The following is a 283,130-nucleotide window of genomic DNA, read 5'->3' as shown; positions in this document are numbered from 1 at the left end:
GTATTCTCACGAAAGATTTGAATCTTTATGCTTACAAAGTTCAATTGACTCAAGAACTGAAGCCTACTGACCGCACACAGCGAAGAGAGTTTGCTGAATGGATTATGGAACAACAAGTGGATGCTCATTTTTCGAACAAAATCATCTTCAGCGATATGCGCATCTTGATGGATTCGTTAATCGACAAAATTGTCGCATTTGGGGGTTCAGAAAATCCACGAGGGATTGTTGAGAAACAAATACATCCACAACGTGTCACTGTTTGGTGCCGATTTTGGGCTGGAGGCATCATCGGTCCATTCTTTTTCGAAAATGCAGCTGGTAAGGCAATAACAGTTAATGGTGTTCGCTATCGCGACATGATAATCCAGTTTTTTGTGCCTAAATTGCAAGATATGGATGTGGACGACGTGGTTTCAACAAGACGGTGCCACATGCCATACAGCCCGAGAAACAATTCAATTACTGCATGAGTCATTTCCTGGTCGTATAATTTCCCGATTTGGTGATCAGAATTGGCCGCCCAGATCATGTGACTTAATGCCGTTGGACTTTTTGCTTTGGGGTTTTTTGAAGTCTAAGGTTTATGCCAACAACCCCACGACCACCCACGTCTTGAAGGAGGAAATTGAGCGCTGTATTAACGAAATTCAGCCACATTTATGCAAAATGGTCATGGAAAATTTCGACAAAAGAGTGCATATGTGCCAGCAAAGACATGGAGGCCATTTACCCGATATGCTATTCCATGCATAACCCTATATTGTATACTTTATGAATCAATAAGAAATTACAATTTTTAATTAAAAACGTGTGTTTTCTATCAAAATTACATCTTGCGTGAATTTTGGGACACCCTGTAGTTATAAGCATCTCCATAGCGCAATTGAAAGTACATTGAAAGAACGGGACATTGCGCCCTTTGATTAGAAAAGACCACAATACAATTCCAGTATTGACAAGAGGAATCTTCATATTGAGCTTTTCAATTGAAGGTGAGGTAGCAGGTTTTATCTCCCGGAAACTCAGTTTTTTCATCCCGCATAGAGGCGATTTGCCTATATAAGCAGGATGAAAAACAAGACACACGCAATTTAGAGATAATAAATACTATTAGTGGTGGTAGTGGATGGTAGGATTAAGGATTAAGTAGAGGAGATGGAGTTGTTTTGTGTAGTCCTCCATGACGAGTCCAAGGACTCTTTGCAGATGTCACATAATAATAATAATAATAAGTTTATTGCCATGTTATTATTATTATTATTATTATTATTATTATTATTATTCCTGACACCTCCAAGGAGTCCGAAGACTCATCACGGGAGGACACCTACAACTGTCTCAACCACTACACCGAACCACTACTACGAATCATCTCCATCAACGCCATCTACCGCCCACCTCCACCACTACCACAACTAGTATGTTTTGTCTGTAAATTGCGTGTGTTCTGAAGGGCCGATTTGTCTGTATGCGGGATGAAAAACTCGAGTTTCCGGGAGAAAAAACCCTGATACCTCCGTATGAGATAGGCTAACTCACCTTCGATTGAAATCGACCAGATAAAGATTCCTCCCTTCGCGACGAGAATCGAACTTAAGCCTATTCCAATCGAAGGGCACAATGTACCGTAATTCTTCCAATTGCGCTACAGAGGCCATACAGCCGGAGAAACAATTCAATTACTGCATGAGTCATTTTCTGGTCGTATAATTTCCCGTTTTGGTGATCAGAATTGGCCGCCCAGATCATGTGACTTAACGCCGTTGGACTTTTTGCTTTGGGGTTTTTTGAAGTCTAAGGTTTATGCCAACACCATTGAAGGTGACTTCAATGTTGTTGGCATAAACAATTTCTAGGTTACGAGGAATGGTGTGGAATGAACTAGTGAACATGATGAGAGACAACACAGTTATATATATAAAATTGTATACATTTAAATCAATTTGGAGTTTGACGTTTTGAGCAAATGTTGGTAAAATAAATAGCGAATAAACAGAAGCAGGAAAATCAGGTGTTAGGTATAGGTATAACGCCACAGAATGGCGCATAGTGTGAAGTGTGTCGTGAACGCTACTGAAAGATAAGTCATTTTTTTAAATTAGTTAATAGTAGATTAATTGATAGGAATACCTTGCCTTATTACGATCCCTCATACAACACTATTCAGTTTGATCAAAGTCCATTTATACGACGCTGCATTCGCTCATACGACAGTTTTAGACATGATGCTACCAGAGCCGTACTTACATTTTTCGAGGCGCTAGAGCGCTTATGGGGCCTTTAAATTGGCAGTAATTTTGGAGGACCCACCCAGCTAGAGCCTCGGCATCCACCTACCATGAATCACCCAAAGTGCAGTATTAGTGAATTCGGTTTATTTAGGGTTTAGTTGCTCACTATATCTCTTTGTTTTGGTGATTCGCTGTGAATTATAAACTGTTTATTTTATTTTATTGTTGTTAATAACGGCAGATAAATTCAAAGCAAGAGTGCTGTAATTTCCAGTTAAAAGAAGACACTTAAACCTATTACATTTCACTGATGATAGTGTATCGAACACTGGGATAGACAGCAGGTTAAACTTACTTCGCACTAGCATTGTACAGTTGTTGAAAATAAAGAAAAAGTGAAAAGTATTATAGCAATTAATACTACAGTTATCCATAAGCATGACAATCTGTTCGTGCGGTTAGCCTAGTGGCTATGCACTTCGCAACCATATGCCTGGGAAAGGAGTGTCCTGGGTTCGATTACCGTCGCCGACGTGAGAAGCTTAAGGATCTTTTTCAGACATAGCCAAGTTAGCCGGTCTTGGGCGTGGACTGCATTGTTTTTCTCTAAAGTTTATCTGAGGTTTTTCCTCCCGCAAAGCAGGCAAATCGGCCCCTTGAACACACACATCTACAGACATAGGACACACTGGGAGGTACAGGGCTAGCCACCGTATTCTCAGGACGAGTACGGCTTAGAAGGGCTAAGGATAGCTCCGTAACAGGCCACTAGGCCTAATACGTGAAGGGAAGAAGAGGACAATCTGTTGCCAAAAGAGAAAAGTTTTAATGACGTAATTGATGACCAAACTGATTGGTGTGTTCCTTAAGCCGAACTATTCTGAATAACTTTTCCATTTGGGAAAATTACTCAAAATTTTCGTTTGCATATCTTACGTAATTCAATGCTTTATTTACGTCAATTACGCACGGATATGACCGCTTAAACTATTAATAAACCATTACCTGCAATACAGGGGGAAGGGGGAAAAAACACACATAGTGATTCACAATTAGATGTGGTCTAGATAACCGTGATAACCGCCTGTATTATTTATTTATTTTTCTCAGGTATGTCATTGACTGAGTTATTCCGTCTTAAGTAAAGCTAAAAGTACATTTCTTGCTTTGGCACCAATCTTCTTCTTCTTCTGCAGCTTTTCCCACTTAAGTAGGGTCGCTGTTTATGGTGAGTCCCCTCCACAACTTCCTGTCTTGGGCTGTAGTAGCCACATCCAAATTCTTCATCCTCAAGTTCTCCTCCACTACCTCTTCTTTGGCCGTCCCGCTTCCTCCTTCCCTGCACATCCATCTGCATGCCCTTTCTTCCCATGTACTCTTCCTCCCTCCTCATCATATTCATTTTTCTCAGGTATGTCATTGACTGAGTTATTCAGTCTTAAGTAAAGCTAAAAGGACATATTGTTCCTTTGGCACCAATCTTCTTCTTCTTCTTCTGCAGCTTTTCCCCATTTAAATTGGGTCGCTGTTTGTGGTGAGTCTCCTCCACAACTTCCTGTCTTGGACTGTAGCCACATCCAAGTTCTTCATCCTCAAATCCTCCTCCACCATCTCCCTGCTTTTCTTCTTTGGCCATCCCTCTTCCTCCTCCCCTGCACATCCATCTGCATGACCTTTCTTCCCATATACTCTTCCTCCCTCTTCATCATGTGACCAAGCCATCTCAACCTTGCCTCCTGTATCTTTGCTCCTAAGTTCGTAACTTAGGAGCATATACAGAACAGTAGATATGTACTTCGGATATACAGTACAATAGAAATGAGGCAAAGGACAAGAGTGGTAGAGAGAATTTCTCTTTTTAGTAAAAAGAGTCACAATAATAAGGGTGAGGATATTTTGCATTTTTAATCTCAACTTGGCCAAAAATTATAGACATCACCGAGATCTAGTTAACTGAATATGGTATAGTTAAAGGGCATAAAATGTAAAGGGTATTGTATTTTCACGGAGGACAGAAGGAACAGGACAGGATGTGGGATATTACTGCAGAATTACAACCAACAAAATTAAAAGTTCAAGCGGGTATTAGGTCTGAGGGAGATGGTTCATTTGAGGCTACCTACTGTAAGACAGAGTCAAAGGGACAAACCACGTTGTTGGGTACTGCTATAGACTGGGGGGGGGGTCCACAGGAAGATATACATGTCATGTATTGGCAATCAGCACAATGAGTGTAGGCTGAATTAGTATTATTATTATAGGAGACTTTAACTATGGGGACATCGACTGGAGCGGGGGAAGGGGCATAGCAGGTTGGGAACGGATTTATACAGTTGCTAACGCGCAAGCAAAGGTTGGTCAATTGGTAGAGTTTCTGCTACTAATGGCTCACGAAAAAAGTTAAGCAAGTCTGAGCGCGGTTAGTAGTTGGAAGGTAATCAATCATTCGATTCTGCTAGCACTCTGCTGAGGACTGGCCATTCTCACGGGGTTAACTTTGGCCTGTAAAATTTACGGTCCAAAAACGCCCTCTGTCCAAAAAGAAACCAAACTTTTCGAAAATAGAAGAAACTAGTGACGCCACCTGTTGTATCTTTTTGTTGTAGAAAGCGGCAACAACCTTTATTAGTGTTGTATCAACTGTTTATGACATTTATTTCAATAGAAGCCAAGTTATGGTGCCAAGAGTGATAATGTGTTTTGAGAACGTTCGGAAAATGAGATTTCAAACAGAGAGCTATGATTGACTCTTGTGTTAAACTTGGTAAAAAAAGTTTTACCGAAACGCATCAAATGCTTCAAAAAGCAAACGGTGATGAAAGCTTATCCCGTACTCAAATTTACGAGTGGTTTAAGCCAGCGATTTTCAACGGGTGTGCCGCGAGAGGTCTTCAGGTGTGCCACAAGATTTATGAAAACAAATTAATTGAAAAAAATAATGTCGTAATTTGCGCATTTATTTATTAGTGTCTTGTCTTGTCTTCCATCTTCTTGTGTGTGTAAATCAATCAAACTTATGCCTATTTTTTGCCAGATCATCAAAAAATTAAAAGAACATATTTTCAGTGTGCTGCACAAGTTTAATAATTTCTCTAGGTATGTCGTGTTATGAAAACGGTTGAAAATCGCTGGTTTAAGCGATTTCAAAGTGGCCGTGAGACGCTAGATGAAAAGCCGTCCAAAAACCTATTAAAACCCAAAAAGGGCGGAGCTTGATTTCATCAAAGAAAACCCGAAATCGTCCGTGAGATTGATTGAAGATGAACTGGGGTTTCCTAAATCAATTGTGCACAACATTTGGACCGAGAGTTGAATTCGCCATTTATTCCCCACAAGTCGACCAACGACCAAAAAATGTATCGAATTGAACACTGCAAGGATCTCATTAAAACCGCTCGTAAGGACTCAAACTTCCTTGAAACGTGGTGTTTTAAGTATGAGCACGAAACAAAGCGCCAGAGTGCTGAGCGGAGACCACAGAAGAGGGGCATCCGAAAAACAGTCGTTTGGAGAAGTCAAAACTAAAAGACAATGCTGATTTATTTCTTCGATTCCAAGGGCATTATTATTATTATTATTATTATTATTATTATTATTATTATTATTATTATTCCGGGCAACTCCAAGGAATTTACAGACTCATCGCGGGAGGCCCTAACATCATGTCAAGAACAACTATTCTACAATCACACAATAACTATCATACCTCGCCTTGAACTCATTCACGGTCATAACAACCACAACAGACTGTGGCAGCTTATTCCATTCATTCACCACTCTCCAAGTAAAAAACCTAGCTCTAACACCCCTGCTAACCACATTATTGCCCAGCTTCCATGTATGGCCCCTAGTCCTCCCACCACCAGTCCTATACTCAAAAATATCTTCTGGATTAATCTTATAGAAACCCTTCAGTAATTTGAAAGTCTCAATCATATCACCCCTTTTCCGAATATTGACCAATTTTTGCAACCCACAAATCTTCAACCTGTTCTCATAAGGTTTATTCCACAGACCTGCTATCATCTTGGTCACTCGTCTCTGGATCCTCTCCACCTCCTCCCCATCAAGAAGAACCCTGGCGCCCATATCTGGGCACAATAGTCTAGATGGGATCTTATCAAGGCTTGATACAGAGGAACAATAACTTGCTTGTCAATGTATTTTTTAGCAGCCAAGTGATTTGATGAGCTGATTTAGCCACTTTTGCAATGTGCCCCTTAAACTTCAACTCCTTATCCACCAACACTCCCAAATCCCTGGCCTCATCAATCTCCTGGAGTACAGTTCCACCAATGTGATATACTGCTGCTATTGTTTTCACCCCAAAATGCATAACCTTACACTTTGCCACATTAAATTGACATCCATTTTTCCTAGCCCAGTCCTCCAAATCACCCTGTAAAATTTTGACATCCTGTGCACTCACAATTGCTCTACCCAACTTTGCATCATCAGAAAACAAGTGAACACTCCCTCACAGATTCTTTCCTATATCATTGGTGAACAAATTGAAAAGTAGTGGTCCAAGAACAGAACCCTGTGACACGCCACTAGTCACAAGCCATCTTTTGGACTCAACTCCTGAATAAACCACTCTCTGGTATCTCTCCATCAACCACCTTCCTATCCATCTCACCAACCCTATATCCATCCCTATCTGCTCCAGTTTACTGAATAGAGTTCCATGTGGTATCCTGTGAAAGGCCTTTGCAAGGTCCAGTAGAATCACTGTAAACCCATTATCCTTATCCAGCTCAGCCATCACTGTGTTATAAAACGTGAGCAAGTTACTGAGCATGATCTACCCTTAACAAATCCATGTTGTCCCCCATACAATATCCCATTTTCATCTATCCAATCCTGTATTCTTTTCTTGACTAATTTCTGCAAGAACTTTAGAACGATTCCTGATATGCTAATCGGTCGGTAATTTACAACAGCAGTATTGAAACCTTCTTTATGCAGTGGAACTATTTTCCCCACTTTCCACCTCCTCGGGACTAACCCAGACCCGAGAACTCAAATTAAACAAAATGGTCAAGGGTACTGACAATTCTTTAGCCGCTTCACGTACGACACGAGCTGGTATACCATCCAATCCCACAGATGTATTGATATTGAGATTATGCAATAGACTACTCACCTCCACTTCATTCACCGCAATCCCCGTATAATCTATTGGTTCATTCATTTCTGCAATGTAACCACCTGGATGATATATTCTTGCAAAGTGCTCACTCAGTAACTCAACTATATCAACTTATTCAGTTACCTCCCTACCATCGGCATTCTTTAAAATCATTCTGCCATGTACATTTTTTCTTTTGCTTGCAACATATCGAAAAAACTGTTTAGGATTCTCTTTAGCCTGCATGGCCAATGTTCTTTCGTAATCCTTTTTTGCTTTTCTTACCACACTCGTTACCTTTCTGGCCTGTGCTTTATACCGTTCATGTGCCTGCCGGTCACATGAACGCTAGGCACATGAACTCCTTAAATTCCCTCCATAGTTGTTTCTTTTTTTGCAGCTCAAGCTTAATGGTGTTATTCATCCATTTAACCCCTACTTGATTTATTATTCGGACTCTAGGTATACAGTCAGCCATTGCTTCATGCAAACACTTCTTAACTGCCTCCCATGCACTATCAACTTCTAGCCCTTTGCAGTTGTATATGCCATGGCACTGAACTAATCGAAGTCCTAAGTTGTTATATTTACAAGCCCGATAATTCCACATGTACCCTGTCTTAATTGTAAATACCACACCTTTAGTGTAAATTCCACACTTCTATCAACAAAGAATTCGTTCCGCCTGGACAAACGGTCCATGGTGAGTTTCATATGAATATGAATATGATAATATAAATCAATAATTATACAGTCATCTATGGAGCAGAAGCATGGACAATTAAGAAAAGAGAGGAGAAAAAACTGCAGGTATTTGAAATGAAATGCTTACATCTTACATTTTACATGTGAGGCAGATCGTAGACGCTGAAGGAAAAATATTATGGAGGGATGGGATGTGGACATAACAAACAGATGGAGAATATACTTTGAGGGACTTTTGAATGAGGAAAATGCAAGGACTCACAGAGAAGATGGGCAGCCTTCTGAGGGTATTGTGCAGAATATCAGTAGAGTGGAAGTGACGGAGGCCATGAAGAGGATGAGGAATGGAAAATCGGTGGGACCCGACAGGATTCCAGTGGAGGCATGGAAATCACTGGGGGGAAGAGGGAATTGACCTGCTGTGGGACCTGTTCATGAAAGTTTGCCGACAGGAAAATATACCCGAGGAATGGAGGGAGAGTATTCTTGTCCCCATCTACAATGGTAAAGGGGATGCACAAGACTAAAAATTACACAGGAATAAAGTTAATGTCCAACACAATGAAAATCCTAGCAAGGATTCTTGATGGAAGATTGAGGAAGGAGGTGGAGATTGCAAAGGAACAATTTGGCTTCCTGGTAGATCAACAACAGATGCTATCTTTGGGTTACGGCAGATGATGGAAAAGTTTCGAGAGAAACAACGGGAGCTACATCTGGCATTTATGGATCCGGAGAAAGCATACGATTGAGTGCCAAGGCAAGAAGTCTGGAGGTGTCTGAGGGAGAAGAAGGTTCCGGAGAAATATGTCAGGTTGGAGCAGGAGATGTACAGAAATGTGAAGAGAAGTGTTCGGACCTGTCTGGGACAGACAGAAAGTTTTCAAGTAACACTGGATTGCATCAAGGGTCAGCATTAAGTCTGTTTCTGTTTAACATTGTGATGTAAGTGGTTACAGAGGAGGTGAGATAGGATGCGCCTTGGACAATGTTTTATGCAGAAGACATCTTGCTGTGTGCAGATTCAAGAGAAGAAGTGAGAACCAAACTGGAAAGATGGAGAAAAGTACTGGAAGAGAGAGGCATAAGACAGCAAAAGTAAGAAAGAGTATATGTTTTGCAGAGACCGCGGCGGCCAGCAGACAGATCTGGAGCTGGAAGGAAATGTCATCAGGAAGGGGAGGGACTTTAGATACTTAGGTTCAACAGTGGAAGAAGATGGAGGAGCTGAGAAGGAAGTGGGATGCAGGATACAACGGGTTGGAAGAACTGGAGGGAGATGGCTGGAGTGTTATGCTCTAAGAGGGTGCCGATCAATCTGAAAGGCAAAATCCATAGGACAGTAGTGAGGCCAGCTATGACATATGCTATAGAAACTGTGGCCCTGAGGAAAAATAACGTCAGCAGGATGGAAGTAGCAGAGATGAGAATGCTTAGGTGGATGTGCGGTGTGACCAGAAAGGATCGTCTGAGAAATGAATATGTGAGGGGAACAGTGAAAGTTACGAACTTAGGAGGGAAGATACAGGAGGCAAGGTTGAGAAGGTTTGGTCATGTGATGAGGAGGGAGGATGAATATGTGGGAAGAAGGGTCATGCAGATGGATGTGCAAGGAAGGAGGATGCGTGGGTGGACAAAGAAGAGATGGAGGGTGCTGGTAAAAGAGGACTTGAGGATGAAGAACTTGAATGTGGTGACAACCCAAGACAGGAGGATGTGGAGGAGACTCATCATCAACAGTGACTCCACTTAAGTGGGAGAAGCTGCAGAAGAAGAAGAATTTGAAATGAAATGCTTAAGAAAAATAAATAAAACAAGTTGAATAGAAAAGAAAACAAGCAGCTGTCAGACAAGAATTATTGTATAAAAAGACAATAGAAAAAAATTTAAAACAACAACTGAGATGGTTTAGCCACACTGTATGTATGGACGCAGACAGACTTCCTAACGTCCTAGCCAATACTTTTCCATATGAAAAAAGAAGACCGGAAGTCCAAGAATTAGCTGACTGAAATTAATAAAGAACATCTCGGGATGTTCTTTATTAATTCTTTATTCGCAGAACATATAAGGGACTTTTTTGAACAGCAAGGAATAAAGAAGACTGGAAGATCCTGCTCAAGAGAAGACTCAACCCGTCTTAGACGGTAAAGAAGAAGAGCAAGTATGGGGAAAAATGACTGTGAGTAGGATAATTTTAACAATGCTCATGATAGGAAGGTGACCGAACGAAAAAAAAAATAGTTGAGATGCTGAGCCTCCGTAGATCAGTAAGTATAGACGAAGCCCTTTGGTCGTAAAGATCTGGGTGTTTTTCATCCCCCCCCCCCAGAACAGGCAAACTGGTCCCATGAACACGCATCAATTACAGTCATGAATAGATCCCAGCTATACTCCAGTCCGAGCCCAGATAAAATGGGGGGCGGGGGCTAGTAGTGGTGAACTATCCTAAAAAAATCTCACAAAGAATACTTTATGGGCAATGCCTACAAATTCACCTTGGAACGGAAACGGCTACAGAGTAAATCCACGCCCATCATAATCCAGGTGGTGACGTGATTTTACAGTTGCTGATGCATATCAACATGAACAGGTGGTGTTCAGCATATTAAGAAATATGAATGTGAACACATCAGTAGGGCTGGAGGGCATATCAACCAGTGTACTACGTGAATGAACAAGAGAATTGACATTGCTTCTGAGTAAGTTGTTCAATCTGAGTCTCAGCTCTGGTTGGGTTCCAAGGGAGTGAAAACAGAGTAATATAGTAATTCCATAAAGGTGGCTCCAAGACAGAAGTAGCAAACTACAGATCAATTGATATATCAGGAGTGGTTGTTAAAGTATTGGAAAACTTGGTGAAAGGTAAAATACAACGGCGGGTGAATAGGGATGTGATACTCTATAATTGGCAGCATGGCTTTGTGAACGGTAGGTTCAGTATTATAAATTATTCACATTTTATAATAAAGTGATAAGAGAATTGGACAAAGATAATAGCTACATCATGATAGCCGATTTTTCCAATGCATTTGAGAGAATACTACATACAAAACTATTACAAAAACTGAAGGATGGAGATGGATACGAGACTAGTACCATGGATAGGGGAGGGCTGATGGACAGACACCAGAGATTAGTATATGTGGAGTTGAGCGTAGGAGAATGATGGTGACTATGGGAATACCTCACGGTTCGTTACTAGGACCACTACTTAGGAACGAACGATTTAACTGGAGATTAGTTCAGTATGAGAGAGGATATGAAAGGATTGTTGGAAGAGGCGAGAGTGAAAAGTGACAAAGTGAAAGTCTTTAGTATTTTACCTCGCTATGATAAAAACGAATTAAGAAGAAGGGATATGATGGCAAATGATTCGATACGCAGGTTATATAGAAGGAATGGAAGTGTGAGTTTTGGATGTGTGGAGGGACTTTGAGGGAAGATTGGATTTGTATAAGAGGGACGGCCTACACCTCAATGCAATTGGTATCAGGAGTCTGGAAAAACTAATGACTGGTATGAGACCTAACAGAGAGTCAGGGAAACTAAATTATAAAGGGAGGAATGGTGTGAATGTGAGTGTAAGAGCGACAATGTTATATAACTGTATTAATGACAGGAATGGGCTCTGTCATGGAAAGTTGACGACGAGAGAACGATTTCAGGTTTGTGTTCGTCCGGTGCGGATCCATGATATGTGTGCAAAGATGTCTACATGTGTAAGGCATTAGAAAATAAGAGAGATCTGCAAGTTGTCCAACTGTGTCAAGCAGACTCCAGACAGAACAATAAAAAATAACAAACAGGTAGATCATTATATCTGTACACGAATGCTAGGAGTAACAGAAACAATGGGACTGAGTTTGTTGCCTTAGTCAATATGTTGCGACCTCAGATTGTAGGGATTAGTGAGACCTGCCTATCATAATCAGACCTACTAACTGGTGTCGAGTGTCAAGGGTACAGCATTTTTTAGGAAGAATAGAGAGGATTGGAGAGGGGGGGGGTGCTACTAATAATATCGGATGACTTGAACCCAGTTAGAGTTGAGGTGGAATCTAATTACATAATGGGGTGTTGTTATAGTGGATCTGGTGGATCGCTTGCTAGTAATGAAGAATGCATCACCAACGAGAAAAGTATAATCATAATGGGCGACTTTAATTATCCAAATATTGATTGGGTAGCAGTAGAATCTCATGAGAAGAATGAAAATGCATTTATTGAGCTGTTTCAGGACAACTTCCTCAAGCAGCATGTGGCAGAAGGAACTCGAGAGTAAAGAGTGTTAGGTTTGATTATAGTATCAGAAGGTGTTTCAGTTAAAGACGTAACTATTCTGTCTCCGGTTGGTGACAGTGATCATGCAGTACTCACTTGGGAAGTGAGTACGTTTAGGAATGTTCCATTCAGAAAAGGTTACATGCTGAACTACAAAGCAGGAAATTATGACCAACTGAGGAGCATTCTGAATTCAGTGGAATGGGATCGGTTGCTAGATGGAAAGAATATCGAGAGTGCATGGGAAGCATTTAAATAACACTTGAATGATGCGATATCAGGATGTGTCCCGAGAGTTTGAAGAATACGACGTGCAAAAGATTCGTAAGAAAAGGACGATGTGGAAGGAATACTGTGTGCATAAGGATTACGTCCGTTATGAACGTTATAAGCAGTAGGCTAGAATAGTCACCACTGTTATACCGAAAGAAAAGTCTGAGTATGAAAAGAAACTGGCTCTGCGTGCTAAAGACAACCCACAAGAATTCTATCGATATCCTGCAAGTAAAAGAAAGAATGAATATGAAAGAATAACTGTTCTAAATGCAGATGGCCTGAAGGTTACAGATGTAGAAGAGGTTGTTCAGTTAAAACTTGCCCATATTTAAAAGCTATCAACCTGTTGTACTCAACATAGAGCTCACTGCTAGATGAAGAAACGCAAGTGTATGAGGACGTGGTATTAGAGCTGTTGCACAAATTGTATACAAATTCAGCAATAGGAACTGATTGGATATCAGCACGTGTGCTAAAAGAGTGTTCAGCTGAACTGTCCATTCCTTTGACCAGGATGTTTAATATGAGTCTCAGAACAGGGAAGGTTCTGCAAGAATATATGGTAATTTCATTGCATAAGGGTGGTGCAAAGACCGATGTATCCATTTATCGAACAGATTAGTATCTCAGTAGTGGTGGTGAAGATTTTGGAAAAATTGGTTAAGGCTCGCGTTCAGACATCGGTTGACAGCGAATATCTATTTTGCAATGAACAACATGGGCTTACTAAGGGAAGATCCTGTTTTAGCAACTTGTTCACATTCTATAACAATGTTAACATTGAACTAGACAAGGGGAATGTATATATCATGAAACGAGCTATGATTCTACCACATCTTGACTACTGCTCATAGATTTGGCCACTTTGGTTTCTTGGAACCAGGAGGTGGTCCAAAAGATTTAGAGTAAAGTTACCAAGATGGTCAATCGTCTCTGAATGTAGAATATGGAATACTCCCCAAGAGCATAGATTGAAAGTTTGTGGGTAGCAAAGTTTAGTTGATAGACGTAAAAGAGGGAACTGATAGAAATTTTAGGATATTAAAGGGATTTTATAAAATTGATGTAACTGAAAATTTAAAATACATGACAAATAGTCAGAAAACTAGCTGCCATCCATGGAAGTTGTGTAAGAGTGTGGTTAGTAGGGTTGTGCAATCCAGATTTTTTATGTGGAGAGTGATGATTGAGCAGACTGGATTGTCAGGTGAGTTCCCTGATGGTGAATGGATTCCAGGAAGGTATGATAGTATTTGTGTGTATAATGGTTGATTTGGATATCACGCGATGAGTCTCGAGACTCCATGGAGATACTGTAAATAATAATAATAATAATAATAATAATAATAATCAGCTAACACCTATTTGTTTCCATATGGGGAGTAGGCGTGTCCGTTTACTCTATCTAACGTTTGGAGACTGAGTGGGCAGTGCAATCTCCACTGGTAGCCAATCATAGAGATAGCTGGTCCAAGGTTATCACTGATTCATTGGTACCCAGTGAAGAAGGCGGCAAGCTAGTGCCGCCATCTCGTGGTCCCTAACCCTAACACAATATTTTTAATGTCCGAAAGTAGTGTGGGTTTGACGGTCGATTTTCTTGAGTTTATGGGACGAAAAACCCGAGTTTCCTGGAGAAAAAACCCGCTAGCCCGTGCCAGAGATCGACTAACTCGGGAACCGGTCGAAAAAAGGCTTAAAAAAATTTCCTCTAGTCGGCGACTAGATTTGAACCACCAAATCCTTTCTCCGTGCAGTCAAGCGCCATAGAGTGCAAACGTCACTTCTACTGAGCTACACAGGCGATGATGATGATGATGATGATGATGATGCAATTCAGTATCACTCGACTATCTTTCAATTGAAGTGCATCGTCTTCGGCAATCTAGAACAGGGTTCAAGTTGTATTTCACTCTTGAATGAATTTGGCTACAGTTTTGTTTCTTTGTGATAATCAGTTATTGCACCACAGCTTAGTAGGAGTTGGCAAGCTGTGGTGCAATAACTTGTATTCCTCCACTGTGTGCTGGAATCTGGTTTGGCCTATGTTGATTAAAATGGATCTCACAGAAAACTTGGTAGCATGTGCAAATAGATATGGGATATAAATGAATATGCGAAGGACGAAGATGGAGGCACTGACATGAGGAAATAGTATGTTTTCTTGTAGTTGGAAGGATGAATTGGATGTGAAGCTTCAAGATGATACAAGATGAAATGTGGACTCCCCGAGAGTTTCTAGAAGGAATTCGGATTCAGTGATGTGTAACGATCTCTGAAAAGGCTTGCATCTGTTGATGTTGTTTTTCGGTTTTTGGGTATTTGAATGATAGGCATGTGAATGTTTTCCACTTTAAGATCTGGACCAGAAGATTCCCTATGATTCTTATTCCCAGGGGATCTCCTGGCGCCAGTTCCATGTAGGAAAAAGAAAGTTCTGTTCGATTGTGAGACTTGTTATGTTTCTGTTCGAAAATAGTGGTTTTGTACATACAGCAGACTATGTTGGTCCTGTCAGTATGTGATAAAGTTCTGTATTATTCCACCTTGTAGAGCATCTCTGTAAAAGTGAGGTAGTTTAGGAGGTGATGGCGCATATCTGGAATTCGGAGGATAGTGGACAGTGTCTCTGGGGGGGGGGGATGATTTCATAATGTAATCGAAGGGGATTACATTAGTATGATTGGACTGAAATGTATTTAGGAGAGAGATGATCCAGAAGGATGTAATCTTGTTTACAAGGAAAAGCAAGACTTGACTGACAAGCTTGCAGAGTAAGTTGTCCAGTTAGTATTGTTCCAGAGGAGACGTGTTGAATGTGATGTGTTTTGAATGTGATGAAGAAAGTCTTCATGGAGTGTCAGTACTTTGACAGTATGTCATAGCACACTCACAGCCATCTGGTTGATTATCGGGATTCTTCCTCTAAGTCAGGGGTCGGCGAAGTGGTCGATATCTATCCCTGGAGTTCGATGTTGGTATCCTAGAGATCGATCAGTCTAGAGATCAAAAGGAATTTACATCTTTAGAAATTTCTTTAAGAATTTTCTTTAAATTTCTTATAGAAGCAGTAATGAAGTAAAACGGTGAAGAAGTTATTTTTAAATTGAGAAATTTATTATTGATAACATTTATTCATTTATTTAACATGATGGGGTCGATGAGTGATCCAGGATTCCATGAAGGGATTAATGGTCTAAAAAGCTTGCCCACCATATATGCTGTTCCATTTCCCTAGTACCTGTTTAAAGCGTTGTTCAGTTGTGTCCAGGTCAGCGTATTTTATATTTTGGTGTTGCCAAGGTGATATTTGACCTTGGCAACACCGAATTCTTTCATTTCATTACATTCAATCGGAGAATCATTTCTAGCCTTTTATCTGCCTGACCACAAGCCTCTGGTTTTTGTAGAGTTTAATTCGGCCCCTGAGACTTCTGCATATAATCTGTGTGCTTCATTGGTTACTGTCATGCCTTAGTCATTATGTATTATTATGATAAAATCATCAGCATATGCTGATAAGCTTATTTTTCGATGTGGTTCTGTTTTGTTGGTTCGTTTGGAGATCATGGTATTGTGTACTATTTTTTAAGAAAGGTTTTATGGTTAGTGCATATGGTTGTCCAGAGAGAGAGAGAGAGAGAGAGAGAGAGAGAGAGAGAGAGAGAGAGAGAGAGAGAGAGAGAGAGAGAGAGAGAGGACGTTCTAGCTTAATGTCGAGATAGCAAAGTTCAGGTGAGCATATTGATTTTTAAACAGATGAGTGCATCTCTGTATAGCAATTAGACTGTTTCAATAACGAGAGGACCATAGCCAAATGCCTTTAGGAGTTCGTAAAGGTACTCGTGCTCTGCTCTGTACAAAACATTCTCCTGATCAAGGCTGGCAAGTGCTGGGGTTTCATTTTGTATGTTTGTAATGTGGATGAAATCTCTTATTTGATGGGATTTATCATGTATCAATCTTCCTGTATCAGAATAAGTTTGATATCGGCCAATAACTTCAGGCAGTGTTGACTTTAATCACTTTGCAATAACTTTGGAAATGATTTTGCAATCTTAATAGAGATTGCATTTTCAGACTGTAAATCCTTATACCTTCACAAACTCTGTTTTATAACCCTTTAGCTTAAGAAAATTGGCCATATAATTCCCACTATTATAGACAATAAAGAAGACAATTATAACACAATAATAAATACAAATAATACTGCCTACTTAGGATTAGCAACACGACACAAGTTATTTTACGTTTTCTTCATCAATCACAAGGACTAGAAAATATACTAATTTCAGGGAGATGAACGTGATCAGTTGTCAACTCCCTTTGGGAAGTAACAATGCATTCAATAGGTCATAACTTCCACAAAAGGGTAAAAAAAAAGACCGTTATAGGTTCCACCAGACTGGAAAATATTTTATTCATTGAAATAAAAATACATTTTCTGACACCTTTTCATTTTGCAGTGAAAATGTACGAACGCCCCAGTGAGCCCTTGACTCCCTAGATTTCTCAGAAAATAATAAAATAATAATAATAATACGTTTGAAAATTTAGCGCTCTCATAGCAATTGTTTGCATTGTGGCACCTTAAGTGAATGGTGATGAGATTATAGTAGACACCTACTACATCAATATTCCTTATCATGGTGCACAGTTCTTTCTCATGTTATGCGAGGGATGCTTTTCTGAATACCTCTCACGCATAATTCGACTAGTTTTAAATAAAAAAATAAATAAAAAAAAATAAGCTAACGCCGACTAGAGGAACATTTTCTAAGCCATTTTCGACCTGTTCCTGAGTTGGTCGATCTCTGGTACGAGCAAGCCAGTTTTTCCTCCCGGAAACTTTAGTTTTTCGTCCCATAAACGCAAGATCTACCGTAGAACCCACAATATTTCAGAAATTAAAAATACTGTATTTGGGTTAGGGACCAAGAGATGGAGGCACTTGTTGAGCTGTCTCCTCACTGCTAGTCGCTTAAATTAGTGATAACCTTGGGCCAGCTATCTCTCACTGGCTACCTGTTGAGATTGAAACTGACCACTCAGTCATATAGTCATTAAATACAAGATATAGCTTGTTATAGGGCCAAATTATCTCGATTGTTGAAACTCGTTGCAAACAAGGTGGCAACATTGCCAACTATATTGTCAACATTCTTTCCCATTATTGATGTCCAGTTATGCAACAATTTTTTCGAATTTCAAGGTGTACACGTTTAATGATGCATTTTTATTTTCTCAACAGTACTTCTAATTTTTGTAGAGTTCTCTCCTCTAAATTAATAGCAGGACATATCATGACGTTATTTTGCCTTCTTTGGAACGTTTATCACAACTAAGTTCATTTACAAAATCATTGATTTTGGGATACATTTCTCATCGCAAGCACTGGCACCACCACTTTACGCCATGATAACTGTTTTAGGGTAAAAAAAATCTCTGGTCTACATCACTCATATTTGGACCCATTTCATGGAAAGGTTTGGAGAAACCTTTGCCATTGTTATACCACCAAGTCTTTTGATAGGGTCGCGTAAATGGATCACCAGGTTTCTCTCAGATCGATCCACGACGTGTAATGGTGAATAGTGTTTTCTCTTCAGACTTTCCTGTCAATAACTGTGTCCGTCAGAGCTCTGTCACTTCACCCACCTTCCTGGTTTATATAAACTCTCATTGACTGCAAACGCTATTCATAGTTTTGATGATGATAGCACACTCCACTCGACCTACTCATATGAAAAACCACCCATTTCTCAAACATCACAAGCTTCAGAGCATTTACATAGTCTAGACATAAATACTGTTACATGAACAGCGTATAAACTTTAAATCTATCAGTAAATCATTTACACAGGACATGCAAACCACATGTATAACGTGCATATATCAGTAATCAATGTTCGAAATATCCCCTTTTGCCTTCCCATTCCCATTTTGTCCGAAGCCTGCAGATACATATCGATGGCCGCATGCACAACATCCATAGATATGTTGCCACTACTTTCTCCAAATCCACCTTCTGGCTCTTTATGCTAGGGTGTCGTTTCTTGCAGATTATTCTCTCAAGCTCCGATCACAATTTGAAGTCCAAAGGATTCAGATTGATCGTTACTTCCAGACGGCCAATTACTTTCATGGTCTTCGAATTCTTCTTTATCCATTTATTTTATATCCGTATAGTATTTTTGGCAGCCTGATATTGTCCATTCCATTTAGATGTTCTAACCACCTTTGTTTATATTTACGTTTATAGTAGTTGATTGGTTTTATATTCAGGGATTGTAAAATTTCTTCATTTGTTTTATGTTCCAACTTGGTATATCCAGTTGTTTTTCTGAGAAATTTCATTTCTACTCTTTGAATCCAAATTAATAAAAAAAAAGAATCTTTCATTCTTCTTTTTTATTAATTTATTTGCCTCTTTACAAGACTTTGATAGAATACACTTGTACTACTGTGTGCGAAGATTTGGTCTCCTAGGTTCGAAAGGGATAAAGAAGTAGTCGAAACGGTGCAAAGAGGTAGCAAAGATAATATCGGGATTATGGAAAATGTAGATCACAAGAAGAGACTGAGAATATGTGGACTGTAAACACAGTAGGGTGATATGATAAAGGGCTATAAATTTCTGAAAGGTTATTAACTGATGATAATTCTCGTTATATAAAAGGTGGAGAGAGGACAAGCTGTAGTATTCAAGAAGTTATGTTTGCGTGCGGTTAGGAAACGGATGAAAGCTACGTTTTTCTCTCAAATAGCAGTCCATTAGTGGAAATGTTTGCCTGTTGAGCAGTGAGTGCATCTAGTTTGAATGGGTTTAAGAGGAGGTATTATTATTATTATTATACAGGCGTCCGTGGAATCCGAAGACTCATCATCGGAAACCCAATCTATTCACACAATTTATCATACCTCTCCTTGAACCCATTAACAGAAAAAGCACTCACAACTGACTGTGGCAAAACATTCCACTCATTCACCGCTCTCCAAGAAAAAGTTTAGTCCTCACACTCCTACTGATCACACCTTTATTCGCCTTCAGGAATGTGCGCTTGTTCAAGTCCCTTCAGCCAAATGCTGAAACATTTCCTCCGCATCTATCCTATAAAACCCTTTAAGTAACTTAAATGTTTCTATTATATCCCCTCTTTTTCTCCTATCAATTAACTTCTGTCCACACACCTTCAATTTATCATAATAGGCCACTCACCATCTTGGTCACTCGCCTCTGAATTCTCCAAACCACTTCCACATCCCCAAGAAACCCAGGGACCAGACTTCAGTACAGTAATCCAGATGTGGGTGTATCAAGGCCTTATAAAGAGGAATTACAACTTCCTCATCTCTATTTTTTAATGTGTTCTTCACTAGCCAAGTAATTTTATTTGCCACCTTAGCAGTATGTCCTCTAAAGTTTAACTCTCTGTTTACCACCATCCCTAAATCTCTAGCTTCAGCTATTTCCTGGAGTACAGTGCCATCAATGTGATAAACGGCTTGTAATCTATTTATCCAAAAGTGCATAATTACATTTCTCGACATTAAACTGATACCCATTAACTTTTGCCGATATTGACAGACTATTTAAATCATCCTGCAAGCTCTCCACATCGCCTTGATTAACAATTATTCTACCTAATTTCGCAAAATCAGCAAATAACTGAATATTTCTTTTCAGATTATTTCCTAGATCATTTATGCACAAATAAAACAGTGATGGTCCCAGCTGAACCTTGCAGCACACCACTAGTCTCAATTGTTTTCGCCTCTATTCCATCTTTCCATATACCACTTTTTGATCTGTCCAGAAACCACCCTCTTATTCACTTAACTAGTGTCATATCCATCTCCCCATTTGTTCTAATTTTGGTAACAGAGTTCCATGTAGTATTCTGCGAATGGCTTTGCAAATCCAGCAAAATCATCGTGCAGCTCATTTCCTTCATTCAAATCAACTGTTGCTCTATTTAAAAAGTTAGTAAATTACTAAGGAATGACTGACCCTTCACAAAGTCATGCTGACCCTCATACAGTATCATATTTTTAGCTACCCATTCTTGAATTCTTTTTTCCCAATTTTTCTAGCACTTTTGCCACCATGCCTGAGATTCTGATTAGTCTATAATTTTCTACTGCAGTCAATACTTTCTACTGGCATACAACATTCCAGGGTAAGGATATTAATAGTGCATGGGATATAGTTAAAGGTCATCTAGAGGAAGCAATATTACTCATCCATCTTACTTTAATATTGCTTCCTCTAGATGACCTTTAATTATATCCCATTCACTATTAATATCCTTACCCTGGAATGTTGTATGCCATTGTACAGATTTAAGCTTCTTCCTAAGCATGTCATAATCACTTGCCTTGTAGTTCCACAAATATTCCTTCTTGATAGAATATTCGTCGTTTTACAATTTCCAAAGTCAAGACCGAATGGTCACTCTCACCAATTGGAGGCAATGACGTCCCCTTGGTTATGGATAGCTCTTCTGATCCTATTAACAGGTCTAATACTTTCCCATCCCTAGTCCCCTCCATCACATGCTGCCTTAAGTCATTATCTCTCAGCAGGTGTATAAATTCTATTTCCTTTCTGCCATGTGATCTTTTTTCTTTCCAATCTATATCTCCATGGTTAAAGTCCCCCATAATAATAACTCGACCTATACTCATTGTGCTAATTTGGAGATGTATGTCTTCCAGATCATTTGTGAAACTCCCTTGCCTATAGCAACAACAACTGTATATTTTGCCTTACTGGTCTTAATCTCACACTAGATTGCTTCAAATGCCACCCTTTTGCCTGTCTCCTATTCTTTTTGTTTGCAATTCATCTGCTATCATCCACAGTACTCCTCCCCGTCCCACCCTATCCTCTCTATCTTCCGTGAAAATACTAAACCCTTCACATTAAATCCCTATAACTACACCATCTGCTGTTAGCCAAGTCTCACTAATGCTATAGCTCTTGGCGAGGCCAAAAACTCCTCTGTCTTGTTCTTGATATTTCTCGCATTAGTATATAGAAGCAGCAACATCCCTTTATTCCCCCCCCACCACCACCACCTTTACTTTCTGAATTGACTACCCTATTCAATATTTTTGCTTGAGATTAGATTCCTCACTTGGTCATTCTCACATTCACTCGCTACATGGCTACCTTCACACAAACTCACTTGCTTCCACCCTAATTACTTAAGTTTCTCTGAATTTGCATGTCAGCAAGCTCAGTGAACAAACCTCTCTCCAGACACCTAACATCAAAACGATTCAGATGCAGCCCATCTGCACTGTACAAATCCTTTCCCTCAGAGACCAGTGATCCACAAATTCTGCATCATTCCTTTTGCACAATCTACGTATAGACTCATTGGCTAACAATGACCTCCTCCTGCTCATTTCGCATCTATCATAGCACAGTAGGAGACTTACAATTTTCACCTTCTCACTCTTCAGTTTTTCCTCTGCTAGCAACTTCATGTCCTCCCTCATTGAATACTTCTTGCCTCTCAAATCATTGGTACCAATCAAAACAATCCTTTCCTTCGACTTACCTTTTTTTGCATCCGGATGGCGTGGCTGATATATCGTGAATTTTTACACCTGGAAAACGATTTTGCCATGCTTTCATTAAGTACTCCCCTGATTATTGAGTCTCCATACATAATTTTCTCCTTAACTTGTTTTTCTTGTTTGTTCGGTCGATCTTACTTATTTTTTCAGATCATCCGCTTCTTTCTTTTTTTTCAGCACTACTTAACTCTTGCTGCTTCTGCAGTTTTTCAATTTCGCACTTTGTCCTATGAAGGATAACATTTAAGTGCACTATTTCTTTATTGATTTCCATTTTGTTCTCCTTTATTCCACGGCCGCACTTTCGACATTATTAACATCTTATCGTCGGAATTTGTTGCATTCTCGTCACCTAACAGACAATCACCTTTAAAGTACTTAATACATATTCTTTCCCCAGTTTCAATTTCCTTCCACATATTCTTTCATTTTCTCGACACGTATATTTCGCATCCACTGCACTGAATAATATCCCGCAAATTCAAATCGGACAGCGTGGTCTTTGTCGCCATTGTTCGTCGCGTTGGTGCCATGTAGAAAATATCATAATAAAAATTTTATAAATATACTAAAACTAAAAACATGAAAATCTACACTAATACACTATAACATTCTAATTTGCTGATGGAAAAAACGCAACAAAACAGATAAAAATCACTAATTTCACATAAGGGCTTATAACAGCTGATGTGGGTGATCTATGGTCTCCCTCGATGAGTTTCTGATTCTTTGGACGTATCGGATAATAAGAATCATATCAATGCCATTGAAAGATACAGAAACTGACAGCGTATATTAGGAAGACTTCGACATCTCATAAGCTGTTATATGAAGATAACCAGGTACTCCTGTCGCCAATACTAAAGATAAAATGGAGATACATCATTTACATCTCATTCTCCCAAAATTAATTCGGAAATATCTTAACGAATTTTAACACGTTCTTTTGAATTTTATTGCTGCTTTGCGAACTCGCAAACATCTAATTAATAAGTTTTTAGTTAGATATTTGCAGGTGCAACATATGGTTTTGCTTGAGTCTATACAGCATAGTTTCTGTATGAGGGACATGTGATTCATTAGTGTCGTTTTTATCCGTTGTCTCCAATTGCACTGTTTGTTGAAAAATATATTACACAGAGTGCTTGCAGCTTATTCACTGACATAATAAAAGTACTTGTTTTTCTTGCCACTGCAGAATAGTGACTATTGGAAAAGGCATGTTGTTTACCATGAGAGCAAGTTACTATCGCCCCAACGTGAACGTGTTTAAGCTTTTTTAATTTTTTTTTCTAAAAGTAAAATCAGGGGTGTGAGTAATATTCGAGTATGGTATTTCAACTATGGATAAGTACATTGGTACCTTCTTTAAACGAAAAAATAGCTCGGATGACAGTGATAATACAAAACAAGTTTGTAATGAGTTTATGTGTAGTTTCTGAACAGAAAGAGGTTTACCTTCGGCTTTGATAATCTCCTGCACCCTTTCAGGGAGGCTTTCCACCAATGTGCAGCAGACAGGTAGAATTTGTCTCCATTCCTCCATCAAAGCAGTTACATCCTCGATCTGTAACTGAGTTCAGTTACAGATCGAGGATGTGCTGCTCTGAACCTCAATTACTGCTCCAATTCATCCTGCAAGTGTTTGATGGGATTGAGGACAGGGCTTTGCACAGGCCAGTGGTCATTTAACACTATTGATTTGGGATGCTCCAGTTGAGTGGCAATGGCATGTATGAACATGCCATCAATGTGACAGCTAACGCTGACTTCTCTCGAAGTCAGAGTTCACGTCATGTTGCCACCACCTGTTTCCAACTGCACAATGAAATACTGCTTCCTATTATCTGTACACTGGTTTTTATTAACAAACCTGGGATGTTCCATAGCCTCAAATAACAGGGGTGTCCACACAATTATTGGTAGAGAGTGTATATTGCTTGGAAAGACCAACGGGCGCAACGTGAGGAACAAACAGCCATAGCGTCCACCTTAATAAGGTATAGAACTTCCTTTCACTGTGATGACTGCAACAATCCTGTGGGGAATACTATCTACAAATGATTGATAGCAATCAATGGGAATTTTAGACCATTTTTCCTATAGGCATGTAATGATGAGGTCGTGGACTATTGTGGGGTGGACGTCTCCCTTGACCTCGCCTGATCTCCAGTAGGGTTGAAATCAGGGCTCTGTAGAGGCCAGTCCAGTGTGGTGACATTCATACCATACAGTTGCAACAGCATTGACACGGTGTGTCTTGCTGAAAGAGACAATGGTCATTTCCATAGAAATGTCACAAAAAGAATCATCACACTGTCCAGAAACCTCTCAGAGTTCAATGTTTGTGGCAAACCAGGACCACAGCATTACATCACATCTCCAAATTTCATAGTTGGGGTTATGTAGTCTGGTAAGAGATATTCACCAGGCAGTGACCACACCCATCCATATGCTGAGTCAAGGACGAATCTCTGCATAACACAGCTCTCTAAGCTTCCGCATCTTATTATACAGGCTCATTGCATCACTGACAGCCCTGCGTGTTGTTTTGATGGAAGTGCAGAGAGTCAACTGCTACCCATAGTGGATGACTAACCAAACGTGCCTATACGGTCATGTTTGGTTAGTCATCCACTATGCGTAGCACAACACTCTACATTTCCATCTCAGTATGGTATCACTGATTGTTAACCCGGGACGACCCAATTTGGCAAAGAGATAGACCTGCAACATGGAATCTTATTATGCCTCTTTCACTCTGTCAGTTTCTTTCTTCCAGCCATTTAACTCCATACATTTCATTTCATTTCACTGCCTAGTGAAATGAAACTTGGATGAGATTATGATGACAATCCCATGAGCCACTCACATTTATCGTTTGTCATTAAAACAATACCAAGAGTGAAGATCTTTGAGATTCTTACTCCTTTCAAAGGTGAGCTTATTGTTTCCCTTCACCAGATCCAGATACATGATCTTATATTGGCATAGGGGTAATCATTCCCCACTCTATTTAAAATTCATACCAAGCAATCAAGCTAGTTTTCTAAAGTGTGTCTTTAAGTTGTCCAATAAAAGGTTAATTCTAAGTGACTTGAGACAAAAACCTGAATATAGGAACATTTGCAGAACTATCATGAACGGGAATGAACATGAACAGGAATTTTGAAAGTTTTTACCTTGGTTCTATTAAACAATGAAGATACCAAAAATTGTTTACTTGATTTTAATCCTTTACCCAAGGAAACAAAAATGTTTTGCATGTGAAATATATTCACATGCATATGTTTCCTTGAGTAAAGGAGTATATTAAAACCAAGTATATAATTTCTTGGTATCTTTAATGCATGAGCAGGACTGTTTTTGAAAAGACTAAATGTAGAAAACTTGTTACCTTGCCAGTGACAGCAATGCCTTATGGTGACTCACAAAAGCTGTTTGGGCTCAATTTCTGTCCATCTGTGATCCCACCTTTCTGTGACCCAGATGATGGTGTCACAACATAAAAAGATAAAGCTGACCTAGCCTTATTCTTCTCATCAAACTACTGCACAGATAATCAAAGCAAATTACCACCTTCTATACTTACCAAGAAAGAGGACATCTGATACAATGTGTGTGGCCTTCTCCTTAAGGATAGAAGAATCTTGAACTGATATCATGAAGGCTTCTGGTGCTGGTGTTCATCAATCATGCTTAAGAGATGTGCTGCTGAACTGACATTTGTTCTTGATCATCTCTATGCTATATTAAGCTAGAATCTATCCCACAGCATGGCAACAAGCCCATATACAGCTGATTCAAAAGATACCAAGGTTCTGCAATCAAACTCCAGACCTATTGCTCTCATCACAGTGCTGTGCAAAATAAGGGAGATCATCATCAATCAACACCTGGAGAACAGTTAACTCATCAGTGATCACTAACATGGATGCTGGCAATAAATTCCACAGCAGATTTCCTTGCATTCATCATCTACCTCTGGAGATGACATGGGAAGGGCTGAAGAAATCTGTGCAGTTGCACTCAATATTTTCAAACAGGGCTTTTTCAGCAAACTGTCACCTTATACCCTTCCTCCCTTTGTTACTGGACTAATTTTCTTTAGTGTTACTCATCACATGAATGGAAGGTTATTCAATTTATTTATTTTTTGTTATGTGGCTCCCACCCATGAAAGGTTTTCATAAACCTTATAATACATTTGCATGTGGTTGAGCTAGGATAATTTTTTTTCTATTATATATATTTAATTTTTTATGCAGTCTGGAAGCACTGCTACTTGAGAGACCAAACATTCATGCCTATGATAAATTTAGTTTAATCCTTCATCCAAGTGTGAGCAAACAAAGTTTGCGCCTGAAAATATCTTCAGGACTGGGTTAAGGTAGTACAACACTGGGCAACTCGTAGCAAAGGTGGACCAAGCTACTATCACTTTTCTCTCAGTATCTTCCATAATGCAAAACACATCTCCTTGTGTTTGAGATGTGTTTTGTATTATGGGAGATACTGAGATAGGAGTGATAGTAGCTTGGTCCACCTTTGCTACGAGTTGTCCAGTGTTGTACTACCTTACTCCACTCCTGAAGATATTTTCAGGTGCAAACTTTGTTTGCTCACACTTGGATAAAGGATTAAACTAAATTTATTATAGTCTAACCAAGTGAAAAATAAACTTTCAATATTCATGCCTATGGCAGGATTCAAACCTGCAACCTGTTGGTTAGAGAGCAGATATGCTAACCACTTGGCCAACCAGGCAGCAAAGTTTATCTATTAAGGAAAGTGTTCCTCATTCACCCTCTCTTTGTCAAATACATAAACAGCTACCTCTCATTGACCTCAAACCCTATCTACAGTTTTGCCAATAATTACACTTTCTGCCCATCATATTCATACGAGAAATCTTGCAGTGCTCGGATACATCCAGCTTGAAGATCATCAACAGTAAGTGCATAAGCACTGATTTCCACACTTTTTTAATGACACTTTAGTGCTTCTAAAAGTTTTACCTTTTGACTCCCAAAAGTACCTTAGTTCTTCTCCCCCCCCCCCCATTTTTGATAATGCTCAAACAATCAAGACCAATTCTCTCTCTCTTCTCTGAGTGAATCTTCCTCCTAGCTTTTCCAGGCATAATCAAAGCTATCCTTGGCTTCCCAACAACCTGGAATCCCTTTATGGTCAAGACATTACTTTTCATCTGGCTACTTACTCTTTACAATCCACTGCCCCCCCCCCCCCCTCTGTGAATAGTGTTTTCACATTTGGGATGATGTCTTTAGTCTCATGTTGACAGGCTGAGTTAGATACTTATGTGTCAGCATGCATCAGTGTAAGATATAAATGTAAGCTTGCAAAGAACCTGATTTATAGAAATTATTCACTGTTAAATATGTAAAGCATAAGCATAAAATGACAGATGCTATCAAATAAAATTTTTTGCATAATTTTGAATCTTTCAGCAGCAGATTTAGTTAATATACAATTAAAAAACAACAACAAAAGGAGCAGCAGTGTTTGCAATTACCAATTAGTTATTTAAATTTTTATTTACACAGATACTGATAAAATCAATGAACTTTATTGAAGGACCATAATAACAATCATATAAAATTTTGTATCATAAGAGTTCCATGAAATTTTCTTTAATTAGGTTCTTTTTTACACATATAAACTTTAACAAAACAAACAACAGTACAATTTTATGGAAACACAGCATAAACAAAATATGGAAGGTCATTTATTCCACAAGGCACTTCATAAACTATACATAGCAAGTACTCCTGAGGTTTACATATGTTTACAATATTAATATTTTTCGAACAAAAATAATGAAATTAGAATATAATACTTATTAATTTGCAGGCTCATCATGAAAGGACTGTTTTGTTGTAATAAGGCGTTTGTGATGGTAGCTCGGTCCACCTTTGCTGCGAGTTGCCTGCTGTTGTACTACCTTACCCCAATAAGGTTACTACCTTATTGGGGTAAGGTAGTACAACGCCATATTCAGTCCTGAAGATATTTTCAGGTGCAAACTTTGTTTGCTCACACTTGGATAAAGGATTAAACTAAATTTATTATGTTTAATCCTTTATCCAAGTGTGAGCAAACAAGAAACAAGGCTTTGAAATGTTCATTGTCAATATTTCAAAGGCTAGTTAAAATATTTTATTAATATGAACTAGCATACCTCATCTTGTCTGAAAAGATGAGACTATCTGAAGAAAAAAAAAATTCTTTTATAGAAGATTTTATTAATTCCTTCCTTACATAAAAAGGATAACATTTATCATCAGATATATATTTGCCCCAACTTATATTAATGTTCATGAAAAACTGAACATGTTTCCAATTAAAACATTTTATATCAAAAACTCAAAGTTTTTCTATAACTTAAAAATGAAATTAGATTTGGGTTTTGTTAATTACTGACAAAAACAACATAAAGCACTTTAAAAAATTTCTAATGAATGAATTAAAAGCGATATATCACAGGCGAGGTGTATTGTTACAAGATATGATATAGCTTGTCTTCTAGAGTAATTCATTAATATGTCAATCCTTTATGACATGGTGCTCAGAGTTGATTTAATATTAGACTTTGGTTTTTATTACATTTGATAGGGTATCTTATCTCACTTGCTCCTTAAATTTATGTTTGCATGTGTTAAATTCTATGTACTACATTTTAGTAAGTTGCCAATTAACTTGGTTTTTGTTTGATGTGAAAAGATAGTCCAGATTTATGTGCTTATTTTTTTCACACCACCAAAAAACCAAGGTAATTGGCAACTCACTAAAATGCTGTACATAGAATTTAATAATTATGTACGTAAACCAAAGGAGACAAGCAAGATGATATGTCTCACCCAATGTAATAAAAACCCAGATCTAATATGAAATCAACTCTGTGCATAATAGATTTACATAAATACATTAGGCTATGAGATAAACTACATCATACCATGTAACACACGCCCACGTCTGATATCTCATTCCTATGTTCAATGTCTGTCTCATATTGAATGAATTTTTTCTAAAAAAATGAGATACTAATTCAGAAATCCGTTTGTAAATATTACTCCTTTTTATTTGTGTTCTGTTCCAATCTGAGGAAGTACACGATATTGTTGTACGAAACTAGTAATTGTTATTAAAGTGTTTTACTTTTTTTTAATGTTTTTGCCAGTATTTAACAAAACATGGATACAAGCCATGGAAATTTTAACCCAAGAAATGTTTTTAATTTGTGGGTTTCAATAAGTTATTATTCAAGTAAAACAGTAATTCAGTGATGTTCCTGCACTTATTTGAAAATACACTTGGCTATATGCAATTCCAAAGTTAGGATGAAGCCTCTTATATTTCCTTTTGCTGACATTTAAGCAACACAAATATACATGCATAGAAATATGAGTATGTATAAAAACATTTACATTCAACAGTTGAATGTAAGCAGAACTAAACCAAAAGTTCACAATGGATAAAAATATGATAGTGTGACAAATATAAAAGCCTATTCTCCAATAAAAATATATCATTAAATCAATAGCAACATCTCGCATTACTGAGAGTTATGAGACTTATCAAACCACGTAAGCATATCATTACAGACAGATCAGATCTATTTTTAAGTACACAGTATTATACATCTATTTACATTTAATGGTAAATATCAAAACTTCCTGCAAAATAATTTATGGCACTATTTACAGTAAAATATCATTCACCCAAAACTAAGGTTTTTCTTAAATCTAAGGCAATTTTCTCATCCTAATTATTGCTAGTGGATTTTGTAAAACAGGTAAATCAGCATAATTGATACTGCAAGTTAATATACATGATTTCCAGTTAGCTACCAGTAATGAAATTGTATGTTAAAAAAAATAAATAAAACATGCTATTTAACCATTATGGTAGTTAATTTGGTCAGTATATATTCTGAACTGATTTCTGCAGTACACTTATATTTTGCAAGTGAAATGCTTTTTTGAGAGGTGGCCAAGCAGTGGACAGTTTCAGACAAAAAAGGTATATATATATGCAACTAAAAAGTAGGTGATTACAAGGCTTCATAGTTAACTAACATGGGGCTTTCCTTACTCCCTTGCTTTAAGATGCTATGAGCAGGGCTCAACAAATATATGCTTGCCCACTCGCACATAGCAAGTAGAATTTGCCAGCTGGCAACTAACTGTAGACCAAACATAATAGAATATTTCTTATTTAATTAAAAAAAAAAAAAAAAAATTCAAAACAATTTTTAATTTTAAGAAAACACAGAAGAATAAGTATAATATAAAGGGCCAATCTAGTAACAAAATGAATGTAACAACTTATATTTTCAAAAAACGTTCTTTCATGTTCTTCATATTATTGTTTATTGATTTTTCCTTCTTAGAATGGTTCCTACACAATGACACAGCAACACTAATTAATCACTTTATGGAACTCCTACTGAATTATTAGGACATATTATAAGTAGGATTTTGCAGAATTTATTGAGCCCTGCATAGGTAACATACAACTATACCAAGTGTCAAATGGATAAACAGAGCAAAAGCAAAATGGATAAACATGTGGAAAAATTATAAGTTATTATGCAGAAGGAATGAGATAGGAGGCAGCAAGAAGATTTGCAGAAAATGCAAGATGCTAGCTGGACAGAAGCATCGTGATGAAAGAAAACACAATATGAGAGGAAAACAGGCCAATGGAGTTTATCCTCTATGTGGCGAGTAAGGGGAAAAGAAAAAAAAAAGATTGTGGAATAACAAGACTAGTCAATGTTGATAGTGGCAAAAGTGAGCAGAGAAAAAAGAGGAATTACTTAATGAGCACGTATTCATACTGGTGAGAGTCATGATGTGCATAGTACAGAATGAAAAACAACTATTAAAGAGACTAGATATGAATGAATTAAACATGCATGAAGCCGAGTAGGTTAGACTTGAAGAGGATTGAGGTTGGATAATATATCACCACATATATTTTAAACAATGTGCAAAAGAAATGATGATTACATACTCTGGAAGAAACCAAACTCCAGAGACAAAACACGAAATTTTTTCAAGTTATTTCAGGCTTCTAATAAGAGGTCTAAAGATATTCACAAATGTCCATGCCCATGGTGGGATGCAGTCACAGCCTGTTCAGTAGAGAGTAGGTATGCTATTCACTTGGACAACCAGATTAGGACTAGAATACAGGCATAGGATTTTGTGTTCACGTAAGAAGGGAAGCCTTGATTTAACAATATGATATTTTATGAAAAAAATGTGACGAATAAGGACAATTCATATACATATCATCATCAGCCATTACTGATACATTGCTAGATGAAAGCATTTCCACAATGACTCAAAGACCATCTCTATCAATGACTTTTCTTCCCCATACCACTTTTGCAAATCTGAATCTTTTCATCAATCCATCATGATATATAATGTGAATCTCATACAAGGTTGATGATATGAAGATATTTCAGATGTTGCAAAAGTATATGAGAGAGAGAGCATCACATGACAAGTTGGCATTCAAGCTGAGGGAGTGATGAGCAGGAGGTTAGTTATCTGAAGGATAGCAAGTTGTGTTTTGGGGTAAAAGAAGGAAAGGGCCCAGAAAAGGAAGCTAATTAGCAGCATAAAAGGGGTTCTTCTTGGTCATTACTGTTATTTGTTAATGATATTTCACAGGAGATGCGCTAAGGTAAAAGATTTGGGATCTGGAGGCAATGGTCAACAGAGATCTGAAGTTCAGAAGGTAAATTACAAGAGTTGTGAAGTCATACTACTAATATGAAAAGGAGGGTATCAACTATTGCACATAATGGTGACTGTAGATTATACAAGGCTTGTTCAGCCTATATTTAAATTACTGGGCACAAATTTGGTCAAAAGGTTTATGCTGTGATGAGAAAACTCTGAAAAAAGATGAGCCACTAAAGCAATATCAGGATTCTGGAATTGGTTATGAGGAGAGGTGATATATACACAGGTGAGGGGATGTTATCACATAATATGGAAGGAAAAGAGAGAGAGAGAGAGAGAGAGAATGAACAAGATGCTGTCCCTGGAATTGTATAAGGTCATAATCAGGAAGGGAACAAGGAAATTTCTACATGGACAGTGGGCAAGTGGTGTGTATTGTCAGAATGTGACAGGCTATATGACATAAATGAACTTTTGTAATTCAGTGGTGAAACCCACTCTTTGGTTTGAAAGATCTGGATATGAATCTTATATAGAGAAAAAAGAAATTTTAGAAAGTAAGCAAGCTGAGATGACAGTATCTCATAAAAAAATCTCAAAAGTAAATAAAGTTACACAAGGGGGAGGGGACTGCAATATTGCAATACAGAACCAGCTATTTAACTTATATTTTTAAGAACTTGTCCCTCCATCCAATGATGGTTTGTGTCTCCTGGCTAGGTATTAACATACATTTCTGCTTGTTTGAAATTATTCTGCTACATACTCTCAGAGATGCTCTGCCCGCTTGCAGAAGGGAAAACCCCTAGTTAACAGGGGATAAAACTCTGCTCCTCCTGCATGAGACCAGATAACTTATAATTGGCTGAAAGCCCTTATAAAAGTTCCTCACATCCTAGAGTAGGAGGTTCAACCATCCCATTTTGAATGAGGCAATCCAATTTTCACAAAACTTGCCCTGGCATCTCTAGACTTGCTTTTGGGATACCAATATGTCCCATTTTCAATACTGAAGATTTATAGATGAAATGTTTTCATGTAACATTCATAAAACAAATAACTGTTGCAGAAATAGAGTATTATTATAATAACATGTAAATCATATGATTTATTTCTATTAACAAAATGTTAGTTGTTTTTTCTTTCTTTCTAACAGCCTTCCAACAATTTTATAATGAAAACATTCCTTTTCAGAATATGAAAATAATTGTAGAATTTATTTTGACATTGCCTGGTTCCATTGCTTCAGTAGAAAGAGTTTCTTCTTTAGTGAATTTATCATTGCAAAGAAGAAGAAAAAATTTAACAACATAAGAAGCAACTATAGTCTAAATTTGGTCAAAATTAGTTGAATGTATAAGAAGAGAAGAAAAACACTTTTTTGGACTCCGATGTTAAAAAATAAAATCGGTGATAATTATAAAAGCATATTTCAAAGGGTTTGCATTCTTCTAAAAAAATTTATACAAAACAACAAGAACAAAGTTAATATTATTATCTGAGACCTCCAAGAAGTCAAGGACTCATTGAGGGAGGTTATATAAATAACCCAAACCCAACAACTGTTTCATTCACTACCCCTAAAAGCAAACTATTCCACTCACTCACTCTCTGTGAGAGAAAAACCTAGTTCTTACCTTTCTCTTGACTGCAAACAAACTTGACTTCCATCGATTCATCCATGTTCTCCCCACCCACTTTCCATATAATGACAAATTTCATCAGATGATATCCTGCAACACCCATTCAGAGGTTTATAGATCTATATCTCCTGTTAACCAGTGTCTGTAATCCACATATTCACAATCTGTCCTAATAATTTAATCCCATAATTTGGATATAATCTTTTGTAACTCTACTTTGTATCCTTTCCACAATTTCTTTATCCCCTTGGAACCTGGGAAACCAAATCTGTGCACAATAATCCACGTGCAGTCTTCAGGCCATATAAAGAGGCAAAATGGCTTTCTCAAGGTTTGCTTCAACATCACAATTATCTTCTAAGCTGTATTTGCAACTTTTGCTATGCGACCTTTGAACTTCAAATTCCTATCTACCAATATGCCAAGATTCCTAGCCTCATTAATTTCTTGTAGCATAACCCTGCTAATATAATATGTTGCTGGAAATCTCATCATGCCAAAGTGCATAACTTTATACTTACTAACATTAAACTTACAGCCATTTTCATTTGCCCAAATTTCCAGCCTATTTAAATCATTTTGTAAGTGCTGGATATCAGTAGCCTCCCTGATTAGCTTGCATCATTGGCAAACATTTGCACATCTCCTATCAGACCCTTCCTAATGTCATCAATGTATAGATTGAACAACCAAGGACTGAGCTTTGAGGTATACCACTGGTCACCATAAATCTAGCAGATTCATACCCACTGTATACCACTTTTTGATATCTGTCTGCCAAACATCCACTGATCCAAATCAAGAATTTATATTCCAATCCCATATTCTCCAATTTATGCAACAGCATTTCATGTGATATCCTATCAAATGCCTTAGAAAAATGCAACATTATCATGGTGTATCCATTTCCTTTATCCAACTCAGCCATTAGAATTACAGTTATTATAAATATGTGAACAAACTGCTAAAACATGGCCTCCCTTTAGTAAACCCATGCTGTTCCTTGTAGCAGAGTATAGCTTTTCTATCAATCCATTTCTGTATGCAACTTATCTAAAATCTTCACTACCAGACCAGATATACTAATAAGTCAGTAGTTAGACTCATCAGTTTCTGCACCACCCTGTTCAATGGAACCTATATACATTCCTTCCACTCCTGTGGTATCATTCCTGAGCTGCAACTGAGGTTACACAAACATTTGAAAGGCCGGGTCAATTTTGCTGAACTTTCCTTTAGAATGCGTGCTGATATTCCATCTATCCCTATTAATTTATCCAGGTTATGCAACAGCTGTTCAACCCCATTTTCATGCACCACTAACTGTCTTTATTCAGTGTAGTAGTAGAGTAGCACTGTGCAACATGTTAAATACACCTAGTTAATATCTTAGCAAAATGAGCACTCATTAATTGAACAATCTCATTAGCTTCTGCCACCAGAGTACCATCTACATTCAGTAAAGTTATACTTCCACATCCATTCTTTCTTTTGCCTTTTGGCATGACAATAAAATTCTTTTGGATTGCCTTTAGCCCATTTCTTCTATTGCATAGTCAATTTCTTTTCATACTTCGCTCTAGCTTTCTACACAATACTCATTATTTTTCTGGCTTGTGCTTTATTATTTCATAGTTCCTCTCACAATATTTTTCCCACATCATCTTCTTGTGGACCTCTCGCTTAAAAAGGTTGCACATTCATTTCACTCTTAACTTATTTATTCTTCAAACACTAGGGATACATTCAGAAAATGCCTCATTTAAGCACTTTTTTTCAGAGATTATCATGCATTGCTGACATTTTTCCCATTCAGTAACTGATACCATGGGATCAAAGATAGTATTCTCCTAAATTCTGATCATAATTTACAGCTTTTTAGTTTAGCATGTAACCTGTTCTAATGGGCACATCAATATAATTAAATACCTCCCAAGAAACCACAGCATGATAACTGTCACCAACTGGTTGTAAAATAGCCATATTCTTAACAGAGATCCCTTCTGATGCTGAACAAATCTAACACACTTTGACCTAGAGTTCCTTCTTTCACACATTGCTTGAGAAAACTGTCTCACAACAATTCAATAAATTCTTCTTCATTCTTATCATGAGATTTCTCTTCTATTCAATCAATATTTGGATAATTAAAGTCACCCATAATGATCACTCTAGTACCCTAAATTGGTGATGCATTTCTTTGTCCCCTGCAACTGAGCTGCCAAGGTCTGTAGCAACACCCTCACCATATATTTCATCCTATTAGCCTCCACTTCACACCAGATTGCCTCAAACTCACCTCTATATGGGATATTGTTATAATTTTCTTGCATTTCTACCCTAAATGGACTTAAGTCATCTCATATCATTAGCAGTACTCCTCCTCATCTCCTATCATTCCTAAAAATAGTATACCCATTACACATGATCCTAGTTACCAGATCTGATTGTGATAACCAAGTTTCACTAATGCTAACCATCTTAGGCCACATCATAGTCAATAAAGCAATCAACTCAACCTCTTTGCTCTGCATTTGTGTATAAACATAACAAATTACCACCTAGTCTATTCTTATAATTAGATATGCAATCTATTTGGACTTGCTGTAAAACTTTCTCTTTTCCATCCTCAGACATACTTTAATGTAATTTCTTGTTTCATTTACTATTTACTGATATCTTTATTACTACTACAAAATTTATAACTATTACAAACAATTAAATTAATTTAAAAATATCAAAAAATAACAAAATACCTAATTTTGTAATTTTTTGAAAAAATCTCACTATCCCTCTCTCCCCAACAGTTTATTTCCATTTTTTTAAAAAAATTATGGGCACCCTATCCTAGAGAGGATACCTAAATGTTTCTAATGCAAGGGTATTATCATTACCAACTAGAGCTATGTTATTTGCATTAACTCTCTTCAAAATTTAGTGGGAAAATGGTTAAATAATGAGCCATACACATCTGAAGAGGAAGGATTCCTTCTCCCCTACCCCTTTAGTATGAATGAGCCAAATTTCCAAATGACCTTAGTCAATGAAAGGAAGTTATATTACTGTAGTTGAAATCAGATGAATGAATGACTTAATGAGATTCTATGGGAGGGAAGTAATCCTACAATTCTATTCCCTCCATTCAGTCTGATTAGGGTGAATTTTTAGAGGACCTTAAAGCAATATCAATGTTAAGAAGCCTCTGCTCCATCAGTTACTCCAATTAAGCCGACGTCTTCAGAAGAAATTCAACAAAATAAAAAGCAACTATATTCAACTAAAATTAGTTGAATATAGCAGAAGAGAAAAAACAAAACAACACCTTTCAGACTCTGATATTGAAAAAAAAAAAGTTATATTTAAGTCATTAATTCAATATACAGTAATCAAAAACCTACTCATAGTTCTGCTCCATTCCTCTTCATCACAATCTAGCAGTGCTTAAATTATTTAAGTTTCTAGATCTTCCATAACCAATGTTTGAGACATTGGAGTAAACTTCAACACAATCAAAATACAGTCCTGTTTTATTTCTCATAAAAAAAAATGCTTATTTCTGATAATACTGATGATATTCTGATACTCAGCTCTCCATTCAAGATCCGTTTTCACTCCATGGGCCAACTTTTACCTCTAGCCTTTCCTAGCATAAATACATCACATCATCCCCTCTCAATCTCTGAAAAAACATGGTATCCTCTTTTATTCAAGACAGACACTACTTCTCACTTGCAAATCAATTCCAAATCTTACCAACCTTAAAATAGTTTTCTCACATTTGGGAGTGGTGAACCAGAAATCTAAGAATGCCTGATACTATCCAGAAGACAACCTGTGTAATAGATAATACTTCTCTCATGACTTCCTCATAGATGCTCTGTTCGTGTATTGCAATATCTACAATCATTTGTATAGGTGCTGCTTCACCAAACTGACCACCACTTCTCCACTTTCCTCTAAACATACAAAAACACAAGCAGCTGCTAGTCAAGATATATCAGTACCTAGTTCAGCTTCAAACTTATCGAACCAATTTCTCATTTTCTTCTTTTTATTCCATCCACATCTGTTCTTTTCTGGAAATACTTTCACTATACTATTTATCCCAAGCAATTATGACTCATAGCTGTTCAAGAAACACAAACAAATTCTTTCTTTCTCCCTGATCACCTACATACAATACTAATGAATTGTAGGTTTTAAAACTTCTGAAGTGTGGGATGACTGATATTAAAAATAAAATTAGATTGAATTTGTTTTTCTAGGAACATGCACAGAATGAATATTACCAGCATATACCAACATTTTAGAAAATTTCTCATCGGGTGTTCTGCAAAAAGTAATTAATAGCCAGAATCAAGAAAAGAGTCAAAGTCTTTGTTCTGGCAATGTTAAAATATAGGGAATATTAAAAATTCATCCTTATATCATAGTGAAAGAAAAAAGAAACTTTGAAAGCTCCTGAAAATTAACTGGAAAGCTTATGAGAATCCAATCCTTGGCATTGGAGTTGTCTTAGCTTGCATTACTTAAAAGACTTGAGTCCAGCACAGGTGTCCATATATTTCTTTTATAAGTACTTTTGATAAGATACTCAGCTGTCAAGGCCAGTGAAATCTTTATGGAAAGAATGGGATGCCTGGATAGAGCTCATGTCTTTTAAGTAGTGCAAGCTAAGGCAACTCTGATGTGAGGATTGTAATTCCCATAAGCTCTCCAGCAGTGGCGGCCCGTGAAGCTTTAAGTGGGGATGCTGCCTATACAAAATAATTTAAAAAAAATTCTTTTTTTTCCTAATCAGTAACCAATTTATTAATAAATAAATCTACATATTTATTTATTAATAAATTGGTTACTGATTAGGAAAAAAAGAATTTTTTAAAATTATTTTGTATAGGCAGCATCCCCACTTAAAGCTTCACGGGCCACCACTGCTCTCCAGTTAATTTTTGGAAACTTTCAAAATTTCTACTTTTCCTTCAACTAAGAAATAAGGATGGATCTTTAATATTCCTTATTTCTATCTACTGTAAATAGCTTCTTAGGTATTCCCAAATAATTGAATTATCCATTCATTCAGCAGAATACTTCTGCTGATTGAGAATGTAAAATACTTTTAAATTAATTCTGCTGATTTGTTTTTAAAAATATGCTAAATCTAATGCTTATTGGTTAACATTTATAGACATGGAGCTTGCATGTATAGCAATGAACTGTTTCATGGTAATAGTGCATGTCTACTTAGAATAGCTTTACAAAGACTAATGCTAATGGTTGCATGAAGTAGTAGTAGCAGCACAAAGCAAAACTGTACTGCAATCTAGAGAAAATGACAAATATGCCTCCTATCTTGCAAGATTAGTTAATAATATATGATAAAAATTATAAAAAAAAAACTTTTTAATTATGTAGTCAGAATGTGCTGAGGACATAATCTGATATAACATACTAGGCTATATACTGTTACAATTAATATGGTATCTTATATTGAATACTAGTTGGTTAATCCTTCAAATATTTTAACTTTCAATATTATTTATCATCACTTGATGAAGAAGAACAAGGTACAAGGTTTTTTGCTCTTCATTTCTACAGCATAACTTTGGTCTCTGCTGTACTGGCTTTAATGAATTCTTTGAACCAAGATAACAGATGAAATAGATTTATAATAAAGTTTTTGTAAAGACAGCAAAGCTCTTAATTACTATAAGATCTTCAACCATTGCATCAATCACTTCTCTATATATTGAGAGCTGAAGGTTTCTAAGGTGATCCTACCCTCAAAAGGTTGGAATCCTAGAGCATGTTAGTACTATAGATAGGCTAAAGGTCAAATCATCTGGAAGAATCCTGATCTAGGAGCTATTTTATGCTATTTCAGACCTTAACCAAGTCTAGAAACAATATATTTGTTATGGCATTTTGCTGACTGAAAAATCCAAGATTTCAAGAAAAGAGGAGGGAAAACTCTGATACCATTGTATGAGACTGGCTAATTCATTCTGCTATTAGTAAAAAATTTGCAGTATAGAGGATAATGAGTTGTAAAATGGATTAGGCTGAGAATGCTTTCAGTGCCTTTAGAGGTTAGATTAGCTCATTAGGGCTTCGGGCTTAGTTTGTATCAGTTCATTCTATATTATTATCTATTTATAATTAGGATAATTAAAATAGGATATAGTTCAAAAAACATTGGTACTGAAACATTAATAAAATGGTTTGTATCTCAAAATATTTGAAGTGTTTCTAAAGCTATTATTAAGAGTAAATGAAAGCACACATGTAAAATTACCATTCTTCGACTATGCCTCAATTATAGAATAGAAAAAAAAAAAAAAAATATATATATATATATATATATATATATGTTATCGTGACACTTCCAAGGGGTCCAAAGACTCATTGAGGGAGGGCACCTATTCTACAACTCTCCATCTCCACCACTCAACTCAATCCACTAACTAGAGCGAACCACATCTTCTATACCAATGGCATCCCTGTCTGCCACCAGTATTTTCACAGACAATCACAAACATCTATGCCCACAGCAGGATTTGAACCCGTACTGAACCAATGACATTTATAGAGTCAAACCCAGTTCAGTGATATCATTAACAAAATTCCTTTCATTATCTTTATGAATGATCAGCATAAACCATTCTATAATTATCTACTTTGCTATCTCTATGAATTAAAATGATTTAAAGCAATGATGGCTCAAGTGTAGCCTGTGATGCAATGTAATCCTTTCTTTTTTTTTTTTTTTTTTTTTTTTTATGTTCGGTCCATATATGAGAGGATGGCTGGTCAACCTATAGTACATTAGTACCGTATATGGGTAGTGGGTTGGGAAAGGAAAAACTTGTCTACATTTGATTTAAAAGCCTGTATATATTGTATTCCTTGGGAAATATGTCAGGGATAAGACTGTTGCACAGTAGTACAGCAGTAGCAGGGATGAAGGAAGAAAGGAGGAAAAGAAACGTTCTGTGGTTTCAAGGTGTATTGTGAAGGATGTTGGGCAGCAGCTGTACATGTTCCAATGGGCATAGTACAGAGTGGGGGAAATATTGATGCTGTTTCAGATGAACATTTCCCATGGAAATAATTATAGCATACACAAATTGTTCATTCTACTTTCATTATGAAAAATTATGGAAACAACTACCGTGTTATGGTAAAACTAGCGTCGGCTAGCGTCGCCGTAGCACGTGGCGGTGAATTTGAGCTGTGCAGAAGAAAGTGATTTTTAATCGGTGAATAGTCCGCTTTTTTCCCCATTTTTCTACATTTTTGAGTGCTAAATTGTTTCTCTGAATACGAGTGTACTTCAGTGGTTGTTTTTTGGAAGTTAGTTGCTGTCGCGATATAATATATTTTGGTACCGTCGGAATCGAACGCGTAATGGTGGAAGACAAAACGAAGCTAAGTTACTGTATTTAGTTATATTCATTTTATTTAATTTAGTACTTAAATGTTCTGATGTTTGTACTTTTTTTTCCTCTTATTTATTAATTGAATAATTATTAAAGATTATGCTACTCGGCAGTAAGGAATGATGGTGGATTCAGCAGCAGTCGCAAGTGGCGTAACGCCAAGTCCTCCGCCATTTAAGAACTCAATTATTAGCAATATCATTAAGGTACTTTGTGGCATGCAGTACTTGCGGCATGTATGCGTCTCGGGAATTACATATGTGGCTTGTTAAAGAGAGTGGAGAGCGTATGTGCACAAAATGCAGGCAGTTGGAGGAAATAAGTACATTAGATATATCGATATCCGACTTTGTTGCTCCAGGAACGGGGAATGAATGTAGGAAGACAAGTAGTGTGATAGGAGAGAATGAGAAAATAATAGTTGATAGTGTGGAAGGTGTGAGTGACTGTGAAAGTTTAGGAGATGGTTTTGTTTGGGAGAGTGAATTTAGATTAAGAGTGACTGACCTGCAGAGGGAGATAGATGAGTTGAAAGAGGAGGTGGAATGTCTTGTGAATGAGAGCAGAAGTATGAAAGATAAGATTAGGAGAATGGAAGAGATAAATGCAAGGCGAATCAGAGTAGGAGAGAGAGAGAATTTAGGAAGTATGAGTGAGAGGTATGGGGGTGCTAGAAGAGGAGAGAATGGAAACAGTAGAAGAGAGGGAATGAGAGGTATGGGAATGCTAGCAGACGAGAGGATGGAAACAGTAGGAGAGATGTAATGAGAGAGAGATATGGAAGTGCTAGAAGAGGAGAGAATGGAAACGGTAGGAGAGATGGAATGAGAGAGAGGTATGGGAATGCTAGAAGACGAGAGGATGGAAACAGTAGTAGGAGAGACAGAATGAGAGAGGGATATGGAAGTGCTAGAAGTGGAGAAAATGGAAACAGTAGGAGAGAGGGAATGAGAGAGATGTATGGGAGTGCTAGAAGAGGAGAGAATGGAAACAGTAGAAGAGAGAGGTATGGGAATGAAAGAAGAAGAGAGAATGGAAACAATAGGAGTGAGGGAATGGTAAGAGGTATAATGTATGGCGAATCAATGATCCGTGGTGTTCAAGATAGGATGCGTGAGGAGTGTTTGCCAGGAGGAACAATAGAAAGGGTGGCTATGGCAATTAAGAGAGGTGAAAGAGTGGATGAGATGATTGTGATGGTAGGAACGAATGACTTGAGTGGTAATGTAAGTCGGGCAGCGAGAGATATGAGATTTTTGCTTAAGACTGTACGGAAGAAGACAGAGAGAGGAAAAATAGTGTGCGTGTTGCCTAGGTATGATAATGATGAGCTGAGCAGAAGAGCGGTGATATTGAATGGCATAATAGCAAGAATGTGTGACAAGAGAGGACTGGTATATGTGGATGCTTGGAGTGCGTTTGAGGAAAGAGAGGAATTGTATGCGAGAGACCGTTTACATTTGAATGAGGAAGGACGTAGGCATCTGGAGAGATTGCTGTTCTGAACAAGTCAGTGTGTCCCAGGGAGGATGATAGCAGGGGTGGCCTCTTGTGGGAATGGATACTTGGGAGAAGGGAGACAATGTCAGGTAACACTGAGCCCAGTGGAGTCTAGAAGGGATAATGCTGGGTATAGAAACAATGGCATTTATATGCTTTATACTAATGCCAGGAGTATCCGGAATAAGGGAGAGGAATTGGTGGCGCAGATAGCATCAGCCTGGCCTAAAGTTATTGCGATCACTGAGACGTGGTTGACAGAAGGGGATATAACAACAGGTATAGAAGTCGCTGGGTATAGCATTTTTTGTCAGGATAGGAGGGGAAAGCGTGGTGGTGGGGTACTGCTTATGATAAGTGATGACCTATGTCCTCTAAGAGTGGAGAATTTGGAAGGAAGTGAGACAAATGATTTTGAGAGCGTATGGTGTGAGGTAGAGGTAGGCAAGACAGGATATTTAGTGGGGTGTTGCTACAGACCCAGGAGCACAGAGGATGGGGACCAGGAGATGTTTAGACAGCTAAGTTTGCAAGAAGAATGATTGTTATGGGAGATTTTAACTTCAGTAGTATAAATTGGAGAGAGGAAGACGCATGTAGCAATAGGGGAATGGAATTTCTAGAATTTTTGAGGGACAAATGTCTTAGGCGACATGTAACAGAGGTTCAGAAGTTTTGGATTTGGTTATAGCATCAGAAGAGTTGATAATAACTGAGTTGACGTCTCTCCCACCAGTTGGAGAGAGTGACAATATGGTGTTGACTTGGAAAATGAATAGACATGCAGGAGTATCAAAGAGACAGGAACTTATGTGGAATTATAAGGCAGGTGATTATAATAGTCTTAGACGTCAACTTCGGGAAGTTTCATGAAGGGAGGAATTGGAAGGCCGGGATATCACTAGTGCGTGGGAAATTGTGAAAGAATATTTGTTATCAGCAATGGTAAGTTGTATACCACAAATGAAGAAGAGGACGCAATTTGAAGTAAAGTGGATGACAAACAATATTAAACAGGAATTGCATGCGAAAAAGAGGCTATGGAAGAGATATAAGGAGAGAGACAGGTGAAGAGATGCATGAGGAATATAAGACACAGGCCAGAAGAGTGACTAGTGTGGTAAGGAAAGCGAAACTGGAATATGAGAGGAGATTGGCCCTAAGATCCAAAGAAAATCCTAGGGAATTTTTTAGCTATGTGGCTGGTAGGAGGAGAAATGACTGTGGAAGAATGATATTGTGGGATAAAAATGGGAATAGAGTGACTGATGCAGAGGACATAGTGGAATTGTTCAATGAACACTTTATTGGAGTATTTCATCCTAGAGGAGTCAGTTTTAATGCTAGAGGGATAGGACTGGTTGGAGGTCTGGAGGTACAGGAGGAGAGTGTGTTTCAGATACTGAGTACTCTGGATGTCAGTAAAGCTGTGGGACTGGATGGTATTTCACCACGAGTTTTGAGAGAATGTGCTAGGGAATTGACAGACACCTTTAACGTGGCTTTTCAATGAAAGTCTGGCTTTGGCAAAGGTGCCCAGGGAATGGAAGGAAGGTAAGATAGTGCCATTGCATAAGGGTGGTAACAGACTGGAAGTGTCTAATTATAGGCCAGTCTGTGTGTCATCAGTAGTTGTTAAGATCTTGGAGAAAGTAGTGAGGGACCGTATACAGCATTGGGCAGATGAGGGTAATGTTATCTGTGAGAATCAACATGGATTTGTGAAAGGACGCTCTTGTTTTAGCAATATGCTAGCCTTTTATAATAAAATTACAAGAACAGGGTGCCACATGATAAGCTGATATTTAAGTTGCAGCACATGGGTCTGGATGTCAGATTGGTCAACTGGATTCAAGATTGGCTGTCTGATAGGTATCAGAGAGTTGTGTATGGTGGAGCAGTTTCCAGGAGGCAGAGGGTTACAAGTGGGGTCCCACAGGGCTCAGTACTAGGACCTATATTGTTTAACCTTTATATCAATGACATAGCCAGTGGATTGCAGGGGGATATTCAGTTGTTTGCGGATGATGCGAAGCTGGGAAGGATTATTAGTAATAGTGCAGATGTGGTAGCCCTGCAAGAGGATTTAAATAAGCTAGATAGATGGGCAAATGAATGGGGGTTCAGTTTAATGCAGCAAAATGTAAGGTCTTGAGGTTTGGGAAACATCGATGGGATGCTGTATACTCTATGGGAGGAGTTATACTGGAGGAAGTAGGGGAGACAAGAGATCTGGGGTTGATGATTGATAGAAACCTGAAGTTTAGGGGACATATTGCAAAGGTGGTGAAGGTAACACAGAGGATTGCTGCTATTATGAGAAGGACACTGACCTGCAGAGATAAGAGGGTTATCATTCCATTGTATAAGTCTCTGATCAGACCACACTTGGACTATTGTTCTCAGATTTGGTCCCCAGGATTTGAAGGGGATAAATTAACTGTGGAAAGGATACAAAGACGGATGACAAAGATGGTTTCAGGACTGTACAAGGATAGTTATGAGGATCGGCTGAGAGAATGTGGACTGCAGAGTTTGGTGGATAGAAGGAGAGGTGATATGATTGAGACTTTTAAACTGTTGAGAGGTGGTTACAGGGTTGACACTGGGGAGTTCTTTCGCTTGGTTGATCAGCAGGAAGGAGTGATGACAAGAGGCCATCCCTGGAAGTTACGAAAGGAAACTGTGAGCAAGAGGGTAAGGAGTGGTTTCTTTGTGTGGAGGGTGGTTGAGCCGTGGAATGCATTGCCTGATGGTGTGGTGGGAGTGAGAACGGTCAGTGAGTTTAAAGAGTGGTATGATAGACTTTGTGTTTCTCAGGGGGGGACCTCCCCTCGATGAGTCTTGACAGACTTTATGTCTTAGGAAGGACCTCCCTCGAGGAGTCTTTTGACTCCTTGGAGGCCTGGATAATAATAATAATAATAATAAAAACTTCAGTTTAATATAAATGAAAATAATCACTCAACATTTCGTCCTTCACATTAATGTCATCATCTGGAGTACACATATATACAAAGAAACATGCTACTTGACAATCTACACGGTATGCTAAAGTTACATTTATTCGGTCAACTGGCCAAAAAAGAAAGAAAAAAACGTTACTACAACAAAGTAGAATCCTGTTGTTATAATTATAAATCATTATGAGGTATATTAAGCTAGAGAGCAACATGCTCTCACATAATTATTCATATGAGTTCACATATAAATTAAAACAAAACAGTATGGATGGCACCCAATATAGCTGAAATAATTGCTTAGAGTCCTAAAGCAAGGGTTTGCAGGAAAACTTGAGGAACTTAAGCGGGATGAATGTGTGCCATCCAAATTCTTGGGATTTTTATGCCACCATTATTGTTAAGATTAGGCTGGTTGACTAAAATGTCACAGGCTTCTTTAAATTTGTGTTCATACCAGATTTTTCTATGATATAAAGAACAGGTACTTTTCCAATCAATTTGGTGTAGGTATATATATATATATAACTTTTCCAAAGTCAAAATTCTTAAGTAACAAATATATCAGTTTATTTATTTATTTTTTTCATCATTTATCAATTTAATTGGAGTTTCCCGGAACAATAATAATAATTTGTACGCTACAGAAAAATTTCTGTGCAAGGAAACTTTCCTTGCACAGAAATGTTGATTTCATGATATAAATGTGAAATTATTTATTTTTAATACTCTCAAAGTGGCATACATTTTTAGGTTTTAATATAATAATCTTAATTCCATATTCCCCCATAGTTTCATAATACTGTATTTATTAACTATACAAACATCACGTGTATTTTCTTACTATATGAATTTAAATCAACTTCTGGTTAATAGAAAAATGTCATAGTTTTGGGCAAATACAGTGTGCATATACACATTAGATACAACCAGGCTTACAATTATTGCAATTATTGATGTACATATTCAAATAAACAATTGATAAATTCATAATTAACTCTATATAGATAAAACACAAAATGTTAGTCAATACAAATCTAAATATGTGTTAGAGAGAGATATACAGTACAATAAAATAGTGCTAATTAAAAGGGATGATTTAGTAAAATGGCAGTTTTAATTTATAATTAAAACTTTACCATAGTATACTGATTATGTAGTTTTGAAAAATATACAAGTGAATGCAATATTTAAAAACTGTCATAAGGATGCCAGTTTTTAAAAACAAAACTAGAAGTTTCTATGAAAAATGTTTATAACAGTAATTTTCACACTTGTGCTACTTCAGATACACAACTTTCATGTTCAGTAGTAACCTGAGCATTCGTTATAGATAATTAGTACATCAGAAACTAAAGCAAGCAATCGATATTAAAAGGCTTAATTTAGGCTAAGATAAAAGATGCTAATAATCAAAGCCTAATCCAGAATATTTTAAACTATGCCTTTATTCAAATTTCACTTGTCAAACTCAACCAAACAGTGTCTTTCTTAATTTGTGGACATAATACAGGAATATGGCTTATGTTACTAAGATTTAATATATTCTCTTCTTTTTTTCTAAAAGGCTTCATTTTAATTCAATTGTACATTAAATCTATTTTCATGTTGTTTGTTGGCATGCTTTATTACCAAGTAATTCCCTTTATATAAAGCGTGTTGTTACCTCATAAAAGCAGAGTTAAATGATTTTAGCAAATAATTTTTTATTACACTTAGTGCTTTTCATGCATGAAATAATTTATGCAGTTAATATTCAAGTGTTGTTTTGCATTTAAACTATTCACCTTTTTAAGAATGAATGTGTGTGTGCATAACACTGATGTTTAAAAAAACCAGGATTTAGAGATGGTGATGAATGGTGAGAAGCTTTATATATCGCTACTAAATAGTTATATGATGCAGTTTGATACATATGATCAAGACAGTTATTTCAATGTGTAGAACAATTAAGATAAACTTGATACCAATAATAATAAAATTACTAATTTAATGACAATGCATGGAAAGTCACAAGGCAGTATCTGACAAAAGCAATGTATGACTGCATACCAAGGGTTAAGCAAGTAAACAGAGTAGGAGTGAAATAGATGAACAGTGAAATCAAGCAAGCTGTGCTGGAAAAGAAAATGTTATGGAGGAGGTACAAGACAGTTGGTGGTAATCAGATCCATGAAGAGTATAAAGTGCAGGCTAGAAAAGTGACAAGCATGGTAAAGAAAGAAAAGGTGCAGTATGAGAGGAGACTGGCTGGTCAGGCCAAGATTAACTCAAGGAAATTTTTTCTGCTACATGGCAAGCAAGATGAAGAATAATTATGGCAGATTAACATTGGTGGATAGTCACATAGCAGCAGGCTAACAGCTGCAAAGGATATAGTAGAATTAATGAACAAGTACTTTATCAGCGTATATCATACTTGTGTAAATGATCCGGTGCAATATATAGAAGAGACACAAGTATTAGGAGAATTGGAAGTGAAAGAAACAGGTGTATCAGATGTTGGTTGGGTTAGATGTGTATAAGGCTGTGGGAATGGATGACATATCACCATGTATTTTTAATGAATGTGCACCACAGTTGGCTATGCCATTGACCTGGTTATTTAATGAAAGTCTTGCAGTGAGTAGAGCTAAGGAATGGAAAGAAGGCAAAATAGTACCACTCCACAAGCACAGTTCTCCATCTATAGGCCAGTCTGTATAATTGTGGTTGTGGTCAAGGTGCTGGAGAAATCGGTAAGGAATAGATACAAAATAGGGTTGATGTACATAGCGTTCTTTATGATAGTCAGCTTGGATTTGTAAAGGGTAGGTCCTGTTTTAGTAATTTACTTGCATTTTATGATAAGGTGACAAGTGTGTTAGATAAGGGAGAATCATATACAGTGATATTCTTATTCTTAGACTTTGCAAAAGTGTTTGATAGATTATCACATAAGTTTGTGTACAAGCTACAGAGAATGAGAATGGAACGATACCAGCAGGTTGTGTATGATAGAGTAGTGTCTCAAAAAAAAGGGTAACCAGTGGCATGCCACAGGGTTATGTTCTTGGGTCCCTGCTGTTTAACTTGTTTGTAAATGATATATCATCTGGACTGACTGGGGATCTTCAGTTATTTGCCAATGATGCAAAGTTGGGAAGAATTATAAGTAGCACTGCTGATGTTAAATTCCTTTAGGAAGATTTGAATAGACTTTTTACTTGGACAAAAGAATGGGGTTGTAGTTTTAATATCAATAAGTGCAAGGTGTTGCATTTTGGAATGCAGAAATATAAGGCTGTGTACTATATCGATGGTGCCATACTGCAGGAAATGGATGAGATTAGAGATTTGGGAATGATGGTTGACAGTAGACTGAAATTTAGAGAGCATATTGCTAGTGTTGCAAAAGTTGCACGTCGTAGTGCTGCCATGATAAGAAGTATTCTAACATGTAAGGATAAGAAAGTTGTTGTGCCACTGTATAAGGCATTGGTCAGACCACACTTAAACTATTGTGCTCAGATCTGGTCACCTGGTTTTTCAATGTGATGTAGAGACATTGGAGAGGGTCCAAAGACAAGTGACTAAGACAATATCAGGAGTTTGGAATGCTGGCTATGGAAAGAGGTTGAAGAAATGTGGATTACAGAGCTTGGTGGATAGGAGGAGAAGAGGTGATATGATAGAGACATTTAAGTTAATGAGAGGATTTTATCAGCTGAGCCCAGTGGGGGTTACAAAACGAGTAGAAGGTGAAAGCGGAAGAACCAGAGGTCATTCCTGGAAGTTAAGTAAAGTGTGGTGAAGAAAGGTGTGAGGAGTAGATTTTTTTACATGGAGAATTGTCAGTGAATGGAATGCATTACCAGAATGTGTTGTTAATGCAAGGCATGTTAAAGATTTTAAGATTCTATATGATAAATATGTTGTCAGTTGAATGAACCTCCCACAATGGGTCTGTAAAAAATCCATGGAGAGTGTAATAATAATAATGATCAATAGATTAGATCATTATTATTAAACTTACTCTGCTTAAAAAGAAACAGAGCAAGTTTAAATTACACAGAATTTTTTCTTTAAACAATGCTAGAATGATTAGGTATGGGGGGGGGGGGATTTTTGATACTGCTCGGTTTGAGCTGATCAAAATTATTGGCATTAGCCACACAATGACAAAAATACAGATGAAAGGAAGGTGATAATAAGTAACAGAAACATATAGTGAATGCAGGCAATGATCACAAGGATCTTGCTTGGCCTACTGTTTTTTATTTTAAATTATATTCACACTAGAAGAGGAAAATAAAACTGAATGTCCTTTATGGGCATATCACTTAGCTAAGAAACATGATGCCCTTTATTTCTTCGAGCATCACAAGCTGGTTTCATAGGCTATTATCCATAAAAACTTAACTAGTCATCCTGGAAAGAAATACAGGGTAGGAAACATTCTTATGCAGAGCCAACAATATATATTCCATAGTTTGTTCACTGAAATCTGAATTCCTCAACATCAAAAACTATATGGGTTATAATCCCAAAATTATCAGAGGGGAAAAAAATCATGAGCTAGGATGACAAATACATCCTAGCTCATTCTACCAGCCTAGTTGGCTGAGTGGTTAGCGTATCTGCTCTCCAGCAAAAAAGGCGGCAAGTTCGAATCCTGCCATGGGCTTGAATGTTTGTGATTGTCTGTGAAAATACTAGTAGTAGTGGTGGGTGGTAGATGGCATTGGTGTAGTTGTGGTTCATTGTAGTTGGTGGATTGTGGATGGTGGAGATAGAGAGTTGTAGAGTAGATGCCCTCCCTCGATGAATCTTTGGACTCCCTGGAGGTGTCAAGTAATAATAATAATTTTCCTACAGAAAGAATTACATACATGATTATGATACAAAAATCTAAATTATTTCATCTAGTCACTATCTCCAATCTAAACTCACTAAATTGAGCTTGTCAGTCCTTGTTTGAGAGGAGAGAAAAAACAAACAAACAAAAGAGTATGTTACCTACTGATTTGAAGATGGTAAACAAATTATATGATTTCAAGATTTTTTTGGGTAACCTACAGATAAGAGCATTGATCCATGCAGAGGCAGACCTAAGATCACCTAGACCACATTTGCTTCATCAAACTGTCTGTACAGAAATCCAGACACAGCATGGGAAGTAAGGCAAGTCACAGAAACACCTATAAATGTGAAAATGTTTGTTTAAAGAGTTTTGGAAGTTTGCATGCACCATATCCCAGTTTGAATCAGAATAGCAGGCTTGAACATTCTAAAGTGTGGAAAACATCATCACCTGCAATTGCATAAATTATGATTATTAGTTTTTTTATCATTATTTTTATCAACTTTTTTTAAAAATAAACTTTGATGATTATTCAAATATGGATTACTCCATGCAGCACTAAACAAGGACTGTCAGCTGACAGTTTGACATGATTCTATTTGAATTTAATCTACTTTCTATTTTCTCCAGTAAAGACTAGATAAAATACTTATCCATATATTTGTGTATTTTGAATTAATGTGAAAGTAATCCACCTTAATTTACTGGGAATATGTGAAATAATTAAATAAACAAAATATAATAATTGGCACAAATATATATACTATTTCCTAAAAACATCTGAAGAAAAACACAGAAAAAAACAAAACAAAACAAAACAGCAATATGTAAACAATGGCAGATAACAGTCAAACCCAAAAAAATTCGAATATCAAGAGCAATGGCCAGTTTTAAATTACTTAAAAATTAGTACAAATTATTAACAAATAATTTTTTCTTTCCAAGCAGGCTGGTTGGCCAAGTGGATAATGCTTCTGTTCCCCAACCAATGGACTGTAATACTATAAAGTGTGAATCCCATTATGAGCATATGGATGTTTGTAAGGTAGCAGGAGAATTTCATCACCTGGTTTGCGAGACTACACCCAGCTTAACTGACCTGAATGGCTTAAAAAAGTTGCATGTTTGATCACTAAATACAATTTCAGTTTATCTAACCCTTATCACATGCTTGGAACTAAAATGTATAAAATAGGTTTAATTATTTACATGAATGAGATTCACATTAAAATATAAAAATAAATTAAAAAATAACCCCAGCAAATTTAAATACCAGTCTCATTTGTGAAATATGAGATATTATAGAGGAACTGCCACTTTGGAAACTTTCTGCTTGCATCATGTATTTATTGCAAATAAAACCTGAACATTATATATGTATATATATATATATGAGAGAGAGCATGACTGAGAAGCTAAATTTTGCAATTGTATCTGGCAATAAACTGAGTATTTTAATTTTCAGTTTGGTAAAATGATGTCAAAGAAGGAAAAATCACCATTAAGTAGATTTCCTTCAATAAAATCTGAAGGGAATATGAGCAGGGAGCATGTCAATACTTACTGAGCTATAGAAACTCTCTTTGAAGAAAAGCTGTTGGTTATGCAATCCATTAAAGTTACACACACACACACACACACACACACACACACACACACACACACACACACACACACACACACACACACGTGTATGTGTCCAGTTTTTTCTCCTGGAAATTCGGGTTTTTCATCCCGCATGCAGACAAATCGGCCCTTCAGAACACATGCAATTTACAGACAAAAAATACTAGTTGTGGTGGAGGTGGGCGGTAGATGGCGTTGATGGAGATGATTCGTAGTAGAGGTTCGGTGTAGTGGTTAAGACAGTTGTAGGTGTCCTCCCGCGATGAGTCTTCAGACTCCTTGGAGATTTCACGAATAATAATAATAATATTGATCATCACTCATGTCAATCTTTAATAGAGAAAACACAGATCTTAAAATAACTAAATTTTTATCTAATTAATGCAGGCAAAATATTGGGCTTATAATCTAATTAGATAAAAATAATAATTAATTATTATTTTTATATATGTGTGTGCGTTCTCCATTAAAAATCAACAATGAATAAATGTGCATTAAAGTTATATAAGTACTAGAATAACATTTCTACTATACGTATAAAACTTCAAAAACACTTAACTATACTCTAATTCTCAGAAAGACTGAACACAGAGTACAGCTATGCAGTCAGTCCTTAACTTATATGTGATTTATGACTACTTGTACTTATAGCCATCCCATCAACAAGTTCACTGAATACCACCTCACTCCTCCAGTCCATGGACCAGAGTGTTACTGCTGCCTTCAAGGCATATTATTTAAGAAATAAAGAGTCAGAAAACCTCAGTTTTTTGGAAGAAATATAATGCATAAAGAATGTAGGTGATGCAACAAGTGAGTCAATAGCAGGGTGAATGAATGATGTTCACAAGAAAATTATGAAAGTATATGTTCATGCATTCACAGGATTTGACAAAGACAAAACCTTACAAGCAATTGGTCACAAAATAGTGCTGTTAGCTATAGAGCTGGAGGATGACAATGAAGATATAGAACAGTTGATAAAGGATGCAGAAGAGCTCTAAAATGAAGACCTCATAGAGCTAAAAGCATAGAAAGTTGCAGAAACAGAAGAAAAACAACAAGGAGAAGAACAAAGCCTCCAAAGGTTTATAGTGAAAAACTAGCACAGGTATTTGTCTCTGTTAATAAGGCAATGTGGTTGTTTGAGGAAATGGATTCCAACATGGAGAGATTTAGCATAGTAGACAGAATAATGCAAGTCAAACTTTCCTGCTACAGAGAAATTTATGTTGAAAAGAAAAGGAAAACTGTGCAAACTAACTGGATATAATGTACAAATCTTAAAGGAGCCATCTGCTGTCACCTCAAACCTGAAGATGTATACAAGTTAGAGACCTGGTGAACCACAGCTTTGTTTAAAATTCTTAAATTTTAAGAATTGTTGAAGACCTAAAATGGGATTTGAACCACAACCCCTGTTTGGAGACTGGATATGCTAATTGCTTGGACAACAAGGACAACATGATAAGAACACTAGTGTTATTGATGAATGATATTAAATAACAAATGCTGATTAATGGATGAATATGAGCTTGCTGTCTCTAAAGAACATTTATTGCTCTTAAGGAATAAATGTTATATATTCCTTAATGTTATAATAAATAAATAAATAACAATAGAATTAGTTTTGGATCTTTCATGCTGTCAATAAAAAAATCAACTGAAAACATAGTATTCTTATCTCATTGCATATGGATGCTATTATATTTATGTATATATGCAGACCCTATTGTGTTGCAGTGACACACATTCAAAATTGCATAATTCGTTCATGTTAATGTGTTATCGAAGTCTGGGATTGCATAAATATTTTTTAAAGTACTTTCTATATTGTTTAAAAGCTAGCTTCATAACCACAGCCAAGAAATTTTGGGTAGTTAAATTTATGTTTGAACCTTATTTAAATGAATTACTTCTGTTGTGAGAAATTATTTGTATTAGCAACATGAAAAAGGAATCAGAATTATGTAAACATGAATGAGCATAAGTTTTCAAAACAATTATATTTTTTTCTTAATCTTGGTATAGTTTATTCAATATTACAATATAGAAAACTCAGTTATTTTATTCTGTACAACTTTTATCAAGATTTTGAAGAGTCCAACAAAACAGTTACATCCAGATTCTGAATATGTAAATTAATAAAATCATTAAAAATGCTATTTATTAAAAAAGTGTAATTGAAAGTGATGTGACATGCTTGTTTTCATATCTTATTATACTTTATGATTAAGTCTCATCTGCAGAAAACACTACTTTAAGTAGCTTTTTTCAATTTTGGAGACATAATTTTACTTTTTGTTGACATAATACAATTCACTTATTCATTTTTAGCATAGAAGATTTAAAAGAAATACTACCGATTTCATATACACAACTGTAGGACAAAATATTTTTGTTAGTTTCAACAAAATTCATTAGTCCTCTCTAATATATACAGGGTGTTTTAAAAAGAATCCCGATTTGAAAATTGTATTTGAGCACACTTACAAATGCACATTCAGCATTTGTAATTGTGGTGAGTGAAACTTTAGGCCTTACTTTATACTTGGTAATTTATTTTGTAACTGTACCATATTTTCAGTATTAAATATAATTATTTGAAATCGGGTCATTCTTTTTGAAACACCCTGTATGTTGGAATCTCTGTTTTATCCTTGATTTAACAGATTTTGGACTTAACAGATGAAAATTTTCCCACTGTTAGCAGCCAGGTGATCCAACACCTAGGATATAATAATCTAGTACATAATTATAAATACGCCATGATATCTGTATATAATTACTCTATTAAGTTGTAACAATTTTTGACTCCAAAGCATCATGCAAGAAATACCATGAAAACTTGTAAATCACAGTGGTGTGTACAAGTAATGGCTACTACAACCCACCACCAGATTTCAACAGCAACAAAAAATAAATAAAATTAACATCCCATTCTTGCAGAGACTACAGTAACATTAATATTCCACATATCTGTGGAAAAGGCAGCTAAAAATCTAAAAAAATACAATCTCGTGATCTCCCCTCCCCACTTTAAACTACACAAGAAATTAACATCCTTTATCTGCTCTTGTAACGACAAGCTACAACCCATGGATTTGCTTGGTGTCTACCAAGTATCTTGCAGCTGCAAGCTTTTCTTCTACAGCCAAACAGAGAGGACAAACAACATCAGGATCTTCGAGTACCGAGACAACATCTGAAATCAACACCATGCCTGTCAGGGACTAGCAGATTATGCCTTGGATCCAACCAAAGGATCTGATGAGGAAAAAAGGCCACCTTACTTCACTGAAGCAATATAAATAAGAGAGACTAGACTATTCCTTGAATCTGCTTCAGTCTTGACAAACTATTCTTATTTGAGGAACTCTCAACCACAGTCAATCAGCCCAACAGCCAAGAACACTCAATCAAGTCCACTAAGGCATAATTCAGGATTACATGTATTAATGTATTTCTCCTTTTCAATCTTTCTTACTTCTGTAGTGTCTGCATGGGTATGTACATATCTGTACAGTGTAATTATTACTATTATGTGACACCTCCAGGGAGTCCAAGACTCATCGAGGGAGAGTGTGCCAACAGCATAGAACGATTGATCCCTTCCAACTACTAACCATGCTCAAACTTGCTTAACTTTTTGCTGAGCCATTAATAGCAGAGGCCCTACCAATCGACCAACCTTTGCTGGCTCTCCCAATAATGTTCCCCCAAATAATGCCAATTTACCTTTGGTGAAATACTGGAAGAAATAATTAAAATAATTTAGTTCTCTATGTAAGTACTAATCAGTGTATATGTTTGAACACCAGAATCAGCATCATGTGTGACTGTCACTAGACACAATAATGCAATCATAACATGCATATAGTGGATTTATATATATACACACACACGTAAATGCTATGTTTAGTTTGTTCCATGTTTTTTTTTTTTTTTTAATTAATCCGTTATGGATAGAAAAAGGAAAAGAAATGATAACTAACTGATAAAATTTGGAGTACCCATTATGTGCATTTGTAAAGAATATGGTGTAAAGCATATTCTTCATGCTTCATATATTTATTTACAGAGCTGAAGATCAGTTAAAAAGTTAAATGATATGATTATTCTATGGTATAATTATGCCCTTAAGTTTCCAATACAAAAAGGCATCTGGCAAGGAAATACCATTATCTCTCAAATTATTTACAGCCGCATTAGTAGAAGTTCTTAGAAGCCTTGATTGGGAAACAAAAGGAATAAACATAAATGGAGAAAGGTTGCATCTGAAATTTGCAGATAATGATGTCAGATGATGTCCTAATAGCAGATAATCTTGAAGATCTGGAAGAAAGGCTAAATCAGCTAAATGAAGCCTCCAGAGTAATTGGATTAAAAATAAAGAGAAAAAAACGAAAATAATGATGAATAAATACATAAACCAAAGAACTGTCAAAGTTGAAAACCATGAAATAGAACAAGTTACCTCATATGTATATTTGGGCCAGCTGACATCTTTTGAGAGGCTAAGTGGAGGTGGACTGGCCATGGAAAATGGAAAAGAGATCGAACAAAGAATTCACCTTGGATGGATGGCTTACAGGAAAATGAGAGACATATTCAGAAGTGACATCCCTATGAGTCTAAAAAGGAAAGTTTTTGACAAGTGCATACTTCCTGTCCTAACATATGGAGGAGAAATATGGACTTTAACAGAAGCTCTAAACAAACAACTGAAAACAACATCATCAAATGGAGAGAAGTATGCTAAAAATAACATTAAGAGATAGGAAGACAAATACCTGGATAAGATCTCAAACAGATGTCATGGATATTGTAAAATATATTACACAGGCTAAGTGGAGATGGACTGGCCATATTGCCAGATGCAATGATGGAAAATGGACTAGAAAAACAATAGAGTGGAGACCAATGGATGGAGCAAGAAGAAGAAGATAAAGGGATGACTGGAACATGTTTCAGGAGTGAGATGGATGGGAGAGGCAGAAAACTGAGTGGCCTGGAAAATCATGGTGGTGACCTTTGTCCTGCAGTGGACAGAACCAAAAGGTTGAAGAAGAAAATTATGCCCTGTTTAATGAAGCAGCTATTATGCAATAAGAAATAAATGCAATATGCACATATATATATATATATATATATATATATATATATATATATATATATACACACACACACTAGGGCTCCCCCACCCCTCACAAAAAAAAAATTTACCAAATTTAGCTCCCTGTTAGCTAAATTGAGTAATCTTGGCTGTTGGGCTGAAGATCTGAGAATGAGTGTTCCAAATTTAAGGCAGCTTCATGTATCCAAATTTGTTGAGGTTTGGAAAGTTTCTCAGGGCTGAGGCAGTTTTGAGGAACAGCCTTTCAATATTTGTATTTGCTGCAGTGTAATAGATTGGTCAACTTCCAGAATATCTCGTGGTGAGTGTCAAAAGCACAGTCAGCAAGTCCTTGGTGACTGTAATGGTGGAACCAGATGTAGTCCTTTTGTCCAGATATTCTGATATCGGCTGTCCTGCCTGTTTAGCCATAGTAGGATAGTTTGCAACTGCAAGGGACTTGGTAGGTCTAGGGAATGTGGTTAGTCTTTAGTAGAGCAGATAAGGGATGTCAAGTTTTTATGTGGTCTGTAAGTGGTGATGGTAAGGTTGTATTTTCTTAGGATTTTTGTTAATTTTTTGGGTGTGTCCAAGATATGGAATGATGATAAATGTTGCGTAATCTCTGCACTGGAGGAGGGGGGTGGGATGTGATGTTGAAGGTACAGGATTTTAATATTTTTGGGGGATTATAGACATTGGCTAAGAAAGTGTTGATAATATGGTCAAGTTCAGTAGTTAGGGCATTGCTATCAGAACTGATTAATTCTGCCTTGTTATATAGGGTTTTTATAATCCCATATTGTTGGGGAGGTAACTTCTGATAACAATATCTACCAGGATGTGTGGGTTTTCAATAAATGGAGAAGCCAAGGATCCATCAGGCTGGCATGTAACCAGAGTATACTAGGAATGGGAGACTGTTGTTGTTTTACTTCAAGATAAATGGATCCTGGAGTGTGAAAGTTCAGATGAGTTAAGAAAATGTTCAGGTTTGGCCACACCCAGGATATGTGGCCAAATGGAGAATACATCATCTATGTAGCATAGTCAGACAGTGAGTTTGTGGGGCACAGTTTAAAACTTTTTCTTCCAAGGTCTCCATGAAGAGGTTGTCCAGGGATGTAGAAAGTGGAGAACCTGTCAGTATGTAAAATTTTCCTTGCCAAATGAAACAGTCCGAGTTCATGGTGAACTGAAACAGGGCTAAGATACTTTTCAACATAATCTGCCTTAAGACTAATACATTTATTCCAGTGATGCTCCAGCACCATTATCCTGTCCTGATAGTGGTTCTCAGTAAGATCTGCAAAATACCCCTCTACAGCTGCAATCACCTCTTGATTTGAAGAAAAACAGTGACCAGCGAGGAAGAGTTTTAGTTTTGGGAAGAGATGAAGTCAGAGGGAGCCAAATCTAAGGAATAGGGTGGATGTCCCAACAATTCATAGTGCAGATCCCTTAATTTTCCCATTGTCAAAACACCTTTGTGGGTAGGTGCATTGACCTGATGAAAGATGATTTTTTTTTCTTCTGCAAACCGGGTCTTTTCTCACGAATTTTTTCATCTAGTCTGGTTAAAAGATCGGAATAATATTCCCCAGTTATTGTTTTACCCTTTCAAGATAATAAACAAAATGCCTTTAGCATCCCGAAACACCAATGCCATGACCTTTCCTGCTGATGGAACTGACTGTCTTCTCTGGCAGTGAACAACCGGCTTCTGTCCACTGTTTTCACTGCTGTTTGGATTCTGGTGTGTAATGGTGAATCTAAGTCTCATCCATAGTAATAAATTGATGCCCAAAATCAGTTTTATTCTTGTTAAAATACTCCAAGCACTGTTCAGAGATTTTCATTCGAGTGCATTTTTGATCTGCTGTGAGCAAGCACAGCACCTATCTTGCGCAAAGCTTTTACATTTGCAATTCTTCATGCAAAATATATCCTACACGTTCTTTTGAAATGCTTATAGTCTCGGCAATTTCATGCACTTTGACTCACCGGTCATCAAATACCATATCATGCACTCAATCAATGATTTCTGGTGTTATACTTTTGAATGTCCTTCACGTGGCTCATTCAAGGCAGATACGGCCACGTTTAAACTTCACAGCCCATTTCTTAATTGTCGAAAACGAAGGAGAAGAGTGCCCATAAACTTTTATGAACTTCAGATGCATTTCTTTTGGCATTAAACCTTATTTTACAAATAATTTTATAACCACACAATGCTCGATTTTATCCATTTCAAAGAATACAGACAACACTTTTGCTTCAGACAGCTGAAGCAAACAACTTGATAGAATGACTTGCAATTTTACATGGATGCTTATGACAGATGTACCAACTTAGAAAAAAAAAAAACCCTTGCTGATAGTGTTGCCATCTGTGGTCGAGGCCAAGAACTTTTCAGACCACCCTCGTTTCATGGTTTTTGTGATCCCTGGTGATGGCAATGTAACATTGTTGAAATAAAGGAAAGTATTAATTAAAATTAACATAATTAATATTTTAGTATACATTATTTCCTGAAAAAGAATAGTTATATGATTTTTCATTTATTATACCTGTATCTAGATGCTATTTTATGGCACCCACTCCCCTAATTATTCTATTAAATTGATGATATACTGTGTATGTGTATATATAATGGGTGAAAAAAAAACACTTTTTTTTAGTAAACAATTAAACAGAACAGATTAAAGCATTTTCAACTTGGATTCTAACAATGCTTTTAATAAACAACTGTTCAGTTTCCATCAAAATGATAGTATATTATAAATAAGATTTCTGACAGCATTTGGAAAATATTACTTACAGTGAAACTACTATACATTTCTTGGTTTTTTACAAGCATCCCTTTACTGCAAAATTTTTTTTAAGTAAAATATTTTTATTTCAAGTAATTACAGCTTTAGGATAAAATTATATAAAAGATATACTTGAAAACAAACAAACACACAAACATAATGCACATTAAAAAAAAGTCTTATTAAAGTGTAATAAATATTTATTAAGAATTTATTTAAATAAAACAAATGAAGAAAGAAGAAACACAATGGTCATAAGGTTTCATCTCTTGGGAAAGAGATATGAAGATAGAGAAAAAGTTGGCATAACCGTTTTTACACTAGCTTCCATATTATACACTTAATCCAACAACTAAAGACAGACTTATTGCGGAATGCACTGAAAAACAAGATGTACAGGCAGTAAGAGCTGGTCTGTTTTAAAATTTCCTCTTCTTAGAAAGAGGCACTCAAAACAAAACAAACAACAAAAAAAAACAAAACTAGTGCTTTTGTAAGGAAATTACAACCACATATTATACAAAAGAGAGGGGGAAAAAACAGGGCAGTGATAAAAAAACTAGCATAAAAATGAATCATATGGAATGGGAAATATGAAATATCCTAAAGGGCTAAGGACAAAACAGTGATGATGTAACAGGAAATGACCAAATTAAATCCTTGCAAGTTTGCAAAATCCATAAAGTTAGAGGTATATATATATATTGCATTAAAAATTCAAAACAATTTATAATGCTAAAAGGAACTTTTGCACTGTATATAGTATTATTCTACATTCAGAAATTTTTTATACAGAATAATACCCTGCTGCAGATATTCTTTCACACAGAAGCTTACAAACAATTAATAAATGTAATACTGAATTTATTTTTTCATGATATAAAATTGAAAATATATGATCTAATCACAAATGTAAATAATGTGAACAATGACATTATATAACATGAAATGTCCTGACACAGATTTGCAAAACTACACAAGAAGATAACTTGTTGGTCATCGATAATGCCAATGATGTTACCATTTTTATTCTCCTGTGTTATTTTCTTTTCATATCTTCTCAAGAAACAGACATGAAAAGCAAAATAATTGAATTATTCTTTAGAGCAAAGGAGAGTACAATCTGTTGTATTTATGTACATGTTAGTACTGATAATAGAATAATAAATCTAGATTACAAAGAGATTATTATTATATTATTGTTCATTCCCTGAATGCATTTACTGACAAAGCACTCAACAAACTCTGGCAAACCATTCCACTATTCATCACTCCTCTAGTCGTGCAGTGAAAAATTTCCTTCTCATCATTCCTTTAAAATCCTTTTTAGTAACTTACATACATACATCTTCAAGGCCCACCTTTCCTAATTGGATTGTGGGGGCAACAGCTGCAAGAGGAACTTCCAATGGTCACGATCCTCTGCCACCAAGCTCAGGTGTTCTGGTGGGATTCCCAAACATGTCCACCCAAGATTTTGGATATAATCTATCCAGCAAGTCCTTGGCCTCGACCCTCTGGCTTAGCAAAGAGGGCCTGCTGAGGGAGCCTCTCTTGTGGCATTCTGACCAGGTGCTCGTACCAACGTAACTGTGATCTCTCAACACGGAGAAGAGGCGGTTGAGTATTGAGGGCTTCCGGCAGAGCTTCTGACTCTGTTGAGTGTTGTCAGCCCCGCAAACCCTCGAAGGAACCTCATTTCAGCCACTTGGATTCGTGTCCGCATTCTTTTGGTCATTACCCAACTCTCATGCCCATAGGTGAGGATGGGGACACAGACTGTATTGAAGACAGCCAGCTTTGCTTTCTGGCTTAACTCCCGCTTCAATACTACCGAACGGTCAAGCTCCCACAATACTGAGCTTACTAAGCCAATTTGAGTATCTAGCTCTACGTCCCACTGTTCATCATTCGTGAATACGGACCCAAGTTATTTAAACTTCTCCACCTGCCTCATTGGGACTCCGCTTACATGTAGAGTGCACTGGGAATGGTTGTCTTGAGACCACAAATGTTTCAGTTTTGGCCACACTGATCTTCATTCCAGCATCTGCACAAACAGCTACAAACCTATCCAGGGTCTGCTGGAGGTCATCTGTGGAAGAGCTAAGCAGAACTAGGTCATCTACAAAAAGCAGACGTCCAATGCTACATCTTCAAATTCTGACACACTCACTGCCTCGGCTGTGCCTATCAATCCAGTCCATAAATATTATGAAAAGGAGGGGTGACAGAACACACCCTTGGCAGAGGCCAACGGAGACTGTGCTGTTTACCCTGACACAAAACTCTGAGCATTCATACAGGGACTTGATGGCAGCTAATAGTTGGCCATCCACTCCATACTCCTGTACTACTTGCCAAAGCTTATCCGAGGAACCCGGTCATATGCCTTTTCCAAGTCCACAAAACATGTGTAGACATTCTCGGCATATTCCCAAGATTTCTCAAAGACTTTCCTTAAAGTGAAGATTTGGTCAGCTGTGCTTCTACCAGGATGATAGCCACATTGTTCTTCCTGGAACTTTGACTCAACTATGCTCCTGCACCATCTTTCCAAGCACCTAGCATACACTTTTTCAGGCTGGCTGAGCAGAGAGAGAGATGCCACGATAGTTACTGCAATCCTTCTGGTCTCCCTTCTTGAAGACTGGTATTATTATGCCTGTCTGCCATTGCTTTGGTGCTTGCCCAGATATCCAAGCAGCCTGACACACTCGAGTCAGCCAGAGAACACCGTCTCGATTTAAGGCTTTTAGCATTTCGGGCCGAATTTCATCATCGCCAGCAGCCGTGCCCGATTTTAGCGATTTTATTGCTAAATGGACTTCTTCTGCTGTGAGACTAGTCATTGCCCCGATTTGCACCTCTTGGATGTACCACAACTGCTGGGCCACCTGGGTTAAGAAGGCTCTGAAAGTATTCCCTCCATCTGTGAAGGATATCCTTCTCAGTTGTTAAAAGTGCACCATCAGAGGCCTTAATTGCCCTTGCTGTGCACAATTTCCTCCCTCGAAGGCGGCAGATGGTCTGCCAGAATACTTTGTTTGCATTTGCATAGGATGAGTCTAATCTTTCTCCAAAGGATTCCCAAACCTTCTGCTTTGCTGTCTTTACTGCCTCAGCAGCAGCTTTTCGTGCCTCAGCATACCGCAAATGCATCTCAGGTGACCTGACCCTAAGCCATGTTAGGTAGGACTCCTTTTTTGCCCGGACAGTTTTTTGGACTTCTTGGTTCCACCAAGGTGTCCTTTTCTCACTGCCCGTTGCCATGCCGAGCTGCTTTCTGCCACAGCATGAGAGTGCAGAGGCAGTGACAGCTGTTCTGAACAACTTCCACTCCTCCTCAACATCTGCAGGATGCTTGGGAAACTCTTTGAACCTAGAGGAAATGTCATCTAAAAATTCTTCCTCACAACCTCATTTTCCAATGCCTCCCATTTCACATGATATAGCTGCTTAGGCCTACCAGCACTGATGGTAACATCTGGTTTCTGAAGCCGTAGAGTGCACACAACATGGTGGTAACTTATATGTTTTTATTATATGTATTGTCTTTTTTGTTTATTGATTGACTTCTGCAATCTACAAATCTGCAATCCCTCATAGGAAGCATTTCAGAGAGCACTCAATCTCTGGATCCTCTTCATCATTTCTTCATTCCCAAGAAACCATGTGATGACCAAATCAGTGTGCAATAATCCAGATGTGGCTGTATCAGAGCTTCATAACCTTATCTCTATCAGCTTGTTCTTTGACAAGTTGATCCTATGAGCCACCTTGGCCACCTTTGCAATATGCTCTCTGAACTTCAACTACCTATCCACTAACACCCTGAATCATCAATTTCAAGGAGTACAGTTCTGTCAATCTAGTAGAAAGCTTGTAACATTTTCATCATAAAATACATAACTTTATATACTTTTTTTCACATTAACTGGCATCCATTATCTTTTATCAATACTGTCAGCTTATTGTCTGATGACTCTACAATGCCTTGATTAACTCTTGTCCTACTCAATTTTGCATCATTAACAAACTAAATATTTTCCTTCAGATCACTTCCTGTATCAGTGATGTACAAATCAAACAGCTGTGGTTTACAAAGCACAAATTTTCATCTAACACAGGAAAGTTTATTTTTCATTTGGTTAGACTATAATAAATTTAGTTTAATCCTTTATCCAAGTGTGAGCAAACAAAGTTTGTGCATGAAAGTATCTTCAGGACTGGGGTAAGGTAGTACAACACCAGGCACCTTGTTGCAAAGGTGGACCAAGCTAACATCACTCCTATCTCAGTATCTCCCATAATGCAAAACACATCTCCTTGTGGATATGTATAATGTTATGCATTAAGGGAAGGGCCACTACCCAGACTAGTTTCGACCTTTATTGAGGTCTCTTCAATGGGAGCCAGGCCCAGAAGTGGAGATACCAGGCAGAAGCAATAGCGAGGTCATCTTTACCTATAAGAGTTGCCAAAAGGTGTGCCACCTTTTTATTAAATTACTCTGGATTCAGAGAAAGATGTTGAAAGTTTATTTTTCACTTGGTTAGACTATAATAAATTTAGTTTAATTCTTTATCCAAGTGTGAAAATAAACTTTCAACATCTTTCTCTGAATCCATTTAGTGAGTAATTTAATAAAAAGGTGGCACACCTTTTGGCAACTCTTATAGGTAAAGATGACCTCGCTATTGCTTCTGCCTGGTATCTCCACTTCTGGGCCTGGCTCCCACTGAAGAGACCTCAATAAAGGTCAAAACTAGTCTGGGTAGTGGCCCTTCCCTTAATGCATAACATTATACATATCTGCAAGGAGATGTGTTTTGCAATATGGGAGATACTGAGATAGGAGTGATGTTAGCTTGGTTCACCTTTGCCACGAGTTGCCCGGTGTTGTACCCCAGTCCTGAAGATACTTTGAGGCACACATTTTGTTTGCTCACACTTGGATAAAGGATTAAACTAAATTTATTATAACACAGGAAAATTGGCCCATGAAAATACATGAAATTTACAAGGGAAAAAAAAAAAAAACTGTTGTGGTGGTAGTGGGCAGTAGATAACATTGCGTGTTGATGGTAGTAATATTGTTGTGTAGTTGGAGGATTAAGAAGAGGGGACAGTGAGTTGTGTAGTGAAATAGTGTGCCCTCCCATGATAAGTCTTTCAATGTATCACATAATGATAATAATAATCCCTGTTTGCTTCAATTTACGTAATAGAGTTTAATGTACTATCATGCAAGATGTCTTTACAAAGTGCAGCAGCAGTATCATTATGCAGCCATCCCCATTTTTCAATTCAACTGCCACTCTTACAAAAGTGAGTAAATTACCAAACAATGACCTGCCTATGGCTTAGTAATTTACACTTAGTGAATCACTGATAGTTCACTTATGAAAAATATAACTCTTTGACATAGGACTGCTATGGTATTGAGTAGAGGATTTTTGCACTCTTAAGGTTTCTATCAAAGAAAGTGGAGGAATGATGGTTGCCAGCTCAGTGCAGCATTTCACCAGCAGTCACTTTCACCATTCCTCCAAATGGTGAAAGTGACCATGAAGTGATTTCTTATGTAGTGACCAACCATATAAGGACTTCTGTAAAATGAGAAAGGGATATATGTAGAACTATATAAGACTGGTGATTATGACTAACTTGCAACTATATCATGGAATGAGTAACTGGATAGGAAAGAGATCAATACTGCTTAGGACCTGTTCAAGAACTGTCTGGCAAAGCAATATCTGAATGCATTCCCAAGATCAGAAAGTCAAACAATGTAGCTATGAAATGGATGAATGAAGAGATGAAGCATGCAGTTTGGTAGAAGGCATTATGAAGGCAGCATAAAATTAGTGATAATTAATTTTAGTCAGTTGCATGAGAAGAACAAAGCGTAAGAAAGAAAAAAAGGTGACTTGCTTGGTAAGGTAGCACTTTCTGCAGTGTGAGCAGAAGTTAGCTAATGAGGTCAAATCATAGGGAAAGTTTTTTTAATATGTGGCCAATAGAAGAAAGATTATTGAAGGATGATACCGATTGGAGAAAACGGTAGAATGATAACCACTGAGGAAGATCTAATAGAGATATTAAATGAGTAATTCATAATAGTATTTCATCCTCATGAAAGTAACATTATGTCGAACTTGAGTGCCGTGGGAAGGGAGAAGGAGCCACTAATGGGCAAGCAGGATGTATATAAGGAATTGAGTAAACTTGATGTCAATAAGGCTGTAGGACTTGATGATATGTCACCATGTGTGTTGAGGGAATGTCCCAATGAGTTAACTGTACTGACATACCTCTTTAACATGAGTCTAAGACTGGCCCAAGTTAGTTCTAAAGGAGTGGAAAGTGGGTAAAATTGTCCCACTTCATAATGGTGGGGATAAAACTGAGGCTTTGAATTACAGGTCAATCTGTTTGTCTGAGGTTGTGGTCAAGGTATTAGAGAAGCTAGTGAGAGCCAGGATTAAGAACTAAGTTGATAACAGCAACATACACTTTTATCCATGGGTTTGCTAAAAGCAGATTGTGTTTAAGCAAGCGACTTATTATAACAAGGTGACAGATGAATTGGACAAGGGAGATGCATACACAGTAGTATATTCAGATTTTGCTAAAGCCTTTGATAGACTGATTCCTCTACAATTAGGTTTTAGATGCTGAGGCACTGCATTAGGCTGCTTTCTCAGTTGATCATAATCATATGCTTTACAGCTCCACATAACATCATTTTTTAATTAATGCTCTCACATGCTTTACCACCTACCAACTTAAAAGAGCAAGATCACTCTCTATCCAACTGAAGGCAAAATAGTTACTTCATTTATACATAGATTGTCAAATGCAAATACGAGATCCAATATTCTTGCACCATCAATCCTTTCCATTAAGGTAGTTAATATGCAATACCACCAAGAAGTTCCAACAACTCATGTAAGGATGCTTCACCCACATAACCCATCATTTATATACTTAATCCTCCACTTACGCACTGTATCACTATCCATTATGTATACATTATGTCATCTGCCACCCACTAAAATGAAAAGCCCCCCCAGTAACTTCAAAAAGTCTCCTCTTGTGCTGCATACTTTCTCCAACCTATATCCACATAGCTGAAATCACATAATGATAGTCCCATTATTGCAGTTCCTGGTCCTCTTCAGATGACTGTCATTTACAGTCATCTGAAGGGTCCTATTATACCTCTATTTCACACCAAGTAACTTTGAGCCTGTACTATGTATTATTACCCTCACCATTTGCTTCTTTATTCTGGTTGGCTTCAATTCCTCTGCAGTCACTGACAATACTCCCCCAATCTTTCTATTCTGCCTATAGCCATTGCATCTACTCATGCAAGGATATTTCTTCTGTTAGTAATCTCACTATTCCAAGAATTTTTGTTTCCATATCATTTACCATACAATTCATCACAGGTAAGTGACATCTATCTTCATAATAAACTACTGTGCAAACTGTAAAAATTTAGGTTTTTAAAATTAAAAGTGAAAATTTAAGTAAAAAACTAAAACATTCTAAATCAGAAATTTAGAATTTTGAAGTCTTTCAAACACAAAATGAACTGCTACTTAAACACATTTCATAACTTTTATTTAAACTTTGAATTAAAAATATACTGAATATAAGTTCTAAGGGAACGGTACAATTTATGCTAACTGTACATCATTGGGTATCTATCTAATCAGGAAGATGACATTCATACCAGTCAATTTATGCTAACTGTACATCATTGGGTATCTATCTAATCAGGAAGATGACATTCATACCAGTCGTGTCTATTACTTTCTCCTCCCACCTCCTCAGGCTGTATTGTTTTTTCATTTGTACTTTTTCGTGTTGTCTTTCTATGTGCTTTATGTATGGTTCCTGCTAATCTTTTGTGTTCTGTCATCAATATACAATTTCCCACCATTCCATTTCCTGTAATTTCTTTTATATCAGGCAATTTTTTTTGGGGGTCATTTCTGGCAATTTCCTTCATGTTTTTTACAATTTTTTGTCTGTTAACTTCCTGTGATTTATTTGTTTCTATTGATTTCTTTTGTTCTATTTCAGACAATTTCCTTTGTTCTGTTCCCCATGATTTCGTTATGTTTTTTGCAACTTCTTTTATGTTATTTGAAATTATTTCTTTTATCTCTCACAATTTCGTTTGTTCTGTTTTCTGCAATTTTCTTTGTTACATTTTTCATAATAGCTTATTTCCTTGTGATTTCTTTTGCTTCAAGGGAATGGAGTATGGTGCAGAGGGTTAATATTTTTAACCTAAATTCCCAATCGTGAACTTTATGTTATCATGAACCATGTCTCTGGTGTCTAAGGGTTCATTATAGTGATTGTCCACTGTAATAAACTTAATGTTATTACTATCATAGTATTCTGTACACACTGAGGATAAGGATGCATACAGGTTGATGATAATCTGCAACTATTATTAATATGATAAAACAAATAAATTTATACTTTACCAGTCCAAAATATTAGATATTATCAAATAACAGCAACTATCAAATAGCTACATGAATTAAACTACAAATATTTTACCTTGCTAATGTATAGGAATACACTTAATACAATACAGTGTCTGGCAAGTTTGTTTTTTAACAGAAAAATTAATATTCACTATATAAACATAAAATTAATTGCTAAATTGAAAAAAACAAAACTATTTTGGTAACCTAGCTACATAAAAGGGGCTGCTCCATTACCAAAATAGCATTGCTTTTTTTTTTTTTACAGTTTAATATCAAATTTTAGGAGCATCATGATTTTATCATATTAAGTATAAAATGAGTTTTAAAATCTGCTGTTATAATCTTTCTCCAAAAAATTTTTGGTTTCCTATACCACTTAAAATGCACACTATTAGATATCCTTCAAGTTGCTAGCATAAACATAATATCATTACACTGTTTTCAAAGGATGTTAATAGCATGTTACACATGTGGCCAATAAATATTTGTCTTGTAATCAGATATGCTCAGACCTCAAGTGTAATGCCTGTTCAAATTATTGGTTGTCAGTGGCCTTTGAGGCTAGTGTTTTTAATTAGATTTATTGAATACTCCTGAATTTAGACTACATACACATAAATCTATACTACAATAGTACCATAGATTTATGTGGGAGGATAAGGTTTCTTTTACATAAGTGTAAATCCTATGTAGAGATCAAAAATGGAACCTTTTCAAGTCACATCAGATCTTCAATAAGCAGAACAGTGTTCTCACACAGATAATGAAATCTTCCACCTAAAGGATTATGAGCATCCAGCCTTATAGCAGGATTTGAATCTGTAGCTTACTACTGGCTGAAGAGCTTAGAAACTATCCACCTGGCCAACTACATTGTGGCAATTAGGTGCATTTACGTAGTTTTACAGAGTGTGTGTGTTCTATTACATTTTCCTCTTAAAAATGAAAAACTGATAATGGTTGTAACATGTGAAACAATTGTAATCTCCAATGAAATGTAGTAAGAAAATTTATACAAATGTGAGTAAATCAACACTATTATTATTATTACTGCATTAATTTATTCTACATAATTTTAAGTTAGAAAATTAATTATTTTTTTTTTATTACACATAGTTCATGACAAAAAATTATTCCTAATCCTTTCCATCAGAGTGAACAAGTGCACTATTAACAAGCTGATGAACTGATTCAACCAAAGCCCCAACATCAATGCTGGGGCTAAAATTCACTGTAGCAATCCATCCACTAAACAAAAATGATTCCTTTGTTTAGTGGATGGATTGCTACAGTGATTTCTTAAGGAGTTTTCTATAGTAAGGGTTGGCTATTTGCTGTATTTGTTTAAACTCATTCCTTAGAGTTAGTTTATTTAACCATTCTAAGTTCAGTAATACTATTTAAAAATTTCTAAAATTAACCAAACATGCAACTCTGAAAACCTTGGTAATTATCCTTCTCTTTAGGAGTACCTTTTCATCAGTATAGTTTTCAAAATAAATATTAATTTATATATTTTATTGGATCCATTAGCTTTTAGGGGGGTTGGATTACACTGCAGCTGCACCATTTCTACTAGGCTTAACTTTTATTATCATCGTCATAAGATCTCTAGGGGAAGGACTCATCGAGAGAGGCATACATAACCCACACAGCTATCATACTTCCTCTTAAACTCATTCACACTAGATGTACTCACCAATTTAAAAGGCAAGCTGGTCCATTCACTCGTCTCTGGGAGAAAAATCCAACACCCTTTCCTTCACTGTACATAAACTCAACTTCCACATATGCTCCTTATCCTCTTCTTTCTTCCATATAATGAAATATTCCTTTAACTAGTCTTCATTAACATCCTTTCAGAAATGTTATAGGCATCTATAATATCATCCCTCCTTCTCCTGTTTACCAGAGTCTGCAGTTCACATATATTCAATCTTGCCTTCATAATTTGTTCCATATTCCTGATATCATTTTTGTTACTCGTCTGTGCACTCTTTCTATAGTTCATTATCCCCTCAGAACATAGCAGACCAAATCTGAACACAATATCCAGTTGCAGTATTTTAAAAGCCTTATAAAGAAGCAAAATGATTAATTTTACATGTCAATGTTCATTCTGGCATTGCAATTATCCTCTGAGTTGTATTTGTAATTTTTGCAAAGTAACCTTTGAACTTCCTATTCACCATAACCCAGATCTTTACCACATCAGTTTCTTCAAGCATAATCTCAATACATGTGTTTGGAAATCTCATCTCACCAAAGTGCATAATTTTACACTTGTCAACACTGAATTGATAGCCATCATCTTCCCACAGTTCCAGCCTGCTGAAGTCACTGTCTACGTGCTACCTATCAGTAGTGTCCCTGATTATCCTATCTACCCTTTGCATCACCTGTCAGGCCCTTTCTAACATCATTAGTATATAGATTGAACACAATAGTCCAAGGACTGATCTCTGGTAATCAGTCCTTGAACTGCTGCTCAGTGGTCTGGACACCACTGGTCAGCTTAAATCTGGTAGATCCATACCCCTATGTACAGCTTTCTGATATATGTCTGCCAGTCACCTACTTATCTAAGTCCATCGTTATATTCCAATTCTATATCCTTTAATTTATGCAACAACCTTTCATGTTGTATCCTGTCAAAAGCCTTATCAAAGTCCGTATCCATTCCTTTTATTCAACTCAGCTATGACATTATATATAATTATAATTATTATATTATCACATTATTATAAAATGAGAGCAAACTGCTCACATTTTATAATAATGTCAGAAACAATCTCCCTTTAGTGAAATCATCTGTTCTTCATTATGTAAACCCAAGCCTCCGTAATTATGCTTTTGTAAACCTATGTCTCCATCATTATGCAACCTATATAGTTCCATGCAAAGCATAGCTTGTCTATTAACCAACTTCTGTATGAGTTCTTACCAACTTCACTAAAATCTTCACCGCTACTCACTTAGCAAAGTGAGCACTTTGTTCACTTTGCTAAGATTTCAACAACTGCACCTGCTTCTGACATGCTCAGCTTCAGTGCATACTCGGCATTCAGTTCAGTAAAGTTATTCTTCTGCATTCATTATTTCTTTTACTTGCAGCATACCAATAAAATTTTTGTTGGGTTGCCATTATCCTGCACAGCCAACTTCTTTTTTTCTCTGACCTTGCTTTCTATACAATACTTGTAACTTTTCTGGCCTGTACTTTATAAATACAGATCTTCTCATCCTTTTTTTCTGATGATATACCTTGCACATTGTCCTCTTCTTATGAATCTCTTGCTTAATAAGGTTTAAAACATCCAATTTACTCTCACCCTATTTGTTCTTTGAACTCTAAGAAGACATTCAGATACTGCATCATTTAAGCATCTTTTCAAAGCTTTTCTATGCATAATTGACATCATCCTCATTCATTAAGTGATACTGTGATGATAAACAGAGAATTCTCTTGAGTTTGTCAAAATGTCCAGCTTTGTAGTTCAGCACATAACTTTTCATAGTGGAACATCCATATATTTAGCTACTTCCCGAAATCAGTACAGCATTATCGCTTACCAGCTGCTATTTTTTATATATAGATTCACATCAATTTAAGGAGCTATATGAAGCTTAGTTCCAGAAATCTCAACTGTTATTCCCATCTGGATCTTCCCAGATGTTTTGGAATTTACCATATTTCAATATGACTGATTTGTATAAATTCTTATTATAGCATGTGTGGTATAATATACTTTGGTGCCTGATTTTGATTTTTTTAATGCTATATTTTCAATAGATAATAAGCAATCTTAAATAAATGAAAGTGAACTGAAGTTAAATTACTAAGAATTCTGTTCCTAAATATTTTTTTATAATGACATGTTTATAACTTCAGAAATTATAATTATACAGAAACAAACAAATGCCAATGGTAATTATTAGCAATAAAAGCTAAGAAATGCAGTTTTATTAGTATATAATGAACTATACAACTAATATGTATTTTCAAGATGTAAATAATATTTGTATCAAAATTGTTTTATCATTATGCCATTGTAATTGCACTAATGAGATACTTATATATCTATATAAATTAAATGATTTTTAAGAAAAACTAGACTATTAAAAAATGCAGTGCAATTTCATTTTATATACATATACATACATTATTTCTGATGACTCAACTCAAGTAGTTTGATAACACGACCATAAAACTGATCAGCAGTAAAATTATGCCCTTCATTCAACAGCTGCTGTAAAGCTTGAGCTTCAAAGAGAGCTTTATGATGCATTTCTAGCCACCAACTATGAGAATCTGGCTGTCCTGTTAAAGATGACACAGGCTCTGGACAACCATAATGGCTTATATTTGTCTGAAACTTGGAACTTGGAAATCCCAACTTTTCTGCTCGTAAGTTACGTGATACTCTCTCACAAACTAAACATTCAAAATGTTCAATAAAATTTCCTTTTTCGAAGTCATTGTTAATACCCCACTGTCTTCTATTCAGGAAGTGCTTTAAAAAGTTATTGGTAACCATGCCTTTTATTTTGTGATTTAAATAAGAATTATATTCTGTATCATTGGAATTTATCTGATTTAAATAATTAGCCAGATCTTTAGGCGAGTGAAAGTCCACAGCTAAAATAGCAGATTTAGGGTTAGGAAGCCAATCCTGTAAAGAAATAAAACAGAAAATCAAGTATGTAAAACAAAAACTGTATTCCACCAAAAACATGAAAATATCATTCCAATAAATTTTTAACTATCTTATTAAAAGATTGACTATTATAGTGCTGGAATACCTTTCCAATTTGCATTTATTATAATGTGTATAATACATGATTGTGACCCTTTGTACATTGTGAACCTTTGTACATGAAAAACATAACTGTTTTTCTAGTTATGTTCATATAATGATTGGTACTTATAACTGCAAAATGCACCAATCAGATTGGTTTTGTTTGTCTATCTACATGCACACAAACCTGGACATTTGGGGAAGTTTCTTGTATCCATATTTATTTATATCCTCTGCTGATTTCTGAGTGCAGCTGCAGATTCCAGAATCTGCAGCTGCACTCAGAAATCAGCAGAGAATATAAATAAATATGGATGCAGGAAACTTCCCAAAATTTAGAAATATTAATCCTCAGCAATCCCAATTTACAACCTGGGCTGCCTACAAATGCCAATAAGGGGTGTTCCATTTAGATAGGTCTTTAGGATGAGATCCACATGTTTCATTTATTAGTGCTGACTTTGTGTGTGTGTGTTACCATAAGTGTTCATTTGTACTCCCTGAAAGTGTCTCAGACTGAGATGAAATATCAGAAGAATTAAAATAGTTTTTGATCCCTTCTTAGTGCTGTAATACTCCATTAAACCTCCAACACAATGTCCTCCCATCACTTAAGTCTTCACACATGAAACTTTACTCACTTGCCTCTTCACATTCTGAAATTTCAATTCTTAGAGTTTGCATCTTTGGAAGAATTGGTACCATTATCTCAAAGGGAACAAAAAAACTCTGTGTGTCATAAGACTGACAATTAAATAATCCTGTGATATAGAAGCAATTCTACATTATCAGAAAATGAAATGTTGTAGTAGATCTACTATAAAATTATGGCAGCCATGATGAAGCCAAAAGTAATCCTGTAATGGAGATATTAACTGACTACTAGCAATCTTATTAATATCCACTTATATAATTCTGTGATAACATATGTGTGTAGCACCAGCAAAATAAAATTAAAATATCAAAGTAAAAAAAACAGAGGAGGAAAAAAAAAAGTCTTCCAATATTTCATCTCAGTCACTATGATTTTGTGATGTCATGAGACTTGTAACATACACACGAAGGCAATACAAAACTAAGTGAAACACGTGGATGAAAGCTTAGAGTCATAACTAGGCAGGTCGCCCTCTGTGGGTACCTGCTGGCAGCCCAGGATGTAAACTGGGATCTCGAAATATTAGGATTTCCCATTTTTGGGAAGTTTTATGCAATCATATTTATTTCGATTAGGTTGATTTTTGAGAGCAGCTGAAGATTTCAAAATTGATCTATCTCTTCTAAATCTACTGCAGTGGAGCATGGTGGTCTTTTTTCCAATTGATTCTATGAACTATATCTAAAGCATGGTCTGCAAGGCCTGACTGACCATAGTCATGACTGCAGATATATCTTTTATGTTCTTCCAAGCAGATGCTGGCCGATTTTCCTGTCTGAGTAGGTCAACCTGCAGGAACAGGGCGGCACTTTATGTACTTCAGGCACAGAGAGAGGAGAGAGATGATCTTTTGTAGAACGTATGAAGGTAGCAAGCTTTCGGCAGGGATTGAAAGCTATATAGAGATTGTATTTCTTTAAGATTCTGGCAATTTTTTCTGAAGTGCCTCGGACATACAGAATGATGATGGTATTACTAAAATCTTTCTGAAGATCAAGAATTGGGGGAAGGACTGGTTATTTTTTTGATACTGTGGGAACTGTAACCATTAGATAAGGTGTGGTGTATATGATTAAGGACTCACTGGAACAAAGATTATAGGCTCTAGTGGTTAGTGTTTTAATTATATCATATTGCTGAGGGGGAGGGGTGAGAAAGTTTGTGAATGTATCTGCCTGTGCTTTCTGTAGACTGAAAAGGACAGATTACCATTGGGTACATGTGTTACCAAGGTGTCTACAAAGGCGAAACTATTATTAGTTTCTTTTTCCATGGTAAACTGTATTCTAGGGTGAAGACTTAAGGTGAGAGAGGAAAAAAATCTAATGTGTCTGGGAATTAGGCCAAATGGAGAATATATAGAGATAGAGGGGTTTGAGAGAAGCTGAGTCACGTTTAAAAAAAAAAAATTCCATAAAAATTGGCTAGGGAGGGGGTAAGAGGGGGAGAACCCATACCTTCTATCTGTTTATAAATTTTGTGCTTCCAAGAAAAATGTCCAAAATGGACAGCAAGTACTCTGCAAGTTGGCCTACTATGGACATACAGGAAGATCAGTTAACATCCACTTGGAAGAACACACAAAAAAATACATCTACAGTCATGACTATTCAATTGAGCCTTGTGAACCATGCTTTAGATACAGTTAATAAAATCAATTGGAAAAGACCACTATGCTCCACCACAGTAAATTTAGAAGAGGAAGACTATTTTTGCAGCTGCTCTCAAAAATCAACCTAATCTAAATAAATATGGTTGCATAAAACTTCCCAAAATATGAGAAACACCAATACTTTGAGAACCCAGTTTACATCTCAGGCAGTCAACAGATGCCCACAGAGGATGTCCCACTTAATTAGCACTCTAGTCTCGTCCACCTGTTTCATTTAGTTTTGTGTTCCCTTCGTGTGTATGTTACAAGTCTCATATTGTAATCCCTGACGATGTCTCAGTGACTGAGATGAAATACTGAAAGAATTAAATAACATTTTTAATCCTTTCTTAGTGCTGTTTCACTCCAACATAAATTCATCACTCCTAACTTGAATAACTCCAGGGCAGGAAACTCAGTGGTGGCTCCATTGAGTGACAGCCAAAAACCCACCACTGACCAGAACCACTCTACTCCCCGAGAAGCAAACAAGTCCAAAGGATGTACATTATTAAATGTCATAATGGAAGCTAGACCCAGAAAAGATATTGAAACTTTTTTTTTAGGGGGGGGGGGGGACATTTGTTTGTTTTAGTCTATTACTAGGTGGTAAACCATAACAGATTGGGATATTCTTGTGCATTTAGCTCACCCATTTTGGGATTCTGGCAGTGGGTTTAAAAAAGTTGACTCAGTCAGTAGTATGGTTTGCAGTAAGCATGATCAAAACGATGTTTGTGTTTTGATCATGCTTACTGTAGTCTACTCCTTGGTGGATTAATGGGTTAGGGAGGATGGCAGCATCTGTAAAGAAGTTTGCAGCTCTTTCATGTAGGAAAGTTTTGATATCAGGGATATTGGCTTCTTGGTGAAGCTGTATGTTTTTTATAAACCAAGGTGCATTGAACGTTATTCATAAACATTTGTTTTGGATTATCTGTAGTTTGCTAACATTTGAATCTAGTGACTCCATGCAGATGAACACACTAGGACTGGCCTGATTAGCATCTTGTATATGAGAAGTTAAAATTCTGTGCTTAGCTGGCTACAATGATTTAGTAATGGGTACAGCTGCCTAATGGGTACCTGTACTTTTGAGCAAAGATGATTGATAAGAGTCATGAAGCCCTTTATTTTAGTTGTATCCCTAAGTACAAGGTTTCAAAAGAGTGTATACAACTTTGAATGACAATAGAAGGTATATAGCAATAGATGAACAATTTTTATTACTGTGCAAATGTAGCGTACCATTTGAAGTTTCAACACAGACAGTTAAATTTTGATAAGACTTCCTCCAGTAATTCTGCAAATGTCCCATCTATAATCAATTTCCTGCCACACGTGGCAGAGCATATCTGCTGTAACTTCAGCAATGGCAGCAGTAATTCTGGAACACAGCTCATCCAAATTGGCTAGTAGTGGTGGTACAAACACTCAATTTTTTGCAAAACCCACAAGAAAAAATATAATGGTAGGGGGAACATGGTGGCTATGCTACAGGTGCCCCCTCTACCAATACACTGTCGAGGTAAGACCTCACATCTGGCAGGTAATAAGGAGGGCTCTGTCTTGCTGGAAATCTAAGCATCCGTCATGGTCATTATCGTCTAATTGTGGTAGTAGGTATCCAAGTAGCATGTCCAGATACACACCACCAGTGATGGTAGACTGATAAAAAGAAGAGTGCATACACTTTCTTCTTGCTTATGGCACAAAAAATAAAAGTTAGCCTTTAGGGGTGTCGCAAACATGTTCTACGATGGGGTGTGGATTTTTGCTTCCCAAATTCTGCAGTTGTGAGTGTTTACTTGCCCACTTATGTGAAAAGTGCACTCATCACTGAAAAAGAACAAAAAAATTCCTTATTTTGTTCTCTCCAACTGATCATTCAATACAGAAATCCTGGTGAATCTTCTTATCGTCTTTCTTATAATGTTGTACGAGGTTAAATTTGCAGCCTTAAATGTAATACTGTTGTAAAACAAGCCACTGTCGTGACGTTCTATTTTCATGTTGTGTTCTAATCTACCATCTTGTTTCAAGTCACTCTTATTAATAAAACAACTAATTGTAAATTGATCACCGATCCAAAAGTAGGGAAATTTATAATTATACTGCGCCACCCTATTATTAGATTAGTCTATATAAAACAGTAGGATCAATTCTTAATTAAGTTAGCAGTCTTCTCATTTAGGCCGAATTATTTACTATTCTACTTGGGGCACCCGCAAGATTCGAATTTTTTATGAACGGTGCAATAAAAGGGAATTCAGGCAAACACAATATTTAGATTAACAAAATAAAACATTTAATATATGATATATAACAAATACAAGAATTCTACCTTTAAATGAAACAATACAAATAACTTAATACATCTTGCTAAGTCACTCATTCCAATTCAATGTTCTAAACTTTAACATACAATTCACAGCTTCAAATTTACAAGCTTTCTTAACTCAAGTTAATAAAACAAAACTTCTCATTTGATCAGTCTGCACATATCTATCAGTTGTACTTAATGTTTAAATTCACAGCAGGCACTAATCAAGGTAGACAATATTCCAAGCAATCTTATTTCGGACCTTGAACTTCGAAGATACGTTATAGTTAATGTTAGAATAAACAAACATGTATGACTACTCTTACCAGATACAATCTTCACTACATCAATTTATTGTGAGCACACTTATGAATTAACTTATTTAAGCTAGCAGAACACATTAAATAAAATTCTCCAACGCTTTAACTGAACTACTGTTAATCGCGCTTCACTACTCTAAACAACAGCAATAAGGTACTGATATCTTTCCTTGTTTACTTTTCTCCAACTAGTTAAATTCATTATAATTCTTCTCAGGGCAACATAGAATTAAGACGTAATCCTAGACTAACTGGAACTAATCAGAATTTCCCATTGAATGTCCAGTTCTTTATTTATCCGATTACGACATCAATTTTCCTCTACAACAACAGCTGATTTCACTTGCAGCTGAGTATATGATTCACTACGTTTTTGCTCACTTCTAAACACTTTTCTCATGAATTTCTGCCCTAAAGAATTTATAATTTTCTTTCACTTCTTTTCTTGTATCCTACTTTCCTTCAGGCTCCGCAAAACTCTCTCCTTTTCTTTCATTAAAATTCTTATTGACTTTCTTTCCCTTTTCGTTCCCAGGTCACGCCTTCTTCGATTCGTGCTTGTTTATTTCATGCGTCTCCATGACAACCCATGAACGCAAACATTTCGCCAATGTAATACAACGCTCTACTACTACATAAGTGATTACATAACGTTAAATTTTTACAAATAAGAATAAACAGAATATTTGAGCTACTTAATCAGCTTTTTCATTACGTATACAATTATTTATAATAACACTTTTTGTTACATCATATATATATTTTAGTTATCATAAATTCTAGACATATTATTATTTAATAAATTAATAGTAGGTTAAGTTTAGAATAAATATTTAAATAGTAATCCTTAATTAAGGAACAATAAATAATTTTTATACAAATCATGATTAATATATAATAAGCAATGTTAAATGTGAATGAAAAAAAATAAATTACACAACATAGTTTCATTCACAATTTAACACCACACAGTGACGTGTGGAATTCCAATTTCATGAGATGGCCATCTGGTAGACTTTCCAAGGCTTCTCTAAAAACTTTCCCGAACTTCTTCCACAACAGCATTGGCAGCACGCGGCCTTCCTGTTAACTTTGGATGATGCACAGAACAGCCTGTTTCCACAAAATTCTTGTGCCATGTGTACATTGTGTGTCTACTAGGAAGTTCTTTGCTGTATTACATGCAGAAATTCCTCTGAACTTGTGTTGCAGACTTCGTTTCCTCAAACCAAAACACACTCTGCACCATCGAAAGTTATTTTCAAATAGTGTTACATATCACGCCATCTAGTGTTGTCATAATTACATGACAAAAATTTGTTGTGTTTCACAAAATTATGATAATCACTAAGCTTTTGTACATCTCCCAAGTTATTCTCTGTTCTCCTGCAAAGTTGTATTATAACCTTTTGAAATGCCCTGTATTTAGTTACTGGTTGCTATGAAATGGGAGTGCCAAACATGGCAACTTTGCCCTCCAGGGAACACTGAATAATACTGCAGTGCTCTTGTCTGCATTATCAGTTTGCCTTTTTTTTTTTTTTTTTTGAACCACTGTTCTAGTTCCAAGACTGCATTTTACAGTTTTTTGATTATTAATCTAACCAAAATTAGGTTGCTGGGATGGACCATTAGTGCAGTATCATCTCCAACAGTGATCGCAGATGATACTGCAATACACATTTGCTAATACAGTGATCAATAGGACTACTGTGGTGGAAACTATGCATGAGATGTCAGCCACATAGATGGCAAAGAGCAGAGGTGATAGCAGGGAGCCCTGGTCTACTCTGCTTTTGTGTTCAGGCAATCTAATTCCCTTCATTTGTGATTGCTGAGGTACAATTTGGTAAGTCTGACCAATCCTAATGAGAAGTGGCTGCTATGTCATGGTTGATGGTTTCCTCTTCTCAGATTTCCACACCAATGAAGTACAGGAAGATGGTTTAATGTTAAATCTGAATAATATAATCACGTAAATACAAAAAAGATATTTAATTAACCAAATATTTCGGTCTGGAAATAGCAGACCATCTTTAGTGGCACTACAAGAACAGTTTTAAAAAATATATACAAGGTGGAATACTAACAATAGATCATTTAAAAATAGAACAAGCCGTGTGATGTTATATCACCAAGTATTAAAGGGAATATTTTTAAGCAGAGACATGATTGAAATAAAGATATTAATAATATTAAATAACATAAAATTAATATGAATTAATGAGTTATCCTGATTAGATAACCAGATTTTTGATATAGATATAGTCATTCCGATTCAGGTTGGGATGAAGGAGTAAGGCCTCTACGCTTTCTTTGAATAAATGTTCAAATTTATAACGGGATCTATGTAAGAGGCGAGTTTTTGACCAAAGGATGTTGTGGTTAGTTTCAATCCCATGCTGAGCCAATCCAGATTTTTCAGGTTTGTTGTGATGAATGGAGGATTGATGTTCTTGGATTCTTTTTTCAAGAGAACGTCCAGTTTGTCCAAAATAGGAGAGATCACAGTTGCAGGGAATTTGATAAACTCCAGGAAGAGACATAGTTGAGCATTTGTCTTTAGGAGAAGGAAAATGGGAAGATAATTTGTTAATAGGTGAATACTCATATTTCTTCAGAATTCTTGCGATAGGTTCTGAAATCCTGGAGATGTAAGGAATTGGAACTCGACGTATTGAATCTTTGTTGTTTTGTGATGGATTATAAGAATCGAGAAGATGTTGAGTACTCTTTTCGGAAAAGCCATTGAGTTTCGTGTGTTGTTGGATGGTAGAAAGTTCTTTCTGTAGAAAATTAGAAGTAGAACAATTACTTTGGCTCTTCTGATTAGACATTTTATGATTCCTGTTTTTTGATAAGGATGATGAGCTGATTCTTTAAGAATATAACGACCTGTGAACGTTGGTTTCCTGTAAACTGTAGTTGTAAGAGTATTTGAAGGTGACTGGATGAGGAGAACGTCTAAAAAAAGATAACTGGTTGTTTTCTTCCATTTCCATAGTAAACTTTATACGATGATGTAAGGAATTAATACTGTTTAAAAAAGAAGGTAAGGAGTCTTTGTTGTGCGGCCATACAGTAAAGATACACCAGTATCTTTATACTGGTGTATCTGGTATGTATAAAGATACATACCGGAACACCAGTTTATCGTTAATCCGTAACCAACTTAAAGCTGCTAAACGTGATCTTGCTATTCACAGTCTTCATATTTCTGATCTTCGCACCTACATTTTCACAAACTTGGATCCACATCTTTCACACATAGTTCTAAATGTGGCTAAACGTCTACTCAACGAGCATATAATAAACTAAGTCAACATCTAAACCAAAAATATGAAGCTCTTTCATCTAAACAATCCAAGCCCTTCATAACGTCAGATAATTGGATTGTCAATATATCCGGACGTCCTTTGACTGAAAACGAAACCCTCATCCTGTCAAAAGGACATGATTTTTCTATTGTTCCAAATAAGATACCATATCTAGATTTCCTAGTTAACATTGAAAGGAATCTCAATCATCTAACTAGTGATAAAGCTAATGCTCTTCGCCTCGAAGTTGCTTCTTCTCTACTTAAGGCCAAATTTCCTCCTTCCAACATATCTCCTTCTGAAATGAAATCTTTACAGTCCTTGAGAAAAAATAATCACCTCATTATCACCAAAGCTGACAAGGGAAAAGCAACAGTAGTTATGGACTCAGCAAATTACAGAAGAAAACTTTCTCTTTTGCTCCGAGATCGCTCCACATATCAAGAAATTGATTATAATCCAACCAATAGACAACTAAAGAAATTAAATTCTCTCTTAGATGAAGTCATCAGTTTAGATAAAGACACAATTGAAAGACTTAAAACTCATTTTGCAAGACCTCCTAGATTTTATGGCCTTCCAAAAATCCATAAGATTGACTATCCTCTTCATCCAATAGTAGATTGTATTGATTCTCCTACTTACCGTATAGCCAAACATCTAGCTAAATTATTGAAATCTTACATTGGCAACTCTAATTCTTTTTTAAAAAAACTCCTCAGATTTCTTAGAAAAATTAAAAAATGTCTCATTACAACCTACAGATCTTATGGTTAGCTTTGATATAGAATCTTTATATACCAATGTACTTCTCAAGGAAACTTTAAAATTACTTGCTGACATCTTTCCTCAAGACATTATAAAACTATTTGATTTCGTAATACATTCTGGATATTTTGTATGTCAAAATAAATTTTACAGCCAAGTAGAAGGAACGGCCATGGGAAGTCCTCTTTCTCCTGCTTTAGCCAACTTTTATTTAGAACATTTAGAAAAAGTCCTCTTCTCATCTATTTTCCCTCAACCATCTTTTTGGGTAAGATATATAGATGATATCTTTACTATTTGGCCTCACAGCAAAAACTCTTTACCTTCTTTTTTAAACAGTATTAATTCCTTGCATCATCGTATAAAGTTTACTATGGAAATAGAAGAAAACAACCAGTTATCTTTTTTAGACGTTCTCCTCATCCGGTCACCTTCAAATATTCTTACAACTACAGTATAGTATACAGGAAACCAACGTTCACAGGTCATTATATTCTTAAAGAATCAGCCCATCATCCATGTCAAAAAACAGGAATTATAAAATGCCTCATCAGAAGAGCCAAAACTAATTGTTCTACTTTTGATTATCTACAGAAAGAACTTTCTACTATCCAACAACACATGAAACTCAATGGCTTTTTTGAAAAAAGTACTCAACATCTTCTCAATTCTTATAATTCTCCACAAAACAACAAAGTTTCAATACGTCGAGTGCCTATTCCTTATATCTCCGGTATTTCAGAACCTATCGCAAGAATTTTAAAGAAATATGTTGTTAAATCATATTTCTTTAAAATTAGATAGTTAAATGAGAAGACAATTAACAAATTGTCTTCTCATTTTCCTTCTCCTAAAGAAACGCTCAACGTTTATCAAATTCCTTGCAACTGTGATCTCTCCTATTTTGGACAGACTGGATGTTCTCTTGAAAAAAAAAAAAAAAGAATCCAAGAACATCAATCATCCATTCTTCACAACAAACCTGAAAAGTCTGGATTGGCTCAACATGGGACTGAAACTGACCACAGCATCTTTTGGTCCAGGACTCGCCTCTTACATAGATCCCGTTATAGGTTCGAATGTTTGTTCAAGGAAAGCGTGGAGGCCTTGCTCCATCGTCCCAACCTGAATCGTAATGACTGTATATCTATATCAAAAATCTGGGAAAGTCTAATCAAGATTACTCATTAATGTTTTTTTTTTTTTTTTTTCAATCATGTCTCTACTTCAAAATATTCCGTTTTATACTTAATACTTAGTGATATAACATCATGCGGCATGTTCTATTTTTAACGATCTATTGTTAGTATTCTAGCTTGTATTTTTTTAAAACTGTTCTTGTAATACCACTGAGGATGTCTGCTATTTCCAGACCGAAATATTTGGTTAATTAAATATCTTTCTTGTGTTTACATGCATATATCATTCGAAAAAAATCATCTTTCATCAGGACAATGCACCTGCCCACAAAGGTGTTTTTGGCAATGGGAAAATTAAAGAATCTGCACTATGAATTGTTGGAACATCCACCCTATTCCACAGATTTGGCTCCTTCTGACTTCTATCTCTTCCCAAAACTAAAACTCTTCCTTGCTGGTTAGTGTTTTTCTTCGAATCAAGAGGTGATTGCAGCTGTAGAGGGGTATTTTGCAGATCTTACTGAAAACCACTACAGGGACGGGATAATGGCACCGGAATAAATGTATTAGTCTTAAGGGAGATTATGTTGAAAAAGAAAAATAATTTAGAAATTATAAATTCGTTTTTTCATTGTTAGACTGAGAATTTTTCAGACCATCCTCGCAGAGACCAAACATGAAACGTTTTCAAGCCATCTTTAAACTTTCAATCAATGGGGCAGTGATCTCACATTGGGCAATGACATTCATCTCTCATCTAAAAACAATTATAAAGATACATGCCCAAGGTAGGATTTGAACATGCAGCCTTTTTGGTTGGAGAGTAGATATATTACCCACCCAGCCAACCAGGCAGGCATTTGAAGGAAACCTTCCATGTTATATGGTCAATAGCTTTTTGACCTATTCCAATGTTTTGATAATTGAAGTCCATGTTCCTCAGGAAATTATGAACTGAAAAATATCAGTTACATTGGGCTGATTAAAACAATGAACCTGAAAAGTTTTAACTGATATTTAGTTTATTCTTTAAATAAAGCATTATTATTAGATATAAGATCTTCATGCAAGACGAAAGTAGACTATGAAAGAAAATTATTTGCCTCATTTCTGAAACCCATTCAGTGATAGAATGGTTAGGAGGAGTGACGACTGATTTGTGAGGGATGAGTTACATTCAAATAACCATTTAATTCATTTCCTAGAGAAAACAATGAATCCTAACAAAATTACTACTGTTAGCTCACCTTTACAGTAGGAGATCCATAATAGATTGGAACAGATCCAACAATCAAAGGTCTCCACAGTTTTTCTGTAATATAATCTTCACAAACTGCATTTTCAAATGCAAGAGAAAACTTGTACTGGGCTAGAATGTGCCAAAATTCCTCATGGTCCATTCCACTTACTGGATCTGAAAGCCGACTGCATCATATAAAGTATATTAATTTTCCATATCCAAACCATTATTTAAAACACTTAGAACATGCAAATAAAAATAAAAGATCTTTTATTTATCTACTAAATGGTTATCATACTTTCCTAATATGTGCAGTATTTTAACATGTTACAATTTGCTGATAAAATGCCCATATTGTGGTTATCATGGATAATTATCTATCTTCATTCTATCAACTGTTTGCAAAAATGATACTATTTCACAATTTTTGATCTGTCTTATTCAAGCTATGGAAAAAAACTTAATTTTTCTTGGACACATCTCTAAGGCAATCCTACTTAAATGTCTCTGTAGAAAATAAGTTTTATTAAACAATGACCAGGTTTGTTCAATGTAGTCTATACCTGCTAAACTTTCAACTTTCAGTACCCAGAAATAAAATTAAAAGAATTTAATAAAAACATGAATTATATTTAATTAGAATAATAAAATAATAATAATCCTTTATTACTTATATATTTCTCAAGAATATGCAGGTCTTAAAAATTCCTAACTTTTGAAAATCAACAGGAAGTCAGTCTCCAACTCTAACCCATTGCCAAAGTTGAGTAAAGACGGATAAGAGGAAATGCTCCCCTAACAAGTATTTAACGTATGCACATGAGTATGTGCACTTCAATTTTGCTAAGTTGCATGATAATTTTTTTTTTTCCCCTGTGAGAAAAACATGCATTTCTATGTCAAAGATGCTTGCAAATTTTGCAGGCCTGGTCAACTAAGTGGTTAGTATACCTGCTCCCCAGCCAAAAGGTTGTAGTTTGAATCCTGCCATGGGTATGGGTGTTTGTGATTGTCATTAGGTGGGAGATGCATTTCATTGCCTGTTGTGAGAGCACTGTCTCACTTATTGGAGACCTGAAGTGGCTTGAAATTTTCATATTTGGTCTCTAGAGCAGGGTTTCCAGACTGTAAAAAAATAAATAAATAAAAGAAACAAATATCGTTTGCCCACCGATGGTACAAATGTAATATAGGTTTGCAAATAACCTTTCATAGGTGGGAACAACATAAAAAAGGCCTAGAAAAAGTTACACCAGTCAGAACTTAGAAGTGCACCTATAAAGTCTTTCTTCTGCAGAACTGGTATCATTGAAGAATGAAGTAACCTCTTGGTAATTACCAAGAGGTCATGCAAGCCTCTTCAGATGGCATCTAACTGAATGCATATATTATGAATTCAATTACAGAAAGTCCTCATTTCACATTTTCTCTATTTATGAAGATTTAGATTAATGAACATTTCAAAATCATCAGCAAAAAATCAAAAACAAACAACAAAATAAAAGAGGAGGAAAAAAAAGAATAAATGCAACATTCACGACTGTCTTTTATTTCATATTCTATGGCACTGTGGGTAGAGATTACAAAACAGTTTATGTTTTGGTCTACTGTGAACTGCTAGAACAGTGAAGGTTTTAGTAATATATTAACAATATTTAAACAATAAATTAAAAAATATATTTAAACATATTTAAAACAATAAATTAAAAATGTTATCAAAATACATCTGATTCAAATCTTCCTCAGCTAAAATAAAAAAAAAAAACAGAAAATCACTTACCATTGAGGAAAAATGAAAGTGATTTGATGCATTGAATCAGGTGAGCATCATTCTGATGTGTGTGTCAAGCATTAAAATTAATGCCTACTGTAGTTTCATCAATAATTACTATTATTACTATTATTACGGACAACTCCAGGGAGTCATTAGACTCATCAAGGGAGGCCCCAAATCATATTCATCACAACTATTCGACATTCATACAGTATCTATCATACCTCGCCTTAAACTCATTCACTGTCACAGCATCCACCACAGACTCAGGGAGCGCATTCCACTCATTCACTACTCTAAAAGTAAAGAACCCAGCTCTAACACCTTTATTAACCACACTTTTGCCCAGTTTCCATGGATGTCCCCTAGTCCTCCCACAACCAGCCCTGTTCTCAAAAATATCTTCTGAATTAATTTTATAGAAACCCTTCAGTAATTTGAATGTCTCAATCATATCTCCCCTCCTCCACCTATCAACCAATTTTTGCAACCCACAAATCCTCAACCTGTTCTCATAAGGTTCATTCCACAGACCTGCTATCATCTTGGTCACTCGCCTCTGGATCCTCTCCACCTCCTCCCCATCAAGAAGAAACCTAGGTGACCAAATCTGAGCACAGTAGTCGAGATGGGGTCTTATCAAGGCTCGATACAGAGGAACAATAACCTGCTTGTCAACGTATTCTTCAGCAACCAAGTGATTTGATGAGCTGATTTGGCCACTTTTGCAATGTGTCCCCTAAATTTCAATTCCTTATCCACCAACACTCCTAAATCTTGTGCCTCATCAATTTCCTGGAGCATGGTTCCACCAATGCAGTAAACTGCCGCCAATCTTTTCACCCCAAAATGCATAACCTTACATTTTGCTACATTAAATTGACATCCATTCTCCTTAGCTCAGACCTCCAATCTATCCAACTCATCCTGCAAAATTTTGAGGTCATCTGCATTCACTATTGCCCTACCCAACTTCGCATCATCCGCAAACAAATGAACTGTTCCTCTCAGATCCTTTCCTATATCATTTATGAACAAATTAAACAGCAGTGGTCCAAGAATAGATCCTTGTGGCACACCACTAGTCACAGGCCGTCTTGTGGACTCTACTCCTGAGTAAACCACTCTCTGATATCTCTCCGTCAACCACCCTCCTATCCATCTCACCAACCCTATGTCCATTCCCATATGCTGCAATTTACTGATTAGAATTCCATGTGGTATCCTGTCAAAGGCCTTAGCAAGGTCCAGTAGAATCACTGTAAACCCATTACCCTTATCCAGTTCAGCCGTCACTGTGTTATAATACGTGAGCAAGTTACTGAGGCATGACCTACCCTTCACAAAACCATGCTGTCCCCGATACAGTATCCCATTTTCTTCTATCCAATCTTGTATTTTCCTCTTGACTATTTTCTCTAAGACCTTGATAATGATTCCTGTTATGCTGATTGGCCGGTAATTTTCAACAGCAGCCTTGGAACCACCTTTATGCAGCAGAACTATTTTCCCCTCTTTCCACCCCCTTGGGACTGACCCAGACCCGAGGCTCAAATTAAACAAAATGGTCAAGGGCACTGACAATTCTTTTGCCGCTTCACATACAACACGAGCTGGTATACCATCCAATCCCACAGATGTATTGACATTGAGGTTCTGTAATAGACTAGTTACCTCTACTTCATTCATCACAATTCCAGTATAAGTTGTTGGTTCTTCCATTCCTGCAAAGTCACCACCTGGATGATATACTCTTGCAAAGTGCTCGCTCAGTAATTCCACAATATCGACTGATTCGGTTACCTCTCTACCCTCAGCATTTTTTAAGATCATTCTACCATGAGCATTTTTCCTTTTACTCGCAACATATTGATAAAACTGTTTGGGATTCTCTTTAGCCTGCGTGGCCAATTTCCTTTCGTAATCTGCTTTTGCTTTTCTTACCACCCTTGTTACCATCCTGGCCTGAGCTTTATACTGTTCCTGCGCCTGATGGTCACCCTTCTCCTTAAATTCCCTCCACAATTGTTTCTTTTTTTGCAGCTCAAGCTTAATAGTGTTATTCATCCATTTAACCCCTACTTGATTTATTATTCAGACTCTTGGTATACAGTCAACCATTGCCTCCTGCAAACAGTTCTTAACCACCTCCCATGCACTATCAACATCCAGCCCTTGCAGTTTTACATGCCATGGCATTGAGCCAAGCACACACCTAAGCTTGTCATACTTACCAGCCCGGTAATTCCACATGTACCCTGTCTTAATTGTAAATTCGACTCCTTTAGCCACCTCCCAAGTCATGACCTTATGGTCACTCTCACCGATTGGTGGCAACATGGTCATGTTCGTTACAGCCACATTCTCAGTTGCAATTACTAGGTCCAGCACTCTCTGCCCCCTGGTATTTTCCAATACATGTTGCCGTAGATAGTTGTCCCTTAATAACCGCATAAAATCCAATTCCTTCCTCCCATGTGCCCTCTCCTCTTTCCAGTCAATGTTACCATAATTGAAATCACCCATAATAATTACCCACCTTCCACTCATTTCTTCTATTTGCTTATGCATACTATCCCCACCATCCATTCCATCACCCGGTCTATAGCAGCACCCAATTGTATATTTTGTTCTGCTAGATTCTATCTCACACCAAACAGCCTCAAATGTGCTTTTTTCCCCATCCTGCAGTTCAACTTCTATACTCCTTGGCTGAAGCTCATCAGCTATCATCAATAACACTTCTCCCCCCCTTTTTCTTCACCCTGTCACTTCTGAACACGCTATACCCGTCGCATTCAATCCCACTAGCTTTATCATCTTCTGTCAGCCATGTTTCACTAATACCAACAACCTGTGGCCTGGAAGTGCTAACCATGGCCAAAAACTCTTCCTTCTTGTTCCTAATACTCCTGGCATTAGTGTACATGAATCGCAGAAGCCCATTTGTCCCATCCCTACTTTGATGCCTTATACTAACTATCCCATTCTGATTTGTTGTCCGTCGTACTCGCTCGGGCATAATATACTCATTCATACACTTAACTGCCCCCCTAAAGTCTGCATATCTACTCCCCCCTCTTAATAAATCTAGTTTCCCTGAGTCTGTACATCCACTTCCACATCATTCATCAACACTCTTTCAAGTCTCCGTACACCAACTCCATTCAAATGTAACCCATCCATCTTATATAAGTCCTTTTGCCCATCGAACTCATTCCACAAATTCCACACCACTCTCCATGCATAACCCACGCATAAAGTCATTGGCAATTATGGCCCTCCTTCTAAACACTTCGCTGTCATACCGCGGTAAGATACTCACCATCCTAATTCTCTCACTCTTCTCTTTTGCTACCTCAAACAACTCCCTCACATCCTCTATCATTTCCATTTTGTCCTCTTTCAAATCATTCATTCCTGCCACGATTATCATCTCTTTCACCCTCTGTTTTTGCAGTCGAATAGATTCGCTGACGTCCTTTATGTTCGCACCCGGCTGGTACGACTTCGTTCAACTCTCAATTATTACGCCTCTTAATAGCGAATCCCCATACAGCACTCGCTCCTTCATTTTATTGACGTTTACGAACATTCTATTATTTGCCGTCACAGACTTCCGCTGGTTATTTGTCGGTACGTTCAACACACATTTTTCCATACTCCAGTTGTCTTTTAGCTCTGTGTATCACACCATTCAAACGGGCAATTTCGCTACTCGCATTTATCTCACCATTTTCATTATTGATCAAATCATCCATTCTTTCTGTGTTTCTACCTTCATTTACACTTTCAGTGACGCTCTCACACCTATCTGGCACTACCACGCAATTCTCTAGCACACTGCCATTTTCTACATTCTGACTATCGTTAACGATATCACTCTCGACACACGAAACATGCTTGAAGTCCTCATTCTCTTTACACTTTCTACACATATTAACTCCACTATCACTTTCTAACCAGACTCCCACCGCTCTTCGCAAGGCATACATCTCACAGACAGCACACTGCATAAATTCATTTACATCAAAACTCTTAAACAAACATGGCGACCTGGCCGCCATTTTTTTCTTTATCGGTGCCATGTGTATGCTATCTTTTCTTAAAAATAATAATTAAAATAACAGAAAACATGCAAAAATTGCACAGACACACCAAGAAACAAAAAGCAAACAATACTACTTAAAATTCTAGTAAAATATCTAATGTTAACACAAAATACTACTAATCTTTTCAGGAGCTCTCGACAAGCCGACGATCTAATCAGTGCGACACCAAACAGCATTATAATAACCAATTGTGTCAAGAAGTAAAGAAGCAAAAATGTCAAGAAGTAAAGTAAGGAAAAATTGGAAACATTGTTAGTGATGCAGATTGATGATATAAATCAAAACAATATTCCTATAACTCAAACAGTAATCACTGACAAGGTATGCTTTAGCACAGATACAAACTGCCTGTGAATCTCTTTGTGATGATGATCCTAATTGGGAACGCAGCTCCTTCATCTAAAGAGCATTATCAAATGCTCTAAAACCATATTATAACATGTGGAGGAGAGGAGGAAAAAAGCCCAACAGGCATCCTTAACCAGTTCTTAACCAAGAAGGACAAAGAGCCTGTTGATCCAGATGACCTTCAACCAGACTCATTAAGGCTTCTCCATTATACTGTATATTTACTTTAATTTATAACTTATTGTTTTATGTTATTTATTAATATTATTTCTGTAAAATAATTAAAACCATAATTCTATAATAAAATGGCAAAAGTATTCCCTTGTAGAAGTCAGTTTTCATACTAAAGGAACCAATCTCATTTAAATAAACATTATAATTTTACCTCAATTTATGAATGATTCATTTTATGAACAGTGGGCTGGGAACCCAACTCCATAAAATGAGGCCTTCATGTATATGCTTAGATGCATCTAACTGGATCTACATGACACATCTAATGTACATATGTAAGAAACCACAAACTATGGCTTTTTTGCTTCAAGGGAATTTGGCTGAGTTCACCAAAAGAGATCTTAATCAACTGAGATAACTTGCTAAGAAGACAACTATGGAAGATGCCAATGAATATGCCATCCCTAATAATACAGGAGTACCCTACTAACTGTTTTTCCCTCTTGGACATCAATGGCATGTAATATTAGCGATGTATAGTATAACTATGGAATGGGAATGCAGTGCAGAGCAAGCAAGTCCTATCTATAGTTGCATAAATCAAGCCAGCAATTAAACTGAAAACTGTTTTTCATCATCAAATTCCTGATATGTACCCTCAGTGGACGTCCAGGATATTATGATAGTAATGCATGTAAAAGTTACACCATTACTAACTTCTGATCAACAATTTTCCTCCAAATTAATATGTTATCTGTGAAGATTATTCCAATATTATTAGATCTTATCTTATATTTCTGTCTTTTAAGGCACTCCGAACTGTATCAATCCATCTATATCTTGGTCTTCATCTGGGTCTTTTTCCTGCCAACCTGGAAGAGAACACTTGTTTTGCTAACCTTTCCTCAGCCATTCTGTTTAAGTGACATACCACCTGAGATTAGCTCTGCTAAAGCATTCCTGGATCATGACATCTGTTCATGTCCCTAATCTTTCTCAGGACTCTCATATTTGCATTCTCTAGTCTTTGGCCAAGTATTTTATTTCTAACCCAGCTCTCAGATCCCTAAGTTAAAATTGGTTTGAACACAATCTTGTATAGCTAATTTAGTGTTTTGACTAATTTCTGTCTTATTTCATATAAATTTATTCAATTGACTTCCTACCATTCTGACTTTGTTGATTCTGTTGTCTATTTCCATATTTAATTTACCATCTTCAATAAAAAGTTGTGCGCAAGTATCTGAAATGTTTTACTTTTGTTCTATAAGTTCTCCATTCATAATGCAGTTGATATTTTCAATATTTCTGCCTATTTTCATTGTCACACCAAATCTATTTCAACAGTTATTCAATTTACTCAGGGAATCTTGCAGACTTGTAATGAATTTATTCAAAAGTATATCAATCTGCATAAATAAAATAGCTAAGATTAACATCACCAATTTTGATATCAGATTTAATACTACTTTCCTTCATAATGTGATATATAGATAATGAATAACAGTCGAGATAACGTGTACCCTTGTCAAACACTTGATTTTACCTCAAATCATCTTTCTATACCTCCTTGAGGTCTAAATGCTGACTTACAGCTTAAATAGAGACTAGGTATTGCTCAATATAATGTCCCATTTACACCATATAACTTTGGTGGCACCTTGTCATATGTCTTTTCCAGATCTATGAAACTCAAATACAAATCCTTGTTATATTCTCACGATTTCTTTACTATTTGTCTTAAAGTGAAAATTTGATCCTGACAACCTCTATTTGGCCTGAATCCAGCTTGCTCTTCACCAAGCTTTCCTTAAACAATTTTTCTTAGACATTTATCATGTATACTAGCATAAATCTTATCAGGAACACTCAGTAGGGAAATACCTCTAATTCTCACATTCAGATTTAATGCCCTTTTTATAGACAGGTACTATGAGAGCTCTGCTGCAATCATCCGGAATTCGAACCTCTGACCAGATCTTCTGAATTATGCAATGCAGCCACTGTAAAACTTTTATACTGCCATATTTGAGCATTTCTGGATGAATTTCATTTACTCCAACTGCCTTTCTACATTTCAGGTTTTTGATTTTTTCTGTCTCAAGTATTTATACGTACTCTTCTTTGCATTCCTCTTGAAAATTTAATACAGTTCTGTCAACACTTGGTTTGTTTAATAATCTTTCGAAATGTTTACCCCTGACATCGAGAATATCTATCTTCAGTTTTTAAGTCGCCTTTATCATATCTCTTTCCTCCATTTCTAAGATTTTCAATAGCCTCCAGAATATTTTGCCACCTTCTTCATATTTGCACCAAAGTTTTCCCATGACTTTTGTTTAGCTACTTTTATATACTGCTTTGCTTTCTTACATTTTTCTCTGTAGTGTATTGTATAAGCTGATTTCCTGTAGGTACTTTCAATATGCTTTCTTCTTTGCCTTAACTGCCTCTAACTTCTTGAGTCCACCATGGAGTTCTGATTTTTCTATCCTTACAGGTTTTAAATCTGGAATGAATGGTTCAATTTGTTATTGGGCATTTTATTCGAGATTTAACTAGGATCTAAAAACTCTATAAAAAGGAAATGCTTGTACATAAGGTGTAAGTGAAAACTTTAATGTATTAATATTTTATTAACGAATTTTGTAAGTGATAAATTGTAAACTGTCTTATAAATAACATACCAGAGTCTAAAAGGTCTTATTGAAGGTTACTTTAGAAGGAGACCATTTAAGCCAAATCCACTTAGCCTAATCGGCTTTTGAACATAACCCCGGGGAATCGCAATGCGAAGTCCGAGATACGTGTACGGCACCAATGTGATGGGGAGCATATCGGGGAGAAGAGTAGGGGAGTGTGCAAAAAAGAGTTAGGTGTCGTGAGCAACCAGTGACATAGTTAGGAGAGCAGACAAGGGGATATATAAGGATTTGCCAGCGAATATAGGACTGAGAGAGCGAATATATGCTCTCTCTGTTCTTCATGGTGTCTCTCTCTCCCTCAAAAGTGGGTTCCCATGGAAGCAGTTCGTGGCGATGACTAGAAGGATGGTCAACGACGGCTACAAAGTCAGGTAACATTCCGTTTCAAGCATAGCAGAGGCAAAGCCATGCAGCAAACGGAGACCGCAGCCTTATGTCAAGTCGTACGTGCCTATCTGTCAAAGCGGTGTTGTTAAAGTTATAGGAATAGCGGTGATTCGTGATCGTAATCACTGGTGGTAAGAAGTTGGAGGAAATTACAGATAGCAGACCTAGGAATCTAATCGAAGGGAATCAGCAAAGATTGATGTTATGTCCACGTGGTCGGTAACGTAGAAACTTTTATTGTCTTTTGTACTGAGAACAGGACTAGAGCGAGTGAAAGTGCTAACCTTATATGTGATAGGACCTTTTTATAACTGTCTGGACTATAGTGTTTTACTTAGAGGCTAAATGTTGAAATTTTAGAAGTTCACTGTTACTGAATCATGCCCATGATAGAATTTTGGTATTTTGTAGTCTAATCTGGGGAATTGAATGGTTGTTAATTTATATAACTGCGTTGAGCTTACGAGAATTGGATTAATTGATCTGTTGAAAATAATTTAAGTGACTATTTAGTTACAATTAGATAGATTGTCTGAGAACCTGAGATTTCCTTTCATGAATAAGTCATCATATGTCTAAAGCAAAGTTTTGATCTCTGTGTACAATACCTTAGTGTAAAATAAATGTTTTGCTTTTTTATATCTAAGGAAACTTGCCTGATTTCTCATGCCAATGTACCACTTGCTAAAATTAGAACCTGTATGAATTCAAGTGCATGGGGGAAGAAAATTTGGTTATGACTGTTGACTAAGGAATAAACTAATAGGGTATAAATAAATAATAGATTCTAAGGCCGTGTAATTATCTGCGTGTTAGCTCTCCGACAGGAATATCTCTTTTGTATAGTAATCAAGATGGCGCAGCTGTATTAACAAATAAATTTTTCTTGATTCCGAAAAGGAGCTAACTCCAGATCTGTAACAACAGAGAAATTTGGCTCTCGCCCAGGGCATTCTCTTTGTCTGCAAGAATAGTACACGTGATCCATGAGAAAGCATGGTGTCTGATAAAAAAATCAGCTCTAACTAAGATTAAGCACTGTAATTTAGTGGCTGGAATAGGAACAGCAGAACAATCCGTAGAAAGACTAAAGAACTCTAGATAAGATTTATAAAGGACAATAAGACATGACAAATACTAATATACCAAGAAATAACAATGGCACAGCCGACAGGATTTAATTCACACAATTAATTAATCAAAACTGTGAAATAAGGTGAGCAGGTTTTGTCTTGAGATCAGGCGTTTTTTTTTTCTTTGTAAGAAATTTAGAATTAGCAGTACTACAGTTCACCTCTGAAAGCTGCTCAACTTTGATTCATTTTAAAACATTCTTACACACTCTTCTTTTCAATATGAAATTCAATTTTATCATGCTTAAAACTAAATAGTGATCACTTCCTATTTCAAATCCTCTGTACTCTTGTGTCTTGAAACAGTGGGAACACATTGCTATCAACTATAACATAGTTAATGAGACTTATTTCTTGCATCTTCTCTCCACATGAATTTATGCACATTTTTATCTTGGATCATGGTGCTAGTAATAACTAGTTTAAGTCCTGAAGAGAAGTCCAGCAGGCACTTACCATTATTATTAGTTTTGTTCTTTTCTCCAAATTTTCCGAAAACAGTCTATATGTGTGGTAATCATTTCTTACTCTGCTGTTTAGATCTCCAACAAGGACCAACTTTTTTCTTTCTTGTTGTGTCAGCTGCCCTCTCTAATTCCTCTACTTCTACCTTAGTAGTACCTTCTGTCGGATCATAGGCACAAATAAGTCTCATTGTCCCGTTTCCCATTGATATTTGCCCACATCAATCAACTTGATATTGCCTGCTATTCAAGAAGATTGTTAAATACTATAACTACTCCTTTTCACTGACTGTTATTGTCTGAATATAACATTTTGCATTTGTTGCTCAGAAAGATCTCACCTGTTTTGCATCTTCTTTGTTTCAGTCATGCCTATTATGTCGATCCAATTACATATTCAATTCTTCTGCTAGAAATCTTTTTTCCTGATTTCTTTATTCATCAACTTTTGACCTATCAAATGACAGACAAGCACTTTTTTCAAGCCTTGATTATAAGGCAGAGCAAACATACTGTAACTAATATATATTTATCACTGTGTGCAGGTAAGTCAGAATGTATCCACAATGTATTTATTAAAAGTAGCATTACAAGTATATAATTTCTCAACAAAATCTTCCTAGTTTTAAATAAAATTGATTTAAAACACATATAAAAGCATGTGTGTTTGAAGAAAAAAAATTTCAGATAGACAGCAAAATCATTCACTTATAAGAATTGATCAAGATGTGAAGAATATATATACCATCTCATTTGCTATCAACAAGTTTACTCATTGTGCTCAACTGAGACATTTGGTGACATAAGAAATAAATTTGATTAAGACCACCTTCATGTTTAACAGCTTCATTGAGTTCTATGTTAACAAGGTCATTAATGGTTAGAGAGTTTCTTGACTGCCTGCCTCCCAAGAAGTTATCAACACAACCACATTTCCAACTCTCATATCATGGACGTTTCTGGGTGAATTGCTGAACTAATTAGATATGTTGGATGCAATGTGACTTTTTGCCCAATTAACAAACTTTCTTCTTTTCTAGGCTCTGATAAGAATAAATTCCACAAACTTTAGCATACTCCAATGTTTATCAAATTCACTGCAACTGTGAGTTAGTTTATTTTGACCAAACTAGTCAAAGTAAGTCAAACTAGTCTGTTCATTATAAATAGCTGCAAACCTGCCAGTTCATCATCATGAATATTTTGGAATCCAATGATCATGATAAACATTAGCTTCTAAGAGATGGAATAATTTGGACTTCTGGAACATTCCATTTCACCAAATATCAGATCATTCGGAAAAATGATTAAGGTTATACACTAAACATTTTCTCACAGAATGAATGCACAAAGAAAGCTGCTAAATCTCGAATTATTATTATTATTATTCTTGAGAGAGACCTCCAGGGAGTCAGGGGCTCATTGAGGGAGGCAACATACTACACGCACCAGCTATCATACTTATTCTTGAATTCATTCGCACTGCCTGCACACACAACATCCAAAGGCAATCCATTCCAATCACGCACCACACTGTGAGAGAAAAATCTAGCCTCCAACCCCTTTTTAGCAGAATTTATTCTCAGCTTTGAAGGATGCCCTTTTTGTCCTTTCCCCACCCTCCATAAAATGAAAAATTCCATCAACTGAAATCCTGTATGATCCTTTTAGAAGTTTGTAAGTCTCAATCATATCACCCCTCTTTCTATTTTTTGCTAGTCTGCAGTCTACAAATTCTCAATCTGTCTTCATAATCAGTATTCCACAATCCTGATATCATTTTTAATATTCTCCTCTGCACTCTTTCCACTGTATCAGAATCACAACGAAAACCAGGAGACTATACCTGAGCACAATAGTCCAAGTGAGGTCTTACTAAGGCCTTATAAAGAGGCAAAATGACATCTGACATCCTTAGCATTTACATGTGAAGGTTCATTTTCAGCATTGCAATTGTCGTTTGAGTTGTATTTGCAACTTTGCTACACAAGCCCCTCCCCCCAAACTTCAACTTGCTATCTACCAACACTCTAAGATCTCTAGCATGATCAGTTTCTTCTGGCATAATACCACCAATATAATATGACAGTAGATATCTAATCATGCCCAAGTGCATGATTTTGCATTTACTGACATTGAACTGATATCCATTTTTCCAAGCCTACAATTCCAGCCTATTCAAATCATCCTGCAAGTACTGCATATCAGCAGCATTCCTGATTACCCTACCTATCTTCATCATCATCAGCAAATAGCTGTATGTCACCTGTCAAATCCTTCCCAATATCATTAATGTACAGATTGAATAACAGTGGACCCAGAACAGATCTTTGTGGTACACCACAAGTTTTAATTTTTTTTATTAATCTTTGTACTGATTATGGGCAGTACTACCCTTACATCAGGTCCAGACATCTTGTCCAGACTTGATATAGGCCTAAGCCTTTACAAGTGTTTTACCCTATGCCTGTTCTAGTTATCATTGTAGTCATTCTCTGGTGGCAACGCCATGCCACCAGTGTGCCCTGTAGGGCCCTCAAGGAAAGAACTTTTATATCCTTCTCTGTAAGCCCAAGCTGTTTTAAGTCATAGCTATCTGCGATCCATACGCCATTTAAAGAGATGGTGCGCTGGTAAACCTCGGAGTTGCCCCATGCTCCTCCCATATCTTACTAACTAGATCTTAAATATAGCAGACTCACATCCCCTGTATACCACTTTTTTTGATATTTGTCAGTCAGCCATTCTGATATTTTCCACACTGATATTTTATAATCCAAGCCAATATTCTCCAATTTACGCAACAGTCTTCCATGATGTATTCAAAATCCAACAGTATTATTGTGTATCCATTCTCCTTGTCTAGTTCACTGCATTATTATAGAATGTAAGCAAGTTGCTAAAACATGACCTTCCCTCAGTAAACCCATGCTGTTCATTGCAAAGTAGAGATTCTCTATCAACACATTTCTGGAGAGCCCTAACCAACTTTTCCAAAATCGTCACAACCATGACTTATTTTTAATGGTATTAACAACATCAAATGAACTATTTTATAAAAAGTTTCATTAAATGCTTATGTTTTGCTGAATTCCAAATCAGCATCATTAGTCTAAATCTAAAGTCCTATTTTGGTGCCCTCTAATGTTTAAAAAATAAATTAATTAAAAAAAATTACTGCTATGTGGAAATTGTTCTTAAGATAACAGTCTCCCAAATTTTTGGCAAATTAACACAACCATATTTGTTCAGGTTAGGAGAATTCTTCATAGCCATAGCTGACTCAAAAAATAATCTTTCTGATCTGTAATGACAGGATTAGATGGAAGAAAACTAATGTGCTACTTAAAAGTCGTTACAGATCAGAAAGATTATTTTTTGATTCAGCCATGGCTATGAAGAATTCTCCTAACCTGAACAAATATGGTTGCATTAATTTGGCAAAAATTGGGGAGACTGTTATCTTAAGAGCAACTCCCACATAGCTGTAATTTTTTTTTTTTTTTTACATTAGAGAGTACCAAAGTAGGACTTAAGATCTTTTGTCCATTACAAATGTATTTTTTCACTTACTCACTGTCGCATATACAGGCTGTGTTATGCTCTGATGATGATTTGAAATTCAGCAAAATATAAGCAGTTAATAAAACATCTTTTTATAAAATAGTTGGTTTGGTGTTGTTAATAACGTTAAAAATAAGTCACGAATAACCATCAACACCTAAGCTTATCTGTTAGATCTTCACCATCACTCTCGAGATACTGATTGGGCTTTGCACCACCCTTGTGCAATGGAATTACCATACATTCTTTCCATTCCTGCGCAATCTTCCCTGTTGTGAGACTCAAATTATATAGCTTCATCAAAGGAGTAGCCAGTTCAGCTGAACACTATTTTAGCACCTGTACTGATATCTCATCATTTCCTATTGTTGAACTGTTATTCTCTTTGTGCAATAGCTCTAATACTTCCTGTTCATTCACCTGAGTTTCTTCATTCAATGAAGAGGTAGCAGTAAATTGAATGTTGCATACACCAGGTTGATAGCTTTTAGCAAAATGGGTACTCATTAGTTGAACAACCTCTTCATCATCTGCATTCAGAAGAGTTATTCTTTCATATTTTTTTTTTCTTTTACTTGCAGCATAACAACAGGATTCTTTTGGGTTGCCTTTAACTTGTAGAACCAGTTTCTTTTCATACTTGGACTTAGTTTTCCATACAACATTTGTGAATATTCTGACCTGCTGCTTATAATTATCATAACTGACATTATCCTTATGCACACAATATTCCTTCCACATAATCCATTTCTTAGGAATCTCTTGCTTAATAAGATTACATCCATTTGACTCCTATCCTATTTTCTTCCAACTCTCGGGAAACATTCTGATATTGCATCATTTAAGTATTATCACTCCAATATGAAAAAAAGCAAAGATTGAAGTCATCCACCATATAGGGAAATTGTCCTTCTTCATACATCACACCATATGCAACAGTTTATATAAATATATATTTACATGACTTGTTTAAAAAATGTCATTAGGACTTAAAAGTACTCCAGGCTATGTCTTTGTCATTTCTATTATAGCTCACACATTCTCCTTATTGAATATGTGAGCTATAATAGGATATTGACGATTTGATATTGGTACTTAGCTGAAAATTTTGTAGAAATAAAATTTACCCATAAGTTCCACTAAAAAAACTGTATTGAGATTATCATGATTAGTGCATTCTTTTACTATGATTTCTTTCTTGATAATGTTTAAGACTGTGAACTGAATCTCAGGAAAGTGTGAATATTACTTTTCTTCCAAACATTATTATTATTTTATTTTTTTTTTGACAGGGAACATGGTGTATTTCCATTCTAAACCAACTGTCCTTTGCTGTCCTCTGTCAGGTGCTCATAGTGATAGTTCATGTTTAATCAGTAGTGATATACCTCAGAAATATGTCACTTTTCTCATGATATCTACACCAAAGAAGTGAATCAAATATGGATGCCTATAGGCAAAATCATGATATCACAATGTAATGGACCCACTGATTCTCTTACAGTTAGGACGAGTAGTAATTTTTTATTTGTTGTTATTGTTGTTTAATGATTTTGCTCATTTATCGAAACTCTCCTGAAGATGTATACTACAACAGTATACGAAACTAGCTGAGAATTTGGCTAGTTAAACAGTCTTTCTTTTAACAATTATGTGGTCTATATACTGGAATTCATCTAAATTATTAACACATCCAAAACAGATTTTGAAAGAGCCAAAATCGAGAAACTTGTATTGCATCCAAATGGTGGTCATGTTTTCTAGTTATCTGACAAAGCTACTGCTTATAACTTTTTTGTCCATTTGTGCTTCCACCTCTTTTGTATAAAGATGGTTCTAATGCTTTCACAGAAAAAAAATCACTATTTCGTTCTTACTTGTCCTCTAATGTTTATAGGTAAGAAGATATTTACTAAGTAATTGTCTTCTTACCATTCCCAACTTGCAACATTCCATTCCTTCCTTCTCTCTCTTCCCACAAAGAAATTAAACAAATCTTTGAACTGAATTCTTCTAATCTGGATGCTAAAAAAACTTCTGGTTCTGATAGTATTTCTTTGATTGTTTTGAAGATGAAGAGTTGACTTTGTTTTGTGCTCCTCTGGTATTTATCCTGAAACTTAAAAATTACTTCTTTTTTTTTAAATATATGAATCCTATCTGCATAAAAGACTATTAATTTATAGCACATTATTATTTTTCCATGGATAAGATAAAAGTTACATTCAACCTATTCCTAAGAGAATGACAAATCTCTCTACTCTAAAATGACCATTCTATCATATCATATTTCAATTTTATTCTAAAGTAATGGGAAAAACTACTATCAGGCAACAATTACCATGAAGAGATCCTTGTTCACGATAATTGTTCATATTGTCCACATTTAGACACTGAAGTTTGAACACTAATGAACTGGTGACACATGCCATATAGTCTCTGACTTCTAGAAGACAGGATGTCTGCAGAATTTTTTATTTCATGTATTGAGGAGGGTTCTCAAGAAATTTCAACTTCTTTGCCACATACAACCTATCAACAAAACCAGCCTATTTTTATTATTGACTGAAGACTCCTAAGATAAAATTTTTCCATTATTGCTACCTAGCATCTGTCAAATTGCATATAACTGCAACTTATCTTGTTTGAGACAAATTGATCAATCAGAACACCAATCTTATTTTCAAATAATTCAATGTCATAAGACCTGGCTTACAGGACATGGGATAACAACACTGGCACAGGATCCTTTGAAATGCTACAAATCTGCTATATAGACGCACATACAAATTCAAATGCCTCTTTAGAGGGTTGGTTGGATAGTTTTAATTTATTATATTTAAATTTTCCATTGATTATTCAACACTGAAGCTGGACAGCTTTTTTTCTTAAATCATTACAAAAAACCAAAATATCAGAACATGTTACATATGCTTTCTTATTTAAACAGGAGGCTTACAAACCATCTAGGAAATAATCCTTTTACCATTTACTTTGCCAGGTTGTGCCCAGAGTCCAAGTATAGTGGCATGAAAGGGAAAATATCAAGGCTACACTATATAATGAACTGAAGCCCGGATGCTTTTTCTCTCTATGGGAAGAGTGCCTGTGGATCTTTCACTGTCACTACAAGCACTTTCTCTTTCTTAACATATAATCAATTATGCAAGTGAATAAAAACTTTTGATAACATTCTGCATCAAAATAAATTTCCCTCTAAAAAAAAAGGAAAACAAAACTAACTTAAAAAACAAAAAAATAAAAAAAAAAAGATCCATAATAACCACTTTGCCAACCTTCTTTGTCTTAACACTAATTTAAATTATGTGACCAGTACCACTTAGATATCTAAACCTGATCAGCTATTTTTGAGAAAACTCAATTGGGGATCTATACTCTTTAGCACCTGTGCTGATAGCCCACCGTTCCCTATTGCTGAATTGTTATTCTCTTTGTGCAATAGCTCTAATACTTCCTCTTCATTCACCTGAGTTTCTTCATTCCGTGAAGAGGTAGCAGTAAACTCAATGTTGCATACACCAGGTTGATAGCTTTTAGCAAAATGGGCATTCATTAGTTGAACAACCTCTTCATCATCTGCATTCAGAAGAGTTATTCTTTCATACTCTTTTTTTTCTTTCTTTCTTTTACTTGCAGCATAACAACAGAATTTTGGTCCCATACAGTTAATATTTATTTGCTATCTTTATCACTTCCTAAATTCTGATAGCCACTCTGGCTGTTTCCATCATTTGTTCAGTAAAGTCATCTGCAGTAATACCCTAATAGTGAGGTTGTCTTTCTTGGAGAGGAGGGGAAGAGAGGTGGAGGGAACTTAACATCTTAGAACAGCTTCCCATCCCCAATTCCACCAATCAAGCTAGCAGAGATGTTGAAAATTTTTACTATCAGTAACAATCTTTCTCAAATTGTCCAATACCAAATAATCCTCTCCATTCCCTAACAACCCTTGATCTCTTCTTAATCAGGTATCCAGATAAATATGCTATAGATATCAGCTCTGTTCTTGGTAATTCAGTTAACCATAACCTTGTCTTCTTTCTAGCACAGTCTTTTATCCAGTCAATTTGGCACTCTTATAGTACCCTTTGGCACTATAAGAGTGCCAAATTGGATGATCTGAAGGATTTCTGCTCCTCCTTTCATTGGGATGACCACTGTTTTTGCTCTTCAGATGCAGACATCTGCTCCAACCAATAACTGAAATAATTCTTACTATCACAAAGGCCATCATTTCCCATTTCATCTCAAAGCCAAATACTATCCAAGGAAGTCCAAGAAAACAATTCAGCTTGAATTATTTTTTCATTCAAATAATGGAGACATTCATCAACAGTCAATTTCTTCACTGACTAGAAGCCCACTAGTTATCAATGATCTCCAATATGGATTCTGCCACTCTCAATCCACAGCAGATCTCTCTCTCTCTCTGCCACCATCAGCCATCTATGGACCAAAGTTACTGAAAGATGTGGTGAAAAACCTATGCAGTCATTCTAGACATTTCCAAGGCATCTGATCAGGCTTGGCACAAAGGCCTATTTACCATATGGTCCACCACTGCCTTTTGCTAGTAGACTGCCAATTCTTGCTATTCGTTGTGTCATGGTGGATGGCTTGCTTATTTCAGATTTTCCCATCTGGAGTATTCAAAGACCCTGTATGTTCACCCATGCTCTTTCTCCTGTTTATAAATTACCTTTATCACTAATCTCAAATCCTATCCATAGTTTTTCCAACAAACACTATACACCATTTCCAAGGCATCTGATCAGGCTTGGCACAAAGGCCTATTTACCATATGGTCCACCACTGCCTTTTGCTAGTAGACTGCCAATTCTTGCTATTCGTTGTGTCATGGTGGATAGCTTGCTTATTTCAGATTTTCCCATCTGGAGTATTCAAAGACCCTGTATGTTCACCCATGCTCTTTCTCCTGTTTATAAATTACCTTTATCACTAATCTCAAATCCTATCCATAGTTTTTCCAACAAACACTATACACCATTCCTCATTTTTCTTTGACTAACTCTGCAGAGCTCATATATATATGTCAGGCTACAATATCTTCTACAAATGTCACACTTCATCTCTCCTCATCTTTGATAACCCACATCTCCATACAACACCAAGTCTCTCTCCTCGGAATGATGTACCTTTCGCCTCTCTTTGAGAATACATACCACACGCACAGCCTCCTCCACACTCCAAAAAAGTAGGCATTTTTTTTCAGCTCAAGACCATTTCTCACTTGTACAGATCCAAGAAACTGTATAAATGCCAAATTCACTCCTGCTTAGAATGCTGATCATATGGGTAATGCTCTAAAAACCTCTCTAAAAATGTACAATGCTGTCCAGAAGAGGGCAATCTAGTTAACGTGTTATCCCTTCTCTCACAGGCACATTCTATTTACTATCTCATGGACAGATTTCCATCTTACATCTCTTCTATGTGTATTTTCATGGATGCTGTTAATGCCACTGAACTCGAAATACCCAAATTATTATTATTATTATGTGACACCTCCAAGGAATCCAAAGACTCATCAAGGGAGGGGCACCTACTCCACAACTCAATCCTACAGCAAACCGCATCATCTACACAAAGGCATCTTCTGCCTACCACCACTAATATTTTCACAGACAATCACAAACATCCATGCCCACGGTAGGATTTGAACCTGCAGCCTTTTGGCTAGAGAGTGGATATGCTAACCACTTGACCAACCAAATCTCCAATTTACCTCTGGACAACTATTAACTTTATACAGATTGACCAACCAATTGAATAAATCTTCACATTTGGAATAGTGCCACTAAAATATAAAAATCCTTGACTCTCAAGAATAGAAAAAAGCAGTTAGGTTGGTTAATAACCCACCTCTCGCCAATTTACTCACCCTCCTCAGTTACAGATATTGTTTCTTCTGTTTGCATCTTCTACAGATATTTCCATTTCCAATGTTCTAATGAACAATGGTCATTAAAACACATACAGCAACTATTCAACACTTCTTTGCAGTTGAACTCCACACACACACAATTTTCTTTTCTTTCTCTTTGTTCATTCCCCTTTGGGAACAAGCTCCTCTGTCCTGTATTTCCCAAAATGTGTATAATCTGCAGGCCTGTTTGCAGATCTTCATATTAAATCTTAAGTTTCTTCTTTTTCCTTTATTTTTTGATCATGCAAAGTACTAAGGTATGTTAGGTTGAACAACCTCATGTATGAGAACTACACACACACACACACACACAAAAAAAAGAATAAATAAAAAATAATTATGTTTAAAACAGAAAACAAGTCAAAAATTCATTAAATATGCCATACCTGTCAGGAAGATCTTTATTGTGCAAACATTTACCATAAGAATCCACTCTGATATGTTTCATCAGTTCTTTTACATAGGTATCTCTATCAGATGGAGTATCACAATCAGTGTGTACATATACTATAGGGGCTATATCAGCCAATCTAGAATTTTTGATAACTGTTGGTACAAAGTACTGTTGGTTGATCAGGGATTTCAGATTGTCCAAATACTGCAGAGTTAGTGGCAAGTCAGAATGACGACGAAAGGTAGCAGTGTGGTTGAAAAGGTCCATAACCTGAATATAAGATATTGTAATTATAAAAAAGAAGCAATAAATATCTTAGTAAAGATACTAAAAGAGAGCAAAACTAATAACAATGAATTAAATTTAAGGGCATATGTAGAATACCAAAGAAATTAGAGCAAATAATTTTATCTATCTAGTAATATGCATCAAAGTTTGCAAGGTTATAAACCTATCGGATATTAGATTTGGGCTTTTGACATCATTTTTGCATCTTAGGCAAGGAAATTCATTTGCCACCTAAAGACATTCACAAACATCCATGCTTGCAGTGGATGAAATTCAAAGTCATGACCTATTTGGTTAGATAGTGGGCATGCTATCTAACATGGTGTTTATGTGGACAGGTTTTCTAAATACTGTAAATGAGAGCAGGTCATTAATACCAGTGTCCAAAAAAGGCAAACTGATTTTTCTAAGATAAAGTGTATTTTAGAATGTAGGCAGTTAAATGTACCAAAAATATCTAATGTGTCTGGGTCAAGTGGCTGTGCTGCTGAGGACAAAAAAGCATAATCAAATTTCATATATATGTACCCTTAGCAGGTGTACGGGGCATTCTTATGGTACTACATGAAACAGCTACATCATTACCAACTTTCTAAGAAAAATTTCTCCTACAAATTAATCTGTTATCCATCAAGAATAACATCATCAGATCTTACATTTGTCTTCTAAGGCACTTCTTAATATGTCAATCCACCTAAATCTTGGTCATCCTCTGGATCTTTTTCTTACCATCCAGGCAAAAATACACTTGCCTTGCTAATCTTTCATCTCCCATTCTGTTTAAGTAGACAAACCACCTAAGATTAACTCAGACACATTTCTCGATGCTAACAATGTGAAGTTCTTGCCTAATGTCCTCATTTTAATATGATACTGCCCCTCATGCCATCTGTTCACTCCCCTAATCTTTCTCAAAGCTCTCATATCTATGGTCTCCAGTCTTTAATCACGTGTTTTATTTCTAATCCAGCTCTCAAATCCATATGTTAAAACTGGATGGGACACTGTCTTGTATACTGCTAATGTTTCTGACTGTTTTCTCTCTCTTGTTCCATATAGATGTGTTCAACTGATTTCTTATGATATTAGTTTTGCTTATTCTTTTGTCTATTTCCAAATTTAATTGCTATCTTCACCAAAAAATTGTGCATAAATAGTGAAATGATTTACTTGTTCTAAAGGTTCTCCTTTCAGGATGCAAATGATGTTTTCAATGTTTCTATCTAGTTTTATAGGCTGTTGTTGTCTGCTGATTTATATACAAATTTATTACAGCAGTTATTCAATTTAGTTAGGGAATCCTGCAGATTTGTACTGGATTTATTTGGGAGTATAACATCATCTGCATAAAGTAAAGAGCTCTAACATTAGAACACCTTCAATTTTAATATCAGGTTTATTGTCATTTTCCTTCATAATGTGATCTATACAGATGATAAATAAAAGTGGAGATAATGTGCACTCTTGTCTCACACCTGACTTAACAATCAATTTGCTGACTTACAACTCAAATACAGATTATGTATTGCATGATATAATGTCCCACTTATGCCATATAACTATATAACTATAGTGTTTTGAACAGTTTTTCTCTTGGTGCCTTATTATATACTTGTTTCAGATCTATGAAGCTTAAATACAGATCCTTGCTACCTTTTTCAATTATATGTCTTAAACTGAAAATCTAATTAGGACAACCTCTATTTTGGCCTGAACCCAGCTTATTCATCTACAAGCTTCACTTCCACTATTTTTCTTCACCTCTTCAAGTATGTTTGCATAGATCTTACTTGATACAATAAGTGGGGAAATTTCTCTGTAATTCTTACATTCTGGTGTTATTTCCCTTTTTATAGATGTATACATACATTGAAAGACCTATGCCAATCATCTGGAAATCAAACCTCTGACTTATGCAGTGTAGCTACTGTAAAACTTTCATTTGAGCATGTCTGTAAAATATCATCCACTCCAGCTGCCTTTCTACATTTAAGATTTTTTGATGGTTTTTTCTACCTCAAATATTGATATGTATTTCTGATTACAATTGTATATAGAATGTTTTCTATCACTACCTGTGTTATTAAATAACTTTCAAGATATTTAAATGCTAAAGTATTCACACTGTAGAAATCAGCTAATGAGTTGACAGGAAAGAATTGCATTTACTTAAATATAAAGAGCCAACAGGCTTCATTTCGGCGATATAAACATTAATTAAATTAAGGGGATATTAGATCCCACATTGTTTTAAAACCGAATAACTCAAAGACCGGAATCAGAGAGTTTCATACCGAATATATAGTATAAAAATTATAAAATAAAAGTATCGGCGAATACTAGCGTGAGCTGAATGCAAGTAGTCCTAGAACGTAGTACAAACACGGGCAACTCGTTGCAAAGGTGGAGAAAGTTCTGATCACTATTCTTTGGTATTTACCATAATGTAAAAAAACATTTCCTAGGAAATGTATGCTGTTATTATATTATGGTAGGGAGGTCACTACCCAGACCGGTTTCAGCCTTTATTGAGGCTTCATCAGTGAGTAGCTAGACCAAATTAATACCAAAGGGTATAGCGAAAAGAACTTATATACTCTGCTATATGGTCCAAAAAGGTGCACCCATTAAGTTACTTAAATATAAAGGGCCAACAAGCTTCATTTCGGCGATATAAACATTAATTAAATTAAGGGGATATTAGATCCCACATTGTTTTAAAACCGAATAAGAAACTTAAAGACCGGAATCAGAGAGTTTCATGCCGAATATATATAGTATAAAAACTATAAAATAAAAGTATCGGCGAATACTAGTGTGAGCTGAATGCAAGTAGTCCTAGAACATAGTACAAACATTTATCTGCTGATACATTCCTCTTTTCCACGTGGTATAACCAGCATGAAAACTTAAATGAAAAATATTGATTAGGGGATGAAGAGAAGTGGGACTTAATGAGACAGGAATTTCTTTTGTAATAATGATAAAAAAAGGGAAGTACACTGATCTCTTAATTACCTTCAAATGAATGAACTTCAATTTACCAACCCCAGAATGGGTTAGTGCCAATGAACTTCTGGTACAGTACCATGTACTACCTTAAGTTATCCAACCTTTGAATTATCCAAATGGCAAATTACTCTCCTGCTGTAGTTGAAAAATTGAGGACATACATACTGTAATGTCAAAATAATTATAATATTTCTGAACTTTTTAAGAGAACAATTTCTATACTGGTTTTAAATTTTTTTTTTTTTTAATTATAAAAGAAAGGTCGATTTTGCCAATCTTAAGCAGTACTGTTAATGCTGTCAACCGTTAGACAAAGAGATGAGGTGCTTATGCATTATGAAAAATCCATATATATGGGAGAAGAGAGAGAGAGAATGCATTAGAACATTTTCAGTTTGTTAGAAATTTCTCTAGGACAGGAAGTAATAATTTTCAAATATTTTATTTTTATTTATTTTATTATTATTATTATTATTTTTTTTTTGTGGAGGGAGGGTATAAATAGGAGCACTGTCTTTAAGTAAGAGCTATGATATGATAGGTTAGTTGAGAATGGCCATAACTGCAAATGAGTCAATGCACTGCCAATTAAAGATTATGCAGGTTGTATGATGTGCAGTTTATGAATGGGAGTATGATGGATGAAAGGACTTATATAAGGCTAATGATTTGTACTTGAATGAATACGGGGTTCAGATTCTGGAAAAGTGTTGATGAATGGAGCAAGTTTTCTCTATGTACAAAGTCAGGGAAACTAGAACTAGAGCTAGTGGTGTGTGTGGGGGGGGGGGGGCATGCAAGTGAGTGTGAGAATGAAAAAAAAAAAAAAAAAGTGGAAATATTTTCATAGATGCAGTGTTACTCTACCATTCTTTCACTTTTCTCTTGTTCCCATGTGTATAATTCATACGCAATTCAGCAGTTTGCCGCTGAATTGCATACAGACCAAATAACTTCTCATCCTTCATATTCATTTCACCTGTTCTTTGAGACAGCCTCTCTCTCATACACAGTTTTCTCACATCACCATTAGCTATTCAAGAAACATACCAAGTTTCTTCTTTCTCTTAAACCACCTGCCCACACACTGTCCTGTTGTGGAATAGACTTTGTAACATCTCATTAGTGTGATTTATAAAAAATATGTAATTTTAGTTTCTGAGTTTTTTTTTTTTTTTATATTATTATCATCATCATCACAAACCATGGGCTCACTGTCCGTTCATGTCTGATGCCTGCTTCACTATCTTCTTCCACCTTTCTTTGTCCAGTGCACAGTGTCACAGTTTTTGTACACCCATTCCACACCAGTCTTTTATATCATCTATCCATTCTCTGTATGGTCTACCTCTTCTGTTTAAATCATCCAAAATACCAAACATAAATGTCTTTATCTTCCGGTCTTCACTTCTGCATTAGATTCTGTTTTGGTTGTATCTTCTGATAGAGCTCTTCATTGGTGATTTTCTGTACCCATCCTATTCTTAGAATCTTCCTGTAACAAGTTCTTTCAAATGCAAAATTCTTTATCTTGATTCCTTATTTATTACCCACGTTTCAGATTCATACAGTACACTGCTGAAGATGCATGTTTCCAGTATTCTTAGTTTTGTTTGCAGGCTGATCACTTTACTTTTCCAGATGTTATCCATGGCCTTCAGATTTGTTCTTCCCTTTGCAATCCTGATCTTTATTTCTTTTTTTACAGTTCAAGTCATATGTCAGTTTACTTCCCAAATATGTGAATTGTTCTACATTTTCTATATCAGTTCCATCTTCTTCTCACCAAATACCATTGCCTTTGTTTTTTCCAAGTTCATAACAAGTCCAAATCTTTTCCCTTCCTCATTTAACAGTTTCAGTGTTTTTTGCAGTTCTCTTTCATCTTCTTCAATAATAACAATGTCATCTGCAAATCTCAGACTGTTAATTCTCATTCTGTGTACAGATATTCCTTTGACATCTTCCTTCAGTTTGTCCATTGCTCTTTCTAAATGTGCGATGAAAATGCTTGGTGATATTGGGGTCTCCCTGTCTAGTACCTCTGCTTGTTTAAACCATTTCTCCAAATCATCACCTATTCTAACTGCTGCAACTGCATTCTGATAAACATCTTTTAATATAGCTATTAGTTTTTTTTTTTTATCAATTCCATAGGATTCCAGAACTGCTAATGTCACTTTCTGGTCAATACTGTCAAATGCTTTCTGAAAATCAACAAAGCAAGTATATATGTTTTTGTTTTTTCTCCTAGCTTTTTCTGCTATTAACCTCATTGTCAAAATGTGTTGAATTGTAGTTCTATCCTTCCTAAATCTTGCTTGCGAGTCTGCAAGGTATGCTTCCAATTGTGTTCTCAATCTTTCTGTCAATGTGATCATCATCACTTTACCAAGGTGACTTATCAAGGCAATTGTTCTATAATTTTTACATTCTAGCTTATTTCCTTTCTTGTATAATGTTACTAATATTGATTTCACCAACTCCTCTGCCATTTTCCCTTCTTTCCATACCATATTACATAGTTGGTGCATTTCTGTAACCATACTTTCATCACCTTATTTAATCATTTCTCCAGTAATATTATAGCTACCAGGACTCTTGTTGTGTTTTAGCCGTCCTATTGCTTTTTCTACCTCTCCTCTTAAAATGTCCATATCATGCTCATTACCTGGTGGTGATATCTGCTTCAATTCTTCAGTCAGTTTCCCAACGCTATCTGAATCTAGTTTTTCTTCATATAACTCACTACAGTATCTTGTCCACCGCTGTACAATTTTCAATTTTTTCTTTATTCATCAATACTTTGCCTTTTTCATCTTTAATTGTGGTCTGTTTTGGTTGCCACTTTCTATTAATGGTTCTGATCATTTTGTATACCTCCCTTGTTTTATGCTCTCCATAGTACTGTTTTATATTGTTGCATTGGGCTTCTAACCATTTCATCTTATCCATTCTGACTGCTTTTTTCACCTCATTACACTTCTATATTGCTCTTCTATTTGTTCTGATGTATCCCTTCTTATCTTCAACATTCTTTTCTCCTGTACTAACTTCAGTGTTTCTTGTGTAATCCATTTCTTCTTGATCTTCTCTTTTTCTGGTACTGTTTCTTCAACTGCATCTTCTATCACCTTCATTACTCTTTTCACTCTTAAATTTGAGTTTTTTTCTTCCTCCACACTTTTAAGTTTCTCTTCTAACACTATTCTATACTTCTTCCTATTTCTGCTTCACTTATTCGTGCTGTATCTCTTCTATTCTATTATCACTAAACAATAATTTACTTATTTTGATAGCAGGTACACCTTGTTGACCAGTTACTGGAAGAAGAAAAAGAATGAATTATCATAAAAGTGGAAACAAGCCAGCAAGTATTAAGCTCTTTTCAAACAAAAGATGCAAAGAAGGGGAGAAAAAAGCAAATAAATTAGAGTAAAACTGAACTTTATTAATATAGCAAACATAGTGAAATATTGCAGAAAGTATTTTTAACTTGGGTATAGTTATGTTAAAGATACCAAGCAATTTTAAACCTGGTTTTACTCCATTTTTCCCAAGTAAGCAAACAGACAAAATGTCAGGTTTGCGCCTGCAATTGATGCAAGACTAGCTGATCCCACAGGTAGTGCAAGACCAAGGCAACTCATGGTAAAGGTGGAGCAAGCTCTGATCACTAATCTTAATATTTACCCTTAATGCCAAAACACATCTCCAAGAAGGGGATGTATGATGTTTTGTATTAAAGGCAAGGGGCCACTACCCAGACCGGTTTCGACCTTTATTGAGGTCTCATCAGTGGGAGCCAGGCTAGAAATACCAAGATTTAGTAATGCAGAGCTTGTAAGTATTTTACCAAAACAAGTTACCATAAGGTGTTATAACCTTATTAAATAAAAATCTCAGGAGGAGATATAAATGTAGAAAGTATTTTTAACTTGGGTATAGTTATGTTAAAGATACCAAGCAATTTTAAACCTGGTTTTACTCCATTTTTCCCAAGTAAGCAAACAGACAAAATGTCAGGTTTGCGCCTGCAATTGATGCAAGACTAGCTGATCCCACAGGTAGTGCAAGACCAAGGAACTCATGGTAAAGGTGGAGCAAGTTCTGATCACTAATCTTAATATTTACCCTTAATGCCAAAACACATCTCCAAGAAGGGGATGTATGATGTTTTGTATTAAAGGCAAGGGGCCACTACCCAGACCGGTTTCGACCTTTATTGAGGTCTCATCAGTGGGAGCCAGGCTAGAAATACCAAGATTTAGTAATGCAGAGCTTGTAAGTATTTTACCAAAACAAGTTACCATAAGGTGTTATAACCTTATTAAATAAAAATCTCAGGAGGAGATATAAATGTAGAAAGTATTTTTAACTTGGGTATAGTTATGTTAAAGATACCAAGCAATTTTAAACCTGGTTTTACTCCATTTTTCCCAAGTAAGCAAACAGACAAAATGTCAGGTTTGCGCCTGCAATTGATGCAAGACTAGCTGATCCCACAGGTAGTGCAAGACCAAGGCAACTCGTGGTAAAGGTGGAGCAAGCTCTGATCACTAATCTTAATATTTACCCTTAATGCCAAAACACACTTTCTACATTTATATCTCCTCCTGAGATTTTTATTTAATAAGGTTATAACACCTTATGGTAACTTGTTTTGGTAAAATACTTACAAGCTCTGCATTACTAAATCTTGGTATTTCTAGCCTGGCTCCCACTGATGAGACCTCAATAAAGGTCGAAACCGGTCTGGGTAGTGGCCCCTTGCCTTTAATACAAAACATCATACATCCCCTTCTTGGAGATGTGTTTTGGCATTAAGGGTAAATATTAAGATTAGTGATCAGAGCTTGCTCCACCTTTACCACGAGTTGCCTTGGTCTTGCACTACCTGTGGGATCAGCTAGTCTTGCATCAATTGCAGGCACAAACCTGACATTTTGTCTGTTTGCTTACTTGGGAAAAATGGAGTAAAACCAGGTTTAAAATTGTTTGGTATCTTTAACATAGTGAGATATTAAAGAAATTTTTGTTAGTTCACTTATAAAAAATGAGAATAGAAGAAAGGGATAAACAAAAAAAGGATAGAAGACAAGGATAAAGCAAGTTATTATAGGAGAAGAAATGTTCCAAGTTTTTTCCATTTGGATACAAAGTAAATGAAAATTGTAAATAATACTAGACAATAAATCATATCCTAAACAAGAAATTATGTTCTCGTTTAATCTTTTACCAAATAAATGATTAAATGAGAATATGCAAATTTCCGTGCAATGCATTTTCATGAGTAGGCTACTTGAAGATAGAGACTGATGACCTAACATCAAAATGTCCTATTATCTACCTGTGTCTAGCTTCCACTGACTGGTCTGGGACCCTTCCCCATAATGCAGAGCAATATATGTGTCCAAAAGTATGCTGTACATTATGGACAGTAGGACAATTTGATTTGAAATCATCTACCTCCATACTCAAGTAGAATCCTAAATGTAAGGATACTTCGTATGCAAACTTTTGAACATGCTTTGGTGTTGGGGGAGGATTAAAACAAAAATATAACTTCTTGTGTAGTATAATTTACTTGGGAGAGGAAAGAGTAGCAAAATAGCTGTCCACTGCAAGGAAAAGAAATGAGGAAGACCAAAACGTAAAATGTGGCTATTGGAAACCTAACAAATAAGAGAAACAGAGGAAAAAATTGTTGACAGGAAGCTAATATTGATGTAATTACATGTTGTACTATCATAGCATCCTATACATCTGTAAGAGTTCATATCAAGAGATGATAAAAAAGTATCATACTAAAAGAAAAATGTGCATGTTAGTTTTTAAAAGTATTAATACTGAACAGCTTTCAGAGGCAAACTGTAGACTAAAATATTCAAGTATTATTGGTAAAATAATGAAACCTCGAAAAACCAAACTCCAAAGAAAAGAATAATTGAACAAGGAAAGCATATAATGAAACTGTCTGCAAAATAAGAAAAGTAAAAACTTCATAGTGCTCATGGGAAATTAAAAAGGCAGTGCACAAAAAAAAATAAAATAATAAATAAATCAAAGAAATTTCCTGACTGGTAAATTAACATGCACCTTGAGATCACAAAGAAAAATAAAGGAAAGCTAAGTAACATGTAAATGTCATAGGAAGATTTTGGAAAGAACATTGTTAACAGAGCTCTGTGAAGTCTAAGCTTCATCATTAGAGATCCATGTTAAACTTTATTTGTATGATGCCCATCATACCTCTTCTTACTTGCATTAAATGACAATGTACACAACCACCTCTGCTCCACTCATTCATCCACTCTCTAAAAAGTCTATTCTTCACATCCTTGCTGATCATACTCTTATTAATCAACCTTAGGGGGTAAGTTCTTGTTCATTCTCCTGTCATATGCCAAAAATTTTCATATGAATTTATTCTATAAGATTCCTTTAGTAATTTATGTCTAGATTATATATTATAAAGGTTGGCCGATTGGTAGCGCCTCTGCCACTAATGGCTCACGAAAAAAGTTAAGCAAGTTTGAGTGTAGTTAGTAGGAGACCATTCGTTCAATGCTGTTGGCACATTCTCCCTCGATGAGTCTTTGAATTCCTTGGAGGTGTCACATAATAATAATAAGCACATGATAATTATATCCCCCCACACACACACACACAAACATGCATCCCATCAACCAATTTTTGTAACTGACATATCAGTCTATTCTCATAGAAGACAATTCCACTGGACTGACATCAATTTGGTCAGAGTCCTCTCCTTGAAACATTTCCATAATGTCTTTTCTCATCCCCAAAACTTAGGAGACCAAATCAGAGCACAGCAATGCAAATGAAGTTGTATTGAAGCCCCATAAAGAAGGAAAATAACCTTCTTATTTATATTTGTGAATGTTTCAACATCCAAGTGATCCTCTGCACTATTTTTTCCCAATTCTGCAATATGCCCCTTGGACTTCAATCTGTTCAGCATCACCTCCATATCCTTAGACTCATGAAATTCCTGCAGTGCAATTGTTTCAATACAGAACATGATTGCAATCCTTTCATCCTACTGTGTAGTGCATAATGTTATATTCTGTCACACTGAACTGGAAACAATTATCCTTTCGTCAACAATATCAATTTATTCAAATTATCCCACAGGATTTCGATTTCTGTTGCTCAATTGATATTTCTTTAAGAAATATCAATTGAGCAACAGCAGCACACTACTGGCTATTCTCCCCAAATTATTCCTACTGTCATTAACTTAGAAATTCAACAGGTGCCCTGTGGCACTGTCTTTTTTACTCTGCTCCACCTGTTCTTTGATATTTTGTCCATCAGTCATCCATGTCATTAGCTTCTACTAATCCCTATTTGCTCAAATTTACTTAAAATATTTGCAGCATATCCTATCAAATGTCTTTGTAAAAGCCCAGTAATAATCATAGTATAGCAATTTTATTGACCTAAATAATGCAATGTGAACAAAACAATATGAGAAAGGCACAAGAGAATTAGCAGTGCCTCTGAGTTGTTTAATGTGAGCTGCAACAATGCACAGTCCCATGGATGTGAAAGAAGGACAAAATAGTTCCATTAGATAAGGGAAGCTCCAAGACTGAAGAAAGCTCAAATTACAGACCTAGTACCTCCACAGAATGATGGGTTAGGCTAAGAAAACTGAAGACCAGAATTCAGGAATGGGTGGATAGGAGTATGTTATTCTATTGTGTGTGTGTGGGGGGGGGGGGTCTCCTTCACACAGCTTTGTGAAGGGAAAGTATCCTTACTGAAAGTATAATTTATTTCCATAACATTACTCGCCATTCCTGAGATACTGGCATATCTAAAATTTACAACCTCTATTTGAAGTCTCTCTTAAGTAATGAAACTATTTTGTCCAACTGTCCGGGGATCCTGCAAGTGACTCACATTAAACAACCAATTATCTTACACTTTCTCATAATATACTTAGATGGGATATCGCATCTAATCCCATGGCTGGTGTATTCATGTTAGTTCCTGAATTATTTCCACCTTGGAAATACATTCTTTGCAAAGTGATCACTCAATTAATTCAATTATATGTTCTATTGCTATCATTTATTTTACCAAATAAATATGCATGTTTAATTGATGAAATAAGTGGTGTCAGTATATATCTACACTGGGGAAGTATGCATTCGGTGCAACCTTGATGGGATATCTCAATTCCATAGCCTGTGCACTCAATCTCAGAAATATCCTCACTTCCAGTTATATGCGAGTCTTTTAAACCTTGGCACTTACTATGCAGAATGAGCAAGCAACTAGATACTGTTGTTGTCGTTGTCAAGTCCATTGAAGAGCTTCTAGATATGACCATGGAACTGTAGAACTGCTTTGGCAATCTGTTAAACTTTGATGGAATAGAGCTTTTCTCCAGGGTTATTGTCAATCTTCTTAGAGCAGCAGCAATAGCTGGACAAGAATAGATATGGGCAGGTGTTAGTTCAACTCCCAGACAGTTCTTGCATGCTTCATAGCTATTACTACCATCTGGCTGAAATTTCATGCCTTTAAAATGTCTGTCCTTAGTCTGGTGATGATTGTGGTTATTTCTCTATTTTCATTAATTTCACTTATTTCATTCTTCTTCTTGAGTGTTTGTTTTACCAATCTTATTTTGGCTACTGTTTCAGTTTGCATATGTGGAATTAATTAATATGTTGTAAATAATTAAAATAATTGTATAATCAAAAATAAAATTTACATAAAACGTATAAACAAAATACTAAATTATAAAACTTTACAAATCAGATATAAACTGAAAACATCAAAGGAGATAAGGTCAAAGACATGAGTGTACTGCATGTGCAATTTAATTTTTCATAACACAACCATAAACACAAAAAGATTTGTGCAAAATATCTGATTATTGTTGTACCTCTATCCAAAAATGGATCCGGGTGGACAATATCTCATTTCCTACTAAGATTATTAAAAGCTGTTATAATTTTTTGAGTCAGTATAAAACATTATCAGCTGGTGTGAAATCATGAAAGTAGAGCTTTTGCTGGCTATTTTGAATCATAATTAAGTGACATAATTATTTGATGGCATCACATGTATGTATTTGTGAATAGTAAAAATACAAAAAAGAACTGCAATATATGTGCCATAAAAAGTTATGCAATAAGAGATATGTATACCAGGGATGAATATTCCAGGTGTGAGGTGCTCATCCACAGAATAGCAATATCACCAATATTATATTTTTGCATTTATTCCTGTTAAAGACTTCCCTAATTGTTTCAGACTTTGTGTGATTCCTAAAAGTAAACACAATATACTAATGCTTAATGAAGAGGATACTTTTCCACGTGTAAACATTGCATCACATTCGCATTAATAGTCTGGGTATGCATTCAAAATACATACACCTTTGAAAAGATGTATAGATGATGCAGCAGGTTAAATTCTTAGAAGTTTTAAACCACTGAGAAAGTGAATCAGGGTGAGCTCTGAGATAATAGCACCTATAGGCTGTGAGTGGTTATTGTGTCAACCAATCCAATTGAATCCGGTCATTTGTCATGAGTTGCTTTTTTCTTTTTTTTTTTTGAATTTCATCTGTTTTGCATGCATTAAGTGTGAATTGGCATGGTAGACAAGTTTTTATATAGTATAATATAGACAAGTTTTTAATATATAATTTTTGATAAATTTTTAACTTTTTGCACATATTTACAATGGGAAACAGTATTGTAGTCAAAGGAGGTAAGCCTCGTCTTCCAAATCTTACACCTTTGAGTAATTCAAATATATACCAAACCAAATGTAGCAGTTTACATTCTACCATACAATGGGAAACAGTATTGTAGTCGAAAGAGGTAAGCCTTATCCTCCTCTTCCAAATTTTATACCTTTGAGTAATTCAAATATATACCAAATCAAATGTAGCATTCTCCTTCATTATTGTTTTCTAACATACAGTATCTTAAAACAAACAGACTGTCTCCCACTCTGTGCAGATTTGGTTACAATTAATTGATAAATGAAAGTATTCAAAGTTATCCTACAATTAATTGCATTAGACCAATTAAGATAAGACTGATGTGTTATACACTCTTAAAACTTTCATACATTGATAAAAATGCAATCATACAGTCAAACTGACGTGTATTTTGTAGCTCGGATTGCATAAGCTATGACAGCACACCCAACCAAAATGGGTATGTGACGCCACTGATGTATACTTAATATTAAATTTTAACTATAGCCATCCATCCACATCTATTTTGAGCCAATAGTTCAATTTCCCTAGTGTTTTGCAGCATATTCACTGATAATGTCAAAAATATATCTGTAAATTACTTTTGGGTTTCTCTCTTCTAGAATAGTTCTGAGGCAGGAAGCGTCCAAAGAGTTGCATGTATATGCAATTATCTTTTTTGTGAACATATTCCAAGTTGGGAAACAGAGAAATACTATGTGCATAATAATCTTCATCTGGTCTGTAAGAGTAAATATCCATAGAGGACACAGTTTGCTATTGTAAAGTATATGCAGGCTAATTTTTTTTTCTATTTCTTACATCTGTTATAAACTGCTTAGAGAGAATCCAAGATAGTGGAATTCTTCAGTAGTTTCTATGACTGTTTGATCCTCAAATGTTGCCTATAAAATTAACATTTGGGGATTATTACTTTATATCTGATGAGTTTCTATACAAATCTAGTATTATTGTTTGTGTTTATAATTATTTTAATCTATTAATAATATTGTCATTTGCAAAATTGAGTTCGGTAAGACAAATTCATTTTAGAATGTAATTATGGTTATTCCAAAATTGTAATTTTTCTGAAATACATAAAAAAATTTTATGATTTGAAAAATGTAATACATAACAAATTATAAAAGATGTTACTATGTTCTACATAGCTCCAGTTATGGTCAAAGAAATTTGATTCCTAGCAGAGATTTTAGCACAACAATAAGTATAAGGGATAGTAACAACTTGAATTATTTTATGTGGGAGTGCATAGTATTGCAACATAATAAACAGCTTTCTTTTGTATCGAATCAAGTCTCTTTAACACTCATACAGTATGAGTCATTGCTACTGGAAGCTCTCTTACTGTGATTTGTTCAGTACTGATGCACATTATAGTGAACACTACTATAATGAAATGATGGGCGATAAATGAACTATGGAACAGTCCCAAAATCCTGCAAACCAATATTTTAAGCTTGCTACTACAAACAATAAAAGCAAAGAATCTTCATGAGAGCAAACTGAATTTCCTAACAAATATTATTATTATGTGACACCTTCAGGGAGTTCTTTGACTCATTGAGGGAGGGAGACAGAGAACTCTATAGTTCTCTGTCTCCACCAGCTACATCAACACCATCTACCACCCACCACAGACAATCACAAACATCCATGCCCCATGGCAGGAGAGCAGATATGCTAACCACTCAGCCAATCAGGCCCGAAATAAGAAAGAAATAATGAAAAAGTATGTGCAAATCCTTTCCTTCATGGTTACATGGTGATCAGAATTCATTATACAAATTATGGAAACAACTACCATTTTAAAGTAAAAACTTCAGTTTAATATAAACCAAAATAATTACAAGATGTTTCAAACTTCACATTAAGGTCATCATCTGGAGTACACACACATATATATAAAGAAACAAGCTACACGACAATCTACAGGGTATGTTAGTTATTATCCATTTAGTTACAAAAATAAATTAAGCTAGAGAGCAACATGCTCTCACATAATTATTCATATAAGTACACATAAAAAATTAGAACAAAACAGTATGGATGGTGGCCAATAAGCGTGCTGAAAATATTGCTAAGTCAGGATTTCCTGGAAAACTTGAACTTAAGTGGGCTGAATGTGTGCCAACCAAATTCTTGGGATTTTTATGTCACAATTATTGTTAAGATTAGGATATTTAATTAAAATTTCACAGGCATCTTTAAATTTTAAATTTACATTCATACTGGGTTTTTGCATGATGTAAAGAATTCATACTTTTTCCAATTAATTTTGTGTGGGGTGTTAAGAGTGTGATCTGAGAAGCCTGCTTCACCAATATTGCTTAGAGTCCTGATTTTAGGATTATAAGCAATATTTTTAGCATTTATTTGATGTGTACTTTATATGAATAATTATATAAGAGCATGTTTCTCTTTAGCTTAATTTATTTTTGTAACCTGGATAATAATAATAATGACAGGACACTAGTGTTGATGTATAAGTTTTTGTTTTACACCAGAGGTCAGGACAGTAGTTTTAATGGTTGACCAAATTAGTGTAACTTAAGCATACTATGTATATTGTAGGGTAGCTTGTTTCTTTGTATATGTGTGTATACTTCAGATGACGACCTTAATATCAAGGTCAAAACATTGAGTGATTATTTTGGTTTATATTAAACTGAAGTTTTTACTTTAACAAAACAGTTGTTTCCATAATTTGTATAATGAAGTATGTGAAGTCAAAAACCAAGAATCAGAATTTAGAACTGTTTTACTTTATGCTTAAACAGAACCTTTCAAACCTTCATAATTCATATTTCTGAATTTAGAAAAAACTTTCATAATGTGAGTTGCTATCCAAACCTTCATAACTTTCACTTAAACTTTGAATTAAAGAAATACAGGAGTCCTCGGTTAACGGCTCACTTCTGTTCCTGAAAAAACGGGCATAAGCCAAATCGGCGTAAAACAAACCCAAGTTTTAATGGGAGGTACAAAGTTATGTTCCGCGCAGTCAAAAAATATGCAAATGAAGCATGTGTAACATTCTTATATTTAAAGCTTTGATAATACATATATATTTGTTAAAATAAAATTATTAATAATGAAAACAAAACAAAAGTATATACAAAAAATATGAAACTTCAAAAAGATATTACATATTTCTATGTTGAAGTTCCTGGTTTCGGATCACCTGCATTTTTTTTTTGTAAAAAAGTATACAGTATTAATTTCCTTGATTTTCTTTTTCTTTCTTTAAGGAGTTCAGTGTAGGGTCGAATAGATGCGATTAGACTCCTTTTTACATTCGTACTCCGTTCCCAATCGTGGTCCATTTCGCAGAGTTCATCAGTCAATATCTTTATGCTTGCAAGGATACGCTGTAAATCGGCCGTTTTTATATCTCTCAGAGTTCTTTCTTTGTTTTCTTTCTACTCCTTTGGATGTTGACTTAATTGCTCGGCTAATTCCTTTAAGTCTTCATTGGAAAGCGGTTTATCATGGCTCTCTAAGACTTCTGTCACATCTTTAGCTGTAATATTCCAATCCCACCTCTCGCACAAGCTTGGTAACGTCTTCAATAACATTCTCCTCTTGCTCTAATTCCTCGAAGTCATGCATAAATGCTGGAAGAAGTTTTCACCATGCTCCTTTTAAACACTTTGCTGACACTTCGTTCCAAGCTGCCTTGTTGTTAATGCACTTCAAAATATCGAATGACCGCCAATAGTTTTTTCTGAGGTGTCCAAGACTCTTACCATTTCTATAAATATTATACGGAGGTAATAGGCTTTGAAGAGTGATATAATCCCCTGATCCATCAGTTGCAAAAGTGATGTTGTGATTATGGGCATGTAAATAACATCCAATGATGTTCTTACTTCAGCAAGGTTTTGAGGATATCCAGGGGACATCCTCAAAACTAACCTATTATTCAAGAGACGCCTTGGCTGGAAAATAATTTTCTTTACAGAAGCAAAGCACGGTAGGACAAAAATAATTTGTGTACCAATCTATAAAAACATCTTGTCTAATCCAAACTTTCTTGTTCCATTTCCAATAGACTGGCAGCATGGCGTTTAGACCCTCAAAGGAGCATGGTGTCCGTGAATGGTTCACCAACATTTGCAACCAACAAAAGCATAAGTCTATCTTTTTTGCAGCTTTAAAACCTGGAGTGGAACGTTCTTCACAGGAAATGAAGGTGCGTGATGGCAATTTTTTTCAGTAGAGCCCAGTCTCATCAACATTAAAAATGAGATCAGGAGGATAACTTCTTTGTTCTATACAGTCTTGAAATTCTTTAGGAAAAGCAGTCACTGCAGCAATCTGCACTTGACCCTCACCACATAATTTGACACTATGGCACTTACTTCGAAACTTAAATCTCATGAACCAACCTTCGCTTCCTAAAAATGTTTCTTCACCTCCATCTGTCTTTTTAAGATCCTCAAAAATTATTTTTGCTTTCTCAGTTATAACAGCCTGCATCAGAGGAATATTTTTCTGATTCAAATCATCCACCCATAATGATGATAATTTTTCCAGTTTTTCATGAAGTTTACCCCTGCTATTACTTACATGTTTTGCATTTAGTACTGCCAAAGATTGTTGCGCAGAGTGTTTTATTCTATCTGCATTTTTCATAATTGTAGTAACAGTCGATGGAGGTAAGTGCATACTTCTATAGACATTAGCACTTGTCTGCCCATCTTCTTTTCAAGTGTGATTGATTTCCGCACCTTCTTAACACCAAGTTCTGCTAACTTTTCTGCACTTTTTTATGTAATTATGTACTTTATCAATTTAAATACGTATGTATGTAAAAAAAATTAAATAGAACAATTAGGTAGATTCAACAGCAAAACTATGTTGGATACATATATGTCATAGTAGCTCGGTAAACACTCAAACACTAGAGTGCCTGCTAGAGTCGTTTCTGAGTCAGACCACAATACATTAAGAAAGCATGCGTAGACATCCACTGTTATTGTGAATTGGCATAAATTGAACCGTCGTAAACCGAGGGCTGCCTGTACTGTGCAACATTTCTTTAATTTATAGCTCCAAGAGAACAGTATCAATTTATGCTGACAGAAAATTATAATTTAAAGACAAGAAATTATATTCTCAGTGATTCTTTTGGGTCAATGTTAATTTAATATAATCATTAAACAAGAACATTTAAATTTGGTTGGATATGCAGATGATGTAACATTACTTGCAGAAATGAAGATGATCTCCAAAAGCAATTATTCAAATTCCAACAGATATGTAGTAGTTTTAACATACAAATATCAATAGAAATAAAACACAATGGCAATTTCAAAAGAACTAATCAGATGTAAATTACAATTAAATGGAAAAATACTGGAACAAGTAATGAAATTTAAATACCTAATAACTGTAAACAGTGAAAATATAATGCAGGATGAAGTAAAGAACAATCTCTGAAGGCTAATAAAATATTAGGATGTCTAAATTCAACTATATGAAAAAATAAAGATCTAACAAAAGAAACAAAAGTAAGAATATATAAATCAGTAGTCCAATCAATATTGATGTATGCATGTGAAACAAGAATAGAAAAATCAAAAATACAACAGATAAATGCAACGTGAAATGAAAACATTATAATTCATCATCATCAATCCTTATCCGTTCACTGCTGGACAATGATTTCCTTCATATTTTTCCACATTTCTAAGGAAAATGTGTCTCTGGCTCATAGTTAACAAAATAAAATCTGATGGAGTAAAAAAATGTAAAGATTAATGAAGAAAATCGACTACAACTCATAAATGCATGGATAAAAAAAAAAAAGAGAAGATTAGAATGGAATCAACATGTTAATAGGATGGATCCAAAGTTAAACAGGCAAGAGACTGGAAACTAAATACAAAAAGACAGTTGGTAGACCAAGAAAAGTGATGGACAGACTGCCTGCATCAAAGTATTCAGATGACCTGAATCCAGTTAGAGATGAGACCTATGATTGTAGTACTACTACTAACAGTATTCCATGTGGCAGTGAGTTTTGAAGCCATCTGGTGTGAGGTGGAATTTTACAAGATCAATTACATAGTGGGGTGTTGTTACAGATCTGGTGGACCGGTTGCTACTGATGAAGATGTGCATCACCAAATAGAAAAGATGAGAGTGAAAAAAGTAATCACAATGGGAGACTTTAATCATCCGAATATTGATTGGTAGCAGTAGAATCTCATGAGAAGAATGAAAATGCATTTATTGAGTTGTGAGACAAATTCCTCAAGCAGCATGTGACAGAAAGAACTCAAGGTCAAAGAGTGTTAGATCTGATTATAGTGTCAGAAGAGTTTTCAGTTAAAGATTTAACTATTCTGCCTCCAGTTAGTGACAGTGATCATGTGGTACTCACTTGGGAAGTGACTAAGTTTCTGAATGTTTCATTAAGAAAAGGTTACATGCTGAACAACAAAGCAGAAAATTATGACCAAGTGAGGAGTATATTGAGTTCAGTGGAATAGGATCCTTTGCTGGATGGGAAGAATATCGACAGTGCATGGAAAGCATTTAAACAATACTTAAATGATGTGATATCGTGTGTCCCGAGAGTTCAAAGAATAAATAGAGTAAGAGTCAAATGGATTTGTAATCTTATTAAGTAAGAGATTCGTAAGAAAATGATGTGGAAGGAAGAATGCTGTGTGCATAAGGATCATATCTGTTATGAAAATTATAAGCAGCAGGTTAGAACAGTCACAACTGTTGTATGGAAAGCAAAGTCTGAGTATGAAAAAAAAAACTGGCTCTGCATGCTAAAGACAACCCACAAGAACAACTCTTCTAAATGAGTCCTGAGAGTTCGAAGAATAAATAGGAATACCAAGGAATACAATCGACAGCTTTTCAAATCAAATGTGAATAAGTTCATTATTGTCCATCGTACTAACTATAGGTTAACCAACCTCTTATGGATGTGTTCTCTATCTCTGCCTCTGTCTGTCCCATCTCTTCAAACAAGCACCGTGATACCTTTCGGTGGCTCGTCAAACATACTGTACAGCAGTGGTTCTCAGAGTTTTATATTCATGCACCCCCAAAACCGCCATTGAAAACACAAGGACCTCCAGATATTAAAAAAGAAGAAGATGAGAGAGAGAGAGATGGTGAATTTTGTCAAAAAAAAAATTATAAATGATTTTAGAGATGGGCTAAAGCACTGAATATTCAACTGAAGCATACCAAATTAACTTTTATAAACCAATGTTTTGAAAGAAAAACAAAAATTACAAATTGATCAACATTTTAAACAAGTATAGATTTTTTGTTCAAAACATCTGTTTATAAAATGTAACAATCAGAGGAATGAACCAAATGGCAGAATCATATTAAAAATGAAGATATTAGGAAGGAATTTGACATTATTAGCATGTTAAAAATTTAATTATGCTTTGCCAAATATTCACGATAACTTTTGAATACTTCAACCAAATAGCAGAATAAAGAAAGATTAAATCATGTGTAATAATACTTCACCTAATCATGTGACCACATGAAAATAAATGAATGAATAAACAAATACACACACACACACACACATCAATGGCGTCGCATGCCCATTTTGGTTGGGTGTGCTGTCATGTGGCTTCTGCAACCCAGCCACAAAATTCACGTGAATTGGACCGTATGATTGCATTTTTATCAATATATGAAAGTTTTAAGAGTGCATGGGGCATCAGTGCTCATCTTAATTGGTTAATGCAATTAAACTGTATGATAACTTTTGAATACTTTAGCAATTAATTGTAATCAAATCTGCATAGGGAGGGGAACAATGTGTTTGCTTAAGATATATTGGAAAGCAATAATGATGGAGAATGCTGCATTTGTTTGGTATATTTGACTTACTAAAAAGGTGTAATTACAATCAAACAGTCCACAAAAGCTCTCGAAGAAAACGGGACATTCAGTAGATCATCAACACTGTTTCCCATTGTAAATATGGCAAAAAAGTTATAAATTGTTTGTAGAAAATTATATATTAAAAACTTGTCTATATCGGTATCTAAACATGTCAGTTCACACTTCACCACCACAAAACAGATGAAACTCAGAAAACAAAAACAGCAACTCATGGCAAATGACAACATTCAATTGGATTGGTTGACACAATAACCAATCACAGTCACTGATTTCTGGGTGCTATTGTTATATTTGTCTCTTACATATTTCTCAACCCTGCTTTGTCTTTGCCATTCTTTACTTAAAAGATCGTGAATGGTTGACTGCCGCCATATATTTATTTTTACTAGATCCCATATTCTCACGCTCTATAGTCTAACAAATTTGTTTTACAACTGTGCCAGTTAGACTATGTATTGAGTGCAAGATTATAAGTTTTAAACTAAAGACAAAGCAGATATTATTTGTATTCTCTGCTTATATTAATCCTTATCTTAAATTAGTCATGGGTTGATTATTAATCACCTAAACTTATGCAGGTTCAAAATTTTCAGGATAGTGCACTGACAGAATGTCCAATGTGTTGTTCACAAACCATTTAATTAAATCAAAAAGGAACATTTACAATTTGGTTCACATTAACATATATATATATATACAGTTTATTACAATTCTTTGCTATTTTCAAATCTTCCTAATTCAAACTTAGTTCTAATTTATTTCCTTAAAGCTAAATCACAATCTAGAATATTCTGCCAGTCATATATATACACAAACTGACAATAAAGCATACCTTGAGTAAGCTTATTTTAATATCAATTTATATAACAGACACACTTGATGTACATTCTTGTTTGGAATTATTACATGCATAAATACAATTCTTGTTCAGCACTGCCTTTTATATGAATATTTTGTTCACATAAACATGCTCCTTTTTTTATCCTTTTCCCCTTCTGCTGACTCTTGATTTCCAGCCAAATTTCTTCTTTGTCCAAGTTGTCGATTATTTTATGCCCTTTAGGACCCTTAACATGGAGGCAATGTGCAGCTCTTTCTTAGCGAGGCAATCAACACAATACTTCTCATGATGGTGGATCCAGGTAGGAGACTTGGAAAACTAAGAACCTACAACGCTTCTCTTTTGATTACCGACAGCAGACCTCACATGGTGGTGGACCCAGGTAAGAGAAGGTTCAGAACCCTAAGATAAAGTCCTTCTTGAAGTCTCACTTTATATAGGCCCTGAACTTCTGTTGTACGCACAAGCACGTCTCTTGAAACTTCCATGTATGGTCACATATTGACATCTGACCATGATGATATCATACTTCACACTTCTTTTGCAATCGCTATATATGGCTATTCTTAGAATTAGACTTACTAATTAGACATGAGTTAACAGCATAACATGATGACATCATGCACCAAATTATTTTAACAAAGAATCATGGATAATTTATTACAAATACAAGATTATTACAGACAAAATCTGACATGTCTTTAAGTACAATCTTAGAAAAATATGTAAAAGTGAACATAAGTTACATAGTTACATATCATGAGAGATTTTACACTATTGTCTCAGCACATACCCCACCTCGCCTTCTTGGTCGTTTAAAAACACTGGAACTAAGAATTTAACTGGCTGTGCCATCTGCAGGTCTGTTCAAAGATAAATATATTTCTCTCTGCACACCCAGGCTATTAACGGAAACGTGATGCAGCGTTTAAATGTCAAAGAGTGTCCTCTTCATGAAGGACTAGTATATTGTGTTTATATTTAGGAATGATGCTAAAACAGGAAATAAATAAATAAATATATATATATAGAGAGAGAGAGACTGAACGGAGAGCTTATGAGAATACACTCTTAAGGCATTGAAGTTGCCTTAGCTTGCACTACTTAAAAGACATGAGTGCTACCCAGGGATTTGCATATCAGCCTTTTATTAGTTCTTTTGATTAAGGTTTCACTGACTTGACAGCTATTTCAAACTGCTGGTTCTCATCAGAGATCAGGCATAAACCTTAAAATGACAAGAATCCTCATTCAGTACAAAAGCTACTGTTTCAGAGAACTGTATTTTTCATAAGTGAACAGCAATTGGTGCTTAAGAGTAATTTCGGGTATTATAAATGAACAGGTCAATCCATATTGATGTAGATTGCACCAGCGTAGATGATGATGGTAGTTGTGATTCGCTGTTGTTGGTGGACTGAGTGGTGGAGATGGAGAGTTGTAGAGTGAGTGCCCTTCCTTGATGAGTCCTTGGAGATGTCATGTATTACTACTACTACTACTAATAATAATAATAATATTATTTCAGGTACTACTCAAGAAACTTGGAAAGTTTGTGAAGATAAGGTTGAAGATTGTATTCTCATAAGTTTGCTCTGTTCTTTATTTGAAACTTCAAATTTCTATACACAGCCAGAAATTTGGCTAATTAAAACTCATGCATATTGATCCCATGTTGTTTATTCAAATGAAGATCTCAATATATGAATTTGATATATATACAGCAATCCCTCGATTAGTGCGCCTAATGCGTTCTTAAAAACAGGTGCATTAATCGAAAATGCACTAAATGAATATAATAACTTATGGGAAAAAGTATAATTCATTCCTCAAATTTCTTTTTTGAACCTTAATTTTTTATAAAAGAATTAAGGTATGTCTCAGGGCCTAGTTAAAGGAAAAGCATGAAGCTGAAAGACAATAAAACATATTCAGAATATAAATTTTATTATTCTACTTAATAACAAAGAATTGAGCTAACATAGGGCATTTTGTTTCTTTTTTTCATACAACCAATGGTATGGCCCTATTGCCTCTTCTACTCTTCAACAAATTTTACTGCTTCTCTCTTCATCAGGGTCAGCCTCTAAGCATTGCTGCTTAAAAACTTCGATTGTACGAAAAATATTTTCAAACTGTTTCTGTGAAATCTCTTTTGGATGACTATCGGTGGTTAAATTGTCTTCATATTATTCAGGATCTTCCAGCTGTGCACCTAAATTTAGCAGGTTGGAATCACTGAATTCTTCAGAATGAGATTTAATTAATTCTTTGACGTTATTATCATTGAAGGGGAGAAAGAAATGAAGGATGTACGAATTGGTTGCCAACATGAGAAATCAAGTGCTTTATAGATAAAATTTCCCAACTGTTATACAAGCAAAATAGTTACCACTTTAAAAACTACAATGATCATAAAAGAAAAGTTAATTTCCCGACATGTAATAATAAATAACTCATCCCACAAGACAGATTGCTAACCCTATTATCGGAATGGATTCTCCTTTCTGTAACATGTGCAGAAGTGTCGAATCTGTAGGCGTACTACAGCAGACGACATAAATTTTGGCAGTAAAAATTTGGAACATAGTAAACATTTTACAAAATAACTTTGTAAAATGTTTTAAATCGGTAACTAAATTATTTCATTCTGGTGAGTGATATTTTAAAATAGTTAGCCATAAAAGTGTATAGATTGAAAATTTTTAAAATCTGTAACATTTATTTTTAAGATGTATACAGGCGCACTAATCGAATTTGGGTATCAAAAAAAAAAATGACTCACTAATCGAAAAAGCATTAATCGAGGGATTACTATATATATTTGGCTATGAAATAACCATGTATCTTTCCTCCTCCTCCTCCTTTCCTAGGCCCTAGTGGCCCTTTGCATTTGTAGTAGGCATGGCCTATTATGATTTGAAACTGTCAGTGCTTCATAGATGAGTATGTTAACGAGGCCAGTTTGCCTGTTCTAGGGGACGAAAAACCCGGAGTTACCAGGTGAAAAAAACCCTACCTCTGTATGAGACTGACTAACTCACCTTTAATTGAAAGAAAACAGATAAAGGTTCCACATGTCTTGGGGGGGAAAAAACCCAGGTCTTTCACAACCAAAGGGCTTCGTCTATACCGACTTAGCAGAGGCTCCACCATGTGATGGAGCTACGGTGTAGCTATGGGGGGGGCTCCACCAATCTTTAATATCTCCTATTTTCATTTATTTTACATTACCAAATTGAAGACTTTTTTGGATATTCTTTGATAAGAAAGGATAATAAAATTTTGCACCATCACCACCACCACCATCATCAAATTCCTGTCATGTACCCTCAAGGGGTGTACAGGATACGACAGTACTACATGAAAAATTTACATCATTACTAACTTCCTATCTACAATTTTCCTCCAAATCAGTCTGTTACTTGTCAAGACTCCAACATTATCAGATCTTATATTTCTATCGTCTAAGGCACTTTGTACCGTATCAATCCACCTATATCTTGTCTTCCTCTGGGTCGTTTTCCTGCCAACCTGGCAGAGAACACTTGTTTTGCTAATCTTTCCTCTCCCATTCTATTTAAGTGACCATACCACCTGACATTAGCTCTGCTAACACATTCCTGGATGCTGACAATGTCAAGTTCTTTCCTAATATCCTCGTTTTTAATATGATATTGCCATTGATGTCATCTGTTCACGCCTCTAATCTTTCTCAGGACTCGCACATCTGCGGTCTCTAGTCTTTGGTCAAGTGTTTTACTTCTGACCCAGCTCTCAGATCCATAAGTTAAAACTGGTTTGAACACTGTCTTGTATACAGCTAATTTAGTTTTCCGACTAATTTCTCTCTTATTCCATATGAATTTATTCAATTGACTTCCCACCATACCAGCTTTGCTGATTCTGTTGTCTATTTCTATATTTAATTTACCATCTTCAGTAAAAATCGTGCCTAAGTAGTTGAAATGTTTTACTTGTTCCACAGGTTCTCCATTCACAACACAGTTGACATTTTCAATGATTCTGCCTATTTTCATTGTCTTTGTCTTTTTATTGCTGACCTTCATACCATATCTATTACAACAGTTATTCAATTTAGTCAGAGAATCTTGCAGACTTATAGCGGATTTATTTAGAAGTATAACATCATCTGCATAAAGCAAAGAGCTGACATTAATATCTCCAATTTTGATATCAGGTTTAATATCACTTTCCTTCATAATGTGATCCATATAGATAATGAATAACAGAGGGGATAATGTACATCCTTGTCTCACACCAGATTTAACATTAAACCATCTTCCTGTACTTCCTTCAATTCTAACTGCTGACTTACAACTCAAATAAAGACTAAGTATTGCTTGATATAATGCCCCCATTGACACCATATAACTGAAGCGTATTGAATAGCTTCTCTCTTGGCATCTTGTCATATGCCTTTTCCAAATCAACAAAACTTAAATACAGATCTTTGTTATATTCCCATGCTTTCTCGACTATTTGTCGTAAAGTGAAGATCTGATCCTGACAGCCTCTATTTGGCCTGAATCCAGCTTGTTCTTCACCAAGCTTTTCTTCCACAATTCTTCTCAACCGTTTCTCAAGTATACTTGCAAAGATCTTGCCAGGAACACTTAGTAGGGAAATACCTCTGTAATTCTCACATTCAGTTTTATTTCCCTTTTTATATATGGGTACTATGAGAGCTCTACTCCAATCATCGGGAATTCGTCCCTCTGTCCAGGCTTTCTGAACTATGCAGTGCAGCCACTATAAGACTTTTATACCACCATACTTCAGCATTTCTGGTCGAATATCATCACTCCTTCTGCCTTTCCACATTTCAATCCTTTGATGGCTTTTTCTACTTCAAGTATGGATATGTATTCCTGGCTGCATGTTTGGTCAGTGTTTTTTATCACTGTGCTGTCATCACTGCTTGTTTCATTTAGCAGTTTTTCAAAGTAATTACTCCATACTTCAAGGATATCTTTTTCTCCTGTTTTCATGTCACCTTTATCATCTCTAACTCCTTTTACAGCACTCTTTCCTCCATTCCTAAGCTTCTTCAACAACCTCCAGAATATTTTGCCACCTTCTTCATATTTATTTTCTATATTCTTGCCAAAGTCCTCCCATGACTTTTGTTTAGCTAGTTTTACACACTGTTTAGCTTTCTTACATTTGTCTCTGTATTCTGTAAGAGTAAAAGCTGACTTATTTGCCAGGAACTTTTGATATGCTTTCTTCTTTTCCTTCACTGCCTCTTTAACTTCCTGTGTCCACCAGGGAGTTCTGATTTTTCTGTCCTTGCGGATAACCTCACCACATGCCTCTCTGGCTGAATCAATCAAGGTTTTCTTCAAGGCTTGCCACTGAATCTCTAAAGTTTGGTTCCTGTTCTCAAACTCTTTCATTTTCTTTTCAATAATCTTTCTGTATTTTAGTCTACAGTTCACATCTGAGAGCTGCTCAACTTTTATTCGCTTTAAAACTTTCTTACATGTTATTCTTTTCAATATAAAATTCAATTTTATCCTGCTCAAGACTAAATAGTGATCACTTCCAATTTCAAATCCTCTGTACACTCTGGTGTCCTGCACCAGGGAGAAAACATCACTATCGACAATAACATAGTCAATGAGACTTTTCTTATTCCTAGCATCTTCTCTACATGTGAATTTTTGCACATTTTTATGTTGGAACATGGTGTTAGTAATAACCAGTCCATGTCCTGAGCAGAAATCCAACAGATATTTGCCATTATTATTAGCTTTGCTCTTTTCTCCAAATTTTCCCAAAATATTTTTGTATGTCTCACAATCATTTCCTACTCTGCTATTTAGATCCCCAACAAGGACCAACTTTTCCTTTTTCATTGTGTCAGTTGCTTTTTCTAAAGCATCAAAAAATTCCTCCACTTCTACCTTAGTAGAACCTTCTGTGGGACCATAGGCACAAATAAGTCTCATTGTCCAGTTCCCCATTCTCATATTTGCCCACATTACTCTACTTGAGACTGACTGCCATTCAAGAAGATTAGCCTCGTATTTTGTGTTGAATACTATGGCTACTCCTTCTTTTCCTTGATTGTCATTGCCTGAATATAACATTTTGTATTTATTGCTCAGAAAGATCTCACCAGTTTTGGTCTTTTTTGTTTCAGTCACCCCTATTATGTCGATCTGGTACTTATCTAATTTCTCAGCTAGCTCCATTTCTTTGCCATTCAGGATTCTTACGTTGATAGTACCGATCTTTAACTCTGGTGATGTTGAGTTGGGGTTTGTTTCCAGATTTGTTCCAGTAGCTGACTTTTCGCTGTTCGTCCTGGTTCTCTGGCGAAAACAACGGGGGCCTTGTTTAACCGGGCAACGCCCCAGCTGGCATGAAATTTTGTCATGTTGTACCATCATTTTTTTTTATTTTGCTTTCTATAAAAATAATAAACTGTCAATTTTTTAAGTATGGGGCTGAAATGTTTCAATTTCAAATACATGAGATAATGAAATGGAGGATATCATCAATCTGTATATATTTTATAGTCAAATGTAGAAAGAAAAGAAAGTTGCAAAAATTTGCTCGAGTTTGTAAGAATATAACTTTCTCATAAGGTTTCTGGTAAAATTTCAAAAGAAAATTTTCCTACATGTCCTACTTTCACTTGTTTTCACATTTTGTTATAAAATATAGATAAAACTAATATTATCTATTACAGCATCTTATATACACCCTCTGTGCAAAAAGAAACCAAACTTTTCGAAAATAGAAGAAACTAGTGGCGCCACCTGCTGTATCTTTTTTTTCTTGTTGAAAGTGGCAACCTTCATTAGTGTTGTGTCAACTGTTTATAACATTTGTTTCATTAGAAGCTGAGTTATAGTGCCAAGAGTGAGTATGTTTTGACGAATGGTCGGAAAATGAGTTTCAAATAGAGAGCTGTGATTGACTTTTGTGTTAAACTTGGTAAATGTTTTACCGAAACGAATCAAATGCTTCAAATAGCATATGGTAATGAATACTTATCCTATACTCAAGTTTACAAGTGGTTTAAGCGATTTCAAAGTGGTCGTGAGACACTTGAGGACGACGAAAAGCTGGGCGTTTCAAAAACTGGACTGAGCGAAGTTAACATCCAAAACGTTTTATCAAAGAAAACCTGAAATCATCCATGAGATTGATTTAAGATGAATTGAGGATTCCAAAATCAACTGTGCACAACCTTTTGACCGAGAGTTTGGGCCTTCGTAAATCGAATTCGCAATTTGTTCCCCACAAGTTGACCGATATTGAATTGAGCACTGTACCTCATTCAAACCACTCATAAGGACTCAAACTTCCTTGAAATGATCGTTACTGGTGATGAAATGTGGTGTTTTGAGTATGAGCCCAAAACTGCCAGAATGTTGAGTGGAGACCACTGGAAGAGGGGGCATCCGAAAAAAAGTCGCTTGGAGAAGTCAAAAGTAAAAGACAATGCTGATTTGTTTCTATGATTCCAAGGGCATTATCCACAAAGACCTCGTTTTGCCTGGCCGAACGGTCAATGGTGAGTTTTATCTCAAAGTTTTGAAGCGAGTGATAGAGAGAATTCGTTGCGTACGGCATGAATATCATGATGCAGGCAGCAGGTTACTTTTGCATGATAATGCACCATCTCATCGTACGAACATTGTAAGACAGTTTTTGAGCAAAAACCAAGTTTGTGTGTTGGATCGCTAGCCGTATTCACATGATTTATCACCCTGTGACTTCTTTCTCTTCCCCTGACTTCATATGCCGATGAAAGTAAAGTGATACGACATTATTGAAAATGTTCAAGAAGCAATAACCACGACCCTCAACAGTATCTCAAAAACCGATATAAAAAACTCATTTAACAAATTAATTGACTGTGCCAAACACTGTATCGAAGCTGAGGGAGAGTATATTGATTGCAATAAATTATTTGAATAATTATAATTGGCCTATGTTTTATTTTCTATCAAAAGTTCGGTTTTTTTTTTTGGACAGAGGGTGCAAGACAAATATAAGCTTTTCAGCTCTATAATTCTGTATCACAAATCTGCCCAGCTAGTGAATACTGCTTTCACATATGGTTGGGAGCCCCTAAAAGCTCCCTCAAAATGCTTGACTCAGTACAGAGAAGAGTTTTAATGACCCAGCTCTTACCAATTCGCTCCCCCCCCCCCACTTTCCCACAGACGTTTAGTTTCCTCAATATGTGTATTTTACAAATATTTCCATGGAAAATATCCATCTGAAATAGAATCAATAATTCCCCTGCTCGCTGGAAAAAGTGCAGCTGCTGCTCAACATCCATTCACAGTGCACCTTGAAACCCACGGAACAAGTTCCTTTTCGTACTCCTTCATCCCTGTAAGTGCTGTACTGCGCAACAGTCTTCCCCTCTGTTGTGTTTCCCAAGGAATAAAATATACAATCATTTAAATCAAATGTAACCAAGTTCCTCCTTTCTCAACCCACTACCCATACATGGTACTAATGTACTATAGGTTGATCAACCAATCTCTTGTGTATTAATCCAACATAGAAAATAAAATAAAATAAAAAAATTTAATATCTTATGAGATCACTTATGAATTTTATTTTATGATGTAGTTACAGCATTGAATGAGTTTTTTTCCTTTCATTTTCACTTGTAAGTTTTTTTTTAACCTGGTCAATTTGACACTTGGTATTTCAGGTTAGAGAAACTTACTCAATGCATTAATAAAAGGCAAATATACAGATTGTAGGTAGATTCATGGTGTTTAAATAGCGTAAGCCAAGGCAACTCTTGACTCCGGTCTTATTCTCAAAAGATTGCCGGTTATTACGTGTGTTTTTAGTGATGAAAGGGATGCATTTCCTAAATGGTTTATATGCATGTAACAGGAATTTTTCTGCTTCGGCCTGGCCAAATACGAATCTTTCTACTGATTTGGCTGAATATTTGGCACATCCCTAATTTTAACCAATCACAAAAAAATTGCACTTACGTTGTCCAGGTAGAGCATAAAAAATATACAAAAAAACTAGTACAATGTATGATACTGTTTATTCTGAACGAATGGCTTCTCGAATTTAAGTTGGTTCATTGAGAGAGCACAGCAAGATTGTTTTCAATTATTAATCTGTTCCACTATTATACTTACCAATGCTGAAAAGCACTCTTGCAAAAATATGAGATGTAAATGCAAATAGCCTATGTCAATCATTATTCAATATGAATTCAACATGATGCACCAAAATTCTTCTTGAAGATTTTGGATGCTGAATGGTTTGGTTTGTATTAACCAAAATGATACTGCGTATAAAAAATATGATTTACTGCAACATCTGTTCTTGAAATGCAAAATGGATATAATTACTGAAGATGTCGTTCTGCAAGAATAATCCAACAGTTACTAGTGCCTGTAATAAGTAGTAAGCAATAGTTTTAAGAAAATTAATAGGATGTGCTGCTATACTACTACTACACAGCATGAGGAGCTTATAATATACAGAAAACTCATCAAATAGTGAATGTGATCATTGTTACTGAAGATAAATTAAATTACTGAATTTATAAGTCAACTGATAGGATTAAAGTACCACTCACCCCAACTGTGATGTTATAATTAAGTTATACTAATGTCATGTAAGATATCATGTAAGTTATGCTAATATGATGTAAGAACTCTTACACCATATTATATCACAATAAAATATTCTCAATTGGTAGTGATTTATAGTGAGCGAGTTTGATATAAATACAGCAAGAGTGAAATATACATAATAATAATAGTTAATAACAATTATTATTAACCTAAACAAGTGTCACGAAAAAATCTCTTTTACCTTCGAACTAAAATCCGATGACTGCCTCCGCTTTCTAGACCTGAAACTTACCAGAGGTGCTGAGAGTATTAAAATCTCAATTTTTAGAAAGACTACTCATACTGATAGATGCCTTCATGCTTCCTCCCATCACTACCCCCCCCCACAAAAAATTGGTATTATTTCCACCTTAGCTCACCGAGCCAAATCTTTACTTACAGAAGAAGCAGAAATTGAAAATGAACTCCTTTTTCTTAAAACAACTTTTATTAATAATGGTTTCTCTCCTAAGAAAATTGACAAATTTCTTTCCTCAAGTCACTCAACTACTTCTGAAGATCCCTCTTCCCCCAGAGCCTTCATCTCTTTGCCTTACATCAGCTCTCTTTCACCAAAACTGGCAAAAATTCTCAAGAAGTTTAACTTCAGAACTTACTTCACTACGCTCCTAAAACTTCGTTCAATACTTAGTAAACCTAAAGAGAAACATCTTCCAACTCAGTTTCCAGGAGTGTACAACATTTTATGTGAGTGTGGAAAGTCATACTATGGCCAGTCTGCTAAATCCATCCTTCTACGTTTGGAAGAATACCGTAGAGATATCTCCTATAACAGGACTAGAGCCAGCGCTCTCTCTCTAGCCACGTTCTCTTTTCAGTTAACTAAGACGAAGGCCGCCAACACATTGTGAACTGGACTCAAACTTCTAACATCCATGTGTGCTATGATGAGCTCGAGAGAAAGATTGTCGAATCTAGAGAAATTTCTCTAGATTCTTCCCATATCAACAACAGCATAAGTTTCAATCTCTCTGATGCACACATTGCCTCTATTCAGTATTGGTGCACTCGCAACAGCGCATAGGCTATGTTTATTTGGAACTCAAGCAAGCATTTTGTTTTCAAACATGCTACTGTCTTTTTGTACTTGTTCTGTTAATGCAATTTAAGTCTCTGTAATTCTTTATATATATCTTTGATTGTGATACCCGAAGATGTTGATCAATTCAACGAAACTAGTAAACTAGTAGTATCTTTTCAAATATACCATGTCATATTTTTATCTCTCAGTATCAGTCAATAAAACCTTTTAATAATATATATATATATAGTGTATCTAAGCTGTCTTTCCTTGTGATCTGCCAATCAAGCTATTTGAGGCATGCCTGCTTGTGTAACATGCATATATTCTTCTTCGGCTATTTGAGTAGTTATTAATTAACCTATTAATACTGCTCCAAATTTGCTTTACAAACCTCTTTAGTAGAAAACAGATAATTATTTTTTGGAGATTCTTCATGCAACAGCGCCCAATCATGGAAAGATTTCCTTGGAATCGGAAGATCTGTAGGTTTGAAGTCACTTCCATAAAACAAAAATCCCTAAAAACAAAAAGAAATATATACATATACAAATCAACTAAATTAAGATTGCAGAATCTATTCAAAAAAAAAGTTTTCTTGATAAGTGAAATAAATCAGGTATACTAGTTTGAGAAAAATTATATTAAATATGTGTAAATAAGTTTGATTGTTGACAGTTGTTTATCTGTAATTTTTATTGAATTACTTAAGCAATTCACAATGTAAACTGGAATATAAATTAAAATAAACTTTAATATATACTTCCTATATTTTGGCACCGTCACATTGTTATCTTCATGGGAACTTAAGGCACGTGCATACAGGCACTAGAACAGCAAATGAGGTCGAAGAAAGCAAGTAAAAATTTGAAAGACTATTCATAGAATCAGTCTCAGTCCTAAAAAACGTGCTCAATCTCAACAAATTTGGATGCATGAGACTACCCCAAATTTGAGGAACATACATCATGAGAACTTCAGCCCAACTGCCAAGAATACCTAATATAGCCTGTTGGGGGCACCATCAGGACTTTAGGAATAACAGTAGTCTCTTTTCTTCGACCTCATTTGCTGTTCTAGTGCCTGCATGCATGTGTCTTAATCTTAAGTTCCCATGAAGATGGCAACGTGACGTTACCAAAATATAGGAAGTATATATTAAAGTTTATTTTAATTTATATTCCAATTTACGTTGTGAATTCCTTAAGTAATTCAATAATCACGTACAGCCAACGTATAAGCCTTTCTACAAGAATTATGATCATCCACAGAGATTCTATCACATGCAAGGCCCACCAATACAGTAAACTGAAGCTGAAGTTATCTAGACAACTGAATCGTTTGACCTTCCTAAAATGCTGCCGCGATAATCAGATAATCCCAAATTGTGTGAAAATTAAGCACCATTTCTCGTCACAGAAAGCTCTCCGAATTTACAGCTATGAGAACAAATTACCGCAACGTGCGTTCTCCTCGCTAATGCAAACAAAGCTATTCTAATGCTAGAGGTAGAACTTTTCAACACGCTGAATTACGAACTTTGGACGATTCTATATGACGTCTCGTGCACTTCTGCAGATAAGGAATTGACACATCAAGAAATATGGTAACCTCAAAAGGAACTCTACCTCCGATCCAAAACTACCACTTAACATAGTAGCCAACCTTTCTTCCATGGATTTGAAATCTGAGGCACTCAATGTTCTTACACGTGGCCACAATTTTGCCACTGCTCCGAGAAAAATACCGGCTGAACTTCCAAACCACATCTCCAACAATATCAGACTGGATGTAGCCTATGTTCTCACCAAAGCAAAACCACTAAAACCCAACATATCCAATAGTGAATACAAAGCTCTACAGGAAACAGGAAATGAAGAAAAACAAAGAAATAGTAATCACCAAAGCAGATAAGGGGAACGCCACCGTGGTTCTCAACCATACTGACTACACAGGTAAGCTTAATGCTTTATTATTAGATCGGGCTACCTACCTCCCTATTGAATATAATCCCACCAACTCACAAATCAGAAAACTCCATAGGCTCCTTAAGAAGGTCACTTCTTGGCATGCGAAAGTCACCAACAAATTCAAAACCTTTTAACTCTATACCCCCCCCCCATATTTATGGACTTCCAAAAATTCATAAACAAAATGTGCCATTATGTTCCATAGTGGATAGCATTGACTCCCCCACGTACAAATTGGCCAAAGAGCTCACACATTATACTGGCAACACACCATCACACATAAAAAACTCAGCCCACTTCAAAGCCAGTATAGAAAACCTTACACTCCAACATAATGACATAATGGTCAGTTTTGACATCTCCTCCCTATTCACAAATGTCCCACTCAAGAAAACCTTAGAGTTCATCCAAGCCAAATTCCCTCCCGATATCTCATCCCTATTTCAGTTCACATTGAACTCAGGCTATTTCGTTTGGCAGGAAAAATTCTATAAATAGATAGAGGGGAGAACCATGGGTTCACCACTCTCCCCACCCCTGGCAACTTCTTCTTGGAGACTTTTGAAGAGAAAGCCTTAAACTCTGCCCCACAAAAACCTACTATATGGCTTCGTTATGTTGATGATGTGTTCGCTATTTGGCCACATGGCTCAGATACACTCCTCTCCTTCTTAACACGCTTAAACAACCAACACCCCAGAATCAAGTTCACCTTGGAAAAAGAGGATAACAATAGCCTCCCTTTCCTACACACACTAATCATCTGCCAGCCTGATGGAACCTTGGTTTTCTCAGTTTATAGAAAACCCACCCATACAGGCAGATATATTCACCAATAATTCCCCCCACACACACACCAATAACAATATAGTGTTATTAAGACACTACATAACAGGTCTAAACTAATCTGTTCAAATGACAAGGCCCTAACATTGAACTAAATCATATCCTTAATACGTTCTCAGCCAATGGCTACAACCCCAAAAAAATCCAACAAATACTAAAACCAGTACCCCCCCCACACACACACACAATAAAGATTACTCTAAATCAGTCACTATCCCCTACATCCAGGGCACCTCTGAAAAAATAACCAAAATCCTAAAAAAATATGACCTGACCTCTTGTTATAAACCATATAGAAAATTGGCATCCCTTATCAGCTCCACAAAAGACCAACCACTTCCCCTAGACCTACCTGGTGTTTACCAGGTCCATGCAGCTGTAAACTGTCCTATTACCATTAAAAGTGATATCTTCAAATTGCTCGAAGATATAGTAGTTTACAGAAATTCAGAATAAGAAGCAATCACCATGTCAGAAAGTTTTACTATTATTATTTCTCACTTTACACCAGGAGAAATAAGTTCATCTAGAATGACAATGACATGATCTCCATAAATTACCCAAATTCATATTTATATCAAAGAAACTACTAACTGAATATAAATGTACCTATTACCAATTTACCTAATTAATATTATTATTATGGGCGACTCCAGGGAGTCCTTAGACTCATCGAGGGAGGCCCTAAACATCATGTCCACACAACTATACAACATTCTCACAGTATCTATCATACCTTGCCTTGAACTCACTCACTGTCATAGCACCCACAACAGACTCTGGCAGTTTATTCCACTCATTTACCACTCTAAAAGTAAAGAACCCAGCTCTAACACCCCCTGCTAACCACACTCTTGCCCAGCTTCCATAGGTGTCCCTTAGTTCTCCCACCACCAGTCCTGATCTTAAAAATATCCTCTGAATTAATCCTATAGAAACCCTTTAGCAATTTGAACATCTCAATCATATCTCCCCCTCTTCCATTTATCAACTAATTTCTGCAAATCTTCAACCTGTTCTCATATGGTTCATTCCATAGACCTGCTATCATCTTAGTCACTCGCCTCTGGATCCTCTCCACCTCCTCCCCATCAAGAAGAAACCGAGGTGACCAAATCTGGGCACAGTAGTCGAGATGAGGTCTTATCAAGGCTAGGTACAGAGGTACAATAACTTGCTTGTCTCTGCTCGTCAAGGTATTTTTCAACAACTAAGTGAGTTGATGAGCTGATTTAGCTACTTTTGCAATGTGCCCCCTAAACTTCATCTCCCTATCCACCAACACTCCCAAGTCCCTGGCCTCATCAATCTCCTGGAGTACAGTTCCACCAATGTGGTATACTGCTGCTAATCTTTTCACCCCAAAATGCATAACCTTACATTTTGTCACATTAAATTGATATCAATTCTCCTTAGCCCAGAACTCCAATCTATCCAAGTTGTCCTGCAAGATTTTGACATCTTCTGCATTCACTATTGCCCTACCCAACTTTGCATCATCAGCGTACAAATGAACTGTTCCTCTTAGATCCTTCCCTATATCGTTAATGAACAAATTAAACAGCAGCGGTTCAAGAACAGAACCCTGCGGCACACCACTAGTCACAGGCCGTCTTTTGGACTCTACTCCTGAATAAACTACTCTTTGATATCTCTCCATCAACCACCCACCTATCCATCTCACCAACCCTATATCTATTCCCATATGTTGTAATTTACGGATTAGAATTCCACTTCATACCGTTCGTGTGCCTGCAGGTCACCCCTTTCTTTAAATTCCCTCCACAGTTGTTTCTTTTTTTGCAGCTCAAGCTTATTGGTGTTATTCATCCATTTAACCCCTACTTGTTTCACTATTCCTACCCTAGGTATACAATCAGCCATAACCTCCTGTAAATGATCCTTCACCACTTCCCATGCTCTATCGACATCCAGCCCTTGCAGTTGTATATGCCATGGCACTGATCCAAACAATCTCCTAAGCTTGTCATACTTGCCAGCACGGTAATTCCACATATACTCCTCTTAATCGAAAATTCCACACCTTTAGCCACCTCCTAGTCAAGACCTTATGATCACTCTCACCAATAGGTGGCAACATAGTCATATTCATTACAGTCAAATTCTGAGATGCTATTACCAGGTCAAGCACTTTCACACCCCTAGTATTTTCAATTACATGCTGTCTCAGATAGTTATCCCTTAATAATTGAATAAAATCCATTTCTTTCCTCACATGTGTCCTCTCCTCCTCCTTCCAATCAATGTTACCATAGTTGAAATCCCCCATAATAATTATCCTCCTTCCACTCATTTCATCAATTTGTTTATGCATACTATCTCCACCATCTATTCCATCCTGGTCTATAGCAGCACCCAACTATATATTTTATTCTGCTAGTCTCAATCTCACACCAAATAGCCTCAAATGAGCTCTTTTCACTATCCTGCGATACAACTTCAATTCTCCTTGGCTGCTGTTCATCAGCTATCATCAATAGCTGATGAACCCCCCCCCCCCATTTTATTCTCTCTGTCCCTCCTAAACACACTATAACCTACACATTCTATCCCACTAACTATATCATTTTCTGTCAGCCATGTTTCACTAATGCCAATAACCTGTGGCCAGGAAGAGCCAATCAAGGCCAAAAATTCTTCCTTCTTGTTCCTAATACTCCTGGCATTAGTATACATGAAATGAAGTGATCCCTTTGTCCCACCCCTATCTCGATGCGTTATTCTAAATATCCCATTCCCATTTTTTGTCCTTAGTACTGGCTCGGGTACATTATATACATTCTTACACTCAACTGTCTCACTGATGTCCGCATATCCCCCCCCCCCCCTCCTTGGTAGTTCCCTGGTTCTACACATCCATTTTCACTTCATTCAGCAACACTTTTTCCAGTCACCGCACACCAAATCCATTCAAATGCAGGCCATCCATCTTGTATAAATCCTTTCACCCATCAAACTCATTCCACACCACACCGTCTGCATAACCTGTGCATAATGTCATTTGTGATTATGGCCCTCCTTCTAAACTCCTCTCTGTCATACCGCGGCAACAGACTCACCATTCTAACTCTGTCACTCTTTTCTTTCACTACCTTTAACAATACTTTCAAGTCCTCTCTCATAAAAAATTTATCTCATTTCAATTCATTTGTACCCCACCACAACTATAAATTCTTTTACCCTCTGTTTTTGCGCTCTAATACTCTCACTTACATCCTGAATATAGAAATCATATAGATTATATTGTTGCCAGCAAAAGGTGGAGGAGTGCTATCCAAGCAGCAAAACACTATCTGGTGTAGACTGTGGGATAGATAATGAATTATTGATAGCTGAAGTTAAATTAAGGGCTAAGAAGAAACAAAAGGACAGTATCAGATTTGATTTAAATCCTATAAATGAAGCATTTAAAGTAGAATTCAGAAAGAAATTAAAAAGTTTAGAGAAACAGGAAGGGAATTAGAAAAACTATGGGAAGAAACAAAATGTACAGTCATAGAAGCAGCAAAGAAGACTAAGTAAAGCAACAAGAAAGAAAGATTGCAAATGGTTGTCGAACAGCAGAGAAAAGAAGAAAAATGAAACTTCAGAGAAAAGAAAGAGTTACACAACTGAGTGCACATTTCCAAAGACAGGCTAGGGAAGATAAGGAACAACATCTAAAGCAGGGGTAGGAAACCCTTTGCACGCGTGCCATACCAACGACTTTTTCCAGCACGCAACCCAGGGCTCACCTTAAAAAATAAATAAATACATATCCAACATCTTAACCTAAAGGAACTTCAAGAAGTGATGCAAATAGTAACCAAGGTTATTAATTACATTGCTGCACGTGCTTTGAATAAAAGACAATTTCAGAATCTATTGAATGAGGTGGATTTGGTGTACAAAGTACTAATAATGTACAACACTGTTCATTGGCTTAGTCGAGGTCTTGTTCTGAATAAAAGACAATTTCAGAATCTATTGAATGAGGTGGATTTGGTGTACAAAGGACTAATAATGTACAACAATGTTCATTGGCTTAGTGGAGGTCTTGTTCTGAAGTGAATTACTGAATGCCTGGATGAGATAAATCTCTTTTTGACTAATCAACAAATGTGTTATAAAGAAACGTATGACTGTGTGGGTCTGATAACCGTTTTTTCAGATACTAAAGGACTCTGGTAAGACTCTTGATGTTATGTTTGATGACATAAAGGCATATGAAATGAAAGTAGGAGTTTTTAAGAGGGACGTGAGAGATTTAGATATTTTCCAAACCTATAGAAATACATCAATGATCTCCAACAGGATGACAAAACAGACAACCAACATCTTCACTGACACTATAAAACTGTGTAACTTAAACGTGGATAAATATATGGATGATTTTGAAATGCAGTTGATTGATTTTAAAAGTAGCTCAATTTAGAGGCAGAAATTTGTTGACCTCAGAGTTGACTTGAAAAATATTGAGTTTCTGGAAATACTATTCCAGAAACTTTTATATGTTTAAAAACCCTCGAAACAGCATTACTATCCATTTTTGCATCTACATATTCTTGTGAATCTTTGTTCTCAGTGATGAACTTTGTTAAGTCTCATGATAGAAGTAGCCTTACAGATGAAACTAGTAGAGCATGCATATCTTTAAAGGTTACAAAAAATATAAATCTGATATAATCTGTATAGTGATGCAGCAGCAGCAGAAGAATTATCACTGAAGCTAAATAAATAAAATGTCCACTATTTTTCTTTCTCTAGTTTTGATTTGATGTTTTCTGCTAAAGAATGGTAAAGATTAACTTCTGTTTAATATATTATGCAGGTAAAATAATATTTTACTTTATAATTTTTATGTATTACTTGTAAGGGATTAAGAATTAATATAAGAATATCTATAATTTTAGTTTCTTTTATTGTGCTTTAGTCAAGTAAAATGATTATGAGATTGTGCACTGTAACATATTGGAAAAACTTATGTCTGATCGATCTTTATAAAAAAACAAAAACAAAAAAATTCAGAATTATTGTTTACTCTTTTGCTGATATTAAAAATTGCGTCTTTAAATTGTGTGGCTGTATATGGCAGCTAAAATTACACTTAAAAGCAAATAAAAAAATATCCATGCTATCAACAGGGTAGAAGGACTTTTAAGTAAAAATTCCATCACTAATTTTTTACATTCATTCAAATCTTACGACTTACAATAATCACTTGATTTTACTGCTATAGTGTGATTTTTGATTATTTGAAAAGGTTCTCCCAATACTTAAAAGACACCAAATAATATGTTCCCCAAAATTTCAGTTGGCAAACTTGAAAAAATGTTGAATGAAAGAGTTGGCGATTTTGGCATGCCCACTTAAAAAAGGTTGCCCACCCCTGGTCTAAAGAAAAGGTGCATTGAAGAAAGCAATATTATAGAACAAGAGATCTGTTTAGAAAAATGAATGTTACAGGGAAGTTTATCCCTAGATTAAAAGTTGTAAAAAATAATTTGAGAAATGTCTGATGGAAAAGGTAGTGAAAAAAAAGATGTAAAGAGTGTGTAGCGAATCTGTTGAGGAAACCATGATAATGAAAAATGAAGTGATATCAGCAATGGAACAGCTGCCCAAAAAAAAAGCTCATGGAGCGCTGATGGTGTCAGCAAAATTATTGAGAGCAGCTGGGGATGAAGTAGTGAATGTATTGATTGAAATTAATCAATGGGTTTTGGAAGAAAATAAGCTGGCCCAGAGATTGGCGAACATCAGTATTCATCTCAATTCCAAAAAAAATCAAATCTCAGAGATTGTGACAATTATAGAATCGTCACTTTAATTTCTTGCAAGAAAAGTTATGCTAAGTGATCCATATGTGAATAGAGAAATGCCACAAGAGCAGGCAGGCTTCAGGAGAGGTAGAAGAACTAGAGACCAAATAGCAAACATGAGATGGATTAAGGAAAGAACAAGAGAATTTCAGAAGTATTCATCTGTTTTAGTGATTATAAAAAAGCTTTTGATTGCATGGATCATAACAGACTGTAGTTGTAATGAGATCAATGGGTATACCTGAACATCTAATCCTCTTGATAAGAGAGCTATATGACAACCAAGAAGCTTCAGTAAAAACAGTCTTTGGAGAAACAAACAGTGTTCAAATGGAAAAAGGGGTGCGACAAGGTTATATACTGTTAACCTATCTTTTTAAATATTTATAGTGAATATATTATGAGAATGGCTAACTTAGACAAAGATTCAGCTGGAATAAAGATTGGCATCAGAAAAATAAATAATTTACGATATGCATCTTAAGATTTAAAATGATACAACCGTCATTGCAGAAACTAGGGAAGATCTGGAGAAGTTGATTCCACTGGTTAAGATGGAAAGGAACAAAGCTGATCATAATTTAAACATCAGCAAAACAAAAGTGATGGCATCTGGCAATTTAAATGAATTCATAATAGAGAAAGATAAAATAGAAATTGTTGAAAGTTATGACTTACTGAGGTCCAGAAGCAGAAATTATGGTGAATGTGAAGATGAAATTAAAAGAAGGCTAGTCATGAGTAAAAAAGCAATGTTAAACCTGACGCAAATTATGAAAGTATGCTACTTTTTAATAATCCTATCTTTTTTATTTTTACGGCATCTTTTATTGATGCTATCTTCAACTTATATTCATCTAATATTATCTTCTTATTGAATCAGATATACTTGCATATGTTCACATTAAATTTTAAATCAAACTTCTCCATCCACTCTTCCAATATTTTAGATCATCCTGTAAACAATGGAAGGCGACGTTTTGGAATCAATTGAATCTATTCTCTTTTTTAATAGTTTTTAAGTTTCCCCTCAACTTTACACCAAATGAAGGTATAGTCATAGTTCTTAAAGTTCTCAAAGATCTAGATAAATTTCTAAGTACTCTGGAACAATTCATAACATAAAAGTTCTCTTCTGTTTTTACATCAGCCATCAGTGAGCACCTGCATGCAATGTGCCAAGTTCTGCTTGTGATAGGCAAAAACCTGCCACTGAGCAGAACTGCTTCACTCTTTAGAAGGCAAGCAAGCTGAAAGATGAACATCAGTGGGAGCCAGACCTAGAAGTGATATCAAAGTTGAAGTAATGCAGAAGTCATATATCTCCCATACACAAGTAGTGAAAAGATGTAACACTTTGTTATTAAAATACTTTGGAATAGAGCTAGATGTTATAAGTATTTTCTGTGTTCTTTCTCCTATATTGTTTAACCTCTATACTATAAATATCTTCCAGCAATTGGAAGAATTTAAAGGAGTCAGCATAGGAGGCAGGAATATAAACAACTTAAGATATGCAAATGATACAGTACTGATAGCTGAAAATAAAAAAGATCTTCAAAACCTACTAGAAGAGACGCTGAAGCTAAGTGAAAAAAATGGACTTCATTTCAACTTCAAAAAAAAACTAAAACCATGCTGGTAACAAGAGAAAAAGGGAAAATACCTGATATAAATATTAAGATCAAAGGAAATACTTTAGATCAATTAAAGAGAGATATATATTTCTCATTCCTCATTTTCCTTTTACCCTCTTTTACCTTGCAGTGTCGATTTGGGTCAACTAATTACAGAGAATGGAAAGTGTGATAAGGAAATATTAAGAAGAATAGAAATTGCTAGATCAACCTTCATTAGCATGAAAAACATTCTGACCTCAAGGAAAATTCACACAAAAACAAGAATTAGGCTGTCCAAATGCTACATATGGTCAACACTGCTATATGAAGCAGAAACCTGGACAATATCAAAATATTGTGAAAATAAACTAAAAGCCTTTGAGATGTGGATCCTCAGAAGAATTCTTAGAGTCCCATGGACTGCCAAAAAAACTAATTTAGAAATATTAGAGAAGATAGGAATCTGTTGAAAACCATTAAGAAAAGGAAAACCACCTACCTTGGCCACATACTAAGGCATGAATCTCTACAAAAAACATCTCTAGAAGGAATGATACAAGGAAAAAGAAGAAGAAGAAGACAAAGAACAGATTGGATGAGAAATATTAAGGACTGGACCTTTTTGTCCTATGAAGAATGCAAAAGAGAAGCACAAAACTGTACATGGTAGAAGCTCATGGTAGTCAACCTCCTTCCTGGAGATGACATCTGACAAGAGACAATTAGCTTAGTCACAAAGATACTTTTACATGAAAACGTCTCCAAAAATTAAATAAAGGATTAAACAAGAATATAATTTCTTGGCATCTTTAATTTAATTTATAACCAAGTGAAAAACTTTCACCTTTCCTCTTCTAGCTGCACAAATCAGGCAGGTAGAGATGCTAATGATCTTATGATGCTAATAAGTGGGACATGTGACTGATCTTATGATCATCACATGCCCCACTCAAATACTAGATAACCACTCTCCAAACAACCTGGACCTCTTTTTACTAGTCACCTTTCTAAGTACACTATTAATGTTATTTGTCCTTTAGGTCATTCAAACCATGACCTAGCGATGATCCCCCCCCTCCTCCTCCACACACACACACCATGGTGCAACAAGCACACTCCTACTGACGTGTTGTTTTTTGGCATTATTCTTTAGTGCCTTTGACTTCAGAAACACACTTCTGAGGACTTGTAATAATATCAACCCAGCTTGAATCAGAAAGATGGGTTTACCATTCAAAAAGTTTAAGAGCCTGTAATTTTGATTGTCATGAATTAGCCATTCATAAATATCTATTCAGTTAAAGGAATTAATTTTCTGACAGTCAATAGATTTTTATAAGATTTATTCCTTGTATATTTAAATATAGTTTTAAACGTCAATATTAATGATGGAATGAAATATTTGTTCCTTCAGTTAATTAGAAATTAACTAATTTATTTAATTGAATTTTTTTTTACTATAATAGCATATGAAATTTGTATTGTGACATTATATATGGATAACAGGAGATACAAATTAAAGGCAATGTCAGATGGTTGTGAATTGGGCAGATGGTATGACTAGGATTTGCAATCAAGAATAAGCTTATTAACACAACCATAAAAATATACAATAATAAAACAAAAGCAATATACTGAACAATTATTTAAAAATAAATAATAGTTACAATTAAAAGTAGAAAACAATATAAAACAAGATAAAAGTTAAAAATGGAATTGGAACAATGTTCTTTGCAAAGGCTAAAATACAGTAGAGGACCCTTAAGATGTTTTGCTTTAAGATGATATGACAATTTTTTAATTATGACTAATGCCCATTTATAAGATGCACATCTGCTCATACAATAGTTTTAGCTACATGACACTAACATGAATCAACTGATGTGCATCTTTCATGGACTCGGTTTATTAATGTGTTAATGCCTGCTACATCCTGTCTTTGTATTTCAGTATTTTGCTGCAAATCATAAACTGTTTATAGCTATTACTTTATTTTACTGTTGTTAATCATGGCAGATAAAAATCCAAGTAAGGGCACCATTGCTTTCAGTGAAAAGAAGGAAGATTCATAAACCTATAACATTAGACACTAAGATTTAGTGAGGATGTATATTTTTGACCAATATGCCTGTTATAGATAAATATGCAGAGAAAAGAAAAGAGGTGATCTCCCATTCAACATTTCTATTTTTTTTTTTTTTTTGAAAATTATTCTAAATTTTTTGTTTGCATAACATAAATCAATGCTCTAATAGTTAGGCACATATCTGTCTGCTTAAAATATTATTAAACTAAGTGTGTGTATGTGGGAGGGAGACTGAATTGCTTTATGATGGTGGTAAGCAAATAACCAATGCATTACAGAAAAGGAAATACTGGGCATCAAAATTAGTGATAGTCATGGGCACAAATGACTTGGTTGTGGAATAAACTTGAAGTTGCTGCAGCAGGTAAAGAAGAATAGTGTTGTTGGGAAAGTCATAGGCATGTTGCCCAGATATGATAACAGTGAACTGAGAAGGAGAGCAGAGATAATGAATAGTAAGATGGCCAAGTTGTGTGAGGCAAAGGGAGTTACAATTTGTAAATCTGTGGAGTGAATGTGAAGAGAAGATGGAATGGTATAAAATTGATGGATTACATTTGAATGGGTTTGGTGTTGGCATTTAGAAAGGCTACTGTTTTCTGGAAAGGCACAGAGTCAAGAAGTTAATGTAGCAAATGATTACAGGCTACCTGTGAAACAGAATAGCACAAATCAACAAATTGTATGGCAGGAGGAAGATAGATATAAAGTTGAAGATGTCGTTGCAGCAGCACAAGATGATGGAATGCATAAAGGTGAGGTCGAGACAGGTAGGAATGAAAATCAGAGTCAGGATCATGGAAACGGGAGTGGTCAAACTGAAGAGAGAAGTGTAGTATAGCAGCTACAATAGAGAATGTTGGTGCTGGTAGAAAGGCCTCAAACACACACAATTGTTATTTATACACAGGCGTAAGGAGTATTTGAAATAAGAGAGCTGAGTTTGTTGCATTGATTGAGATGGTATGCCCAAAAATAACTGGAATAAGTGAAACTTGGATGTTTGAGGAGGATGTGATGTAGGGAATAGAAATAGAAGGATATATAATTTTCCAGATCATGGAAAATTATACATCCTTCTATTGGTTGAGCATAAAAAAGAAGGTGATACTGATGAGAGACTTTAATTACAGGAATATAGAATGGAATGAAGAGATAACGTATGGGGACAAAGGGAGTGAGTTTGGTGAATTTCTGAGAGATAAATATCTTAAGCAGCATGTGACTGAAGTAAGAGGAGGCATTAATGTTTTGGATTTGGTGATAACTTAACAAGATATAGTTGTTAATGAGGTATCAACACTGCTGCCAGTTGGTGAGAGTGATCATGAGGTACTTATTTGGGAAGTGGTGAAACAAGAAAAGGTTACTGCAAAAGCAGATGTATAAGGCAGAATGTAGGAAGCTCTGTACTCTATAGTTAGCATCAGTACGTTGGATAGATGAGCTAAGCAAGAAAGATGTTGACTGCATGGAAATTCACAAGGCAGTATCTGACACAAGCAATGTATAACTGCATATGAAGGGTTAAGCGAGTAAATAGAGTAGGACTGAACAGTGAAATCAAGCAAGCAAGCTGTGTTTTGAATAGAAAATGCTATGGAGGAGGTATAAGACAGTTGTGGTGATCGGATCTATAAAGATTATAAAGTGCAGGCTACGAAGACGATGAGTATGGTTAAGAAAGAAAAAGTGCAGTATGAGAAGAGATTGGATGGTCAGGCCAAGGTTAATTCAAGGGGATTTTCTACTATATAGCAAGCAAGAGAAAGAATAACCATGGCAGATTAACACTGGTGGATAGTCATGGTAATAGTGTGACCATTGTAAATGAAGTTGTGCAATATATAGAAGGGAGGTAAGTATTAGGAGAAATGGAAGTGAAAGAATCAGAGATGTATCAGGTGTTGATTTGGTTAGAAGTTAATAAGGCTGTGGGAATTTATGACATATCATCACATATTCTTAGAATGTGCACAACAGTTAACTATGTTCTTGACCTGGTTGTTTAATGAAAGTCTTGGAGTGGATAAAGTTTCTAAGGAGGAACTCTACCCACTGCAAGACCATTGCGCCTTCTATTTAAAGAAATTTTAATATAGATTGAGAATAGAAGGGGTGGGAGTGCTGCTAATGATACAAGAGGAAGTAAGTCCTATTAAGAGCAATTATTAACATTACACACGTGCATAGGCTTATGTGTTTGTCAGACATGTTGTAATAGATTTCATGGTATGATATGAACACAGATGGATAAGAAAATAACTATTTATTAACTTAAAAGCTAATATTTTGCTTGTATTATATCCAGCATCTTCAGAGTACACAACACAAAGTTTGTTACAAATGCAAGATAACCATAATCCGGTGTAACAGTTGGGGCTAAACTTTGTGTTGTGTGCTCTGAAGATGCTGGATATAATACCAGCAAAATATTAGCTTTTAAGATAATAAATAGTTATTTTCTTATCCAGATGTGTTCATATCATACCGTGAAATCTATTACAACATATTAACATGACAGTTTCAAAAATGTGGACATATTATGATCAGATGATCGAAAATAATAGTTCAACCAAAAGAATGAAGGTTAATAATAAAAATCATCTTGATATGGTACTTATTACATAAATACAGCAGTTATAGAAGCAGTGTTTCACAAGAGAAGAAATCGACAGCTTTACTACGAGGAAAATTAATGTCTCCTTAAGAGCTAGAAAGATTAGTATGAGTAGAAATTGGCAAATCAGGCAAAGAAAAACCCTAGAGTTTTTTTTTAGATATATGGCAAGTAGAAGGAGAATGATTATGATAAGATGATGTTAATGGATGAAAATGGTAGAATGGTAACTGCTGCAGAAGACAGTGTTGAGGTATGTATCCAGTGATCAATTTATAAGGGTGTTTCATCCTAATCAGGGTAGAATCATGAGCAATTTAAGTGTAGAGAACACAGGAGAGGATGGATTAGTTGTGAGTGAGCAGGAGGTATCTGAGGAAATAAATAACCTTGATGTCAATAAGGCACTAAGATTTGATGACATATCACCATGTGCAGCACAGGTTCCAAGGGAGTGGAAAGAAGGTAAAATTGCTTCACTGCCTGAAGGTGGTGATAAGGATGCAGCTACAATTCATAGACCAATCAGTTCTGGTGAAGGTATGACAGAGATTGGTGAGAAGTAGAATAGGGAAATGGGTTGCTAACAGCAGTATTCTCTATGGTTATCATCATGGGTTTGTTAAAGGGAGATCATGCTTACTAATTTCTACTTATGTACTATAACAAGGTGACAAATACTTTGGACAAGAGAGATGAAGATACAGTAGTGTACTTGGATTTTGCAAAAGCTTTTGATAGATAACATGACACACAACAAGCTGTTAAATTGAAACAGATAGGACTGTATAACAGACTTCTGAGTTGGATCAGTGACTGGCTGTCAGATAGGTATCAGAAAGTTGTATATAGAGGTGCAGTATCCCAAAAGAGGAAGGTCACTAGTGGAGTACTGCAAGGGTCAGTTTTAAGGCCACTGTCATTCAATTTTTATATTAATGATATTGGATGGGTTGAACTAGTGATATGCAGCTGTTTGTAGACGATTTAAAAAATTGGGAAGAGCAATGCAGAGTCAAGTAAATGTTATGGCCTTACAGGAATACTTGAAGTGATTGCATGAATGGGCAGTTAAGTGGAACTTTCAGTTCAATGTTGCAAAACAAAGTGTAAGGTTTTGAAATTTGATAAACAGCAATGGGATGCAAAGAATACACTTGGTGGGGAAACTTTAAAAGAGGTAGAGGAGATGAGAGATCTGGGAATGGTTGTGGACAAGAACCTGAAATTCAGGGGCCACACTGCACAAGTTGTGAAGATATTACATTGGATAATGGCAATCATGCAGAGGACCCTGACATGCAGAAACAAAGATTTTTGATGCCACTGTATAAGGCCTTGATCAGGCCTCATATAGATTACTGTGCACAGATATGGTCACCAGGTTTTCATGGTGACGAGGATATGCTGGAAAGGGTGCAGAGAAGATTGATAAAGGTGGTCAGTGGTCTTTGGAGTAGAAGGACAGATTGAGAGAGAATGTAATTTGCAAAGCCTCGCGAATAGGAGGAAGAGGGAGGGGGAGATATGATTGAGACATATAAGCTTGTCAGAGATTGTTATCAGGTTGACAACATGGAAGAGATTTTTCAGAGAATGGGGGGAGGGGGGCATAGAACAAGAGGCCATCACTGGACACTGTATAAGGAAGGTGTGAGCAGAGGAGTGAGGAGAAGGTTCTTTGCATGGAGAGTGGAACACTCTGCCTGTGTGTTGTGAATGTAGACACACTGAATCAGTTTAAGACACAGTTGGATAAGCATTGCATGCAATAGTGTGTACCTCCCATGATGAGTCTCTGATTCCATGGAGGTCAGATGTTAATAATAATAATTATTATTACTAGTCTAGAGTGCTCAAACAAAACTTTAAGATATTGTAATAATTATAACTGTAAAGAAAAAAATTCCATCCATATCTTACTCGTGTAAGGCTATGATTGAAGTAATGTCTGTCTTCTGTAAAGAAACATGCCTCAGCTCCACAGTGTCTCAAGTTACCCCTTTCTCCAGTAAATGGGGTCCACCATACAAGAACTGGATGTTCCAATTTCGCAGACTCCAGAACACCTGTAAAAATTTTAATTCATACACAAATTTCATATCCTTAAAAAAAGGATTCAAACAGAATAGGAAAAAAACAGGAAAAACACAAAACAAATAGGAGAACAAACTAATAATTCAAAAATTATGACTATGAATTATTACAACCAAAAGCATATTTAAATAAATTTATATAGATTTTTATGTATTTATATATAAAATATACACTTCTGAATCAAAAAATTAGAATAATCAAAGAAAATATGTTGAATGATTGATAATTCTAATTCATTGCATAGAAAATAATTATTACCAAATATGAATTAACATAATCTAAATCTACATACTTTGTAGATTATATAACCACGTAAACACATAAAAATGTAATATGAATTACAAGAAAACTGTTATTTGAAAACACAAAATTAGGATAATTTTTAATATGGTTCAAAATATTAGAATAATGCAAAAATAAATGCACAAAAATTACAGTCAAAGGGAAACAAAATGATAATTAGTACTTCGTTGCATCCCTCCTTAGATTTTATGACTGTTCCTTAACAGTTGGGCATATATAAAATTTCATTGTATATTATGATATACAATGAAAATGGTAAAGATTTTGATGCATAGCTAGTATAATATTGCACAAGCTTTTTAAAATAACTAATGATTAGTTAAAAGACAAAAACTCCTAGAGCAATAGTAGTTTCACTATAATATTTCTCATCACCCACATTTCTAATTCGTATCACCTATTTGTCACAGCTTATTACTTGCAGAGGTGTTACTGTTATACTCATCTGGATATGAGTATAACAGAGGGGATATAATAAGACAGAGGCATACAAATTTGTAAGAGATGTTTACAGTAGAGATATTGTAGCTCATGGCTGGTGCATCCAGAAATTGGAAATCACATATTTATCCCTAAAACTGGTTACAGATATATCTAGGAAGCATGTGAGGTCTTTTCATGATGAGTATTTGGGATGGACCATTAAATGATATTGATGAGTGTAGTAAATGTGTTCAAAGAGGTTGTGATGGGTGTTTAAGAACTAGGTGACTCAAATGGTCATCTCCTGATGAGTCCTTGGACTCCCTGGAGAACACACAATAATAATGGTAATCTTACCTTACCTATCTCTGCATCACCAGCAAACAATTTAACATCTCCTGTTATATCCTTCCTGATGTTATTTATGTATAGACTGATCCCTGGAGTTCACTACTGGTCACCTTAAATCTTGTAGACTTACCCCCCCCCAACCCACATACACCACTTTTTGATATCTATCACTCATCCAAACTAGTACAAAGCAGGTAGGTTCCAAAAGTTTCCAGCCTGACATACACACTTCGTGCCAATTTTAAAATACCATGCATGACAAATACAGCACCATCTATGCGGAGGCTAGTATACTAGTTTCAACCCTCTACCTGTGTCATTCAGTTGGAGGCGCACGTTTCATTAACACAAGGCATGCTAAGTGGCTGTAATGTTAAAAATTGAGTACCTCATTGTGATAAAGTTTTTCACCAGAGAAGGGCTTTCTCAAACGGCAATTTGATGGTGTTTATGGGGAATCTTCTCCATAAACAGTTTAGCCTAAGGAGAGAGCATCAAAGATGATCCTTCTGATGGTTGGCCTGTGGAAGTGATGACTGATGAAAATGTCTCTGTTGTTGAGGAGGAACTGCTCAATGACAGATGACTGAAGCCCAAAGTAGTCTTGGGGTTGGGGTTTTTCTATAACAACCATCTTTTGCATCATTCATGAGAAGCTTCACATGATGAAGGTAGTGCAAGGTTGGTGCCCTGACTTCTCTCTTCAATTCAGAAGGAGCGTTGTGACCCGTTTCGACAAGTTTTTAGAGCATTGCCAAGGGAATCAGAGAGAAATGCTGGAATCCATTGTCACCAGGGATGAAATCATGGTCCTTTATCATGATCAGCTTTCCAAAAGGGAATCCATAGAGTGGTGAAGTATCCCCCCCCACCCTTGAGAGAAATGCCAAGGTCACCCAGTTTACCAAGAAGATCATGGCAACAACCTTTTGGGATGGCCAGAGAATTCTCTTGGATTGACTTAAAGAAAAGGAATGCAACTAATACCAAATGCAAATATTATGCTTCACTCCTGCACAACATCATAAAGGAGAAGAGACGAGGAATGGTGAATCATGCTGTTCACCTGCTTTACGACAATGCTTCAGTCCATATGGCTATTGTAGTGAGGGGCTGTGGCTTCCAGGAGATTGAAACCCACCCTACATGCCAGATCTAGCACCAAGTGACTACTACCTCTTCTCAAAACTGAAGAAAGAAAATAAGAAAGAAAATTTTTAGATGACAGTGAGGTGAAAGATCCAGTATTAGGCCATTTTGCAGACAAAAGTACAGACTATTTTTCGAAGGGCATAGAAATGTTAATTCAAATGTGAAAAGTGTGTTGAAGTAAAGGGAGATTATGTTGAAAAGTGACACAATTGTTTTCTTTCTGTCGCCTCTAAAAGTCAGTCAGACTGGAAACTTATGGAACCACCCTTGTAATTTACAAGCTGATCTGATATCCTTCAATTTTATGCAACAGCCTTCCATGTTGAATCATGTCAAAAGCTTGAGCAAAGTCCAGAAATGTCACGATGTATCCTTCTCTCTTGTCTAACAGAATGGTAACAGAAAATGTGGGCAAGTTACTAAACGTGACCTTCCCTGAGTAAACCCATGCTGTTCAATGCAAACTATAGATTCTTTGTAAAATAAACACTATAGATTATTTTGTAAACACACACTTTGTAAACAAAATTTTCACCAACCACTCCACAGATAATGATAGGTCATTAGTCTGACATGTCAGTCTTTGCACCACCCTCGTGCAATGGGACTATCATACATTCTTTCTGCTCTTGTGGAATCATCACTGTGCTAAGACTCATATTATACAGATAATTCAAAGTAACAGCTACTTCAGCTGAACAACTCTTTTAGCATCTGTTCTGATATCATATCAGTGCCTACTGCCAAATTAATATTCAGCCAATTTGAACAATAGGTCTAATACTTCCTCCTCACACCTGAGTTTCTTTCTCTAGTGCAGAAGCAGCATTGAGCTCAATGTTGCATATAGTAGGTTGACAGTGTTTAGCAAAATGGGCACTTATTAGTTGAACAATCTTTTCTGCATCTGCTACCCACATATCTGCACTGACAAGAGTTATTCTTTCACATTCATTCTTTCTTTTACTTGAACAATAGAATTCTTTTGGGTTATCTTTAGTTTGCATAGTCAGTTTCTTTTTCATACTCATTCTTAACTATCCATACAACAGTCGTCTTAACCCTTCTGGCCTGTGTGCCTTATAATTTTCATAACTGACATCATTCTGCACACGATATTCCTTACACATCATCTTATCATTAAGAACCTCATGCTTAATAAGACTGTACATCTATTTCACTCCCACTCTGTTTATTCCCTGAATCCTAAGGATAGCATAATTGATGTGTTTTTAAAATACTTCCCATGCACTGCTGATAACCTTCCCATCTAGCAACCAATACCATGGGAGTAAACCTAGTATTCTCTTCAAATGGTCATAATTTCCTGCTTTGAAGTTCAGCATGAAATCTTTTTACATAAAATATCCATACAATTAGTTACTTCCCACCTCAGTACGCATGATCGCTGTCACCAATCAGATCTAACTCTTTACTTAAAGTTTCTGTCACATGTTGCTTAAGAAAGTTGCAACAGCTCAATAAATATGGTGTCATTCTTTCATGAGATTTCATGGTATGTTTATTTGGCAATGCATTTCATCATCGCTGGCAGCTGACCCATTAGGTCTGTAACTACATGTGTTTGATCTTGTTAAACTCCACCTCACACCAAACAGTTTCAAACTTGCAGCTACATGGAAAACTGTTACTAACATTGCAATCATAGCTATCTCCCCTAATTGGACTCAAATCATCTGATATCATTAGCATCAATTCCCCTACTCTCCTATTTTGCCTCTCCATCCTAAAAATACTGTATCCTTTACACTCTGAGAGCCAGGTCTCACTAATGACAATCTGAGGCCACAACATATTCACTAATGCAACAAACTCAACCCCCTTTGTTCCTTATACCACTGGCATTTGTGTACAGACATAAGTTACCTCTATGTTCTCTTGTATACTCTCTTCTATAGTCTGCATGACCCAGTTGGACAACTTTCAGATTCCCGTTCATATTTAACGCCTCACTTATGCAGCCATTACTTAATAAGTCCAAAGCAGATGAGCACACAATCATCTTTTCAACAAATTATTGATCATATTTGTATCATTAATATATTTGCATAACTTAGCTCTTACACACAGATTCACACCATTCCTCTCATCAAAATCCAGTTTCCATGACTTCATATTAGGTCTCATACCACTGAATAATTTTTCAAGACTTCTGATATCAAACACATTGAAGAGTAGGACATTCCTCGAACATAATATCCCTTCTTCCTTCCAACTCAATTGGAAAATCTTCAACCGCTAACAGTGAGATCACAGGAGTAGAAATCTACTTCATGTACAACTCTACCAGCAAATGACTACTTGAAACTGACTTAGTGGATATAAACCGAATGCTGATAACAGGTGACTTAAACACCAAACACCCAGCCTGGAACAGCAGTACCATTAATTGGAATGGTAAAATCCTCAACGGTTCTGTCATCACAAGGAACATCATGGTTGTAGGAAGCTCAGAATCCACACACTAAAGCATGACATGTCCTGATTTTTAGACATTGCCATATTCCAAAACATTGTTCACCAATTCAGGCTGAGTGAATGCAGTGGATGATCTCAGTTATAAGCACAATCCAGTACTACTTAGGCTAAGAAAAGGAAAATACTCCTGACCATCTATCAGTAATCAACTGGAGAAACTACCTAACACACTCCTCATGTTCATAGCTCCAGTCCCAACTATAAAATCTAAAGAGATGATTAACACTTCAATACACAACCTGGATGCCAGAAGAAATCAAGAATCTCATCTGCAAGAAGAGCTAGATGCTGGTATCACAAGATGCTGGCCATCCCTGAAGACAGATAAACCTTTAATAGAGCTACCTATTCAGTCCAATAAGCACTGTGGGACCACTATATTTCGGTATAACCAACAATGGGAAATGAAACTGTCTCCAAACAACTGATCTCTCACTACAGAAGAAGATGAAAAGGGCTCTCAGAATGGACTGCAAATCCCTCCCACCAATCCATGGTGAAAGAGACTTGATCTGTCATGATGCCAAGAAAGCAGAAGCTTTTGGTAACAGTTTAGAAAAACAATGCAGCCCAACCTACATGCATGCAGACCTAGATTTTGTTAGGAAAGGTCACTCCACAATACACTACATGCTGAAACACACAAATATTCCAAATGACAACTATCTGCAAAAGCCATTATGCACATGATAACCATCATTAATGCAATGGTAAGATTTCACTATTATCAGACATACTGGAAAGAAGCTGACACAATCTTAATCCCAAAACCAGAGAAAGCAAAGCAATTCCCACAGAACAATCACCCAATCAGTCTGCTCTTCTGCCTAGGAAAGACTGCTGAATGAATGATACTAACAGGACTGCAAAAAAATTAGAAGGGGGGGTAAAAAAACTTCATACCTGATGGGCAGTTTAGCTTTTGTGAGAATCACTCCACTGTACAACAACTTGTCTGAGTTGTGGAACATATCCGTGTGGGATACAATTGGAAAAAACGCATCGGTGCAGTCTTTCTTGATAGTGCAAAGACAAGATTCGGCACAGAGGGCTCTGTAAACTAATCAATATAAAACCGTGTGGAAAGGCGTATGTGTTCGTTGTACATGTTGATTGGATTTTAACGGTATAGATGCGAACACGGATTGATAAGAAAATAACTATTTATTATCTTAAATGTCCAGCATCTTCAGAGCGCACAAACAAAGTTTGTGTGCTATGTGTGCTCTGAAGATGCTGGACATTTAAGATAATAAATAGTTATTTTCTTATCAATCCGTGTTCGCATCTATACCGTTAAAATCCAATCAACATTTTTTAATTTTGATATAGAGTTTATAATCAATATAAACTCTATAAACTAATCAATGTCAAATCACTATTAGGACTGACCAGCTTTATCAGTTCCTATCTTGAAGATTGAAAGCTTCATGTGAACTTATAAGGAATCAGATCATTTGAATGCAAGATCACAGCAGGAGTTCCCCAGAACTCCCTCCCTACTGTCACCTTTGTTTTTTGCCTATATGGCTTCACTAACTTGATATGCAGATGACACGGCAAAGACAAAAATTGGTAACTGAATAGATGCAGGCTGCTATCTCAGAATTAGAATTTTGGGTCAGGAGATGGTGCATCAACATCAGCATAGACATGAGTGTCACTGTCCTCTTTACGAGAAAATGAGCACACCACAAAAGCAGAGTTGTGTTTGATATCCCCCATCCCCTGGCAGCCAGTTGTCAAATGCTTAAGGATACAGCTAGACAAAGGCTTTTGCTTTGTGTCCCATGTAGATATGACTGTTCAAAAGCAAACAAAACAATAGTACAACTTTACCTGTTAATGAACTGACACAGATGGCTATGCATGGAAAACAATCTGCATCTATATGATGATGTATGGCTTGCCAACCTGGGGACACAAGGCAGACTCAAACATCAAAAAAAATACAAATCATATTTCAATACAAGTGCATTTGCATGGCATTCAATCTTCATGGTTCATAAGGAATGCACAGCCTCACAGAGAAGCCAATATTCCAGATATCACAACCTTCCTACATGAAATGACTTCAAACTTTTTTTGTGAATGCAGCCACTCACTTTAACCTATTAATCCACAAGGCAGTGGACTATGACGAACACGTCTGCAAAACCACACTGTGCAGCTAAGTATGAAATACACTGCTAATCAGTCCAGAATAGGTAAAATAAGTGCTCGCTAAACAAACCTAATTTACATTTTTACTTTCCGAAACCAATAAAGGGATAAAGGGCCAAAGGGTGGGAGTATCTCGCCAGAAGTGTTATCCGTAATCCATTCAAACTCACCCCCACACACATCCAAGATTTTACCTACCTCACATCTGTTCCTTCTACACAACCTATGCATTGAATCATTTGCTTCATTTCTATCATATCCAGGTAATATACTGACTATTTTCACTTTCTCATTCTTCCTTCTTGCTTTTTCCAGTAGTCCTTTCAAATTCTCTCTCATATTGTATTTATTCCAAGACAAACTGCTTTCTAATTGCATTTTTTTTTTTTTTTTTTTTTTTTTTTTTAGCATCTGGAAAACATGAAGCAGTAACACTGTCATCATTTGCATATTTAATAATAATCTCTATACCACATATCCTTTTTTTTTATAATCAATTTTACCTACCTGATTACATTATGCACTATCTTATCTGATCCAGTGCTTTCACCTTTTGTTTCTCTTTTTGTCTCTTCTTTTGCTGCTTACCATTTATACACTTCCAATGCCTCTCTAATTACTTTTCAACTTTTTCAAATTTTCTCGTTGTCCACATAATGATTTGCTTTAGTCAAGACATTTCCAAAGTTAATTCATACTCAATCTCTTCGCTAGTGTCAGAAATGGCCAGATTATGTTTACTGCGTATAGATACTTTTTAAAAATTTCAATAGCATTCCTTTTTTTTCTTTTCGGTGTACTGTCATTGCAAGATTTTGGTGACATTTTATGATACTACTTTAATATCACTTTTCAAAAAAATATCAATATATATATATATATATATATATCAAATAATTATAAATATATAAATATATGAAAATCTGCAGTAATATTACTAGAAAAGCTAATTATTGTAGGAAAATAATACAATAAAATACAAAAAAAATCACCAATTTCACAGCTGGTGAACTCATAATTACTTCTACTTATTGTATTAATTCATTCCACTCACTCACCAAGCAAAAAATTTAATCCACACTTACTAACTACCATGCTCTTACATAATTTCCAGAGGTGGCTCCTTGTCCTCTCTCTTTACTTATCATTTGATGAAAGATTTCTTTTGTGTCAGTCTCATAGAATACCTAAAACTGAGGCAATCTGAGGGAAGGTCAACTTATAAACATGGTTCTTAGTAGCATCTTTCGTGTATGTGTTGCTCAGATAAGTCCTTATTTTTAGTAAATATGGGAGATATTGTTAAGTAAAATTAGTGTTATTTCTGACTGTGTTGTTTAGTTATGACTATTATTATGTGATATTATTTCAAAGGCATTCTACAATATGGTACCGATGCGTACGATAAAAAGAGCAGCAAAGGCATCGAAGTTGAATGATATTAATATGCAGAATTCAGTGCTATGTGGCATGTGTTTAATGTATTCATTGCTGAGAGTGAATGGTTTCTGGTACAAGAGCAAGAATGGAGAAAATATTTGTTGGAAATGTTTCAATGAGTGAATGCAAAAAATGAGAGTCATGTCGAGAGCAGAAGAATGAAGTGAATGATATCAAGGATATAAGGAGGGATTGTGACAGTGTTATGGAGAATACAGCAGAAAATGTGAATGATAGTGCATGAAATATAAATGATAGTTTGAAGGAAATGGAAGAAAGTAATAATGTTGATGATGAGATGCCGGTGCAGAAAGAAATTACACCTTTATGTGGATTCCCTCACAGGACAAAATATTAGCTCTAGTGACTGCAGAAACAACTGCCGTGTGGTATACAGCAGGAGGGAGAAAGAAAGAGTGAATGAGAAAAGCAAAAAAGTGCAAGAAACTTGGAAAAAAAAAAAGAGAATACTCATAATGATTTTATGTTGTTTTTGGCCATATGAACTATGGAAAGGATTGACATCAACTGGGCTAAAATTGGTCGAAGAAATTTATTTGATACTAAGTAAAAAATATCGACAAATTTTGCCAACTTAGGTGTTTGGCTTCTTCAGGGTGAATTCAATAGATACAAAATAACTTAAACACTAAAACTGTTCATGAAGGAATGAACCGAATACAATTGTATTGTTTTGTATCTATTTAATTCACCCTGAAGTAGCCAAACAGCTAAGTTGGCGAAACTTGTCAGTATTTTTTTACTTAGTATCAAATAAATTACTTCGACCAATATAAACCCAGTTGATGTCAATCCTTTCCATAAAAAAGAATATTGTATGGGAATTAGATAATAAGAGGTATAATTAATGAGAAATTAATTATACCTCTTATTAGTTAATAAGAAGCTAGATGGAATGAAGGTCACTGGTGCATGGGAAGCAGTCAGTGATTGTTTGAACAAGGCAGTATCAGACTGCATATCCAGGGTTATACAGGATAAACTGAGTAGGGATTAAGTAGATGAGTAGCAATATAAAACAGGAGCTGCCGAAAAAGAAAGCATTCTGGAAAGAACATAAATAGGTGATCAGCATGATTATGAGCAGTATAAGGAATGAGCAAAATAGGGTAACAAGTATGGTAAGAAAGGCTAAATCAGATTTTGAGAGAAAATTAGCTAACGCCAAAGTAAATCCAAAGTTTTTTTGTTTTTTTTTTGCTACATAGCAGCAAGTAAGATAAAGAATGATTATGGAAAGATAACTTTACTCAGTGCTGATGGCAGGAAAGCAACAGAAGCAGAAGAAATAGTTTGGTTACTAAGTGATCACTTTGCTGTTACTGACATCACAGAGAACTGATGTGAGAATTGAAGTGAATGAACGGGAGGTACTCAGGACATTGAAAAATATTAATGTGAATACAGCAGTAGATCTGGACAGTATGTCAGCTCATGTGCTATGAGAATGTCCAAGTGCCTCTGACAAAGTTGTTTAATTTAAGTCTAAGTTCTGGCAAGGTTCCAAGAGAATGGAAAGAGGAAAGATAGTTCCATTACATAAAGGTAGCTCCAAGACAGAAGTAACAAATTACAAACTAATTAGTATCTCATCAATGGTGGTTAAAGTATTGGAAAAGTTGGTTAAAAGTAAAATTCAGGAATGGATGGGTAGGAATATGATACTCTATAGGGCGGCATGGCTTGTAAAAGGGAGGTCCTACCTCAGTAATTTATTCATATTTTATACTAAGGTGACAGCAGAATTGGATAAAGGAAATGGCTAAACAATGATACTGCTGGAAATTGCAAAGGCATTTGACAAAATACCACATGGAAAATTATTACATAAGTTGGAGCAAATGGGAATGAATATCAGGTTGGTTGCATAGACAGGGGGTGACTGATACACAGCCATTCGAGGGTGCTGTATAGTGAAGTGGATTCAAGGCAAATGAGGGCAACTAGTGGAGTGCCCCAGGGCTCTATATTTGGGACCACTACTCTTTAATTTGTACATTAATGATATAGCAGAAGATTTTACAGGAAGAAATTCAGTTGTATGCTGATGCCAAACTTGAAATGACAATACTTGATAAAGGTGATATAGATATTTTGCAGGATGACCAAAATAAATTGGCAGTGTGCATAAAGAACAATGGTTGTTCTTTATGCACACTTCTAGGGATTCTCAAATTCAGAGGACATATTGACAGCAATGGCAAAATAGCTCAGAGGTTACTTGGATGTTGAGAACACATTGACAATTAAAGAGGTTAATTGCTTTTTATAAGCTTTTCTTCCACAATCCTTCTCAACTATAGGATTGTGGAAGAAAAGCTTGTGAAGAACAAGCTGGATTCAGAACAAATAGAGGCTGTCAGGATCAGATTTGTAGATCTGGAAAATGCATATGGCAAGATGCCAAGAGAGAAGCTATTCAATACGCTTCAGTTATATGGTGTCGATGGGGGCATTATATCAAGCAATATTTAGTCTAAATTTGAGTTGTAAGTCAGCAGTTAGAATTGAGGGAAGTACAGGAAGATGGTTTAATGTTAAATCTAGTGTGAGACAAGGATGTATATTATCCCCTCTGTTATTCATTATGGATCACATTATGAAGGAAGGTGGCATTAAACATGATATCAAAATTGAAGATGTTAATGTCAGCTCTCTACTGTATGCGGATGATGTTATACTTCTAAATAAATCTGCTACAAGTCTGCAAGATTCTCTGACTAAATTGAATAACTGTTGTAATAGATATGGTATGAAGGTCAACAATAAAAAGAAAAAAAAAAGGAAATAGGCAGAATCATTGAAAATGTCAACTGTGTTGTGAATGGAGAACCTGTGGAACAAGTAAAACTTTTCAACTACTTAGGCATGATTTTTAGTCAAGATGGTAAATTAAATATAGAAATAGAATCAGCAAAGCTGGTATGGCGGGAAGTCATCATCATCATCAAATTCCTGCCATGTACCCTCAAGGAGTGTACAGGATATGATAGTAGTACATGAAAAAAAATTACATCATTACTAACTTCCTATCAACAATTTTCTTCCAAATCAGTCTGTTACTTGTCAAGACCACAACATTATCAGATCTTATATTTCTATCGTTTAAGGCACTTTGTACCGTATCAATCCCCCTATTTCTTGGTCTTCCTCTGGGTCGTTTTGCTGCCAACCTGGCAGAGAACACTTGTTTTGCTAATCTTTCTTCACCCATTCTGTTTAAGTGACCATACCACCTGAGATTAGCCCTGCTAACTCATTCCTGGATGCTGACAATGTCAAGTTCTTTCCTAATATCCTCGTTTTTATTATGATATTGCCATTGATGCAATCTGTTCACGCCTCTAATCTTTCTCAGGACTCTCATATCTGTGGTCTCTAGTCTTTGGTCAAATGTTTTACTTCTGACCCAGCTCTCAGATCTATAAGTTAAAACTGGTTTGAGCACTGTCTTGTATACAGCTAATTTAGTGTTCCGACTAATTTCTCTCTTATTCCATATGAATTTATTCAATTGACTTCCCACCATACCAGCTTTGCTGATTCTGTTCTCTATTTCTATATTTAATTTACCATCTTCAGTAAAAATCGTGCCTAAGTAGCTGAAATGTTTTACTTGTTCCACAGGTTCTCCATTCACAACACAGTTGACATTTTCAATGATTCTGCCTATTTTCATTGTCTTTGTCTTTTTATTGCTGACCTTCATACCATATCTATTACAACAGTTATTCAATTTACTCAGAGAATCTTGCAGACCTGTAGAAGATTTATTTAGAAGTATAACATCATCTGCATAAAGCAGAGAGCTGACATTAACATCTCCAATTTTGATATCATGTTTAATGCCACCTTCCTTCATAATGTGATCCATAATGAATAACAGAGGGGATAATGTACATCCTTGTCTCACACCAGATTTAACATTAAACCATCTTCCTGTACTTCCCTCAATTCTAACTGCTGACTTACAACTCAAATAAAGACTAAGTATTGCTTGATATAATGCCCCCATTGACACCATATAACTGAAGCGTATTGAATAGCTTCTCTCTTGGCATCTTGTCATATGCCTTTTCCAAATCAACAAAACTTAAATACAGATCTTTGTTATATTCCCATGCTTTCTCAACTATTTGTCGTAAAGTGAAGATCTGATCTTGACAGCCTCTATTTGGCTTGAATCCAGCTTGTTCTTCACCCAGCATTTCTTCCACAATTCTTCTCAACCGTTTCTCAAGTATACTTGCATAGATCTTGCCAGGAACACTGAGTAGGGAAATACCTCTGTAATTCTCGCATTCAGTTTTATTTCCCTTTTTATATATGGGTACTATGAGAGCACTACTCCAATCATCGGGAATTCGTCCCTCTGTCCAGGCTTTCTGAACTATGCAGTGCAGCCACTGTAACACTTTTATACCACCATACTTCAACATTTCTGGTCGAATATCATCACTCCTGCTGCCTTTCCACATTTTAAGCCTTTGATGGCTTTTTCTACTTCAAGTATGGATATGTATTCCTGACTGCATGCCTTGTCAGTGTTTTTTACCAATGTGCTGTCATCACTGCTAGTTTCATTTATCAGTTTTTCAAAGTAATTACTCCATACTTCAAGGATATCTTTTTCTTCCGTTTTCATGTCACCTTTATCAACTCTAACTCCTTTTACAGTTAACTTTTACTCTTTCCTCCATTCCTAAGCTTCTTCAACAATCTCCAGAATATTTTGCCACCTTCTTGATATTTATTTTCTATATTCTTGCCAAAGTCCTCCCATGACTTTTGTTTAGCTAGTTTTACACAGTGTTTAGCATTCCTGCATTTGTCTCTGTATTCTCTAAGAGCACAAGCTGACTTATTTGCCAGGAACTTTTGATATGCTTTCTTCTTTTCCTTCACTGCCTCTTTAACTTCCTCTGTCCACCATGGAGTTCTAATATTTCTATCCTTGCAGACAATTTCACCACATGCCTCTCTAGCTGAATCAATGAAGGTTTTCTTCAAGGCTTGCCACTGAATCTCTAAAGTTTGGTTCCTGTTCTCAAATTGTTTCATTTTTAATTCAATATTCTTTGTGTATTTTAGTCTACAGTTCACATCTGAGAGCTGCTCAACTTTTATTTGCTTTAAAACTTTCTTACATGTTATTCTTTTCAATATGAAATTCAATTTTATCCTGCTCAAGACTAAATAGTGATCACTTCCAATTTCAAATCGTCTGTACACTCTGGTGTCCTGCACCAGGGAGATTAGCCGGAACACTAAATTAGCTGTATACAAGACAGTGTTGAAACCAGTTTTAACTTATGGATCTGAGAGCTGGGTCAGAAGTAAAACACTTGACCAAAGACTATAGACTGCAGATATGAGAGTCCTGAGAATGATTATATGCGTGAACAGATGGCATCAATTGCAATATCATATTATAAACGAGGATATTAGAAAAGAACTTAACATTGTCAGCATCGAGGAATGTGTTAGCAGAGCTAATCTCAGGTGGTATGGTCACTTAAACAGAATGGGTGAAGAAAAATTAGCAAAACAAGTGTTCTCTGCCAGGTTGGCAGCAAAACGACCCAGAGGAAGACCAAGATATAGGTGGATTGATACGGTACAAAGTGCCTTAGATGATAGAAATATAAGATCTGATAATGTTGGAGTCTTGACAAGTAACAGACTGATTTGGAGAAAAATTATAGATATTAAGTTAGCATGTAAATTTTTCATGTAGTACTATCATATCCTATACACCCCCTTGAGGGTACATGGCAGGAATTTGATGATGATTATCACTCCCAGATCCCTAGCTTCATCAATTTACTGTAAACTAGTACCATCACTAGGATATGAAGTATGTAATCTTTTCATCCTGAAGTGCATTACCTTACATTTTAAGACATTGAATTAAAGACCATTTAAACCTGTTCTCCTGTTAGTATGTCTGCACAGACATGCTCATGAAGATATCTTTATGGCATGGTGAAATATTGATTTAATAACTGAACAACTAAGTAAAGTTAGTTAATTATTATCTACAGACATGTTTTACCCCTTCAACAATAAAAGTATGTTTCCAATACACAATTTACAGACAAAAAATGCTACTAGTGTTGGTAGATGGTGTTTTGTGTTATTGGAAGATTCAGTAATGGAGACAGTGACTTGTGTGTAATGAAGAGTGCCCTCCAATGATGAGTCCTTGGATATGCTGGATATGATATAATCATCATCAAGGGAGTGTTCAGATTACTATAACAGTGCTTCTTAATTAAGTTTGCATTATCACTAATTTCCTATGAAGATAACTTTCCTCCAAATCAGTCTGTTACTTGTCAGCACTCGAATAGTCATATCTAACATTTCATTCTTCTAAGGCACTTCTGACCACTCTAGTGCAGCTCACACATTCTTGAATGCTAATAATGTAAAGTTCCTTCCTAATATCTTCATCTTTAATATTGATTCCATTTGCTCAGCACTTTCATATCTGTGGTGTTGTCTTTGATCAAGTGCTTTATTTCTAACCAAACTCTTTAGATCCAGAACTTAAAATTGGTCAAAATACTGTGTTGTATGCTGCTAGTTTCGTGTTTTGGCTACTTTCTCTCTTATTCCATAAAAATTTATTCAACTGGCTCTTCACCATATCAGCTTTGCTTATTCTGTTGCATATTTCAAAATTTAATTTGCCATCTTGTGGTGCTAGCGTCGCAGTAGCACGTGGCAGTGAATTTGAGCTGTGCAGAAGAAAGTGATTTTTAATTGGTGAATAGTCCGCTTTTTTCCCCGTTTTTCTACGTTTTTGAGTGCTAAATTGTTTCTCTGAATACGAGTGTACTTCAGTGGTTGTTTTTTGGAAGTTAGTTGCTGTCGCGATATAATATATTTTGGTACCGTCGGAATCGAACGCGTAACGGTGGAAGACAAAACGAAGCTAAGTTACTGTATTTAGTTATATTTCATTTTATTTAATTATATTTAGTACTTAAATGTTCTGATGTTTGTACTTTTTTTTCCTCTTATTTATTAATTGAATAATTATTAAAGATTACGCTACTCGGCAGTAAGGAATGATGGTGGATTCAGCAGCAGTCGCAAGTGGCGTAATGCCAAGTCCTCCGCCATTTAAGAACTCAATTATTAGCAATATCATAAGGGACTTTGTGGCATGCAGTACTTGCGGCATGTATCCGTCTCGGGAATTACATATGTGGCTTGTTAAAGAGAGTGGAGAGCGTATGTGTGCAAAATGCAGGCAGTTGGAGGAAATAAGTACATTAGATATATCGATATCCGACTTTGTTGCTCCAGGAACGGGGAATGAATGTAGGAAGACAAGTAGTGTGATAGGAGAGAATGAGAAAATAATAGTTGATAGTGTGGAAGATGTGAGTGACTGTGAAAGTTTAGGAGATGGTTTTGTTTGGGAGAGTGAATTTAGATTAAGAGTGACTGACCTGCAGAGGGAGATAGATGAGTTGAAAGAGGAGGTGGAATGTCTTGTGAATGAGAGCAGAAGTATGAAAGATAAGATTAGAAGAATGGAAGAGATAAATGCAAGGCGAATCAGAGTAGGAGAGAGAGAGAATTTAGGGAGTATGAGTGAGAGGTATGGGGGTGCTAGAAAAGGAGAGAATGGAAACAGTAGAAGAGAGGGAATGAGAGAGAGATATGGAAGTGCTAGAAGAGGAGAGAATGGAAACGGTAGGAGAGATGGAATGAGAGAGAGGTATAGGAATGCTAGAAGATGAGAGGATGGAAACAGTAGTAGGAGAGACAGAATGAGAGAGGGATATGGAAGTGCTAGACGTGTAGAAAATGGAAACAGTAGGAGAGAGGGAATGAGAGAGATGTATGGGAGTGATAGAAGAGGACAGAATGGAAACAGTAGAAGAGAGAGGTATGGGAATGAAAGAAGAGGAGAGAATGGAAACAATAGGAGCAATGGTAAGAGGTATAATGTATGGCGACTCAATGATCCGTGGTGTTCAAGATAGGATGCGTGAGGAGTGTTTGCCAGGAGGAACAATAGAAAGGGTGGCTATGGCAATTAAGAGAGGTGAAAGGGTGGATGAGATGATTGTGATGGTAGGAACGAATGACTTGAGTGGTAATGTAAGTCGGGCAGCGAGAGATATGAGATTTTTGCTTGAGACTGTACGGAAGAAGAAAGACAGAGAGAGGAAAAATAGTGTGCGTGTTGCCTAGGTATGATAATGATGAGCTGAGCAGAAGAGCGGTGATATTGAATGGCATAATAGCGAGAATGTGTGACAAGAGAGGACTGGTATATGTAGATGCTTGGAGTGCGTTTGAGGAAAGAGAGGAATTGTATGCGAGAGACCATTTACATTTGAATGCGGAAGGACGTAGGCATGTGGAGAGATTGCGGTTCTGAACGAGTCAGTGTGTCCCAGGGAGGATGATAGCAGGGGTGGCCTCTTGTGGGAATGGATACTTGGGAGAAGGGAGACAATGTCAGGTAACACTGAGCCCAGTGGAGTCTAGAAGGGATAATGCTGGGTATAGAAACAATGGCATTTATATGCTTTATACTAATGCCAGGAGTATCCGGAATAAGGGAGAGGAATTGGTGGCGCAGATAGCATCAGCCTGGCCAAAAATTATTGCGATCACTGAGACATGGTTGACAGAAGGGGATATAACAACAGGAATAGAAGTCGCTGGGTATAGCATTTTTTGTCAGGATAGGAGGGGAAAGCGTGGTGGTGGGGTACTGCTTATGATAAGTGATGACCTATGTCCTCTAAGAGTGGAGAATTTGGAAGGAAGTGAGACAAATGATTTTGAGAGCATATGGTGTGAGGTAGAGGTAGGCAAGACAGGATATTTAGTGGGGTGTTGCTGCAGACCCAGGAGCACAGAGGATGGGGACCAGGAGATGTTTAGACAGCTAAGTTTGGCAAGTGCAAGAAGAATGATTGTTATGGGAGATTTTAACTTCAGTGGTATAAATTGGAGAGACGAAGATGCATGTAGCAATAGGGGAATGGAATTTCTAGAATTCTTGAGGGACAAATGTCTTAGGCAACATGTAACAGAGGGAACAAGAGGTTCAAAAGTTTTGGATTTGGTTATAGCATCAGAAGAGTTGATAATAACTGAGTTGATGTCTCTCCCACCAGTTGGAGAGAGTGACCATATGGTGTTGACTTGGAAAATGAATAGACATGCAGGAGTATCAAAGAGACGGGAACTTATGTGGAATTATAAGGCAGGAGATTATAATAGTCTTAGACGTCAACTTCGGGAAGTTTCATGGAGGGAGGAATTGGAAGGCCGGGATATCACTAGTGCGTGGGAAATTGTGAAAGAATATTTGTTATCAGCAATGGTAAGTTGTATACCACGAGTGAAGAAGAGGACGCAATTTGGAGTAAAGTGGATGACAAACAATATTAAACAGGAATTGCATGCGAAAAAGAGGCTATGGAAGAGATATAAGGAGACAGGTGAAGAGATGCATGAGGAATATAAGACACAGGCCAGAAGAGTGACTAGTGTGGTAAGGAAAGCGAAACTGGAATATGAGAGGAGATTGGTCCTAAGATCCAAAAAAATCCTAGGGAATTTTTTAGCTATGTGGCCAGTAGGAGGAGAAATGACTGTGGAAGAATGATATTGTATGATAAAAATGGGAATAGAGTGACTGATGCAGAGGACATAGTGGAATTGTTCAATGAACACATTATTGGAGTATTTCATCCTAGAGGAGTCAGTTTTAATGCTAGAGGGATAGGACTGGTTCGAGGTCTGGAGGTACAGGAGGAGAGTGTGTTTCAGATACTGAGTACTCTGGATGTCAGTAAAGCTGTGGGACTGGATGGTATTTCACCACGAGTTTTGAGAGAATGTGCTAGGGAATTGACAGTGCCTTTAATGTGGCTTTTCAATGAAAGTCTGGCTTTGGCAAAGGTGCCCAGGGAATGGAAGGAAGGAAGGTAAGATAGTGCCATTGCATAAGGGTGGTAACAGACTGGAAGTGTCTAATTATAGGCCAGTCTGTGTGTCATCAGTAGTTGTTAAGATCTTGGAGAAAGTAGTGAGGGACCGTATACAGCATTGGGCAGATGAGGGTAATGTTATCTGTGAGAATCAACATGGATTTGTGAAAGGACGCTCTTGTTTTAGCAATATGCTAGCCTTTTATAATAAAGTTACAAGAACATTAGATGAGGGAAAGGCATATACTGCAATTTTCTTAGACTTGGCGAAGGCATTTGACAGGGTGCCACATGATAAGCTGATATTTAAGTTGCAGCACATGGGTCTGGATGTCAGATTGGTCAACTGGGTTCAGGATTGGCTGTCTGATAGGTATCAGAGAGTTATGTATGGTGGACCAGTTTCCAGGAAGCAGAGGGTTACAAGTGGGGTCCCACAGGGCTCAGTACTAGGACCTATATTGTTTAACCTTTATATCAATGACATAGCCAGTGGATTGCAGGGGGATATTCAGTTGTTTGCGGATGATGCGAAGCTGGGAAGGATTATTAGTAATAGTGCAGATGTGGTAGCCCTGCAAGAGGATTTGAATAAGCTAGATAGATGGGCAAATGAATGATGGAGGTGTCAGTTTAATGCAGCAAAATGTGAGGTCTTGAGGTTTGGGAAACATCGATGGGATGCTGCATACTCTATGGGAGGAGTTATACTGGAGGAAGTAGGGGAGACAAGAGATCTGGGGTTGATGATTTATAGAAACCTAAAGTTTAGGGGACATATTGCAAAGGTAGTGAAGGTAACACAGAGGATTGCTGCTATTATGAGAAGGACACTGACCTGCAGAGATAAGAGGGTTATCATTCCGTTGTATAAGCCTCTGATCAGACCACACTTGGACTATTGTTCTCAGATTTGGTCTCCAGGATTTGAAGGGGATAAATTAACTGTGGAAAGGATACAAAGACAGATGAAAAAGATGGTTTCAGGACTGTACAAGGATAGTTATGAGGATCGGCTGAGAGAATGTGGACTGCAGAGTTTGGTGGATAGAAGAAGGAGAGGTGATATGATTGAGACTTTTAAACTGTTGAGAGGTGGTTACAGGGTTGACACTGGGGAGTTCTTTCGCTTGGTTGAACAGCGGGAAGGAGTGATGACAAGAGGCCATCCCTGGAAGTTACGAAAGGAAACTGTGAGCAAGAGGGTAAGGAGTGGTTTCTTTGTGTGGAGGGTGGTTGAGCCGTGGAATGCATTGCCTGATGGTGTGGTGGGAGCAAGAACAGTCAGTGAGGTTAAAGAGTGGTATGATAGACTTTGTGTTTCTCGGGGGGGGGGGACCTCCCCTCGATGAGTCTTGACAGACTTTATGTCTTAGGAAGGACCTCCCTCGATGAGTCTTTTGACTCCTTGGAGGCCTGAATAATAATAATAATAATAATAATAATAATAATAATAATAATAATAATAATAATAATAATCTTCACTAATGAACTATGTTAAATAGCTGAAATATTTTACCTGTTCCATAGGTTTCCAATGAGAATGTAGCTGAAGTTTTCTATCTTGCTACCTATTTTCATTGTTTTAGCATTCTTATTATTGATTTTCATGGCAAATTTGTTATAGCCATTATTCAATTTAGTCAGAGAATCCTAGAGACTCATGGGATGTATTTAGGAATGCATCATCTACATGGTTTAATATAAAATCAGGGTTGAATGAATTATTTCATATCTCACATTATGAAAGAAATTAGCATTAAAGCTGAAGTCTCTGATTCTAATATCAGGTTTAATGCCACTTTCTTTCATAATCTAACTGCTGACTTACAACTTAAATCTAGGCTACGTATTGCTTTCTATCAAGTTCCATTTACTTGTAATATAATTGTAATGTTTTAAAAAGCTTTTCTTAAGACACCTTGTCATGTGCCAGTACAGATCTTTGTCATATTCCCATGATTTCTCACAGGATTGCCTATAAGTCACAAAGGGATTTAAAATGTGAATCACTTTTTTGATGATTCTTTCATTTTATTTTTTTAAACTGTTCTAAAGAACATTTTGAAAATTGGTTTCAGCTAGATGTTGCCACTGCCAACACTGCTAGAACCATAAAGGAACTCCTGAGGCACTTCTGTATTTTGCCTGAACCCAGCTTGTTCTACTCCAAGTTTCTCTTCCATCATTTTTCTCAGCTTATTTTCAAGTATGCTTGCATAAATCTTACTAGGAATACTCATTAGGTAAATTCATTTATAATTTTCACGTTCAACTTTATTCCCCTTTTTACAATTGGGAACTATGAGAGCTTCACTCCAACCATCTGAAATTTGATGTTCCAACCAGGTCCTCTGAATTATGTACTACAAACACTGCAAAACTTTTATACCTCCATATCCAAGCATTTCTGGTCCAATATTGTCTATTCCAGCTGCCTTTCCACATTCAAGTTTTTGAAAGCTTACTCTACCTCAGTACTGATATATACTGAGGTAGATACTCCTACTTGCATTTCTCTTGAAAATTTTCTACTACCATTCTGTCACTGTTTTGTTTATAAGGGTGTGCTGAAAAGTTGTGATAATTACCATGAAGGAATTGAGATAGATCCATGTAACCTACACAATATTCCCTGAGAAGTGTTATATATTTGACAATGCTGCTGCATCATTCATCTATCATCAAGGATCCTGGTATGCACTGCATCGATGTTTTCAGGTGTGATTGCTGTGAAAGTCTTCCTGAGCTGGGTACATCTGTTGCCTCAGGATGCCCAGTTTTAAATTTGACCACCCATCTAGCAACCATTGGATATGCTGGGACACAGTCCACTAAAGTCTTACACAAAGTTTGATGAATCTCAGTTGCAAACTTTTCTTGCAGCATGAAAAACTTGATGATGGCCCACAATCTGTGTCTTCAAAACTTCTGACATGTCTTCTTATATATATCCTAAAAGAAAAAGTACAAATTATTACAATTTCATGAAAGATGGGGGATTAAAAGGTTTTAAGATATGTTCTTTCCATTGGTTATATCACTTGCTTTCATATTGTTTTTGGTCTAGGTGTTTATCAGAACTTTTCAGCCCCCCCCCCCCACACACATCTCATATTAGTCTTTCAAAGTAATTACTCCAGACGTCTAGGATACCCTTATCTTCTGTTTTCATGTCACCTTTATCATCTTTGATTTCTTTTATAGTACTTCTTCCATTTCTGAGCTTTTTAATAGCCTCCCAAACATTTTGCCACTTCCTGATATTTATCTTCTATGTTTTTACCAAAGCCATAACTTTTCTTTAGATGCATCATAGCTTAGCTCTGTTACATATTTCTCTGCAATCTTTTAGGTCATCTGCTGACTAATTTGTTAAGAACTTTCAGTTGCACTAATTCCACATTAACATTTGACATGCAGCTAAACAACAAAGTACATCTGAGTTGCATGACACTGCCAAAGTGGAAGACGATGCCACCATCTTTAGGATTCCATGGCTAATCAACATCTAAATGAATGAAGTTTTCAGTGTGATATCTTTACAAAAAATGCAGAGTGACAAAAAATTTTTGTGGTTTCATAGGTGAAGAAATGCTTGCTAACTGTAAAAGAATACAAATCAAAATAGCTATTTATTACTAGTCACCTTCCAAATGAACATCTGTCAGCAAATGACACACACACCTGTCAATGTTTGAATAATATGTAAAAGTTTGATAAAAAAAAAAATAAGAATGAAATTACATTGAAAAGCATTAAGGAGACCTTCATGAATGCTCTGACAAGCAATTTGGAACATTTTCCTTCTAAAACAGAAAACTTAAACATGATGACTCCAACTTCAGTATCAATGCAGAGAATATGAAGGTTTTTATGATGTGCCAATATTGGAGTCATGATGTGGAAGGGTTAACAAGGACTTTGGGGAACATTCAAAAGAGATATTAGGAAGATAAGACTGAGACTTCAACTTACAGACAGGTGTGTATTTGAAGGTTGTGGTTCAAGTGTAGTTAACAAGAATAGTGATGGCTAGGATCCAGGATTGAGTCGACAACAGCAACTTTCTCTATGAGTGGCAGTATGACTTTGTTATGAGGAGGTTGTATTCTAGCAATCTACTGATATATATTACATACGTTAGAAAATAAAATATAGGTATTCACGCATGAGTGACTAATATGGTCAACCTTCAATGAGCCCAATGACTCCATGGAGGAGCATACATACTGGGACGAATGGATTAAATAACAGATTAGTGAGCTGGAAAGATTAATTGTCTGATAAACATCAACTAATTGTGTATGGGGAGGACAGAAAGTTATTAGCTGTATACCAGGTGGATCTGTTGCAGGGCGTTTGTTGTTTAATTTATATATCAATAATATATATGCTAATAATAATAACTAGTGGAAGTTGTGTAAGAGAGAGTGTGGTTAGCAAGGGTGTTAGGACTAGGTTTTTTTGCTTGGAGGGTGGTGAATGGGTTGCCAGAAGTAGTGGAGGTGCTTCATGAGTGAACGAATTTAAGAAGTATGAATATGATAGGTATTGTGTGAATGATGGCTAGTGTGTGAATAAATGGATCCCCCATGATGAGTCTTCTGACTCTCCATGTAACAATAATAATAATGATAGTGATTATAAGGTGATGCAATGGTTGCAGATGATAGAGCTATGAGCAGTAAAGCAGCTGTTGTGGCTGTAGAGGAGAATTTAAATAGATTAGCTGTGCAGTAACATGCACAAGGCTTCCAATTCAATGTTACAAGGTGCAATGTTTTGAAATCTGGGAAAGGTTAGGATGCAGTGTATACAATTGGTAAGTACAATTTTGGGGTGGGTGGAGGGAATATGGGACAAGTGAGAGAGATAGACAAGGACCTGAAATGTAAGGGCCACATTACTAAAGTTATGAGAACAGCGTATTATGGTAATGATATAAATAAGAAGGTTATAGTTCTGGTACATGCACAGTAATCTATACTTGAAAACATCGAATATAGATTATTGCACAGATTTAATCACCTTGATCACCTAGTTTTCAAGGGGATGAAGATATTTTGGAAAGGATCCAAAGAAGAGTAAGGTGATGGATTCCTGGAATGCTGGATATGAAGGCAGATTGCCATTAATAGAGCTTAGTGAATAGTAGGTATGACAGACATATGCTGATGAGTTTGGGCAATATTAATGTAGAAGAAATTTACAAGAGGAGTTGCAGAGATAAAACAGGAGACTATCTCTGAAAATTATATAAGGGCAAGGATAAACTAGGAAGTGAAGAGCATGTTTTTTTTGCATAAGAGTGGTCAAGTAAAATGCAATGCTTGAGAGAGTGGAAAAAACAGTGAGTTTAAGGCAGAGTGATGAAAGCTGCTTGTGACATGAGGACAAAAGTCTGACTTTATGGAGATACAATGATAACAAAAATTCTTTGGATAACTATGTTAAATAGTTGGAATAAAAAGAAAGAAAAAAGCATATACCTTTTGCATTGTGATGAAAATTACTATGAGTTTCTGCTTCTTCCTATAATTAAAAAAGGACAATAAATAAGTCCTACATTCAAATTAATAAATAAAAAAATTAAAACATAGAAGTAATAATCTTTAACGATTACAATGATCACAAAATATCTAGCCGCTCATTAGTAGATTAATATATAGCAAACAGGAGAAAGAGGGGGGGTGATATGATTGAGACTTACAAACTTCTGAAATGGTCATACAGGATTTCAATTGATGGAATTTTTCAATTTATGGAGAGTGGGAAAAGGACGAGAGGGCATTCTTGGAAGCTGAGAATGAAGGCTGCCAAGAAGGGTGTGAGGGCTAGATTTTTCTCTCAGAGGGTGGTGCGTGATCGGAATGGACTGTCATTGGATGTTGTGAGTGCAAGCAGTGTGAATGAATTCAAGAATAAGTATGATAGCTGGTGTGTAGCATGTGGCCTCCCTCTATGAGTCTCTGACTCCCTGGAGGTCTCTCTTAATAACAATAATAATATTTAGCTTATACTCTAAGCCAGTCATTTTAGCAAGTGATCGCACTCATACCGTTCTCATAATATAGTGATCAAAATAATGCACAATAAACCACTGTCAAACAAAAATGAAATGAAATGTTACTCAAACTGAGTACTAACAAACTATAAGGTTTTTTTAATTCATTGAAATGACATATGCTGTTTTTATTAAGAAAAGAAAAAAGTCGAGAAAATCACAGTCATTAATAACTTAATATTTAGCTCATACTACCAAATGCTCATTAATAGAATATCAGTTTTAACAACCGATTTACAGTATGAGAGGAAATATTAGGTTGTTAATGATCAAACACTTTATAATGAATTCAGAAACCACTTTACAGTTATGAACTGCTTGAGTCCAGTATATATTCGAAATGGAGACTTTTGAACAATTATTTTTTAATCTCCACTAATTGTGCATTTATAATAATACACTTCTTTAGGAGAGTGAAACAAAAAAAAAATAAACTAATATTACACTGAATGAGTTAATGATAAGCAAGTTAATGGTATATATCAGGGGTGTTCAACCCGTCGATATATATACCATTCGACCAAATATATATACGATATATATACGATCAACCAAAAATCGCTGTGTGATTTTTGGTCGATCTCGTGTATTCCTCCTTACTTACAAATTTAATTAAAACTTAAAAAAACATAATATTTTATTTATCATTATTTTGTATTATTTTTAATTCGCTTTAAGTGTATTGCTATTGTTTATTTAGTTTTCGTTAAAATTGTCAAATCAGTAATTTTCTTATAAGTCCGGGTAAATGAATTAATTTGGATCAGTGGAAGTCAAACAACGGGCCGAGTGAATACGATTATAAGCAAAGTGTAAAAACTCGATTGTAGCTTAAATATTAAATATTCCAAAGCACATTTCATCGATTTTTTACTTAGGTTAAGTCCCATGTCAATATTATAAAAAAATGAACTTTGTTTGTCTTGGTATAGTTTGTATTAGATTTTTTGTAAATAACTCTTTTGAAGCTAACTGTATATACTGCTTTAATAAGAATATGTTAGAGTGTTAAAAACAAAGGCAATGTTTTTGTCACCAAAGCTGTACATGGCAGCATTAAAAAGATTGTTAATGAAACTTGTATGTATGAGAAAGGCTTGCAGGCTCTAAGTGTAAACATCTCCGAAGTCAGTCAGAAAGAGTTCAAACAACTTTCCGATGGCCGGCAACTTACAATCAAAAGAAAGCGGAGGAGAACCAAAGGTGTGCCGAACTTGAAACTTAAGATGAAAGACTCATACTGATTCTTTGGGGGTTGCCAAACTTCATGCAAGGTCTCAGAGGAGGCTTAATAATAAAAAGGGACTGAAGCAAGCAGAAGTTCCAGCAATTCTATCCCGGTTCCAGAATTGCTGTCAGAGAGGAGGCCGCACGATCCAGAGTCGCCATCAGAGAGACTGCCCGTATCCATGTTGCTTGAAAGAGGAGTTTCCTGCTTCCAGAAAGGAGCTTCTCGGTTCGAGATGTCGCTAGAGAGAGAGAGACTACTTCTAGGCCGCAGACAAGGTTTCAAATTGCCGAAAGGAAGAGTTCAACTGCTGGAGAAAAGTTTCCAGGCCAGAGAGGGATTCAGTTAACAGCAGTTCTAGCTGTTGAAATGGCAGAAAAAGAAGGCAGTCGTCCAGGCATTTTCGGCGAGCCCAAGCAGAGGAGAAACAAGGCAAATTTCCCGAAGGACCTTCACTCATAAGTTTTTCTTTTCGCCGAGGGAGAGTAACCTTTTGCCAGAGCTGAATGAGCCCACAGCCCGCTACGTTCCCAATGAGATGCAGCTGAGTCAAAATTTCCTGAAGAAGATCTGAGACTAAAGAATTGCCATAGAACTTTTTAGTGAAAGACTTTTGACTGAATGTGAGATACAGAGCCTTTGTACGTTCAAAACTTTTATATAATTCCTGTTATAGTTGATACAAGAAAGACTTTTAAGATATATGTTTAATAGTGTTAAGAAATGTCCATAAGAGAATCAATTGGCATGTTAGAGGCCGATATCAAATGTGTAAAGATAACTTAACACAGATTTAGGTAACCTCTTTACGAGTAAGCTGAGATTAATAAGTAAAAATGTGTAAACTGAGAGCAGGTAACCTTATGTGTTGAAGAAAGTATTTAATGTTCAAGAAAGAAGGTTATAATTTTTGCTAAAGAGTTTTTATAGATGGATAGAGAAAGCAATATCCCTAACATTATAAAATTGTATATAAAAATAAAATTGCGTATATTTCATAGTAATGTAAATAATTGTCATTTGACTTTCTTGTTAAAAGAGTACTGCCTGTTTGTTTATTTACAACTGCACTGTTTCTAAAATAAATTGAACTTGTTGAGAGGGAATCTAAGTGAGTTGGCCAAAGCATGAAATTAAGAAAAAGAATAGACCTCGACTGTTTGTGAAAGTTTTAATGTAGGAATTTGTGTTAGAGAAAGAGAGAAATCTACCAGCCATATATTTGAGTTATTTTTTGCTAATCAAAAAGAATTGCGAGTCTTATGCCTAAGATATTAGGCATAAGACTCGCAATGCGAAAGGTATAAACATAGCATGTAATAAGATAAACAAGAGAGATTCTGAGAGAGAAAGTGCGCACAGCAAATTAGAATAACGGAAAATACAGTATAGAGTAAAAGACATCACAAGTAATTAATAGAAATTACAAGTATACAAAGTGAAATAATAATAAAGGTTTACAATGTCCCAGTAACGACTGGATAGCAAAAGTAGACGTATAACAAAAGCACATCGTATGCATTTTGTTTAATGTGAGGATAATCATGAGTGTATCAAAGAAATCAAAGACGTATCATTCTCACAAGGCATGGAAACGAATTTTTTTTTATAATGGTAAGTAGAAAGTGTTGTTGTTCGATTTGTAATTCATCTGTAGCAATTCCAAAAAAAGGTAATATTGAGAGACATTTTCGATCGCTACATGCAAAACATATTGAAGTTTTCCCAAAAATTCTGAAATACGTAAATCAAAAATTATAAATTTAAAGGCATGACTTTCTGGACAACAAAATATGATTTCAAAAGTAATAAATAAACCAATATCAGTCACTATTGCATCTTTGAAAGTGTCATTTATTAGCAAAAACAAAAAAGCCTTTTACAGATGGCCTTTTATTAAAACGATTCTTTTAATAAAAGAATCGTTTCCTGTGGCAGCAGAATCTTTATTTTCTGAATTTTGAGAAGAGTTGAAATTTTAAGTGCCAATCTGAAACTCAGTTAATGTCAGACATTCACCAGTGTGTTGCGTTTTCATTACAATTTGATGAATCAAATCACTTCACTGATATTGCTCAGTTAATGGTATTTATTCACATGGTATTTCAAGATTATTCAAGTAAAGAAGAACTTTTGAAAATTACACCATTATTGGGAAGGACTAAGGTAGAAGACATTTTTTCGGCATTTGATGAATTTGTGAAAACAACAAAAACTTCCGCTTTTTAAAAATGATAAGTAATAAATCAGGCTTCATTTCATTATGTAAAAACGATGACAAATACCCAGATTTTTTAACATACCACTGTATTATTCACCAACAAGTACTGTGTAGTAAAAGATTAAACACAAAAGATGTTTTGAATATTACATTTAAAATTGTAAATTCTGTTCGAGGAAAAGCCCTGAAATGGCAGTTATTAGGCAGATGATGATATGGAACTTCTGTTGTACAATAATGTTCGCTGGCTCAGTGGAAGTCAATTTTTAGAAAGATTTCTTGTATTAATTAACGATATAAAACATTTTCTTGATGAAAAAGGAGATATTTATCCACAATTGAGTGATAAAAGATGGTTGTTACACTTATCATTTTTAGTAGATTTCTGTACGAAATTAAGCAATTTAAATTTAGTTACAAGGTAGAGATAAAAATTTAATTGACGTTAAGTTCAATAAAACCTTTCCAACAATACTTACTTTTATTAAAGAAAAATATATTTATTTATTAAATATTTATTAAAATGTTTTGAACAAAATCAAGAAATGCTTCACTATGATTTAAAAGAATTTATTCGTGAAATAGAATTAGTTCAGGAAGAAATAAATTCAAGATTTAAAGATTTTAATAAAACTGAAATGATTGTATCTTTTATCAATAATCCATTTCAAGAAAACTTGAACATCACAGAAATTTCAAATAAAATTAGTGGGCTGTTTGATATAAACCAAGCTGAAGTAGAACTTGAGTTAATAAACATTCAGAATAGTTTACATTAAAAATTAATAAAGAATGAAGTCATTTGGAAGTATGCACGTGAAAAATTCCCAATATTAACTGATATTGCGCAAAAAATCTGTCGTGTTTCGGATCGACATACTTGTCAGAATCTGCTTTTTCAAATATGACTGTCGTAAAAAATCAAGAAACCAAATTACAAATGATCATTTGGATGACTGTCTGCGATTGGCCACTTCTTGATATCAACTTGACTATGAAAATATTGCGAGGTCCAAACAATGCCAAATTTCACATTAACTTTTTTTCTTTTTTAATCAACCAGCATTTCCTGTAACTTGTGAGTTTGTAATCAATCTGTTGTTTTTTCTAACTTTGGTTTTCCAAAATGGAGAAATAAATATTTTATTCCAATATATATATATATATATATATTTTTTTTTTTTGTTGTATTAAAAGTGATAAATAAATTTTTGAATACACAAATAAAGTTTTTAGTAGTTTATTTGTGCGTAATCAGATATCAGGTTGGGGGAACATGATCTGTATAAGAGAGTAGATCGCCGTATAACTTATATATAAGAGAGTAAATTGCCAAATAACTTTTCATAGAAAAGTAGCTCGCATAGTAAAAAAGGTTGAACACCACTGGTATATATAATACAGAATATTTGAAATAGACTAACAATGTTGCCTACATATACAATTCATGTTATATTGTGGTGGCTAGCAACATGATGCAGCGTTTTTGATGAAAGATAAACTTAATGTAGGATCACATGCTTTGTTGGCTACACTGATTAGTGTTTTTTAAACATTTCTGATAACTCTTTGAATGCTTTGAGGAAGAAATTATAATCAATATAGACAATTTTTGGCATGCTGCCATACTACTTGATTTGTTTCAGTGGAAAGCGGTGTTAGTTCTGATTTATTTATTTATTTTTCCTCACATTCTTCATGTGTTCTGACAATCTTTCCTGACTGGCCTGCGTATATAACAAAGTAAATTTCACACAAACAAGTGATCTTGTATACTCCACATTTTTTTTGAATGGTAAATGGGGAGGTTTTGGCAATCAAATGAGACTTAAGATCTTCTCTTTAGCAGGGATCAAACTATTTTTATCTCTTGACATAAAATAGATATCTTGTCTGTGACAAACTAAATGTGAGGGAGTAATACTACTCATCTCTATTTTTTTTTTTTTGTCTGTATGGGGAGGGGGGGTAGAGAAGCAAAGAACTCAGATCTGATAGATCTGAGTTCTTTGCTTCTCTTTTCCCTACTGCTGGAAATACTGTTGTCCTATCTCAAAAGGTTTTTATAATAGCATTTGCTTTATTTTCTTCGGAGACTTCTAAAAAATAAAAATAAAGAAATAAAATGTGGAGATCAGTTTTCCAATTTTGTATCTTTGGAGCTCCATAAATTCTGGGAATTACAGGATATATTAATGTATGAACTTCAGGCCACTTGATAAGCTTTTTAATTAAGTTGCTGGTCAATGTTCTAGGCATGTAAAGTGAGGTCAAGTAGACTGTAGTGTCAGTTTCATTGAGTAAGTTTTGCATTTTTTTTAACATTCTCCTCCATGTTCATGATTACTGAGGAGGCATTACATTTGTCAATTTTTAATAATACAATATTTCTGTCATGTTATATTTTCTGGAAAGCCAACCATTCCATTTTTGAGATATTTCTGAACGGCTGTTTGGCTTCAAGAAGTATTGCTGCTAAACAGTTTTAAGGGAACATGTTCACTAGACATATTTAAATAACTTTCATGGCTTACACATATAACAAAAATTATATAGAATTTTATTCAAAAACTCCAATATGTTCCATTCAATGTTATGTGGACACTGTTAGGGAGACAAACCATTAACTACATTCAAAACATGAATCACCATATTCATGGGATATCGCCACTATTGAGGGTTTTCCTAAAATACATAAGTATGACAACCGTCTACACTCAATAGTGGACTGTATTGGCTCTCTCTCACTTGCTACCTTGCAAAACATCCTTCTCATCATCTTCGAATCTCACTGGCCATACTAATTCATATATCATAAATAGTCTACTTTAAAAAGAAAATAAAAGACTTTATATCTGTCTAATAATGAGATTATGGTTTCTTTTAATGTAGTCACCCTATTCACCAATATACTACAAGAGAGAAAGAGAGAGTCTTTACGATTTCACAGAAAACATTATTAACCTATTTAAATTCATCATCAATGCAGGCTATTTTACATAACATAAAAAAGTTGTTCAAAAAAATAATAGAAGGAATGGCAAATATGCAGTCCTATCTCACCAGCCTTAACTGATTATTTTATGATTTTTTTTAATCTAAAAAAAATAACTCTTTGACACTATACTTCATCAGCCTCATATATGGTTACATTTTGTCAGTGACGTGTTCACAGTCTGATCCCACCAGTCAGAATTACTTCAGTTCCTAGAGAAAATAAACTCCCCGTATTCCTGTATCAAGTTCACTATCAAATGTTAATCCAATAACCAACTATCCTACTGAATGGAAACCAGCAAATACATTCACTCGTCATCTCACCATCATTTATCATAGAAGATGGGTATCAAGTACATAGAGCTCATATGATCTTCTGATTCCCTTTTGTTAGATGAACTGAATAAAATTAAAAGCAATCTGATATATAATGGATACAACAAAACTACTATTCAAAAAATTACTGATAATAAAAAAAATTTTTTAAAAATCAGCTAACGCCTTTTTATTCCCGTTTACGGGGAGTAGGCGAGGCCATTTAGCCCTATCTAACTTTGGAGACTGAGTGGGCAGTTCAATCTCCACTGGTACCAATCAGAGATAGATGGCCCAAGGCTATCACTAATTAAGCAGTACACAGTGAAGACAGACGGCTCAAATGTACTGCCATCTCGTGGTCCCTAACCCTAACACAATATATTTAATGTCTGAAATAATGTGGGTTCTACGGTCGATTTTCTTGAGTTTACAGGACAGAAAACCCGAGTTTCCGGGAGGAAAAACCCACTTGCCCGTGCCAGAGATCGACTAACTCGGGAACCGGTCGAAAAAAGGCTTAGAAAAATTTCCTCTAGTCGGCGACTAGACTCGAAACCAAGTCTTCCTTCGTGTGGCCAAGCGCCGTGGTATGCAAACTCCACATCCACTGAGCTATTATCCTTATACCAGACTACAATCCAATATGAAAAGAATTTCAATTTCAATACCCTACCTTAAAGGAACCTTGGAAAAAATAGCAAGGATTTGATTAAATTCAATCTATGCATCTCTTTTAAACCAGCTTGGAAACTATCTTCCTTCCTTCCTCTCATTTGCAAAGGATACATTACCACCTCTTTCCTTACCAGTTGTCTATCAAGAATCCTGGTCATGTCACCTTTGTTATTTTGGACAGGTCAGCCATTCTGGCTTGATTAGAATTGAAGAACATTAAGACTATATTGCATTTTTGGAAATCCAATAAGTCTGGACTTGCTTCTCACACTATTAACACTAGGCACAGAGTTCTTTGGAATTCTGTGCCTAGACAAAACTTCTTCATTCCAGCAAGTTCAAATTCAACAGTTTTTTCTTTGAAATATGTGGAATGCTATGAAATCATCCAAACCTGAACCTGAATCAGATTGCATGCCAATATTCAAATTTTAGGAAGTGATCACTATTAATTGTTCATAAGTGTTCGTTTTAAATAATTAAACTTGACTGGCTGAGTGGTTAGTGTATCCGTTCTCCATCCAAAAGGCTGCAGGTTCGAATCCTGTTGTGGGCATAGATGCTTGTGATTGTCTGTGAAAATACTAGTGGTGGTGGGTAGATGGTGTTAGTGTAGTTGTGGTTCGTTGAAGTTGGTGGATTGAGTGGTGGAGACAGAGCTGTAAGGTGCCTTCTCTCAATGAGTCTTTGGACTACCTGGAGGTGTCACATAATAATAATAATTATTATTTTTTTTTTATCTATGCAACTTACTACAATTTTTCTTTGAACTCGAATAGTGTAATATCATATACTTCAGCTGAGACCGAGACACAAGCTATTATATGCATGATTAAATACTTATTGTGATTTGTGTTTTGAATATAGTTAACAGTCTACCTCCCAGATGATGTCCATGCAACACTGGACAAAATATACTGGAGTTTTTGAATAAAATTCTAGATAATTTCTGTTACATGTGTAAGTAATGAAAGTTATTTAAATAACTTTCATAATAAGTATTGATGCTGTTTGAATGGTGATTAAATTTGCAGTACCTTTTGATAATTTCTTAAGTCTCTTCTGTACATAAGCAATGATGTCATACATGGGAATATAAGATATATAAGCAAGACACATACCAAATATGCAGCCCATAGTAAACTGCAAACATTCACCCACTTCTCTCTAAACATCTTGCACAGCTGGTAGTCCCACTTATAGGCAAGACAGACATCTACATAAGAAACACAGCACACTTTAGTGAAGTAGAATCATCCGTTCACCAATGTACTCTGAACAGAAAAACCACAGGACTGCTACAAGAACTATTTCCATGAGACACTTTGAAGTAATTTGAATACACTATCAACAATACCTTCTTCCAATCAGATAAAATTCTACAATCTGAAATAGGGCCTAGCAATGGGCTCACCACTTTCTTCTTTTAGCCAACCTGTTGATGGAATTATTTGAAAAACAAGTTATGGGGAATTCTGACCTAAACTTTGGCTATGATATGATTGGTTGGTTTATGAAACAGAAAAGATTACAGCAATACATAAATAGTCAAAAACATATATTATTTACTAATTTATGTACAAAAATTAAGTTAACCAATGCAGCATCTACATGCAAATAAAATTACAGAAAAGGTTACAGAAATACACAAAGCCAAAAGTTATAGCAGTACATAAATAGTCCAAGACAAACTAGCAAACAATATGCATATACAACAACCAAACCAAGCAATGTGTATCTACATATTATTGATCAAATGAACAGTTCTTGATACTCTTCAATTAATCAATAATTGAAAGAACTGTTCATTATTGAAAGAATTGTTCAATAATATCTCCATATTATTGAACAGTTCTTGATCAATGCCCACACAGCATGTCTCCTTCCCACTCAACTCCACTTCCCATGCTATAGCTCCCAGTAGTCTAAGATTTTAATAATCACCAGCATTATAAAAAAAAAAAAAAAAAAACTTTCCACCAGCATTATAGTTTCACATGTAGTCCTTTTTTATAGAAATCCTCATATGACTGGCTACAACCCAGGTGATCACTTCGTAGTCACTCTCACAAACTGGGGGAAAATCAGACACTCCATTCTTAATCACATCCTCTGATGATATAACCAGATCTAAGACTCTTAACTGTCGTGTGCTCTCTGTTATATACTGCCGAAGATTGTAGTCCCTTAAGAACTCGAGCAATCCACTCTTTATTTCCATTCTCTTCATTCCAATCAATTTTGATGTAATCGAAATCACCCATAATGATCATCCTTAGCTTGCTCACCAAACTAAATTTGCCTATATATTTCTTTGACATCACCCCTCCACATTCCCTAACCGATAGCAACACCCATTCAAATATCTCATTGTATCAAGCTCTACACAATACTGCTTCAAAAGTACAGCCACTTTTATCCTCTTGTATCTCAACCTTGTGCAGACATAATTCCCCTGCTATCATCAAAAGCTCTTCCTGCCTTTCCTATTTTCAAGTAAAACATCATATCCTTCCATTTCTATCCCTGCCAATACAGTTATTCTCATCCGACCATGTTTCACTTATTCCAACTATTTTTGAGCACATGAAAACTAAATCAATGCAACAATTTCATCTCCCTTATTTCTAATACTCCTGGCATTCCTAAATAAGCATAACAATTCATTTCTTGGTCTATAATCAGTCTCCTCATGCTGTCCCCCCCCCCATCTGTGACTTCCTCATTTGCTCATCTTCTGTCTCAATATACCAAATGGTTTCAACAATGGTTTCCAAATGGGGGGGGGGGGTTTGAGAACATGTGGTATATTGGGACATTCTCCTCTCCTTTCATCACCACCACATCAGTCTCACCTGGTCCACTCTCCTGTTCATTTACATCTATGACTTCCACCGATACCTTGTTTGAATTAAACTTCCTTTTAGCAGCAACCTTTCTGAATGACTTAATCCAAAACCATTTAGATGGTTCATTGCTCTCATACAGTTCCACATTCCCCCAAACTCATCTCACACATTTACAAACTCCACTCCTTTCTCTTCGCACATTTCTGTTAACATATTATTCCTAATCCTTGCTCTCAGCCTCATCTCATCAGTGTGATACCTTGGCAACACATTGACTACATTCCTATCACACTATTATTTTTTATCCTTCATATTCTCCTTGTTTTCAATCATGTAATTTGTTCCTACTACTACCACTACCAACTCTTTTGCTGGCTTACTCCTCATATCCAACACCTCAATCACTGTACTCATTCTTGAACCAGGAAAACAGACCTTGTGCACCTTCTCTCATCCACCACACCTTTTATGACATTCTCCAGATAGTGTTATTCTAGAGCATTGGTTCCCAAAGTGGGCGGTACAGCCCCCCCCAGTGGGCTCTGAAGCCTTCTAGGGGGGGGGGGCTATAGTGGGATCAAAAACATTTGGGGGCGTTCAGGCAGTCTAGGGGTCAGTGGCTCTTTATAGAAGAAATTAATAATATATATTTAAAAATTAATTATTTTCGTGATTTTGCGATTAGATAATCATTTAAAATTTAAATATTGCATTTTAATTCATTTTATGCCCGTCTTACACGATCAATTTTTTTATCAATTTTCTATTTCAATTATTTAATCATTTGAAAATTTACCATGTCAGATAGAAATAGATGTCAATTTTCTATATCAATGAGAAAATAGAGCATGTATATATGTGTGTGTATAGGTTATGTTTACAGTAGCAAATATATTCGTTATATTTCATTTCAAAATATATAAAACCACTTTTCTAATTGATTTGTACAAAAATAAACCCAATTTTATATAATTTAATATTACAAGTAAAAATAATAATGGCAAGAAAGAAATAAAATCGTAAATTTTAGTTAGCACCAACTTATATTGCTAACTAGAGGGAAAAAACAAAGCAAATATTATTCAAAACTTATTATACTGTTTTCTGTGGTTATGTTTGTAGGTCTGTTGTTTATATCCTGTGTAATTATTTTAGTTATTAATTATTATTTATAATTATTTGGACAATGTCGTGGTCAGACAAACAAAATGCGCTTGTGTGCAAAATAAAAAATTGAACGTGTCATACAGGATATTTTAACTTTTATCAACCTATGTTCTAGAGTCATTTGCTACATCTTTTTTTCTCTGCTATCTTTTGTTTTATTCTTTCACCCTCTTCCATTCATATCCACCACATGTCTAATTTCATTCTATATATACTTCGCTCATTCCTCACCTTTATTATTTCATTCTTCAACTGCTGTCAGTCAGACTTTCTTCATTCCTGAAGTCACACCAGATCTTGCTTTGTCAGTCAGACACACTTCCATAATTATGCTTGGTCTTCCTTTTTTTAATCATTTCCATATTCACAATCACACTCATATTTTTGTGTTCTCACTCTTCTGGCTATCCTTCTTGGTCTTACATTCATCACTGCCTTTCACCACTCATCTGATACTCCTCACTTCTGGTTCCCAACTTTCATTCATATTACTGCAATCTAATAATATATCACACTTTGTACAAACCTGAACTGTCTCACTCCTCTTTCTTAATCTCTCAACAAACACATCTGTCACATTTGCCCATGAATACATATTGCACTCCAAAAAACAAAAAAAACTTAGTAAAATCCACACCATTCAACCCACTCGATTTTTGCGCCATGTGTCTGGTTGTTCTAGTTTGCAGCTATTTTTGCCTCCATTAACTGTAAAACACAAAATTTGCTACAAAACCTACTAAAACCTGGCATTCGTTGTCAGTATCATTAATTAAATAAATTTTCGGTGAAATGGATAAAATTCTTCCAAAAATATTCCATAAAATAAAACATTTACTCCAGCAACCAACTTTCACTGTACTCTTCATTGTACTTTTCCTTGAGAGAAAAACATACTAAAATATTATGAGTAAACTATCCACAGACAATTTCTATCTAGAATGTGCCAGGGAGTTGACACCTGTCTTGACATATTTTTTTAATACGAGTCTTGCACTCGGACAAGCTCTCAGGAGTGGAGGGAGGGCAAGATTGTGCCACTTCATAAAGGAGGTGATCGAATTCAAGTATCAAACTATAGGCCTATCTGTGCATCATGTGTTGTGGTTAAGTTGTTGGAGAAGCTTGTGAGAACTAAGATCCAGAGCTGGGTTGACAACAATGGTATTATCTTTAATGGACAACATGGATTTGGTAAAGGGAGATCATGTTTTAGTAATCTACTTACTGATTACAATAAAGTGACTGCTTCCTTGGACAGATTGATAAATTGATAGTCAAACTAGAGCAGATGGGGTTGGATATTAGATTAGTGCACTGGATTGGAGACTGGCTATCTAATAGGTATGAACAAGTTGTGTATAGGGGAGCAATATCCAAGAAAAGGAAAGTCACTAGTGGAGTGCCTAAGGGGGTCCGTTTTAGGGCCACTACTGTTTAACTTGTATATTAATGATATAGGTGAAGATTTGGATGGAGATATTCAGTTGTTTGCAGATGATGGAAAGTTGGGGATGAACCATGAACAGTAGTGAAGATGTTGTGGCCTTACAAGAAGACTTGAATAAATTGAGTGATTGGGCACGGAAATGGGGATGCGAGTTCAATGTTGCAAAATGTAAGGTTTTTAAAATTTGGAAAACAAAGATGGGATGCAGAATTTATGCTTGGTGAGAATATATTGCTGGAGGTAGAGGAAATAAGAGATCTGGGGGTGATAGTGGATAAGGATCTAAAATTTAGGGGACACATCACCAAAATTGTGAAGACAACACAAAGGCTTCTGGGAATGATGCAGAGGACACTGACATGTAGAAGTAGGGAGATTCTTGTTCCGTTGTATAAGGCTTTGATTAGACCACACATGGACTATTGTGCCCAGATTTGGTCACCAGGTTTTCAGAAGGATGAAGAGATGTTGGAAAGGGTCCTAAGGAGACTAACTAAGGTAGTTTCTGACCTCTGGAATGTCGAGTATGAGGAAAGATTGAGAAGATATAATTTGCAGAGTCTGGTGGACAGGAGGAAGAGGGGAGATATGATAGAGACCTACAAGTTGGTATGGGGTTGTTATAAGATCAATGCTGGAGAGGTTCTATAGAAAATAGTGGGAGATCAGGGGAGAACCAGAGGTCATCCTTGGAAACTGTATAAAGAGGGTGTGAGTAGGGGAGTGAGAGGCAGGTTTTTTTCGTGCAGAGTTGTAAATGATTGCAATGCCTTGCCTGAGAGTGTGGCGTCTGCAAGGAGTCTGAATGTGATCAAGGCACAGTTTGATGAGCTGTGTGTGTGATAAAAGGACCTCCCAGATGAGTCTTTGACTCCATGAGGTCTTGGAGTAATAATAATAATAATAATTAGACTCCTTGCAAATCTGTTGCAAAAACCTCTAAATTATAGCAAAAACATTTTTCTCACAGTATGTCTTACTATATCATCATCCTCCTCAAATATGCTTTGTTCAAGTGAGCTGCAGTCAGAAAAGTTTGAGAAACACTGTCCTAGAAGATCCTATGGCTAATATTGTTAAATCCATGTTCAGCAAGGTCAAATTTGTAGTTTTTTTTTTTTAATTCAATATAAGACTGTTGTTTTGAAATGGGTTTTGTGATGGATCAGCCCAATTTATCCAAAGTAGGATAAATTGCAATTACAAGGAATCTGATATACTCCAGGAAGCAATAAGTCTTGTGCTTTATCTTTTAGAGAAGGTAACGGAGATGATTTGGCTGATAGGCTTTAATGTGGCTGCAAGATAAAATTTCTTTAAGACATGAGAAACACATTGTCTCTAATATATGGAATAGATATCCTATAGGAGTCATCTCTTTTTGTGGAGTTATGTGGAGAAAAAACAACTCATGGTTTTTCAATCGATGTTAGGTTTTAACCAACATTGATTGAAAAACCAACAGGTTTTAACCAACAAACCATGAAATGCTCAAACATCTCAAGCTACATGATGATCTGCAATCAGTGGCCTCCGTAGCACAACTGGAAGAATAATGGTACATTGTGGCCTTCAATTGGAAAAGGCATGAGTTTAATTTTCATTGTGACAAGAGGAATCTTTATATGTGAGCTTTTTCAGTTGAAAGTGGGTTAGCCAATCTCATACGGATGTAGCAAGGTTTTTTCCTTCCAGTAACCGTGGGTTTTTCATCCCGTCTACAGGCAAATCAGCCATGAGAACACACACAATTTACAGACAAAAAATACTGTTAGTGATGGTGATGAGCAGTAGATGGCGTTGGTGGTAGTTGTGTGTAGTGGGAGAATTAAGTTAGTAGGGGAGAGAGTAAAATGTTTGTAGTGGAGTGGAGTAGTGTCTCCTCCCAAGATGAGTCCGTGGAAGTGTCCTGTATTAATAATAATAACTACTGAGATCTGCATACCATCCTTCAGATTGTCATCAATGAAGTGATGAAAATCTAGTCACCTTCACTGCTTATGAAACACGATTTTGTTTTTTCCTAGCAAAAAAAAAATCTCAGTTCCCCCTTACCTTTAATAATGTTCAGCTCAACAGTCAAGACCAGATTTTTTTTCTCTGAGATTTTCCTGGTATAAGCATATCACTTCTATAACATCCTCAACTTCCCAAAAACTTGGCATGTTCATCCATCCATCTGTTAGATCTGTATAAATCCTTGAAATAATAATCTCAACATTTAACATGGTGGCACACCAAAAATCTGTCAAAAAAATTCTTGGTAATGTCCAGAAGACAGCAGTTCAGCTAACCTTAGAACTTCTCTCTCAAAGACTCTCCAATGTCACTCTCTCACAGATTGTCTCCTTCACTGTATCCACCTCTGCTCTGTGAAACAGCCTTCCACATGAATCTGATACGATAGGAAAAAAAAAAATCTGTTTTAATGGCTGTAAAATATCCACACTAATCAAATACGTAACAGCCATGTACCCAAGCAGCCACAAGGTAGAAATTAAATAAGACAATTATTTCACATGCTAAAAATATTTCTGAAAAAGTCATTAACAATAAAAAAAAAGTTTCTACTGCCTTCTCAGCTGGTTAAAAACTCTTCTGTTTTCCTAATTCAAAAGACAATAATGCAATGCACATTCTTGGTCTCTTTCTAGTGCACACTGCATTCCTAGTTCCTATGACCTCAACTACAGTCAAACTGGACCTTCATCTGAGATTAGACATGAAGAAAGAACATGTGAACTACATCCATTTTCATCAACTTCACATGTGGATATTAAATGACCATGGTATTAATTCAGAACACCATATTAAATAACAATCCATTGTTCACTTTCACATACATAATCCTCCATAATTCCCTTTGCTTGGGACATAAACACTTCAAAACCAGGTCATCTCTACAATTTCACTATGAGAATTAAATAAAGTGCACAATATTAATAACTATTTTAACTTACAATTTACAAGCATTTTTGAGTTGTTGCATTTTCCAGATATCCCTAAGGGTTTAAAATTTTCAGCAATGAGTATTCTAGAGTTATTTATTTATATGAACGACCTCTGTAAAAATTGATGCAAATTAAGAAACTCCTGCTGCATCGAATTTTACAAAGGCCCACCTCTTCAAAAATAAAAAATAAATAAAATAATATATATATATATATATATATATATATATATGACACAAATGTGGACGATTTTTTTTCCGTCTGTCTGATGCTCGTTCTCTGGGATGGACACTAACTCATTTTGCTAACCTTCCTTGATCTTAGGAAATATCTCATTTGATGGAACTCTCTTCTTTCAGTATTCTCCAACCTACTGTCTCCCCCCCCCCCAGGATGTCACTGGATTTCTCTGATTTGACTTCATCAAGGTCATGACACTCGCATCCACAGAATCTTGTGGCTTCCTCCTCTAGGGAAGGACTATCATTAATAACCAACAATTCTCCTTTACTTCTGCTTCTAGAGCATTTGGCACCTCCACCTTCCCCCTCTATTTCTCTCCCTTTATGGCTGGGGAGGAGGGCCTTCTCTTTCCCCAACATCCTCTCCATTGATACCCCCAAGCATACTAGGCTATCGTTTCTGATCTTATATGGTTTCAATCTGTCCGAGTGCACTGTTACTATTGTACTTGGATCTTTATGATCCTGAATCTTATAAGTTACCGAGGAAAGTTTCTCTATAATCACAAACAGTCCTGAAGCTCTCCTTCCTAATTTTCCCTCTCTGTGTTTGATGGCCCTCTGTTCTAAAAGAACTAAGCTTCCTGATCTTAGGTACTTGTATTTCCTGAGTCTATTAATGTATGTTCCAGTCCGTTGAGAGCTATCCTTGCTGGGCTCTGCGATAATTTCGTAGGCTAGTTTATTTTTCTCGATTAGAGCATTCAAGTATTCGTCAATATCTGAAAACCTGGTATTGACATGGGTATGCCTCAATTCATTTGGGAACCTCAGTTCAAATCCATACAGGACAACAGTGGGTGACTCCATGATTGCAGAATGAATAGCAGTCCTGCATGCGAACAGGGTGCGGGATAAGTAGGAATCCCAGTTTGACACGCTGCTATCAACTAGCTTTGTGTGAGTGTGCTTGAGCATCTTGTTCAGCCTCTCACACATTCCATTTCCTTGAGGGTGATAAGGGGTGGTGAATAATTTCTTTACTTTGAACAGTTTACACAACTGTAGCATGATCTTGGCAGTGAAATTTGCTCCCAGATCTAATAGGAGTGTTTGAGGAGTCCCATACATGGAAATTATTACTTTAAAGAACTTCTTTGATACAGTTTTTGCTGTCTGGTCCTTCATGGCTGTCGTCTCGGGAAACCTTGAGAACATGTCAATCACCACGAGTATATATCTGTTTCCCTTTTGCGTGGCTGGAAGGGGGGGGTTCGACCATGTTGATTGCCACTGCTTGAAAGGGTCTGATAGGTACAGGGAAGGGTTGTAGCGGAGTCTTTCCCCCAAATGTGGATCTTGTCTGACATAAGTGGCATGAGGAAACGTGCACAGCTACATCACCTCTCATTCCCTTCCAAATGTATCTCCCATTGATTCTGTGCCATGTCTTATCAAACCCTTAATGGCCTGCCAAATCTGAATCATGAAAACTATAGAGAATCCATGGTGGTATCATTATGGTTGGGGCCAGTATCATCTCCCTCCAACCTCTTGCCTGGAGAGAAGAAGTCCTTCATCCATATGCAGGGTTCTAAGGAATGAGAACTCTTCTGGAGGTTGTTCACCATTCTTAATTTTACCATAGATGCTTCTCCATACAGGATCTCTTTTCTGGGCCTCTACTATCAGGAGGCCTCCACTAATTTCCTTCTTCTCCCAATTTTGGTGTTGGGGAAGTTTGTTTTTGATCCTGTCAATCTCCTCAATCCTATTTATACAGATGGCATCACCCGAGTTCTCTACAGGGCTTCTCTCCTCAGTATCAGAGCCTAGGGATCTGGATAGGTAGTCTGCCACCACATTTTTTTTTCCAGGAATATACTTGATGTCTATGTTGTATTCCTGCAATTCTAGCATCCATCTGATTATTCTCAGAATTTTATCCTTCATAGACAGGAAGGACAGTGGCTGATGGTCAGACCTTAGGGACAATATGTTGTCCCATCAGGAAATGTTTAAGTTTCTGAAGAGAGAATACAATTGCCAGCGCTCCTCCTCAATGACAGAATAATTCCTCGCTGAGGATGAAAGCTTACTGCTGATGAAGGCTATGGGTCGGTAGTCCTACCCTTTCCTTCTGCTCAAAGACAGAGGCAATGGTGTCATGAGAAGCATCTGCCGATAACAATGTTTCTCCGAATCGTGGATAGGTGAGAAGGGGACTTTGTTAGGGCAAGATTCAAGGAATCATATGCACCCTTCTCTTCCCCCCCCCCCCCACCTAAATCTCATCCCTTTTATTGTTAACCTCACAACTGGCTCCATTAGCTTTGAGCAATTAGTAATGAATTTCCTATAGAAGTTGACCATTCCAATATAGTGCGGACCTGTATCACAGTCCTGGGAATTCTTGCCCTAAGTATGGCACTTACATTAGTCTGGGTGGGGATTACCCAGCCTCACTGACTCTATGGCCCAGATATTCAACCTCTCTTAAAAAGAATTGACACTTGGAACTCTTCAACGACAACTTCGCTCTTCGTTAAGTCTTGCTATGACAGAAGTACGGATGTCTTTGTGGGAGATGATGTTTCTAGAATATATTAATAGATCATCTTGAAAGCAGATGACTACCTTTCCGAGCATATCAGAGAGAACAGGGCCTCATTAATGATTGGAAGGACATTGTGGAGTTTCTTGCACCTTCAGGAAGTCTAGTTCCTTCCAAGCCTATCAAGAGTTCCTCTCTCTTGCACAGTGGGAAGTCAATCAGTTTAGTGACCTTATTCACTTCCTCAGATCCAGCACAAGCCTCAAACTCCCATTTGGCTTTTCTACTAATACGAAGGGGGCTGTTCCATTGAGAGTTAGACCTCTCAATGATCCCAGCCTTCTCATAATCTTGTAAAAGCTTCTTAAGTCCTTCCATGTGCTTCACCTGGACTTGATATTGTTTCATATGGGCGGGAGTATTGGTGGTGATCTAGACTGCGTGTTCAACCACATCAGTGCAAAACAGGGATGTGATGTCCTCCGTGAAAACCTTTGGGAAGCATATGAATCAAAGAATTCGTTTATTACTTCTCAGAACTAGTTGGGCTAATTGCATTGTCTAGTATGATGTCCTTCCAATCACTACTCTGTCCTACTGTCTCCATCGTTTCAATTTCCAATGTCTCCATCATATTATTCTCCATTAGAGGACCCCCTTTTTGCTTTTGAATCAAGACCAGGATGGTGCTCTATCCAACACAGCGATATCATGCCTTCAGAGAAGTTGCAAATAAACTGATATCGCTGGAGAAAGTCAAGACCTAGGATCACTTAATCGCTGGAGTCCGAGGTTTCTGGTAGGAGGATCAATTCATGAGAGACCCTTAAGGGGAAACATGGGATAGAGAGCACTGCATTTATCTTTGTTGTGGTGGTGAGCTCTGTCTTCTCGATTCCCGTATTCTGATAGGGCTGGCCAACTTGAGGACATCAGTGGGGTCCAACCTTTCTAATTTAGAGAAAAGAGACCAGGAGATAACTGAAATCTGGGCTCTGGTGTCTAAACAGAATCTCACAGGGTGTGTTCTGTATCAGACCCTGCACTAGTGTCAAGGAGTTCCTTTCTCTTCTGGTCATCATCGCAACACTTTGCAGTGAGTAGGATTTGATGTCCTTTGCAATCATGCGAGTTCTCTGTGTCTTCAGACCTGCGACTTGGCTTGCAAGTTGGTACTTGCCTTTCGAGCTGGTTCTTTGACTCGCTTTTTGACAGTTTGATGGCGGGACTCGCAGGGTGGGTCTCCTTTGTTTTGCTCCTCTAGTAATTGGAACACTCGGTTCAGTTTTTCTCTCAATCTTTCTTGCTGTGTTTCTACTTCCAGAGTTAGAGCCTTTAGCTTCTCTGGATTTTGAACTCTCCCTTCTTTCCTTATATGTCTGGCATTTTGTTTATCACTGATTCCTAAGTCATCCTTTGAAGTACTTATCTGTTCCATGAGACTTACTTGTCTTGGAATGATAAAGGATAATCTTCCTTTAGCCCTTCTTCATTCTCCATGAGTAATCAGTAACATTCGTCTAGGTTTCTCGCCTTTTTCTTATATGCTACTTCCTTGAATTCACTCCTTAGTCCTAACCTAAACAGATGAAATGTCAGCCAGTTCAGATGGGATTTTTCTTCTCCTGATACGCTTAGGCTATCTGCTAAATTCAGCAATATGTTGAAGTAGTCTGTTACACAATCATTCTCCCTTTGTACAGAATAGCATAACTTCCATAGATTTTTGCCTATGCTTCTAACTTGAGAATATTGGGAGATTAGTGTATCTTTAAATTTTGGGTATTCCAAGGTGTTTCTTAATATAGGGGAAGAATTCAAAAATTTCTTCGCCTTCCCAATCAGTTTATTCCAGTTTCCCAATTTTCTAAGCTCTTCTACAAAGTTAAAGAAGGACAAAACATCACCAGAGAATTGCAGGATGATGAGGTGAGGGTTGATAGTTCTGAAGAACTCCCTGTCACTCATCGTGGCATCACTAGTAGGGTCAAAACTTGCGCTATCCACATTCATGTTTTACAGCAAATATGATAATTTCTAATTATTGCACACTTCTATCGCCCTGATCTTTGCTTAAAACTGTCTCAGTCCACAATTGGGTAATTTATCTATTGTGGATTAAATCCTGTCGCCTGCGGCATTGATTGAACCGTTGTGATATTTCTAGCTTCTACTACTTCCTGTAATCTAACTAGTGTTATTTATATTTCTTTAATTTTACTCTTATGCTTTCTTAAGGTTATCCTATCCCATATGTTATCTCGCCTTGTTCCCCGCAGTTAGCTCTTAATGCTCCTATATTAGGTGATGCTGTTAGTGAATTGAAATAAGTACTAGATAGATACAGATAGCAATCTCTTATGCTGAAATGAACTTAGGAAAATTTATTTGATTTGTGACTGCGCCACCTAAGTTTCTTATTAATAAGCATCAGAGATGAGCTATAACACCTATAGGAAAATTCTAGCAATGGTCTAAGGCTTAATTTACAGTCGTGGCTATTCCTTAGTTCCCCTTATTCACAAGTGAATATTTTTTTTCAAGACAGTGCACTGAGTAAAGATCACGCGAAAGCCTCCATTTAACAAACAAAATATGTTTAATGCAACTTGAAACAAATTTTACACTATTTCATACACTTTATACAGTCTCATTCGTAATCTTAATCTAATCTTAACTCGTGACATTAAACAAAGAAAATTCAGTCATTTACATAGAGAGAAAAAAAAAACTCATGTCCTACAATATCTCTTTCACTATATCAACTCCCCAAAATTATCTCATTCTATGCTTCAGTCCTAATTTTTTTGCCATCCGCTACAACACTAAAGTTCTAGGAATGTTACAATCAGAAGATCACAATTTTCCTTTTGCACTTTACTGATAATACTGGAAAATGTACTCACAAGTCCATTTTGATATGTACTTTCCTTCAAGTCCTTACGATTCTAGTCTGTTTCTGCAGGCTGTCTGACTTGTTCTTCTGTGCAGGCCTTCTTTGCACGTTGCTCGATAGTTGCCTTTTCGTGGTTCACTTGCAGAAAGAGCGATTCCCATTTGCCGACGGTACTGGATCGAGTCAAAGGCGCCCTACGTCCAATTACTGAGCAAACTCCTAACTGCAATTCATCGCGGAAATTCCTGCTGCTCCTCTATCACTCCCTGTAACCACGGGTGCATTACAAGGAATTCTAGTCGGGTCTGCGAACTGTCCCAAAAGAATGCGAGAGCAAGAGAGAGAGAGTCTTCCTTCCAAGGCCCCCCCTATATACTATTTTCATCAGGTCCTTGTTTTAGAGTTGACAAAGTGAACAAATCCATTGTTCACTTTCACATACATAATCCTCCATAATTCCCTTTGCTTGGGGCATAAATACTTCAAAAATAGGTCATCTCTACAATTTCACTATGATAATTAAATAAAGTGCACAATCTTAATAACTATTTTAACTTACAATTTACAAGCATTTTTGAGTTGTTGCATTTTCCAGATATCCACATGGGTTTACAAAATTTTCAGCAATGAGTATTCTAGAGTTATTTACAATATGAACGTCCTCTGTAAAAATCGATGCTAAATTAAGGAACTCCAGCTGCATCAAATTTTACAGTATAATAGTTATTGTGGTTTGTGAGTGTTCAACCCCCTGCTGTGAGTCTTCGGACTCCACGGAGACTTTAAAGTAATAACCACTAAGCTTTAGTTTTTCATCACGTATGCAAAGCAGTCAAAGAAAAAAATTACATTTCACAAGTGGCAAACTTCAACTTCACATTCATCCTATATTGTATATTACAAAGATGAGTATCATCAACAAATCCAAATCAGAAAGGTAAGGAACAAGTGTGCAGAAAACTTGCCAAAAAAATAAATAAATAAAGCTGTTAAGCTTCTGACCTTTATCAAAAGCCACCTCTCTCACAGTCGATATAGTCATGCCATCACATGAATGCGTGCACACACACACACACACACAAAAAAAAGCTGGCATCATTCTTCTCCTCTCCAATGCTGTATTAACCAAGGCAAAGAAAGCGCTTCCCACTTTCCGTAGAGCAGAATGCTGTGTTACTTGCCTAGTCTTGTGAAAAAAAAGAATAGCTGAATAGCTTCAATATCAACAATTCTGTGATCTGGTAGTATTTTTCTTGCCTCTCTAAATGTTCTTAGAATTTGTGTTCCAGAAGTAACACTTATCCTACATTTTTTCACGTTCATCCAACTTCATCCCTGCAGCATGGCGAAACCTAAATTCAAAAGGCAGTTATGATGCTATCAACTCACTGCCTTCACCTCACTTAAAAAATAATAGAGCAAATCGTCAGTAACCACTTGGAGGAACAAAACTAATCTGTGATTAACAATACTGACTTTGTCACACTTAAACTACAGAAATCTCCTTGTCAACATTACTCACCTTCAGTAGCCATGGAAAAGTGGAAAAGTTTAGAGAAACTTTTGTGGTCACACTTGACAATACCAGGTCATTTAATGAGGTCTGGCACCAGAATCTACTTGCCAAATTACCATCATATGGTCTGCTACCCACTCTTTGCCAATGGACTGCCAACTGTTACTTTAGTCATTCACTGTGTAATGTTAACTTACTAAGTATAAATCCTATCCACTGTTTTGCTGATGACAGTACACCATTTGTATTTTTCATTTGACAAATCTTGCAGTGCTCAAATATTCCAAGATACATTCTCCACAATCAATGCCACTTCACATTTCAGTGGGAAAAAGTCAACAACTTTGGGAGCTTTAATGCTATCAAAACCAGTCGTGCTATTTCAGAACAGACAGATCACATTTCACCATCCTCACTACTACCTAGGTCTTCACACAGGATCAAATCTCTATTCTTACTGACTTATACCTTTAGAATACATCACAAAAATTATGGAAACATTAGAGTAAAACTTTAATTTAATATAAAAAAAAAAAAATACCCTGTAAAAATATTTATGTAGCTATAAGAAGTCTAAATATTTTTACATAAAGTTTACCAAGCCCGGTACGAATTGTGACTTGTAAATAGATGTATGTTATATGTAAATAATCCCAATGGGAATTTGTATATTGCTCTATGCCAAATAAGGGAATATTCTAGAAGGTGTAGTATTAAGGCAATACCTTGCCAATAGTAAAGCAGTATATGTTTAGATTTTTGTAAAGACGTCAAACTTTGTGCTTGAGCTTCCAATGTAGAATACACACCGTTTGACGAATAGGATTTAGGGAGTGTAGGAGAAAAACAAAGGGAGGGTCAGTCAAAGAAAAGGATCAAGGGATTTTGCCAAAATGTTCGGGGTTCACATATCTCCACCAAAGATCACAGCATCGGTTCGAGAAATTTTCGTCAGTGATCCAGAGGTTGTTATCGAGAAGTCGCCAATGGTTGTCCGGCAGATGTAAGCCATTGAGGATGCGATGTCTGGAGAAATCATGCCAGTGATCTGAAAAAAAAAGATGAGGAGCCTATCTGCCAGGCAAAACTGATAGTTGATGACGAATTGACGAGTCTTCGTCGGGAGCTGTTGTCAGAGGATCAACTGCTCCGTTAATCCAATGGGCATGCAAACATTCCACAAGCCGATAATCTTCGCCCGAAGTGCGGCAGGACAGAGTATCCTAGAAACATCAGTAGAATTAACGGCGCCATAAAGAGAAATTGAAAAACCTGACACGGAACGGAAGTCCAGTTCGAAGCCAAGTACACAGAGGGTAGCAGCTATAAAGTGAGTTGACCCATTTGTTAAATTTCCTTGAGCTTTTAAGAGAACACTTATTAATGGACTGTAAGTAGAGGCTGATCTAAATAGGCAAATCTAACAGTTAAAGATTATAAAGTAACTAAGTGTCAGGAATTTCTAGGTTGAAATAAGTCATAGTGTAACTGTTTGCTGAATTGGTGAAACTTGCCTATAGAATATTCCCAGCATAGAAAGAAAAGAGCAATTGTGTGTAAAAGATATTGTTTATGTGTTCGATGAGTAAGGGTTAACATTTAAGTAATAAGTACCATTGCTCAGTATAAATGATTTATGTTAAGAAAAGTAGTTAAATATGTGATATGATTTGTGTGAGAAAATGCAGGAACTTAACTAGTCTATTTCTGCAGATTAGAATTGTGATGTTTCTTTTTTATTATTGAAAATGCAGTGTAAAATTTGTCTTATTGTGAGCAGGGAAGATAATTAATTAATACAAGAATTAGATAAAGGGATAGCCACAACTGTATATAAGAGTAAGGAATGATATCTACCAAAAGTAGTAATATTTAATGCCATAAAAGGATTTCCTGAGGCACAGTCACTAATTCAAATAAATATCTAGAGATCCTTGGTATAATAAAAATAGGAATACTGGAGGTAGAAATAAGGAACAGGAGGATATAAGTTTAAAGTTAATAGAGGTGCATAAAGGAACAGAGACATAAGTTAAAGATTTGGGAATTGACGATAAGATATATAATATATAGAAGTAATATAAGAGAGATAAATAAAATAGAAATAAATTAGAGAGATAAAATAAAGGATATCAAAACAGTTGAAAAACACTTCATTTACAACCCGACATTTCGACTTTCACATCAAGGTTATCATCTGGAGTATACACATATATACAAAGAAACAAGCTGCACTGCAATCCACATGGTATGCTAAAGTTACTAATCAACAGTTAAAACTATTGGCCTGATCTCTGGTGATAAAAAAAAAGACCTTATTACATCAAAGCTAGAGTCCTGTTATTATTATCTATTATGTTACAAAATTAAATTAAGCTGGAGAGTAACATGTTCACACAAAAAAAAAATACTTATATAAGTATACATATAAATTACAACAAACCAGTATGGATAGTGGCCAATGAAAGCTGAAAAATTGCTTAGAGTCCTAAAGTCAGGATTTACAGGGAAAACTAAGTAGGCTGAATGTGTGCCATCCAAATTTTGGGGATTTTTATGCTACCATTATTGTTAAGATCAGGATGATTAATCAAAATTTCACAGGCTTCTTTAAATTTCCATTCATAAGGAAAGGATTATACCTTTAGCCATTTCTGTCATAAGCAAATCATTCACAGTCTCCTCCTCCTCTTCCATCTCCAAAAATTTAGAGTCGTTTTCTACTGAAGATGCAAATTTCTCTCCTATACGATGTCTAACATTTTATAAATACAAAACCTTTCCTATATTAGAATACTGTTCTTTCATTTGGAGTTCAAAGTTTTTTCACTTGGTTATACTGTAAATTAAAGATGCCAGGGTCAAAGCCAGTCTGGATAGCGTTTCTTCCCATAATGCATAGCATTATACATGTATATAAGGATATGTGCTTTGCATTGTGGGATACTAAGGCAAGTGATGTGAAGTCATTAGCCTCTATATATAAGTAGCCCAGTTGTGAAGTTAATTCATGTGCAAAATTTGTTTACTTACACTTGTATAAAGGATTAAACCAAGAATATAATTTCTTGGCATCTTTAATTTACACATATGGAGTGGTGCACCAATACCATCTCTGGCAATCCGTTCTGCTCATTTACCACTCTCCAAGTAAAGAACCTAGTCCGCACAACCTTACTAACTACACTCTCAGACAACTTCCAATTGTGATGCCCACACTTGCCATATATTGAAAAATTTCTTCTATGTCAATTTCATAGTATCCCTTCAGTAACTTTTAAGTTTCTATCATATCTCCTCTTCTCCACCTTTCAACTAAACTCTGCAACACGTTCACTCTCAATTTATCTTCATAGGGAACATTCCACAGAACTATCACTAGCTTGGTCACTCATCGCTGAATCCTTTCCACCACCTCCCAGTCTCCTAGAAATGCAGGTGATCAATATATGGCCAAATCATAGCCTTATAAAAAGAGGATTAATAACGTTAATATCTTTACTTCTCAATGTGTTCTTTAGAATCCAACTAATCCTGTGAGCTATTTTGCTAACTCTTACCGCCCCCAAAGGGATAGGAGAAAAGGGGGGGAGAATCCCCATATGAATAAATAAACTAATTTTGCATCATGGCAAACAACTAAATATCATCATCCCCCCCCCCCCTTCAAATCTTCAAAGAGTAGTAGTAGTGGTCCTAGTTCTAACATTTTATAAATCCAAAACCTTTCCTATATTAGAATACTGTTCTTTCATTTGGAGTTCAAAGTTTTTTCAATTGGTTATACTGTAAATTAAAGATGCCAGGGTCAAAACCAGTCTGGATAGCGTTTCTTCCCATAATGCATAGCATTATACATCCTAGTACAGAGCCCTGCGGCACTCCACTAGTCACTGTCATTTGCCTTGATTCCACTTCACCATACACCATCCTCTGAGTCTATCAGCCATTCCCTCTTCCCCATTTATGCCACAAGCCTCATATCCATTCTCATTTCCTCCAACTTATGTAATAGTTTTCCATGCAGTATTCTGTCAAATGTCTTTGCAAAGTCCAGCAGTATCATGGTGTAGTGATTTCCATTATCCAATTCTGCTGTCACCTTATTATAGAATGTGAATAAATTACTGAGGTAGGACCTCCATTTTACATAGCCATTCTGCCCCCTATAGAGTATCATATTCCTATTCACCCATTCCTGAATTTAATTTTTAACCAATTTTTACAATTCTTTAACTACCACTCCAGAGATACTAATTGGTCTTGTAAGTTGCTGCTTCTGTCTTTCGACTCTTATGGAACCTTGCCAGAGCTGAGATTTAGATTAAACAACTTTGTCAGAGGCACTGCCAGCTCACCTGCTCATGCTCATAGCTCACTGCTATATTTTCTGATATTTTCAATATACTGAATACTTCCAGTTCATCTACCTCAATGCTCATATCAATCTGTCATCTCAGTAAGTCACCACCTGAACGATGCAAAGTGATCACTTAGTAAATGAATTATTTCTTCTGCTTATGTCATTTTCCTACCGTAACCACTGAGTAAAGTTATTTTTCCATAATCATTCTTTCTCTTACTTTGGATTTACAAAGTAAATCCAGGATTTACTTCGCCATGCTTAGCTAATTTTCTCACGTAATCTGATTTATCCTTCCTTACTACACTTGTTGCAATTGCTTATGCTTTATATCACTCACGATTGTGCTGATCACCTTTTTGTTTATATTCTTTCCAGAATGCCTTCTTTTATTTGAAGCTCATGCTTTATATTGCTACTGATCCAATTAATCCCTACTTGGTTTTTCCTTCAAACCCTGGGTATGCAGTCTGATAATGCCTCACTCAAACAATCCCATGCACCAATTCCATGAAGCTTCAAGTTGCCTCCTATGTTTGTCATAATTACCAGCTTTGTAGTTCCACATAAACTCTTTCTTGACAGAAAACTCCACATGTTGAGCAACCTTCCAGGACAAGACTGCATGGTCACATTCCCCTTCAGAGGTAGATGTTCTGATGCTATTACCAGATCCAACACTTTCGAATCCCTGGTTCCCTCCATCATGTGCTGTTTCACATAATTATCCCTTAGTAACTGTATAAATTTCATTTCGCCATGTGTCCTTTCCTCCTTACAATCTATATCACCATAGTTGAAATCTCCCATGATAATTGCTCATTAATCTGCTGAAGCAGTTTGTGCATATCTTCTTCTGGATCCCCAAGTCTATAGCAGCAACTAACAAATCTATCTCACACCAGAGAGACTCAAATGAATCATTTCCATCAGATCTATGATCTTCTTTTACTTATTTTTTCTTTTGAAGTTCTTTAGCTTTCATTAGTACCCCTCCTCCTCTTGTTCTTTTTCCTCTATCTTCTCTGAAAATACAATATCCATTACATTCTATTCATATAACTACATTCTGTGACAACTAGGTCTCGCTGATGACAATAATTATTGGCCAAGCTAAGCTGACCAATGCCAAAAACTCCTCTTCTATTATTTCTGATGCTTTGGGCATTCATGTACATGAATTTCAACAACACTTTGGTCCACAGTTAACCTTTAATAATGTCATTACTTGCCAATTCAGATTCAAATCCTGTGAAACTGTATCCAGCTCATCGCAATCATGTCCTGCAGGTGGCAATCCCCTCAGAGTCATTCCTGCACACACGCATGCACACACCCACTCGTCCACACACAGACACAAATTTACACAGAGGTGGCAAGATGCATGCTTGACTGCTTTCCTCCTAATATATCTAGTTTTACACTTCCAAACTCTCACTGAACAAAACTTTCTCTAAGCACCTGACTCCAAAACACAAAGCGCAGTCAGTCAGGCACACACAGGTCCTGATAGCCATCAAACTCACTCCACACATCTATAAACTGCATACCATTCCTCCTGAACATTCTTCTCAGTGACAATCATGGCCCATTTCATTTCGATTCTATCATACCAAGGCAGCAGACTCACAATCTTCACTTTCTTACTCTTCATTTTTGCTTCTTCTAACAACTCTTTCATTACATATTTCTCACCTTTCAAAACTTTTGTGCCTACAAAACAATTAACTCCGTCACTTCTTTCTTCTGCAAACTTACAGCTTCACTAACATCCTTTATCTTCGCTCCTGGAAACTATGATTTCATCACTTTCGTCATATGCAAAATCTGAACAAATCATATGCTAATCTGAACAAATTCAATGGGCAAAAGATAATGAATATCAATTCAATATTGCCAAGTATAAAATAATGTATTTAAAACTGAGGACATTGCTAGCAATGTCCTCAGTTTTAAATTTACTGCAATTAGAAAGAAAATAGGAAATTCAGAAATTTACTGCAATTAAAGAAAACAGTGTGATAGGAAAGGTAGTAAGTGTGTTGCCCAGGTATGACAGTAGAGAGATATAAGGCAGAAAGCAAGGATTATAAATGGTATGACAGTAGAGATATGAGGCAGAGTGCAAGGATTATGAATCATATGTTAGCAGAAATGTGTGAGAAGAAAGGAGTGCAGTTTGTTAATGTGTAGAATGAGATTGAAGGACAAAGTGAACTGTATAGGAGCGATGGACGGCATTTGAGTGGTTTTGGTGTAAGTTGCTTGGAGAGACTGCTGCTGGAAGGTAGAGAAGCGAGTGCAGAGAATGAATCTGATCAAGTGGGAAGCAATGTGAAGAAAGGGAGAGTAAGACAGGAGAGACTGAAGAGATGGCCATGAATGAAGAAGTGAGTGGCATGCTGTGCCGCACCCAGAGGGGGGGGGGCAAGGGTCCCTGGCACCCAATAAAGAAAAAAGGAAAAAAAAAACACTAGAAAAATTTCCAAAAATCTTCATCATCATCATCAAATTCCTGCCATGTACCCTCAATGGGTGTACAGGATATGACAGTACTACATGAAAAAAATTACATCATTACTAACTTCCTATCTATAATTTTCCTCCAAATCAGTCTGTTACTTGTCAAGACTCCAATATTATCAGATCTTATATTTCTATCGTCTAAGGCACTTTGTACCATATCAATCCACCTATATCTTAGTCTTCCTCTGGGTCATTTTGCTGCTAACCTGGCAGAGAACACTTTTTTGCTAATCTTTCTTCACCCATTCTGTTTAAGTGACCATACCACCAGAGATTAGCTCTGCTAACGCATTCCTGGATGCTGACAATGTCAAGTTCTTTATCCTCGTTTTTAATATGATATTGCCATTGATCCCATCTCTTCATGACTCTATTCTTTCTCAGGACTCTCATATCTGCAGTCTCTAGTCTTTGGTCAAGTGTTTTACTTCTGACCCCACTCTCAGATCCATATGTTAAAACTGGTTTGAATACAGTCTTGTATACAGCTAATTTAGTGTTCCGACTAATTTCTCTCTTATTCAATATGAATTAATTCAATTGACTTCCCACCATACCAGCTTTGCTGATTCTGTTGTCTATTTCTATATTTAATTTACCATCTTCACTAAAAATCACGCCTAAGTAGCTGAAATGTTTTACTTCTTCCACAGGTTCTCCATTCACAACACAGTTGACATTTTCAATGATTCTGCCTATTTTCATTGTTTTTGTCTTTTTATTGCTGATCTTCATACCATATCTATTACAACAGTTATTCAATTTAGTCAGAGAATCTTGCAGACTTGTAGCAGATTTATGTAGAAGTATAACATCATCCGCATAAAGCAAAGAGCTGACATTAACATCTCCAATTTTGATATCATGTTTAATACCACTTTCCTTCATAATGTGATCCATATAGATAATGAACATCCTTGTCTCACACCAGATTTAACATTAAACCATCTTCCTATACTTCCTTCAATTCTAACTGCTGAATTACAACTCAAATAAATACTAAGTATTACTTGATATAATGCCCCATTGACACCATATAACTGTAGCATATTGAATAGCTTCTCTCTTGGCACCCTGTCATATGCCTTTTCCAGATCTACAAAACTTAAATACAGATCTTTGTTATATTACCATGCTTTCTTGACTATTTGTCGTAAAGTGAAGATCTGATCCTGACAGCCTCTATTTGGCCTGAATTCAGCTTGTTCTTCACCCAGCATATCTTCCACAATTCTTCTCAATCATTTCTCAAGTATACTTGTATAGATCTTGCCAGGAACACTTAGTAGGGAAATACCTCTGTAATTCTCACATTCAGTTTGATTTCCCTTTTTATATATGGGTACTATGAGAGCTCTACTCCAATCATCGGGAATTCATCCCTCTGTCCAGGCCTTTTGAACTATGCAGTGCAGCCAATGTAAGACTTTTTATACCACCATACTTCAGCATTTCTGGTTGAATATCATCTACTCCTGCCTTTCCACATTTTAAACCTTTGATGGCTTTTTCTACTTCAATTATGGATATGTATTTTGACTGTATGCCTGTTGAGTGTTTTTTACCACTGTGCTGTCATCACTGCTTGTTTCATTTAGCAGTTTTTCAAAGTAATTACTCCATACTTCAAGGATATCTTTTTCTTCCGTTTTCATGTCACCTTTATCATCTCTAACTCCTTTTACAGCACTCTTTCCTCCATTTCTAAGCTTCTTCAACAACCTCCAGAATATTTTGCCACCTTCTTGATATTTATTTTCTATATTCTTGCCAAAGTCCTCCCATGACTTTTGTTTAGCTAGTTTTACACAGTGTTTAGCATTCTTGCATTTGTCTTTGTATTCTCTAAGAGCACAAGCTGACTTATTTGCCAGGAACTTTTGATATGCTTTTTCTTTTCCTTCACTGCCTCTTTAACTTCCTGTGTCCACCATGGAGTTCTAATTTTTCTATCCTTGCAGACAACTTCACCACATGCCTCTCTAGCTGAATCAATCAGAGCTTTCTGGAAGGCTTGCCACTGAATCTCTAAAGTTTGGTTCCTGTTCTCAAACTCTTTCGTTTTTTCTTCAATAATCTTTGTGTATTTTAGTTTACAGTTCACATCTGCGAGCGGCTCAACTTTTATTCGCTTTAAAACTTTCTTACATGTTATTCTTTTCAATATAAAATTCAATTTTATACTGCTCAAGACTAAATAGTGATCACTTCCAATTTCAAATCCTCTGTACACTCTGGTGTCCTGCACCAGGGAGAAAACATCACTATCAACAATAACATAGTCAATGAGACTTTTCTTATTCCTAGCCTCTTCTCTACATGTGAATTTGTGCACATTTTTATGTTGGAACATGGTGTTAGTAATAACCAGTCCATGTCCTGAGCAGAAATCCAACAGATATTTGCCATTATTATTAGCTTTGCTCTTTTCTCCAAATTTTCCCAAAATATTTTTGTATGTCTCACAATCATTTCCTACTCTGCTATTTAGATCCCCAACAAGGACCAACTTTTCCTTTTAAATTGTGTCAGTTGCTTTTTCTAAAGCATCAAAAAAATTCCTCCACTTCTACCTTAGTAGAACCTTCTGTGGGACCATAGGCACAAATAAGTCTCATTGTCCAGTTCCCCATTCTCATATTTGCCCACATTACTCTACTTGAGACTGACTATTTTGAGCCTCATATTTTGTGTTGAATACAATAGCTACACCTTCTTTTCCTTGATTGTCACTGCCCGAATATAACATTTTGTATTTATTACTCAGAAAGATCTCAGTTTTTGTGTTTTTTGTTTCAGTCACCCCTATTATGTCGATCTGGTACTTATCTAATTCCTCAGCTAGCTCCATTGTTTTGCCATTTAGGCTTCTTATGTTGATAGTACCGATCTTTAACTCTGGAGATGTTGAGTTGGGGTGTTTTTTCTGATTTGTTCCAGTAGCTGACTTTTCGCTGTTCGCCCTAGTTCCCTGGCGAGAACAACGGGGGCCTTGTTTATCCGGGCGATGCCCCAGCCGGCATGAAATTTTGTCATGTTGTACCATCATTTCTTCTTTTGGTTTAACCAATAAGAATACAATTTGGTCGGCTAAATCCCAAATTGCCAGCCCATCCTCGTTCGTTCAGTATCCAAGTAGATACCCAACAGGGTGAACCACGAAAAGGTGAGGATTGGACATTAGGTCAGAAGCCCTGGTCGGTTCTCCGCATTCCTTTAAAGGCTATGTGGAGGTCTCCTCTCAGTTAAACAGCTTTGACCCTTAAGCACCTCCTCCAAAAATCTTTTCCTAATTAAAATTTTTTAATTTTATTTATGTTGTGTCGTGTCTAGATGCTCAGTCATAAGTCGTACGCGTTGCATAGTGTGTCTTCTCAAATCTTCTACTCAACTTGGCCCCCCTCCAAGATTAAATCCTGAGTGCGCCACTGGTGGCATGAGTATAGAGTATGCAAGAAACAGGTGTGCAAGACAGACAGAAAAACAGGGAGACTTAGGTGGACAGAGGAACACAGCGTGAGAAAGGTAGATACTCCAAGAGGATGTAAATGCATGTGTACACAAAGGAAAGGGATGACCTGGGATCAATGGAAAACAGTTGGATTTGAAGGTTCGAAGATAAATAAGGAGAAAAAGAAATGGCTTGAGTTAAGCATGGAGAACTCACATCGAATAAGTGGTATCAGTGGAACTAGCAATAGATTCAGGAATAAGTTGCTGTGTTTGTATACAAATGCTAGAAGTGTAAGAAACAAGGCAAATTAAATGGTTGCATTAATTGAGTTTGTTCACCCAAAAATTGTTGGAATAAGCGAATGGGTGGATGAGGACAGTCTAACAAGAATAGAGGTGGAAGGGTATGGCGTGTTTCGTGAGATGAATATAATGAAATACTTAGTTGGACGTTGTTATAGAACTGGTAATGTGGATGGTAGTATGAAATGTATAATCAAATTAGCAAAGCAAATAAGAAAAGGATGATCATTATGGATGATTTTAATTATGGAAATATAGACTGGGATGATAAGATAGCAACTGGAAGTAAAGAAAATGAGTTTCTTGAGGGACAACTAACTCAGGCAGTATGTAACAGAGGGCACATGAGGATTGAGGGTCTTGGATATGGTCATCTCATCAGAGGATGTAATTATAAGGTCAAATTACCCTCCAGTTGGTGAGAGCAACCATGAAGTGATGTTATTACCTGGGTTGTTACTAGCAGTGTGAGGATCTCTGTAAGAAAAGTATATGTGGAACTACAATGTGGTGATCATGAAGAGTTCAGGAGACAGCTTGCAGGTGTATCATGGAATGAGGAGTTAGCTGGAAAGAGACCAATGCAGTTAGGGATATTCAAGAACTATCTAATAGAAGCAATGTCTAAATGTATTCCAAGGGTCAGAAGGTTAAATGGGGTAGGTGTAAAATGGATGAATGAAGAAATTAAGCATGCAACAGAGAAAGAAGATATTATGAAGGCAACTAACAGGAGTGGTAATAATCAATTCCATGAGGAATACAAAAAACATTCAAGGAAGATGATTCAGTCGGTAAAGGTAGAAAAAAGCTCAGTATGAGCTGCAGTTAGAAGTCAGCAGTTTTCTGTAAAAGTTTTACAGAAAACAGTGGGAGATCAAGGAAGAATCAGAGGTAATCCCTGAAAGCTGTATAAGGAGGGTGTGAGCAGGGGAGTGAGAAGCAGGTTTTTTGCATGCAGAGTCGTGAACGATTGGAATGGCATGCCTGAGAATATGATGTCTGGAGAGAATTTGAGTGTTTAGGGCACGTACGATGAGCTGTGTGTATAACAAAAGAACCTTATAGATGAGTCTTTGATTCAATGGGGGGGGGGGGAATTGAGATAATAATAATAATCAGATCAAGGAGGCAGGGAAATGATTTATGTATTTTTGTGAGATTTACATTATTATTATTATTATTGCGGGCGACTCCAGGGAGTCCTTAGACTCATCGAGGGAGGCCATAAACATCATGTCCACACAACTATACGACATTCTCACAGTATCATCATATCTTGCCTTGAACTCACTCACCATCATAGCACCCACAACAGACTCTGGCAGTTTATTCCATTCATTTACCACTCTAAAAGTACAGAACCCAGCTCTAACACCCCTGCTAACTACACTCTTGTCCAGCTTCCATAGGTGTCCCCTAGTTCTCCCACCACCAGTCCTGATCTTAAAAATATCCTCTGAATTAATCCTATAGAAACCCTTTAGCAATTTGTATGTCTCAATCATATCTCCCCTTTTCCGCCTATCAACTAATTTCTGCAACCCACAAATCTTCAACCTGTTCTCATAAGGTTCATTCCATAGAGCTGCTATCATCTTGGTCACTCATCAGAGGTGAGTGACCAAGATGATAGCAGGTCTATGGAATAATGAAACTCATCCTCTCCACCTCCTCCCCATCAAGAAGAAACCCAGGTGACCAAATCTGGGCACAGTAGTCGAGATGAGGTCTTATCAAGGCTCGGTACAGAGGTACAATAACTTGCTTGTCTCTGCTCGTCAAAGTATTTTTCAACAACCAAGTGAGTCGATGAGCTGATTTAGCCACTTTTGCAATGTGCTCCCTAAACTTCATCTCCCTATCCACCAACACTCTCAAGTCCCTGGCCTCATCAATCTCCTGGAGTACAGTTCCACCAATGTGGTATGCTGCTGCTAATCTTTTCACCCCAAAATGCATAACCTTACATTTTGTCACATTAAATTGACATCCATTCTCCTTAGCCCAGAACTCCAATCTATCCAAGTCGTCCTACAAGATATTGACATCCTCTGAATTCACTATTGCCATACCCAACTTTGCATCATCAGCGAACAAATGAACTGTTCCACTTAGATCCTTCCCTATATCGTTAATGAACAAATTAAACAGCAGTGGTCCAAGAACAGAACCCTGCGGACCACCACTAGTCACAGGCCGTCTTTTAGACTCTACTCCTGAATAAACTACTCCTTGATATCTCTCCATCAACCACCCACCTATCCATCTCACCAACCCTATATCCATTCCCATATGTTGTAGTTTACAGATTAGAATTCCATGTGGTATCCTGTCAAATGCCTTAGCCAGGTCCAGCAGTATCACTGTAAACCCATTACCCTTATCCAGTTCAGCCGTCACTGTGTTATAAAACTTGAGCAAGTTACTGAAGCATGATCTACCCTTCACAAAGCCATGCTGGTCAATACCTTATGATCACTCTCACCAATAGGTGGCAACATGGTCATATTCATTACAGTCAAATTCTGAGATGCTATTACCAGGTCAAGCACTCTCACACCCCTAATATTTTCAATTACATGCTGTCTCAGATAGTTATCCCTTAATAATTGAATAAAATCTATTTCCTTCCTCACGTGTCCTCTCCTCCTTCCAATCAATGTTATCATAGTTGAAATCCCCCATAATAATCACCCTCCTTCCACTCATTTCATCAATTTGTTTATGCATACTATCTCCACCATCTATTCCATCCTGGTCTATAGCAGCACCCAACTATATATTTTATTCTGCTAGTCTCAATCTCACACCAAATAGCCTCAAATGAGCTCTTTTCACTATCCTGCGATACAACTTCAATTCTCCTTGGCTGCAGTTCATCACCTATCATCAATAACAGCCCCCCCCCCATTTTATTCTCTCTGTCCCTCCTAAACACACTATAACCTACACATTCTATCCCACTAACTATATCATCTTCTGTCAGCCATGTTTCACTAATGCCAATAACCTGTGGCCAGGAAGAGCCAATCAAGGCCAAAATTTGTTCCTTCTTGTTCCTAATACTCCTGGCATTAGTATACATGAAATGCAGGGGTCCCGTTGACCCACCCCTATCTTGATGCGTTATTCTAACTATCCCATTCCGATTTCTTGTCCTTAGTACTGGCTCGGGTACATTATATACATTCTTACACTCAACTGTCTCACTGATGTCCGCATATCCACTCCCCCCCCTGCTCAGTAGTTCTAGTTTCCCTGGTTCTGCACATCCATTTTCACTTCATTCAGCAACACTTTTTCCAGTCTCTGCACACCAAATCCATTCAAATGCAGGCCATTCATCTTGTATAAATCCTTTCGCCCATCAAACTCATTCCACACGTCCACGAATTCCACATCACACACGTCTGCATAACCTGCGCATAAAGTCATTTGCGATTATGGCCCTCCTTCTAAACTCCTCTCTGTCATACCATGGCAACAGACTCACCATCCTAACTCTGTCACTCTTTTCTTTCGCTACCTTTAACAATACTTTCAAGTCCTCTCTTATAAAAAATTTATCTCCTTTCAATTAATTCGTACCCGCCACAACTATCAATTCTTTCACCCTCTGTTTTTGCACTCTAATACCCTCCCTTACATCCTTAAACTTTGCACCCGGTGAGTACGATTTAGTTAAACTCCCATCTATCACTCCTCTTAATAATGAGTCACAATACCTACATTAAATGTTATTTTTTGTTGTTAGTTTCTCAGCAAAGTACTATATATTAGAAGTGCATGACTGGTGGAAATATTTATTCAGAATCTATAACACTGCATATGATTATCATTATTACTATCCTAAGATCCCAATAAGTGAAAGACTAATATAGGAGATCCTTTTGTCATACACACAGCTCATCATACCATGCCTTAAACACACTCAAATTCTCTGCACACTGCCATCCCTCTCAGACAAGGAATTCCAATCATTCACAACTCTGCATGCAAAAAAAAACCTGCTTCTCACTCCCCTGCTCATACCCTCCTTATACAGCATCCAGGGATGACCTTTGGTTCTCCCCTAATCTTCTACCATTTTCTGCAAAACCTCTTCAAACACTGATCCTATAACAACCCCTTACTAACTTGTAGGCTTCCATCATATCATCCCTCTTCCTCCCATCCACTGGACTCTATAAATTGCATCTTCTCAACCTTTCCTCATATTCAACATTTCAGACTACCTTAGTCACCTCTGAACACTTTCCAACATCTCTTCATCCTTTTGAAAACCAGGTGACCAAATCTGTGTATAGTAGTCCATGTGTGGCCTAATGAGAGCCTTATAAAATGGAACAAGAGAATCTCCTTGCAGAATTCTACAAGTCTGTCCTCTGCATCATTCCCAGAATTCTTTGTGTTGTCCTCACAATTTTGCCAATGTATCCCCTAAATTTCAGATCCTTATCTACTATCACCCCAAGATCTCTTATTTCCTCCACCTCTAACAATATATCCCCACCAAGTATAAGTTCTACATTTCAACTGGGATGATTGTGTGTGTGAGAGGAGAGAATTTGATTAGTCAGGATCCAATTAATAATGCCATCAGTATTATTGAGGATGGTTGTCACAACAGTTGAAATACGCATTCATCCATATATTCAACTTTGATGGTGAAGGGAAAAGTAGCTAAATGTCAAATATAAACAGGTGGGGAAACGTCACTTCGAGTTTTGGCTTGTATCATAATAGTGACCGAAAAAGATCGATGTGATAGAAGACCCAAAGGACGGCCCAGAATTGGATGGTTAGACAAAATAAAAAAAAACCAAATCGCAACCATCGACACTAAACTGGACAGAATTGTTCGGACTCTCCAGGGACAGACAGAAATGAAAAGAGTTCATTCGGCCTCATCATCATCCACATAGATGATGGAAGAGAGAAGAAGATAGTAGTGACCGTAGAACTTGACATTTCACGTTATCAAAAGGCTAAATTCCAAAAACGAATGCCAAACCTATAGAGAATAATAGTCGAAATTTTACTCATAGCGAATGGCAATGATACAAGTATTTCTTATCGTATTGAACATTAAGGCAAGAAGTTCGGCGTGATGCCTTCGATACACCGAATTAAAATTGTAAAAATGGTATATGGCGATTCTTACTCTCTCGCCAAAAACAGCAGATTTACGCGATTTACTTCGTTCAATTTTACGATCACTTTATGTTTCATCAACGAAAATGTCAATTGCATATAAATAATGTACTCCCAAATAAAACATTGATGCATGTCACAAAACTACGAAAAAAAATAATAATACAACCATAATCCACATACCGAGGATGAGTTATTACTAGCAAAATAAAACATTAACAGTGCACTACAGCTGATTAGCAATATTCGAATACGAAAGCCTCTCAAACAGTAAACAGCTGCCGCCATGCTACATGCTTTCAAGTAGACAACACTGACATAATATACAAACTTTGGTTTCACTATTCTTCCGACAGGGGAAATTAATATTAATACAAAAGGGAAAGTTTCACAATTCTAAGAAAGGCAACAGAAGGACAATAAACCAAATTCCAAAAATACAACGAAAATGGGAAGAGGAAAATAGGGCTCATTGTTATTATAATTATTAGACACCTCCAGGTAGTCCAAGGACTCATCGAAGGAGGGCACCAGCTCTACGACTCTTTCTCCGCCACTCAATCCACCAACTGACCGCAACTACAACAACGCCATCTATCGCCGACCACCACCATTAGTATTTCCAAAGACAATCACAAACATCCATGACCACAGTGGGATTCGAACCCGCAGCCTTTTAGCTGGAGAGCAGATACGCTAATTACTCGGCTAGCCAGGCTGGCTAATTTAATTTAGTCGTTAAGATGTTGTTAATTGAAGTAGTAGTAGAAATGGCGTAAGAAATTTTGCTTGCTTTCGCTTACGAACGGCAATTCTTTGGAGAACAAGAAAGATAATAACTTCAAATTAAGACGCCGAGAAATTGTATTCTTGGTTTATCGCTCTAAAGGATAAAATCAAGAATACAATTTCTTGGCATCTTGTCTAACGAGGTAAAAAATAAATAATAAAATAAAAAAATAAATTCAACAAAGTTAATACCTTATGATTGTTTAAAAAAATAACAAAGATGCTACTTATAAAAGAATGAAAAAGGCAGTTCCTTATAAAATTTTTAACCTTCCATAGTGATGACGACCTTTGGTTAAAAAAACAACTGTGTTCGAAACGAACAAGGACGAAAGGAAGAGTTTGAGGGAATTTAATTTACAAGTGCAACTTTCATACGGAGATATTAATGTTTTTATCACGAAAATTTGGTTTAAACTTAGCATAACAGACGAGTTCTTGGAGAATACATGTATTAAATATTGTATAGTAAACTACAAATATGGGATTAACTACTCTGTGATTACCGAAATCGGGAGTAGAAGATGCCAAGTGGCTGCTTATCTTACCCCACTAGTCTCTTGTGGCTGCTTAGCCAGCCACAAGAGATTAGTGGGGTAATAGTGAAAAAGATGAGTGGAAGTGTTATCCACTGTAATAGTTTTCACACGAATTGCGATATATTGTCCTTAGGTGCTCTACATCAGTAACTCATTTTTCACCTTCGATTAAAAATTCCTAACCTTATTCTGCAACGTTATTTTACAATTCAAAAGATAATCAAATCATTATTATTAAGAGAGGGTCTACGTAGTTCAGTGGAAGTGACATTTGCATTGACAGCTCTAAGACGCCCAAAGGACTTAATTTCGATTCTAGTCCCCGATTACAGGAAACGTTTTCTGAACAGTTTTTTGCTCAGTTCCCAAGCTAGTCGTTCCCAAGCCATTTTTTTCCTCCCAGAAAACTCGGGTGTCTCATCCTTTAAACTAAAAAAATCGACCGCAGATCGCACACTATTTCAGACAGTAAAATATTGTATGATGGACCACGACATAGCAGCGCTTGTTAGCGGAATTTCACTCATAATGTTTAATATTAGTAACAGTCTTGGACCAGATATATCTTGGAGGCCGGTGGAAGTTTAACTGCCCATTCACACTTCAAAAAGTTAGATGTTAGATAGGACTAAAACACTTGCACACTCTATATAAGAAACTAAAAGGTGTTAACTGTTTTTTACTAATAAGCGCAACTTGAATCGACTACATATCACTCGTATCAACTGTCATACCTTTACTCGAATTAAATGAAACCACTTACGCTCACAACATCCTCCAAATGCAATCCACTCCATCGCGAACCACTCTATGAGAGAAAAATAATTTCCCCTCCTTTCTTCAGTGCATCCAATTCAATTTTCATGGACACCCGCCAATGGATGCTCGGTGATGTGCCACACCAGTCCTCGTCATCTAGTCCAGTTGTATGCTTTTCAGTAGACTTCAGCTCTCTGAAGATCAGACACTCGACACACAATCCATAAACTAAAAAAAAATTCCTTTTGGATGGAATCTTCCACAGTATGAAGCTTCAAATGTTTGTAGGTCCTAATCATATTTTCTTTCTTTGTCCTCTGGTCTATAAATTCTAAGTCAGTGTTCATAATCTGCATGACCCAATCCCAATATTAACGTTAACACTCTTCTCTGTCCTCTATCCATTGAATCATCCATCACAACTGAAAGCAGACATGCGCACACGGTAGTCGAAGTGAGGTCGTATCAAGGATTAATAGACAGGCAAAATGAATTTCTTATCCTTACATGTTAAGTTTCATATCAGTATTGCGATTATCTAAGATTTGTATATAGAATGATTGTTATGTAATCGCCGAACTTCAACTTCTTATCCAAAACAACTATAAGATTCCTACTCTGAATAGATTTTAGTATAATCCCACGAAAGAAATATAATATTGGATAGCTCATGCCAATAAAGTATATTAGTTTACCTTTACTAAAAATGAACTTACAACCATTCTCAAACGTCCACAGTTCCATGTTCAAATAGTGATAGATCGATACATGATCATATCAGTCTTTGCTTTACATCATTCTTTCAGCAAGTACTAAATACCAGTTAGATTTGTTTACCCCGCCTAGCTTAACATCCTTAGCAAACTAATGTCATCATTGTAAAGACAACATCAATGAACCAGGAATTGATCCCTATAGTACACCAGGGGTCATCATAATTTTTGCAGGTCACAAGCCCAATATCATACTATTTAATATCTGTCAATCAACCGCCATCATATATCGCCAATTTATGCAACATTCGTTGTCAAAAACTTTAGCAAATTCAAAAGTTTCATGGTTTATCCATTTCCCTTTATCTAACTAGATGGTAACATAAGCACAAAATGTTAGCATGCTTCTGAAACATTACGTATCCTTACTAAACCCATGCTGTTCATTGCAAAGTACACATTCACTATAAACCCATTTTTATAACAATTATCATTACTTTTCCAAAATCTTCACCACCACCACCACCATTCTATAAATAGGGATACAATAATAATTGAGCACATCACCCTTTGCACTAACTAATTTTTGTGCAATGAGTTTATCATGCATTCTTTTCACTATTGTTACATCTTCAATTTTTTGAGGATCAAATTATGCAGCCTAATGAAAGGATCAATGTCCCAAAATTGATCCCTTCACTTGGCTAACTGAACTAACACAACGTACCAACATAAAAAAGTGCACAAATTAACAAGGAGAAAAAGAGAAGAAATAAGCAAAGTTTTGTTCACTGTGTATTCTTGATAGTGATGTTTTCTACCTGGTGCAGGATACTAGAGTGAATGGCAGATTTGAAATTGGAAGTGGTCACCATTTAGTCTTGAGCAGCATAAAATTGAACTTCATATAGAAAAGAGAAACACCTAAGAAAGTTTTAAAGCGAATAAAAGTTCAGCAGCTCTCAGATGTGAACTGGAGAAAAACACACAAACATTACTGAAAAAAAATGAAAGAGTTTGAGAAAATGAAACAAAGAACGAAACCTTGAATATTTAGTAAAAAGTCATGAAGAAAATATTGATTGATTCAGCCAGAATCTTCCGGTGAGGTTGTCTCCAAGGATAGAAAAAATCAGAAGCACATGGAGGACAGAGGAAATTAAAAAGAGAGTGAAGGAAAAGAAAAAAGCATGTCAAAAGTCCCTGACAAATTAATCAGTTTGTGCTCTTAGAGAATGCAGAGACAGATGAAAGAAAGCTAAACACTGTGTAAAACTCGCTAAACAAAAGTCAAGGGAAGACTTTGATAAGAACATAGAAAATTTCAAGAAGTTGACAAAATATACTGGAGGTTATTGAAAATGCTCAGAAATGGAGGAAAGAGTGCTGTAAAACAAATTAGAGATGATAAAGGTTACAGGAAAACCTGGAGAAAAATATATCCTTCATGTATGGAGTAATTACTTTCAAAAATTGCTTAATGAAACAAGCAGTGATGACAGCACAGTAGTAAAAAACACTTAACAAAAGCAATCAGGAATACATATTCATACTTGAAGTAAAACAATCAAAAGTATAAAATCTGACAAAGCAGCTGGAGTAGATGATATCTTCTTCCTTTTTACGCATTAGGCCAAGTGTCATGTTACGGAGCTGTCCTTAGCTGTTCAAAACCATAACGGTTCCGTGGATAAGATGGTTAGCCCTATGTCTCCAGGTGTGTCCTATGTGTCTATAGCGTGTGTTCAAGGGAGCGGATTGCCGGTTCTGGGGGACGAAAAACTCGTGTTTTCTGGAGGAAACCCCCACCTCCGAATGAATCTGGCTAAATGATCTATCGTCGAAATAGACCAGATAAAAGGATTCAAGTCTTATTAGTTAAATGTGGTCTCTGTCCAAACAGCTTCGTCTATACCGACTGAGCTATGGAGGCTCCTGAGTAGATGATATTCGACCAGTTATTCTCAAGTATAGAGGTATAAGAGTCTTACAGTGGCTGCATTGTATAGTTCAAAAGGCCTAGACAGAGGGAAAATTCCAGATGATTGGAGTAGAGATCTCGTAGTACCCATATATAAATAGGGGAATAAAACTGAATGCGAGAATTACAGAGGTATTTCTATACTAAGTGTTCCTGGTAAGAGATATTCAAGTATATTTGAGAAACAGTTGAGAAGAATTGTGAAAGTAAAGCTTGGTGAAGAACAAGATGGATTCAGGGCAAATAGAGGTTGTCAGGATGAGATTTTGAGTTTACAACAGATAGTTGAGAAATCATGGGAATATAACAAAGATCTGTACTTAAGTTTTGTAGATCTGGAAAACGCATAAGACAGGGTGCCAACAGAGAATATATTCAAAACGCTACAGTTTCATGGTGTCAGTGGGGCATTATATCAAGCAATACTTAGTCTTTATTTGAGTTGTAAGTCAGCAGTAAGAATTGAAGAAATTGAAGTAGAGAAAGATGGTTTAATGTTAAATCTGGTGTCAGACAAGGACGTACATTATTCCTTCTCCTATTCATTATCTATATGGATCACATTATGAAGGAAAGTGGTATTAAACATGATATCAAAATTGGAGATGTAAATCTCAGCTCTTTGCTTTAAGCGTACAACGTTATACTTCTAAATACATCCGCTGGAAGTCTGCACGATTCCCTGACTAAACTGAATAACTGTTGTAATAGATATGTTATGAAGATCTGCAATAGCAATTCCAAGACAATGGAAAATCAGAAGAAACATTGAAAATATCAACTGCATTGTGAATGGAGAACCTATAGTACAAGAAAAACATTTCAGCTACTTTGGTACGATTTTAATGCAGATGGTAAATTAAATATGGAAATAAACTACAGAATCAACAAAGCTGGTATGTTAGGAAGTCAACTGAATTAGTTTATATGGAATAAGAAAGAAATTTGTCAAAACACTAAACAAGCTATATACAAGACAGTGTTCAAACTAGTTTTACCTTATGGATCTGGGAGCTGGGTCAGAGGTAAAACACTTGACCAAAGACTAGAGACCACAGATATGAGAATTCTCTGAGGAAGATAAGGGGCGTGAACAGATTGTATCAATGGCAATATCATATTAAAAATGAGGATTTAGGAAAGAACTTGACATTAGCAGCATCCAGAAATGTGTTAGCAGAGCTAATTTCAGGTGGTATGGTCACTTAAACAGAATGGAAGAGAAAAAATTAGCAAAACAAGTCTTCTCTGTCAAGTTGACAGCAAAACGACGTAGAGGAAAACCAAGATACAGGTGGACTGATACGTAAAATGTGCCTTAGAAGACAGAAAATAAAATGTGATAATGTTAGAGTGTTGACAGGTAACTGATTGATTTGGATGCAAATAATATATAGGAAATTAATAATGATGGAAGTTTTTCATGTAGTACTATCATATCCTGTATACCTGAAGTCAGGAATGTGATGATGATGTGAAAGGATCAGCCAGTTCAGGTGAACAGTTTTACCAACCGGTCTGATATCCCATTAGCCTCTTGCTAAATACTTATTCATTCATGCAATAGTTCTAGTCGCTTCTCATCAATCGCCTAAATTTCTTCACAAATCAAGATGTGGCAGCTAGCTCAAGTTGGTATCTGTCAGTCAATCAAGTTGATGGCTTTTAACGAAAGAAACACTGTGTGGAACTATCTATTATGAATCCGGCATAAGCACATAAACTAATGCGCTACGTTATTCTTTGAAACTCGTTCTTTCATTCTTTTACTTGCAGAATTACGATGGTCTTTTGGGTTGTCTTTAACTATGAGAACATGTTATTTTCATGCAGGCCTTAAGGATTAAAACATTTCTAATTTTTCTGGCATGATCCTTTGAATTTTCATAACTATCATCGTATTATACAAACTGTTATCCAACCATATTACCTTTTTCTAAGGAATTTTTTGCTAAATAAGATTAAACACCTATTCACTTCGACACTATTTATTGTTCGAATTCTAGGTACACATTCCGATATTAGATAATTAAAGTATTGTCAAGATTCTATTTATATAGCAACAGATAGCGAGAGGCAGGACGTAGTGAAATCATAATATGGGTCATAGCATGATGAATCCCAGGAGATACTTCATCTGTGCTGCTTCTAACATTTGTCTGTTTCTTTGTTTTTGAATCCAAGATACACTTCCAAATTTAAGAGATGTTTTAGAAATCATATTGTTTAATGTTATTGCGTTTCTTTATTCCCATATTTTGCAAAATTTCTTTTAATTATGCCATTCATTCTATTGTAAATTGTAGTCTTGATTTCCATTGTGAATTAGTATTGTATTGTGAGATCATATTTCCTAGCTAATTGAATTATTTTGTGGGTAGCCTGTAACCCCTAGAAAGCGCGTCCTCAGGTGGTGGATGGTGGAATGTCTCCCGAAAGTGGATGGTTGGAGGGAAATGAAATACCTCCCACGGACCAACTGGTATGCAGCAGAGGAATGACAAGAAGGCTACATTAATTCCCTAAAATAATTAAAGATGAATCGGCCAGGAAATAGAAGCAGAAATAATGTTACCGCGTACGGGAGAGCCAACGCGCCTAACTCAAGCCCACATCGTGTAGGCGAGAAGACTGTATGTGGAGCACAAACTGAATATATAATATTTCAACCATCGAGATCAGAACGTTGTACAAACCCAGCAAATTAAAGCTAATAGAGAGAGAAGTTGAACTGTTTAAATAGGGAATAATGGGAGTTGCATAGACCCACTGGACAAGCGAGGGAAAAATCGATATGAAAACGCAAAGATGTTTTACTCAGGAATGAACGATAACCATCATAGAGAAGGTGTAGCACTAATCATTAAAAAATGCCTCCTGAACTTAATAGTTGATGTAAGACGAATTTCTTCTGGAATCATCTCACTAAGATCCAAAGCAAAAGTAAAAGGTATATTATATATATATATATATATATATATATATATATATATATATATATATATATATATAGACGTTTATGACCTACATCAATCACATGAAGATGAGGAATATGGCAATTTCTTGAACAACTGCAAGAAAAAATCAGGCGAACAAGTACAGAAATATCCTGATTATTATGGGAGATTTAATGAAAAGATCAGTCAGTACTCTGAAGACAAAGCAGAAGTAATGGGAAAATTTGGTCATGGAGAGATGAATGAGAGAGGGGAGGACTTGATTAATTTTTGCAAAATAAAGCAACTGTTAATCACAAATAGTTTATTCTTGGACAGGCCACAGCACAAATACATCTGGACATCACCAAACAATGAAATTAGAAACTGTATAGACTATATAATCATTAATCAGAAATAAAAATAATCCTTTCAAAATGTCAAAACCGTGAACTACCATCAGCCAAACTTAAAATCAGTTTGAAAAAAAGAGAAAAACTATCAAAAACAAAAGAAGATAGACATCTCAAAACTCAATGATAGCTTGACAAGATCGAACTGTCAAAGAACATTAAAAGAAAGATTAAATAATCTTCCTTTAGATAAAGTCTCGGAGTCTTGGTAAAGACATTATTAAAGAAACAACAAGAAAACACCTGGACTACCAGACAAGAGGAAATAAATATTGGCTTACACCAGATATTTTGGAGCTATGGTAGGAAAAAAGCTCCTTCACCTTTCCTTATCCACCTTTACCATGAGTTACTTCAGTCTTGTACTACGTGCAACAATTACCTCAGTCTTGCACTATATGCAGGCGCAAACTTGACATACTTGCCTGTTTGCTTACTTGGAAAATAGGATTAAAAACGAAGTTTACATATAATTATTTAATATTTTTAATTCAATAGTTATCTTGAATTTATTTTATATATATAAAATATAGTTACCAATGAAGATCTGGCAAACAAGGAATGCCATCTCTTAGTACCTGACCCTAACAACATATGTTACTGTCTGAAATAATTTGGGTACTACGGTCGACTTTCTTGAGTTTACGGGATGAAAAACCCGGGTTTCTGGGAGAAACAAAACTTGCTTGCCCGTGCCAGAGATCAACTAACTCGGGAATCGGTCCAAAGAATGCTTAGAAAAAGTTCATATGCTTAGAAAAAGTTCCTCCAGTCGGTGACTAGTCTTTAACGTAAGTCTAACTTCGAGCGACCAAGCGAAGTGGACGGGCTCCACTTCCACTGAGCTACACAAGTCTTCCAAGAAATTGTATACTTGAGTTTAATTCTTTACCCAATGGTAAAGGATTAAAACCAAGAATATAATTTCTTGGTATCTTTAATGCATAGTAGGACGAGGTAAAAAAAAAAACTTTCAAGTTCTTTCTCTCATCCAGGGATTTTTATTTACAATTTTTAACACTTCTTGGCTACTTGTCTATGAGATATTAGAATTTTGCATTACTTCAATCTTGGTATCTAGATTGATGGGTGAGTTTTAGGTCTGATGCTTCAAGTGTTTCAGGTTCAAGGAATTTTAAGGATTGTGTAACGTGTTAATAAAATATGTGAAACTCTGGTTTTGTAGTATAGCTGCTAGATTAACTAGCAGAGACGCGATTATTGTTTTTAAATTATATACAAGAACAGCAAATTAACCACACAGGTAAGAGGACTGTAATTTGTCGATTCGATAGGCCTAACCGCCGTTGGAATCGTCATTGTTGATTAATTACTAAAAGCAACTCAATCGTAGGCAAAATGCCCTATTTTGATGACGGGTTCTTTCTTAGCCCTTACATAATTCCAGGAGACTCCCGATTGGTATGGAAAGCATCAAGGAACAGATTATGACTCTAAACAAGGAGGAGTCATTACAAGTTTTAAACGTATCATGGCAAAGTTTGAGACTGACTGGCTGGGCTATTTAAACCTGTGTGCGCAAATAAGTGATCCAGAATTAGAGGATGAAGAATCCCAAGGGGAATTCATAACTGTTCCACGATCTAAAAACCCCGTCATAACAACTCAGAAAAAGAGCACTCAAACGAACGGAGAAGAACAGCAGACGATATTATGGAGGATGACTCACTCACACATGACATGCCGAAAAACTCGGAGGAGGTCCCCCAGTTTCTCTACAGGACAAGAAGAAATGGATTTTTGTCATATCAGCCCTCAGAGAGCAAAATATCACATACTCCTGGGCAAAAAACTCAGATGAGGGAGTCAAAATCCAGCCAGCCACCGTCACTGAGTACAGGCAGGTGACAAGGCCACTGGCCACCAAAAATCTTCCTTACCATACATTGGTTTTATCAATTGAAAAGACCTTAAAGGTGTTAATATGTGGAGTTACAGAAGGAATCACTCCAGAAGAAATCTCAGCTGATTTAAGCAACCAGAGCCCGACCCCAATCAAAGTAAACAGGAAGATGCTCAGGTCTGATAAAAGGTCAATGCATTTAGTACTCGTGGAGATTGATAACACCCATAAGAAAATATGAGCTGACTGCTCTGTGTGGCCTCAGAATTACTAGGGAACCTCTAAGAAAGAGAGCGACAGCAGGGCAGTGCCACAGATGTCAGCAGTTTGGGCATGCCCAAAAGCTATGCCAGGCCAACTTCAGGTGCTTAAAATGTGTAAAAGGCCACCAGACCATCATCTACACCAGCTAAGTGCGCAAACTGCGGAGGTCCTCACCCCGCTAACTATAAAGATGGATAGCACACCCAAAGAACCGCAGGTCTCCCAAAACCCCTCATCCGTCACCCAGCAGTGACACCCTGACTGGATATACAGATCGCCATCCAGTTCAAATAACCTCCACCTTGGAATCTCAGAAAGGAAATCAACCTGACACCAGGACCAAAACATATGCCGAGGCTGCATGATCCAAGAATACTTCCTCCAACGAATTTAGAAGCTCCAACCTAACATCAGTTCTAACAGCCTTACTAGCTACCATGCTTCAGGAATTCACCCAAAAAATGCCACACCTTCCTCTACGAAGAAATTCCTTGAAGGTGCCTAATCTATTCTGACAGCTCAATCATGAATAGGAAATAAAAGCCTAACTCCCTTACCATAACTCCATGGAATGCAAATGGATGGTACAACAAAATACTTGAACTACAAGAGTTCACTCACAGATACACTCCTGATATAATTCTAGTGAATGAAACACATCTCTGACCAGCTAATAACCCTAAATTATGGAACTACATAATGTATAAAACAAACAGACTTACTGCCAGTGGAGTAGGCACAGCCATATTCATTAAAAACTACACAAGCCACAATGTACTGACCAATCCACAAACCATGAACCTAGAGATAACGGGCATTGGAGTTCATACAAACAATGCAGGAAGTATCAAAATCTATGCAGTATACAATCCACCCAGCATTCCATTACTGGTATTTGACTTGGACTCCATTCTTGGCTCCACAGACTCCATCATCATGGTTGGAGATTTCAATGCCAATCATACAGCTTGGTATAGCTTCACAATCAATGACAAAGGCTGAACTCTAAACGATTACTCAACGCAAAATTCTATTGTTGTAGCCGGACCCACAGAGCCCACTTATCACAGTCCAAATGGAAGCTCAGATGTACCGGACATCGCAATCCTCAGAAACATCAGATACCAATACCAGCTGGAAACGCTAAACTAATTATCATTTGATTACAACCGCATTCTGCTCAAGCTCGGTACACAAGAACAATTCTCTTCTCCACACTCCTTTATATCATGGGAAAAGCTCTCCAAAACTCTCTATCAGACCACATTGGCCCAGCACCCATTATCCATAACAAAGAAGAGATAGATATAGCTGCAACAACCTCACTTCCCAAATTAAACAAGCACTAACTTCTGCATCAGTCACACAAACCACAGTTTCTCATTCGAGTGGTCGGATCACTGAGGAAATTATGCGCCTGATCAGGCTGAAAAACAGAGCCAGAAAGAGGTACCATAAACAAAAAAAGCCCCACAAGATAAAACAACTCTGAATAACTTAAATAGACAAGTCTGGGAAGCTCTACAAAAACATCGAAATCAAGATTGGGAAACCAAACTGAACAATCTGAACCCAGAGGATAACGCCATCTAGAAATTCTTAAGAACCCTCTGCACTAAAAGGTAACTCATATCCCCAATTCAGACCAAGAAAGGAGCAGCTCACACTGACCAAGAAAAAGCAGAAGCTTTGGTTGACAATTTGGAAACTCAGTGTGACCACTGAGCAGAAGTTATAAATAACATAACCCACTTGAATAACAACAAGGCTCCAGGTCCAGTCGGAATCACAAACAGGACAATGAAATTACTCTCCAGAAAAGCCATTGTGCACCTAGTAAATATTATCAATGCTATCCTCAGATTCAAATGTTTTCCCTTAGCATGGAAAACGGCTGACTTAACACCAATCAAAAAGATTGGGAAAAATCCTCAACTCCTTGAAAGCTACAGACCTATCAGCTTACTGTCCAGTCCAGGTAACGTTGCATAAAAAGTCAGTCTTACAAGGCTTCACTCATCAACAGATACTCTAGGTATTATCCCTAATGAGCAGGTCGGATTCATAAAACATCATTGCACCACACATCGATACACCGACTGGTTGAATTTATCACCACAGGTTTTAACTGGAACCTCCACACTCCTGTGGTCTTTATAGATGCTGCAGAGACTTTCCACAAGGTGTGTCACCAGGGTATTCTCTACAAACGTATCAAATTTAACATGCCAACTAATCTAATAAAAATCTTAGATAGTTACCTTAAAGACAGATTCATGAAAATAAAAATAAATGAAACCGTATCAAACAGACGCAAGATCCTGGCAGGTGTGCCGCAGGGTTCTCTTCTGGCTTTTCTGCTGTTTTCTATCTACATAGCTGATATTCCGCAAAATCTAAATTCAACAATCACAGCATTACATGTGAATGATACCGCTTTATTAGCAAGATCTCTCATTCCCAAACTAGCTATCAAAAGACTCCAAAACAGTATTCACACATTGGAGAAATGGTTGATCCAAACAAACCCACTGAAGAGTCCAGCCATTCTGTTTACCAAAAAGACGTTTCAGACCACGGAAGACATACACTTGCTAGATGTCAAGATCCCATGGCAGAGCAAAGTCAAATACCTCGGTGTCATGCTTGACAAAAAAACTCCAATTCATCAATCATATGAAACACATAAGCTCGAAGATATCCAAAGCAATCGCCCAGCTCTACTCCATGATCAACAGTAGACCTGAACTGGATATCCGGAACAAACTACTCATATATAAGATGGTAATACGCCCAGTCATCACTTATGCATCTCCTGCATGAACACACCTCGAATACAAATATTCAAAAACTGCTCAGCATACAGAACAAATGCCTGAAAATGATTCTGGATACCCCGTGGTTTATCAGAAACTCCCATATTCACAGAGAAGTCAACATTCCCTACATCGCATCCCTTCTCCATGATCTAGCAGCAAAGTTCTCACCAAGACAAACAATCATCCAAACCTGCTGATCAAGCAAGCTGCAGACTACAATGAAACAGAATTCTACAAATACAAAACACCCAAGTCAATTTTATGCTCAACTGACCACAGCTAATCACAGTGCCCTAACTGGGCAAGCTTAACGCTCAATAACTCTCCACTCAAAGAACTTCCCCTAAGACAAAGGGGAATATGAAAAACACTTATACTTCACCCAAAAAATCGGCAACGTTCTGCATTCTGCGAACTTTGGTATCTCTCCCGGCTGCGGCTCAATTTGAGAAGACTTCAATAAAGGACGAAATCGGTCTGGGTAGTGGTTCTTCCCATTTAACTACGTCCACAAGGGTGTGAGTACTTTGCATTTTGGAATACGGTACCTACTAAGTCAAGTGATATGACGTCATTAGCCTGTATACAAATGTAGCTCAGATGTGAATGGTTCAAGCGCAAAATATCGTTTTGTTTTGCTTTTCCTCTGGGAAAGAATTAAAACAAATATATAATTTCTTGTTATATTTAATGCATAGTTGAACCAAGGTATATATATATATATATAAAATAAGTTTAATGACTATTACCGAGAGAAAAGATGGCAAGATATATTTAACAAGATACTACTAGTTTAATAGTTTCGTTACAAGAACATCATCAGGTATCATACTCAAAGAAATATATAAAAAATTACAGAGACTTAAAATTGTATTAACAGAACAAGTGAAAAACAGTAGCATGTTTGAAAAAATGCAAGTATGAGTTCCATACAAACGAATACTACGCGCTGTCGCGAGTGCGCCAGTACTGAACAGAAGCAACGTGTGCGTCCGAGAGATTGTAACTCAGGCTGTTGTTGATATGAGAGGAATCTAGAGAAATTTCTCTTGATTCAACAATCTTTCTTTCGAGTTCATCGTAGCACACATGGATATTAGCAGTTTGAGTCCAGTTTACAATGTGCTGGCGGCCTTCGTCTGAGTTAGCAGAAAAGAGAACGTGGCTAGAGAGAGCGCTAGCTCTAGTCCTATTATAGGAGATATCTCTACGGTGTTCATCCAAACGTAGAAGGATGGATTTGGCAGTCTGTCCATAATAAGGCTTTCCGCAATCACACAAAATCTTGTAGACGCCTGGAAACTGAGTAGGAAGATGTTTCTGTTTATGTTTGCAAAGTAACGAACGAAGTTTTGGAAGCGTAGTGTAGCACGTTTTGAAGTTAAATTTCCTGAGGATCTTTGCCAGTTTTGGTGAAAGAGAGCTGATGTAAGGCAAGGAGATGAAGGCTCTTGGGGGGAGGGGGATCTTCAGCAGTAGTTGAGTGCCTGCGGGAAAGAAATTTGTCAATCTTCTTTGGAGAGAAGCCATTGTTAATAAACGTTTTTTTAAGAAAACTGAGTTCATTTATAATTTCTGTTTCTTCGGTAAGTAATGATTTATCTCGGTGGGCTAAAGTGGAAATAATACCACATTTTTGTGGAGGATAATGATGGGAGGAAGCATGAAGGTATCTGTCAGTATGAGTAGGCTTTCTAAAAATTGAGATTTTAATGTTCTCAGCACATCTGGTAAGTTTGAGGTCTAAAAAGGGAAGACAGTCATCCGATTCCAGTTCGAGGGTGAAAGAGATTTTTTCGTGGCACTTGTTTAGGTGGTCTAAAAATAAATAGAGGTTATTGATGCCGTCTTCCCAGATGAGGAAGATGTGCTGAGAACATTAAAATCTCAATTTTTAGAAAGCCTACTCATACTGACAGATACCTTCATGCTTCCTCCCATCATTATCCTCCACAAAAATGTGGTATTATTTCCACTTTAGCCCACCGAGCCAAATCATTACTTACCGAAGAAACAGAAATTACTTACCGATTACAGAAATCAGTTTCCAGGAGTCTACAAGATTTTGTGTGATTGCGGAAAGCCTTATTATGGACAGACTGCCAAATCCATCCTTCTACGTTTGGATGAACACCGTAGAGATATCTCCTATAATAGGACTAGAGCTAGCGCTCTCTCTAGCCACGTTCTCTTTTCTGCTAACTCAGACGAAGGCCGCCAGCACATTGTAAACTGGACTCAAACTGCTAATATCCATGTGTGCTACGATGAACTCGAAAGAAAGATTGTTGAATCAAGAGAAATTTCTCTAGATTCCTCTCATATCAACAACAGCCTGAGTTACAATCTCTCGGACGCACACGTTGCTTCTGTTCAGTACTGGCGCACTCGCGACAGCGCGTAGCATTCGTTTTTATGGAACTCATACTTGCATTTTTTCAAACATGCTACTGTTTTTCACTTGTTCTGTTAATACAATTTTAAGTCTCTGTAATTTTTTATATATTTCTTTGAGTATGATACCTGATGATGTTCTTGTAACGAAACTATTAAACTAGTAGTAACTTGTTAAATATATCTTGCCATCTTTTCTCTCGGTAATAGTCATTAAACTTATTTTATAATATTCCTACCGAGTAAAAATGAATTCTCCTAATATATATATATATATATTTTGAAAGTTTTTCCTGTATATATATATATATATATATATATATATATATATATATATATATATATATATATATATATATATATATATATATATATATACAGGAAAAAGGTAAAAAAAAAACTTTCAAGTTCTTTCTATCATCCAGAGTCAAGGCAACTCGTGGTAAAGGTGGTTAAGCTCTAATCATTATTCTTAATATTTACCCTTAATGCAAAGCACATCTCCTGGAGGAGATGTATGATATTATGTATTAAAGGCAATGGGCCACTACCCAGACCAGTTTCGCCCTTTATTGAGATCTCATCAGTGGGAGCCAGGCTAGAAATACCAAGATTTTAGTAATACAGAGCTTCTAAGTATAACAGAACAAGTTACCATAAGGTGTTTTAACCTTATTAAATAAAAATCTCAGGATGAGAGATAGATGTAGAAAGTATTTTACCTTGGGTATAATAAATGTTAAAGATACCAAACTATTTTAAACCTGGTTTTACAACGAGTTGCCTACACTTGCAATACTTGCAGGCGCAATGAAAACAAGGGTATTACGTTTATCGAAATATCAGTACCAGTAGATAGTCGGATTGACAACAAAGAAAACGAAAAAATTACAAAACATCGCGATTTGCAAATCGAAGTTGAACGAATCTGGCAAAAGAAAACGTAAGTTGTTCCTATAATAATAGGTGCTTTAGGCGCCATCCCCTAAAACATTGAAAAAATATCTAGAAGCACTCGAGTTAGATGGATAGAAAATTGAGCAGCTGCAAAAGGCCGATTTGTTCGGCACAGCTTTCATTTTCAGAAAGTATTTCCACAACTCATAGGCCCTTGTATATATATATATATATAAAAATCAGCTAACGCCTTTTTTATTCCCGTATACGGGGAGTAGGCGAGGCCATTTAGCCCTATCTAACTTTTGGAGACTGAGTGGGCAGTTCAATCTCCACTGGTACCAATCAGAGATAGATGGCCCAAGGCAATCACTAATTAAGCGGCACTCAGTGAAGAGAGACGGCTCAAATGTGCCGCCATCTCGTGGTCCCTAACCTTAACACAATATATTTAATGTCTGAAATAATGTGGGTTCTACGGTCGATTTTCTTGAGTTTACAGGACGAAAAACCCGACTTTCCGGGAGGAAAAACCTGCTTGCCCGTGCCAGAGATCGACTAACTCGGGAACCGGTCGAAAAAAGGCTTAGAAAAATTTCCTCTAGTCGCCGACTAGACTCGAAACAAAGTCTTCCTTCGTGCGGCCAAGCGCCATGGTTGGCGAAACGCGACATCCACTGAGACCTAATGACTAAAAACCGAGATAATTTATAAAGATTTTAATAAGAATAATACGACTAGTTTTTCGCTAATAACAGCCTTCATCAGGTATTCTTAAAGGACAGAAATAGTAATAAACATTGACGTATCAAAACAAACTGGAAATTACAGGTAAAATTGTCACACATAATTGATACATAAAAAACGTTGTATTTTTTCAAGTTGTTCTAACAGGCGTGCCATTGTTTATTGCAAGTGTGCGTGCAGGCTCACGTGAACGCCAATATTGAATAACTGCAGCATGGCTATCTGGGATGTTATAACTCAAATTTTTGTTTAAGTGGACAGGGTTCAGTAGGATTTTTCTTGATTCTACAATTTTCCTCTCAAACTCATCATCATAGTGAAAGATATTTTCTGATCTATCCCTGCAAACTTAGTGGCTTTGTTCATCATCATTGGGATTATTTGAAAAAAGAACATGTCTGGATTATGCAGTTGCATAAGATCTTTTGTAAGAGATGTCTCTCTTATGCTCTTCTATACGTTGTTCAATAGATTTGTTAGTTTGTCCAAAATAAGGGATATTGCAATCACCATAATTTATATACACCTGGATATTTTCGGTTGTGATGAGTAGGTTTTGGATGGCTGATTGGAGAACGGATTTTAGGAAGTGCGGTGAAGAACGTCTTGATATTATATTTTTTAAGGACTTTAGCTAATTTTTTAGAGACTGTGCTGATGTATGGAATGGAGATGCTACCTTTAAAATCAATAGTTTCTGTTGTGCACTGCCTGGGAGGGTCGAGAAGGAATTTCTTAATCGTTTTTTCAGAGTATCCATTTTGTTTAAAGATAAGAGTGAGGTGGTTTATTTCTTTTTGTAGTAAACTTTCAAAATATCTAGCAAAGTACCTCAAGTGTTTCTCCAATAAATCTTCATCTTTCATCAAAAACACCACAGATTTTGTTTCGCATATAAAAGATATTCCCATCAATGAAAATGACATTCTAGCACGTTTGGACATTATATCTTTATTTACTTACATTCCTACGGACGAGGTACTTACATTACTAAAGGACAAATTATCCAAAAAAATGTTTAACTTTATTAAAACATTGCATTCATTCTGGTTAATTCAGATATCGAAATTTTCTTTACCAAGAAAAACAAGACCTGGCAATGGGCAATCCTCTGTCCCCAGTTCTAGCTAACATCTTCCTTGAAGATTTTGAAACGAAAGCCATATCTTCCTTCTCATTTAAACCAAAAGTTTGGAAACGATATGTTGATGATATATTCATTATTTGGAGTCACGGGCACACATCTCTCACAGATTTTCTTCATCATCTAAACATCCAACATCCTAATATAAAATTTACTGCTGATCTAGAAAATATAACTCCTTAGCTTTCCTGGATGTCATGCTTACACGATGCTCTGAAAGATTAAAAATCTCTATGTACAGAAAACCTACTCATACTAATAGATATCTGCATAATCTTTCTCATCATTTTCCACCACAAAAACTTGGAACTATATCTACATTAGGACACAGAGCACGCTCTCTCTTGAATGAACCAGATGAACTACAAAAAGAAATAAATCACCTCACTCTTATCTTTAAACAAAATGGATACTCTGAAAAAACGATTAAGAAATTCCTTCTGGACCCTCCTAGGCAGTGCACAACAGAAACTATTAATTTTAAAGGTAGCATCTCCATTCCATACATTAGCACAGTCTCTAAAAAATTAGCTAAAGTCCTTAAAAAATATAATATCAAGACGTTCTTCACCGCACTTCCTAAAATCCGTTCTCCAATCAGCCATCCAAAACCTACTCATCACAATATAAAATATCCAGGTGTATATAAATTATGGTGCGATTGCAATATCCCTTATTTTGGACAAACTACAAATCTATTGAACAACGTATAGAAGAGCATAAGAGAGACATCTCTTACAAAAGATCTCATGCAACTGCGTTATCCAGCCATGTTCTTTTTTCAAATAATCCTAATGATGATCAACAAAGCCACTCCGTTTGCTGGGATAGATCAGAAAATATCTTTAGCTGGGATGATGAGTTTGAGAGGAAAATTGTAGAATCAAGGGAAATCCTACTGAACCCTGTCCACTTAAACAAAAATTTGAGTTATAACATCCCAGATAGCCATGCTGCAGTTATTCAATATTGTCATTCACGTGAGCCTGCACGCACACTTGCAATAAACAATGACACGTCTGTTAGAACAATTTGAAAAAATACAACGTTTTTTATGTATCAATTATGTGTGACAATTTTTACCTGTAATTTCCAGTTTGTTTTGATACTTGAATGTTTATTAATATTCTTGTCCTTTAAGAATACCTGAGGAAGGCTGTTATAAGCCGAAACTAGTCGTATTATTCTTATTAAAATCTTTATAAGTTATCTCGGTTTTTAGTCATTATATTTATTTTTTAAAATGTATCACAACAACAGTAAAAGCCGATTATCACATATATATATATATATATATATATATATATATATATAATGAAATGAGTTGAATGACTTAAACATAGAGTTACATAAAAGTGGGTTTGATAGCAAAGCACGACTAGTTTCGGCTTATAACAGCTTTCATCAGGTGACATTATAAAAGAAAAAACACTGAATGTTAAAAAAACTATGAACAACACAGAGTTCCTCCAATCGGCGACTAGACTTGAACTTAAGTCTGACTTCGAGCGACCCAGCGCAGAGGACGCAAGCGCCACTTCCACTTAGTATAATTTATTAAAATGATAACAAGTAAATACATAGTAGTAAAATATTTACATCATAAATATATACAGTATATACATACAGATTACATTCAGGTTTAACTCTTAATACCTTTGTACTACTGCTATGAGATCAATAACAAATAAATACATAGTAATAAAAATGAACACATCATAAGTAGATATATACATCATACGTTTACATTTGTTTTAACCTCCTTAGGGGTACTGTATTACTATTTGTTACAAGTAATTCATTTTGTGAATTTACTTCTCATAGTCTTTAACAGGGATCAGTTACATGACATTTCAATTAGTTACATTAAAGTTTAACTCTTAATATCTTTGTATTACTGTTATTACACAAATAAAAATAAATACACAGCAGTAAAATAGATACATCATTGATAGATATATTCATCATATGTTTGCATATGATTTAACCTCCTTAAGGATGTTAATACAATTAAGCTACTTCCACTGAACTGCACAGGCTTTTGTGAAATGTATATATATATATATAATACTAATGAATATATAATATATGTGTATGTGTGTGTGTGAAATGTATATATATATAATATATAAATAAATCGCAAATTTTTAAAAACTTAAGAAAAAAAGTGCCGGTACTGCGTACCGTTGCGTACCGCCAGAAAAAAGCACTGATGATAATAATAATAAATATATAATATATGTGTAGGTGTGTGTGTGTGCAATCTTCTTCTTCTTCTTCTTCTTCGCGTTATTCCTGCTTCCCATACAGGGTCCGCTTGTTACTTTAGATGCGACTTCTTGTTAGTACTACTCCCAACCGACCCGTCGCCTGGTCTGCCGCTGGGGGGATATATTTTTGACTGTAGAGGCGTATGTTCACGGGCCGGTTTGCCTATTTGCGGGATGAAAAACGCCAGATAAACTGGCGGAAAAAACCGCCAGTTTATCTGGCGGAAAAAATAAATACTATTTCCCTAATGTGTGCAATGTATATATAAAATAATAATAAATATATAATATATATAATAATTATATATATATATATATATTGTAATAATAATAAATATATAATATATGTATGATGATTCATTGACTGGGTTGAAATACATATTATAAAATGAGTTGAATGACTTAAACCGAGAGTTAGGTAAAAGGGGGTTTATTAGTAAAACACGACTACTTTCAGCTTTTAACAGCCTTCACCAGGTGACATTATAAAAGAAAAAAAAAACACTAAACACTGAAGGTCTAGTGTTTTTAAAAAAACTATGAACAACATAGAGAGGCTCTATACATAATTAGTATGAAAACGTTGTGGTTGTATTTAAAGCTGTTCTTTCGTTTGTTGCATTGTTAGGAGAGTGCGTGCTTGCAGCATCACGTGAACGCTAGTACATGATTATAGCTGAATGAATATAGCTCAAGTTATTATTTAGATGTTCAGGGTTGAGGATGATTTCCCTAGATTGAACGGTTTTTCTCTCCAATTCATCATGGCAACAAAAGATCTTAGTAGATCTGTCCCAGTGGACTGTATGACTTTGGGTTTCATCATTAGGATTAGCTAAGAAAAAGATATGGCTTGAGAAGGCACTGGCTCACTGTCTCTTGTAAGCAATGGCCCTCATGTGTTCCTGCTGGTGGTTTTGCATTATTGATAATAAAGATGGATTCAATACGCACAAGTTTTGCATCTTGTGAAGGGGGGGGATCAAGTAGCTTTTTCTATTTTGGTAAGGAGTGATTCTTTTGGGATAAATTTTGGAGAAGGAATAAAATTTAGACCTATACTAAGGATGCGTTTTTATTCGTCTGAAAGTATGTGAGAAGATTTGTTAATTACGACTTTGTCAAAGTTGATGTGTGGTTTTGAGAAGTTCCTATTATTTTGAACTCTTTTTAATGTTTCAAATTTTCCGATAAGATTTACTGTGCTATCATATAGATGTTATCATAAACATCTGTTATCACAAGATGCACGACTTCTGCATATTGAATCCATCTTTATTATCAATAATGCAAAACCACCCGTAGATAACATTACTTCGACGGATCCAAAGCAATTAAGAGTTTAAAAAATAACAGAGATATAATTATTCTTCCTGCAGACAAAGGTAATGCCACAGTTATTCTCAGCTCTGAAGATTACCAAAATAAGATGCTTGAATTACTACAAAGTGATACCTACTCAATACTTGAGAGAGATCCAACTCGAGAACTTCAAAATCCTACCAACAACTTATTGAAAACTACCACTGAACTATCTCGAAACATTCGCCTGTCTCTACGCTCTCTCCATCCTCTTATTCCGCACATATGGAGTTCCAAAAATCCATAAGGAAAACATCCCACTACGTCCGATTGTGGGAGGTATTGATTCTCCTACATACAAACTTTCTAAACCTCTTGCAAAATATCTCAAATGTTTTCAGGCAAGTCATCATTCTTTATCAATAACCCAGAGGACTTTGTTTCATACATTAAGGATGTGACAGTTAATGAAGGTGAAATCATGGCTAGCTTCGACATATTTTCCCGGTTCACTAATATCCCAACAGAGGAAGTCATAACATTACTCAAGGACAAGTTATCAAAAAAAAAAATTATGTTGGCCTTACTTACCCATTGCATCAAGTCCGGTTACTTTAGATTCCATGATACTATATACAAGCAGAATCATGGTCTGGTGATGGGTAATCCTTTATCCGCTGTTCTTGAAATATTTACTTGGAGGATTTTGAAGAAAAGTCTATCTCTACCTTTGCGTTAACACCTAAAGTTTGGAAACGTTATGTGGATGACGTTTTCCTCATTTGGAGCCATGGCCATGATTCCCCAATGGATTTCCTGGAACATCTCAATAGTCGGCATCCAAGTATAAAGTTCACAGCAGAGCTTGAAACTGACAGTTCCCTGCCTTTCCGAGATGAGAAACTGACCCGGTCTCCTGGTAAACTTAAAATTTCGATGTATAGAAAGCCTTCACATACTAACAGATATCTTCATAGTAAGTCCCAACACTTCCCTCCCCAAAAACTTGGAATAATTTCTACCTTGGAACACAGAGCTCGCTCTCTTCTTGATGACCCAAATGAACTTCAAAAAGAAATCAACTATCTCAAAACTACTTTCGTACGTAATGGATATTCTAAAATAATTATTGAAAAATTCCTTCTTAATCCTCCTAGTCATCACACAGAAGAAATAAATACATTTAAAGGCAATATATCTATTCCTTACATAAGTTCAGTTTCACAAAAATTAGCCAAGGTTCTAAAAAATACAATAGCAGAACTTTGTTCACTCCACTTCCAAAAATCTGCTCCTTAATAAGCCACACAAAACCATGTCATCATCTTAAATTTCCTGGAGTGTACAAAATTTGGTATGATTGTGATATTCCTTATTTTGGCTAGACAGACAAACCTATTGAATTACGCATGGAGGAACAGATGAGGGACATTCCTTACAAGAGACAGCGAGCCAGTGCCTTCTCAAGCCATATCATTTTCTTGGCTAATCCTAATGATGAAACCCAAAGTCATACAGTCCGCTGGGACAGATCTACTAACATCTTTCATTGCCATGATGAATTGAAGAGAAAAATCGTAGAATTTGAGGAAATTATCCTCAACCCTGAACATAATAACTTGAGCTACAATCTCCCAAATAGTCATTCAGCTGTAATCATGTACTGGCGTTCACGTGTTGCTGCAAGCATGCACACTCACAACAATGCAATCGTCGATCTCTGGCAGGGGTAGGCGGATTTTCCCTCCCGGAAACGCAGGTGTTTTATCCCGTAAACTCAAGAAAATTGACTGTAGTAGCCCCACATTATTTCAGACAGTAACATATCTTGTTAGGTACCAAGAGATGGCAGCACTTGTTTGCCATCCACTTAATCAGTGGTTGCTATATATATGTAATTAGTGATAGAAATGGGTGAGCTATCTCTGATTAACTACCGGTGGAAATTGAGCTGCCCACTCAGTCTCCTAAAGCTACATAGGGTATAAAGGTACCCTGCTTTCCTGTTTTATAGGTTGGTACGCAACCGGAAACAGGAAGTTGTGTTCACCTCCGATTTCTTATAATATGAGTTTATCATTTCCATATTCACTCTGCAACAGGCAGGTGTTCACGTGAGTTTTGAATTAATCTAAGTTAAATCAGTGCAATCATTGTTCAAAATGAGTAAAACAAATAGTTAGTTTATGTCAATGAATAAGAAAAGGAAGGCTGGAGGCAGAAATTATTGAATCTACTTGTGATCCTGTAAAACAGAAAACTAGCACCGAAAATATACTTGGTGAAGAGGATCACGAAACCAACACCGAAGATCCACGTGGTCAAACGGTAGATGATTCTGATAATGATTGGCCCGAATGTTGGACACTTTTGCAGAAAAATGACTTCTGCGAGAGAAATGAATGGTAAGAATAAAATGTTGGGCTGTGAAGTGTGTCGTGATGTCGGAATTCTTTTCATCGATACACACATGGGAACGAAAATTTCAGCGGAATGGGCAGATGGTAAAATCAGTCATTTTCGAGAATCTCGAAAACAATAGTTAATGCCATTAAGAAAAAAGATCTACGATTATAAGGAGAATGCAGCGCACAAAGTGTGCTAACAAAACGAGACGACAAGGGTATTTCGGAGGATATGTTATAAGTGTGGAAGTTGCTATAACAACATCTTCATGGTGAGTACCGGCATGTTTTATTCCAGAAAAAAAGCACTGATTATTATATATATATACATTTCACACACACACACACACACACACACACACACACACACACACACACACACACACACACACACACACACACACACACACACACACACACACACACACACACACACACACACACACACACACACACACACACACACACACACACACACACACACACGTGTGTGTGTGGGGGGGTGTTCATATATACATTTCCTACCAATAATTGTCTGGATGTTCCTGTTATTAGAAGTTATGGAACATTCCAGGTTTGTTATTAACATACGAGGGTGGTCTGAAAAGTTCTCGGCCTAACAATGAAAAAACGAATTTATAATTTCAAAATTATTTTTATTTTTCAATATAATCTCCCTTAAGACTAACCCATTTATTCCAGCGCTATTATCCCTTCCCTGTAGTGGTTCTCAGTAAGATCTGCAAAATACCCCTCTACAGCTGCTTTCTTGATTCGAAGAAAAACTCTAATCGTAGAGGAAGCGATTTAATTTTGGGAAGAGATAGAAGTCAGAGGGAGCAAAATCTGTGGAATAGGGTGGATGTTCCAACAGTTCATAGTGTAGATCCCTTAATTTTCCCATTGCCAAAACACCACTGGTCAAATACATTGTCCTGATGAAAGATGATTTTTTTCCCTTCTGCAAACCGGTTCTTCTTTCACAAATTTTTCCGTCTAGTCTGGTTAAAAGATCGAAATATTATTCCCCGGTTATTGTTTTATCCTTTTCAAGATAATTAATAAACAAAATGCCTTTAGCATTCCAAAACAGTAATGCCATGCCCCTTCCAGCTGATTGAACCGACTTTGTCTTCTTTGGTGCGGAACAACAGGTTTCTCTCCACTGTTTTGATTCTAGTATGTAATGGTGAATCCAAGTCTCATCCAAAGTAACAAATCGATGCACAAAATCAGTTTTATTCTTGTTAAAATGCTCCAAGCAATGTTCAGAGATTTTCGTGCGACTGCATTTTTGATCTACTGTGAGCAATCGCGGCACCCATCAGGCGCAAAGCTTTTTTATTTGCAATTCTTCATGAAAAATCTATCCTACACTTTCTGTTGAAATGCCTATAGTCTCAGCAATTTCATGAACTTTGTCTCGCCGATATCCAATACCACATTGTGTACTTGATTAATGATTTATGGTGTTGTTACACTTTTTGGACTTCCTTCACGTGGATCATCTTCAGTGCTGGCACGGACACGTTTTAAACCCAGCAGCCGATTTCTTAATTGTCGAAAACGAAGGTGAAGGATGCCCATAAACCTTCCATTTGGCATTAAACTTTCTTTTACAAAGAATATTATAACCGTATGATACTCAGTTTTATCGATTTCAAGGGATACAGACAACACTTTTGTTTCAGACAGCTGTATAAAACAAACTATTTGATGGAATGACTTGCAATTTCACATGGATGCTTATGACAGATGTACCAACTTAGAAAAAAAAATCGTGCGGATAGAGTTGCCATCTATGGTCGAGGCCGCGACCTTTTCTGACCACCCTAGTAAAAACAGTGTATAGATGGTAGGAAGCAGTATTTCACAATAGCAGTTGAATACAGGTGGTATTGCAACACTAGGCGAATTTATTGACACCAATGCGACGGCTTAGAGTGTTGTCATCCTAAGCCGTCGCATTGGTTTCATGTCCATACCCGCCATTACCGCCCAACTGGAATATTCAAAGTCAACGGTTGGCGATGTGGTCAACAAACTGAAGACGTTCTGGCATCATTAATGGATTAAAACACCCATGGAGGCTACCGAAAATGACTGACAGGGACAAGTGGGTGTTAAAATTGGTGGCACTCAAAAACTGGCACATTATCTTTAATGAGTTACAGAGCTCCAATAACACCATGCGAGAAGTAATACTGTACATAAAGAACTTTATTTGCTGAGTTTCCTCGTAAAAGCAATAATATGCAAGCTGACCATCACAACAAAGATCAAGGCGGCTCGTCTTGTCTGGTGCAAAGAGCGCGTGAACTGTACAAATGAGCACTGGAAAAAAGGTACTCTGGAGCGATGAATACGGTTTATCTGTTTCCATTCTGATTGCAGGGTGTGGAGGCAGCCTGGTCTATGCTTGTTACCATTGTGTGTTATATCCACAGTAAAGTTTGTTCGTGGTGAGTAATGGTGTGGCGGTGCATTCAGCTGGTTTGGAGTGGTACCATTGGTCGTTGTCCGTGGTTCCATAAAGGCAACTCAGTATCTTGATATTCTGGATAATCAGGTGCTGCCTACACTGTGGAGTTTTTATGGAAAGGACCCATGTCACTATCAAGACAACAACGCCCCATGCCACAAAGCTGCAGCTGTTATGGTATGGAAGAGATGGGTGTTAAATGATTGCCCTGGCCTGCACAGAGTCCTAACCTGAACCCCATATGACCACCTGTGGGATGAATTGGAGCTGCGATTGAAGTCCAGTGCAACACGTCCTCGATGTGTCGCTGAACTCATTGCTGCTTTGATGGAGGAATGGAGATAAATTCCACCGATATTAAGGTTCATTTAGTGGTATTTATTGTAAATTGGTTAATTGTCCCAGTTATTGGTAGTGTGTGTGTGTGTGTGTGTGTGTACGTGTGTGTGTGTGTGCGTGCGTGTGCGTGTGTGTGTGTGTGTGTTAACTTCCATGTTGCATCAAACTGTAATAGTTTGTTGTTGTTTTTTTAGAATATATAAGAAGACATGTCAGAGAGCGGTTTTGAAGAAATCTTATATATATTTATTTATTTCATATATATATATATATATATATATATATATATATATATATATATATATATATATATATATATATATATATTTTTTTTTTATTTTTTTATTTATTTATTCATTTAAAATCCTAGAGGGCATTATATGCAATTGGTACAAGAGAGGCACGAGTTCAATCTTTAAATGGAGACTTGTTGGACTCGGCAAGGGTTTATTTAGAAGATTGTAATTTAAAATTAAATAAATAATTTAAAATAATGAATGAATTGAATCTTCAGTAAGTCTTGATAGCTGTTTATTCCAATTTGTTATGTGGTATTGTTATCTGCAGGTTATATATTTTTGTATCCTAAATACTATGTTGTACATAGTTTTTTTGTACTTGTAATTTTGTTTTCTCTATTTTTGAGTGTGTATAGTGAAGTCATGTTTTTAAGAAAATTCAAATGGAAATATTTAAAAGTAGCTGTCTTTAATACGATTGATATTGTGTACGGAGTAGTATCTGGAAATATGGATGTTTTGCAGTAACCTCATGTAAACTCTTTCTGCTTGTGAGAAAAACTAGCAAGTGTTTGTAATTTGCTGTTTAATGAGATTTGAAACACTGTGTGTGTGTGTGTGTGTACGTGCGCGCGCGCTTTTATATGTAATTGGACGCATATGTTTCAGTGGTTAGTGAAATTTACGCAGAGCAGAATACCCCTTTCTTCGGAGTAGAATTTCAGAATCGCAGTGTTCTTTATGGGAATCAAAACAGTGTTGATCAGTATTTCCTTAGTTTATGTTTGGAAATCATTCTGATTTGTTACTACATCTAAGTGGTTTTACTATAAATATACTTGAATATGAAGAAGGCAGGTGAAGTATTTTTGAGAGTAATATCAGACGAAGGCTCCTTAATTTCAGTACTGCTTATTTGTTTCAAATCATCCGTTTAATTAGCAGATGGTTCTAATTTCAATAATGATGAATATCTGTTTTCAGGTTACTTTTTTATACTAGTTTGAAACGAGTTTGCCTACAAAGGCTGCTGGCTTTTGAGAGTCAGTAGAACCCAAACTTTTCTAACACAGACTAATTTTGAAAATCAGTGGCTTCAATGCCAGTGAATTTTTTTTTTTTTTTTTAGGTAGGAGATGATTTTTCGTTCTCCTAGTACAATTTCACAATGATTGCCATCCAAAAGGTAATATATTCTAATAATAATAATAATAATAGGAAGGCCTGCATAGCTCAGTGGAGATGCCATGTGCTTTCCATGGCACTAAATTGCCTGATTTGATTCTAGTCGCCGACCAGAACTTTTAGTAAGCCTTTTTGTGACAAATTCCCGAGTTATTTGATCTCTGGCACAGGCGAATTGGTTTTTTTTGTCCTGTAAACTCAAAAAAAAAAAAAAAAAATTGACCGTGGAACCTACGCTATTTTCAAACAGCAAACATTGTGTTAGGATTAGGGACCATGAGATGGCGGCACTTGTCAGTCACCTCCTTTCACCAGGCATCATGATATTAGTGATAGTCTTGGGCCAGCTATCTCTGATTGGCTACTGGTGGAGATTGAACTCCCCCCCCCCCTCAGTCTCCAAAAGTTAGAGCTAAAACTGCCTCGCCTACTCCCTATATGGGAATAAAAAGGTGTTAGCTTATGTCTTGGTAGATCAGTTGGTAAATGCTACTGTTTGTTTATGTGAATTCTGTGATTTCAAATCTTGTACCATATATTTAAAAAGCTTGTCCTAGACAAGTTTCAATAGCTTTGAGCTTATAAGGTTTGCCTTTATATATAAAAGATGGTTTTCACTTTTTGTGCTGTTCTACAAAAACAAATTGGTGAACATTTAGAGAGCCAGGAAAATTTTGCTATGCATTTTAATGATTCCTTTCACCGAAGTTCGCAAAGGGTATCCTGAGGTAATCGTAATATGGCATTAATAATACAAATTACTGTTATGAGTTGTGTATCATGTTTCAAAGTGTGCTTTGTGACTCATTTATTTGAATATTGCCAACCAGTGTTCTCTTCTTTCTCTAGTGATAGTCTTATATCAAGGAAGAAATATATACAGAAGCTAATAAATTCTATTGTACATGGGAGTTATTGGCTAGTTACTATATAGCTTTATAGCTGCAGCCTTATCTATTTTTGTAATAACACTTATCCTTTAACAGTTTGTTGCGAAGTCTATTCTGAGAGTCTGTTCCTAGAATCTGCCTCAGCATATGCTATATCTTTATCATAGGCTGCCTCACTTCAAGTTTCCATCATTGCACCCAAGGGTTCATTAGACTAGGATCTGCCATTCACACAGAATGTGTGAATGCAGATCCTAGTCCACAAAGATACCTTCGTGACCAAGGTTGAAATATTGACATAATCTGTGTAACTAAATAAATTTAGTTAGTATTATCTATAGATTTATTCAGCTAATTATCAACATAAGTATTGAAATCTCTTCTTAAACACCTGACTGTTACAGCTAATTATCAACATCATAAGTATTGAAATCTCTTCTTAAACACTCGATTGTTATCACTGAAACCAAGTGACACAATGAAGTTATGTTTTCCCTATAAATCTCATCCACAAAAGGTTTTAAAAATCTGGTACTGTTGGTCTGCTAGAGTTATAGTTACTCTGGAAGTCCTAGAAACTATGTCTGACACTTTTACTTCCATTCACTTCACTAAGAAAGCTAATGGTCTCTCATTGGGTGATTCAACAACAGTGGCACGTGTGGCAAGTGATTAAAGAGAAAAGTAATTATTAACACGTTTCTTGAAAAACTACAGAAGCTGTTCCAAAGAGCAGAGGTAGATGGAATGAAGGAAAATGAGAGGGTGGTTTACTATGTATGAATGTTGACAAGTGGTGCCTCTAGATTAGAGACGCCACTCATGATTAGAGGAAAGAGGTGACCAGTTCAGTGGAACAATACTCACAAAAAGTGCCTATAAAAGTCATAATGTAAAAACAAGAACACCTATGGGGGGAATTACTGGAGGGTAACTGAGAGAGAGCAGGTCATGTATTATTATTATTATTATTATTTCGGGCGACTCCAGGAGTCCTTAGACTCATCGAGGGAGGCCCTAAACATCATGTCCACACAACTATGCAATTACATTCTCACAGTATATATCATACCTTGTCTTGAACTCGTTCACCGTCATAGCACCCACAACAGACTCTGGCAGCTTATTCCACTCATTTACCACTCTAAAAGTAAAGAACCCAGCTCTAACACCCCTGCTAACCACACTCTTGCCCAGCTTCCATAGGTGTCCCCTAGTTCTCCCACCACCAGTCCTGATCTCAAAAATATCCTCTGAATTAATCCTATAGAATCCCTTTAGCAATTTGAATGTCTCAATCATATCTCCCCTCCTCCGCCTATCAACTAGTTTCTGCAACCCACAAATCTTCAACCTGTTCTCATATGGTTCATTCCATAGACCTGTTATCATTTTAGTCACTCGCCTCTGGATCCTCTCCACCTCCTCCCCATCAAGAAGGAACCGAGGTGACCAAATCTGGGCACAGTAGTTGAGATGAGGTCTTATCAAGGCTCGGTACAGAGGTACAATAACTTGCTTGTCTCTGCTCGTCAAGGTTTACTATGTTTGAAGTTGCACTATGTATGAATGTTGACAAGTGGTGCCTCTAGATTAGAGATGCCACTCATGATTAGAGGAAAGAGGTGACCAGTTCAGTGGAACAATACTCACAAAAAGTGCCTATAAACATTAGGCAAATTGTCCTCTTGATTTTTGCCAGAATATTATCAAAAGCAAGCAGGAATGAAGTAGGATCTTACTTGCAGATAATTAGATAGGACTATGTTTTAATAGTATTGAAATTCACTAAGTTGTCTTCATCCCATTTGAGAATGAGATTAGTGATTATGGAAACATTGGTTATATGAGATCAAAAAACTTTAGCCATTTGAGTGCTGCATGGTTTTTCAAATGTTGAGTACTGTCATCAGCAAAACTATAAATAGGATTTAAAGTTAGAGAAAATCATTAAGCAGAGGAGAAAGAGCATGGGTGACACTATAGAATCTGGGATACTCCACTTTTAATAAAGAAATCTGATGCGATTAATCCATCCACCATGACATGCAGTGGACTAAAGAGTTGGAGGAAAAGACATGTTGTCAAACTGTCTTATTTTTGCCTTTTTTTTAGGTGATGTTTATCATAGGTTATCAGAATGTCAGCATTGGATTGAGGATGGGCAGAAGTTATGCTCAACAGACTTAATGAAGGACCATAAGGCTTGACTGTCAGTTTAGTAGGAGGCAAGCTTATTGCATCTCACCCTTACAAAATCTGCATAGGATTCGGTGATATTTTGCACGTTTCTTGCTCTAATGTAAGCTGAATGAGAAGCTGGAGCTCTTGACCTGAGCTATTAAACATGTGCCATATTTTTATCATGGACTGCAAAGTCACATATTTTAGTGAACCAGACCTTGGTTAAGAGTCAAGAGTTTGCAGTGGAATGGATAATAGAGGCTCATTTCAGTAAAGATTATTTCAGTTATTAGTTTAGAACAATTGTTTGGATTAGGCTAGTACAGCAAACAGCAATCAAATCATAGAAAAAAGGGTGTAGAAATCTCATAGATAAAAGCAAGGATTCTAGGTTTAATAGCCTTTGGTGAGGAATATCTGATTTGACAAAAGTACATGTTTTTCCCTTTTTTTGCAGATTGCATCATACAAGATGTTGCTGGGATAGCAGAGTTCAATTGTCATGTAAGATGCCAGCCAAGGTTCGGTTATGAATAACAGATCAGGTTTGATGTCTGTAAATGGTGGTGTTATATAATTAATGTTTGTATTGATTTCCTGGGCGTTCGTGAAATGTATATGGGCATGTAAAGAATGAAATTTTGTTATTTTGGCCTTTCTTTGGGGGGGGGGGGATATTATCATCATCAATCATTGTCAATCCACTGCTGTATGAGGGCCTTTCTAAGATTACTCAAATTGTCTGTCCATATCACTCCTGCAAATCTGATATTATTAATCCACCGTGATTTAGGTTGGCATCGTGGTCATTTTTCCTCTTGTGGAATCCAATCCAGTACTTCTTTTGTCTATCGTTCATCTTGTCCTCGAGCAATATGCCCAGCCCATTACCACTTCAGATGTTTCACTCTTCCTATGATGTCAGAGACTTTGGTGTGATTTCTTATCCACATATTCCTTTTGTGATCCAGTCTTGTGATACCAAGCATACTTCTTTCTATACTAATTTGTGTTCTTAATTTTTGAATTTCCTCTGCATTTAGTGTCCATGTTTCATAGCCATATGTCAATATAGGAAGAATATGGTGGTTAAAAACTTTTCCACCCAAGCATCATGCATCTTTTAATTTTGTCCATGATATTTTGTTCCATTGATATCTGTTGTTCTAAGTATATGTAATGAGCTACTTGTTTAATTTCATCATTATTGATTTTTATTATTTCTGGTTGGACATAGCTATTGAACATAACTTTGGTCTTCTTTAGGTTTATCTTTAAGCTAGCTGTTTTGCTAGCAATTTGAAGTTCATGGATATGAGTCTGTCGTTCATGCGCAAGTGAAGTAAAGATAACTGTCATCTGCAAAGCATAAATCTCTTAAATATCTTCCATTTATCTTCAGACCTTTCCCTTCCCAATCAAGAAGTTTGAATATTTCTTCTAGGCATTTTGTGAATAATTTTGGAGATATTGTGGCACCCTGTCTCATATCTCTGTATTTCCACAGTAGAGATGTTTGCACTGAAATGAATTGCTGCTGTGGCATTGATGTATAATGATTTGATGGTCCTGGTGTATGGCTCCTCCACTTGTTGGTTTCGTAATTCTTTAAGTATTGTGCACGTTTCAGAGGGGTGTATATATAATTTTTTTATTATTTATTTTTTTTTACATCTGCAGTGATGCTAGCATTTTTATATGGTTATCTTTTATGGTAGAGTTAGTGCAGATAACTTAGAGCTAGATCATGTTGCTTAGTTGAGGGACGTGCATATAACTCGCAGACTCCAAGTGTAGCCTCAACAGCACTCTCTATGCATAGATGTACTCAGACTCCCTCCAGATATGACATGGCAGAGGAAACAGCTGATTGGGAAACCTCCAGGAAACATCTTACCATTGGATTTAGTCCTCTGTTGAATTTAGCAGCCAACCTGTGGAAACAGTTACCACTGTACCTTCAAACAGAGGAGGTACTGGCTCCCTAATTTGTTAATAAGTGTGTTCACTTATGTGCAAATGAAAATTTCTGTGTTCTGAAAGGCCATCACCAACACTACATACAAGGGTGGGTGGGTGGGTGGGTGGGATGGAGGGAAAAAACCAGAGATCCTGCTCTGGAGGAAAAACACGGTAGAATCCACTTCATGCTTCTAGTCAGCAGGTAGATGTCGTTTCACTGGGTGATAAAAGATATCTGTCACCTAGAAGTCTAGTTGGCGTATCCTCCATCTAGGCAAGATGTGCAAATAAGGCAACAGTACTCTTCTGTGAGCCATACCATCAATCAGAACATGCAGTTCAATTGGCTGCATTTTGCAATACTATTACATTAATGGTGCCCAAATTAATGAACAGATGTATTATACCTCTTTACAGCAGCTAGAGGACAGTTTTTTTGCCATTGGGAAAGGAAAAATTAAGAAGAAATGTATTGTTTTCATCTATATATTATTTAAGTGTACACAAATACAACTGTGTGAAATATCTTCACTACCAGCTTATAGAGAAGTTGACATATCAAATTACCCTTTTATCCTATAATGTATAGAATTATACATTTGCCATTATATATTTCATAAAGGGAGTGTTCATTATGGAATACAAGAGCAGTATCCAGTTTGGTTGGCAATCTTATAGTATAACCTTTCTCCAGCAGGCTGTGAATTCAAATCTCACTGTAGGCTTTGGGTGCTTGTGAATATCTTCAGGTTATGGAATTTTTGTTGCCTGATACGAAATGAATACCCTGCTTATTTGGAGATCTGAAATGGCTTGAAAATGTTTGATGTTTTGTCTCTACAGCTGAGGATTGCAACTTTTCATGTGTGAGATGTATGTTTAAAAAAAGTATACTGGTAGCTTAGTCGTGAAGATTTCATACACAAGCTTTTGTTTACTTGCAGTTAGATAACATAAGGATGAAAATCAATATAATTTCTTGTGTTATTTACTGTAGCAAGAGTGACTTAGTGGCGACGAAAGATCTAGGAAGAACACCTGGAATTTAAATACCAAAATCATGTAGAATATTCTATTAGCTTTTCTTAAGAGAAGACTACTATTCTTTTAGTAATTTTAAAACAAGAAATCATTGGAACTTCACAAATTCCATAATTCTTTACATTTCTGCCAACGTGGTTAGTTGAGTGACATTACTCTCCAACTTACGGGCTCTGTTTTAATCCCACTATGTTGTGATATAGAAGTATGTCTTTAGGTAATTTCATTACCTTGTGTGACACCACTTGTTTAATGGAGGCCTGAATTGAAGTGGCTGGAAAAATTACAAAAAAAATGATCTAGTGTTTCTAAATTACTCAACTTTGTTTTGCTCATGGTACTAACATGTTAATGATTTGCAACCTTCCACAAGTATAACTTTTTTTTTTTTAATAAAAAAAACAACTAAAATACACCTTATTGTTTCATGAACGTTGTGTTTATAGGATATTTAATTATACTCTTGTTGGTGTTGAGGATGTGCACGAAAATGTTAATGAGTGCTAGTTCTTTCATTAGAATTAATGTGATAGCAGACACTGTGAGCAGACTTAAAGATGTGCAGTCCAGAATGTCAGCATGTTTGATTACTGCCATAACCAGATGAGATCCTAAATATAAAAGCCACTGGGAAATTTTTTCCTTAAAAAAAAAAAAAAAATTGCAATTGTGACAAGAATGCTATTATTCACTCAAGATTATTATTATTATTATGTGACACCTCCAGGGAGTCCAAAGACTCATTGAGGGAGAGTGTGTTCAACGTGCTCAAACTTGCTTAACTTTTTGCGAGCCATTAGTAGCAAAGGCTCTACCAATCAATCAACCTTTGCTGGCTATTTCTTGGTGTGTATGCACTGTTTGTTTATTATTATTATTAAAAAAGAACCTCCAGGAAGTCTTATCCACAATGAGGCCAATGCTATTCATCACCATATCAAATGGCAATCCATTCCAATCATGCACCACTCTGGGAGAAAAATTTAAGCAAAATACAACTTCCAAACATTTCTTCCATGAAATGAAAAATTCCATATATTGAAATTTTGTATGGCCCTTTCAAAATTTTGTCTCAATCATCTCACCCTCTTTCTTCTGTTTGCTATTGCCTGCAGTCTACAAATTCTCAATCTGTCTTCATAATCAGTATTCCACAATCCTGATATCATTTTTAACACTCCTTTGCACTCTTTTTACTGTATCATAATCACCATGGAAACCAGATCTGTGTACAATAATCCAAGTGATCTTATCAAGGCCTTGTAAAAAGGCAAAATGACTTATCTTTACATGTCAAGGTTTGTTTCAGCATTGCATATTATTCCCCGAGTTGTATTTGCAATCTTTGCTATATGGCCCTTGAACTTTAACTTGTCTTCCAAAACTCCAAGATCTTTAGCCTGATCGTTTTTTTTTTTTTTTTTTTTTTTGTCCCACCAGTATAATGTGACATTGGATATCTAATCACACCAAAGTGCATAACTTTACATTTACTAATATTGAACTGATAGCCATTTTCACATGCCCATGATTCCAGCCAAATCATTCAAATCTTCTGCAAGCACTGCATATCAGCAGCATTCCTGATTATCCTACCTATCTTTACATCATCATCAGCTTAATAGCTGCATGATACATGTTAAATCCTTCCCAATGTCATTAATATACAGATTGGATAACGATGGACCAAGGACTGATCCTTGGGGCACACCTGGTTACTTTAAATCATGCAGACTCGCATCTCCCGCATAATATTTTTTTTGATATCTGTCAGTCTGCCATCCTCTTATTATCCATGCCAATAATTTATAATCCAATCCCATATTCTCCAATTTATGCAAGTCTTTCTGGCTATATTCTGTCGGAGGCCTTGGCAAAATAAAGAATTTAATGGTATATCCGTTCCACTTGCCTAACTCAATGGTAAAATTATAGAATAATGAGAGCAAGTTGCTGAAACAATACCTTCCCTTTTTTAATAAACCTATACTGTTCATTGCAAATTATAGTTGCTCTGTCAATCCATTTTTGTATTCAAGTCCTAAACCAACTTTTCCAAAATCTTCACCACCACTCCACAGATGTTGATAGTTGGATACATCAGTCTTTACCACCCTTGTGCAATGAGATTACCATACATTCTTTCCACTCCTGTGGAATATTTTCTGTTTTGAGACTCAAATTATATACAGGAAAACCTTGCTTAATGCGATTAATTAATCCATCAATTAATGCATGTTAAGTGAAATCACGTTAAGCAAATACAATAAAAAATAGGAATAATTATAATTCATCCATCAGTTAGTGTTAACTACAGTATTGGAAAAAATTAGTTTGGAAAAAAAATTACAGTATAATTTATATTAGAGGATAAAATCATCAAAGTTAATAAAATTCAATTGTTTAAATTTTGATTTAATGTCTAAAAAATTTGATTGAGCTACTTTTTTTTACAAAAAAAATTAAGTAAAGATGTTTGAATCGTGCTTGACTTTTTCATCTTGTCATGCAATTTGCAATAGCTGGTGATCACTTTATCAAGATTAATGCAGACTTGGAAGCTTCGTTCCATATCAGGTCAGCATCAAACAAAATTTCCTTAGCATACTTATGTGATTGAAAACTAGCTCAAGTTCTTTTGCAATTAACTTCTTAGTCATGACATTCTCTTCTTGTTTGCACTCCTTATCTTCTTCTTCATATGCTCTCTGTTCTTCTAGTCGAAGGAGATCATTCTCGCTTTAATGCTCTGAATGGGAATCAAGCAAGTTTCTTACATCTTCATAATCCAGTTCATTAAATCCAAGTTTTTATCCAATTGTGCTGATTTCTTCAATAATGTTAGATCCTAGATTTTGCACACGATAAACTAACATAGGCTTCAGTTTAAAGTTGCCTTCTGCATTGCCTCCTAATAAAAGCATAAGACGATCTTTAGATGCTTTGTATCCTGGTTGAGATGTTTCAGTTTTAGCTAGGAAAGTTTTTGTTGGTATATGCTTCCAAAAGAGACCAATTTTGTCAACGTTGAATATTTGCCAATATCATAATCACCCTCCTGAATTATTCTTTGCAACAAAATATATAGCATGATATCCCATAAGTGCCAATTGCAGAATTCTTATTCAGTTTGTGTAACTGCTTTAGTAACTCATCCACCTGAGATGTAACATTGAGCAATAAGCTCAATGTTGCATACACCATGTTGATAGCTTTTAGCAAAATAGCCATTCATTATTTGAACAATCTCTTCTGAATCAGTCACCCACATACCATCTGCATTCAGTATAGTTATTCTTTCATATTAATTCTTTCTTTTATTTGGAGCATGACTTCTAGCTGGTTATAATTTTCATATCTGACATCAACCTTATTCATATGGTATTCCTTCCACATCTTTTTCTTTTTTTATACAAGTCCCTTGCTTAGATTACACATCCATTTCACTCCTGTTCTGTTTATTCTTCAAACTCTAGGGACACATTCTGTTTCGCGTCATTTAAGTATTTTTCACACTTCCAATGCACTATCCTTCCCATCCGACAACTGATACCATGGCACAGAACCCAGCATACTCCTCAGGTGGTCATAATTTCCTGCTCTGTAGTTCAGCATGTAACCTTTTGTGAATGGAATATTCATTAACTTAGCCATTTCCCAAGTGAGTACTACATGATCACTATCACTGACTGGAGGCAGAATAATGACATCTTTAACTAAAATCCCCTCTGACACTATAATCAGATTTAACACTTTGTCCTCTAGTTCCTTCTGTCACATGCGGCTTGAAGAAGCCGTGCTACAGTTCAATAAATTCAGTTTGTTCTCATGAGATTTTACAGCTCCCCAATCAATGGTAGCTGTGAATTTAATTGGATAATTAAAGTCCCCCATTATGATACTCATTTTTCACCTATCTTTATTTGGTAATGCATTTCTTCAACTTCTAACAATTGATCCACTAAGTCTTGTTAGATTCAACTCACACCAGATGACTTCGTACTCACTGTTATATTGAAAAACTGTTACTAGTATTGCAGTCATGGGGTCTCAGCTCTTAACTGGATTCAAGTCCTCTAATATCATTAGCAGCACACTCCCTCCTCTCCTATCTTATCCATCATTCCTTAAAATACTGTACCTGTTATGTTTGATATCAATTAGGTAATGCATTTCTTCAACTACTAACAACTGATCCACTAGGTCTTGTTAGACTTCACCTCACACCAGATGACTTCATACTCACTGCTACATTGAAAAACTGTTACTAGTATTGCAGTCAAGGGATCTTAGCTCTTAACTGGATTCAACTCCTCTAATATCATTAGCAGCACGCTCCTTCCTCTCCTATCTTATCCATCATTCCTAAAAATACTGTACTCTTTATACTTGATATCAGTTAGTATCAAGTGTATCAGTATGTCTACTTATGATAACACCAATGCTTACAATATGTGGTCCCAATGTATTAACCAAGGCAACAAACTTTACCCCTTTTGTTTCTAATACTCCTAGCATTCACGTTCAGATATAAGTTACTAGCCTGCTTTTTTGTACTCTTGTCTGTAGTCTACATGACATAGTTCACAGTTCTAAGGTGGGCATGTATCATTTGCATAATTTATTTACTATATGTAAGTGTCAATAACATGCTGATAGGGATTGAAACTCCAGTGTGTGTTGGGCGACTCAATAAAATGTGTGATAAATGATCGCTTCCCTCCACAAAATGTTAAGTTTGGGTTTTTAAATTATGAAAAATTAGGGTAATGATTGCAAGTGAAATAGTCATTTCATAATTTTTTTTAACGAGAATCTCATCCACGAAAGGTTGTAAACCTCTAGTGCTTTAGTACCATAGAGAGACTGTTAGATATCTGAAAAACCTATTTTAGAGATCTAGCATGTAATATTTTTCAGGTTTGTAATAAGCAGGGTGACAGTCTTGCAGTAGGTGTTGAAATTTATATCTATACATTAAAATTTTTTTGTTATAATCAGTTACTTAGAAAAGTGCCACACACATTAATGTAAAGGAGAGTATCTAACATAACATCTGATAGGCTGATGTAGAACAATCGTGTTTTATTTCACAGATATGCTTCATATATATGAAAAAAATATGAAAGTTCTTGCTGTAGGAAGTTTTTCACTTGGTTATAATGTAAATTATACTTGCCAAGAAATTATATTCTGGTTTCATCTTTTGCCTAAATGTAAGCAAAAAAGATTGTACATGAAATATTTTCACAACTTATATATAGAGGCTGTAGATTTCACATCAATTGCCTTAATATCCCATAATGCAAACCCCATTTTCTTTTTGATGTGTAGATTGTGCAACCATTATGGGATGGATCACTATCCAGATTGATTTTGACCTTTATTAAGTTTTTTCATGTGGGAGCCAGACCCAGAAAGATGCCAGGGTTGAATTAATGCAGAAATGTTATCCACACATATAAGTAGTGAAAAGATATATCGCATTTTTTGCTATGCACTTTGCATTATAGGATACTAAGTATGTTGATGTGAAGTGAACAGCCTGTATATAAAAATATCCTAACTCCCTGAAGATACTTTGTGTGCAAAGCCTGTTTACTTGGATAAAGTCTTAAATAAGAATATAACTCCTTGAAAGTATAATTTACTTTGTAACCAAGTAAAAAAACTTACAACTATCTCTGATTTAGAGTATTTTAATAAGGTAATGTACCTTTTTGCCTTGTATATGGATGATATTTTACTTCTGCATTAATTTGACTTCTGTATCTCTCTGTATCTGGCTCTCACTGACGAGACCTCAATAGAAGTGAAAAACAGTCTAGATAACCCTTCCCATAATGCATCTAAAAGGAAGTGTGTTTTGCATTATGGGATACTACTGCAATTGATGTGAAGTCAACAGTCTCTATATATAAGTAGCATACTCATGACCATACTTCATGTGTAAACTTTGTTTACACATGGGTAAAGGATTAAGCAAGAATATAATTTCTTGGCAAGTATAGTTTGCTACTAAATATTTCTAATATTTTTCTTATTTTATTATAGATATATGTCCTCTCATACATCTGTCAGTATTGGAGCAAGATATTCTGGTTTTCTTTGTTTCCTGCCAGAGCAGAGGTTGTTCGTTAACATTTGAAGCTGTGGTATTACAAAGCAGTGAGTTCATCGGTTATCTTTTCTATAATATGTTTCATCTCTGTGTATACCTATAGTATATTTAATATATGCATAAGAAATTCTTCAATGATTTTAATTTCTAAAGCAATATTGAAAATAAGATGAATTAATATATAGTAGACATTCACTGTGGAGAGCCCATAAGGATCAGAGAAATTGTTCTAGTGCAGGGTTCTATAGTTAAGTCTAAGGGGAAAAAACTGTTTCTCTCCCTCTCCATTCCCAGCTGATGAAAATCCAAGAAGGTATTGGCATTCACTTAATATTAATGTCTTGAATTTCTTAGACCAGGCATTAAGAGGTATGAGAAGTTAAGATCATCACTTTCCCCTCTTCCAGAACATATTAATTCTCACCCTATGCATTTCAGGGTTCAAGTATTGGTAGCTGACAGTTGTAAAGTATTTTGAACTTTTAGTAGCTAAGGACTAAATTAGATTCTTTTTGTCACTTCATTTCATATCTAGTATTGTATTATTTCAACAAACAAATTTCAGATTTAACTTGGAGATATTACTTCATTTTAGACTTTGTAGTTACTTTCAAATAGACATGATTAACCACCTCAGTCAAAACGTGGATGTGTAGCATCCATTGAAATAACATGGATTCAAAGCAAAAAAAAAAATTGATATTTCATCTGTTTGAATGGTTAAGGTATAAGTTATAACTGGCTATTAATGAGCATTTAAGATTAAAATATTTGAAACTGATATATCAGCGAATAATAGTCAAGGACCCTCCTTGCCTTCTGAGATTGTGTGGTAGTGAGTATGATCATTTTAAGAAGAAGCAGTAAAGTTGGACAGCATAGACAGTGAACATTTAGACTGTGCAGTTATTTAAACAAGGTAAAGTAAACTAAGCAGTGTATTGTAGAATAAATCGTAATTCAGAAAAGTACATTATTATTTTTATAAGAGACCTCCAGGGAGTCTCATCAAGGCAGGACACACATCTATCACTCACACTGCCTGTCATACCTTCTCTTAAATTCATTCATGCTATATGCACTCACAATCACTAAACACAGCTGGAAAGGCTTGTGTTTGGTGATTGTACCATTCTACGAGAGAAAACTCTAGCTCTTGCCCCTTACTTGACTACATTCATTATCAGCTCTCGTGGATGCCCTCTTGTCATCTCTCCACCCTCAGTATAATGGAAAAAGAAGTTTGTCATCAGATTCCTAATATATATATATATATATATATATATATATATATATATATATATATACCCTTGGAGAGGGGGGGGGTACAGGATAATTATAGTACTACATGAAAAAAGATACCTCATTACTAACTTCCGATTAACAATTTTCCTCCAAATTAATCTCTTGTCTGTGTAGACTTAAATTATCAGATCTTATATTTTTGTCTTTTAAGGCACTTTTTTTGCTGTATCGATGCATCTACATCTTGGTTAACCTGGAAAAGAAAACTTTCGTAATCTTTCCTCTCCCATTCTATTTAAGTGACCATACCACCTGAGATTAATTCTGCTAACACATTCCTGAATGCTAACAATGCAAGTTCTTTCTTAATATCCTCATTTTTAATGTGATATTACTATTGATGCCATCTGTTCAGTAATTTTTCTCAGAACTCATCAAAGTTCTTCAGTCTTTGATCAAGTGTTTTTTTTTCTCAGTTCTCATATACATACGGGGGGGGGGGGGGACTTGTTTAACCAGGTGATACCCCAGCTATCATGTTATACCATCATTTTACATTGTGGTTTAAGCCAGTATATGAATAAACTTGGTTGGCTAAATTCCAAATTGCCAGCCCATCTTTCATTCAGTATCTGGATAGATACATAACAGGGAGTACCATGAGAATGTGAGGATTGGACATTAGGTCAGAAGCCCCCTAGTTGGTTCTCCACATTCCTTAAGACTGTGTGGCAATCTCCTCCCAGTTATACAGCTTTGACCCTGAAGCAGCACCCCCCCCCATCCAAAAAAAAAAAAAAAAATGAAGTGTGTAGGTCTATCATACCATCTCTCTTTCTCTTGCTTTCTAGCATCTGTAGTCTACAAATTCCCATTCTCTCCTCATTATCTGCATTTTACAATCCTGATATCTTTAACACCCATTTGTACCCTCTCAATTGTATCTGCATCACCTTGGAAACCAGGGACCACATCTGTACACAGTAGTCCAGATGAGGTGTCATATCTTTAGAGAGAAAATGATTTCCTTATCCTTACATGTCAGTGTTCATTTCAGCATTGCAATTACCCGAGTTTTATTCATAGTCTTTGCTATAGCTGAAGTTCGACTTTGGATCTTCTAAAACTTTATCTCTAGCCTGATCAGTTTTTTTTTCCTAGCATATTCTTCCCTACTCCCTGTATAATACACCTTTATATATCAGGATAGGATGATTGGGATAATATGTGAGAGATCTTAGGTTCATATCCTGGATGAGCCTGTTCTTTTATGGAAGTGAGGGTCAGAAGTGCAGGTCAGGTTGAGAGATTGCAGTGGTGGTGGACGGAACAGATAATATGCATGAAAATGTGTGCAATGGTGTAATGGTGAACTTTATGTCTGAAATTGAAGTGACATGATGTGATGTGATAAAGGTGATGATCAAGAGAATAGTAGTTTCATGGATGTAAAGAATGAAGAGTTGGCCTTAATGAAGGAGATATCGCATTTACGCATAGTGATACATAAGATGAAACATGATCTGGAGCGCATGCAGAAACATTTGATGAGTAGTTCAGCCAAGAGCAGGAAGAAGTGCAAGAAAAGAGAAGGGAATGCATGACTAAGAGAGAAGGAAAAATTAAGGAGATGGTCTTGTATGGCAATTCTATAATAAGAGGTGTGTGATTGGTGAGAGGATGACAAAATCATGCTTCCTGGATACAAAAATTAATGTTGTTAGCTAGTCTATTAGAATGCAAAAATGTAAGGTGAAAAAGTTGATTGTTTTGCCTGGAATGAATAATTTGAAAAGTATGGTACGAGGGAAGACACAAGAGTTACTGAAAGTTGCAAAAGAAAAGAGTTAGTCTGTTGTGGTATGACAGAGTTGAGCTGAGAAGGAGACCATGATAGTGAATGAATAGATGTGTAGGCTATGCAGGAGGAATGATGAAGTTGTGGATTGAGTTTCACAGACGAAAAGACTTATACTAGGCAGATGGTTTGCATCTGAATGGATTTTGTTGTGTCCCATCTTATGATTTTTATTCTATCTAATAATTTCCGCTTATCTATGTTCTACTATTATCTATGCTCGAGATATCACCAAAATTTTTACTAATATCTAAGTTATTTCTCCCCTTAGTATCCCTAATATTTGTATTATACTGCGCCTTTTGGGACATTTAGTTTAAGATATTCTATGCAAAAACAAGGAGAAAGAACTAAAATATGTCAGAAAGTGTGTAACTATGTTGCAGTCGTGACACTTTATCTCATTTCTTAACACATTAATTTCCCGCGTGATTAGGTTCATAATTTTCAAGTGGTGCATTGGATAGCAATTTCAGACAACTCTTTTATCATTCAACAAAAGGTTTATTAAATTCCTTAACATGGTACAATTCAGATTTTAGTTATTATTCAATTCAATGCTATACTAAATATTTACAAACTGACATTGGCTTATCATAAATAATTAAGCTACGATCCTATAATGGGTATTACGATCATGCCGCCATACACATTCAACACATAACTTCATATGACATGGACATATAAGATTAATTCACGCTATTTAACTATCCAAACTTAAGTAGCTTAACTAAACCATTTACTGCACTAACACATAACTATGACATTTAAACTTTCTTATACAATATAATAGACATGCAAAATTTCTCTGGACACTTAATTACTTATATAATATTAACACTACCAGCTTACTTTCATTATATTCTGTCAGATACTAAAGTCCTAGTATTATTTTCTTGGTCACTTCAACAGTTCAATATTAGAATAATGATAACTAATACAGACGAATCTAAGTTAACACGAGATATAATTTACAGTACCTTTCTTTCCTGAGTTTTCCATATGGGCCTCTATCTTTTTCTGATTGAAGTATCCTGGTATAACCTCTCCGACAATCTTCTTCTCCTATGTTCCCCTTTGAATTGAACTATGCCTACGCGGTCTTTACCTTCCGTTATTCAGGACACACTTTGAATCATCTAAATAACGGCTGTGCAACTCGCGACGTGGATATTGATTTCTTTACAGCTTTCCCTTTTTCGTGGTTGTCACTGAAGTTGAAACACAAAGAATATGCTTTCTTTTCCTCGACTATATGGCATTCTTTGCTTCTTACATAGGAAATACGGAACCTAAATTCCGCTCGCTTTTGTTTCCGTGTTGTGACGACGGAGATATAACTCCAATCTCGCCACTCAGGAAAACCGCGTGAAACCTATACGATACGAAGGAGACTGTGTAGAACTCTCCGGAACCAAACCAAAAACTAAAACCCAAAAAAAAGTTACGTGTGTGTGGGGAGGGGGGGGGTTCTAACCCTTTTATACCCTCTCTCCTAACGGCACCTTCTTTAACTTCTTTTCTCCGCCCTCCTCCTTGACTTGACTTTACCGACCAATTAGGGTGGCGTTTTTCTGCCAAACGTCCTTTGATCGCCGAGCCCGTAACGAAGTCTCAATCCGGGGAATTGACCCTAAGCGATTTTCTGTTGTTTTTCTTGTGCTAGCCTCTAACTTAATCCCCTTTCCAAATTTCTCTATGAATTCACTTAATATTTTAATCTTTAGCCTCTCACATACCATTTTCCATGACTAATCCTTTTCTGTCTTATTTAGTTAAATTTTCTCTTTTATATCATATTACAACATTAATATATTCTTTCTTTTTGTTAGTTAATTCAACCAAACACCTTTATATTTTATTGGATGCAAGAATATTTCCTTTTCTTTTAAATAATTCATTTAAATTAGCCATTAGCTTTTATGCAGGGTTTTTAATTTATTTGTTCTTCATGTTACACCATGATAACTGAGAATTCTACATTCTTAAGATATCAGGGTGTAACAACACTACAGCTGGACATCATCTCTTCTTTACTTGGAACTCAGTAGAAATTAGAACAATTGGGGTCTTTTAACTACAAATTTAAAGTGGAAAAGCATTGAACAACTGCCAATAAATAAATAAAAAAATCCCAGAGCGAAATTACAATTAATACCATAGCTGTCACAAAATCCTATCCAGAGCTAACAATACAAAGCATCCAAATCCCCACCAGCAATCCAAAAATACATACACCTACTTTTCAACTCTCATCACTAGTCATCTCTGTTTCTCCTACCCACCAACTACAGGAGAATCTGCTGCTTGCTGACGTCACTGGATTCAGCCATTCCACTTCTCCATAGCTGTTTGTGCCATCCAGTGTGGAGCTGTGGCAAAACATCCTACTAATGCCAACCAAGCTGAACAGATTTAAACTTGCCAACTCAGATCTCTGCACTTACCTCAACACATGTCCTGTAAATGTATAAGATATGTCCTGGATACTGTTTCTACTACCTGCAATCAAACACATAAGCTACAATATTACTACTACTGGCATCTCCTTCACACAGACTGCAATAGATACAGAATATGCAACTACCTAACTACCTCTTCATCACTGCAAAAGCCATCGGTAATTTCCACTAAAATTACACAAGAAACAAAGATCGTTCTTCACTCAACCACTCCAAGAAAAGCTTCAAGTGGAGCCTACAAAGAAAACTATAGCAGACTACTCTTAGAGCACCACCACAGAGTGAGGAACCTTAACCCATTTTGCTGAAGAAAGGAGCACAACTGGCATCCTCTTTAGCACTGAAGGCTGTATGAATATTTTCCTATAGCATGTCCACCCCAAACAATATATATAGACAGAAAATGCCTCCTGCCCGTGTGCAGCACAATAACTTCAATATTCTTAATGAATTCTAGGTTTCCTGTATGGATGAAAAACTACCTAGAACTATAGTGCTCCCTATCAAGAGAAATTTACCTTTCTTTTGTTTCTTCTTGAATTCTTATTTTTTGATCAGTTTCTAAAAAAAATTATCCGTATATATTTTGTAAAATGTAAATAGTCGTTTATTTTACTGTCTGATATAAAATATATTGCTTCTTGTTCATTTTCCACCACAAGTGATTACACTTCCCAGACAATGAAAAAGGAAAAGTTGGTCCTTGTTGGGGATCTAAATAGCAGAGTAGGAAATGATTGTCAGACATGCAAAAATATTCTGGGAAAATTTGGAGAAAAGAGCAAAGTTAATAATAATGGCAAATATCTGTTGGATTTCTGCTCAGGACATGGACTGGTTATTACTAACACCATGTTCCAACATAAAAATGTGCACAAATTCACATGGAGAGAAGAGGCAAGGAATAAGAAAAGTCTCATTGACTATGTTATTGTTGATAGTTATGTTTTCTCCCTGGTGCAGGATACCAGATTGTACAGAGGATTTGAAATTGGAAGTGATCGCTATTTAGTCTTGAGCAGGATAAAATTGAATTTCATATTGAAAAGAATGACATGCAAGAAAGTTTTAAAGCGAATAAAAGTTGAGCAGCTCTCAGATGTGAACTGTAGACTAAAATACACAATGATTATTGAAAAAAAAAAAATGAAAGAGTTTGAGAACAGGAATCAAACCTTGGAGATTCAGTGGCAAGCCTTCCAGAAAGCCCTGATTGATTCAGCTAGAGAGGCATGTGGTGAAGTTGTCTGCAAGGATAGAAAAATTAGAACTCCATGGTGGACATAGGAAGTTAAAGAGGCAGTGAAGGAAAAGAAGAAAGCATATCAAAAGTTCCTGGCAAATAAGTCAGCTTGTGCTCTTAGAGAATACACAGACAAATGTAAGAAAGCTAAACACTTTGTAAAACTAGCTAAACAAAAGTGTCATGGGAGGACTTTGGCAAGAACATAGAAAATAAATATGAAGAAGGTGGCAAAATATTTTGGAGGTTGTTGAAGAAGCTTAGAAATGGAGAAAAGAGTACTGTAAAAGGAGTTAGAGATGATAAAGACGATATGAAAATGGGAGAAAAGGATATCCTTAAAGTATTATTATTATGGGCGACTCCAGCGAGTCCTTAGATTCATCGAGGGAGGCCCTAAACATCATGTCCACGCAACTGTACGACATTCTCACAGTATGTATCATACCTTGCCTTGAACTCACTCACTGTCATAGCACCCACAACAGACTCTGGCAGCTTATTCCACTCATTTACCACTCTAAAAGTAAAGAACCCAGCTCTAACACCCTTGCTAACCACACTCTTGCCCAGCTTCCATAGGTGTCCCCTAGTTCTTCCACAACCAGTCCTGTTCTTAAAAATATCCTCTGAATTAATCCTGTAGAAACCCTTTAGCAATTTGAATGTCTCAATCATATCTCCCCTTTTTTGCCTATCAACCAATTTCTGCAACCCACAAATCTTCAACCTGTTCTCATAAGGTTCATTCCATAGACCTGTCATCTTGGTCACTCACCTCTTGAGTAGAAAGTATGGAGTAATTACTTCGAAAAATTGCTAAATGAAACAAGCAGTGATAGGACAGTGGTAAAAAAATACTCAACAGGCATATAGTGAGGAATACATTTCCATACTTGAGGTAGAAAAAGCCATCAAAGGCTTGAAATCTGGAAAGGCAGCAGGAGTTGATGATATTCGACCAGAAATGCTGAAGTATGGTGGTATAAAAGTCTTACAGTGGCTGCACTGCATTGTTCAGAAGTCCTGGACAGAAGGACGAATTCCCAATGATTGGAGTAGAGCTCTCATAGTACCCATATATAAAGTGGGAAATTAAACTGAATGTGAGAATTACAGAGGTATTTCCCTACCGAGTGTTCCTGGTAAGATATATGCAAGTATAATTGAGAAACGGTTGAGAAGAATTGTAGAAGAAATGCTGGGTGAAGAACAAGCTGGATTCAGGCCAAATAGAGGCTGTCAGGATCAGATCTTCACTTTACGACAAATAGTTGAGAAATCATGGAAATATAACAAAGATCTGTATTTAAGTTTTGTCGATTTGGAAAAGGCGTATGACAAGGTGCCAAGAGAGAAGCTATTCAATACACTACAGTTACATGGTGTCACTGGGGCGTTATATCAAGTAATACTTAGTATTTATTTGAGTTGTAAGTCAGCAGTTAGAATTGAAGGAAGTACAGGAAGATGGTTTAATGTTAAATCTGGTGTGAGACAGGGATGTTCATTATCCCCTCTGTTATTCATTATCTATATGGATCATATTATGAAGGAAAGTGGTATTAAACATGATATAAAAATTGGAGATGTTAATGTCAGCTCTTTGCTTTATGCAGACAATGTTATGCTTCTAAATAAATCCACTACAAATCTGCAAGATTCCCTGACTAAATTGAATAATTGTTGTAATAGATATGGTATGAAGGTCAGCAATAAAAAGATAAAGACATTGAAAATAGGCAGAATCGTTGACAATGTCAACTGTGTTGTGAACGGAGAACCTGTGGAGCAAGTAAAACATTTCAGCTACTTAGGCACGATTTTTAGTGAAGATGGTAAATCATCATCATCATCATCATCAAATTCCTGCCATGTACCCTCAAGGGGTGTACAGGATATGACAGTACTACATGAAAAATTACATCATTACTAACTTCCTATCTACAATTTTCCTCCAAATCAGTCTGTTACTTGTCAAGACTCCAACATTATCAGTCTTATATTTCTATCGTCTAAGGCACTTTGTACCGTATCAATCCATCTATATCTTGTCTTCCTCTGGGTCGTTTTCCTGCCAACCTGACAGAGAACACTTGTTTTGCTAATCTTTCCTCTCCCATTCTATTTAAGTGACCATACCATCTGAGATTAGCTCTGCTAACGCATTCCTGGATGCTGACAATGTCAAGTTCTTTCCTAATATCCTCATTTTTAATATGATATTGCCATTGATGCCATCTGTTCACGCCTCTAATCTTTATCAGGACTCTCATATCTGCGGTCTCTAGTCTTTGGTCAAGTGTTTTACTTCTGACCCAGCTCTCAGATCCATAAGTTAAAATTGGTTTGAACACAGTCTTGTATACAGCTAATTTAGTGTTCCGACAAATTTCTTTCTTATTCCATATGAATTTATTCAATTGACTTCCCACCATACCAGCTTTGCTGATTCTGTTGTCTATTTCTATATTTAGTTTACCATCTTCAGCAAAAATTGTGCCTAAGTAGCTGAAATGTTTTACTTGTTCCACAGGTTCTCCATTCACAACACAGTTGACATTTTCAATGATTCTGCCTATTTTCATTGTCTTTGTCTTTTTATTGCTGACCTTCATACCATATCTATTACAACAGCTATTCAATTTAGTCAGAGAATCTTGCAGACTTGTAGCGGATTTATTTAGAAGTATAACATCATCCGCATAAAGCAAAGAGCTGACATTAACATCTCCAATTTTGAAATCAGGTTTAATACCACATTCCTTCATAATGTGATCCATATAGATAATGAATAACAGAGGGGATAATGTACATCCTTGTCTCACACCAGATTTAACATTAAACCATCTTCCTGTACTTCCTTCAATTCTAACTGCTGACTCACAACTCAAATAAAGACTAAGTATTGCTTGATATAATGCCCCATTGACACCATATAACTGCAGCGTATTGAATAGCTTCTCTCTTGGCACCTTGTCATATGCCTTTTCCAAATCGACAAAACTTAAATACAGATCTTTGTTATATTCCCATGCTTTCTCGACTATTTGTCGTAAAGTGAAGATCTGATCCTGACAGCCTCTATTTGGCCTGAATCCAGCTTGTTCTTCACCAAGCTTTTCTTCTACAATTCTTCTCAACCGTTTCTCAAGTATACTTGCATAGATCTTGCCAGGAACACTCAGTAGGGAAATACCTCTGTAATTCTCACATTCAGTTTTATTTCCCTTTTTATATATGGGTACTATGAGAGCTCTACTCCAATCATCGGCAATTCGTCCCTCTGTCCAGGCTTTCTGAACTATGCAGTGCAGCCACTGTAAGACTCTTATACCACCATACTTCAGCATTTCTGGTCGAATATCATCTACTCCTGCTGCCTTTCCACATTTCAAGCCTTTGATGGCTTTTTCTACTTCAAGTATGGATATGTATTCCTGACTGCATGCCTGGTCAGTGTTTTTTATCACTGTGCTGTCATCACTGCTTGTTTCATTTAGCAGTTTTTCAAAGTAATTACTCCATACTTCAAGGATATCTTTTTCTCCTGTTTTCATTTCACCTTTATCATCTCTAATTCCTTTTACAGCACTCTTTCCTCCATTCCTAAGCTTCTTCAACAACCTCCAGAATATTTTGCCACCTTCTTGATATTTATTTTCTATATTCTTGCCAAAGTCCTCCCATGACTTTTGTTTAGCTAGTTTTACACAGTGTTTAGCTTTCTTACATTTGTCTCTGTATTCTGTAAGAGTAAAAGCTGACTTATTTGCCAGGAACTTTTGATATGCTTTCTTCTTTTCCTTCACTGCCTCTTTAACTTCCTGTGTCCACCAGGGAGTTCTGATTTTTTTATCCTTGCACACAACTTCACCACATGCCTCTCTGGCAGAATCAATCAATGTTTCCTTCAGAGTTTGCCACTGAATCTCCAAGGTTTGATTCCTGTTCTCAAACTCTTTCATTTTCTTTTCAATAATATTTCTGTATTTTAGTCTACAGTTCACATCTGAGAGCTGCTCAACTTTTATTCGCTTTAAAACTTTCGTACAAGTTATTCTTTTCAATATGAAATTCAATTTTATTCTGCTCAAGACTAAATAGTGATCACTTCCAATTTCAAATCCTCTGTACACTCTGGTGTCCTGCACCAGGGAGAAAACATCACTATCAACAATAACATAGTCAATGAGACTTTTCTTATTCCTAGCCTCTTCTCTCCATGTGAATTTGTGCACATTTTTATGTTGGAACATGGTGTTAGTAATAACCAGTCCATGTCCTGAGCAGAAATCCAACAGATATTTGCCATTATTATTAGCTTTGCTCTTTTCTCCAAATTTTCCCAAAATATTTTTGTATGTCTCACAATCATTTCCTACTCTACTATTTAGATCCCCAACAAGGACCAACTTTTCCTTTTTCATTGTGTCAGTTGCTTTTTCTAAAGCCTCAAAAAATTCCTCCACTTCTACCTTAGTAGAACCTTCTGTGGGACCATAGGCACAAATAAGTCTCATTGTCCAGTTCCCCATTCTCATATTTGCCCACATTACTCTACTTGAGACTGACTGCCATTCAAGAAGATTAGCCTCGTATTTTGTGTTGAATACTATGGCTACTCCTTCTTTTCCTTGATTGTCATTGCCTGAATATAACATTTTGTATTTATTGCTCAGAAAGATCTCACCAGTTTTGATCTTTTTTGTTTCAGTCACCCCTATTATGTCGATCTGGTACTTATCTAATTCCTCAGCTAGCTCCATTTCTTTGCCATTCAGGCTTCTTACGTTGATAGTACCGATCTTTAACTCTGGTGATGTTGAGTTGGGGTTTGTTTTCAGATTTGTTCCAGTAGCTGACTTTTCGCTGTTCGCCCTGGTTCCCTGGCGAAAACAACGGGGGCCTTGTTTAACCGGGCGACGCCCCAGCCGGCATGAAATTTTGTCATGTTGTACCATCATTTTTTATTTTGGTTTAACCAATAAGAATACAATTTGGTCGGCTAAATCCCAAATTGCCAGCCCATCCTCGTTCGTTCAGTATCAAAGTAGATACCCAACAGGGTGCACCACGAGAAGGTGAGGATTGGACATTAGGTCTGAAGCCCTGGTCGGTTCTCCGTATTCCTTTAAAGGCTATGTGGAGGTCTCCTCTCAGTTATACAGCTTTGACCCTTAAGCACCCCAAGATGGTAAATTAAGTATGGAAATAGACAACAGAATGAACAAAGCTGGTATGGTAAGAAGTCAATAGAATAAATTCATATGGAATAATAGGGAAGTTAGTTAGTTAGAACTAAATTAGCTATATACAAGACAGTGTTCAAACCAGTTTTAACCTATGGATCTGAGAGCTGGGTCAGAAGTAAAACACTTGCCCAAAGAATAGATACTGCAGATAAGAGAGTCCTGAGAAAGATTAGAGGTGTGAACAGATGGCATCAATGGCAGTATCATATTAAAAATGAGTATTAGGAAAGAACTTGTCATTGTCAGCATCCAGGAATGTGTTAGCAGAGATAATCTTAGGTGGTATGTCGAACTGAATGGGTGAGGAGGGATTAACAAAATAAGTGTTCTCTGCCAGGTTGGCAGGAAAACGATCCAGAAGAAGACCAAGATATAGGTGGATTGATACGGTACAAAGTGCCTTAGACGAGAGAAATATAAGATTTGATAATGTTGGAGTCTTGACAAGTAACAGACTGATTTGGGGGAAAATTGTAGATATTATTTTTTGTAGGAAGTTAGTACTACATGAAAAATTTACATCATTACTATCATATCCTGTACACCCCCTTGAGGGTACATGGGAAGAATTTGATGATGAGATACACACACACACACACACACACACACACACACACACACACACACACACACACACTTGTTTTTGTATGATAGCCTTTTAATGTTACGTTTAGTGTTTTTATCCAACCCGTCATAGGTGCTGTCATTGTTTTTCTCTGCTGGATATTTATTTTACAATTTATTAAAATTTATCATGGGTCTGTTAATTTATTAACTGTAGTGTGTAGATTCTCTTCATTCTCACTGATTACTATTATGTTATTTGTATATCTTAGGTTATTTGTTTCTTTCATTGATTGAGATGCCTATTAATGACATTTCTAAACCCTCCTGAAAAGATTCCATTGTTGTTGCTTGTCCTTGTCGCTCTTTTTATATCTATCTGTTGTGTGAAAGTATGCTATTTTTTATTGGAGATTAATGTCAAATTTAAGGAGTAAAAAAAAAAAAAAATTGATTTCAGTATTTCTTTGTTTGTACTACATTCCAGGACTACTTGCATTGGCTCACGCTAGTATTCGCCAATACTTTTATAGTTTTGTATACTATATTCGGCATGAAACTCTCTGATTCTAATCTTTGAGTTTCTTATTCAGTTTTAAAACAAAGTGGGATCTAATATCCCCTTAATTCAAATAATGTTTATATCGCCGAAATGAAGCCTGTTGGCTCTTTATATTTAAGTAACTTAATGGGTGCACCTTTTTGGACAACTCATATAGCAGAGTATATAAGTTCTTTTCGCTATATCCTTTGGTATTAATTTGGTCTAGCTACTCACTGATGAAGCCTCAATAAAGGCTGAAACCGGTCTGGGTAGTGACCTCCCACCATAATGTAATAACAGCATACATTTCCTAGGAAATGTGTTTTTACATTATGGAAAATACCAAGAATAGAGATCAGAACTTTACCCACTTTTGCAACGAGTTGCCCGTGTTTGTACTACGTTCCAGGACTACTTGCATTGGCTCATGCTAGTATTCGCCGATACTTTATAGTTTTGTATACTATATTCGGTATGAAACTCTCTGATTCCAGTCTTTGAGTTTCTTATTCGGTTTTAAAACAATGTTGGATTTAATATCCTCTTAATTCAAATAATTGATTTCACTATGTTTTTATTATAATTAAATCTTTTATCTCCACCCCCACTCTAAGTTTATCTTTCAACTCATTTGCCATTACTGCTCTAGGAATTCTCTCTTTGGACAGTACTACTTTTTTTAATTTATTTTTTTATATACATTTGAGTTATTTTTCATGTCAGTTGCTTTATCTTATTGTATTTGGGAAAAAAATATGACCCCTGTTAAAATTTTTTGGTTTCCTTACATTTGCTATTTAATCATGTTTCCTTTATCTCCATTACATTGAGTTATTAATTTAATTTTTTTTTAATATTTACTTATATTTATTTACCTTGTTTTTTTTTTCCTCTTTATTTTTAATTATGTCCATAATTTTATCCATTCTTCTTTCTTTGTTCTTTGAAGGTATTAGTCTTCTGATGTTTTGAACATTATTTCTTTGAAATCATTCCAAATTCATTAAAGAATTTGTTGCTTTCATTTTCCAGTTTGCCACTTGCACAGTGAAGTAATTCTTGAAATAGATTTTCTTGTTGCATATTTATCCAAAGCTTGCTAATCATTCTAATTTAGTCTTAATATTTGGTTAATATTCTAACCTCATTAGTATTATTTCTTTTGTGGTTACATCTAAGCTGTTAGAATTAATTAGCCCTAGGATTATGTTTAACTTATCATACTGAGTTCTTAAACATTTTAATCAGAAAATCAGATTCCTTGTCAGGGCCTCCAAAAAATTTCACAGTGTATTTTCATATATTAGATTGCCTTCTTGGGTATTTGTGTCACTCATTATTAGGAATTCATTTGATTTTACTTGTTCTAATGCAATGTTTCTCAACGTTTCATGCCCCACCTCAACGTCTCAAAGATCTTGCAAGTTCTGAAAAAGTATAATATAGATATGTACACGTATATTTTCTAATTGTCCCCCCCACACCCACCCACCCTGTGGGGCAAACGCCCCAAGTTGAGAAACACTGTTCTAATGCTTTGTGTATCTTTTCTTACAACCTTTCAGTTTCATCATATGGATAATCTGAGGTAGAGGTATATACAGTGGTGTGTTGGTAAATTTTTAACAACCGGCTCACTTTATGTGAACCAGGGCTGGTGTGGGGGGTAGAGGGCCCTGCACTGGCAAAGCAAGTGCCCTAAACTAATTATTTTTTATGTTTGATAGGCATCGCTATTCTGTTTCACATAGGGTCCTGCAAAGTATAGAACCGGGGCTGATGTGACCATGGAAAAAGTGTGGGGAAAGAGGGACAAGCCGGTGTAGAATATTTTGCCATCATGTTTTTATTTTTTTTCACATACTTATCTGTGAGCCTCTTATAGACCGGGGCAATATACACGAGAAATTACACTATGACGACAAATTACAATGAATATTTCACGTCAGTCTGTGGTAGGATACATAGTGAATGTTTTCAAATCCTTTCATGAAACAAATTGTGATAATAACAAAACTAAACAATAATTCAATATTTATTTTTATTGAAAAATATTTTTCCAAAAGTTTTATAATTTCCAAACAGAAATTTGATTTTCACTAAAATTTTTCTCCTTTTTCTGTCGTACCCTCGTATCTGTGGCCAATCTGTGATTTTTATTTATCCACAAATTTACGAAAAGTGTAGCATCCCATTCTTTTAATTCTTTGCCCAGTAAATTAATCGTCATGAAATCAGAAATATGTTCAACCATTAAACTGTTTCTAAGTTTTGAACATATCACATTCATTAAACTAAAACCTCTTTCAGCTTCTGTGCTACTGACTGCTATAGTGTTAATTATTTTTCTAGCTATTTTAATTGTTGTAGGAACTGATTCAGTTTTTCCCTTTATGTTGTCATCCACAAAATCTCGAAATTCATTTTTATTTATCTGGTATTTCAAAACTTCAATTAATTGATCTAATTTTCTTTCACCTTCCATCCAAGGTGAAGTTAATTTTTAGTTTTATTTAGGGCATTGAATTCATCTAGTAAATAGAATAGTTCTAAGATATCTTTATTAGCTTCACTGGGTAAAAGTCGCAAATTCATAAAATAAATAATTTGTCAAGCAATTTTTCTTTGGGAAGTGACATTATTTTTGTGTCGTTATAAAATGGAATATCTTTATATTTGTCAGATTCCATTAACTCATTCATTTGTTGCTCATGCTTTCCGTGATTGTTTTTAAAAGTTCAAAAGCACGTATTATAAGCTTTATTAACATTTGAGCTTTGGGTTAAATTTGTTTTTCAGGATTGAGGGCCGATTGAAAGTAAAGAAAATTCTTTGAGAATATCTATCATTAGAGCCAGATCTTTAAAAAAATTTATATTTCTTAATCTTTTTGCCATACCGGTATAAACTGTAGACTGAGCAAAATGCTGATCCAAAGCAGGATATGCTCGCCATACTGCTTTAGCAGATCGCAAACTACATACGGCCCAAGAACTCTCCCAATTTTATTAATCTCTATATTGAGTTCTTTTGCTATAGCTGCAAGTTCTATTTGATTGGTGATAAATTGAATATATTTTATCTAAAAATATTTTTAAATGATTTGTTTGTTTTATATCAGTAATTGAATCGTCAAGTGCTAGCTGAAGCCTACGATTTCTACAATGCCAAACAATTATTTTTGGAAATTTTTCTTTAATTTGGTAGCCACTCAACACTTCCTCCCTAGCATTGTACTGGCACTGTCAGGACAAAAAGCTATTAAATTTGCTTGTAAATATTCATAATCAAAACCAAATTGATTCACTTGGACATTAAAATATTTAAAATATTTTCTGCGGTTGTAGATATCAGTTCTTTCAATGCAACAAACAACATAATGGATTGGAGATGGATGGTACACTGCATTGTAAATAGATTACTAAAGTACTTTCCAAAATTATGGATGCTTCATCAATTATAATGTAAATTTTAGAATTCTTGTTGATCACATTTTTAAATATTTTTATTCTGATTTCATTTGCAATATACTCTGCAATATTTGAAGCACTATATCGCGTATCTAAACAATTTCCTATGTCAACACCGTTTTTTGTTTGCAATTCTAGTTCCCCTTCAATATCAGCTAAGGGTCTATTTTTATTAAACTATACACAGTGTTAAATATTTTCACAGTAATTTCAATCAATTTAGAATTTTTTTTTTTTTTATTAAATTTGGTATAGCGTTATTGGCTGATTTCCTTAATAAATTCTGTACAAGACTGTGATTTTCACAAATTATGTTCCCGAATTTTTTTTTTCAAAGAAGCCTGTCTAGAACATTTGTTTCCATTTGGGACAATCAAATACATATTCCATTCTTTTGATACATGCACATGTTTCTCTGCAGATACTTCTAAATGTTCTAAATTTCCAACTTTGAAACAATCTTTGCATTCCAAGTTTCCTTCCTTTATATCAAGCCATTTATACTGTTCTAAAAAAGTTATTAGTTGTTTTTCACACCAACAATCTGGAAGAGAAGGATTAGATTTTTCTCCTAATAAGGAATTTTCATTATAGTCGCAGATCGAATCTTCTACAATATTTGAAGAATTTGATTCTTCACAAAGTTCTATTGTATCTTCAGATGTCTTTGTTTCTGCTTCTTCAAATTTTGTCCTTTTAATGTCTAAGAATTTTCTTAAATCGCTTTGCCTCTTCGACATTTTGAATAGCAAGGGCTGGACAAAAAAATTTTCTTAACATTTTTCTAATGGAAATGCATTACGTTGTTATTACATACATTTATTAAAAAAACAGAAGAATATTTATTGTTGCTTAGTTCTGTTTCATTTTTTCAACTAACAGCTATCTGCTTTTTCGACCACAAAACTTTAACCCTGATTAAAATTATTTTAATTATAAACAAAAAAAAAATAAATAAATAAAAACATATAAAGAAAATTTTCCTATATTACCTATAACTTACCTATTCTATAACCTATTTTACCTACTACGATTATTATGTATTATCAAATGAAATCCTGAACAAAATAAAAAAATTGTAACCTTTCTGTTTAATCTATTTTCAAACTCTTACATTTTTCAGTAATATGTGTGTTTGCACCTATATTTATTTATGTATTTAGCGTATGGCATAATAAAGACACATGATATCAGAATATATAAATACATATTTGTGCAGACAATAAAAATGAGACAAGTAATGCACATATACAAATATCAGGTAAAAGAAAAGTCTAAAATTTTAAGTCTAGTTCAGACAGCCAATCAAGAGCTGAAGGATCTGCCTCAAAAAAGTCTCTCAGGTCACCAGGGTAAGCTCTTATGCTGCAGTCCTCCACAATATAGCAGATGGTTTGGTTTATGGCCCACACATCACATTGGAGTGTAGGTGATCTTCCCCACTTGTGTAAGCTGTCTGCGCAGATACCATGTCCTGTGCGTATCCTATTTAGGGTTTTCCATAGATGACATGGAAGCTCAAACACCCTTTCGGATTTTGGTTGGGAAGGATAAACTTGTTTAAGTCTGGTGGCGATTTTTCTTTCCAAGTTTCTAGCCATTTAAAGAATTAAATTAACATTGAAATTGCTATTTACTAGTTCTTCAGCCAGTATCAGTGGAGGCCGTCGGGATTTAAGGCGATTCATATTTATATGTGGGAGGTCTTCATGTATCGGCAACAGGAGATTGCTGTGTATTTTTTTGTATTCTTTTACTAGAGCATTTTGTCTGTGCAGGTTCGGTGGCGCAATATTGCTCAAAGTTGGAAGCCAGCAGAGGGGAGTGGATTTGACGCAACCTGTTATTTTCCTCATATTCTTTGAATATGAGGACTAAACATATTCTTTGAATATGAGGACCTCATATCAAGAAATGAGGACTAAACAGTCCTCATTTCTTGATATGAGGACTGTTTAGCCATACCGGTGAACAATATTCTGCCGCAGAGTAGACTAAGGCTAACGTGGAGTATCGCAGTGCAATAGCAGAAGAACCCCCATGTAGAGCCACACAGTTTTTGTATGATGTTATTACGGGTTCTGATCTTTAAAGAGAGAGATTCTCCAGATGTCTTTTGAAAGCCTATAGAATATGCTTCAACTATTTAGGTACAAGTTTCACTGAAGCTGACAAATTAACTTTGGAAATAGATAATGAACAAATTTATATTGAATAAGAGAAATCAGCTAAAACACTAAAATAGTGGTATACAAGACACTGTTCAAACCAACTTTAATTTATGGAAGTGGAAAACATCAGCTGCATTTTTAGTTGAGAACCTATAGAATATGCTTCAACTATTTAGGTACAAGTTTCATTGTTGAGGTACAAAAATAAAGCAGTTTACCAAAGACTTGAGTTCTGAGAAAAATTAGGGGAATGAACTGATGGCAACAGTAGCAGACTCGTTATCCAAGAATGTGTGAGCAGAGCCAATATAAAGTGGTATGATTACTTAAACAGAATTGGAGAGGAAAGGCTTGTAAAACAAATGTTTGGTGCTAGAATGGTAGGAAAAACTTTATATAATTTCTTGGCAACTTACAGTATAAGTTGCCAAGAAATTATATTCTTGGTTTCATCCTTTATCCAAGTATAAGCAAACACTTTGTGCATGAAGCAACTTCATGACTGAGCTATTTTTATATAGAAGCTAAAGACTTCACATCAGTTGCCTTAGTACCCATCATGCAGAAGTGGTGCATTACTTCTACCTTGGTATCTCTTCTAGGTCTTGCTTTCCCACTGATGAGACCTCATTGAAGGTAGAAATAAGTCTGGGTAGTGGCCTCCTTCCCATAATGTATAGCATTATACATATCTGTCAGGATGTGCCATGCATTATGAGCTACTAAGGCATCTGATGTGAATTCATTAGCCTCTACACACAATTAGCCTAGTCGTGAAGTTACTTCATGCACAAACTTTGTTTGCTTACGCTTGGATAAAGGATCAAACCAAAAATATAATTTCTTGGTATCTTTAACTGTAGATTAATGCAGTTAGAAGTGCCTTAGATTTGGAATGTTAGCCTTTGAAAAAATATTGGCGACCTGGCAATTAATTAAAAGAAGCTAGTAAGAATGCAAACTTTACTGTGTAATCTATCATAGTATCCTATACCACTTGAAGATATCAGGAATTTGATCATATGATTGATATGCTTAGCATAAAGAAATTTTATTAACTTTTGTTCTGCTCTCCTCTTTAAAAGTTTGAATTTCATTACTTAAATCCAGTAATTGTAATGACAAGATTAATCTATTACAAAGGAATCAAATAAGATTTGGTACTCTATTATTGGAGGCTTGAAAAAAGATATTTGGTTTATAGAGCAGGTATGGTTAGAAAGTTTACCTAACTCATGACCTCTGCAAAACCAAAATGTACAATAGGCTCATAAGCTTATAGATATCTTAAAGATAACTATAATCTTTTTAAGAGATAAGATATCTGAAAAAAGTATTCAGATATGTCTGGATTAAATTCCAGATAGATTACTTTTAGATTCATTCTGATTTCAGTAACAGAAGCCTTTGTATCATTGAATGGTGTGTATTGTCAATCTTTTTTACATTGTAGAAGGCAGTACTTTCTCTTTCATTTATTGTATTTAATGTCCACAAACACATTCACTGGGTATCATTGTAACTTGCCAGCTATGACAAAACTAAGTTTTGTGTATTGCCATTCCCCTTTCAGTTAATGTCTTTACTGAAGTTAAGATTGCAAAAACAGGAAATGTAGCTCTGCAGACATCAGTCACAAAGCAATATTTAAGCTCTTTTGGCATGTTGCATTTAGTATTTTGTTACTTAAACACATGGTCAAAAGAGTTTGTACATGCACGTGTGTGTTATTTATTAATGCATTTTTTTTTTTTTTTTAAAGTTTCTGTACTGAAAACATTCAGTCTGATTGGATTTCTTTAGACTATACTGTGATACTTGTCACATTACATGCCAAAAGCTATAGGTGATCATAGCTGTGAAAGGATATTGACAATTGGTATTATTGTCATCAGTATTGTGTTTTCCATATTGCTTCTAAATCCTGAGGATTTAGAAGCAATATGGAAAACACAATATGCATGAATATGCACAATTATTGTGATTTCCACTGATGGCATAATCAGCACCGCGTTCTTACTCTGCATTTTTGCTAATAAGTTGCATGAAGCTTTATTCTCAGAATGAATGAACTTGTTATATATATGAAGCACTGTACTTGTTTTGTGTTAATATTTTCTGGTAATTACATTCTATTTTTTTTTTTTTAGAATTTGAGATGAGCCAGAAAGGGAAGTCTAACAAAGGAATAAAAATACCGGAACCAAGTATTGAAGATATTTATCAAAACAGGAACTTTATTCAGCCTAAAGAAAAGACCCTAGAAACTATATATGAAGAGCCAAAGGTTTCCAAAGATGGTGTGGAACATTTCACATCTGTGAAAAAATACAAGAGATTTCTGCATTTTGATGATTACCCTACAACTTCTAAGTTAAGGAAACGAAGAGAAAAGGCAAAAAAATTAGTTGCATCTGCATCAAAATACTCAAATAGAATAACGCGATCTAGACTAAAAGAACCAACAGATAATGTTAAACAAGTGTCGCAGGTTCTTAATTTAGATGATATTTCAAATAGTAGCTCTCCTCCATCTCAAGAAAATAAAGAAGCTGAATCAGAAAAAACAGAATTTTCAGGGTCTGTAGATTGGAACTCTCCATTTGTTTCTAATTCAGAATGTTTTGATGATCAAGAGCTGATTGCAGATGATGCATATTGTGAAGAAATTGTTTTGCCACCTTGCAAGGTTATTATTGCCGAACAACTAATAATTGCCACACAGTCACAGCCTCATTCTGAAAGCTTGACAACTGAAATAAGTGCTGATGATTTACCAAATTTAAGTCATAATTCTGAACTTAAAAATGACTTCTTGAATGCAGCTGTTCCACTTCCTAGTTCAGAATCTCATCATACTGTTCTTGAATATCCACATAAAAAGTGCAACTCTGTATTAACACACATTAATCATGAAGCCAAAGACTGTAGAGAGACAGGTAATAGTGGTGTAGATCATTTGATTAACTCCACAGTGTCACATTTTATTCAGGAAAATATTAAGAAACCACAGATAATGGTAGAGTCTGAGAGGACAGTGCCTCATAGGGATGAAATCAACAAGAACTTGAACTTAAGTGTAATGGGAATTGAGGAATCTTGTTCCACTTTGTAGTTTAAAACAGTCGCCTGTTAGCTGTTTTTCTGAACAAACTTTGTACAGCAATGTTAGACTTGCAGAGATTAATACTAAAGTATAATATGTTGAGAAAACAGCTACCAAAACTATGATGAAATAGCATTTCATGGAAAATGTGATAAGTAAAATTTGTAAAGACTGGCCTGGCTTGTTTTTATGCATTCTTAAGTTCATAGCTAAAAATTTTAAAACTAAGTCAGTAGCTAACTTTACAATTAGTTATGTTTATTCATAGGTCTTTTATAGCAAGTAGAATTTGAACTTACATTGTGTAACTGTTTAAACTGCTCTTGTATTTTATGTATAAAGTTTGTTAAAAGTATTGAGAAATAGATTTGGTTATTCTGAAGGATGATTGTTAAAGGTATGATTTGTTAGAACAATAATCTTCTCCTTTTAGAACACTCGTTTTAGAAATATTAAGATTTAGTTTTGTGCAAGATGCAGTTTTTTAATTTTGAAGCTCTCCTGTAATAGGAATTAGTAATGATTTATATTCAAAATTGCTATTCACTTTCATCCTTCCATTATTTTATATATATTTGAAATTTCTCAATATTTATGAACATTACCTTTAATGGTTCCTTGTATGATGCTTATATGGACAAGGTTTCTGCGAAATATATATAACTTTGCAAAGCTAAAAGGAATCTGATATCTTGTTGCTATTCTCTTTGCACTATGTTGATTTAATTTTATTTGATGTTTCATAACTGTAGCTTTTAAAGTTTGAATACCTAATTACAAATGGAGTTGAATTTTGTCTGTGTTTTCTTCCATATGGAGTAATTTCAGAAATGAAATTTTCATCTCTTGGATATGAGAATTGTTAATACTATCCTTCTTACATGTGTGTGCATGCACACACACGTATACTGAAAAGAAGGAGAGGGATTTATGGGATTTAATATATAAAATAGCATTACTGTACATATTTAGCATTGAAAGTCTGAGAACAAATGAATTTTTTGATTATATGTTATTTGATTTAGCAGGCTCAAAATGTTAACAGTGCAAAATGTTCATTTCAGTGCTAATGGTATTAGTGTTTTTCATTTTGTAATTATTAACAATTCCTGCAACATTTTTTTTTTTTTTGGTCCATATAAATGTACAGTATCTGTATATCAAGAGTGCAAATGTGAAATTATTAATGTGCACAATATTTGGAATTTAAAAGTTAATTTACAATTAAAATTATTTAAATGACTTATTGCTTTGAAGTATGTAATCTGCCTTTGTACATGTATTTTGTGGATGAGTAATTTTAGGTTATTGTTAAAAGAATTTCTTTTAGGTAATAATCTGCATTCGAAGAACATTAATTTTTTCTGCACAAAACAAACCTGTAGTGGAAGTGATTTATATTTTCACTTCTTAAAAATTTAAGTCCCCCCCACACACACACACACAAATTGAGAAGTTATAATTTACTGCAGTATTTGTAAATGATTTATTTATATTAAAAAAAAAAAAAAATGAAGTGAATATTATGACTTGCAGACCAATCAGATTTGAGAGGAGTTCCAAACACTGCTTCTTGTGCATGTATTTACAAAGCAAGGACAGCAACTGGTGGCTTACAAGCTGCATAATTACTCTTTAATTAGCTAGTTTATTAATGAATGATGTGTGAAATCAGTATTTGCTCATTCCAAGGCAAGGGCTTGTTTGACTTTAATGCAAGTTCTTTAATGAAACTTTCATTAGTCGACTTTAATGAAAGTTCTCTATTTCACATGATCTGTCATGTTGACTAGATTGTATAAACTACTACTGAAAAATAGAATACAGTATTGAAATCCTTGTGATATCCTGAAAATATGCTTAAAAAGTACTTAAGCTCTTGAGTCGTTCCACTGTTTGAAAGAAGAAAGAATTTCTTTTGAAAGTAATGTAGCAGTCTTTCAGTTTTGAAGCTATCGGGCATCGTGTGTATATCTGGGACAGAATCAGATTGCACAGTTTTTCTGAAATGACTTCGATGATATGTCAAAGTAAGTATATTTCTAGAAACTTATTCATAATGTTCCTGTTCACTCATATCAGCTAGTCCAGAGATCCTTGGCAAAATACAGAACTCTACCCTATAAAGTGCAGTATATCTTCAATAAG

The 283,130-nt window shown here is 36.1% G+C and overlaps 2 protein-coding genes across 5 annotated transcripts; one reads left to right on the top strand and one right to left on the bottom strand.

Moving 5' to 3' along the window:
• Positions 1–50,757: 50,757 nt before the first annotated feature.
• On the bottom strand, positions 50,758–218,679 carry FucTB (alpha-(1,3)-fucosyltransferase 10). Of its 3 annotated transcripts, none has more exons than XM_090393841.1 (8): positions 218,569–218,679; positions 179,005–179,047; positions 155,016–155,161; positions 138,524–138,649; positions 105,624–105,901; positions 84,616–84,793; positions 72,559–73,069; positions 50,758–50,772 (listed from the first exon to the last, which is right to left on the bottom strand). In XM_090393841.1, the coding sequence occupies exons 1-7, from the start codon at positions 218,671–218,673 to the stop codon at positions 72,560–72,562; spliced, it is 1,386 nt and encodes a 461-aa protein (XP_090249967.1). In that variant the 5' UTR covers positions 218,674–218,679; the 3' UTR covers positions 50,758–50,772; position 72,559. The 3 variants fall into 3 exon arrangements, with proteins under 3 accessions (XP_090249967.1, XP_090249950.1, XP_090249958.1); XM_090393824.1 differs by lacking the exon at positions 50,758–50,772 and adding an exon at positions 59,805–60,933; XM_090393832.1 differs by lacking the exon at positions 50,758–50,772 and having other exon boundaries at positions 72,331–73,069.
• Positions 218,680–245,880: 27,201 nt separating this feature from the next.
• Positions 245,881–282,441, top strand: LOC150110440 (uncharacterized). Of its 2 annotated transcripts, none has more exons than XM_090393802.1 (3): positions 245,881–245,955; positions 258,998–259,111; positions 280,027–282,441. In XM_090393802.1, the coding sequence occupies exon 3, from the start codon at positions 280,035–280,037 to the stop codon at positions 280,989–280,991; it is 957 nt and encodes a 318-aa protein (XP_090249928.1). In that variant the 5' UTR covers positions 245,881–245,955; positions 258,998–259,111; positions 280,027–280,034; the 3' UTR covers positions 280,992–282,441. The 2 variants fall into 2 exon arrangements, with proteins under 2 accessions (XP_090249928.1, XP_090249937.1); XM_090393811.1 differs by having other exon boundaries at positions 245,887–246,009.
• The last annotated feature ends 689 nt before the right edge of the window (positions 282,442–283,130 follow it).

This window comes from Typopeltis vanoorti, chromosome 1, assembly GCF_054136105.1.
Source record: "Typopeltis vanoorti isolate ZY-2024b chromosome 1, IOZ_Tvanoo_1.0, whole genome shotgun sequence".
Classification (NCBI taxonomy): domain Eukaryota; kingdom Metazoa; phylum Arthropoda; class Arachnida; order Uropygi; family Thelyphonidae; genus Typopeltis; species Typopeltis vanoorti.
Note: the sequence above shows the minus strand (reverse complement) of the source record. Positions and strands in the feature narration are given on the sequence as shown.

Excerpts from the sequence above, each read along its gene's own strand:
- LOC150110440 (XM_090393802.1), top strand. The coding sequence starts at position 280,035 with ATGAGCCAGAAAGGGAAGTCTAACAAAGGAATAAAAATACCGGAACCA.
- FucTB (XM_090393841.1), bottom strand. The coding sequence starts at position 218,673 with ATGGCGGCAGCTGTTTACTGTTTGAGAGGCTTTCGTATTCGAATATTG. Across the intron at positions 138,650-155,015 it reads TCAATCATAGCCTTACACGA|GGATTTTTGTTTTATGGAAG; the intron begins GTAAGATATGGA and ends TTTTGTTTTTAG. Across the intron at positions 105,902-138,523 it reads ATCTGTTTTCTACTAAAGAG|GTTATGGACCTTTTCAACCA; the intron begins GTTTGTAAAGCA and ends TCTTATATTCAG.